The 288,358-nt window shown below is 45.8% G+C and overlaps 3 pseudogenes; 2 read left to right on the plus strand and 1 right to left on the minus strand.

Annotated features, from left to right (window-relative positions):
- Nucleotides 1–41,168: 41,168 nt before the first annotated feature.
- LOC134930164 (5S ribosomal RNA) lies at nucleotides 41,169–41,287 on the minus strand (annotated as a pseudogene).
- Nucleotides 41,288–46,926: 5,639 nt separating this feature from the next.
- LOC134930318 (5S ribosomal RNA) lies at nucleotides 46,927–47,045 on the plus strand (annotated as a pseudogene).
- A 218-nt stretch (nucleotides 47,046–47,263) lies between these two features.
- Nucleotides 47,264–47,382, plus strand: LOC134930142 (5S ribosomal RNA; annotated as a pseudogene).
- The last annotated feature ends 240,976 nt before the right edge of the window (nucleotides 47,383–288,358 follow it).

The raw sequence follows: 288,358 nt of genomic DNA on the forward strand, positions 1-288,358 counted from the left end.
AATGGTAAACCACTAAAAAAGAAAAATGGCTATCTGGTTTTAACAGTCTGTCAACTGCAACGGACAATCTCATACCCAACTGCTGCTCAGGCCTCACTGACGTTAGATAAATCTATTATATATTGCTTAGCTTTTTAGATCAGTGATGAGCTTGCACTTCTGTCATACAGTATGAAAACTTGTCTTATTAGACATTACTACACATAAAAACAAAGATACAATCTGATAAAATACCGTGCGCCAATGATGGCTGCCCTCTGATTTCAAAATGGATTGAAAAGTGTCACCCAACACTTTAGAAACCGTTGTAGTCAAGAAATACCATTTGAATCCATAGGCGCTAAAAAAAAACCAGATAAAATAAACATTCATAGTGTATCATGTATATGCATATAAAACCCAAATCAAGTAGAATCTTTTAATAAGCCTTATACCTCAAACAAAGTCTACTGTTTTAAGAGTAGACAGTCACATTTATTGGGGGAACTGGGATTTCACCAGTTCAGATTCTGTACACCTTCTGATCCATTCTTCCAAAATCGATACCCAAAAGAGAGAGACAGAACCTCCGATAGTGTAATACTATTTGTGCACTGCACAAAAATATATACCAAATAGGGGATATAGATGGTCTCCCACCCTATAAAATGGTCTACACGTGAAGTAGACAAATACAGCGTGGGAGCTGGAATTTCACCAGTTTAGATTTTTGTGTACTTTCTGATCCTCTCCTCCAAATTGGATACCCAAAAGAGAGACAGAACCTCCAATAGTGTAATACAATTTATTCACTGTATAAAACATATAACAAATGAGGGATATGGATGGTCTCTCACCCTGTGAGGTGGTCTACAAGTAAAGTAGACAAAAACAGCAGGTTATAAAGATGATAATACTGGGCGTCCCCGGAACCAGCGGTCCACCTCCACGGGTGATATCGCCAACATCTCCCCCACAACAAACAAATCCTCCTGCTGACGCGTTTCGACACAAGCAGTGTCTTCATCAAGGCATAAGGAGAATGAACAACTTCAACATATATATACCCTTGTCAATTTAACAGCAAGGTCAACCTATTTTCAGACATGGAGCAACTAACTTCTAAAATTCCCATCCCAACAGTATCATTTTATCCCTTTCAAAGTTCGTTTCACATCTTCCAGAGTGTCTCTCATTCCCGCCATACAGGAAAGCCTATCACATGCAGACGCTATTCCCCGCCGGCCGGAAGGTGTCATTACGACCACGTCTGGAAGTGCGTCACCGGCATCGTCAGTCCTCAACTCCACCCGGATAGAATGGGTGTATGGCTTCACGCGGCCGCGACCGGAAGTGCGTCACTGGCATCATCCGTTCTCAACTACACTCAGATGGAGTGGGTGTGTGACTTCATGCGTCTCACCGGAAGTATACCGTGCGCCCGATCTTCTCTCTTTACTGAGGGGTTTGCCTTTATCAGACTTCCTTATTATGTCAGCGGCCATATTGGGATAATTTTCCACTAAGAGTCCAAATAAAGTCATTTTTTGGAAGGGAATCGCCTCAGGAGAAGGGGGAAAAAACCATAATGAGTTTGGGACTTGCATCTCCCAAAGGTTCCAAAACGTTATCTACTGGTTTTTTTAGATGTTGGTTGTGCATAGGATGTAAGAAAGTGAAGAACACTTTCGGTATGAAAATGACAGAGGTCAAAATCAATAACAAAAAGGTCAAGATAATGGATTTGATCACGTGTCACACCTCAAATGTAGTTTATTGCATCGAACGCACTTGCGGTAAATTCTACATAGGTCGTACCAGCAGACCCCTAAAAGTCAGATTGAGGGAACATTTGAGGAATATTGCAAAAGGTATGGAGACACATGCCCTTTCCCTACATTTTAAGAACGTCCATAACTGCGACACAACTCACATCAGGAATTTTTATGGTCTAATACACATTAGGGGAGATATTAGGGGAAACCATTTGGGGTCCAAATTAGCTAAAAGTGAAATGAGCATGATTTACAATTGTGGTACCCTTGACCCCAAAGGACTTAATAAAGATTTCGAATGAAAGTGGTTTTTATGATTTTTTTAACATTTTTTTTTCACCTGACTGTTTATTTATTGAAATTATCGATGTATTGTGGTATGTTTCAGTATTTTGCACAATAAACTCATTGTGGTTTTTTCCCCTTCCCCTGAGGCAATTCCCTTCCAAAAAATGACTTTATTTGGACTCTTAGTGGAAAATTATCCCAATTTGGCCGCTGACATAATAAGGAAGTCTGAGAATGGCAAACCCCTCAGTAAAGAGAGAAGATCGGGCGAATGGCCTACTTTCTGGTGAGACTCATGAAGTCACACACCCACTCCATCCGGGTGTAGTTGAAGACGGATGTTAGGTTCCTGGTGCTCAGAACAAGGGAGATGTTCATGAAGTGAGTCCAGAGCACCAGGACGTAACGCTGGGAAAGGGGAATGGAAAGGGAATAGCCCCTGGCGCCCTAACTCTGTTGTCTCACCCGTGCTGTCAGAAATCCCTTGCGAGACTATGGTTTCTTGAGCCCTTGGCAGCCGCGTTTGAAGGGCGGATTATGTCTGCCCAACTCCGATGCCCCCCGGTCTCAGTGAGAGACAAAGGGAAATCCGAGACAGGATGATAACAAGAGGCCCTCTAACTAAGCAAACAGGCCAGGGGCTACAAGCTAACTAAAAACCTAAAGTATGTGCGGAGAAACCGCCAAAGGAAAATAACAACAAAGGAAATGCTGATCACACGCCGACACAATACCTTTGTGTACCGGCGGTGACAGCATAAGCAGAACCCTCTGCAAAACACCAGGGACAGAAACAATAATGAAATACAGCGGCCTAGGCCAACGGACGCGGGAGAGCCGCTACTCATGGAACCGGTACGAATACTGGCAAACGGACAGGAACCCTCAATGATGCCGACACACACTCTCAGAACTGGAGGACAGGCAGAATCCCAAACGACAGACCGGTGGACACCAGGAAACCAGGAACTTGACCAGGGATAGGCAAAGCCACTGGACCTCAGGGCAGGAACGCCTCACAGCAGGACACGGGAACAGACACAGGAATCGACACAGGAACTGACACAGGAATCAACACAGGAAGCAGCTAGTCAGAAACTGCTATACAGGAGCTCAGGGACTGGCAGGAACCAGGTCAGACTTCAAGCAGACTGAAAACCAAGAAATATCACCAGCATCTGTGAATTGCAGTCAACCAGCATATAACAGAGAGGCCTAATTAATAATCCCATGCAGCTGCCCTGTTGCATGATTCCAAACTGACAAGATGCAATTAGCAGCCAGGTGAGGCTGAACACATGGGAACAAGCTGCAATTACACAGACTCACCAGCGGCAGCAGACAAGAGTATTCTAAAACAGAGCAACAGGAAATCCTGGCATGCAAGACAACTTTATAAACATAAAATAGGAATGAACCACTACCTGTGGTTCATAACAGTATCCCCTCCTTAAGGGTGAGCTCCGAGCACCCCATGACACCCACGGGGAACATAAACAGAAGTATAACATGAAATACAGAACAAAACTGCAAAACAGGAATGAGACACAGCCGTGGCTCATAACATTACCCCCCCCTTGAGGAGGGGTCAAAAGACCCCAAAATTCAGACTATCCAGAACAAGGGATACAAAAAAAAACCTGACACACTGGTCTAACAGACAAGAAAACAAAAACAAGCTGTAGCAACAACTTGTAACAGTGCCCTCCCCTTGATGGTGGCCACTGGACACAAGACAAGGGGAAAAAAAAACTTTTTTTTTTTTTTATCAAGGCAAGAGTCAAAAATTATTTCTTTTTCTTCTTCTTTTTACAAAGCTCTTTAGGTCTGACCAAGGTAATTCCCCACACATTGTCTGAACTGATGGTACCACCCAGCAAGGCTGCGTTCAAATCAGAGACAGGTCTCTTACTCTTGGGAGCTGAACTTTCTGGTAAAGTACTATTATTAGAAGAAGTCAGAAAAGCACATCCTGCAGTCAAAACAACGGGCTGAGACTCTTGTGCTGAGTTTACAGTATTTGGTGGACTCTCAGCATATAAGACGGGTGACCTAGAGGAACCTGAACCAATTTCTTTGGAACCATATCTTTTAATAATTGCATCACTGAATGCTAGGGGATCCTGAAGAATGGGATCTTCAGCTTTCATTAGGCTGGTCGCCCACTCAAAAGGCTCTCCTCTAAAAGAATAAATCAGATAGAGCCCAAGGTTTTCTGAAGTGATGCCCAGAAATGGTCTAGACAACATAATAGTGTAATAGTGTTTGAAAAGCGCCAGAAATTGGGCTAAGTCCCCATCAAAGGTTATGGATGTTGAGATATCAGAGTCAGGATCTGTTTCCTTCTCATCTGACTGACTGGAGTGCTTTGCTAGGACCTGGTCACTATTGACCTTACTCGAGGCTGAGACTCTCTGAACCCCACCCGGGGCAGTGACTTTCTTAACCCCACCCGGGGCAGTGACTTTCTTAACCCCACCCGGGGCAGTGACTTTCTGAACCCCACCCGGGGCAGTGACTTTCTGAACCCCACCCGGGGCAGTGACTTCCGGGAACCCCGCTGGGGCAGTTGCCTCCGGGAACCCCGCTGGGGCAGTGGCCTCCGGGAACCCCGCTGGGGTCAGCACCTCGGATTCTTTTACTGGGACCAGGCCGTTGGCCTCCCTGACTGGGATCGGGCCATCAGCCTCCCTCTCCGAGTCGATAATTATCGAAAGTTCTCCCGGGACTATGACTTCTTGGACTTTTGCTGAAGCAATAACGTTCAGATCCTCCACTAATGCTATGCTTCTTAAGTTCTTTCCTGGGGAAGCGACTTCTAGACCCTTCTTTGGGGCTGCCTCTCTCGAGACCCCACTTGGGGATATTACTTCAAAGATCCCTTCTGGGGTTTTGCTTCTCGAGTTCCCTTCAAGAACTATGGTTTTAGAGACCCTTTCTAGGGTTGCGCTCTTCAAGTCCCTACCTGGGGTAACAGCTTCTGAGACCCCTTCTGGTATGGACACCTGAACTACAATATTTGATGTCCCTCTATAAGCTTGGGCATCGGGTACCGCACCAGCACTCTGGGCATCGGGTACCGCACCAGCACTCTGGGCATCAGGTACCGCACCAGCACTCTGGGCATCAGGTACCGCACCAGCACTCTGGGCATCAGGTACCGCACCAAGATCCTGAGCTACGGGCACCACTCCAGGACCCTGGGCTACGGGCACCACTCCAGGACCCTGGGCTACGGGCACCACTCCAGGACCCTGGGCTACGGGCACCACTCCAGGAACCTGGGCATCGGGCACCACTCCAGGGGCTTGCAACTCCGCTTCCACAGGAACCTCAAGAGAGGAGAGAAACATTCTCTTTTGATTCCTGAATCTATAATGGGGCTCCCTTGCCCAAGGACCCCAATTATAGGACAGAGAGCTTTTTAGTGTGGGTTGTGTGACAAGTACCTCTGCCACAGTAGAGACAGGAGTAGGTCTTGTATCCTGACTCAACTTGGCCAGAGGGCAAGACTCGTCACCACACTTTGGCTTGCGCAACTCACAGGTCTGCAGATAGTGGCCTAAACCCCCACAATATAGGCATAAGTTTAAGTTTCTGCGACGCAGACGCTCCTCTTCTGAGAGCCTGGGCCGCAGAAAACTTTTAAACCTTTTCTCTTCAATTAAACCAGAGGATTCTCTTGTCACCATACTGTGAACAAGAGTCTCTTTAGAGATAGATGTACTCTCAACGACTTCTGGCAAGATGAGCAAGATTTTAGTCAGAAGGTTTTGCAGTTGCTTTAGGGATTGCTGCAAAACTTCTAGTCGCTCTGGTCTCAAAGCACTGAAAACAGAGTTCAGGGCTGCGAGAGATGCCTGCAGGGCTTGCATAGTAGACATAGGAGGATTTAAAACTAGACAAGACAAGATAAGACAAGGCAAGACTAAATTTTGGTAAACAAAACAAGACTTTTTTTTTTTTTTTTTTAAACACCGGACTGGATTCTAAACAGCGGACTGGATTCTAAACAGCGGACTGGATTCTAAACACCGGACTGGATTCTGCACACTGAATTCTAGACAGGACTGGATTCTAAACACCGGATTGGATTCTGCACACTGAATTCTAGACAAGACTGGATTCTAACCACCGGATTGGATTCTGCACACTGAATTCTAGACAGGACTGGATTCTAGACTAGACACTGGACTGGGCCAAAAAAGAAAAAAAAGTTTTATTTCTTTTTTGTGGTATGGCTGGTGATAATGTTAGGTTCCTGGTGCTCAGAACAAGGGAGATGTTCATGAAGTGAGTCCAGAGCACCAGGACGTAACGCTGGGAAAGGGGAATGGAAAGGGAATAGCCCCTGGCGCCCTAACTCTGTTGTCTCACCCGTGCTGTCAGAAATCCCTTGCGAGACTATGGTTTCTTGAGCCCTTGGCAGCCGCGTTTGAAGGGCGGATTATGTCTGCCCAACTCCGATGCCCCCCGGTCTTAGTGAGAGACAAAGGGAAATCCGAGACAGGATGATAACAAGAGGCCCTCTAACTAAGCAAACAGGCCAGGGGCTACAAGCTAACTAAAAACCTAAAGTATGTGCGGAGAAACCGCCAAAGGAAAATAACAACAAAGGAAATGCTGATCACACGCCGACACAATACCTTTGTGTACCGGCGGTGACAGCATAAGCAGAACCCTCTGCAAAACACCAGGGACAGAAACAATAATGAAATACAGCGGCCTAGGCCAACGGACGCGGGAGAGCCGCTACTCACGGAACCGGTACGAATACTGGCAAACGGACAGGAACCCTCAATGATGCCGACACACACTCTCAGAACTGGAGGACAGGCAGAATCCCAAACGACAGACCGGTGGACACCAGGAAACCAGGAACTTGACCAGGGATAGGCAAAGCCACTGGACCTCAGGGCAGGAATGCCTCACAGCAGGACACGGGAACAGACACAGGAATCGACACAGGAATCAACACAGGAAGCAGCTAGTCAGAAACTGCTATACAGGAGCTCAGGGACTGGCAGGAACCAGGTCAGACTTCAAGCAGACTGAAAACCAAGAAATATCACCAGCATCTGTGAATTGCAGTCAGCCAGCATATAACAGAGAGGCCTAATTAATAATCCCATGCAGCTGCCCTGTTGCATGATTCCAAACTGACAAGATGCAATTAGCAGCCAGGTGAGGCTGAACACATGGGAACAAGCTGCAATTACACAGACTCACCAGCGGCAGCAGACAAGAGTATTCTAAAACAGAGCAACAGGAAATCCTGGCATGCAAGACAACTTTATAAACATAAAATAGGAATGAACCACTACCTGTGGTTCATAACAGTATCCCCTCCTTAAGGGTGAGCTCCGAGCACCCCATGACACCCACGGGGAACATAAACAGAAGTATAACATGAAATACAGAACAAAACTGCAAAACAGGAATGAGCCACAGCCGTGGCTCATAACAACGGATGATGCCGGTGACGCACTTCCGGTCGCGGCTGCGTGAAGCCATACACCCATTCTATCCGGGTTGAGTTGAGGACTGACGATGCCGGTGACACACTTCCGGACGCGGTTGTAATGACACCTTCCAGCCGGCGGGGAATAGCGTCTGCATGTGATAGGCTTTCCTGTATGGCGGGAATGAGAGACACTCTGGAAGATGTGAAACAAACTTTGAAAGGGATAAAATGATACTGTTGGGATGGGAATTTTAGAAGTTAGTTGCTCCATATCTGAAAATAGGTTGGCCTTGCTGTTAAATTGAGAAGGGTATATATATGTTGAAGTTGTTCATACTCCTTATGCCTTGATGAAGACACTGCTTGTGTCGAAACGCGTCGGAAGGAGGATTTGTTTGTTGTGGGTGAGACGTTGGCGACATCACACGTGGAGGTGGACGGCTGGTTCCGTGGACGCCCAGTATTACCATCTTTATAATCCGCTGTTTTTGTCTACTTTACTTGTAGACCACCTCACAGGGTGAGAGACCATCCATATCCCTCATTTGTTATGTTTTATACAGTGAATAAATTGTATTACACTATTGGAGGTTCTGTCTCTCTTTTGGGTATCCAATTTGGAGGAGAGAATCAGAAAGTACACAAAAATCTAAACTGGTGAAATTCCAGCTCCCACGCTGTATTTGTCTACTTCACTTGTAGACCATTTTATAGGGTGAGAGACCATCTATATCCCCCATATATTTTTGGGCAGTGCATAAATAGTATTACACTATCGGAGGTTCTGTCTCTCTCTTTTGGGTATCGAAATTGGAAGAATGGATCAGAAGGTGTACAGAATCTGAACTGGCGAAATCCCAGCCCCCCAATAAACGTGACTGTCTACTCTTAAAACAGTAGACTTTGTTTGAGGTATAAGGCTTATTAAAAGAGTCTACTTGATTTGGGTTTTATATGCATATACATGATACACTATGAATGTCTATTTTATCTCTTTTTTTTAGCGCCTATGGATTCAAATGGTATTTCTTGACTACAACGATTACTACACATAACTCTAATACTTTTACTTATTGCTCTTCAATATGTGGCAATAGAACCACACATTAGTATCATATTTTTAATCATCCACAGGGGTGTGTTGTACTTTTTACACCCAAATTGGGTGCTTACTTATTTTACATATATTGTCTTAGCTTTATGAATATCTATTTAGGTATTGTCAGTATATTATTTAAAAAACTGAACTTGTATTTAAAAATATATATTTAGATAGATAGCTAGATAGATAGATAGATAGATAGATAGATAGATAGATAGATAGATAGATATCTGTATGTAGGTAATGAAAGTCAGCGTGAGATGGGAGAGAAGCTTCTATTTAATGCTAAAAGTTCCTTACAGCAGAGCCCAAAAGGAAGGGAGAGTGTGAGTGAGGCAGACATTTTCTTGAGACAAGTAAAAAGGGTATACAGGTTGAGTATCCCATATCCAAATATTCCAAAATACGGAATATTCCGAAATACGGACTTTTTTGAGTGAGAGTGAGATAGTGAAATCTTTGTTTTCTGTGGCTCAATGTACTCAAACTTTGTTTAATACACAAAGTTATTAAAAATATTGTATTAAATGACCTTCAGGTTGTGTGTATAAGGTGTATATGAAACATAAATGAATTGTGTGTATGTACACATACTTTGTTTAATGCACAAAGTTATTAAAAATATTGGCTAAAATTACCTTCAGGCTGTGTGTATAAGGTGTATATGAAACATAAATGCATTCTGTGCTTAGACTTAGGCCCCATCACCTTTATAACTCATTATAGTATGCAATTATTCCAAAATACGGAAAAATCCGATATCCAAAATACCTCTGGTCCCAAGCGTTTTGGATAAGGGATACTCAACCTGTATAAGAAAGTTTAGTAGCAATGGTCACACAGATCAAGGTGGAGTACCTGACCGCCTGTAATGAGGAAGAGGGATCTGTGCCACTTTCTTCAGGGATCATTCAGAACTAACACAGAGGATAGTAGAAGGATTAGTGTGCAATTTGAAGCAGTAACCCAAAAGGATTAGTGAGGTAATGTGGTCAGCAGGCAAGATTGGCACATAGTGGACAGATGTATCCAGGCAGAAGTAAAGGCAAGGATAAAATAGATTCACATGGTCAGCAGGTAAAGGACAATACACAGTGGTGAGAGATAACCAGGCAGAACCACAGGTGTTGGTTAATTAACTTATGGTCAGCAGGCAGTATCAGTATTGGTGCTCAAAGATATCAAGGCAGAAGTACAGATAAGGAGAATGCAAAAAGAAGTCAAGAACCAGGCTATAAAGTCAGGACACAGAACACAGGAGTTTTTAAGAAGCATAGACTTATAATTATCAGAATCAGCTTTTTTGGCTAGGTATACTTGTGTATATTAGGAATTTGTCTTCGGTTTGCTATACAACAGCCAAGTAGGTAACAGATAAGCAGGTGGGGGGGGGGGCAAGTAAAGACATACAGTTAGGTATACCATAGTGACACAAGTGAGTTACATGTACGTCTAGTCAGTCAATGTTCAGGAGTTCAGCAGGTGGACCGCTTGAGTAAAGAAACTTTTGAGGCTTCTGGTGGACTCGGCGGGGAATGCTCTGTAATGCCTGCCTGAAGGAATCAAGTTAAACATGCTGTGGCCGGGGTGTAGCTGGTCCTTTACTATCTTCGTTGCCCGCTTTTTAGCTCTGGACAGGTACATTTCCTGGACTGAGGGAAGGTCAGCCCCGATGATCTTCTCTACGGTTCTGACCACCTTTTGGAGCCTGCATCTGTCCCTCATGCTGGCATAGCTATACCATACCAGTATCGAGGACCACAGTAGCGACAATCGCGAAGAAGAAGGAGAAGAGGAGCAGAAGCTTCTGTGGGATGTTGAACTTTCTTAGTTGCCTGAGGAAGAACAACCTCTGCTGTGCTTTCCCAATAGTGGTGTTAGCGCTGGACCCCCATTTAAGGTCCTGGGAGATTGTGGTGCTTAGAAACTTGAAGGAGTCCACTAGCAATAACACACTGTCAGCAATCGTTAGTGGAGGTGCACTAGCTGACTTCTTCCTGAAGTCCACTATCATCTCAACAGTTTTAAGGGGGTTGAGCTCAAGGTTGCTGTGGCTACACCACTGGTCCAACCGGTCTATTTCCCATCTATAGGCCGATTCATCCCTGTCCTTGATGAGGCCGATGATGGTGGTGTCGTCAGAGAATTTGATGATCTTTGCTGATTGCACCTCTGAGGTGCAGTCATTTGTGTACAGGGAGAAGAGCAGCGGTGAGAGGACACAGCCCTGAGGGACCACTGTAATAATGGAGCGCGTTTGAGAGGTGAATTCTCCCGCTTTCACCACCTGTGTCCTATTTGTCAGGAAGTTTACTATCCAGGAACAGGTAGCTTCTGGGACCCCTTAGTGAAGTAATTTGGGGTGGAGGATGCTTGGGACAATTGTATTGAAGGCCGAGCTGAAATCGACAAACTGGACCCTCACGTAGGTACTAGAGATGTGCACCGGAAATTTTTCGGGTTTTGTGTTTTGGTTTTGGGTTCGGTTCCGTGGCCGTGTTTTGGGTTCGAACGCATTTTGGCAAAACCTCACCGAATTTTTTTTGTCGGATTCGGGTGTGTTTTGGATTCGGGTGTTTTTTTCAAAAAACCCTAAAAAACAGCTTAAATCATAGAATTTGGGGGTCATTTTGATCCCAAAGTATTATTAACCTCAATAACCATAATTTCCACTCATTTTCAGTCTATTCTGAACACCTCACACCTCACAATATTATTTTTAGTCCTAAAATTTGCACCGAGGTCGCTGGATGACTAAGCTCAGCGACCCAAGTGGCCGACACAAACACCTGGCCCATCTAGGAGTGGCACTGCAGTGTCACACAGGATGGCCCTTCCAAAAAACACTCCCCAAACAGCACATGACGCAAAGAAAAAAAGAGGCGCAATGAGGTAGCTGTGTGAGTAAGCTAAGCGACCCTAGTGGCCGACACAAACACCTGGCCCATCTAGGAGTGGCACTGCAGTGTCAGGCCGGATGGCCCTTCCAATAAATACTCCCCAAACAGCACATGACGCAAAGAAGAAAAAAAAGAGGTGCAATGAGGTAGCTGTGTGACTAAGATAAGTGACCCTAGTGGCCGACACAAACACCTGGCCCATCTAGGAGTGGCACTGCAGTGTCACGCAGGATGGCCCTTCCAAAAAATACTCCCCAAACAGCACATGACGCAAAGAAGAAAAAAAAGAGGCGCAATGAGGTAGCTGTGTGACTAAGATAAGTGACCCTAGTGGCCGACACAAACACCTGGCCCATCTAGGAGTGGCACTGCAGTGTCACGCAGGATGGCCCTTCCAAAAAACACTCCCCAAACAGCACATGACGCAAAGAAGAAAAAAAAGAGGCGCAATGAGGTAGCTGTGTGACTAAGATAAGCGACCCTAGTGGCCGACACAAACACCTGGCCCATCTAGGAGTGGCACTGCAGTGTCACGCAGGATGGCCCTTCCAAAAAACACTCCCCAAACAGCACATGACGCAAAGAAAAATGAAAGAAAAAAGAGGTGCAAGATGGAATTGTCCTTGGGCCCTTCCACCCACCCTTATGTTGTATAAACAGGACATGCACACTTTAACCAACCCATCATTTCAGTGACAGGGTCTGCCACACGACTGTGACTGAAATGACGGGTTGGTTTGGACCCCCACCAAAAAAGAAGCAATTAATCTCTCCTTGCACAAACTGGCTCTACAGAGGCAAGATGTCCACCTCATCATCATCCTCCGATTCATCACCGTGTACATCCCCCTCCTCACAGATTATCAATTCGTCCCCACTGGAATCCACCATCACAGCTCCCTGTGTACTTTGTGGAGGCAATTGCTGCTGGTGAATGTCTCCATGGAGGAATTGATTATAATTCATTTTAATGAACATCATCTTCTCCACATTTTCTGGAAGTAACCTCGTACGCCGATTGCTGACAAGGTGAGCGGCGGCACTAAACACTCTTTCGGAGTACACACTTGTGGGAGGGCAACTTAGGTAGAATAAAGCCAGTTTGTGCAAGGGCCTCCAAATTGCCTCTTTTTCCTGCCAGTATACGTACGGACTGTCTGACGTGCCTACTTGGATGCGGTCACTCATATAATCCTCCACCATTCTTTCAATGGTGAGAGAATCATATGCAGTGACAGTAGACGACATGTCCGTAATCGTTGGCAGGTCCTTCAGTCCGGACCAGATGTCAGCATCAGCAGTCGCTCCAGACTGCCCTGCATCACTGCCAGCGGGTGGGCTCGGAATTCTGAGCCTTTTCCTCGCACCCCCAGTTGCGGGAGAATGTGAAGGAGGAGATGTTGACAGGTCGCGTTCCGCTTGACTTGACAATTTTCTCACCAGCAGTTCTTTGACTTGTGTCTGCCGGAAAGAGAGATCCAAGGTAGGTTTTAAATCTAGGATCGAGCATGGTGGCCAAAATGTAGTGCTCTGATTTCAACAGATTGACCACCCGTGAATCCTTGTTAAGCGAATTAAGGGCTCCATCCACAAGTCCCACATGCCTAGCGGAATTGCTAAGTGTTAGCTCCTCCTTCAATGTCTCCAGCTTCTTCTGCAAAAGCCTGATGAGGGGAATGACCTGACTCAGGCTGGCAGTGTCTGAACTGACTTCACGTGTGGCAAGTTCAAAAGGTTGCAGAACCTTGCACAACGTTGAAATCATTCTCCACTGCGCTTGAGACAGGTGCATTCCACCTCCTATATCGTGGTCAGTTGTATAGGCTTGAATAGCCTTTTGCTGCTCCTCCAACCTCTGAAGCATATAGAGGGTTGAATTCCACCTCGTTACCACTTCTTGCTTCAGATGATGGCAGGGCAGGTTCAGGCGTTTTTGGTGTTGCTCCAGTCTTCTGTACGTGGTGCCTGTACGCCGAAAGTGTCCCACAATTCTTCTGGCCACCGACAGCATCTCTTGCACGCCCCTCTCATTTTTTAAATAATTCTGCACCACCAAATTCAAGGTATGTGCAAAACATGGGACGTGCTGGAATTTGCCCATATTTAATGCACACACAATATTGCTGGCGTTGTCCGATGCCACAAATCCACAGGAGAGTCCAATTGGGGTAAGCCATTCTGCGATGATCTTACTCAGTTGCCGTAAGAGGTTTTCAGCTGTGTGCGTATTCTGGAAAGCGGTGATACAAAGCGTAGCCTGCCTAGGAAAGAGTTGGCATTTGCGAGATGCTGCTACTGGTGCCGCCGCTGCTGTTCTTGCGGCGGGAGTCAATACATCTACCCAGTGGGCTGTCACAGTCATATAGTCCTGAGTCTGCCCTGCTCCACTTGTCCACATGTCCGTGGTTAAGTGGACATTGGGTACAACTGCATTTTTTAGGACACTGGTGAGTCTTTTTCTGAGGTCTGTGTACATTTTCGGTATCGCCTGCCTAGAGAAATGGAACCTAGATGGTATTTGGTACCGGGGACACACTACCTCAATCAAGTCTATAGTTGGCTCTGCAGTAATGATGGATACCGGAACCACGTTTCTCACCGCCCAGGATGCCAATGCCTCAGTTATCCGCTTTGCAGCAGGATGACTGCTGTGATATTTCATCTTCCTCGCAAAGGACTGTTGGACAGTCAATTGCTTGGTGGAAGTAGTAAAAGTCGTCTTACGACTTCCCCTCTGGGATGACCATCGACTCCCAGCAGCAACAACAGCAGCGCCAGCAGCAGTAGGCGTTACACGCAAGGATGCATCGGAGGAATCCCAGGCAGGAGAGGACTCGTCAGAATTGCCAGTGACATGGCCTGCAGGACTATTGGCATTCCTGGGGAAGGAGGAAATTGACACTGAGGGAGTTGGTGGGGTGGTTTGCGTGAGCTTGGTTACAAGAGGAAGGGATTTACTGGTCAGTGGACTGCTTCCGCTGTCGCCCAAAGTTTTTGAACTTGTCACTGACTTATGATGAATGCGCTGCAGGTGACGTATAAGGGAGGATGTTTCCGAGGTGGTTAACGTCCTTACCCCTACTTATTACAGCTTGACAAAGGCAACACACGGCTTGACAAATGTTGTCCGCATTTCTGTTGAAATACTTCCACACCGAAGAGCTGATTTTTTTGGTATTTTCACCAGGCATGTCAATGGCCATATTCCTCCCACGGACAACAGGTGTCTCCCCGGGTGCCTGACTTAAACAAACCACCTCACCATCAGAATCCTCCTTGTCAATTTCCTCCCCAGCGCCAGCAACACCCATATCCTCCTCATCCTGGTGTACTTCAACACTGACATCTTCAATCTGACTATCAGGAACTGGACTGCGGGTGCTCCTTCCAGCACTTACAGGGGGCATGCAAATGGTGGAAGGCGCATGCTCTTCACGTCCAGTGTTGGGAAGGTCAGGCATCGCAACCGACACAATTGGACTCTCCTTGTGGATTTGTGATTTCGAAGAACGCACAGTTCTTTGCTGTGCTTTTGCCAGCTTAAGTCTTTTCATTTTTCTAGCGAGAGGCTGAGTGCTTCCATCCTCATGTGAAGCTGAACCACTAGCCATGAACATAGGCCAGGGCCTCAGCCGTTCCTTGCCACTCCGTGTGGTAAATGGCATATTGGCAAGTTTACGCTTCTCCTCCGACGATTTTATTTTAGATTTTTGAGTCCTTTTTTTACTGATATTTTGTGTTTTGGATTTTACATGCTCTGTACTATGACATTGGGCATCGGCCTTGGCAGACGACGTTGATGGAATTTCATCGTCTCGGCCATGACTAGTGGCAGCAGCTTCAGCACGAGGTGGAAGTGGATCTTGATCTTTCCCTATTTTTGGAACCTCAACATTTTTGTTCTCCATATTTTAATAGGCACAACTAAAAGGCACCTCAGGTAAACAATGGAGATGGATGGATACTAGTATACTTATGGATGACGAGTGACTGACGACACAGAGGTAGCTACAGCCGTGGACTACCGTACTGCGTCTGCTAGTATAGAGATGATAATGATATAAAAAATATATATATATCACTACTGCAGGTATATATAATATAATGACGGACCTGCTGGACACTGTCAGCAGACTCCTAAACTACTAGTATGAAGAAGATAGAAAAAAAAAACCCACCACAGGTAGGTATACAATTATGGACGAGCACTGATGACACAGAGGTAGCTACAGCCGTGGACTACCGTACTGCGTCTGCTAGTATAGAGATGATAATGTTATAAAAAATATATATATATCACTACTGCAGGTATATATAATATAATGACGGACCTGCTGGACACTGTCAGCAGACTCCTAAACTACTAGTATGAAGAAGATAGAAAAAAACCCCACCACAGGTAGGTATACAATTATGGACGAGCACTGATGACACAGAGGTAGCTACAGCCGTGGACTACCGTACTGCGTCTGCTAGTATAGAGATGATAATGATATAAAAAATATATATATATCACTACTGCAGGTATATATAATATAATGACGGACCTGCTGGACACTGTCAGCAGACTCCTAAACTACTAGTATGAAGAAGATAGAAAAAAAACCCCACCACAGGTAGGTATACAATTATGGACGAGCACTGACGACACAGAGGTAGCTACAGCCGTGGACTACCGTACTGCGTCTGCTAGTATAGAGATGATAATGATATAAAAAATATATATATATCACTACTGCAGGTATATATAATATAATGACGGACCTGCTGGACACTGTCAGCAGACTCCTAAACTACTAGTATGAAGAAGATAGAAAAAAAAAACCCACCACAGGTAGGTATGCAATTATGGACGAGCACTGATGACACAGAGGTAGCTACAGCCGTGGACTACCGTACTGCGTCTGCTAGTATAGAGATGATAATGATTTAAAAATATATATATATCACTACTGCAGGTATATATAATATAATGACGGACCTGCTGGACACTGTCAGCAGACTCCTAAACTACTAGTATGAAGAAGATAGAAAAAAAAAACCCCACCACAGGTAGGTATACAATTATGGATGAGCACTGACGACACAGAGGTAGCTACAGCCGTGGACTACCGTACTGCGTCTGCTAGTATAGAGATGATAATGATATAAAAAATATATATATATCACTACTGCAGGTATATATAATATAATGACGGACCTGCTGGACACTGTCAGCAGACTCCTAAACTACTAGTATGAAGAAGATAGAAAAAAAACCCCCACCACAGGTAGGTATACAATTATGGACGAGCACTGACGACACAGAGGTAGCCACAGCCGTGGACTACCGTACTGCGTATGCTAATATAGAGATGATAAAGATGATAGAGATGAACAAAAAAAATATAACACTACTGCAGGTAAATATTTATATAATATAATGAATGACGGACCTGCTGGACACTGTCAGCAGAATGCGTTTATAGAATAAAAAAATAAAAAAACCACAGGAGTGTTTGTTTAACTTTTTCAGGCAGACAATATACTGGTGGTCACTGGTCAGTCACACTGGCAGCAAAAGTGTGCACTGTACTCCTGCTATTAACTGCACCCCAGTCTCCCCCACAATTCAGCTGTGTGAGCAGTGAGCACTCAGCACAGTCAGATATACATAGATGATATTATCATGCAGCACACTGAGGCTGAGCACAGATATGGTATGTGACTGTGTATCGTTTTTTTTTCAGGCAGAGAACGGATTATAAATAAAACTGGTGGTCACTGGTCACTATCAGCAAAACTCTGCACTGTACTGAGTACTCCTAATGCTCCCCAAGTAGTAAATCAAGTGTCTCTCTAATCTATTCTACACGGAGAGGACGCCAGCCACGTCCTCTCCCTATCAATCTCAATGCACGTGTGAAAATGGTGGCGACGCGCGGCTCCTTATATAGAATCCGAGTCTCGCGATAGAATCCGAGCCTCGCGAGTATCCGACAGCGGGATGATGACGTTCGGGCACGCTCTGGTTAACCGAGCAAGGCGGGAAGATCCGAGTCTGCCTCGGACCCGTGAAAAAAGGCTGAAGTTCGGGGGGGTTCGGATTCCGAGGAACCGAACCCGCTCATCTCTAGTAGGTACTGGGAATATCTAGGTGCTGTAGAATGTAGTGCAGGCCCAGGTTGACTGCACATCCTTGACACACCAATTCGATCAATTGGTGAACTGTAGGGGGTCCAGTCACAGTTTTCAGGTGATTCAAAACCAAGCACAGGTCACTTGGCAGTTCCTATTTAAATAGGGGAATTGATGACATCATCAAACAGAGCTGGTAGGAGGCACTAGAGGGCAACCACTCAAGGAGGGGATAGGTATTCCCGCATCACCTGTGAACAGCAATGGTGGCAGCACTGGACATCTTGTAGTATGTCCTGGCAACCTAAACCAGGCATTTCCCAAATTAAAACTGTAGTAGGGGAATGCTGGGAAATGTAGCTCCATAACAGTTTAGGGCCATATATTGAATACCCCTGGTCTGTATAATAGGTAGAGACTACCTGCCTAGGACATTGGCCACAGTAGTGACATGCAGTATATATATATATATATATATATATACACACACACACACACACACACACACACACACACACACACACACACACACTGTATATACAGTTTATAATGGCCTTTAAAGTCTCTTGTAAAACGACTGTGACTGAGAACTATTAACAAAGTGCATTTATGTAGCAGCAGCTATTATCATGAGGTCTGATCAATATGCAATTATTTGGCTTACAAAGATTCTATCTAAAAAGAACTACTCCTCCGGAGACTGACAAAAAAAGAATATGCTTACCCTCTAGAGGTTGACTGACTTTTGTGAGGTGAATATTCACGAACCCAGGTTTAATCCAACAATAAAATGCACCAGAGATTAATTGGCCATGCAAGACCTCAATAAACTATATTCAACTGATTTATAGTACATTCATTTGAATACTGATATTCAATTATTAAGTTGACTACAAATTGTTATTATTAATTATAAAATTATACAGGTTGAGTATCCCATATCCAAATATTCTGAAATACGGAATATTCCGAAATATGTATTTTTTTGAGTGAGACTTTGTTTACTGATGGCTCAATGTAAAAAATAGAAAGAAAGCACTGTGCTTAGGATATAGATGTGTGTGTGTGTGTGTGTGTGTGTATATATATATATATATTTTTTTTTTTATTATAATATCATCAGTGTAGCAAGCTGCACACATAAAATACTAGGAGACCTCTACTTCATAAAAACATACAATCAATTTTATTAAAAACACATATACATAACATGTCCCGAGCTATTTTAGAATAACACAATAATGCATATACTGTATATTTCCCAACTGCTGAAATAGCTTATGGTTATAACTGAGTGGATACAATATACCAACCACTCTATAGTTGTTGCCAATAATAGATGCTTGTAGCAACAAGAAATTCAAAATACATTTGAATGTCCGTGTATATTGAACTGAAAGGCGGTCTCTACTGCTGTACACCTAAGACAGCCGGCGTCCCGGCTAGTGATAGAAATACGGTGACCGTGTCAGTCTTACCCTCACTGGGCGATTGGTAAACCTCAATTTGCAATACAAGAGATCTCTGTATGCAGCGTAACCTCCGTTACCCTCCGAGAGCCGCTGGTACTGGCGTCTTTCCCGTTAATGGCGGCGATGATCACTGTGCGCTCCGTATTAGCCCTACTTCCTCCGGTGGTGAGGATGTCACCGCTCCGGTGTCGGGGGAGCACACTGGGGACATTGCACCGGGACTTTCTCAAGAGTCTTTCTTGAGAAAGTCATGGTGCATTGTGGGATGAAACGCGTTGATAGCCATCAAAAAAACACCTGTATCCCCTATTGAATGTGCCGTGAGGTTTAAGGAACTGCTTCATCTATGACTGCAACGGTGATCATGGAAAATGAATTTACAACGGTAACTACATTCATCTACCTCCTCCCCCAGTGTGCTCCTCCGACACTGGAGCGGCGACATCCTCACCACCGGAGGAAGCAGGGCTAATACGGAGCGCACAGTGATCATTGCCGCCATTAACGGGAAAGACACCAGTACCAGCGGCTCTCAGAGGGTAATGGAGGTTACGCTGCATACAGAGATCTCTTGTATTGCAAAAAAGTGGTTGGTACATTGTATCCACTCAGTTATAACCATAAGCTATTTCAGCAGTTGGGAAATATATATGCATTATTGTGTTATTCTAAACTAGCTAGGGACATGTTATGTATATGTGTTTTTAATAAAATTGATTGTAAGTTTTTATGAAGCAGAGGTCTCCTAGTATTTTATGTGTGCAGCTTGCTACACTGATGGTATTAAAAAAAAAAAAAAAAAAAAATATATATATATATATATATATATATATATACACATCTATATCCTAAGCGCAGTGCTTTCTTTCTATTTTTTGCTATAATTGCTTGAGACCATAAACCAGTCTCTAAGCACTTGCTGTTGGGAGGAAAGTGATACAATTGTTTAATAAGCGCCGGGAGGTGGTGTTAGCTACCACCAATATAGTTGATGGCTCGATGTACATAAACTTTGTTTAATACAAAAAGTTATTACAAATATTGTATTAGATGACCTTAAGGCTGTGTGTATAAGGTGTATATGAAACATAAATTAATTGTGTGAATGTACACACCCTTTGTTTAATGCACAAAGTAATTTAAAATATCGGCTAAAATTACCTTAAAACGGTGTGCATAAGGTGTATATGATACATGAATGCATTCTGTGCTTAGACTTAGGTCCCATCACCATGATATCTCATTATGGTATACAATTATTCCAAAATACGGAAAAATCCTACATCCAAAATACTTCTGGTTCCAAGCATTTTGGATAAGGGATACTCAACCTGTAGTTTGGGTGGCAGTGTGAGTGCAGTGTATATTGGTAAAGAAGTTATATGACTCTGTAGGAACTAAAGGGAAAAGTATAGTCATAAAGGAAAAGAAAGGAAAGTGCTTCCATAAGTATAATTCCTATTACAGGCTCACTAAATTTAGGGTTCAGGTTTTTCTACTGATCTCAATCCGCAGATATTATAAAGGTTGAAAAAATCTTGTTTTTGAAAACAATCCTATAGCTCCATTGTCATAGCCAACATTGTTACCAAAGTGAGAACCTTTTTACTGTGCCATAGCTTTCTCTCTACTAATACCCCTTTCAGACATAACACCCAGGAATTTACCTGCTTAGACCCTGGATTTTCTCTTCAGCAAAAACCGGGGTTTTGTTCGAGACCCCCTTTCACACTACACCACAGATCCAGGAAATTCCCGGGTTGGCCCCTTTCAGACATACTGTAAGCTGTATTTTCCAGTTTTGAAGGCAGTCTCATAATTTTAAGGGGATGGTTTGCAGTCACACAATAATGAGGTCATGCAAAGGGGGTAGCCAATAAATGGACTGGGTGTGGTTCATTGCTGGATTCATGGCTGACAAGAACACTTCTGGCACAGCTTTGTGTTCCTCTCATGTATGGAGTCTGCTCACTGGCACCCCCTGGCACTGGCACACCTCTCTGCACAGCTGTGTTCCTCTCATGTGTGGCATCTGTCCCTCTCCAGCTGCCGCTGACAGAGCCGATCTTAGGCATAGGCAAACTAGGCAATTGCCTAGGGCATCTGGTATGCCTAGGGGCACAAGCAGCTTCTGCTGATTAAAATGATATGCAGCATGCCTATATTCTGTGTGCAGCATTTCGTATGCAGATACAGCCACAGTCACACACAATATATAGGCATGCTGCATATCATTTTAATAAGCAGAAGCTTCTTGTGCATCCTAGCCACATAGCACATGCAAATAATATGCATTTTCCTAAAAAATAGGCACCCAACGTTAGCAGAGCTGCCAGTTGACACACGCCAGGAACTATATGTGTCATTATTTGTATAAGGGCATTAATAATGTTTAACATATGTGTAAGGGGCACTATGTGTGTCATTATGTGTATAAGGGCATTAACAATGTGCGGCATATGTGTAAGGGAAATTATGTGTATAAGGACATTAATAAGGGTTGGCATAATGTGTAAGGGGCACTATGTTTATAAGGACATTATTAATGTGTGTCATATGTGTAAGGGGCATTACTGTGTGGTATTATGTGTATAAATGCATTACCAATGTGTGGCATTATGTGTATAAGGTGCTCTACTGTGTGGCGTAACGTATAAAAAGGGCACTACTGTGTGGTCTAATGTGAATAAAGAGCAATATGGTGTGGTGTAATGTGAATAAAGAGCAATATGGTGTGGTGTAATGTGAATAAGGAGCAATATGGTGTGGTGTAATGAGAATAAAGAGCAATATGGTGTGATGTAATGTGAATAAGGAGCAATTCAGTATGATGTTATGTGAATGAGGGGCACTACTGTGAGAAGCAACGTAGATAAGGTAAATTGGTACTACTGTGTGATGTAATGTGAATAAGGGACACTATCGTATGATAAATTGTGAATAAAGTTGCACTACTGGGAGGCATAATTTGAATTGGAGGTACTATTGTGTGGCCATGCCCCTTGCCAGCAAAAACACATACCTTTTTGGGCTGTGCTGCCGAATGTGCACACTGTTCTTTTTTAAATTACATGGGGTAGGAAAATAAAAAAAAGGACTGCTATGGGGGGGGGGGTGATGGTGCTGGGAAAGGGGGGAAGGGTCAGAGGCGGAACTAGCGGTGGTGCTAGGTGGCACCAGCCAAAATCTTGCCTAGGGCATCATATTGGTTAGGGCTGGCTCTGGCCGCTGATGATGGCCAATTAAGACTGTATACATGCATCCATAGAGCAAATTCACGGGTTGAGTTATTCAGACTTAACCCAGGTCGCCAACCCGGGAAGAAAGACTTTGTAAAAACCTAGGTGAATTGCAGGGTTGGTGACCCGGGAACACGTTCCGAGGTTGGTGTCTTTCAAACATGCCAAAATCACGGATTCATGTGTGTTCATGTGCAAAATCCCAGGATTTTGGAGGATGTCTAAAAGCGGTATTAGTCAATCACTGTGTACTGCATCCTGCAGTGAGATAATGAGCAGTTTAGTGACTGACAGCAGAAGGAGAGGTCTTGTAGTAGGAGCATAAGATACTGGTGGGTCTCTTCCTTACCTGAACCTGTACTCCAGCAGAAACATGCACTGTAGGAAGAATTGCATAGTGCTTTTTTTTGTTTATCGCCAATGTGTAGTCAGTGCAATAAGGTGACTACAGATTCAAAAAAAATTATACATGAAATATTCTCCTCAATGCACATTTGGGGGTATGGGACTCAGGGTCGACAGTGTCTAGGACGACACACATTAGGTAGATGCCTATTGGTTGACAGGGAGCAGGTCACAGAGGAAATATGTCGACACATCCATTAGGTCGACATGGAAAAAATGTCGACATGAGTTTTTTATGGTTTTTAAGGTGTTGTTTTCTTCGTAAAGCGACTGGGAACCCCAATTAGTGCACAGTGTCCCTTCGCATCTTTGGACAAGGTGCCTCGCTGTGCTCGGCGCAGGTTACCATTTCCGAGTGTTGTCCACGTGGATCATAAAGTATGAAAAAATTTTAAAAAAATTGTGAAAACTCATGTCAACTTTTTTCCCATGTCGACCTTGTTCATGTCAACCTAATGGCCATGTCAAACTATTACTGGTGTCAACCTAGTCACTGTCGACCAATAGGTGTCAACTTAAGGTGTGTCGACCTAAGTGCTGTAGACCTTGAGTCCGGATACCCACATTTGGACACACTCTTTGCTAGTGGAAATTGAGCTAAAAGCATTCCCTCTCCTTCCACAACCACTTCTGAAAGTTGAAAACATTGTGGAACAATCTCCAAAAAAGTACAGTATGTAGCTTATCTTGAAAGTCAAAACGAATAATTACGGGAGATACCTGGTATATAATGGTCTGTGTGTCGGCTATTTTCTCTTTACTAATTAATGTTTATACATTTTAAGCCACATCTTTTTTAGACATCCTGATTATCAAATATATTATTCCAAGCATACTTCCTACTAGTGTTATGGAGTACTTAGGTGCAAAATAGTATGTGTATTATACCTTGCATACACATTGTATGGGAGGACTTGTTCAGGTTGTGTCTGATTTTTCTTTCTTGGATGCCCCAAATGAAATCACAAAGAATAACCACTCACAGGAGTTCATACCAGGTGCCCGGAAGCTAAAAAGACCGTGGTGCCTCCCCCTCATAGCATAACTGAGGGGGCAAATGAGGAATGAATGTGCCAGTAATCCTGCCAGTAGTGGGTAATCTCAATCCATCCAGTTCCCTTCCATCTCCACACCTGCATTGTCTCTCCAGCCCGCCCCCTTCTCCCTCAACAAATCCCCAATGTCCGTCCAATGAGCCCCCTTCTGTCTCCAGTCCTGCAGTGTCTTTCCAGAATCAGCCAGCTCCTTCTGTCTTCAGCCCTGCAGTGTCTCTCCATATCCAGCCAGACCCCTTCCGTATACCCCACATCCAGCCCCCTGGCCTGCAGCCCACAGGCACTTGCCTTCTTTGGTATCTTGTGGGTTACTGCTGCTCTCCTCTTTATGCCTGTGGCTCCTCTGTCAGTAGTGTAGTAAACGTGACATCATGATGTCATGCACAATGTGTCACAATACTGGATAAAAAGTTTATTGTACCAGTGGGCAGCCACTGGCAAGTGATTGCAGCTGCCCAGACCCTCCACAGCCACAGATAGATCCATCTGTAGACTCTGCCTATGCCACTGCAGTGATCAAAGGGCACAGGCATCTGTAATAGATGGATCTCTCAGTGCCCCACTGACAGCTGGCATCCGAAGGCCAATGCTTCCATGAGTTCTGCCAAAGACCACTCAGAGCACACTGTATTGAGCCAACTGCATGTGATATTTTAGGGGCCAGGTACAAATGGACATTTTGATAGAGATGAGCGCCTGAAATTTTTCGGGTTTTGTGTTTTGGTTTTGGGTTCGGTTCCGCGGCCGTGTTTTGGGTTCGAACGCGTTTTGGCAAAACCTCACCGAATTTTTTTTGTCGGATTCGGGTGTGTTTTGGATTCGGGTGTTTTTTTTCCAAAAACACTAAAAAACAGCTTAAATCATAGAATTTGGGGGTCATTTTGATCCCAAAGTATTATTAACCTCAAAAACCATAATTTACACTCATTTTCAGTCTATTCTGAATACCTCACACCTCACAATATTATTTTTAGTCCTAAAATTTGCACCGAGGTCGCTGTGTGAGTAAGATAAGCGACCCTAGTGGCCGACACAAACACCGGGCCCATCTAGGAGTGGCACTGCAGTGTCACGCAGGATGTCCCTTCCAAAAAACCCTCCCCAAACAGCACATGACGCAAAGAAAAAAAGAGGCGCAATGAGGTAGCTGTGTGAGTAAGATTAGCGACCCTAGTGGCCGACACAAACACCGGGCCCATCTAGGAGTGGCACTGCAGTGTCACGCAGGATGTCCCTTCCAAAAAACCCTCCCCAAACAGCACATGACGCAAAGAAAAAAAGAGGCGCAATGAGGTAGCTGTGTGAGTAAGATTAGCGACCCTAGTGGCCGACACAAACACCGGGCCCATCTAGGAGTGGCACTGCAGTGTCACGCAGGATGTCCCTTCCAAAAAACCCTCCCCAAACAGCACATGACGCAAAGAAAAAAAGAGGCGCAATGAGGTAGCTGACTGTGTGAGTAAGATTAGCGACCCTAGTGGCCGACACAAACACCGGGCCCATCTAGGAGTGGCACTGCAGTGTCACGCAGGATGTCCCTTCCAAAAAACCCTCCCCAAACAGCACATGACGCAAAGAAAAAAAGAGGCTTTTTACTGATATTTGGTGTTTTGGATTTGACATGCTCTGTACTATGACATTGGGCATCGGCCTTGGCAGACGACGTTGCTGGCATTTCATCGTCTCGGCCATGACTAGTGGCAGCAGCTTCAGCACGAGGTGGAAGTGGATCTTGATCTTTCCCTAATTTTGGAACCTCAACATTTTTGTTCTCCATATTTTAATAGGCACAACTAAAAGGCACCTCAGGTAAACAATGGAGATGGATGGATTGGATACTAGTATACAATTATGGACGGGCTGCCGAGTGCCGACACAGAGGTAGCCACAGCCGTGAACTACCGCACTGTACTGTGTCTGCTGCTAATATAGACTGGTTGATAAAGAGATAGTATACTCGTAACTAGTATGTATGTATAAAGAAAGAAAAAAAAACCACGGTTAGGTGGTATATACAATTATGGACGGGCTGCCGAGTGCCGACACAGAGGTAGCCACAGCCGTGAACTACCGCACTGTACTGTGTCTGCTGCTAATATAGACTGGTTGATAAAGAGATAGTATACTACTAATATTATATACTGGTGGTCAGGTCACTGGTCACTAGTCACACTGGCAGTGGCACTCCTGCAGCAAAAGTGTGCACTGTTTAATTTTAATATAATATTATGTACTCCTGGCTCCTGCTATAACCTATAACTGGCACTGCAGTAGTGCTCCCCAGTCTCCCCCACAATTATAAGCTGTGTGAGCTGAGCAGTCAGACAGATATATAATATATATAGATGATGCAGCACACTGGCCTGAGCCTGAGCAGTGCACACAGATATGGTATGTGACTGACTGAGTCACTGTGTGTATCGCTTTTTTCAGGCAGAGAACGGATATATTAAATAAACTGCACTGTGTGTCTGGTGGTCACTCACTATATAATATATTATGTACTCCTGGCTCCTGCTATAACCTATAACTGGCACTGCAGTAGTGCTCCCCAGTCTCCCCCACAATTATAAGCTGTGTGAGCTGAGCAGTCAGACAGATATATATAATATTATATATAGATAATAGATGATGCAGCACACTGGCCTGAGCCTGAGCAGTGCACACAGATATGGTATGTGACTGAGTCACTGTGTGCTGTGTATCGCTTTTTTCAGGCAGAGAACGGATTATATTATGTACTCCTGGCTCCTGCTATAACCTATAACTGGCACTGCAGTAGTGCTCCCCAGTCTCCCCCACAATTATAAGCTGTGTGAGCTGAGCAGTCAGACAGATATATATAATATTATATATAGATAATAGATGATGCAGCACACTGGCCTGAGCCTGAGCAGTGCACACAGATATGGTATGTGACTGAGTCACTGTGTGCTGTGTATCGCTTTTTTCAGGCAGAGAACGGATTATAAATAAAAGTGGTGGTCACTGGTCACTATCAGCAAAACTCTGCACTGTACACTACTGAGTACTCCTAATGCTCCCCAAAATTAGTAAATCAAGTGTCTCTCTAATCTATTCTAATTCTAAACGGAGAGGACGCCAGCCACGTCCTCTCCCTATCAATCTCAATGCACGTGTGAAAATGGCGGCGACGCGCGGCTCCTTATATAGAATCCGAGTCTCGCGATAGAATCCGAGCCTCGCGAGAATCCGACAGCGTCATGATGACGTTCGGGCGCGCTCGGGTTAACCGAGCAAGGCGGGAAGATCCGAGTCGCTCGGACCCGTGAAAAAAAACATGAAGTTCTGGCGGGTTCGGATTCAGAGAAACCGAACCCGCTCATCTCTACATTTTGAATGTTACATAGATAACAGCACAATCAGAATTGAGGATCTAGTATGGTGGAGTATCCAAATCATGACGTGTATTAACTTTGTTTCTGTGTAAAGAAACTTTTATTTAGAATAGTTTTGTTTCATGAAGACATTATGGAACTCAAGAAACCATTAAGGAAAAATAAAGGAAATATTTCACAGTGAGCTTTGTACTACGTAATAATGAGTTTGAGATATAATTATTTGTTTTTTTGGAGAAATTTGAATAAAGTTATGTTCCCAATAAGTCTGGGAAAATGATTGGGTAACTTAAATTTGATGACTTTTTCTGTCTCTGCTCTTTCTGCTTTCTCTGAAATTCCTCCAATTATAGAAGTGATAAATTATAATCTGGGTGGTTCAAACAGTAGCCTGGGGTCTATGGTTATACTGCAAAAATGTTCTCGATAAAAACTGTGGTGAGTTTAACTGTATATTCCAATGAAGTATGATTTTATAATGCAGTTACATACTTGTATAAGTTGTGCCGCATATACTGTAACACTTGGGGTGACGGATGTGTTATGTATTCTAATGTAAATCTCAATAGGGAATATTAAAGAATTATGACTGTCTGACTGGAAAATCATGCATATAAAATGTGGAGCCCATGGCTTGAGCAACAAGTATTACTGTCACACACAGTCAATTTACTAGGAAATAGTCACTTAACTGATATTATGATAAACCCTAGTCTTCTTTTTAGAGTTTGCAACAGCTATTAGTACTAAAAACACATGGGAGAGCCACATGAGTAATGATGCTAAGCCAAAAGAAACCTGTTTTTAATTGGCAGAAATTAGTATATTGACAGCATTCAGAGGACATTTATGATGTGAAAAACGGATGCTCCATAGTGCATATAAGTTCTCTTGCATTAAAGCACTTAGATGCAGGGGCAGACTGACCATTTGACACTTCTGGCACATGCCATAAGGGCCAAGGGGCTGGTGGGCTGGTCCTGTCGCATAGAGAGCCGGGTAGAACATGCGCAGCGCAGCCTGGCTCTTTGGTCTGCCCGCTCCCCTGCTTCACCTCCCATCCCCATTAAAATGCAGGCATGCTGTGAGTCCACAACCCCCTGACTCGCGGCTCACCCCCATCTTGAGTGCCCACGCGCCCCTGTTCACTGCACGCGCGCCAGGTCTGATTTCGGACCCCAGTCCGTCCCTGCTTAGATGTATCTGGGTAGCAAGATATATGCATTTGTAGAGAAATAGGAGTTTGGAGAGGCAGAGGGGTGAGTTCGGGTGGATTGGGGTGGAGTGAAAATATACCTAGCAAGGTACAGAGTAGGTGCTCCAGTGTACGTCCTTTTGTGTAGTGAGATTATTTTAATAAAGTGGTGGAAAGTGCACATTTTCAGTGGCATTCTTTGTCTTTACTCTCCATAAAGGACTTGAATTCCATTTGGTCTCATCCTATGCTTGTAATGAGATAAAACTGCACTATGTACAAATAAAGTGATAATTAAGAAACAAAAATATGTCCTTACCTAATATACTCTTACACTACCCATGCTAAACACATGATATACAGTCATAATGTTGGCAAGAACATTATTGACAATGATCTTGTGAGCACAATAATCCTGACACATCACACCACAATACTGATCCCTGTAAAATGCCAATGAAAGCATGTTTATACTTTATAGTTGTTAAAAGTTGAGTGTGCAGACTCATTGTTGCTGCTCATCCAGGGAAGCTTCATTCATTGTACCGAGATGGCAGCCTTGATACTACTAAGCATATACAAAGCCAGATTGAGACTCCATTAGAATGCCACAGAGGGAGAAAGTAGTCTTCTACTTTCAGTAGCTCTAGTGAGACCTGTGTCCCCATGATATCAGACATTCTAGTATCCTGCGCCTCTACCCTATACCTCAGAGCCAGATTAAGACTGCATGGGGCCCTAGGCACTATAATGGTTTAGGACCCCCTTCCCCAATCCATTAATATACAACTGATACACATTGATCAGTATACACAGGCCAGAGACATCACATGCCCCATACACACAGGCCACACTAATATCACACACTTGATACACACTTATCACTCTACAGAAGTCACTGTGAGGAAATGAGAAGTCTGTGACAATTAATATAGTAATGCCTAGAGATGAGCGACCCCCGCGAACATTGAGATCCGAGCCAGGATCAAAGTCCGGCTTGGGACTTCCCGCCTTACTCGGATCCCAAAGCGAGGTCAAACGTCATCTTCCGAATGTCAGACTCTCAAGGGCTTTGGATTCTATATAAGTCCCCGTGCATCGGCGCCATCTTCACTCCGGCTGTGAAGAGGGTACTGGATGGATGTGTCCATATCAGTACTCTGTTGTCTGGTGTGGGGTGGGTGCTGTCTGCTGTATCTGAAAGTGGTGCTCTATCTGTCTGTTGTATCAATCCAGGGGAGCTCTGTCTGCTGTATCAGTCGAGGGGTGCTCTGCCTGCCATATTAGTCCAAGGGTGCCCTATCTGCCGTATCAGTCCAGGGGTGTCCTGTCTGCTGTATCAGTCCAGGGGTGCTCTGCCTGCTGTATCTGAAGGGGGCAATCTGTCTGTCCATCCAGGGGCTCCGCCCCAGTGTAAATTAAAATAATAAAAGCTAAAAACAAAAAGCCTAAAATTATAATGATAATATATATATATATATATTTTTTTTTTTTTATTTGTGCTGTACCCAAGTATACTATACAATTTTTATTTTATTTTCATAAGTACTGTGACACTGCCAGTCATACCGCAGTATATTATTTCCTACTCATACACGTATTGTGCGACGCTGTTGGTAAATGTCAACCAGTGTTCAAATACTATTTCTGACTCATACACATATTGTGCGACGCTGTTGGTGAAGCTAAACCGCAGTGTATAATAGTATATATTTCGGACTCATTTTTGCAAAACTGTCGGTGAAGCTAAACCGCAGTGTGTAAAAATATATATTTTTGACTCATTTGTGCAACACTGTACTCACTATTGTGTGATATAAAAAATAATAATATATATTTCTGACTCATTAGTGCGACACTGTAATCACTGGTGTGTGATATAAAAAATAATACATATTTCTGACTCATTTGTGCGACACTGTAACCGAATTGTGTGATATAAAAAATAATACATATTTCTGACTCATTTGTGCATCACTGTAACCGCAGTGTGTGATATAAAAATTAATGACACATATCTGTGACTCATTTGGGCGACAATGTAACTGCAGTGTGTGATATAAAAATAATGTATATATTTTGATGTAAATTAATATTTTGTGCTGTGTTATCCCAGTATACATCCAGGGACTGCAGTTGCTCCATCAATCTAGGGGTGTCCGGTCAGTCCACCCAAAATAAAATACATTTTTTTGTTATATTTTGTGCTGTATCATCCCAGTATACATCCAGGTGTGCTCCATCCATTTCAGGGTGCTGTGTCTATAGCTCATATTCTTATGTTATAACTTATTGTCTTATTTTCATAATTCTTCTTATCAGAACATTGGGATTCTTTCAAATTAAAATTATTAATAGTTATTATAAATTAACTACATTTTAATGAAATAAATATAACTAAACTCTCCACACTTGAATAGTGAACCTTCTGCATATCGAAGATATCTTTGAGGAACAGAAGAAATTGATCCTAATTTTAAAAGTATTTTAACAGATTATTACAGCATTTAAAATATATTGTTAACTGCCACATGTTTGCTGCCCACTGCTTAGTCATCCAGCTACTTCGGTGCAACCTTTTTGTATAAATATAATATTGTGAGCTGTGAGATGTTCAGAATAGACTGGAAATTAATGTTATTGAGGTTAATAATACTGTAGGAACAAAAACACCCCCAAATTCTGTTATTTTAGCGGTTTTTATGATTTAAAAAAAAATCCAGATCCAAAACATGAAGGAGGTACAGATTCAAAACCAAAACATAAAAGCTGAAAAATGGCCCAGCACACACCCCTAATTAGGCCTAATTTCCAACGTCAAATATGTACTTTTTATACCCATGGCATGTTCTGCGCACCCCCATATTGTGTTTGAATCAGTCTTAATATTGTTAATATATGCAATTGTGTTGTTATCTGTTACACTTTAGGTAATGTATTCATGTTAGACCTAGATTCCTATTGTTTACTAACACCACAGTGGACACTCAAAGGTTGAGTCTGAGTCCTATAAAGGTACCATTGTCCCTTTTTGTTTACTTCCTATTGTCCAACAATGAGCTGACTAGACAGGGTGGCTCTCTGGCTGATGTAATCACCTTGATTAGACTATAGGCAGGATTCAAATCTTTTATTGCCCCCGATCTCCCATCTAAAGTGACGGGAGAATGCGAGGCGATATTCTATGGCCCCCTGTTATCGTGCTGATTGCACCCATAAGAGCCGGGTTTAGCCGCGTAAAACAGCTAAACCCGACTAAAGTCATGGGCGCGATCACAAAAAGTCCAGTTAGGGCGTCAAAACGGGTAACTTTTTGTGCATTTCAGCTCACCACCTCAGGGGGTGGCGAGCTCAAATGCTGATATCGCGCCCATCGGCAGTAACATTTGAATACTGCTGGCGGGCGCGATGGGGGTGGGAGGGCAGCTGCAATGTATTGTATTCCAATTCTTTAAGATCCTAAAACAAATAAATTAAACACAACTCTGCAATATGTAGTTTATGGGGGTATAAATAGAGCTTCCCAGAGATCTGAAGGGAGATTATCTGTTCCTAGACTAAGAAGTAATGTTCTGTCAGGAGTTTGTAGTGGGAATTGTCATGTGGAATTGGATTACAGAAGTGTGCTGAACTGTTTATAACCCATTCTGTTCAATAAACCACTGTTGGTTTTTCATCTACCACTATGCCTGGGTGATTTGGAACCCTGTATCTTCACATTTGGTAACCAGCAGAGGGATCACTCAGGTTACAAGCATGGAAGCAAGATATCACAGCAGAATGGAGGCAGCAGCACAAACCTACAAAAACAACTAGAAGGGAGTCCTGCAAGAACTGTGTCATGGAAGAAAAATTGTAAATCAATGCAGTGGATACCAAGAGGTCCCTAATTGAATAATTGGCTCAGTGGGACTTGAAGTACCATTGTGATGAGGAGGAAAAGGAGGATATAGTCCAGGACCCAATGGAGGGGAGCAGTAATGGAACCAGAGCAGAGGAGCTTGTGGATGGAGGTTTGGCAGCATATCAACAGGCTGGGAAGCCGGATATGTTTTTTATTTTAACAAAGATGCAGTACATTTAAGATTACTGGAACAAAGCTCAACGGATAATCAGCAGGTGGAGAGTATCCTGCATACTGGACAAATTGTGTCATCTAGGGAATGCGTTCCTGCACTGCAGAAGTGAGGCAGCCACATGGAATCTGCTGGGGTATCCAGAGTGTGTGAAATTCAGGGAGGAAGTGATCGCCATAGTGGCCCAAATGACACAAAGATGGATGTGACCGCATGTGATTGACAGTGGTGGGTGTTCACGGGGTGGCACTGTGGAAGGGGGTGGGGGGGGTGTTCAGGGACTATTTTTGGGTTGGCTGCATGACTTCACACACAGCAGCTTCAATTAAAAAATGGCGGCCGGCCAGCTGACAGTGCAGCCGGGCTGCGCTGCCAGGGGTCAACTCTAGTTTCAATGCGTCCGTAATCTAATTGTAGACACATAGAGAGACAGACTCACACATGCTGGGCAGCCTTGTCCTGTACTGGGCAACCCCCACATGTGACGAGATGGATGCAGATCTGACTGCGTATTCGTCAATCTATGTACTGTACATCTCTGAATAAGGCCTAAGGAGAGATACAGTGTGTTGTTATGTCACAAGGAGCAATACACTGTAGTGTAACATAAACACGGATCAATATGGTGTGGTGTAACATGAACCATGAATGAGGGGTACTACTGTGAGGCAAAACGTGAATAGGGGACACTATCATGTGACTTTACGCAAACAGGGGACACTATTATGTGATATAATGTGAATTTCGTTGCATTAGTGTGTGGCGTAATTTGAACTGGGGATAATGTGTGGCCATGCCCCTTCTAAGCAAGAACACACCCCTTTTTGGTCTCTTGCTGGCATAGGGCACCAAAATGAGGATTGCTATGGGTGAGTGGTGATGGGTGTTGCTGTCTGATGCTGTAATCTGTGCTGCTGGGTAATGGGATAATGTGCTGGCAAAGATGCTGGGTCTGAGGAAGAACTAGTGGCGGTGCTATGGCGCACCTACCAAAATCTTGCCCAGGGCATCAAATTGATTAGGGCCAGCTCTGCCTGTGACACCTGTGATTGGCTTAGAGTAAACAGTGTGCTGTGCATGAAGCTCTGCCACTACTATACTGTAAGTTTGAGCAGAATTGTCAAGCTGCAGCCTGCCAGTACTGGCCTGGCAAAACATGCTAATTGAGGCCCTGTATCCTACTCCATTCTGGGAATCAAATGCCCTCATGGATTTTTTTTAAATAAGAATTTTCCATTTGGGCTCCCTAGTGCATTATTCGAGTTAGTTTTTACTCCACCATTTTGCTTATTTGTCATTCCGTGTTTCCAAATTCACATCTTCCAAAATAAAATACATAAAGTATCAAAGCAAGGAAAATTACATTACATTATTGTGTGGTGGGGTGTGATATTCGGGTGAAAAACTTCTGCCATATAAATGTATAAAATACTGCAACCAAATTCAGAATGAGGCAAACTATCTGTAAAGTACATTTGAAAAAAAGTGTGACAAAAGAGGAGCAATTTGCACCTTGGCAAAAGCATGTTGCTTCACATGCGGCCAGAATTAAAATGTGCATAGAGATTTAGAGTTGTAAGGGGCATGTCCTAGCCGAGCACTAAATTGCAGTGTAAAAATAAAGCTGGCCAGCATATGTGGGCTACACGCAATATCTAACAATTCTAAATAAGCTCCACAGTTATCAAATACATTTTAAATTAATAAAAGAAAACCCAAAAGACTGATTCACTTTATTAAACAGTTTGACAAGGTCAGAATATAAAATCATTTTCCTTTCTTCTAATATATATATATATATATATATATAAATATATATATGAAATAAATAAAGTAGCGCATTCACTAAAAGTCTTGTAGTACCCTCAGCCAGGGGTTAAAAGTCCAATAAATGTATGGTGCAGCTTTCCTCCCTTGAGAGCCAACTGTAACTCCTCAGGCACATAGAAAGAAGAAAAATGGAGGGCGCACAGGTGAGTATGATTAAAAAGATCTTTACTCAATAATAACAGCTCACATACATTTAACACCCCTGACAAAGTCTAACAACGAAACGGGTTGGGCGTGGCCAACAAGATCCGTGACATGGCGTGGTGACCGGAGTTTGGCGGGCGTCCCTGGCTGGAATCCAGCTTGTGCTGTTGAGAGAGACTGTCTGCGGCAGTGGTTATCCGTCAGCGGCGTTTGGTGAGGTGTCTGGTAATCCGGAGGCCAGACATCTCGTTACAACTAAGCATGTGACCTTAAACTGAAATGTATGTGAGCTGTTATTATTGAGTAAAGATCTTTTTAATCATACTCACCTGTGCGCCCTCCATTTTTCTTCTTTATATATATATATATTGTGACGACATGTGATGACACAGCTGGCGCGTCGTGTCGCTCAGTGGTAAAAGACACGTGGTTACTTTCCTAGCCCTGGTCCTACACATGGACTTCATCAATTGCCAATATGTTATTAGTTATATGTTAGGCAATATTGTATTATTTTGTATGATGTTATTGTTACAAGGGTACAGTTATGTTTTCAATGTATATATATGAATGTATTGGTTATTGTGTTATAGTTTGTAAAATAATGTTTTCCCAATATGACTGATCAGATAACCTGTGTGTTTGCTGTTGTGTAGATACAGCCAGTCTCAGATGTCAGGCCATACACCCCCCTCATTCTTCCCCACACAATGGATTCCAGGCCACACAATCAGATTAAGTAAGGTTACTTTAGTTAACATCTATTGTGGCCTAGGGGACATGCCTGGGCATGGGAAACTGTTCTGGGGGTGTCGCCTTATTGTAGAAAAGACAAAGGCTTGATAATAGCAAACAGGGGAGGTGAGAGAGATCTGAGAGAGACAGAGAGTGGCAGGAGACTGACTAAGAAGTAATGTTCTGTCAGGAGCTCCAGGAGGGAATTGTCGTGTAGAATTGGATCACAGAAGTGTGCTGAACTGTGTTATAACCTATTCTGTTAATAAACCACTGTTGGTTTTTCATCTACCACCGTGACTGAGTGATTTTGAACCCGGTATCCTCACATTTGGCGGCAGCAGTGGGATCACTCAAGACACCAGCAGAAAGGTATAAACCACAGCAGGCAATGGATTCCGCCCCGCTATGCTACCGTTACAGCAAGAAGGATCAACTACAGGACCTCTGTCGAGCAAGACGAATTGAGTTTAATACAGTGGATACCAAGGAATCCCTAATTGGAAAACTGGCTCAATGGGACGTTGAGCACCCTTGTGATAAGGAGGAAGAGGAGGATATGGTCGAGGCCTCAGCGGAGGAGACCAGTAATGGAACCAGGACAGTGGAGCTTGTGGTTGGAAGTTTGTCAGCATATCGGCAGGCTGAGAAGCCGGATCTTTTATTTATAGTTTCCAAAATGCAGTACATTTGGGAGTACTGGAATGAAGCTCAGTGGGAAATCAGCAGGTGGAGAGTATCCAGCATACAGGACAAGTTGTGTCATCTTGGGAATGCGTTCATGCACTGCAGAAGTGAAGCAGCCACATGGAATCTGCTGGGGGAGCCAGAGTTTGAGGAATTCAGGGAGGAAGTGATCGCCACAGTGGCCCAAATGACACAAAGTATACAATATACAGAGACGGAAGGGCAAGTGCAGAGTAAATTGCCTTCCCGGACAAAGCCAGAGGAAGTGGCATTGGATCGGGGGCCCCTGGAAACCCCAGCATGGCGAGACCAGTGTTACAGGGTGGATGTGGAAAGGCACCACCTGCAACAGCTTCTCCCATACCCAAGGGAAGAAGTTGCCCAGTGGTCTATACGGAAGGAAGCACACAAAGTGAAGACAGCAGTGAGCACAATCCAGGCACCCCAGGAGGAACTGCACTACAACTTCCCTTTTGCTGAGATGGAGGATGAGGACTTGGTGAGAGAGTGTCAAGAACTGTCTGCCCAGTATGGTACACTGGGAAAGGATGACCTTGACCAGGTGGATGCAAGGAAGCACTGTCTGCAACCCGTTCTCTTCTCCCTGGGGGAATGTCACAGTGAAACACTCAGTGAACGGCCTGAGCTGTGTTACAACTGGCCATTTGCAGGCTTGGAGGATATAGAAACCATCCCAGAGTGCCAGCGAGACATTGAGGAAGAAGTTGCCACTATCACCCGACCACCACTTCAGCAACAGAGCCTCCAAGGGAATCCTTCAGGTGAGCACCAACCAGTCCTGGCTACTGAGCCATTTACGGTGTTGTGTTTGGGGGAGACTACTGAAAGTGAGAAGGAAGTGGGGTCTGTCATTCAAACACCCCAGGAGAAGATGCACTATGGCTTCCCATTGGCAGAGGTGGAAGAGGAGATCTCTGCGAGGGCAGCGGTAGGTGGTAATGTCCCAACTATAAGCATGGCTAGTGCAGACAGGGTCTCACTTCAGGCTGATCAGCATATTCGGCTGAGGGAGGCCTATTGTGAAGCTATGTTCATGGCTGCCCCAGTTATTTTATCAGAAAAGGATGTTCAGGAAGGGCCCAGTGTATCTCCAGCAATTGTATCTCTCCCAGAAGATTCTGGAGGTCTGTTCTCATTCAGTGAACTTGATGGTAAGGAGCTGCAGTCTGAATGCCAGAATCTTCCCTGTGACTCAGAGAAAATCCAGGGATCAGACGTGGTGAAAATAGCATCAGCTCAGGAACTGGAAGGGAACATGTTGCTCTACTCTAGGGCACCTGAATGTGTTTTGGACTGGCATTGTGTGCAAGGTGAAATGACTGACTCTAACCAGGACAATGGTGGTCAGCCAGTACATGTAGCAGTGAATGGAGAAGGTAATGCCACTGTCCCGGTGAACCTACATCCATGTTCCAGTACAACGATGGTCGAGTTGGTGGATGCACACAAGGAAGCTGAGCAGATTGTACTCCAGGCCAAAGCATACAAGACTCAGAGTAGGATCCCACAAGTTACCCAGCTAGCCAGGCTGGAGGAAGCATTTACCCAGGATAGCACAGAAGAAACTTCTGGCATGAAGGAATCCCCATTGTGCCCTGACAATTACCATACCAGTGGTTCATATTTGGGGGAGGGAAGCCACTGTCCGGATGCACCAGAGGTGATGGAAGTGGGGTTCCCAGGGAATACATGGTTGGGGAGGGAGAGTGAGGGCCCCAGAGATCAGATTTTATTTATGGAGGAAAATTGTGACTATCTGAAATGTGAGGTTACCCAGTTGGGTGTAGGGGAATTATTAGGTCCCCAGGTGCAGTTATTGGACTTATTGAATTACACTGTTGCACATGCTGTTACCCCAACCCGGTGGCTGTCTACAAAGGGGACTTTGATTAATGTATTTAGATGGGACACCGGGGGGAAATACAAGAACTATGGACTGCTGATCACGTTTCCACCGGACCCTGGTAAGACTGTATTGAGTTATGTACTGTGGGCCACACACCCACCAGACCGGGGGAAAGAAATTCCCACACAAGCCTCATGACAATTACCACAGACTTTGGACCTGGGACGCAGGTGGTCTCCGTACAAACTGTACAATGCTATTCACAAAAACCACCAGACCCACAAGAGAAACCTGCCAGTCATTATTATGACGGGGCACAGACTGTCTGATGTAGGAGAGCATCACTGCGCTCAGCAAGCTTCAGCTACTTAGGACACAGGCCTAGAAAGTAGGGGAAGGTAATGTGACGACATGTGATGACACAGCTGGCGCGTCGTGTCGCTCAGTGGTAAAAGACACGTGGTTACTTTCCTAGCCCTGGTCCTACACATGGACTTCATCAATTGCCAATATGTTATTAGTTATATGTTAGGCAATATTGTATTATTTTGTATGATGTTATTGTTACAAGGGTACAGTTATGTTTTCAATGTATATATATGAATGTATTGGTTATTGTGTTATAGTTTGTAAAATAATGTTTTCCCAATATGACTGATCAGATAACCTGTGTGTTTGCTGTTGTGTAGATACAGCCAGTCTCAGATGTCAGGCCATACACCCCCCTCATTCTTCCCCACACAATGGATTCCAGGCCACACAATCAGATTAAGTAAGGTTACTTTAGTTAACATCTATTGTGGCCTAGGGGACATGCCTGGGCATGGGAAACTGTTCTGGGGGTGTCGCCTTATTGTAGAAAAGACAAAGGCTTGATAATAGCAAACAGGGGAGGTGAGAGAGATCTGAGAGAGACAGAGAGTGGCAGGAGACTGACTAAGAAGTAATGTTCTGTCAGGAGCTCCAGGAGGGAATTGTCGTGTAGAATTGGATCACAGAAGTGTGCTGAACTGTGTTATAACCTATTCTGTTAATAAACCACTGTTGGTTTTTCATCTACCACCGTGACTGAGTGATTTTGAACCCGGTATCCTCACATATATATATATATATATATATATATATATATATACATATATATATCTTCTAATATATATATATATTTTTTTATTTTTTTTTATTTCAACCTATATACCATCTGGTTAACTTTTGAGGGCATCTTCAGTGATGGTAGAGCACCACTTCCCATCCTAGAAAACTACATTTACATTATCCATTTCTTGAAGTAAGGGGTGTCTTCATTATTGTACATTTTTGTTTGCTATTGTTATATATAATTACCAGGAAGTATTGTGTTAATAGCAAAGATGTTTTCATTTAGAGAGAATTGCAGAGAATCTATTATAATTTTTTCAATTCAGATATCACTGCTAGTGGAAAGGATCTTTCTTCAGTTATTGACAAGTTAGAGAACTCTTTGTTAAGGGAGAATCCAATATGGTGACCCAAGAACAATACCAAGCAACCATTTAATAGCAAAGGTCTTCAAATATTTAATCCCAAAAGGTCTTCAAATAAATAAACCATCATCGTTCACAAATTCAAGAGAAACATTTAAAGAATGGAAATTAATATAGCAAAATTATTCATTCAATTAACTGAAATAATAATAAAAGAACGAAGGTTAGATCTCAAAAATATAAATGAAGAAATAGAATCCTTATGCCTTAAAGTAGAACTCTTTATGGAAACTTGAAGACTTGAAGACTTTAAATAAAAAGAGAAATCTATTCTATATAAACTAGAAAAAGGTACTGTACCAAAGACTTAAAGGTCAGGAAATCAAAAACAGTATAATGGAAACTTAATTAATCTGATTAGTCCCAAAAACTATTTTAACCAGAGAAAATAAAATTGAATGGCATTACTGAAAATACCCCATTGAAAGAGAACAATATTAACAATAAAGGGGGAATTAACAACAATGAAACTAAAAATAAAGGTGATCTGGGATACACTGCGTAGTGCCCACAAAGAAGGGTAGAACTGATTAATAATGTAAGACATCAATACAGGAGAACATAAAGGATATACAAATCCAATAATTATTGGAAAAGTGAAAATGCCAATCTTCAATAAGCTACTGAAATAAACATTTTGGGATCCAACAGTGGGGTAAATTTACTAAGGTGGGAGGTTTGTTTTTTAGAACTGGTGATGTTGCTCATAGCAACCAATCAGATTCTACTTAACATTTATCTAGCTGCTTCAAAAAGATAATATATAGAATCTGATTGGTTGCTTTGAGCAACATCACCAGTTCTAAAAAAAAATTCAAATTACACCAGTGTGACTTAAAAATATATTGGCAATGATTGATTTCTATTTGCAATCACTAGTAACTAAACATGCATCTTATTGTAAAACACAGGCCATATCCTAAGAGAATTAGAAAAATATGTAGGAACAAGAATGCATTTTAGTTAGTTCTGATGTAAACACCCTTTATTCTAATCTAGATTGGTAAAAAAAATTAAAAAAAAAGGATGAAAAGCATTATCCCATCTTTTTAAAAAAAAGTGACTATAGTGGTGACCTGGTTAACAGGAAGGTTTTGTTTGGTTTGGTTCGGCACAGGAAAGTTATTATAGCAATGAACATGGGTTTGTACAAAACTTGTAGAAACCTGTTAAACTAACCACAATACTAAGCATAGAGATCCTTTAAATAAAGGTACCTGATAAATATTATAGGTTGGTGGTGCTCCCAGAAAAAAAGAAAGACTCTGTGTTGGGGCACACTTTGAAATTTGTAAATGTATTAAAACTTAACTTTTAATTTAGCTCAGCATAAAGAAAGGGGGTTGATACAGAAAAATGTTCAAATACACAAAATATACATATGTTAGTAACAATCTCCACAGAGAAATGTGTTCAAATACATAAAGTATATAAATAAATAAATTTGTGGATAAATATCCACACAGGAAAAAAGAATCTGATTCAAAATTATTGATTAACAATAATCAGGATAAACATGATAACAATTAGGAGCACCTATGGTGAAAATATATGGAAAACATTTATATGCCTAATTGATCAAGATAAAGGGCACAAATAAATATAATTGAAATGTAAATCACAATTGTAGTGATAGTTAATTGCTAGAAGTCCATTTGCCTAATTGATCAAGATAGAGGGCACAAGTAAGTATAATTATAATATAAGTCACAATTGAAATGACAATTAACTGCTGGCAATCTCCTGGTAGGGGCTAAGTTTGCTACAAAGAAGATCCTAAGATAAAAGACATTTTAAAGGATTTGATTCCAAACAAAATTCATAAGAAAACAAAAACAAGATTGCCAAAAATTAAAGTAACGATCTCAGGGTAATTGGGAGAGTAGCCAAGAGTTAGGTACAGACTTTAAGATTCAGAAGTTGCTCTAACACTTCTGCTGTTTGTGGTCAGAGGTTAAATCTTTACTGCACCTGATATTCCCAAGTGGTCACCCAACTGGGTACTAATCAGGCTTATCAACGCTTAGCTTCCAAGATCGGATGAGATTGGGCGTTGCCGCTGAAATATGGCAGTAATTGAAGCACTATGACACAAATGAGAGAGTGTAATAGAGGATGAGCAACAAGAGTACTTCTGCTGTCCAGTCAATAGCGCAGATTCTCTGTTACTACGGGCATTGCAGAGAGTAGTCTTGCATCTGGATGAGAGGGTACAGAATTATAGGTGAGATGAGTGAAGTAAAGGATAGGGAGAGGACCCCACATTCTGCTGTCTACTGTCTTATACGTTATAGCGGTCATCATTATTATGTCATCTAATTTACTACCTACTTTCAGTGACCTTCCCCTTTCTTCTTACCTTATATCATATTATGCTCCTTTAAGAACTATGTTAATTCTTGTTTGTTAATTAAAAAACTTTTTTCCTAGTTTTCAGGATTCAAAACTAACCCACAACCTATCAGATTCCCTCGTTTTGGAGAACTTATATGATAAGGCTGCCTAGCAACCGATCAACCCATTGAAGATGGTTGTATTACACCATCGCCTATTTTTCATATATAAACAACGCGGGTGTGGTTCATCAAATCGACAGTGTCTAGGTCGACAATGTTTAGATCGACCACTATAGGTCGACAGTCACTAGGTCGACATGGATGGAAGGTCGACAGGGTTTCTAGGTCGACATGTGCTAGGTCAACAGGTCTAAAGGTCGACATGAGGATTTTTTATTTATTTTTTGTGTTGTTTTCTTCGTAGAGTGACCGGGATCCCAAATTAGTGCACCGCGTCCCCTCGCATGGCTCGCTTCGCTCGCCATGCTTCGGGCATGGTGCCTTCGCTCCGCTCGGCACACTTTACCGTTCCAATCGTAGTCCACGTGGATCGTTAAGTAGGAAAAAATTCAAAAAAAAAAAAAATGTGAAAAACTCATGTCGACCTTTAGACCTGTCGACCTAGCACATGTCGACCTAGAAACCCTGTCGACCTTCCATCCATGTCGACCTAGTGACTGTCGACCTATAGTGGTCGACCTAAACATTGTCGACCTAGACACTGTCGATCTTCAGACCGGATCCCAAACAACGCACCTGCTAAAGTTATATACTATATTTTAATTATCATTATCTTTTTAACAATAATCATGCCTTTTTCCTCATATCCAGCCTCCGTAGGAACTAAAAGTCCATATTGATTTACTTTCTGTTACTTATTAACATCAGTGAATAATTTATGAGATATCTCTTCCCTTTTTTTCATGTCTCCAGTATTTGAAAATCTCTTTTGTGTATTTGAACATTTTTCTGTATCAACCCCCTTTCTTTATGCTGAACTAAATTAAAAGTTACGTTTTAATAATTTTACAAATTTCAAAGTGTGCCCCAACACAGAGTCTTTCTTTTTTTCTCTTTCCTATAGTGGTGACCTGAAAGATTTTATTTTAAAAGGCATTATATTTATTTTAGTGTATGTTACAGTGCAGCCAGAAAGTATTCACAGCGCTTTACTTTTTCCACATTTTGTTATGTTACAGCCTTATTCCAAAATTGATTTTTTTCCCCTCAAAATTCTACACACAATACCCAATAATGACAATGTGAAAAAAGTTTTTTTGTGATTTTTGCAAATTTATTAAGAATAAAAAACTAAGAAATCACATGTACATGAGTATTCAAACCTTTGCAATGAAGCTCAAAATTGAGCTCAGGTGCATCCTGTCTCCACTAATCGTCCTTGAGATGTTCCTAATTGGAGTCCACCTGTGATAAATTCAGTTGATTTGACATAATTTGGAAAGGCACACACCTGTCTATATAAGGTCCCACACTTGACAGTACATGTCTGAGCACAAACTAAGCATGAAGTCAAAGGAATTGTCTGTAGACATCCAAGACAGGTTTGTCTTGAGGCACAAATCTGGGGAAGGGTACAGAAAAATATCACCTGCTTTGAAGGTCCCAGTGAGCACAGTGGCCTCCATCATCCGTAAAATGGAAGAAGTTCGGAAGCACCAGGACTCTTCCTAGATCTGGCCAGCCGTCTAAACTGAGCAATCAAGTGAGAAGGCCCTAGTCAGGGAGGTGACCAAGAACCCAATGGCTACTCTGTCAGAGCTACAGCATTTCTCTGTGGAGAGAGGAGAAACTTCCAGAAGGACAACCATCTCTGCAGCAATCCACCAATCAGGCCTGTATGGTAGAGTGGCCAGACGGAAGCCACTCCTTAGTAAAAAGTACATGGCAATCTGCCTAGAGTTTGCCAAAGTGCACCTGAAGGATGCTCAGACCATGAAAAACAAAATTCTCTGGTCTGATGAGACAAAGATTGAACACTTTGACGTGAATGCCAGGCGTCATGTTTGGAGAAAACCAGGCAACGCTCATCACCAGGCCAATACCATCCCTACAGTGAAGCATGGTGGTGGCAGCATCATGCTGTGGGGATATTTTCAGCATCAGGAACTAGGAGACTAGTCAGGATAGAGGGAAAGATGAATGCAGCAATGCTTGGAGACATCCTGGATGAAAACCTGCTCCAGAGCGCTCTTGACCTCAGACTGGGGCAACGGTTCATCTTTCAGCAGGACAATAACCCTAATCACACAACCAAGATATCAAAGGAGTGGCTTCAGGACAACTCTGTAAATGTCCTTGAGTGGCCCAGCCAGGGCCCAGACTTGAATCCCATTGAACATCTCTAGAGAGATCTGAAAATGGCTGTGCACCAACACTTCCCATCCAACCTGATGGAACTTGAGAGGTGCTGCAAAGAGGAATGGGCGAAACTGCCCAAAGATAGGTGTGCCAAGCTTGTGGCATCATATTCAAAAAAACTTGAGGCTGAAATTGCTGCCAAAGGTGCATCAACAAACTATTGAGCAAAGGCTGTGAATACTTATGTACATGTGATTTCTTAGTTTTTTTATTTTTGATAAATTTGCCAAAATCTCAAAAACTTTTTAACATTGTCATTATGAGGCATTGTGTGCATAATTTTGAGGTAAAAAAATGAATTTATTCTAGTTTGGAATAAGGCTGTAACATAACAAAAGGTGGAAAAAGTGGAGCACTGTGAATACTTTCTGAATGCACGGTTATATATATATATATATATATATATATATATATATATATACACACATATATATATATATATATATATATATGTACCAGAGAAGCTATCAGTGCTACAGATGCAGTATCCAAAATAAAAACACTAGTACCAGAACCATGTAAGAGAAAGACATCTGTCTCCTAATAGACACTCCCTCTATGTGTTAGGGCATCAGCTTATCACCTCAAATATACTAAGCACTGGTATAGGTGCCTAAGGATAAAACTTGGAACCAAAGAATGAGTTAATTAAAACCGACCAATGGTGCAAAAACACTATAGGACTAGAAAGTTAAGAACGTAAAAATACAGTAATTTATCAAATGACTGCAGGACAATGATAATATTGTTATAAAGCCGGCTGACAAAGGGGGAGTAGGTAATTATGGATATGGAAGCCTATACTACAGAAGTCATCAGGCTGTCTGGAGATAGATCCTCCTACACTCCACTGCCAAATGACCCAAAAGAAACTTTTGTGGAAGAACTCAGACTAATGCTCTTGAAGGGTTTTAGGCATGAGATAATTACTAAGGAGGAGTTTCAATACCTTTTAAATACCAACCCCACTACCCCCATCTTTTATTTCCTTCTAAAAGTGCACAAGTCTTTGAGTAACACCCACAGGGATAACCCATAGTGGCAGGGATAGATTCCTTGACCTCACACCTATCGGAGTATGTGGATATATTCCTGAGAAAATATGTGATGGAACTGCCGGCATACCTGAAAGACACTACATCAGTCTTAAACCTAATGGAGACACTCCAGTGGAAAGATACATATAGATGGGTTACAATAGACGTACAATCCCTCTATACTTGTATAGAGCATGACAAGGGAATTGAGGCCTGTAATGTTTTTCTCAGCAAGGACCACCAAATCACAGAGGATCACAGACTTTTTATATGTGAGCTTATGAATTTTATATTAAAGCACAACTATTTTAAGTTTTTAGACTGTGTTTACATCCAAATCTGTGGTACAGCCATGGGCACTATTTTTGCATCCAGCTTCGCTAATCTTTTTATGGGACAATGGGAAAATGAGTATGTTTTTACCAACCACCCCTACCAACAAAATATCATTTTTTATAAATGCTATATAGATGATATCCTAATTGTGTGGGAAGGAGATCAGTCCAGTTTTAAAGAGTTTTTTTACCTACATTTTGGATAACACCATGAACCTTTGGTTCACTGCTAATGATGACACTGACCAGATAGAATTTTTAGATTTGGTTTTAACGCATTCAGGGAAGGAAATTATTACAAGTAACTTCATCAAAAAGGTGGACATGAATAGTTACGTGTATTACAGGAGTAACCACCGGCAACAATGGAAGGATAACATTCCCTTTTCCCAATTTAACAGAATAGCACGGAATTGTAAGATCAACGAGGATCGGGATCAACAAACAGATATATATACAGGAAGATTTAAGGAGAAAGGTTACCCTAACCACCTTTTTAGAAGAAGCTGCCTCCAGAACAAAGAATTTGGAGAGAAGACAACTTTTGAATTATAATCCTAAGAAAAACACAGAAGAAACAGTCAAACATTACCACCTACAGTAGGCATGAGAATTTTATCAAACAAACACTGAAGAAACACAGGAACATATTACTTATGGATCCCATTCTAAAACACTATCTCACAAAGGAACCACAATTGGTGTTCAGGAAATTAAAAAGCCTTAAAGACCTGGTGGCACGGTTGGTTCTATATCGGAGGGGCTGAAGGGACCTTGTGACGTATTGAGGGGAGGAGCTACGTCACCAGGGGGAGGAGCTACGGGCAAACAGGGTACCCGAAAAGTACCCTCGCGGGCTCGCTTCGCTCGCCACGCTTCGGGCACGGTGGCTCGCTCCGCTCCGCTTCGCTCACCACCTAATTACTAAAGGTAATAGTTGGTGGCGTGGATAGTAGAGGAACTATCCCGCTGGCCTAGCTCCTCCCCCTTGCGTTGAAACTCCTCCCCCTTACGGAAAAGGTCCCTTAGCCCACTTGATTCTAGCATCTACCCTGGTGGCACCAAGCATGTTAAAGAATCCTGAGGTACGGAGTGCAATGCCAAAATGTGTGGGAAGTTTCAAGTGAGGTCGGTGCAATATCTGCAGACACCTCCATCAGAATAGGAAAACATTCCATAACACCAACACCAAAGAGAAGTATCGAATTAAACAGTTTATCAACTGCAATACAGCGTCAGTTATATACCTCCTGGAATGCCCGTGCAAGATGAAGTACATTGGAAAAACAAAGAGACCACTGTAACTACGAATCCAAGAACACATCAGAAACATAAGAAACAAGGTTCTAACACATGCAGTATCAAAACATTTCCACCTATGTCATCACTCGGATCCAGATGAACTAACATACAAATGCATCGAACTGGTATCACTAAGAGACAGAGGAGGAGATCTCTCCAACCTTCTCTCCAGGAGGGAGATGTACTGGTTTTACGAACTGAACACCCTTCATCCATATGGTTTCAACGAAGGATATGAGATAGCACCCTTCCTATAATTTAAGCAGCTTTCTTACAGTAGCTCCATGATCCCCTCCTTATTATACGTGTATCTCTGATTCTGTCCCATCATTACAGCCATACCACACTGGAGAAGCCCAATTCCGGCCGACCTTGGAAGCTAAACAGTTTTGGGCCCGATCAGTACCTGGATGGGAGACCACCAGGGGAGACTGGGTGCTGTAATCCTAAAAAGGTCTAAAGAGATTACTGAACATCCAACAGACATCTTCATCTTTTCAATTTAGTATACGATACATAATTTCACATTTCTTTTATAATCTTGACTCCTCCCCTCAAAAGTGTTTTGTGCTATATATGATGCATGAGCATACTTTCCTGTATATGGATTCCACTTTTCCTTTAAAAAAAAATTAAATTAGCCCTCGTATGTGACCCTACACCATCATTACAACCATACCACCCTGGGGATGTCCAATTTTGTCTGATCTTGGAAGCTAAGCAAGGTTGGGCCTGGTCAGTACAGGGATGGGAGACCTCCTTGGAAGACCAGGTGTTGTAAACACAAAAGTGACTGGAGATCAACGCGAGGATCTTCTTAATACCTATTGGTGTTGATACACCTATATTCATATATTTGTCCTCTTCTCTCTTTTTGCTTCTCTCCGTGTAGATACTTATATATACATCCTTTTTAGTAATGATTTTCTCTTAGCATATGCCATGTTATATGTTTTACTCATCCTCCGGGCCCATAGCTAGGGTTGAGGAGGCGTGTGGACTGTGGCTGAATCTTTTTCCCCTATATGTACCTTTTCTCCCTTTTTAGGGACCCTTATTACCATTATTTATTTAATATTCTGAGAATACAGTACCTTCTGTAAGCCCTAATAGCTAGCAACACTGCTATACTAACAACCAGAACATCTTGTAGTAATTTTAATTATCTATAATTGTCCAAATCCCACTGCGGCTGGATCCACATTGTAACCACTTAGATTAACTTGTGTCGGAATATATATACATACTATCTAAAAAGTCTCATACCTATCAGTACTACTGCTGCTATTTTCGAACACTGTGAAAACGTATCATGATGAATGCTCTAATTATATGCAAGTTATGTAAACACAGCTCCTGATCACTTTTCATACTCTTTTGTTTTATATAAACAAATCTTGGATGTGGACACGGATGAGACAGAGGATCAATTCCTTACGAAAAATGGCCGCCGGGACACCCTGTCTTTACTCTTTGCGGTCTACAACATAGAGACTACAGATATATGGCCGCCGCAGGCAGGACACTATGATGCGCCGAGATCCATTTCCTTCCACCACACGAAGCCGGCGCATGTGCACAGCGGGACTGCGGACACCGGATGTGGGGCGGCTGTGATGTCATGTGCTGCCCGGACAAAAAGTCCGAGGCTATGATGTGTCTATGTTTTTTAACTGGTTTACAATTTCCATTTTAAAACGTTTATATAATACTCCTCTCTTATACTAGTTTGGTAACATGTTACTTCTCTTATAATTACATTTTGACAATTTTTGATCTCCAAATCAATTAATAACAGGAAGTGATGTAGTTATCACTTCCTTTGTAGTTTAAGTATATATACATGGTCTGTCTCAAGCTCCAAATCACCCCTTGATGAAGTCCAGTTGGGACGAAACGCATTGGGTGCTACTTGATCTAACCTCACCCTCAGGAGTTAAGCTATATATCTCTCCTCTTTTGCAATATTTTTTTAGTTTTTTATCTTGTATGCTTTACGCATCCTCTTTTGATTGATTTTGAATACTTTCACATTTTTTATGTATGTTAGCTCTTTTTAGCTGTTTTTATTCAGCGATACTCCACTTTTTAGTGCTACATTCTGTAATAAATTACTGTATTTTTACGTTCTTAGCTGTCTAGTCCTATAGTGTTTAGGCACCATTGGTCACTTTTAAATACCAAGTTCTTTGGTTCCAAAGATATACATATGTATATGTATATATATATATATATATATATATATATATATATACAGTATATATATATATATATATATAAAAAGAAAGGAAATTGGCTCCCAAATGTTATTTTAACCTATAAATACAGGGAACCCAGTGGGTTTCACAATTAACATTGATTTTAAAACATAAACATGAACTGTTCTTTCATAAAAATATATTAAAATGTACAGAAGCAAAGAAGCATGTCCATCATATTACACAGACAAAATGATGTAATTTCTCTTCGAATACTCCATCTTTGAAGTTGATAGAGGAATATCGGCAACTTAGTGCAATATCTTTAATCTTCCTCATATGCTATTCAGAAATAACATCAAATATAACAACCCAACGCATTTCGTCTAGTAACTAGACTTCATCAGGGGTATGTCTAAAAATTATAAGACAGCCAATCAATATTTATACAATACAGTAAAATCATATAATAACAATAGTATGGTACAAAGAACAGTCAATGAACAATAGGATGTGCGAGACATGGTGAAACAGTGAAGAGACAATAATTGGGCTATTGACAACAAAATGAGAACTCAATTAGGTGGTGATTATAAAACTCATATATATTATCTATTATCATTGGGTATTTTACATACCTTTTGGTATTAACATTTATCAAAATGTGATCAATCAGAATGGACACTCAGGATTTTTCAAAGAATAACTTCAAAACATCAAAAAGGAGACTGCTGAAGCTTCAAGCCAGTCTAATTAAAAGGTAATTGATTCATATTACTATAAAAAAAAAACATTTAAGTGTGATTTTTGAACACACATTGGGGTAAATTTACTAAAATTCTTATTTTTCCGAAGGAGGTTAAAGTTCAAACACGAATGACATCGAAAGTGTAAATTTGCAACTTTTTGAATTTATTACGACTAATTTACTAAGCTGTCGTATTCTGCATTTTCGTATTTACCGATGTCGATGTCATTTGTATTTTTTGGCAGTGTTTTACGGGAGTGTATTGTAAAACACTGCCGACTTTAACACAATGAATCTCGGCCGGATCTGTGAGATCCGTGCTGGGCTTCATTGTGCACCTTTCGTAAAAAATAAAACATTGTTAAAAATAAAAATAAAAATGCGTGGGGTCCCCCCTCCTAAGCAAAACCAGCCTCGGGCTCTTTGAGCCGGTCCTGGTTGAAAAAATATGGTGAAAAAAGTGACAGGGGTTCCCCCATATTTAATCAACCAGCACCGGGCTCTGCGCCTGGTCCTGGTTCCAAAAATATGGGAGACAAAAAGCGTAGGGGTCCCCCGTATTTCTGAAACCAGCACCGGGCTCCACTAGCCAGATACATAATGCCACAGCCGGGGGACACTTTTATATTGGTCCCTGCGGCCCTGGCATTACATACCCAACTAGTCACCCCTGGCCGGGGTACCCTGGAGGAGTGGGAACCCCTTAAATCAAGGGGTCCCCCCCTCCAGCCACCCAAGGGCCAGGGGTGAAGCCCGAGGCTGTCCCCACCATCCACGGGTGGCGGATGGGGGGCTGATAGCCTTTTTGTCAAAATGTGAATATTGTTTTTAGTAGCAGTACTACAAGTCCCAGCAACCTCCCCCGCAAGCTGGTACTTGGAGAACCACAAGTACCAGCATGCGGAGGAAAACCGGGCCTGCTGGTACCTGTAGTACTACTACTAAAAAAATACCCCAATAAAAACAGGAGACACACACCTTGAAAGTAAAAGTTTATTACATACATCCACACCTCCAAACATACATACTTACCTATGTTCACAAGAGGGTCGGTCCTCTTCTCCATGTAGAATCCATGGGGTACCTGTGGGAAAAATTATACTCACATAATCCAGTGTAGATCGGTCCTCTTCTGTTCTTTTTGTAATCCACGTACTTTGCAAAATAAAAAAACGGACACCCGACCACGCACTGAAAGGGGCCCCATGTTTTCACATGGGACCCCTTTCCCCGACTGCCAGGAACCCCCCCTGACTTCTGTCTAAGAGGGTTCATTCAGCCAATCAGGGAGCGCCACGTCGTGGCACCCTCCTGATTGGCTGTGTGCTCCTGTAGTGTCTGTCAGGCAGCACACGGCAGTGATACAATGTAGCGCCTATGCACTCCATTGTAACCAATGGTGGGAACTTTGTGGTCAGCGGTGAGGTTACTTTCGGATAACCACAAAGTTCCCACCATTGGTTACAATGGAGCGCATAGGCGCTACATTGTATCACTGCCGTGTGCTGCCTGACAGACACTACAGGAGCACACAGCCAATCAGGAGGGTGCCACGACGTGGCGCTCCCTGATTGGCTGAAGGAACCCTCTTAGAGAGAAGTCAGGGGGGGTTACTGGCAGTTGGGGAAAGGGGTCCCATGTGAAAACATGGGGCCCCTTTCAGTGCGTGGTCGAGTGTCCGTTTTTTTATTTTGCAAAGTACGTGGATTACAAAAAGAACAGAAGAGAACCGATCTACACTGGATTATGTGAGTAAAATTTTTCCCACAGGTACCCCATGGATTCTACATGGAGAAGAGGACCGACCCTCGTGTGAACATTGGTAAGTATGTATGTTTGGAGGTGTGGATGTATGTAATAAACTTTTACTTTCAAGGTGTGTGTCTCCTGTTTTTATTGGGGTATTTTTTTAGTAGTAGTACTACAGGTACCAGCGGTCCCGGTTTTCCTCCGCATGCTGGTACTTGTGGTTCTCCAAGTACCAGCTTGCGGGGGAGGCTTGCTGGGACTTGTAGTACTGCTACTAAAAACAATATTCACATTTTGTGAAAAAGGCTATCAGCCCCCCATCCGCCGCCCTTGGATGGGGGGACAGCCTCGGGCTTCACCCCTGGCCCTTGGGTGGCTGGAGGGGGGGGGGAACCCTTGATTTAAGGGATTCCCACTCCTCCAGGGTACCCCGGCCAGGGGTGACTAGTTGGGTATGTAATGCCAGGGCCGCAGGGACCAATATAAAAGTGTCTCCCGGCTGTGGCATTATGTACCTGGCTAGTGGAGCCCGGTGCTGGTTTCAGAAATACGGGGGACCCCTACGCTTTTTGTCCCCCGTATTTTTGGAACCAGGACCAGGCGCAGAGCCCGGTGCTGGTTGATTAAATATGGGGGAACCCCTGTCATTTTTTTCCCATATTTTTTCAACCAGGACCGGCTCAAAGAGCCCGAGGCTGGTTTTGCTTAGGAGGGGGGACCCTACGCATTTTTTTTCAACAAATTTAACACTTTCCCACCCCTTCCCACTGATAAACATGCACAGATCTCATGGATCCGTGCATGCCTATCAGAACACGGTAAAAAAAAGCAGGTCTGTTTTATTTTAGCACTTTTTTACGATTTCTATTTTTTCACGGCAGTGTTTGGCTATTGCCGGCAGTGTTTGTGAATTACACTTTTTAGTAAATTACCGAGTTCTACCAAATTACAGGCGTATTTGACCGATGGTGTATTCATTCGTAATTTTTTTCTTTGAGTTCCAAAAAAATACGAATGCCCTCATCACTGCCGTGATTTGAGTTTAGTAAATTCCCGAGATGACACTTTGAAGAAAAAACACCATCTCGGTCAAAATCGGCAGCTTAGTAAATTTCCCTAATTGTGCCTCATTTATGAGTTCTAATTAGTATGTATTGGATTGACTATAAGCCTGTTAGCATGTGAGCAACAAATGATGTCACAATTTTTAAACTTTCACAGAGGACAGGTGATACAGCTTGTAGTTCAGTACTGCTACCATACTTAAAATCATTGGTTATTATCTAATTGACCCTTAGGTTTTTTCCTATGTGAATCTGTATGGACAGCTTACCCGTATCTGTATTTCACGTTTGTGTTTGACACATGAGGTATGTCATGATGCTTTAAGAATTTAATCTGTAATAACCTTATAAATATTTAAATATCTATATAATTGTAGAGCTTGATTAACGCAGTTTCCTGCTATCATTAGGGTTATTCATAGTGTATTTCTATCAGGAGACTCTGTGTATAAGAGTCAGCTTACACTGACCATTTAGACAATTATATTGTGATCCAGGTATTAGACGAATGTGTGTTTTCCTAATAGAGGATAATAGTGAGGGGGTGGATAATCAAGCTTTCCCTCCCTCCACTTTTTTTTTTTCTCTCTCGGTTTTGATTGGCTTAGATATACACTAATTAAATCAATTGATTTGTTAGGTCCATTTTTGGCAGGATCTTGCTGTTTTCACCTTCCTTTTGAAAGTTAGAAACATAGGAAATAGCTGAATTCTGATCAATCGAATGTATGAGGTATGTGACGCTTCTACTTTATGAACCATACAATGGTTGATAAATCAATTTTTTTGATAGTAATATGAATCAATTACCTTTTAATTAGACTGGCTTGAAGCTTCGGCAGTCTCCTTTTTGATGTTTTGAAGTTATTCTTTGAAAAATCCTGAGTGACCATTCTGATTGATCACATTTTGATAAATGTTAATACCAAAAGGTATGTAAAATACCCAATGATAATAGATAATATATATGAGTTTTATAATCACCACCTAATTGAGTTCTCATTTTGTTGTCAATAGCCCAATTATTGTCTCTTCGCTCTGTTTCACCATGTCTCGCACATCCTATTGTTCATTGACTGTTCTTTGTACCATACTATTGCTATTATATGATTTTACTGTATTGTATAAATATTGATTGGCTGTCTTATAATTTTTAGACATACCCCTGATGAAGTCTAGTTACTAGACGAAACACGTTGGGTTGTTATATTTGATGTTATCTCTGAATAGCATATGAGGAAGATTAAAGATATTGCACTAAGTTGCCGATATTCCTCTATCAACTTCAAAGATGGAGTATTCGAAGAGAAATTACCTCATTTTGTCTGTGTAATATGATGGACATGCTTCTTTGCTTCTGTACAATTTAATACATTTTTATAAAAAAAACAGTTCATGTTTATATTTTAAAATCAATGTTAATTGTGAAACCCACTGGGTTCCCTGTATTTATAGGTTAAAATAACCTTTGGGCGCCAATTTCCTATCTTTTTATATTTTCTGTATCCAGTCCCTCCTAACAAGGGACTTAGTGAAATAGGCAGCCCCTCCCAAGGAGCACTGTATCTTATTGTATCTAATTAGCCTTAGAACAGCGCAGAAGGAGAGTATTTGGTTGATATATATATATATATATATATATACAGTGCTACTACCTATTTTGCAAGACTATTAAAAAATTATAATTGTGCTAAGAACAACAACAAACAATCATAAAAAAAATTTACACAACATTTTCACATTAAGGGGGCTGCTAAAAAGAACTTAGAAAAAGACTTTACTTCTCAGTCCACAATTCAAAGTCTAAAAGGGGTAGGACTCAGCACCTTCTGTGTGGGTGGTATCCAATAAAGATACTTGTTTATACGTACCAGATACAGTAGATAGTGGATTCAAGCATGTAGAGATGTCTTTAATTCCTGTTTATCCTTTCTCTGTGTCATAAGGGAACCTGGTATATGGAACATAGAGAAAAAAGACAAAAATAGTGCAGTATTGCAATAAAGTGCTTGGAAAGTGCTCAGAAAATTTGATGTGGTGGTATTTTGTGTACAACACAGGGTTAAGAAACACACAGTGTGAAGAAATATGTTATAACAGATGTGCCCACATCCTACAGATAATTATGTAATAATACCCTAAGAACGTAGGTTCTTCTCATATAGTAGAGTCTTTGTTGATTCTTCACAATAAATACAATAAATCACCATTTCGTAATAAATTCTGAAAATATAAGTTTTCATGGATACTTAAGGGAAATAGGTTAGCCAGCTACTATTAATTAATTAATAAATTAGCTGTATTAAGTAGAGATGAGCGGGTTCAGTTCCCTGGATTTATATGGCAGTGGTACTGCCATATAAATCCAGTGATACTGCTGTATATGTCCAGTGGTACTGCCGTATATGTTCAGTGGTACTGCCGTATAAATCCAGTCCAGTGATACTGCTATATATGTCCAGTGGTACTGCTGTATAATTAAACTGATACGAACGTATAATTCCAGTGGTACTGCCGTATAATTCCAGTGATACTGCCGTATAATTCCAGCGGTACTGGTGTATATTTCCAGTGATACTGCTGTATAAATCAAGTCCAGTGGTACTGTCATATAAGTCAAGTGGTACTGTCGTATAAGTCCAGTGGTACTGCCATATAATTCCAGTGATACTGCCGTATAATTCCAGTGGTACTGACGTATAAGTCCAGTGGTTCTGCCGTGTAAATCCAGTCCAGTGGTACTGCCATAAAAATCCAGTAGTACTGCCGTATAAGTCCAGTGATACTGCCGTATAATTCCAGAAATACTGACGAATAATTCCAGTGGTACTGCCATATAAATATAGTCCAGTGGTGTTGCCATATAAGTTCAGTGGTGCTGTCCCATGCTGTATATTATTTACTCCAAATCAAAATAATTTTCTCAGGGTGTGCCCTGTGTGGTGTCGAGGTACACTCTCCTATACTGCATATTTTTATATAACTCCAGAAAAATAATGGAGAACAAAATTTGGATGATAAAATAGGGAAAGATCAAGAACCACTTCCTCCTAGTGCTGAAGCTTCTGCCACTAGTTATGACATAGATGATAAAATGCCATCAACGTCATCTGCCAAGGTCGATGCCCAATGTGATAGTAGAGGGAATGTAAAATCCAAAAAGCCAAAGTTCAGTAAAAGACCCTAAAAATAAATTGAAATGGTCTTAGGAGGAATGTAAACTTGCCAATATGCCATTTACGACAAAGAGATGCAAGGAACGGCTAAGGCCCTGGCCTATGTTCATGACTACTGGTTCAGCTTCACATGATGATGGAAGCCCTCATCCTCCCACTAGAAAAATTATAAGAGTTAAGCTGGCTAAAGCACAGCAAAGAACTGTGCAGTCTAAGATGGTATGACAAATCCCCAAGGAGAGTCCAAGTTTGTCGGCGGTTGCGATGCCTGACCTTCCAAACACTGGACGGGAAGAGGTGTCTCCTTCCACCATTTGCACGCCCTCTGTAAGTGCTGGAAGTAGCACCCACAGTCCAGCTTCTGCTATTTAAATTGAAGATGTTACTGTTGAAGTAAACCAGGATGAGGATATGAGTGTTGCTGGCGCTGAGGAAGTTGACGATGAAGATTCTGATGGTGATGTGGTTTGTTTAAAATAGGCACTGGGGGAGACATCTGTTGTCTGTGGGATAAAGAAGCCCATTGTGATGCCTGGTCAAAATACCAAAAAAGCCACCTCTTCGGTGTGGAATTATTTCTCCACAAATCTGGACAACAGGTGTCAAGCCGTGTGTTGTCTCTGTCAATCTGTAATAAGTAGGGGTAAGGATGTAAACATAGAAACATAGAAACATAGAATTTTTCAGCAGATAAGAACCACTTGGCCCATCTAGTCTGCCCCTTTTTTTATATATAATTTTTATCTCTAACCTTATTTGATCCTTATTTCTTTGTAAGGATATCCTTATGTCTATCCCATGCATGTTTAAATTGCTCTACTGTCTTAGCCTCTACCACCTCTGATGGGAGGCTATTCCACTTGTCCACTACCCTTTCTGTGAAATAATTTTTCCGCAAATTTCCCCTGAACCTCCCCCCCTCCAGTCTCAGTGCATGCCCTCGTGTCCTATTGCTTCTCTTCATTTGGAGAATGTTTCCCTCCTGGACTTTGTTAAAACCCTTGATATATTTGAAAGTTTCTATCATGTCCCCCCTTTCCCTTCTCTGCTCCAAACCACCTAGGAACATCCTCCCTTATACGTCACCTGCAGCGCATTCATCAGAAGTCAGTGTCAAGTTGTGAAACTTTGGGTAAGAGCATAAGCAGTCCACTGACACCTAAATCCCTTCTTCCTCTTCTACCCAAGCAGTTTAAAAAGGGCAATCTAAGAGATTATAAAGAGTAGTAAAAAAAGATTGTAAAAAATATAACATAAAAACAATCATCATTAAAAAATCATCATAAAAAGGGGCTATTTTATAATATTGGCCCTCATTCCGAGTTGTTCGCTCGCAAGGCGATTTTAGCAGAGTTACACACGCTAAGCCGCCGCCTACTGGGAGTGAATCTTAGCTTCTTAAAATTGCGAACGATGTATTCGCAATATTGCGATTACAAACTACTTAGCAGTTTCAGAGTAGCTTCAGACTTACTCGGCATCTGCGATCAGTTCAGTGCTTGTCGTTCCTGGTTTGACGTCACAAACACACCCAGCGTTCGCCCAGACACTCCTCCGTTTCTCCAGCCACTCCTGCGTTTTTCCCGGAAACGGTAGCGTTTTCATCCACACGCCCATAAAACGCCGTGTTTCCGCCCAGTAACACCCATTTCCTGTCAATCACATTACGTTCGCCGGAGCGAAGAAAAAGCCGTGAGTAAAAAAACTATCTTCATAGCAAAATTACTTGGCGCAGTCGCAGTGCGAACATTGCGCATGCGTACTAAGCAGAAAAACGCTGCGATGCGAAGAAAATTACCGAGCGAACTACTCGGAATGAGGGCCATTCATTGAAGCCTGTGGGAACCATTATATTAAGTTGATAGATCCAATACATTTCTCTTCTTGCAAGTTTATTCTTATTCTCTAGGTTGCCTCCTCTTTCATTCAATGTTACGTGTTCAATGGCTTTGAAACTCAAATCCATAGGATTGCTGTTATGGTATTCACTGGAGGGCCTTGGCACCGAAAGATTCAGCACTTTATTTTTAATGTACCTTAAGTGTTCCTGAATTCTTATACGGAGAAGTATTTTGGTTTTACCTATATATTTGTGACCACAACAACATACTAGAAGATAAACAACATTGGTAGTTGAGGAGTTTATCTTCTCTTTGATGGAATGTGTCTTTGATGAGTCAAAATTTGTAAAACATTTAGTATACCTGTGAGTGTATTTACAAATACAACAATGATTACATAAAAAAACCCTTTAACTTTTAACCTCCAGTCAGATTCCTTTTTGGTGTTCAAGGATTTTAGCATACTTGGTGCTAGTATTTCCACCAGATTTTTGGCTTTTCTAAAAATTACTTTGGGTTTATCAAGGTAGGACTTCTTTTAAAATGTTGTCCATCTTTAGGATATTCCAGTGTTTAGTTAGGGTTCTTTTGATGAGACTCTCTCCAGCATTAAAGGAGCTGATAAAATAAAAATTCTGATTCACACTTTTGTTCTTCCCTCTTATATGTTAAAAGATCATCCCTGTTGGTTCCTGTAGTTTTTTCACACACCTTTTCTATGAGTTCAGCCAGATAGCCCCTTTTCATGAATCTGCTGGAATATATGTCCAATTGATGTTCAAGGTCTGTGTCTCTGCTACAATTTCTCTGTATTCTACAGAATTGGGTGAACAGTATGTTTTCCAATTTTTTAGGTGTCCACTAATAAAATGTCAACCTCTTTGATGTAATTTTTGGTATTTATTCTTCTACCATCAGTACCAAATCCAGATATTCTATCTCTCTGTCATGTATTTTGTAAATAAAAGAGAGATTATATTCATTGTGTTCTATATATTCCATAAAATCCCCAAAAAAACAAACAGTTTTGTTACCCTTTCATATGATTAAAATATAGTTTCTATCTCTCTGGTATAAAATAATATTAGCTTTAAAAGGATGATTACAATATAAATAATTTGACTCCCAACTACCAATATGCAGATTCTTAAAACTTGGTACGAAAACAGTCCCCATTGCGGTACCACATATTTGGAGAAAAAAATCATCAAGAAACGTAAAATAGTTATGTGTTAAAATAAAATCAATTAGAACACATATAAATTCTTGTGTTCCAGGTCCAAGCGCGTCAGGTTGCTGCGAGTCCTACTCTCCCAGGTCTGTTTGCAGGATTAAGCTAATCCCGCGCATAAGCATGACAGAGCGCGGGAAAGTGGAAACCCTGCGCATGCACAGTAAGAAAGCGGAGATGCCAGTTATATTAAGGATACCTATAAATAGACATTCAGAACATGGTACGCATACAATCCCCTTGAATAAGTTCTATTAAAGAAACCAAAGGACAAAACGTGCTGGGTCACATGAGGTACTTCTCCATGGGATCTCAGATAAGCTTTTAAATCTTTACTCATTGTACGGGTTCATTTTATATATTTTTGTTGTTGTGTGCATGTTGTGGAATAAATTTTTAAAAATGTATCGCACTACTGGCATCTTTCCCATTTTCGGGATATTATGTTTTGGTTCCAAGGTGCCAAGCTGTTTCTTTAAAATGAGGTGAAGAACCAACAAAGACCCTACTATATAAGAAGCTACATTCTTAGGGGGTCATTCAGACCTGATCGCTCGCTAGCTATGTTTTGCAGCACTGCGATCAGATAGTCGCTGCCTATAGGGGAGTGTATTCTTGCTTTGCAAGTGTGCGATCACATGTGCAGCCGAGCACTACAAAAAAGTTTTGTGCAGTTTCTGAGTTACCCAGCACTTACTCAGGTGCTGCGATCACTTCATCCTGTCAGGTCCCAGAATTGACATCAGACACCCGCCCTGCAAATGCTTGGACATGCCTGCGTTTTTCCAAACAATCCCAGAAAATGGTCAGTTGACACCCACAAACGCCATCTTCCTGTCAATCTCCTTAAGATCGGCTTTGCGAATGGATTCTTCATAAAATCCATTGCACATCAACGATCCACTTTGTACCCGTACGACGTGCCTGTGCATTGTGGTGCATACGCATGCGCAGTTTTGACCTGATCGCAGCGCAGCCAAAAAATCTAGTGTGTGATCAGGTATGAATGACCCCCTCAGGGTATTATTACATCATTGTCTGTAGGATGTGGGCACAACTGTTATATCATATTTCTTCACACTGGGTGTTTCTTAACCCTGCGTTGTACACAAAATACCACCACATCAAATTTTCTGAGCACTTTCCAAGTACTTTATTGCAATATTGCAATATGTTTGTCTTTTTTCCTCTACGTTTCATATACCGGTTCCCTTGTGACACGGAGAAAGGATAAACAGGAAATAAAGACATCTCTACGCGCTTTAATCCACTATCTATCTAGTACGCATAAACTAATTATCTTTACTGGATACCCCCCAAGGTTTTGTTCTTGGGCCTCTCCTTTTCTCACTCTACACATCCTCATTAGGTGAGCTCATTAGCTCTTTTGACTTAAAATATCATCTCTATGCTGACAATACTAAAATCTTCCTTTCCTACCCTGACCTCTCCCCTGCTCTCCTCACTTGTATCTCCAACTGTCTGTGTGCTATCTCCTCCTGGATGTTCCAGCGCTTTCTTAAACTTAACATGTCTAAGACTGAGTTGATCATCTTCCCTCCCTCCCGCATAACCTCACCTCCCACAATTTAATTATCCATTGATGGCACAACTATCTCCTCTAGCCCCCAAGCGCGATGTCTTGGAGTAATCCTTGACTCCTCCCTCTCCTTCAAACCACCCATTCAGTACCTCTCAAAAACCTGCCATTTCCATCTCAAAAACATCTCCAGGATCAGACCCTTTCTCACCCAGGATGCTTCTAAGACCCTCATCTACTCACTGGTCATCTCCAGATTGGATTACTGCAATCTCCTCTTATCTGGCCTCCCTCAAAAATGCCTCTCTCCACTTCAATCTATCCTCAATGCTGCTTCCCGTCTCATCTTTCTCAGCAAACATACTGTACTACATCCACATCCCCTCTCTTGCAGGACCTTCACTGGCTACCCTTCCCATTCAGAATCCAATTCAAGCTTCTCACACTTAACTACAAAGCCCTCACCCACTCTTCTCCCTCTTACATCTCTGACCTTATCTCTCTTTACATTCCCACCCGTCCTCTTTGCTCTGCTAATGCATGCCATCTCTCCTGCCAACTGATTACCTCCACCCACTCCTACCTACAAGATTTTGCACGTGCTGCTCCCTATCTATGGAATGCTCTACCTCTCCCCATCTGACTCTACACCTCTCTACAAAACTTCAAATGGGCTCTCAAGACCTACTTCTTCATCAAACCCAGCCAACTCTCCTCCTAACCCTCTTGTCTATGCTCACTGTCTACCCCTTCTGTGTCACTCCGGACTGTTAGACTCTCACCTTTCAGATTGTAAGCTCGCAAGAGCAGGGACTTCTTTCCTCATGTTCCTTTCCTTTTCTTACTTATACTATCTTATACTCCATACTCCCTTTGATGGCACCTAACCCCAGGTTTTCTGTACCTGTCCTATATTGTCTTGTACTGTAAGTGTTGTTTGCTTGTTTGCTCATTTGAGTATGTACTATATATATATATATATATATATATATATACACACTGCTCAAAAAAATAAAGGGAACATTTAAACAACACAATGTAACTCCAAGTCAATCACACTTCTGTGAAATCAAACTGTCCACTTAGGAAGCAACACTGATTGACAATCAATTTCACATGCTGTTGTGCAAATGGAATAGACAACAGGTGGAAATTATAGGTAATTAGCAAGACACCCCCAATAAAGAAGTTGTTCTGCAGGTGGTGACCACAGACCACTTCTCAGCTCCTATGCTTTCTGGCTGATGTTTTGGTCACTTTTGAAAGCTGGCGGTGCTTTGGGCATGTGTCTACTCAAACGATCAGAAACAGACCCCATGAGGGTGGTATGAGGGCCCGACTTCCACAGGTGGGGGTTGTGCTTACAGCCCAACACCATGCAGGACATTTGGTATTTGCCAGAGAACTCCAAGATTGGCAAATTCGCCACTGGCGCCCTGTGCTCTTCACAGATGAAAGCAGGTTCTCACTGAGCACATGTGACAGACGTGACAGAGTCTGGAGATGCCAAGGAGAACGTTCTGCTGCCTGCAACATCCTCCAGCATGACCGGTTTGGCAGTGGGTCAGTAATGGTGTGGGGTGGCATTTCTTTGGGGGGCCGCACAGTCCTCCATGTGCTTGCCAGAGGTAGCCTGACTGCCATTAGGTACTGAGATGAGATCCTCAGACCCCTTGTGAGACCATATGCTGGTGCGGTTGGCCCTGGGTTCCTCCTAATGCAAGACAATGCTAGACCTCATGTGGCTGGAGTGTGTCAGCAGTTCGTGCAAGACAAAGGCATTGATGCTATGGACTGGCCCGCCCGTTCCCCAGACCTGAATCCAATTGAGCACATCTGGGACATCATGTCTCGCTCCATCCACCAACTGTTGCACCACAGACTGTCCAGAAGTTGGCGGATGCTTTAGTCCAGGTCTGGGAGGAGATCCCTCAGGAGACCATCCGCCACCTCATCAGGAGCATGCCCAGGTGTTGTAGGGAGGTCATACAGGCACGTGGAGGCCACACACACTACTGAGCCTCCTTTTGACTTGTTTTAAGGACATTACATCAAAGTTGGATCAGCCTGTAGTGTGTTTTTCCACTTTAAGTTTGAGTGTGACTCCAAATCCAAACCTCCATGGGTTAATAAATTTGATTTCCATTGATAATTTTTGTGTGATTTTGTCATCAGCACATTCAACTATGTAAAGAACAAAGTATTTAATAAGAATATTTCATTCATTCAGATCTAGGATGTGTTGTTTAAGTGTTCCCTTTATTTTTTTGAGTAGTATATATATATATATATATATATATATATATATATATATATATATATACTGAACAATGTCGAACTGGCACTCAGCGCTGGACAGTGTATTTGTGGTAGGGTGCCTTCAGTATAAGGAGAGATACTTGCAAAGAAGACTGCGGCACTCCAAATAATGCGGGTAAAATACTTTTAGTGAGGCAAACTCATCATGCAATAACACGATGTTTCGGTGCCCCTACAGCACCGTTTTCAAGCACAGCATGGGAAGCAAACAAACCGTGTATACAGCAACCACTCACCTAAATAGGCATAGTTCATCACGCTGTGAAGGAGCCCGGGCTGGGAGGTGCTTCCATAAACCAGAGGTTCCCAGCATAATTTTCAGTGATGTCAGACAGCTCCGACCCCCGTTAGTATGGAAACGCGGGACGCAGTTCCTGGCAACCAGGACACGGTTGTCTGAGTGTCTCCCTAGCTCCCTTACAGCTATCTGTGGGAATATAAACAAACAGGGAATATATTCATTTAGTGGGAACGGACTGTATAAAAACAACATGATCAAAAGAACTAAACATACCGTTCACTTCAAAGGATCCCTATTAGTACCATACTATATCCAATAATAAAAATACTTAGCTATAAATTCCAAAAATGCTAGATACCCTGGTTAACGCTAACACCACTCCATATAGTCATATTACAGATATTAACTATCTCAATCAAAAGGACCCTCTATAATAAGGTATACAAAGGACCATTATAAGTAAGTATTCCAGTTCTGCCATTCGTTCAGGCCATTGGGATGTACTGTGTTTAAAATACGAATTCACTTTGTTTCACAACATAACAGATGTCCATGTCTGTTCCCTCCTCTCAGTGAGGATGGAATGTGGTCAATTAACATGTTTTAGGGTGGCCAAAGGGTGTTTTGCTTGCAGGAAATGCCTTGCCACCGGCTGATCAGAGGAGCCACTTGGCAGTGCTTTGCTGATTGATGAGTGATGGAGGACCATTTGCTCTCGTACCATTGGTATAGCCTTGCCCATGTAGTAAAGATTACATGGGCATATGATGGCATATATCACAAATGACAATTGACAGGATAACACGTGATTAATATGAAAAATCTGTGAAGATTTAGGATTCCTCACCCCTTTTACTGTGTACATTCTCCTCACAGAGTATTAATTCGTCCCCACTGGAATCCACCATCACAGGTCCCTGTGTACTTTCTGGAGGCAATTGATGGTAAAGGTCTTCCTGGAGGAATTTATAATTAATTTTGATGAACATTATCTTCTAAACATTTAATAGATATCTGTAATATGACTGTATGGAGTGGTGTTAGAGTTAACCGGGGTATCTAGCATTTTTGGAATTTCTAGCTAGGTATTTGTCTTAATGGATATAGTATGTTACTAACAGGAATCCTTTGAAGTGAACGCTATGCTTAGTTCTTTTGATCATGTTGTTTTTATGCACAGTCCATTCCCACTAAATGAATGCATTCCCTGTTTGTTTATATTTCCACAGATCGCTATAAGGGAGCCGGGGAGATACTCGGACAACCGTGTCCTGGTTGCCAGGAAATGCGTCCCGCGTTTCCATACCAACAGGGGCCGGAGCTATCTGACGTCACCGGAAATGACGCTGGGAACCTCCAGTTCAGAGAAGCGCCGCTCGGACCCGGCACCTTCACAGCGTGATGGAACATACCTATTTAGGTGAGTGGTTGCTGTATACACTGTTTGTTTGCTTCCTATGCTGTGCTTGAAAACGGTGCTGTAGGGGCACCGAAACGTTGTATTACTGCATGATGATTTTGCCTCACTAAAAGTATATTACCCGCATTATTTGGAGTACAGCAGTCTTCTTTGCAAGTATATATATATATGTGTGCGTGTGTGTATATATATGTGTGTATATGTATGTATGTATATATATATATATATATATATGTATGAAACAAATAGATGCGGGGGTGCACGGGTAACGTTAAGTGGACACTAAGAGTGCACGTGAGTCTGTGATAATTAAAAGAATAAGTATATATATATATAACGTATAAAATATAAAAACACTATTCCAATTGGTGGATGGCAGCAACCTTAAACAATGTGATATGTGCTTGGATGGCACATAAAATAAACAAAACTAGTGGAGAACAAGGGCGCCTATTTAGTGTGTTTTTTTATATATAATTGATATAAAGTGAATCAAGTGATAGAGTATGGACATCACTTATCTGATACACACACTTTCTTCGGTCTTATGACCAATGCACATGTGTAAAGAAAAATAAGACAGAAATAACATAGCGCGTACAGTTTTCAAAGCAGATTTCACCATAAAATTAGAACTTGTTTTATTTAAAAAACCTTCTAAGGATAAGCAAATCCTCAATCGTAAAAATCCACCAGCAGGGATTAATTAAAAGGTTTTTCACAAATTTTAATACAACATAAAACATAAAAAATATAAAAAAAATGAACAGATGATAAAAGTGCAAACGTACAGAATATATCAAGATTCAAGCTTAAAATTCTGTATATGTAGTCAGATACATCCTGTTTTCCATAAAAATCCAATATTGGTAAAAAATGCAAACGTACAGGAATTTTAAGTTAAAAGAGCTTATCTGTCCATAGGGAGGTCTCAGGTACAGCAGTCCCAACGCGTTTCGTCAGCAGTATGACTTCATCATGGGGAAGTCATACTGCTGACGAAACGCTTTGGGACTGCTGTACCTGAGACCTCCCTGAGACCTCCCTATGGACAGATAAGCTCTTTTAACTTAAAATTCCTGTACGTTTGCATTTTTTACCAATATTGGATTCTTATGGAAAACAGGATGTATCTGACTACATATACAGAATTTTAAGCTTGAATCTTGGTATATTCTGTACGTTTGCACTTTTATCATCTGTTCAATTTTTTTATATTTTTTATGTTTTATGTTGTATTAAAATTTGTGAAAAACCTTTTAATTAATCCCTGCTGGTGGATTTTTACGATTGAGGATTTGCTTATCCTTAGAAGGTTTTTTAGATACAACAAGTTCTAATTTTATGGTGAAATCTGCTTTGAAAACTACGCGCTATGTTATTTCTGTCTTATTTTTCTTTACACATGTGCATTGGTCATGAGACCGAAGAAAGTGTGTGTATCAGATAAGTGATGTCCATACTCTATCACTTGATTCACTTTATATCAATTATATATAAAAAAAAACACACTAAATAGGTGCCCTTGTTCTCCACTAGTTTTATATATATATATATATATATATATATATATATATGCAAATAGAGGAAGAAACAGCAGAGCGCCTATAGTGTAGTATCCTTTAAAACAGTTTGTCACACGCAAGAATAATACTGCATACCGGATTACGGCTTGACACAATGCCTGTCGATCCCCTGGTCTTTTAGTCCAAGTCTCTGTCGGAATCTGGTGGTTGCTCCGAGAATTTGTAATCTTTGTAGTACTGCTGATCTCCAGTGGTGTTTGTCTTTGTTAAACACCACTGGATTATGGATTATGTTGTATAAACAGGACATGCACACTTTAACAAACCCATCATTTCAGCCACAGGGTCTGCCACACGACTGTGGCTGAAATGACTGGTTGGTTTGGGCCCCCACCAAAAAAAGAAGCAATCAATCTCTCCTTGCTCAAACTGGCTCTACAGAGGCAAGCTGTTGAACTCATCATCATCCTCCGATTTCTCACCCCTTTCACTGTGTACATCCCCCTCCTCACAGAGTATTAATTCATCCCCACTGGAATCCACCATCTCAGGTCCCTGTGTACTTTCTAGAGGCAATTGCTGGTGAATGTCACCACGGAGGAATTGATTATAATTAATTTTGATGAACATCATCTTCTCCACATTTTGTGGAAGTAACCTCGTACGCCAATCGCTGACAAGGTGACTGGCTTCACTAAACACTCTTTCGGAGTACACACTGGAGGGGGGGCAACTTAGGTAAAATAAAGCCAGTTTTTGCAAGGGCCTCCAAATTGCCTCTTTTTCCTGCCAGTATACGTACGGACTGTCTGACATGCCTACTTGGATGCTGTCACTCATATAATCCGCCACCATTCTTTCAATGGTGACAGAATCATATGCAGTGACAGTAGACGACATGTCAGTAATCGGCAGGTCCTTCAGTCCGGGCCAGATGTCAGCACTTGCTCCAGACTGCCCTGCATCACCACCAGCGGGTGGGCTCGGAATTCTTAGCCTTTTCCTCGCAGCCCCAGCTGCGGGAGAATGTGTAGGAGGAGCTGTTGACGGGTCACGTTCCGCTTGACTTGACTAGTGTCTCACCAGCAGGTCTTTGAACCTCTGCAGACTTGTGTCTGCCGGAAAGAGAGATACAACGTAGGCTTTAAACCTAGGATCGAGCACGGTGGCCAAATTGTAGTGCTCTGATTTCAACAGATTGACCACCCGTGAATCCTGGTTAAGTGATTTAAGGGCTCCATCCACAAGTCCCACATGCCTAGCAGAATCGCTCCATTTTAGCTCCTCCTTCAATCTCTCCAGCTGCTTCTGCAAAAGCCTGATGAGGGGAATGACCTGACTCAGGCTGGTAGTGTCTGAACTGACTTCACGTGTGGCAAGTTCAAAGGGTTGCAGAACCTTGCACAATGAATCATTCTCCACTGTGCTTGAGTCAGGTGCATTCCCCCTCCTTTGCCTATATCGTAGGCAGATGTATAGGCTTGAATGGCCTTTTGCTGCTCCTCCATCCTCTGAAGCATATAGAGGGTTGAATTCCACCTCGTTACCACCTCTTGCTTCAGATGATGGCGGGGCAGGTTCAGGAGTGTTTGCTGGTGCTCCAGTCTTCGGCACGCGGTGGCTAAATGCCGAAAGTGGCCTGCAATTCTTCAGGCCACCGACAGCATCTCTTGCACGCCCCTGTCGTTTTTTTTTTTAATTCTGCACCACCAAATTCAATGTATGTGCAAAACATGGGACGTGCTGGAATTTACCCACATGTAATGCATTCACAATATTGGTGGCACTGTCCAATGTCACAAATCCCCAAGAGAGTCCAATTGGGGTAAGCCATTCTGCAATGATGTTCCTCAGTTTCCGTAAGAGGTTGTCAGCTGTGTGCCTCTTATGGAAAGCAGTGATACAAAGCGTAGCCTGCCTAGGAACGAGTTAGCATTTGCGAGATGCTGCTACTGGTGCCGCCGCTGCTGTTCTTGCTGCGGGAGGCAATACATCTACCCAGTGGGCTGTCACAGTCATATAGTACTGAGTCTGCCCAGCTCCACTTGTCCACATGTCCGTGGTTAAGTGGACATTGGGTACAACTGCATTTTTTAGGACACTGGTGAGTCTTTTTCTGACGTCTGTGTACATTCTCGGTATCGCCTTCCTAGAGAAGTGGAACCTAGATGGTATTTGGTACCAGGGACACACTACCTCAAGAAATTCTCTAAGTCCCTGTGAACTAACGCCAGATACCGGACGCACATCTAACACCAACACAACCGCCAAGGCCTGAGTTATCCGCTTTGCAACAGGATGACTGCTGTGATATTTCATCTTCCTCGCAATAGACTGTTGGACAGTCAATTGCTTACTGGAAGTAGTACAAGTGGTCTTCCGACTTCCCCTCTGGGATGATGATCGACTCCCAGCAGCAACAACAGCAGCGCCAGCAGCAGTAGGCATTACACTCAAGGATCCATCGGAGGAATCCCAGTCAGGAGAGGACTCGTCAGACTTGCCAGTGACAAGGCTTGCAGGACTATTGGCATTCCAGTCTAAGGAGGAGGAAATTGACACTGAGGGAGTTGGTGGTGTGGTTTGCAGGAGCTTGGGTACAAGAGGAAGGGATTTAGTTGTCAGTGGACTGCTTCCGCTGTCACCCAAACTTTTTGAACTTGTCAATGACTTCTGATGAATGCGCTCCAGGTGACGTATAAGGGAGGATGTTCCTATGTGGTTAACGTCCTTACCCCTACTTATTACAGCTTGACAAAAGCAACACACGGCTTGACACCTGTTGTCCGCATTTCTGTTAAAATAATTCCACACCGAGGAGGTGATTTTTTTTGTAATTTGACCAGGCATGTCAATGGCCAAATTCATCCCACGGACAACAGGTGTCTCCCCGGGTGCCTGATTTAAACAAACCATCTCACCATCAGAATCCTCCTTGTCAATTTCCTCCTCAGCGCCAGCAACACCCATATCCTCATCCTGGTGTACTTCAATTGTAACATCTTCAATTTGACTATCAGGACCTGGACTGTGGGTGCTCCTTCCAGCACTTCCAGGGGGCGTGCAAATGGTGGAAGTAGCCACATCTTCCCGTCCAGTGTTGGGAAGGTCAGGCATCGCAACCGCCGACACAATTAGACTCTCCTTGGGGATTTGTGATTGAGAAGAACGCACAGTACTTTGCTGTGCTTTTGCCATCTTAACTCTTTTTTCAGTTTTCTAGTGGGAGGATGATTTCTTCCATCCTCATGTGAAGCTGAACCACTAGCCATGAACATAGGCCCAGGCCTCAGCTGTTCCTTGCCACTCTGTGTCGTAAATGGCATATTGGCAAGTTTACGCTTCTCCTCAGACGCTTTTAATTTAGATTTTTGGGTCATTTTACTGAACTTTTGTTTTTTGGATTTTACATGCTCTCTACTATGACATTGGGCATCGGCCTTGGCAGACGACGTTGATGGCATTTCATCGTCTCGGCCATGACTAGTGGCAGCAGCTTCAGCACGAGGTGGAAGTGGATCTTGATCTTTCCCTATTTCACCCTCCACATTTTTGTTCTCCATTTTTTAATGTGTGGAATTATATGCCAGTAATATATCAATAGCAATGGCCTACTGTACTGTACTATATATGCATACTGTTAGTCACCAAAATGCTGCACTGTAATACTAGAAGCTATAGAAAAGTATATATATTATTGTATATATCAGTACAGAGCAGTGTAACTGTGACACATGTGTCCTGACAACCAGTATAGAAGCTAAAGAATAGTATATATATTACTGTATATATATATATCAGTACAGAGCGGTGTAACTGTGAAACATGTGTCCTGACAAGCAGTATAGAAGCTATAGAATAGTATATATATTACTGTATATAGACGAGAATTCCACGTGGTGGAGGGTGCACTCTCACTAGATATAAAGTCCAAACGTTTCTTCACGACAAAGTTTTATTGTAGCCTCATAGGTTTCGACGTTTCGATCCAAAACCAGGATCTTTTTCAAGAAAGGCCATACATAAATCATCAATTCCAATCTTGATATAGCGATTCACAATAATTAAAAATATATCTAGAAAGAAATGAAACAAAACATGACTGAGCCTCCCAGGTCCCAATGTATAACAATAATAGTGACACTAATTGTTTCAACAATAACACTAGTTATGCAGCAAATTAGAGAAAAGGAACCAATATATCAGAGCAGGTCGCTGGGGGTGAAAGTTCGAGAAAATGTACTATAACACCATGTGTGCACCGCTATTCCCAAGAGTACATGCACAACTCACATATCCTCACCTCTATCAGCACATTCCAATAGTGCTGTAAGCCTAAACAATGAGGCGCCGTGTACAGGAGAAAATCTGCATAGTCTCAACAATCAAAACAGACAGCTGCTGTAATCATAAAACATATCTTTTGTAAAAGCATCTCGGGGCAAAGTTGTATATGTCATGAAACATAATCAGTAACAAATGATCACCTGTATGTCTGAAAAAGGTGCATATGGAGTAGCGCCTGGACTAAGCAATCTCCCACATACAATCCATGGCTGCAGAGTCTCAATTTTAAAGGCATACAAATGCTGTAATCACAAAACATCTATGTTTTAACAATATGTATCTAAACGTTAATATGTACATCTGAGGTCATGATCAATATCCAATGAATACCTGTAAGTCCAAGGCATGCGCATGGGGCAGCACCTGGGTTAAGCGTTCTCCCATACAAAATCCATGGCTACAAACAATAATAAATCCAAATCAGTAAACTGCTCAACCATCAAAGATTAATCAGTGGGACAAACCCAGAGGTTACTCACAGTAGCAAGAGGAACACCGCACATGCCAGGGCTGCATACACAAACCTAATCAATACAAGGGGTTTAAATACCCCATGACCCGGAAGTACCTCGGGTCAATTGGGTCAGCTCATTAATCACCTGAATAATCATAAAAACCTTTTTTGCTCGCACAAACAACTCACTAATGGTTCAGGGGACTGGGAGAGGCACCTTTACTACGCGTATCACTACTCGTGGTCACCAAACAACCTGTGGCATGATCAAATTGCGCTTCATGCGCTAAGGAACGGAAACCGGAAGTGCCATGCATTCAAGCTGAAAAAGCAGGTGGAACGCATGCTGGAGCCGATCTAGGGAAATAATAGAAAATGTACACAGAGGAGGGGGCATGTATGCAGAGCAACAAGCTCCGCACACCAAGGGCGCATCCACACTTGCACTCACCACAGCGCCAGCGGGAAGGTCCGGACCGCACTCCGAGTGCCGGAAACCGGAAGTCCCGTGCGCTCCAGCGGCCGAGGCCAGTGGAACGCGAGCTGCTGGTATAGTTAGAACATGGGGAGAGATACTAGTATATGATAAAGAAAAATATGGTTTTGTTTTCAATACTGAAATCATTCCTAAGAAATAAAATAAACAACGTCAACCATCATTATTCGATAGTGCTGATATATGGTTCGAGAAAAATGCACTATTCACAAATGTATAGAAAAAGTCAAAGATTGTTATAGGGGACCCAGGAGGAAGCCGCAGCAGTGAACAATACAGAAACACAAACAAAAACATACATTTAGGACAATTACAATTAAAACCTATGTAATAAACAATCGACATCTACATATTATATACAGACGTCGATTATAATGTGATACATCAGAGGAGTGAATTTGATTAATGCTGGATGTCAAAATTTCATAAACTGGCTGGAATTATGTGAACTCATAGACACACACCTAATGGATTATATTCATTGAGCCCCCTGGCGGACACAGTATCTAATTCGTTAATCCAATAACATTCCCGCTGTTTAAGCTGCCTCACTCGATCCCCTCCTGTAGACAACGGGGGTACCCAGTCGATACGTTTACACTTTAAACTAGCCACTTGGTGCTTAGTTTCTAAGAAGTGGCGTGCGACTGGTTTATCAGAGGTTCCACTATTTAATGTGGTGTGGATCGAGGACCGGTGATTAGCCATCCGGTCCCTGAAATTACGCATAGTTAGCCCCACATAGAGGAGCCCACACGGACATTTCAATATATAGATGACATGGTCCATTCTGCAGTGCAAATGAAATCTAATCTTAACCGTGGTCCCGGTATGGGGATGATTAAATGTAGGTCCCACCATCATCGTCCTACACGTCGTGCAGTTTCCACAAGAGAAACAACCTGGTTTCCGTGTATACAGTTGTGTATGCGTTAACTTTGCCTCTGGGTACATAGTAGGTCTCATCAACATTTGTTTCAGGTTCGGGCCTCGCCTATAGGCCAACATAGGAGGTTTCATATGAGTGAATGGTAAAGTGGAATCAGAGCTGACAATTGACCAATGTTTCTTCAAAACTTTGTTGACATGTCCAGAATGATTATCAAAGTGAGTGGCTTATACCATCCTGTTTTTGGTTTTATTACGCTCACTTTCACATTTCCCTGCAAAGATAGCCTTCGCTTTAGCGAGACATCTGGTTAACACTCTAGTATGGTAGCCTCGTTCCCTAAAGCGTGCGGTGACATCAGCAAGTTGTGTTTCTACATTCTCACTGGTTGAGTTTATCCTAAGAACTCGAAGGTATTGGGACACAGGTAAGTTGTCTTTTAGGGCCGGAGGATGATGGCTAGAGGCATGGAGAGTAAGATTGTGGTCTGTTGGTTTCCGATACAATGTCGTAGCCAACACATTGTTTGTTTTATTGATAGTTACATCAAGAAAGCTGATGCTGGAGTCCGAAATGGTCGATGTAAATTTAATAGGAATAGCCAGAGAATTTAATTCATCAACCATGGATGTAAACAGTTCTTCGGTATCAGTCCAAAGTAAAAAAATATCGTCGATAAAACGACAATAGAAAAAAATAGAATGGCCATATTTAGGTAAAATATTGGCAGGCTCATACTGCGTCATATATATATTAGCGTATGAAGGGGCCAAATAAGACCCCATCGCTGTACCCGCTAATTGTAAATAATATGCGTCTTTATACATGAAATGGTTGGTCTTAAGGACCAATTCGGCCAGTTCAATAATAAATTCAATGGGCATTTTTTATTTTGAATTGTTGATTAGTGCTGTTCTTAAGGAACATAACCCGTCATCATGTGGTATCACTGTATATAAAGAGTTGACATCCATGGTGGCCATCAAACAAGGGACACCACGTAGGTCTACCCCTTGAAGTTGAGAAAGGAAATCTCCGGTATCCTTGATGTAACTGCCACTCCTAGTTACTAAGGGTTGTAGAATATGATCTACAAACTGAGCTAGCGGCTGTAGCAGAGACCCTTCGGCGGCTATAATAGGCCTGCCTGGTGGTGCATTCAAACTTTTATGCACTTTTGGCAAAGTATACAGGATGGGGCATTTAGGATGTTCGACAGTGAGGAAAGAATACAACTCACTATCTAGCCACCCATTGTCGAGACCCCTTTTGAGGCATTCGTCAATGGTTCTATTAGTGCCTGGCATGGGATTAAATCCTAATCGCTGGTATGTAATTTCATCCGCAAGCTGATGCATAATTTCTTTATCATAGTCTTGCCAATTGTGGATCACCACCGCCCCACCTTTATCGGCTGGGCGTATCACTAGCTCCTTGTTCTCACGTAGTCTTTTTAAGGCACCTCTTTCCGCACTGGAGAGGTTATCAAAGCTTTTAGGGGGCGAGTAATTGCTGATGTCTCTATTGACAATCCTTAAAAAGGTTTTTACACTCGCATTTTGGGAGGGAGGGTCAAACGTGGAAGGTTTCTAAAAATATTACTGTATATATATCAGTACAAAGCAGTGTAACTGTGACACATGTGTCCTGACAAGCAGTATAGAAGCTATAGAATAGTATATATATTACTGTATATATATATATCAATACAGAGCGGTGTAACTGTGACACATGTGTCCTGACAAGCAGTATTGAAGCTATAGAATAGTATATATATCAGTACAGAGCGGTGTAACTATGAAACATGTGTCCTGACAAGCAGTATAGAAGCTATAGAATAGTATATATATTACTGTATATATCAGTACAGAGCGGTGTTTCTGTGACACATGTGTCCTGACAAGCAGTATAGAAGCTATAGAATAGTATATATTACTATATATATATATATATATATATATATATATACATACAATGCTCAAAAAAATAAAGCGAACACTAAAATAACACATCCTAGATCTGAATGAATTAAATATTATTATTAAATACTTTGTTCTTTACATAGTTGAATGTGCTGACAACAAAATCACACAAAAATTATCAATGGAAATCAAATTTATTAACCCATGGAGGTCTGGATTTGGAGTCACCCTCAAAATTAAAGTGGAAAAACACACAACAGGCTGATCCAACTTTGATGTAATGTCCTTAAAACAAGTCAAAATGAGGCTCAGTAGTGTCTGTGGCCTCCTCGTGCCTGTATGACCTCCCTACAATGCCTGGGCATGCTCCTGATGAGGTGGCGAATGGTCTCCTGAGGGATCTCCTCCCAGACCTGGACTAAAGCATCCGACAACTCCTGGACAGTCTGTGGTGCAACGTGGCATTGGTGGATGGAGCGAGACATGATGTCCCAGATGTGCTCAATTGGATTCAGGTCTGGGGAACGGGCGGGCCAGTCCATAGCATCAATGCCTTTGTCTTGCAGGAACTGCTGACACATTCCAGCCACATGAGGTCTAGCATTGTCTTGCATTAGGAGGAACCCAGGGCCAACCGCACCAGCATATGGTCTCACAAGGGGTCTGAGGATCTCATCTTGGTACTTAATGGCAGTCAGGCTACCTCTGGCGAGCACATAGAGGGCTGTGTGGTCCCCCAAAGAAATGCCACCCACACCATTACTGACCCATTGCCAAACCGGTCATGCTGGAGGATGTTGCAGGCAGCAGAACGTTATCCTTGGCGTCTCCAGACTCTGTCACGTCTGTCACATGTGCTCAGTGAGAACCTGCTTTCATCTGTGAAGAGCACAGGGTGCCAGTGGCGAATTTGCCAATCTTGGTGTTCTCTGGCAAATGCCAAACGTCCTGCACGGTGTTGGGCTGTAAGCACAACCCCCACCTGTTGAAGTCGGGCCCTCAAACCACCCTCATGGAGTCTGTTTCTGATCGTTTGAGTAGACACATGCACATTTGTGGTTTGCTGGAGGTCATTTTGCAGGGCTCTGGTAGTGCTCCTCCTGTTCCGCCTTGCACAAAGGCGGAGGTAGCGGTCCTGCTGCTGGGTTGTTGCCCACCTACGGCCTCCTCCATGTCTCCTGATGTACTTGCCTTTCTCCTGGTAGCACCTCCATGCTCTGGACACTACGCTGACAGACACAGCAAACCTTCTTGCCACAGCTCGCATTGATGTGCCATCCTGGATGAGCTGCACTACCTGAGCCACTTGTGTGGGTTGTAGGGAGGTCATACAGGCACGTCGAGGCCACACACACTACTGAGCCTCATTTTGACTTGTTTTAAGGACATTACATCAAAGTTGGATCAGCCTGTAGTGTGTTTTTCCACTTTAATTTTGAGAGTGACTCCAAATCCAGACCTCCATGGGTTAATAAATTTGATTTCCATTGATAATTTTTGTGTGATTTTGTTGTCAGCACATTCAACTATGTAAAGAACAAAGTATTTAATAAGAATATTTCATTCATTCAGATCTAGGATGTGTTATTTTAGTGTTCCCTTTATTTTTTTGAGCAGTGTATATATATATATATATATATATATATATATATATATATATACAGTCTATCCGGACCGGCACTCCCCCTCCTCAACTTTACTGCTTTGGTGCCATCCCAGGAATTGGTGGGTAGATGAAGCATGAAAAAAGCGGCACTCAAAGTCTGGTGAAGAAGTTAAATATATTTCACACGTAGTGGTGAACCGACGTCTCGGGGACCAAGCGCCCCTTTTTCAAGGTGAACAACAGTGTATACAAGAAAAACATACCTTTTAAAGAAGAAAAAATGCCCGCCAAGTGCTCCTGATCACGCCCGCCCGGCCGCTCGTGGTTCGTCTTCCGCTCCGGCACATCTAGATGACGTCATGTTCAGTGCGCCCTACGTGCGCGTCAATGCCATGGTTACCCGATGTAATCCTCGGCCGGGCTGCGGCGCTGATTGGAAAAATATGTACAGTTTGTGACATCAAAAATTACAGAACCAGCCACCACTAAATAAAATTATTGCAATAAGGTGATACTTGAGCAAATGGGTGTTATATGCAAACCTATTGGGAAATGAAAATGAACAGGAAATACACTCAAAACAATGGTCCACATGGCTGACTGGGTGGTAATTCTATTTAGACAGACTGGTGTGGAATGGATGTGAGGTGAAAATTCCATTGCTATATATATAACAGTGGGATTGTAACCATGAGCAACCCTAAACACTGAAAGGGTTGAAGGGGTTGAAGGGACTGTTGGAATAGTGGAATCGCCCCTGCTGGACCAACTAAGTTATCCCCAGGTATCACCTTGATTGCTGTCAGGTATAAATGCTCTATAGGAAAGAAAAATGTTATGCATGAGTGAAGTCACTAATATATAAGGACAATCACATCAGTTGGGCCCCTGCTAATTGTTGTAAATTCAATGTTATTATTACTAAAAGATATTCCAATTCAGTCTCTCGTTCAAACCTTGGGGATTGGTAGTATTCAGTTCAAAAATCCATTTAGTTTCCAAACGTAAGAGTTTGCCATCTCTGTCTCCCCCTCTAATGTGTTTGGGAACATGATCTATGATCATGTGTTTCAGATCGTTCATGGAGTGTTTAGCCATCGCAAAATGTCTTGCCACCGGTTGCTCTGACTCCTTTCCTGCCAAAGCTTGCTTGATGGCCGACCGGTGGAGAGCCATCCTTTCCCTGAATGTCCTGACAGATTTGCCCACATAGTGGAGACCACATGGGCATTTAATGAGGTAGACGATGTGAGAAGTGGTGCAGGTGAGTACATGATTGATTTTATATGTTTTGTCTCGATGGGGATTGTCAAAACTGGAACCTACTATCATGTTTTCACACGTAGTGCATTTGATGCACTTGTAGCACCCGGGCTGTCTGGTCAGGAAAGTAGTTGAAGACTGTTCCTGTCGTTGGAAACCCGTGATGTCTGTGTGGACTATTACGTCCTTGATGTTTCTGCCCCTTGAAAAACACATCATTGGTCGTGTCCCTCTAAGTGACGGTAGCGACTGATCCGAAGTGATGATGGGCCATAAGGCTCTAGTCGCTCTCTGTACTACCGGACTTGTGGTGTTGAACCTAGAGATGAAAGGTATGGCCCGACTTTTTGCGCGTTTGCTGGGTTGGAGAAGAGTCTCTCTGGGCAATTGCATCACCTCCTGCTTGTGTTTTGCGAGGAGTTGACAATTATATCCTCGTTCCCTGAATTTCAGAACCATCTTATCTAGCTCTTCTTCCAGCTTATCTCGATCGCTGATCAGGCGTGATACCCTGATCATTTGAGAGCGAGGCAGACCATTCTTGAGGGCTTTAGGGTGGTGGCTGTTAGCTCTCAACAGGGTGTTCCTGTCTGTTGGTTTCGTGTAGACCCCTGTTTGCAATGCGCCCTCCATGATGGAAATCTGTACGTCCAGGTAGTGGATGGAACTTGTGCTGGTTTGATAGGTATATTTAACGCCTTCTGGTCTGGAGTTGGTAAGATGCATTAGCTGGTCAAAACTTTCCGATCCTCCTGTCCACAGGAGGAAGAGGTCATCTATATATCGGGAAAAGAATAAAATATGCTGGCAGACTGTTTGTTCGAGGAAGAAGAGAAGGTGTTTTTTCAAGAACAAACAGTCTGCCAGCATATTTTATTCTTTTCCCGATATATAGATGACCTCTTCCTCCTGTGGACAGGAGGATCGGAAAGTTTTGACCAGCTAATGCATCTTACCAACTCCAGACCAGAAGGCGTTAAATATACCTATCAAACCAGCACAAGTTCCATCCACTACCTGGACGTACAGATTTCCATCATGGAGGGCGCATTGCAAACAGGGGTCTACACGAAACCAACAGACAGGAACACCCTGTTGAGAGCTAACAGCCACTACCCTAAAGCCCTCAAGAATGGTCTGCCTCGCTCTCAAATGATCAGGGTATCACGCCTGATCAGCGATCGAGATAAGCTGGAAGAAGAGCTAGATAAGATGGTTCTGAAATTCAGGGAACGAGGATATAATTGTCAACTCCTCGCAAAACACAAGCAGGAGGTGATGCAATTGCCCAGAGAGACTCTTCTCCAACCCAGCAAACGCGCAAAAAGTCGGGCCATACCTTTCATCTCTAGGTTCAACACAACAAGTCCGGTAGTACAGAGAGCGACTAGAGCCTTATGGCCCATCATCACTTCGGATCAGTCGCTACCGTCACTTAGAGGGACACGACCAATGATGTGTTTTTCAAGGGGCAGAAACATCAAGGACGTAATAGTCCACACAGACATCACGGGTTTCCAACGACAGGAACAGTCTTCAACTACTTTCCTGACCAGACAGCCCGGGTGCTACAAGTGCATCAAATGCACTACGTGTGAAAACATGATAGTAGGTTCCAGTTTTGACAATCCCTATCGAGACAAAACATATAAAATCAATCATGTACTCACCTGCACCACTTCTCACATCGTCTACCTCATTAAATGCCCATGTGGTCTCCACTATGTGGGCAAATCTGTCAGGACATTCAGGGAAAGGATGGCTCTCCACCGGTCGGCCATCAAGCAAGCTTTGGCAGGAAAGGAGTCAGAGCAACCGGTGGCAAGACATTTTGCGATGGCTAAACACTCCATGAATGATCTGAAACACATGATCATAGATCATGTTCCCAAACACATTAGAGGGGGAGACAGAGATGGCAAACTCTTACGTTTGGAAACTAAATGGATTTTTGAACTGAATACTACCAATCCCCAAGGTTTGAACGAGAGACTGAATTGGAATATCTTTTAGTAATAATAACATTGAATTTACAACAATTAGCAGGGGCCCAACTGATGTGATTGTCCTTATATATTAGTGACTTCACTCATGCATAACATTTTTCTTTCCTATAGAGCATTTATACCTGACAGCAATCAAGGTGATACCTGGGGATAACTTAGTTGGTCCAGCAGGGGCGATTCCACTATTCCAACAGTCCCTTCAACCCCTTCAACCCTTTCAGTGTTTAGGGTTGCTCATGGTTACAATCCCACTGTTATATATATAGCAATGGAATTTTCACCTCACATCCATTCCACACCAGTCTGTCTAAATAGAATTACCACCCAGTCAGCCATGTGGACCATTGTTTTGAGTGTATTTCCTGTTCATTTTCATTTCCCAATAGGTTTGCATATAACACCCATTTGCTCAAGTATCACCTTATTGCAATAATTTTATTTAGTGGTGGCTGGTTCTGTAATTTTTGATGTCACAAACTATACATATTTTTCCAATCAGCGCCGCAGCCCGGCCGAGGATTACATCGGGTAACCATGGCATTGACGCGCACGTAGGGCGCACTGAACATGACGTCATCTAGATGTGCCGGAGCGGAAGACGAACCACGAGCGGCCGGGCGGGCGTGATCAGGAGCACTTGGCGGGCATTTCTTCTTCTTTAAAAGGTATGTTTTTCTTGTATACACTGTTGTTCACCTTGAAAAAGGGGCGCTTGGTCCCCGAAACGTCGGTTCACCACTACGTGTGAAATATATTTAACTTCTTCACCAGACTTTGAGTGCCGCTTTTTTCATGCTTCATCTATATATATATATATATATATATTAGTGATGAGCGGGTTCGGTTCCTCGGAAACCGACCCCCCCCGAACTTCACCCATTTTCCATTTTACACGGGTCCGAGGCATACTCGGATTCTCCCGTATGGCTCGGTTAACCCGAGCGCGCCCGAACGTCATCATCCCGCTGTCGGATTCTCGCGAGATTCGGATTCTATATAAGCAGCCGCGCGTCGCCGCCATTTTCACTCATGCATTGGAAATGTTAGGGAGAGGACGTGGCTGGCGTCCTCTCCGTTTATTAATGTTGATGCAAATATTTGTGCTTATTGCTTAATTGTGGGGACTGGGGAGCAGCTGTATTATATAGGAGGAGTACAGTGCAGAGTTTTGCTGACAGTGACCACCAGTATACGTTTTCTGCCTGAAAAACACTCCATATCTGTGCTCAGTGTGATGCATATATCTGTGCTCACACTGCTTAATTGTGGGGACTGGGGAGCAGCTGTATTATATAGGAGGAGTACAGTGCAGAGTTTTGCTGACCAGTGACCACCAGTATACGTTGTCTGCCTGAAAAATGCTCCATATCTGTGCTCAGTGTGCTGCATATATCTGTGCTCACACTGCTTTATTGTGGGGACTGGGGACCACCAGTATTATATAGGAGAAGTACAGTGCAGAGTTTTGCTGACAGTGACCACCAGTATATATAGCAATACGGTACGGAAGGCCACTGCTCTACCTACCTCTGTGTCGTCAAGAATACTATCCATCCATTCCATACCTGTGGTGCATTTCAGTTGTACGCAGTATATATAGTAGTAGGCCATTGCTATTGATACTGGCATATAATTCCACACATTAAAAAATGGAGAACAAAAATGTGGAGGTTAAAATAGGGAAAGATCAAGATCCACTTCCACCTCGTGCTGAAGCTGCTGCCACTGGTCATGGCCGAGATGATGAAATGCCATCAACGTCGTCTGCCAAGGCCGATGCACAATGTCATAGTAGAGAGCATGTAAAATCCAAAAAACAAAAGTTCAGTAAAATGACCCAAAAATCAAAATTGAAAGCGTCTGATGAGAAGCATAAACTTGCCAATATGCCATTTACGGCACGCAGTGGCAAGGAACGGCTGAGGCCCTGGCCTATGTTCATGGCTAGTGGTTCAGATTCACATGAGGATGGAAGCACTCATCCTCTCGCTAGAAAACTGCAGTGCCACTCCTAGATGGGCCAGGTGTTTGTGTCGGCCACTTGTGTCGCTTAGCTTAGTCACACAGCGACCTTGGTGCGTCTCTTTTTTTATTTGCATCATGTGCTGTTTGGGGACAATTTTTTTGAAGTGCCATCCTGCCTGACACTGCAGTGCCACTCCTAGATGGGCCAGGTGTTTGTGTCGGCCACTTGGGTCGCTTAGCTTAGTCACACAGCTACCTCATTGCGCCTCTTTTTTTTCTTTGCATCATGTGCTGTTTGGGGACAATTTTTTTGAAGTGCCATCCTGCTTAACACTGCAGTGCCACTACTAGATGGGCCAGGTGTTTGTGTCGGCCACTTGTGTCGCTTAGCTTAGTCACACAGCGACCTTGGTGCGCCTCTTTTTTTCTTTGCATCATGTGCTGTTTGGGGACTATTTTTTTGAAGTGCCATCCTGCCTGACACTGCAGTGCCACTCCTAGATGGGCCAGGTGTTTGTGTCGGCCACTTGTGTCGCTTAGCTTAGTCACACAGCGACCTTGGTGCGCCTCCTTTTTTCTTTGCATCATGTGCTGTTTGGGACAATTTTTTTGAAGTGCCATCCTGCCTGACACCGCAGTGCCACTCCTAGATGGGCCAGGTGTTTGTGTCGGCCACTTGTGTCGCTTAGCTTAGTCACACAGCGACCTTGGTGCGCCTCTTTTTTTCTTTGCATCATGTGCTGTTTGGCGACTATTTTTTTGAAGTGCCAACCTGCCTGACACTGCAGTGCCACTCCTAGATGGGCCAGGTGTTTGTGTCGGCCACTTGTGTCGCTTAGCTTAGTCACACAGCGACCTTGGTGCGCCTCTTTTTTTCTTTGCATCATGTGCTGTTTGGGGACAATTTTTTTGAAGTGCCAACCTGCCTGACACTGCAGTGCCACTCCTAGATGGGCCAGGTGCTTGTGTCGGCCACTTGTGTCGCTTAGCTTTGTCACACAGCGACCTTGGTGCGCCTCTTTTTTTCTTTGCATCATGTGCTGTTTGGGGACTATTTTTTTGAAGTGCCATCCTGCCTGACACTGCAGTGCCACTCCTAGATGGGCCAGGTGTTTGTGTCGGCCACTTGGGTCGCTTAGCTTAATCACACAGCTACCTCATTGCGCCTCTTTTTTTCTTTGCATCATGTGCTGTTTGGGAACTATTTTTTTTAAGTGCCATCCTGTCTGACACTGCAGTGCCACTCCTAGATGGACCAGGTGTTTGTGTCGGCCACTTGTGTCGCTTAGCTTAGTCACACAGCGACCTTGGTGCGCCTCTTTTTTTCTTTGCATCATGTGCTGTTTGGGGACTATTTTTTTGAAGTGCCATCCTGCCTGACACTGCAGTGCCACTCCTAGATGGGCCAGGTGTTTGTGTCGGCCACTTGTGTCGCTTAGCTTAGCCATCCAGCGACCTCAGTGCAAATTTTAGGACTAAAAATAATATTGTGAGGTGTGAGGTGTTCAGAATAGACTGAAAATGAGTGTAAATTATGGTTATTGAGGTTAATAATACTATGGGATCAAAATGACCCCCAAATTCTATGATGCACCAAAACAAACAAGAGTGGCACTGCGCTATAGATCAAGAATAGGTTAGGACTGCATGTGCTGCTGCAGGGAGTGGGGCTACTACCAAGCTCCACTAAAATACAGACACAGAGAAACCAAAAACTTCCCCAGCGCACAATACAGTATATAGGGGGAAAAGTTCACAAAAAAATTTTTTTGTCACTTTCCTAACCCTTTCATTGGATATGTAAGGAAACCAAAGACTAAAAATCCAGTTCATTCAATCTTTTATTTAGTTAGAATGGTAAAACAGAATTATTTAATTATCTAAAAGACAATAAATCAAGGGGTGACTGCCTATTACCGATAAACAAAAACCACCACAAATACAAACATATAACATATAACATATAAAGCAGAATGTGTAAGGTATTTCACTATGCCCCACTGCACTTTAGTAGTCTCCAGGGCATAGATAGAAATTCAAATAGTCCTGAATAGACTGGATGCGCTGATCTGCATCTTACTCCCTCTATATTTTTCAGTCAATGACCGCAGTTGTTATTTCATTGAAAGTCCTTATTGGGGAACACACTATCGATGGTATAGACCGTGCTAATAGCAATCTGTACTTCTCCCAATTTATAAGACACGTCCCTTTAATCACTGTTTTTATGCTGGATGAAAGGAACCTTTCTTTGATAAGGAATTTACCTTATACAAATGTCCCAGGACTGTTCTTTAGAATGAAGGCTGCTCACTGGCTATCCGATCCTCTGCACTGATGAGAAGGGGAAGAATGGAGTCCGCCGGCGGAAGTCCCGTACACGCTGCTTGTAGCGCTACTCAGCGTGCTCAGGATCGATGATCTCTGGAATCGACGCGTTTCGCCTGCGTCAGGCTTCGTCAGGAATACAGAGTTATCGCTCCATCTCCTCTCATAAGATTATATAGGACGCCGGGCCGCACTTTCCTTTTCCTGTATGCGTTCCAAGTGCGTTCCAGAACAGTTCTTCCTCTTCCTCTTCCAGTAACCATTCTAATTGCGTTCCATTGCATAAAACACTTCCTGCTCCACACAGATATACTCCTACTTTCTTTTTAATATTTCGACCTATATATGTGTATATATATATTATATATATATTTTTCTATATATATATATTTTATATATTTTTATTTATTCTACATGCATTAATTACTGTATTGTAGTGATAATTATTTGCTTAGCCTTTTAGTATCACTGTTGTTGTTATTTGTGGTGGTGGTTTTTCTGTATTGTTTGAGAGTGTATAGGTCGAAATATTAAAAAGAAAGTAGGAGTATATCTGTGTGGAGCAGGAAGTGTTTTATGCAATGGAACGCAATTAGAATGGTTACAGGAAGAGGAAGAACTGTTCTGGAACGCACTTGGAACGCATACAGGAAAAGGAAAGTGCGGCCCGGCGTCCTATATAATCTTATGAGAGGAGATGGAGCGATAACTCTGTATTCCTGACGAAGCCTGACGCAGGCGAAACGCGTCGATTCCAGAGATCATCGATCCTACAAGCAGCGTGTACAGGACTTCCGCCGGCGGACTCCATTCTTCCCCTTCTCATCAGTGCGGAGGATCGGATAGCCAATGAGCAGCCTTCATTCTAAAGAACAGTCCTGGGACATTTGTATAAGGTAAATTCCTTATCAAAGAAAGGTTCCTTTCATCCAGCATAAAAACAGTGATTAAAGGGACGTGTCTTATAAATTGGGAGAAGTACAGATTGCTATTAGCACGGTCTATACCATCGATAGTGTGTTCCCCAATAAGGACTTTCAATGAAATAACAACTGCGGTCATTGACTGAAAAATATAGAGGGAGTAAGATGCAGATCAGCGCATCCAGTCTATTCAGGACTATTTGAATTTCTATCTATGCCCTGGAGACTACTAAAGTGCAGTGGGGCATAGTGAAATACCACTTTACACATTCTGCTTTATATGTTATATGTTATATGTTTGTATTTGTGGTGGTTTTTGTTTACCGGTAATAGGCAGTCACCCCTTGATTTATTGTCTTTTAGATAATTAAATAATTCTGTTTTACCATTCTAACTAAATAAAAGATTGAATGAACTGGATTTTTAGTCTTTGGTTTCCTTACATATCCAATGAAAGGGTTAGGAAAGTGACAAAAAAAATTTTTGTGAACTTTTCCCCCTATATACTGTATTGTGCGCTGGCGAAGTTTTTGGTTTCCCCAAATTCTATGATTTAAGCTGTTTTTGAGGTTTTTTTGTAAAAAAAAACACCCGAATCCAAAACACACCCGAATCTGACAAAATATTTTCAGGGAGGTTTTGCCAAATCGCGTCCGAATCCGAAACACGGCCGCGGAACCGAATCCAAAACCAAAACCCGAAAAATTTCCGGTGCACATCACTAATATATATATATATATATATATGTATATATCAGTACAGAGCGGTGTAACTGTGACACATGTGTCCTGACAAGCAGTATAGAAGCTATAGAATAGTATATATTATACTGGTGGTCCCCAGTCCACACAATGCAGCACACTTAGCACAGAGATTTGCAGCACACTGAGCACAGATATGGAGCGTTTTCAGGCCGAGAACATAGATATTTTCAGCTCACTGAGCACAGATTATTTGCAGCACACTGAGCACAGATATTTTTAGCACACTGAGCACAGATTACGGAGCTTTTCAGGGGAGAGAACGCTGCCACGTTCTCTCCGTTCAATCTCCAATGCACGAGTGAAAATGGCGGCGACGCGCGGCTCCTTATATAGAATACGAATCTCGCGAGAATCTAACAGCGGGATGATGACGTTCGGGAACGTTCTGGTTAACCGAGCAAGGCGGGAAGATCCAAGGCTGCCTCGGAACCGTGTAAAATGGGTGAAGTTCAGGGGGGTTCGGATCCCGAGGAACTGAACCCGCTCATCTCTAATATATATATATATATATATATATATACACTGCTCAAAAAAATAAAGAGAACACTAAAATAACACATCCTAGATCTGAATGAATGAAATATTCTTATTAAATACTTTGTTCTTTACATAGTTGAATGTGCTGACAACAAAATCACACAAAAATTATCAACGGAATTCAAATTTATTAACCCATGGAGGTCTGGATTTAGAGTCACCCTCAAAATTAAAGTGGAAAAACACACTACAGGCTGATCCAACTTTGATGTAATGTCCTTAAGACAAGTCAAAATGAGGCTCAGTAGTGTGTGTGTGGCCTCCACGTGCCTGTATGACCTACCTACAACCCACACAAGTGGCTCAGGTAGTGCAGCTCATCCAGGATGGCACATCAATGTGAGCTGTGGCAAGAAGGTTTGCTGTGTCTGTCAGCGTAGTGTCCAGAGCATGGAGGCGCTACCAGGAGACAGGCCAGTACATCAGGAGACGTGGAGGAGGCCATAGGAGGGCAACAACCCAGCAGCAGGACCGCTACCTCCGCCTTTGTGCAAGGAGGAACAGGAGGAGCACTGCCAGAGCCCTGCAAAATGACCTCCAGCAAGCCACAAATGTGCATGTGTCTACTCAAACGATCAGAAACAGACTCCATGAGGGTGGTATGAGGGCCCGACACCCACAGGTGGGGGTTGTGCTTACAGCCCAACACCGTGCAGGACGTTTGGCATTTGCCAGAGAACACCAAGATTTGCAAATTCGCCACTGGCGCCCTGTGCTCTTCACAGATGAAAGCAGGTTCTCACTGAGCACATGTGACAGACATGACAGAGTCTGGAGATGCCAAGGAGAACGTTCTGCTGCCTGCAACATCCTCCAGCATGACCGGTTTGGCAGTGGCTCAGTAATGGTGTGGGCTGGCATTTCTTTGGGGGGCCGCACAGCCCTCCATGTGCTCGCCAGAGGTAGCCTGACTGCCATTAGGTACCAAGATGAGATCCTCAGACCCCTTGTGAGACCATATGCTGGTGCGGTTGGCCCTGGGTTCCTCCTAATGCAAGACAATGCTAGACCTCATGTGGCTTGAGTGTGTCAACAGTTCCTGCAAGATGAAGGCATTTATGCTATGGACTGGCCCGCCCATTCCCCAGACCTGAATCCAATTGAGCACATCTGGGACATCATGTCTCGCTCCATCCACCAATGCCACGTTGCACCACAGACTGTCCAGGAGTTGGCGGATGCTTTAGCCAGGTCTGGGAGGAGATCCCTCAGGAGACCATCCGCCACCTCATCAGGAGCATGCCCAGGCATTGTAGAGAGGTCATACAGACACGAGGAGGCCACAGACACAACTGAGCCTCATTTTGACTTGTTTTAAGGACATTACATCAAAATTTGATCAGCCTGTAGTGTGTTTTTCCACTTTAATTTTGATGGTGACTCCAAATCCAGACCTCCAGGGGTTAATAAATTTGATTTCCATTGATAATTTTTGTGTGATTTTGTTGTCAGCACATTCAACTATGTAAAGAACAAAGTATTTAATCAGAATATTTCATTCATTCAGATCTAGGATGTGTTATTTTAGTGTTCCCTTTATTTTTTTGAGCAGTGTATATATACACATACATACACACACATACATATATTTGGTCCACAAATGACGTCAATCCACTTACAATTCTTTATGCAGCCTGAGTGCACTCCACGGGGATGAGAACAGACCCCTATAACAAACAGCAGCACGGTGGCACGGTGGATTTTTTCATTGAAACCGACTTGTTCATACTTTACCATCCCAGTGGACCTGGAGGGGGAATATAACAGTGTGGCGAGTGCAGCGAGGCACCGTGCCCGAAGCATGGCGAGTGCAGCGGGCCATGCGAGGGGACACGGTACACTTATATGGTGTCCATGTTGACCTATGTCGACATACACCCAAATAACAATGGAAAACTCATGTCGGCATTTTGACCTGTCGACATTTTACATGTCGGTATTTTGACCTGGTCTGTATTTTAAATGTCGGTATTTTGTCCATGTCGGATTTTGACCTTGTCGGGATTTTGACCGCTGGTCAAATGATGTCGGAATTTAGACCGTCGGAATTTTGATTGTAGGTATTTCACACCGATCCCCCATAGCATGGTTCTTTTCACTCAAAGTGTGGTAAGGCTGAGGGATTGGGGGTAGATAAATGGATGCCTTTCTTACAAGATATATAATGTGAGTGATAATTTAAAAAGCATAAACAAATTTATTGATTTGGTCACCATTTGGTCACCATTATATGCCAAGCATCATTTTAAGTAGTCAGCTGCCTCACTAGTGATCTAGACAAAAGTATGTAGAGAAAGACAAAAGTATGTGCAGACTTGGCCTCAACACCGAACTACTTTAGAAAGAGTTGCTCTTGATTGACATGTGTAATTCTATTTTGATTACTAGAGATATGCGGCGGGCACTTTTCGTGTTTTGTGTTTTGGTTCTGGTTCTAATTCCCTGCTCCTGTTTTGGTTTTAGATTGGTTTTGCCAAAACCACCCTTTCGTGTTTTGGTTTTCAATCTGGATGATTTTTGAAAAAAAACAAAACATAAAAACTGCTAAAATTACAGAATTTGGGGGTAATTTTGATCCTACGGTATTATTAACCTCAATAACATTAATTTCCAGTCTATTCTGAATACCTCACACCTCACAATATTGTTTTTAGGCCAAAAGGTTGCACCGAGGTGGCTGTGTGACTAAGCTAAGCGACACAAGTGTGTGGCACAAACACCTGGCCCATCTAGGAGTGTCACTGCAGTGGCAGATAGGATGGCACTTAAAAAACTAAGCCCCAAACAGCACATAATGCAAAGAAGAAAAAGAGGCGCAAGCTGGAATTGTCCTTGGGCCCTCCCACCCACCCTTATGCTGTATAAACAGGACATGCACACTTTAACAAACCAATCATTTCAGCGACAGGGTCTGCCACACAACTGGTTCTGAAATGACTGGTTTGTTTGGGCCCCCACCAAAAAAGAAGCAATCAATCTATCCTCGCACAAACTGACTCTGCAGAGGCAAGATGTCAACCTCATCCTCTGATTCCTCACGACTTTCACTGTGTACATCCTCCTCCTCACAGAGTATTAATTCGTCCCCACTGGAATCCACCATCACAGGTCCCTGTGTACTTTTTGGAGTCAATTGCTGGTCAAGGTCTTCCCAGAGGAATTTATAATTCATTATAATTAACATCATCTTCTCCACATTTTGTGGAAGTAACCTCCTATGCCGATCGCTGACAAGGTTACCAGCTGCACTAAACAATCTTTCGGAGTACACACTGAAGAAGAGGCAACTTAGGTAAAATAAAGCCAGTTTGTGCAAGGGCATCCAAATTGCCTCTTTTTCCTGCCAGTATACTATATGTACGGAATGTCTGACATGCCTACTTGGATGCTGTCACTCATATAATAGTCTACCATTCATTCAATGGTGACAGAATCATATGCAGTGACAGTAGACATGTCAGTAATCGTTGGCAGGTCCTTCAGTCCAGACCAGATGTCAGCACTTGTTCCTGATTGCCCTGCATCACCACCAGCGGGTGGGCTAGGAAATCTTATCCTTTTCCTCATAGCCCCAGTTGCGGGAGAAAATGAAGGAAAAGCTGTTGACGGGTCATGTTCCGCTTCAATTGACAATTTTCTCACCAGCAGGTCTTTGAACCTCTGCAGACTTTTGTCTGCTGGAAAGAAAGATACAACATAGGCTTTAAACCTACGACCGAGCACGGTGGCCAAAATGTAGTGCTCTGATTTCAACAGATTGACAACCCTTGATTCCTGGCAAAGCGAATGAAAGGATCCATCCACAAGTCCCACATACTTTGTGGAATCGCTCTGTCTTAGCTCCTCCTTCAATTTCTCCTGCTGCTTCTGCAAAAGCCTGATGAGGGGAATGACCTGACTCAAGCTGGCAGTGTCTGAACTGACTTCACGTGTGGAAAGTTTGAAGGGTTGGAGAACGTTGCACAAGATGGAAATCATTCTCCACTGCGCTTGAGTCAGGTGCATTCCCCCTCCTTTGCCTATATCATAGGTGGATGTATAGGCTTGAATGGCCTTTTGCTGCTCCTCCAACCTCTGAAGGAGGGCCACAGACAGCATCTCCTGCATGCCCCTGTCATTTTTCAAACAATTCTGCACCACCAAATTAATTGTATGTGCAAATCATGGGAAGTGCTGGAATTTGACCAAATGTAATGCATGCACAATATTGGTGGCGTTGTCCAATATCACAAATCCCCAGGAGAGTCTAATTGGGGTAAGCCATTGTGCGATGATGTCCCTCAGTTTCCTTAAGAGGTTGTCAGCGGTGATACATAGAGTAGCCTGCCTAGGAATGAGTTGACGTTTGTGATATGCTGCTACTGGTTCCACTGCTGTTATTGCTGTGGGAGGCCATACATCTACCCTGTGGGCTGTCACAGTCATTTAGTCCTTAGTTTGCCCTGTTTCACTTGTCCACATGTCCATGGTTAAGTGGACAGTGGGTACAACTGCATTTTTTAGGACACTGAGGACACTTTTTCTGATGTCTCTGTGCATTCTCGATATCTCCTGCCTAGATGGGATTTAATACCGGGGACACAGTACCTCAAACAATTCTCTAAGTCCCACTGAACTAATGGTGGATACCGGATGCACGTCTAACACCAACATAGCTGTCAAGGCCTCAGTTATCCGCTTTGCAAAAGGATGACTGCTGTCATATTTCCAGATTTGTGGAGAAATAATTCCACACCGAAGAGGTCAGACACAGTGCAGGTTGGATACAAAGTGGGTCGGATACAATGCAGGTTACAGTGTGGGTCAGATACAGTGCAGGTGGATACAAGGCAGGTCGGATACAGTGTAGATGGAATTAATTGCAGGTTGTATATAGTGCAGATCGCACACAATGCAAGTCAGATACAGTGCAGGTTGGAGTGCGGGTTGGATATAGTGCACGTTGGCTACAGTGCATTGTCGGATACAGTGCAAGATACAGTACAGATCTGATACAGTGCAGGTCAGAGTGTGGATTGGATACAGTGTAGGCTACAGTGCAGGCTGGATACAGGGTGTGTTGCATACAGTGAGGGTTGGCTACAGTGCAAAGTCAGATACAGTGCGAGATAAAGTGCAGGTCAGATACAGTATGGGTCGCATACATTGTGAGTTCTATATAGTGTGGGTCAGATACAGCGTGGGTTTCAGTGCAGGTCAAATACAATGTGGGTCGGATACAGTGTTGGTCAGATACAGCATGGGTTACAGTGCAGGTCAGATACAGTGCAATTTAGATACACCAATAGTGCACTTACTGTAACAGTGGGTCCTCAGTGCGGGGTTGTCAGCTGTGTTTTCAGTGTGGTGGTGCCAGCAGTGTCGGCACTGCAGGAATGCCTGCAGTGTCTGCAATTGCGGGAGTGCTGGAGGTGTCCTCAGTACAGGGGTGCCGGCAGTGTCGGCAATGTGGGAGTGCCGGAGTTGTCCTCAGTGCAGGAGTGCTGGCAGAGTCCTCAGTGCAGGTGTGCCAGCAGTGTTGGCAATGCGGGAGTGCTGGAGGCAGAGCCGGCCCTAACCAATATGATGCCCTAGGCAAGATTTTGGCTGGTGCCCCCTAGCACTACCGCTGGTTCTGCCTCTGACCTTGCACCTCTTTCCCAGCACCATCACCCCTCACCCATAGCAGTCCTTGTACCCCCTATATTTTAAATTGGAACAGTTCGCACATTTGACGCACAGCCCAAAAAGGGGCATCTTCTTGCTGGGAAGGGGCATGGTCACACAATAGTAACTCCAATCCCAATTACGCCACACAGTACTGCAACTTTATTCACATTTTATCTTGCGATAGTGTCCATAATTCATATTACATCCCACAGTAGTATCACTTTACCTTATAAACATTACTCCTCACAGTAGAGCCCCTTATTCACATTACATCACACTGAATTGCTCCTTATTCACATCACACCACACCTTATTGCTCTTTATTCACATTAGACGACACAGTAGTGCCCTTTCTATAAGCAACGCCACATAGTAGAGCACCTTATACACATAATGACACACATTAGTAATGCATTTATACACAATTTCACACAGTAATGCCCCTTACACATATGAGACACATTAATGTCCTTATAAACATAATGCACCTTACACATTATGACAACCTTTATTAATGCCCTTTTACAATTAATGTCCCTTACACATATGCCGCACATTATTAATGCCCTTATAAACATAATGACACACATAGTGCCCATTACACATTTGCTGCACATTATTAGTGCCCCTATACACATAATGACACACATACAGTAGTACCCTGTTACACATATGCAGCACATTACTAATGCCCTTATAAACATAATGACACACATAGTGGCCCTTTACACATATGTTGCACATTAGTAATGCATTTTTACATGACACACATAATGCTCCTTACACATATTCTGAACACTACTGCACAACCAACCCACTCACATGCACACAGCACTCACACTTCCACTAACACTGTGACCTCTGCCTCTGCTTGGATACAGATGTGTCCTCATAAATCTTGCCTCAATGCTAACGTCGGGCACCTTTTTTTATGAAAATGCATCTTATTTGCATTGCTATGTGGCTAGGATGCACAAGCAGCTTCTGCTGATTAAAATGATATGCAGCATGCCTATATACTGTGTGAGACTGTGGCTGTATCTGCATATGAAATGCTACATACAGAATATAGGCATGCCGCATATCATTTTAATCAGCAGAAGCTGATGATGCCCCTAGACATATCAAATGCCCTAGGCAATTGCCTAGTTTGCCTATGCCTATGGCCGGCTCTGGGTGGAGGTGTCCTCAGTGAAGGAATTCAGGGGTGCTGGCAGTGTCGGCAGTGTGGGAGTGCCGGAAGTGTCCTCTGTGCAGGGGTGCCTGCAGTGTTGGCAGTGTGGGAGGTGTCCACAGTGCAGGAGTGCTGGTAGTGCCCCAGTGCAGGGTGATGGCAGCATGGGAGTGCTGGCAGTGTCCTCAGTGCAGGGGTGCCGGCAGTGTTGGCAATGCAGAAGTACCGTAGGTGTCCTCAGTGCAGGAGTGCTGGCAGTGTTGACAATGCGGGAGTGCTGGAGGTGTCCTCAGTGCAGGAGTTCAGGGATGTGGTATTGTCGGCAGTGTGGGAGTGCCGGAAGTGTCCTCAGGGCAGGGGTGCCGGCAGTGTCGGCAATGAGGGAGTGCTAGAGGTATCCTCAGTGCAGGAGTTCAGGGATGCGGCAGTGTTGGCAGTGTGGGAGTGGCGGACGTGCGGAAGTGTCTGCAGTGTGGGCGGTGGTGTCAGCAGTGCGGGCGGCGGCGCTATTAGTGCTGTGGGGGCATCCATCTTGGGGCCATTGTAGCCTATGGGGAAATGCTGATTGGCTGAGAGCCGTGATAGACAGCTTCTTCAGCTAATCAGTGGCCTTCCATAGGTTACTATGGAGACCAGCGTCCGAGGCAAAACCTCAGGATCCGACAGTGGAATTCTGAGGTTTTGCCTGATTTGGGGACTTGGGGCAGGCAGGGACATCCGAGCTGTGGCTCGGATGGCCCCGGATCCCCTAGGTTGGGGGGGGTTTCAATTCTCTAAGAACCGAACCCGCTCATCTCTAATTTTCGTTGATTAAAATCGATTTTAAAAATTTCTCTTAAGCAAATATACCCCCATGACTTAACATGTGGGGTCTGCCCAAGATACAACATCACCCTGCTGAGGCCCTTACAGTGATCAATGCATTACTTTATAAATATAGCCCCATAGAGATAATGTGGAAAATACAGTATGTAAAAAGTAGAGATGTGCGGTGGGCACTTTTCGTGTTTTGTGTTTTGGTTTTGGTTCTGGTTCCATGCTCGTGTTTTGGATCTGGATTGGTTATGCAAAACCACCCTTTTGTTTTTTGGTTTTGGATCTGGATGATTTTTGGGGAAAAAACAAAAACAGCTAAAATCACAGAATTTGGGGGTAATTTTAATCCTACTGTCACGATCCGGGTATCTGGACGCCATTACTTGCCTTTTAGATGCCTTCTGAGGCTGGCTCAGCGTTCCAGGGCCGGATCTCATCTGTGTTACTGATGTCCACATTCTGCATATCCCTCCTGTCACTCTGAGACGCTGTCACAGCGGCGCCATGTTTGAAACCAGCATGGCGTCTCCCGTCCTCCGTGGCCTCCGCCGCCGCTCCTGTGTTCCAGTATGCAGGTTGTCAGAGTGGTGCCCCATGTCTGCCGTGGCCTCCGCTGTCATCCATGTGTCTTAGTGTGCGGTTATAAGTTTGGCGTCTCCTGTCCTCCGCGGCCGGCGCCGCCATTGCTGCTATGTTTCCACATGGTTTTCCAAACCAACTTTCCCTCCAAGTACTAACATGGGCGCTGCCATGTTTGTTCCAGTCACATGTTCACTCTCCACCAATCCGCTGCACTGTAAACTGCATGATTGGCCAGCCAATGCCTGCCCTGCAGCAGGTATAAGTATCCTGTGCCTGAACCAGGAAATGGTCAGTGCTTTGAACGTCAAACCTTGTTCCAGTCTCTCTCTCCTGTGGTTGTTTCTCCAGGTTCCAGCTCCTGTCTCCAGCATCCACTACGAGACCCGCACCTGCCTTCCATCCTGCGGTGCAGCCTGACTCTGCAGCCCTCCGTGGCTATTCCAGCTTCTAGCTGTTAACCCATCTGCTTCCAGCGGTCAGCTTCCAGCAGTATCCAGTTTCTTTAAAGTGCCGGTGTTATTCCAGCGGATCCCTACTTACCAGCAGTATCCACTACCACTGGTAACCTCTTCTCAACTCTTCTGTTTCCACGCTCCCTAGCATCTTACAGTATCTACTCCGTGTCTTCATCACCTGTCTGGTTCCATCCAGCATCCACTCCGTGTCTTCATCACCCGTCTGGTTCCATCCAGCATCCACTCCGTGTCTTCATCACCTGGCTGGTTCCATCCAGCTTCCACTCCGTGTCTTCATCACCTGGCTGATTCCATTCAGCATCCACTCCGTGTCTCTACCACCTGGCTGGTTCCATCCAGTATCTACAACAGTCTGTTCAAGTTACCAATTACATCTATACTTCTACTGGCGTGTTCCTCGGCTATCTTCACTACTACAGCCAGGCCTGGTAAGGTTATTCCATCAAAGGACTTTAACATCTATTCCTCAACCTACCAGTGCTCTGTGATACCTCCCATGGTTATAGTGATCCAGGAACTGTATTATTTGACATTTGCTTTTATCAACTGTGAATACTGTTGTTTATACACAGAGTCTGTTAATAAAACCTTTTATTGACTTTTAACTTGGTTGTCATGGTCACACCTTCGGGTAATCCTTCTACACTTACATGTCCAGGGGTCTGATTAAACCTTCCAAGTTTAATTTCATTTCAGCCCCTACAACTGAGGCTTCCTCCTGTCAGCCTAAACCCTCAGTTGTGACAGTAAGCACTGACCATATGAATCCAGTCGGAGACCAGGATCAAGCGGCCAGGCCGATGCAAGAACTGGCAGCCAGACTCGAACATCAGGAGGCTGCACAAGGCCACATCATCCGCTGTCTCCAGGATCTCTCTACCCGACTGGATGGGATTCAAATGACCCTCCGTGGACCTGGCACGTCCTGTGCGTCCACAACAGTGACACCAGCTGTAACCCCACCTTACCCATTTCTACTCCACGTCTTCATCTTCCAACGCCAGTGAAATTTGACGGATCTCCAAGATTCTGCAGGGGATTTCTCAACCAATGTGAAATCCATTTTGAGCTACAACCTGGCAATTTTCCCAGTGACCGTACTAAAATTGCCTATATTATTTCTCTTCTCAGTGGCTCGGCCCTTGACTGGGCATCACCTTTATGGGAGAAGTCTGATACCCTGTTGTCTTCCTATACTGATTTTATAGCTACATTCAGGCGCATCTTCGACGAGCCAGGCCGGGTAACCTCTGCTTCATCTGAGATTCTCCGTTTACGCCAGGGGACACGTGCTGTGGGACAGTATCTCATACAGTTCAAAATCCTGGCATCCGAACTGGCATGGAACGACGAGGCCCTGTATGCTGCATTCTGGCATGGCTTATTAGAACGCATCAAGGATGAATTAGCTACCAGAGACTTGCCTTCTAAGTTGGATGAGCTAATTTCACTATGCACAAAGGTTGATCTTCGTTTTAGAGAAAGAGCAACTGAGCGAGGAAGATCATCTTTTCCAAAGTCTTCTGCTCCTCCTCCTCGTCAACCATCTCCATCCAAAGATGAGCCCATGCAAATTGGCCGTTCCCGTCTATCTCCCGCTGAGCGCCGAAGACGTCTCTCTGAGTCTCTCTATCTCTACTGTGCAGCTCCGTCTCACGCTGTCAATGCCTGTCCCAAACATTCGGGAAACTCCAAATCCTAGCTCGCCAAGGAGAGGGCCGGCTAGGAGTAATGATCTCCTCTCCATCTCCTCATGATTGTAATCTCCCAGTCTCGCTTCAAATTGCTCAACGTTATAGGAACGTCATTTCCCTCCTTGATTCCGGAGCAGCTGGGAATTTCATAACCGAAGCTTATGTTAAACGGTGGTCCCTACCCACCGAGATACTTCCTACGTCTATTTCCTTGACTGCCGTGGATGGCAGTAAGATTTTTGACGCAGTTATTTCTTTAAGGACTCTACCAGTTCGTCTAAGAGTAGGAGTTCTTCATTCAGAATTTATTTCCTTTCTAGTGATTCCAAGAGCCACACATCCAGTGGTTTTGGGCCTTCCATGGCTCCGTCTTCACAATCCATCGATTGACTGGACGACTACGCAGATACTAGCATGGGGTCCCTCCTGTGCTGAAACCTGTTTGTCCAAAGTGCTTCCTGTTTGTTCTTCCTCCCCCAGGTCGTCTGATGTTCCACCTCCTCCATATCAAGACTACACAGATGTGTTCAGTAAAGCCTCCGCTGATATCCTTTCTCCTCATAGAGAATGGGACTGTCCAATTGATCTCATCCCAGGGATTGTTCCACCTCGAGGCCGAACTTATCCGTTGTCCCTTCCGGAGACGCATTCCATGGAGGAGTACATCAAAGAGAACCTGGCAAAGGGTTTTATTCGACCTTCCTCTTCTCCAGCTGGCGCAGGCTTCTTTTTCGTTAAAAAGAAGGACGGTGGCCTGCGGTCGTGCATCGACTACAGAGGTTTGAACGTCTTTACCGTTAAGAACCGTTATCCTTTACCCTTGATTACAGAGCTCTTCGATAGAGTTAGCGGAGCAACCATCTTTACAAAGTTTGATTTGAAGGGTGCCTACAATCTCATCCGGATCCGTGAGGGTGACGAGTGGAAGGCCGCCTTTAACACCCGGGATGGACACTATGAGTACCTCGTCATGCCCTTCGGATTGAGCAACGCTCCAGCTGTTTTCCAGCATTTCGTAAATGAAATCTTCAGAGACATCCTGTACCGCCATGTCGTAGTTTATCTAGATGATATCCTTATCTTTGCCAATAATCTAGAGGAACATCGCTTCTGGGTAAAGGAGGTTCTGTCCCGTCTCCGTGTCAATCATCTCTATTGCAAATTAGAGAAATGTGTTTTTGAAGTCAAATCCATTCCGTTTCTAGGTTACATTGTGTCCGGTTCCGGACTAGAGATGGATCCTGAGAAACTACAAGTAATCCAGAATTTGCCGATTCCCCTAACCCTCAAAGGGGTCCAGAGGTTCTTAGGGTTCGCCAATTACTACAGAAAGTTTATACGAGACTTTTCCACCATTGTGGCGCCTATCACTGCTTTTACCAAGAAGGGTGCTAACCCGTCCAAGTGGTCTGAAGAAGCTACGCAAGCTTTTTATCTATTAAAGCAACGCTTCATCTCTGCACCAGTTCTGAAACAGCCCGACATCGACTCTCCTTTCATCCTTGAGGTAGATGCCTCCTCCGTTGGAGTAGGAGCGGTGTTATCCCAGAGGGCTAAAGATGGTCATCTACATCCTTGCAGTTTCTTCTCCCGGAAGTTCTCCCCAGCTGAGCGCAACTATGCCATTGGCGACCAGGAGTTGCTAGCCATCAAGCTCGCTCTGGAAGAATGGAGATATCTGTTAGAGTGAGCTTCCCATTCAGTCACTATACTTACCGACCACAAAAATCTTTTATATCTGAAAGGCGCACAATGTCTTAACCCTCGTCAAGCCAGATGGGCACTTTTCTTTTCCAGGTTCGACTTTAAACTCCAGTTCTGTCCGGGTTCTCAGAATCGCAAGGCCGATGCCCTTTCCCGCTCATGGGAGCAAGAAAATGAGTCAGAGTCTTCGGACAAGCATCCTATTATTAATCCGTTGGCATTCTCCACAGTATGGATGGACTCTACGCCTCCACCAGGGAAAAGTTTTGTGAAGCCGGTGTTAAGGAAGAAGCTCATGCATTGGGCCCATGCTTCCCGTTTTGCCGGACATACAGGCATCCAGAAAACCCTTGAGTTTATCTCTAGGTCCTATTGGTGGCCAACTCTGAAGAAGGACGTCATGGAATTTATTGCCTCCTGCCCAAAGTGTGCCCAACACAAAGTCTCCCGCCAGTCGCCTGCTGGGCAACTGGTTCCATTATCTGTTCCCCGTCGACCGTGGACCCATTTGTCGATGGACTTCGTTACAGATCTGCCCATGTGCAACAAATTTAATACCATCTGGGTGGTAGTTGACCGGTTCACCAAGATGGCACATTTCATACCTCTCACCGGTCTTCCGTCAGCTTCCAAGCTGGCTCAAGTGTTTTTTCAAGAGATCTTCCGACTCCACGGTCTTCCTGAAGAGATCATCTCCGATCGTGGTGTACAATTTGTAGCCAAGTTTTGGTGAAGTTTATGTCAAGCCCTCCAAGTCAAGTTAAAGTTTTCTACAGCTTATCATCTTCAGACCAATGGTCAAACCGAGAGGGTGAATCAGGACTTGGAGGCCTTCCTCCGCATTTATGTGTCTTCCTCTCAAGATGACTAGGTTCAACTCCTTCCTTGGGCCGAGTTCAGCCACAACAATCAATACCATTCCTCATCTTCTTCAACACCATTCTTCATCAACTATGGATTCCACCCTAAAGTTCCAGAATTCCAACCGCTTCCAGCAACTTCAGTTCCAGCAGTGGATGTCACCTTGCGTCAGTTTTCTAACAACTGGAAGAGTGTGCGAGCGGCCCTGCTAAAAGCCTCGTTCAGGTACAAGAAGTTTGCTGATAGGAAGCGTAGAGCAGTTCCTGCTCTCAAGGTGGGTGATCGTGTGTGGTTGTCCACGAAGAATTTGAGGTTGAGAGTTCCCAGCATGAAATTTGCACCTCGTTACATCGGTCCTTTCAAAATTGTACAAGTCATCAATCCTGTTGCCTACAAACTCCAGTTACCTCCCTTCCTGAAGATACCAAGGACATTCCATGTTTCCCTGTTGAAACCGCTGATCCTGAATCGGTTTCATTCTGCACTTCCTCCAGCTCCGAAAGTCCAAACTCAACGGGGAGTTGAGTATGAAGTGGCCAAGATTCTGGACTCACGTTTCCGTTACGGTCAATTGCAGTATCTTATTGACTGGAAGGGCTATGGTCCTGAAGAATGCTCTTGGACCAATGCTTCAGATGTCCATGCTCCTGCCTTGGTCCGGAATTTCCACTCTAAGTTTCCTCAAAAGCCGAAGAAGTGTCCTGGGGCCACTCCTAAAGGGGGGGGTGCTGTCACGATCCGGGTATCTGGACGCCATTTCTTGCCTTTTAGATGCCTTCTGAGGCTGGCTCAGCGTTCCAGGGCCGGATCTCATCTGTGTTACTGATGTCCACATTCTGCATATCCCTCCTGTCACTCTGAGACGCTGTCACAGCGGCGCGATGTTTGAATCTAGCATGGCGTCTCCCATCCTCCGCGGCCTCCGCCGCCGCTCCTGTGTTCCAGTATGCAGGTTGTCAGAGTGGTGCCCCATGTCTGCCGCGGCCTCCGCTGTAATCCATGTGTCTTAGTGTGCAGTTATCAGTTTGGCGTCTCCTGTCCTCCGCGGCCGGCGCCGCCATTGCTGCTATGTTTCCACATGGTTTTCCAAACCAACTTTCCCTCCAAGTACTAACATGGGCGCAGCCATGTTTGTTCCAGTCACATGTTCACTCTCCACCAATCCGCTGCACTGTAAACTGCATGATTGGCCAGCCAATGCCTGCCCTGCAGCAGGTATAAGTATCCTGTGCCTGAACCAGGAAATGGTCAGTGCTTTGAACGTCAAACCTTGTTCCAGTCTCTCTCTCCTGTGGTTGTTTCTCCAGGTTCCAGCTCCTGTCTCCAGCATCCACTGCGAGACCTGCACCTGCCTTCCATCCTGCGGTGCAGCCTGACTCTGCAGCCCTCCGTGGCTATTCCAGCTTCCAGCTATTAACCCATCTGCTTCCAGCGGTCAGCTTCCAGCAGTATCCAGTTTCTTTAAAGTGCCGGTGTTATTCCAGCGGATCCCTACTTACCAGCAGTATCCACTACCACCGGTAACCTCTTCTCAACTCTTCTGTTTCCACGCTCCCTAGCATCTTACAGTATCTACTCCGTGTCTTCATCACCTGTCTGGTTCCATCCAGCATCCACTCCGTGTCTTCATCACCTGTCTGGTTCCATCCAGCATCCACTTTGTGTCTTCATCACCTGGCTGGTTCCATCCAGCATCCACTCGTGTCTTCATCACCTGGCTGATTCCATTCAGCATCCACTCCGTGTCTCTACCACCTGGCTGGTTCCATCCAGTATCTACAACAGTCTGTTCAAGTTACCAACTACATCTATACTTCTACTGGCGTGTTCCTCGGCTATCTTCACTACTACAGCCAGGCCTGGTAAGGTTATTCCATCAAAGGACTTTAACATCTATTCCTCAACCTACCAGTGCTCTGTGATACCTCCCATGGTTATAGTGATCCAGGAACTGTATTATTTGCCATTTGCTTTTATCAACTGTGAATACTGTTGTTTATACACGGAGTCTGTTAATAAAACCTTTTATTGACTTTTAACCTGGTTGTCATGGTCACACCTTCGGGTAATCCTTCTACACTTACATGTCCAGGGGTCTGATTAAACCTTCCAAGTTTAATTTCATTTCAGCCCCTACAACTGAGGCTTCCTCCTGTCAGCCTAAACCCTCAGTTGTGACAGTAAGCACTGACCATACGAATCCAGTCGGAGACCAGGATCAAGCGGCCAGGCTGATGCAAGAACTGACAGCCAGACTCGAACATCAGGAGGCTGCACAAGGCCACATCATCCGCTGTCTCCAGGATCTCTCTACCCGACTGGATGGGATTCAAACGACCCTCCGCGGACCTGGCACGTCCGGTGCGTCCACAACAGTGACACCAGCTGTAACCCCACCCACCTTACCCATTTCTACTCCACGTCTTCATCTTCCAACGCCAGCGAAATTTGACGGATCTCCAAGATTCTGCAGGGGATTTCTCAACCAATGTGAAATCCATTTTGAGCTACAACCTGGCAATTTTCCCAGTGACCGTACTAAAATTGCCTATATTATTTCTCTTCTCAGTGGCTCGGCCCTTGACTGGGCATCACCTTTATGGGAGAAGTCTGATACCCTGTTGTCTTCCTATACTGATTTTATAGCTACATTCAGGCGCATCTTCGACGAGCCAGGCCGGGTAACCTCTGCTTCATCTGAGATTCTCTGTTTACGCCAGGGAACACGTGCTGTGGGACAGTATCTCATACAGTTCAAAATCCTGGCATCCGAACTGGCATGGAACGACAAGGTCCTGTATGCTGCATTCTGGCATGGCTTATTAGAACGCATCAAGGATGAATTAGCTACCAGAGACTTGCCTTCTAAGTTGGATGAGCTTATTTCACTATGCACAAAGGTTGATCTTCATTTTAGATAAAGAGCAACTGAGCGAGGAAGATCATCTTTTCCAAAGTCTTCTGCTCCTCCTCCTCGTCAACCGTCTCCATCCAAAGATGAGCCCATGCAAATTGACCGTTCCCGTCTATCTCCCGCTGAGCGCCGAAGACGTCTCTCTGAGTCTCTCTGTCTCTACTGTGCAGCTCCGTCTCACGCTGTCAATGCCTGTCCCAAACGTTCGGGAAACTCCAAATCCTAGCTCGCCAAGGAGAGGGCCGGCTAGGAGTAATGATCTCCTCTCCATCTCCTCATGATTGTAATCTCCCAGTCTCGCTTCAAATTGCTCAACGTTATAGGAACGTCATTTCCCTCCTTGATTCCGGAGCAGCTGGGAATTTCATAACCGAAACTTATGTTAAACGGTGGTCCCTACCCACCGAGAGACTTCCTACGTCTATTTCCTTGACTGCCGTGGATGGCAGTAAGATTTTTGACGCAGTTATTTCTTTAAGGACTCTACCAGTTCGTCTAAGAGTAGGAGTTCTTCATTCAGAATTTATTTCCTTTCTAGTGATTCCAAGAGCCACACATCCAGTGGTTTTGGGCCTTCCATGGCTCCATCTTCACAATCCATCGATTGACTGGACGACTACGCAGATACTAGCATGGGGTCCCTCCTGTGCTGAGACCTGTTTGTCCAAAGTGCTTCCTGTTTGTTCTTCCTCCCCCAGGTCGTCTGATGTTCCACCTCCTCCATATCAAGACTACACAGATGTGTTCAGTAAAGCCTCCGCTGATATCCTTCCTCCTCATAGAGAATGGGACTGTCCAATTGATCTCATCCCAGGGAAGGTTCCACCTCGAGGCTGAACTAATCCGTTGTCCCTTCCGGAGACGCATTCCATGGAGGAGTACATCAAAGAGAACCTGGCGAAGGGTTTTATTCGACCTTCCTCTACTCCAGCTGGCGCAGGCTTCTTTTTCGTTAAAAAGAAGGACGGTGGCCTGCGGCCGTGCATCGACTACAGAGGTTTGAACGACATTACCGTTAAGAACCGTTATCCTTTATCCTTGATTACAGAGCTCTTCGATAGAGTTAGCGGAGCAACCATCTTTACAAAGTTGGATTTGAGGGGTGCCTACAATCTCATCCGGATCCATGAGGGTGACGAGTGGAAGACCGCCTTTAACACCCGGGATGGACACTATGAGTACCTTGTCATGCCCTTCGGATTGAGCTGTTTTCCAGCATTTCGTAAATGAAATCTTCAGAGACATCCTGTATCGCCATGTCGTAGTTTATCTAGATGATATCCTTATCTTTGCCAATAATCTAGAGGAACATCGCTTCTGGGTAAAGGAGGTTCTGTCCCGTCTCCGTGTCAATCATCTCTATTGCAAATTAGAGAAAAGTGTTTTTGAAGTCAAATCCATTCCGTTTCTAGGTTACATTGTGTCCGGTTCCGGACTAGAGATGGATCCTGAGAAACTACAAGCAATCCAGAATTGGCCGATTCCCCTAACCCTCAAAGGGGTCCAGAGGTTCTTAGGGTTCGCCAATTACTACAGAAAGTTTATACGAGACTTTTCCACCATTGTGGCGCCTATCACTGCTTTTACCAAGAAGGGTGCTAACCCGTCCAAGTGGTCTGAAGAAGCTACGCAAACGTTTTATCTATTAAAGCAACGCTTCATCTCTGCACCAGTTCTGAAACAGCCCGACATCGACTCTCCTTTCATCCTTGAGGTAGATGCCTCCTCCGTTGGAGTAGGAGCGGTGTTATCCCAGAGGGCTAAAGATGGTCATCTACATCCTTGCAGTTTCTTCTCCCGGAAGTTCTCCCCAGCTGAGCGCAACTATGCCATTGGCGACCAGGAGTTGCTAGCCATCAAGCTCGCTCTGGAAGAATGGAGATATCAGTTAGAGGGAGCTTCCCATTCAGTCACTATACTTACCGACCACAAAAATCTTTTATATCTGAAAGGTGCACAATGTCTTAACCCTCGTCAAGCCAGATGGGCACTTTTCTTTTCCAGGTTCGACTTTAAACTCCAGTTCTGTCCGGGTTCTCAGAATCGCAAGGCCGATGCCCTTTCCCGCTCATGGGAGCAAGAAAATGAGTCAGAGTCTTCGGACAAGCATCCTATTATTAATCCGTTGGCATTCTCCACAGTAGGGATGGACTCTACGCCTCCACCAGGGAAAAGTTTTGTGAAGCCGGTGTTAAGGAAGAAGCTCATGCATTGGGCCCATGCTTCACGTTTTGCCGGACATACAGGCATCCAGAAAACCCTTGAGTTTATCTCTAGGTCCTATTGGTGGCCAACTCTGAAGAAGGACGTCATGGAATTTATTGCCTCCTGCCCAAAGTGTGCCCAACACAAAGTCTCCCGCCAGTCGCCTGCTGGGCAACTGGTTCCATTATCTGTTCCCCGTCGACCGTGGACCCATTTGTCGATGGACTTCGTTACAGATCTGCCCATGTGCAACAAATTTAATACCATCTGGGTGGTAGTTGACCGGTTCACCAAGATGGCACATTTCATACCTCTCACCGGTCTTCCGTCAGCTTCCAAGCTGGCTCAAGTGTTTTTTCAAGAGATCTTCCGACTCCACGGTCTTCCTGAAGAGATCATCTCCGATCGTGGTGTACAATTTGTAGCCAAGTTTTGGTGAAGTTTATGTCAAGCCCTCCAAGTCAAGTTAAAGTTTTCTACAGCTTATCATCCTCAGACCAATGGTCAAACCGAGAGGGTGAATCAGGACTTGGAGGCCTTCCTCCGCATTTATGTGTCTTCCTCTCAAGATGACTGGGTTCAACTCCTTCCTTGGGCCGAGTTCAGCCACAACAATCAATACCATTCCTCATCTTCTTCAACACCATTCTTCATCAACTATGGATTCCACCCTAAAGTTCCAGAATTCCAACCGCTTTCAGCAACTTCAGTTCCAGCAGTGGATGTCACCTTGCGTCAGATTTCTAACAACTGGAAGAGTGTGCGAGCGGCCCTGCTCAAAGCCTCGTTCAGGTACAAGAAGTTTGCTGATAGGAAGCGTAGAGCAGTTCCTGCTCTCAAGGTGAGTGATCGTGTGTGGTTGTCCACAAAGAATTTGAGGTTGAGAGTTCCTAGCATGAAATTTGCACCTCGTTACATCGGTCCTTTCAAAATTGAACAAGTCATCAATCCTGTTGCCTACAAACTCCAGTTACCTCCCTTCCTGAAGATACCCAGGACATTCCATGATTCCCTGTTGAAACCGCTGATCCTGAATCGGTTTCATTCTGCACTTCCTCCAGCTCCGAAAGTCCAAACTTGAGTATGAAGTGGCCAAGATTCTGGACTCACGTTTCCGTTACGGTCAATTGCAGTATCTTATTGACTGGAAGGGCTATGGTCCTGAAGAATGCTCTTGGACCAATGCTTCAGATGTCCATGCTCCTGCCTTGGTCCGGAATTTCCACTCTAAGTTTCCTCAAAAGCCGAAGAAGTGTCCTGGGGCCACTCCTAAAGGAAGGGGGGTGCTGTCACGATCCGAGTATCTGGACGCCATTACTTGCCTTTTAGATGCCTTCTGAGGCTGGCTCAGCGTTCCAGGGCCGGATCTCATCTGTGTTACTGATGTCCACATTCTGCATATCCCTCCTGTCACTCTGAGACGCTGTCACAGCGGAGCCATGTTTGAATCTAGCATGGCGTCTCCCGTCCTCCGCGGCCTCCGCCGCCGCTCCTGTGTTCCAGTATGCAGGTTGTCAGAGTGGTGCCCCATGTCTGCCGCGGCCTCCGCTGTCATCCATGTGTCTTAGTGTGCAGTTATCAGTTTGGCGTCTCCTGTCCTCCGCGGCCGGCGCCGCCATTGCTGCTATGTTTCCACATGGTTTTCCAAACCAACTTTCCCTCCAAGTACTAACATGGGCGCAGCCATGTTTGTTCCAGTCACATGTTCACTCTCCACCAATCCGCTGCACTGTAAACTGCATGATTGGCCAGCCAATGCCTGCCCTGCAGCAGGTATAAGTATCCTGTGCCTGAACCAGGAAATGGTCAGTGCTTTGAACGTCAAACCTTGTTCCAGTCTCTCTCTCCTGTGGTTGTTTCTCCAGGTTCCAGCTCCTGTCTCCAGCATCCACTACGAGACCCGCACCTGCCTTCCATCCTGCGGTGCAGCCTGACTCTGCAGCCCTCCGTGGCTGTTCCAGCTTCCAGCTATTAACCCATCTGCTTCCAGCGGTCAGCTTCCAGCAGTATCCAGTTTCTTTAAAGTGCCGGTGTTATTCCAGCGGATCCCTACTTACCAGCAGTATCCACTACCACCGGTAACCTCTTCTCAACTCTTCTGTTTCCACGCTCCCTAGCATCTTACAGTATCTACTCCGTGTCTTCATCACCTGTCTGGTTCCATCCAGCATCCACTCCGTGTCTTCATCACCTGTCTGGTTCCATCCAGCATCCACTCCGTGTCTTCATCACCTGGCTGGTTCCATCCAGCATCCACTCCGTGTCTCTACCACCTGGCTGGTTCCATCCAGTATCTACAACAGTCTGTTCAAGTTACCAACTACATCTATACTTCTACTGGCGTGTTCCTCGGCTATCTTCACTACTACAGCCAGGCCTGGTAAGGTTATTCCATCAAAGGACTTTAACATCTATTCCTCAACCTACCAGTGCTCTGTGATACCTCCCATGGTTATAGTGATCCAGGAACTGTATTATTTGCCATTTGCTTTTATCAACTGTGAATACTGTTGTTTATACACGGAGTCTGTTAATAAAACCTTTTATTGACTTTTAACTTGGTTGTCATGGTCACACCTTCGGGTAATCCTTCTACACTTACTTGTCCAGGGGTCTGATTAAACCTTCCAAGTTTCATTTCATTTCAGCCCCTACAACTGAGGCTTCCTCCTGTCAGCCTAAACCCTCAGTTGTGACACCTACGGTATTATTAACCTCCATAACATTCATTTCCATTCATTTCCAGTCTATTCTGAACACCTCACACCTCACAATATTGTTTTTAGGCCAAAAGGTTGCACCGAGTTGGCTGTATGACTAAGCTAAGTGACACAAGTGGGCGGCACAAACACCTGGCCCATCTAGGAGTGGCACTGCAGTGGCAGACAGGATGGCAGATTTAAAAAATGGGCCCCAAACAGCACATGATGCAAAGAAGAAAAAGAGGTGCAATGAGCAGAGGTGTATCTAGGGGTCCTGGTGCCCTTGGCAAAGTAAGGGACTGGCGCCCCCCACCCCACCTTCCTCCATATTCAAAATAGGTAAGGCGCATGTGCAAAAAAGGGGCATGATGTTGTGGGAAAGGGACATGACCGCACAATATTACTCCTAATTTAAATTCCGTTACACAGTAGTAACCCCTTATGCACATTATATCACACAATAGTGCCCCTTACACATCATGGCCACACAGTAAACCTTATCACACTGTGGAGAAATCAGCAGTGCCTAGCGCGGCCAAGGAAGGGCACCACCCGGCAATGCCACCCGTTGCCAGGGGGTATAATTAAATATTAATGGCAGTGAATAGGTATCTATGCGCACTACCTAGTAGTGGTGATGTAGTGATATATTAAGAAAAGCATTCTAGTAGTTTATTTTGAGTTTCTTCACTGTGGTGCATTGCAGTGCCAAACATCGGCGCCAACTCCTGGCTGCTGTGCGAACCACCAGCCCATACACTGCCACTACTAAGTGATTCCACCCCCTAACCAAAGGTGGCACCACCAGGCAGTGCCCCCACTTCGGCCAGTGCACCTGGTGAATGCCATCCTGGCCAATGGGTAGATAACCTCCTGTCCCCAGCACATAGCCGTAGTCCTCACCTCCTCCCAGCACATAGCCGTAGTCTCCATCCCCCTCCCAGGACATAGCCATAATCTCCCCCCAGCACATAGCCATAGTCTCCATCCCCATCCCAAGACAAAGCCATAATCTCCCCAGGACATAGCCATAGCCCCCATCCCAGCACATAGCCATAGTCCCCACCCCCCTCCCATCACACAGAAGTAGTCCCCATCCCCCTCCCAGCACATAGCCGTAGTCGGTGTCGGACTGGGGCATGCAGGGCCCACCGGCGGAATGCAGTGGTAGGGGCCCATGTTAGGGGTGTGTCCAGTCTGCAGAAGGGGTGTGGCCAGCCACCTCATTGGTTTGACTAACCATTAGAGAGTGCAACGTCTGGTCCCCTTCATAACTATACGCAGTAAATTCAGCTGCTGCATGCATGATAATGTACCAGATTAATAACAGATTTATAACAGTAATGCCCTGTAAGAAAATACACCATGGTCCAGTATAAGGTAACATATGTATAATGTATTATTCAAGTGCACAGTCTGGAACCTGATCCTTAGAGCAGGAGGTGGGCCCCACAGGCAATGGGGCCCACCTGTGGTTTCACCTGTACCCCTGTGGGCCAGTCCAAGCCTGGTCGTAGTCCCCACTCTCTCCAAGCACATAGCCATAGTCCCCACCTCCTCCCAGCACATAGCCATAGTTCCCATCCCCCTCCCAGCACATAGCCGTAATCCCCATCCCCCTCCCAGCACATAGTCATAGTCTCCATCCCCCTCCCAGGACATAGACATAGTCTCCCCCAGCACATAGCCATAACCCCCATCCCAGCACATAGCCTTAGTCCCCATCCGCCTCCCATCACATAGAAGTATTCCCCATCCCCCTCCCAGCACATAGCCGTAGTCTCTATTCCCCTCCCAGCACATAGCCATAGTCTCCCCCCACCACATAGCCATAGCCCCCATCCCAGCACATAGCCATAGTCCCCATCCCCCTCCAGGCCTCCCATCGCATTGAAGTAGTCTCCATCCCCCTCCCAGCACATATCCATAGTCCCCATTCCCCTCCCAGCACATGATCTCCCCCCTCCCTGCACATTGTCATCTCTCCTCCCAGGACATAGTCTCCCCCCTCCCTGCATATAGTCATCTCTCCTCCCAGGACATAGTCTCCCCCCCTCAAAGCACATACTGTATCCATAATATTTTACAATACCTAGTTTGATGAGCTGGGCATCGCCTGGGCTGGAGGATCGCACAGTAGCCAGGAACACCACACTTCGGCACCGCAACACACTCTGTGAAGAAAGTGAAAATAAACTACAGCTCCCAGCAATCCTTGCTGCCAGAAGCTCCTGACAGCAAGGGCTGCTGGGAGCTGTAGTTTATTTTCACTTCTTCATTGCAGTGTCGAACACTGGCTCCTGTTCCTGCCTACTGTGCGATCCTCCAGCCCAGGTGATGCCACTACTAAGTGAGTCCACCCATTGGCTGTCGGGTGGCGCCCCCTCCTCGGCTGGCGCCCCTGGTGAGTGCCATCCTGGCCAATGGGTAGATACGTCCCTGGCAATGAGGTAGCTGGATGGCTTAGCTAAGCAACACAAGTGTGCGGCACAAACACCTGGCCCATATAGGGTTGGCACTGCAGTCCCACTACACTAATGGTGGATACTGGACGCACGTCTAACACCAACATAGCTGTCAAGGCCTCAGTTATCCGCTTTTCAACAGGATGACTGCTGTCATATTTCATCTTCCTCGCAAAGGACTGTTGGACAGTCATTTTCTTAGTTGAAGTAGTACAAGTGGTCTTCCGACTTCCCCTCTTTAATGACGATCGACTCCCAGCAGCAACAACAGCAACAGCAGTAGGAGGAAGTGGTTCTTGATCTTTCCCTATTTTATCTTCCAAATTTTTGTTCTCCATTCTTTTTCTGGAGTTATATAACAAAATGCAGCAAAGGAGAGCGTACCTCTACATCACACAGGGCAAACCCTGTAAACATTATTTGGATTAAATATGAATAACCCCTTTATTTGGAGTAAATAATATACAGCACTGGACAGCACCACTGAACTTATATGGCAACACAACTGGACTGGACTTATACGGCAATACCACTAGATTGGATTTATACGGCAGTACAACTGGACATATACGGCAGTACAACTGGACATGTATGGCAGTACCACTGGACATGTATGGCAGTACCACTGGACATGTATGGCAGTACCACTGGACATGTGTGGCAGTACCACTGGACATATACAGCAGTACCACTGGAACTATACGGCGGTACCACTGGAATTATACGGCAATATCACTGGATTTATACGGCAGTACCACTTGACATATACGGCAGTACCACTGGACTGGATTTATACGCCAGTACCACTGGATTTATATGGCAGTACCACTGGACATGTACGGCAGTATCACTGGAATTGTATGGCAGTACCACTGGACATATACGCCAGTATCACTGGACATATACGGCAGTATCACTGGACCGGATTTATACGCCAGTACCACTGGATTATACGGCAGTACCACCGGAATTATACGGCAGTATCACTGGAATTGTATGGCAGTACCACTGGACATATACGGCAGTATCACTGGACATATACGGCAGTATCACTGGACCGGATTTATACGCCAGTACCACTGGATTATACGGCAGTACCACCGGAATTATACGGCAGTATCACTGGAATTGTATGGCAGTACCACTGGACATATACGGCAGTATAACTGGACATATACGGAAGTATCACTGGACTGTATTTATACGCCAGTACCACTGGACATATAAGGCAGTATCACTGGAATTATATGGCACTTAAGGTACATTAAAAATAAAGTGCTGAATCTTTCGGTGCCAAGGCCCTCCAGTGGATACCATAACAGCAATCCTATGGATTTGAGTTTCAAAGCCATTGAACACGTAACATTGAATGAAAGAGGAGGCAACCTAGAGAATAAGAATAAACTTGCAAGAAGAGAAATGTATTGGATCTATCAACTTAATACAATGGTTCCCACAGGCTTCAATGAATATTATAAAATAGCCCCTTTTTATGATGATTTTTTAATGATGATTGTTTTTATGTTATATTTTTTACAATCTTTTTTTACTACTCTTTATAATCTCTTAGATTGCCCTTTTTAAACTGCTTGGGTAGAAGAGGAAGAAGGGATTTAGGTGTCAGTGGACTGCTTATGCTCTTACCCAAAGTTTCACAACTTGACACTGACTTCTGATGAATGCGCTGCAGGTGACGTATAAGGGAGGATGTTCCTAGGTGGTTTGGAGCAGAGAAGGGAAAGGGGGGACATGATAGAAACTTTCAAATATATCAAGGGTTTTAACAAAGTCCAGGAGGGAAACATTCTCCAAATGAAGAGAAGCAATAGGACACGAGGACATGCACTGAGACTGGAGGGGGGGAGGTTCAGGGGAAATTTGCGGAAAAATTATTTCACAGAAAGGGTAGTGGACAAGTGGAATAGCCTCCCATCAGAGGTGGTAGAGGCTAAGACAGTAGAGCAATTTAAACATGCATGGGATAGACATAAGGATATCCTTACAAAGAAATAAGGATCAAATAAGGTTAGAGATAAAAATTATATATAAAAAAAAAAGGGGCAGACTAGATGGGCCAAGTGGTTCTTATCTGCTGAAAAATTCTATGTTTCTATGTTTCTATGTTTACATCCTTACCCCTACTTATTACAGATTGACAGAGACAACACACGGCTTGACACCTGTTGTCCAGATTTGTGGAGAAATAATTCCACACCGAAGAGGTGGCTTTTTTGGTATTTTGACCAGGCATCACAATGGGCTTCTTTATCCCACAGACAACAGATGTCTCCCCCAGTGCCTATTTTAAACAAACCACATCACCATCAGAATCTTCATCGTCAACTTCCTCAGCGCCAGCAACACTCATATCCTCATCCTGCTTTACTTCAACAGTAACATCTTCAATTTAAATAGCAGAAGCTGGACTGTGGGTGCTACTTCCAGCACTTACAGAGGGCGTGCAAATGGTGGAAGGAGACACCTCTTCCCGTCCAGTGTTTGGAAGGTCAGGCATCGCAACCGCCGACAAACTTGGACTCTCCTTGAGGATTTGTCATACCATCTTAGACTGCACAGTTCTTTGCTGTGCTTTAGCCAGCTTAACTCTTATAATTTTTCTAGTGGGAGGATGAGGGCTTCCATCATCATGTGAAGCTGAACCAGTAGTCATGAACATAGGCCAGGGCCTTAGCCGTTCCTTGCATCTCTTTGTCGTAAATGGCATATTGGCAAGTTTACATTCCTCCTAAGACCATTTCAATTTATTTTTAGGGTCTTTTACTGAACTTTGGCTTTTTGGATTTTACATTCCCTCTACTATCACATTGGGCATCGACCTTGGCAGATGACGTTGATGGCATTTTATCATCTATGTCATAACTAGTGGCAGAAGCTTCAGCACTAGGAGGAAGTGGTTCTTGATCTTTCCCTATTTTATCTTCCAAATTTTTGTTCTCCATTCTTTTTCTGGAGTTATATAACAAAATGCAGCAAAGGAGAGCGTACCTCTACATCACACAGGGCAAACCCTGTAAACATTATTTGGATTAAATATGAATAACCCCTTTATTTGGAGTAAATAATATACAGCACTGGACAGCACCACTGAACTTATATGGCAACACAACTGGACTGGACTTATACGGCAATACCACTAGACTGGATTTATACGGCAGTACAACTGGACATATACGGCAGTACAACTGGACATGTATGGCAGTACCACTGGACATGTATGGCAGTACCACTGGACATGTATGGCAGTACCACTGGACATGTGTGGCAGTACCACTGGACATATACAGCAGTACCACTGGAACTATACGGCGGTACCACTGGAATTATACGGCAATATCACTGGATTTATACGGCAGTACCACTTGACATATACGGCAGTACCACTGGACTGGATTTATACGCCAGTACCACTGGATTTATATGGCAGTACCACTGGACATGTACGGCAGTATCACTGGAATTGTATGGCAGTACCACTGGACATATACGCCAGTATCACTGGACATATACGGCAGTATCACTGGACCGGATTTATACGCCAGTACCACTGGATTATACGGCAGTACCACCGGAATTATACGGCAGTATCACTGGAATTGTATGGCAGTACCACTGGACATATACGGCAGTATAACTGGACATATACGGAAGTATCACTGGACTGTATTTATACGCCAGTACCACTGGACATATAAGGCAGTATCACTGGAATTATATGGCAGTACCACTGGATTTGTATGACAGTACCACTGGACATATACGGCAGTACCACTGGACTGGATTTATACGCCAGTACCACTGGATTTATATGGCAGTACCACTGGACATATACGCCAGTATCACTGGAATTATATGGCAGTACCACTGGATTTATACGGCAGTACCACTGGACTGGATTTATACGGCAGTACCACTGGAATTACCGTATTTTTCGGACCATAAGACGCACTTTTTCTCCCCAAAAATGTGGGGGGAAAAGTATGTGCGTCTTATGGAGCGAATAAGATGTGTTTGCGGGTAGCGCCGGCGGCCGGCGGGTAGCGGTGGGTCCTGGATGCCAGCATCATGTGACTCCCCCGCTCCCCCCCACCTCCTCCCTCCTCAGGAGTGCACCGCGGGCAGCGTTAGCAGAGAGCCTGGATGCGGAGAACCACTGGTACTGTCAGTACGTGTGTGTGTGTGTGTGTGTGTGTGTGTGTGTGTGTGTGTGTGTCTGTCTATGTGTATGCTGGCTCTGATGTGTGTGTGTGTCTCTGTATGCTGGCTCTGACAGAAGGCTACACTGTACAGAATCCTTGTAGGAGTCTGAGAAATCACACAGAAATATCTCTTAGAGGTTGGTGAAAACTAGGGAGGCAGTGCAAGGATGATAAAGCAGAAATGGTTCTGAATATTTTTTTTCCAGTTTTCCTACTCTAAAAACTAGGTGCATCTTATGGTCAGGTGCGTCTTATGGTCTGAAAAATACGGTATACGCCAGTACCACTGGAATTATATGGCTGTATCACTGGAATTATACAGCAGTATCACTGGACATATACAGCAGCACAGGGACACCACCACTGGACTGAGGCAGGACAACACAGCACCACTGCAATGGACTGGACTTATACAGCAACACTGGACATATGGCAGCAGTGGACACCACCACTGTGACTAGACTGATGCAGCATAAGACACTACCATTGTACTGATGCAGGACAACACAGCACCACTGGACTGTGTCACAATCCTGACTGTAGGTTTATATTTGGTGACTTACCCCTGCCATCTGTCCTGGATCCTGTGTCTTTTCACTCACGGAGTTAAACAGCTTGTCAGCACTATGAGTTTTCCTGAGTTCTCTGCCTGAGAGGTAATCAGCTCCACCTGTGGTGATCTCCTGTGTGAGGCTGAATTCAGTAATCTAAAAGCAAGCATCCTGTGTTTTGCAGAAGTCCAGGCTTCAGTGTTCTCTTGGCCTGCTAGGCCTCATTCTACATCACAGCCTTGGCTAGAGTAGTCACATGACAGTGACATCACCTAATCCTGCCCACCAATCATCAAGGACCAGGAAGTATAAATCAGGAGGCTGAGTTGGAATCTGGGCCAGTTCCTTGTGTCACATACAGCCTTGTGTGGGTCTTAAGCTGAGCTCCCTAAAGGTAACCTTTGTACCTAAGTTCCTGTGGAAACTCTGTTCCCTTGTTACCGTTTGGTTTATTTGTGTGTTGCCATTTGATTTCACCATTTCCCTGAGTCTCAATGTAAAGGTGCAGCTGCAATGTTTCGTCTTAAAGGCACAGTACTGAATTCCGTGTTCTCCACTGAAAACCACAGCTGTCGTGTTTCAGTTTTACTACTGTTGTAGTTGGGATCTCCAGGGCTCAGTACCTCGTGCCTCAGCATCTCCGTGCCTCAGCATCTCCGTGCCTCAGCACCTCCGTGCTTCCAGCACCTCAGTATCTCCGTGACTCAGCATCTCCGTGCCTCAGCACCTCAGTGCCTCAGCATCTCCGTGCCTCAGTGCCTCCGTGCTTCCAGCACCTCCGTGCCACAGCACCTCCGTGCCTCAGCACCTCCGTGCCTCAGCACATCCGTGCCTCAGTACCTCCGTGCCTCAGTACCTCCGTGCTTCCAGCACCTCAGCATCTCCGTGACTCAGCATCTCCGTGCCTCAGCACCTCAGTGCCTCAGCGTCTCCGTGCCTCAGTGCCTCAGTACCTCCGTGCTTCCAGCACCTCCGTGCCACAGCACCTCCGTGCCACAGCACCTCCGTGCCTCAGTACCTCCGTGCCACAGCATCTCCGTGCTTCCAGCACCTCCGTGCCTCAGCACCCCTACGCACCCGTGTCTCTACGCACCCCAGTGCCTCCACGCACCTCAGTGCCTCCACGTACCTCAGTGCCTCCACGTACCTCAGTGTCTCCAAGCACCTCAGTGTCTCCAAGCACCTCAGTGTCCGCAAGCACCTCAGTGTCCGCAAGCACCTCAGTGTCCGCAAGCACCTCAGTGTCCGCAAGCACCTCAGTGTCTCCAAGCACCCCGTGCCCTTTAGCACAATTATACCTGGTATTCTTCACTGATTCATCAGTGCCTTTCCAGTTCTGTCTTTCAGGAGACCTTCAGCATGCCTCCTGTCTGCCGACCTAATCCTGCATGAGGAGAACCTAGATTCGGCCATCTCTGCTGCGGTTCCTCTTCCCAGTCACCGGAGGAAACCCAGAGTCCACAGCATTTCCAAACCAGGTCAGTGGTAGTATTCACATAATCCTCCAGTCGCCCGCACAGACTTCACTACACCGGGTTCACAAAAACCTCAGTCATGACAGTAGGAACTGGCCACATGGACCCGGCCGAAAGTGTTAGTCTGACGCATGACCTCCTAAGCAATATTGCAGGACGCTTGGAAGGTCTGGAGTCGACTCAGCATCGATTGGCACAGTGTCTGCAGCGGAATTCGTCCTCCAGAGATTCTATGACCTTCTGCTCTAAGACTCCTGACCAACTGCAGATTTTCTACCAGATGTTACTACAGTTACAAGAACTTTTGCCTAGTATTCTCTCTGTGATGCCTGATCTCCTCAGGAATACTACCAACGTTGTTGATCCTGTTTTGTCCCATCCAGTTAATAGAGTCTCTTCCTCTGCGCAAGGGAAAGTTTTTCATCAGAGCTATCCACGGCCCAAGCTCTCTGAAGCTGAACGTCAGCGGCGTAAGGAGCTACATCTCTGTCTTTACTGTGGAAATTCTGGTCATTTTGTTAAAGACTGCATTCTTCGCAAGCCAGGTAATAGTGACAAATCTCAGTATCATAGTGCTCATGTCTACAAGTCATCCACAGTATCCGATCCTTCTGCTGCTGACGGGGGTATCAAGAAGGCTACTCTTCTGAGAGAGACTCAAATTTATGACTGGGGTCCGGTGGTTAAAAGACCTTATCCCAAGTTGGGTGTCCAGAGAAGAATGTTCAAGCCATTTACAGTCACAGAGGAGTCCGTGTCCACAGACCCAGGAGGGGCGTCTTCAGAGCGTCCAGCCCCAGGAGGGGCGTCTTCAGAGCGTCCAGCCCCAGGAGGGGTGTCTTCAGAGCGTCCAGCCCCAGGAGGGGCGTCTTCAGAGCGTCCAGCCCCAGGAGGGGCGTCTTCAGAGCGTCCAGCCCCAGGAGGGGCGTCTTCAGAGCGTCCAGCCCCAGGAGGGGCGTCTTCAGAGCGTCCAGCCCCAGAGAGTCTTCAGAGTGCTGCCCAGCCAGTGAGTCTTCAGAGTGCTGCCCAGCCAGTGAGTCTTCAGAGTGCTGCCCAGCCAGTGAGTCTTCAGAGTGCTGCCCAGCCAGTGAGTTTACAGAGTGCTGCCCAGCCAGAGAGTTTACAGAGTGCTGCCCAGCCAGATATTCTACAGAGTGCTGCCCAGCCAGAGATTCTACAGAGTGCTGCCCAGCCAGAGATTCTACAGAGTGCTGCCCAGCCAGAGATTCTACAGAGTGCTGCCCAGCCCCGTGAAGAGGGGGCTCTTGCCTCAGCCCAGCCCCGTGAAGAGGGGGCTCTTGCCTCAGCCCAGCCCCGTGAAGAGGGGGCTCTTGCCTCAGCCCAGCCCCGTGAAGTGGGGGCTCTTGCCTCAGCCCAGCCCTGTGAAGAAAGGGCTCAGCCCGTCCCGGATCCAGCCGGTCCAGCAATACTCCAGGCCCTGCCTGGTCAGTCCGTCCCGGTTCCAGACGGTCCAGCAATATTCCAGGCCCTGCCTGGTCAGTCCGTCCCGGTTCCAGATGGTCCAGCAATACTCCAGGCCCAGCCTGGTCAGTCCGTCCCGGTTCCAGCCGGTCCAGCAATACTCCAGGTTCTGCCTGGTCAGTCCGTCCCGGTTACAGCCGGTCCAGCAATACTCCAGGACCAGCCTGGTCCGTCTCCTTTGGCTCCAGCCAATTCAAGTATCCTCGGATCCAATCCAGTCCTACTCGTCCAGCCAAAGCTTTCTTCAGTTTCATCCTCTAAGCCTGCCAAAGATAGTCCAAGTATCTCCTTCCGTAGGAATCCGACCATTCAGGTTGGTCATGTAGGAGTCTCTCCTAGCTCAATACTAAGTTCTCCGCCAAAGAATTTAAAGTTACAGTGTACTTCTAGGTCATTTTCAAACTGTGTATCTAAAGGAGATTCGTATTTTCCGTTAGACTTGGACTCAGACTCTGAATTTGATCCAGTTTATGATGCTACTCCTTTCCTGGGAGGTGCTGTTCCTTCCTGTTATGCTTCCATGCATGAAGAGGTTCCAGAATCACCAAAAAGCTCTACAGGTCTCTGTATGAAAAGTCCTCGTTATAGAACAAGATTTAATTTAAGCCTCAGTGGAGTGCTAGCTTCGAAAGCACAATCTTCTCGCACTACAAAACGAGGAGAGGAACCTTCTACAGTTTATTCCTCAGTCCTTTCGGATGAAGGAAATTCCAGTCTTGTCTATGATGGATGGTCTACCTGTTCTGAAGATGAAGATCAGGAAGACTTCTAAAGAATCCAGCTTAAGTTTTGTTCTGGACCCTCTGGTTTCCACTTTTTAGAAGCTTTGTGTACAAGTTATTCATCAAGTTCCTCTAAGATTCAAGATGGGTGTCCGGAGTCCACCCTTGAAGAGGGGGATACTGTCACAATCCTGACTGTAGGTTTATATTTGGTGACTTACCCCTGCCATCTGTCCTGGATCCTGTGTCTTTTCACTCACGGAGTTAAACAGCTTGTCAGCACTATGAGTTTTCCTGAGTTCTCTGCCTGAGAGGTAATCAGCTCCACCTGTGGTGATCTCCTGTGTGAGGCTGAATTCAGTAATCTAAAAGCAAGCATCCTGTGTTTTGCAGAAGTCCAGGCTTCAGTGTTCTCTTGGCCTGCTAGGCCTCATTCTACATCACAGCCTTGGCTAGAGTAGTCACATGACAGTGACATCACCTAATCCTGCCCACCAATCATCAAGGACCAGGAAGTATAAATCAGGAGGCTGAGTTGGAATCTGGGCCAGTTCCTTGTGTCACATACAGCCTTGTGTGGGTCTTAAGCTGAGCTCCCTAAAGGTAACCTTTGTACCTAAGTTCCTGTGGAAACTCTGTTCCCTTGTTACCGTTTGGTTTATTTGTGTGTTGCCATTTGATTTCACCATTTCCCTGAGTCTCAATGTAAAGGTGCAGCTGCAATGTTTCGTCTTAAAGGCACAGTACTGAATTCCGTGTTCTCCACTGAAAACCACAGCTGTCGTGTTTCAGTTTTACTACTGTTGTAGTTGGGATCTCCAGGGCTCAGTACCTCGTGCCTCAGCATCTCCGTGCTTCCAGCATCTCCGTGCCTCAGCATCTCCGTGCCTCAGCACCTCCGTGCTTCCAGCACCTCAGTATCTCCGTGACTCAGCATCTCCGTGCCTCAGCACCTCAGTGCCTCAGCATCTCCGTGCCTCAGTGCCTCCGTGCTTCCAGCACCTCCGTGCCTCAGCACCTCCGTGCCTCAGCACATCCGTGCCTCAGTACCTCCGTGCTTCCAGCACCTCAGCATCTCCGTGACTCAGCATCTCCGTGCCTCAGCATCTCCGTGCCTCAGTGCCTCAGTACCTCCGTGCTTCCAGCACCTCCGTGCCACAGCACCTCCGTGCCACAGCACCTCCGTGCCTCAGTACCTCCGTGCCACAGCATCTCCGTGCTTCCAGCACCTCCGTGCCTCAGTACCTCCGTGCCACAGCATCTCCGTGCTTCCAGCACCTCCGTGCCTCAGCACCCCTACGCACCCGTGTCTCTACGCACCCCAGTGCCTCCACGCACCTCAGTGCCTCCACGTACCTCAGTGCCTCCACGTACCTCAGTGTCTCCAAGCACCTCAGTGTCCGCAAGCACCTCAGTGTCCGCAAGCACCTCAGTGTCCGCAAGCACCTCAGTGTCTCCAAGCACCCCGTGCCCTTTAGCACAATTATACCTGGTATTCTTCACTGATTCATCAGTGCCTTTCCAGTTCTGTCTTTCAGGAGACCTTCAGCATGCCTCCTGTCTGCCGACCTAATCCTGCATGAGGAGAACCTAGATTCGGCCATCTCTGCTGCGGTTCCTCTTCCCAGTCACCGGAGGAAACCCAGAGTCCACAGCATTTCCAAACCAGGTCAGTGGTAGTATTCACATAATCCTCCAGTCGCCCGCACAGACTTCACTACACCGGGTTCACAAAAACCTCAGTCATGACAGTAGGAACTGGCCACATGGACCCGGCCGAAAGTGTTAGTCTGACGCATGACCTCCTAAGCAATATTGCAGGACGCTTGGAAGGTCTGGAGTCGACTCAGCATCGATTGGCACAGTGTCTGCAGCGGAATTCGTCCTCCAGAGATTCTATGACCTTCTGCTCTAAGACTCCTGACCAACTGCAGATTTTCTACCAGATGTTACTACAGTTACAAGAACTTTTGCCTAGTATTCTCTCTGTGATGCCTGATCTCCTCAGGAATACTACCAACGTTGTTGATCCTGTTTTGTCCCATCCAGTTAATAGAGTCTCTTCCTCTGCGCAAGGGAAAGTTTTTCATCAGAGCTATCCACGGCCCAAGCTCTCTGAAGCTGAACGTCAGCGGCGTAAGGAGCTACATCTCTGTCTTTACTGTGGAAATTCTGGTCATTTTGTTAAAGACTGCATTCTTCGCAAGCCAGGTAATAGTGACAAATCTCAGTATCATAGTGCTCATGTCTACAAGTCATCCACAGTATCCGATCCTTCTGCTGCTGACGGGGGTATCAAGAAGGCTACTCTTCTGAGAGAGACTCAAATTTATGACTGGGGTCCGGTGGTTAAAAGACCTTATCCCAAGTTGGGTGTCCAGAGAAGAATGTTCAAGCCATTTACAGTCACAGAGGAGTCCGTGTCCACAGACCCAGGAGGGGCGTCTTCAGAGCGTCCAGCCCCAGGAGGGGCGTCTTCAGAGCGTCCAGCCCCAGGAGGGGTGTCTTCAGAGCGTCCAGCCCCAGGAGGGGTGTCTTCAGAGCGTCCAGCCCCAGGAGGGGCGTCTTCAGAGCGTCCAGCCCCAGGAGGGGCGTCTTCAGAGCGTCCAGCCCCAGAGAGTCTTCAGAGTGCTGCCCAGCCAGTGAGTCTTCAGAGTGCTGCCCAGCCAGTGAGTCTTCAGAGTGCTGCCCAGCCAGTGAGTCTTCAGAGTGCTGCCCAGCCAGTGAGTTTACAGAGTGCTGCCCAGCCAGTGAGTTTACAGAGTGCTGCCCAGCCAGAGAGTTTACAGAGTGCTGCCCAGCCAGAGATTCTACAGAGTGCTGCCCAGCCAGAGATTCTACAGAGTGCTGCCCAGCCAGAGATTCTACAGAGTGCTGCCCAGCCAGAGATTCTACAGAGTGCTGCCCAGCCCCGTGAAGAGGGGGCTCTTGCCTCAGCCCAGCCCCGTGAAGAGGGGGCTCTTGCCTCAGCCCAGCCCCGTGAAGAGGGGGCTCTTGCCTCAGCCCAGCCCCGTGAAGTGGGGGCTCTTGCCTCAGCCCAGCCCTGTGAAGAAAGGGCTCAGCCCGTCCCGGTTCCAGCCGGTCCAGCAATACTCCAGGCCCTGCCTGGTCAGTCCGTCCCGGTTCCAGATGGTCCAGCAATATTCCAGGCCCTGCCTGGTCAGTCCGTCCCGGTTCCAGCCGGTCCAGCAATACTCCAGGCCCAGCCTGGTCAGTCCGTCCCGGTTCCAGCCGGTCCAGCAATACTCCAGGTTCTGCCTGGTCAGTCCGTCCCGGTTACAGCCGGTCCAGCAATACTCCAGGACCAGCCTGGTCCGTCTCCTTTGGCTCCAGCCAATTCAAGTATCCTCAGATCCAATCCAGTCCTACTCGTACAGCCAAAGCTTTCTTCAGTTTCATCCTCTAAGCCTGCCAAAGATAGTCCAAGTATCTCCTTCCGTAGGAATCCGACCATTCAGGTTGGTCATGTAGGAGTCTCTCCTAGCTCAATACTAAGTTCTCCGCCAAAGAATTTAAAGTTACAGTGCACTTCTAGGTCATTTTCAAACTGTGTATCTAAAGGAGATTCGTATTTTCCGTTAGACTTGGACTCAGACTCTGAATTTGATCCAGTTTATGATGCTACTCCTTTCCTGGGAGGTGCTGTTCCTTCCTGTTATGCTTCCATGCATGAAGAGGTTCCAGAATCACCAAAAAGCTCTACAGGTCTCTGTATGAAAAGCCCTCGTTATAGAACAAGATTTAATTTAAGCCTCAGTGGAGTGCTAGCTTCGAAAGCACAATCTTCTCGCACTACAAAACGAGGAGAGGAACCTTCTACAGTTTATTCCTCAGTCCTTTCGGATGAAGGAAATTCCAGTCTTGTCTATGATGGATGGTCTACCTGTTCTGAAGATGAAGATCAGGAAGACTTCTAAAGAATCCAGCTTAAGTTTTGTTCTGGACCCTCTGGTTTCCACTTTTTAGAAGCTTTGTGTACAAGTTATTCATCAAGTTCCTCTAAGATTCAAGATGGGTGTCCGGAGTCCACCCTTGAAGAGGGGGATACTGTCACAATCCTGACTGTAGGTTTATATTTGGTGACTTACCCCTGCCATCTGTCCTGGATCCTGTGTCTTTTCACTCACGGAGTTAAACAGCTTGTCAGCACTATGAGTTTTCCTGAGTTCTCTGCCTGAGAGGTAATCAGCTCCACCTGTGGTGATCTCCTGTGTGAGGCTGAATTCAGTAATCTAAAAGCAAGCATCCTGTGTTTTGCAGAAGTCCAGGCTTCAGTGTTCTCTTGGCCTGCTAGGCCTCATTCTACATCACAGCCTTGGCTAGAGTAGTCACATGACAGTGACATCACCTAATCCTGCCCACCAATCATCAAGGACCAGGAAGTATAAATCAGGAGGCTGAGTTGGAATCTGGGCCAGTTCCTTGTGTCACATACAGCCTTGTGTGGGTCTTAAGCTGAGCTCCCTAAAGGTAACCTTTGTACCTAAGTTCCTGTGGAAACTCTGTTCCCTTGTTACCGTTTGGTTTATTTGTGTGTTGCCATTTGATTTCACCATTTCCCTGAGTCTCAATGTAAAGGTGCAGCTGCAATGTTTCGTCTTAAAGGCACAGTACTGAATTCCGTGTTCTCCACTGAAAACCACAGCTGTCGTGTTTCAGTTTTACTACTGTTGTAGTTGGGATCTCCAGGGCTCAGTACCTCGTGCCTCAGCATCTCCGTGCTTCCAGCATCTCCGTGCCTCAGCACCTCCGTGCTTCCAGCACCTCAGTATCTCCGTGACTCAGCATCTCCGTGCCTCAGCACCTCAGTGCCTCAGCATCTCCGTGCCTCAGTGCCTCCGTGCTTCCAGCACCTCCGTGCCACAGCACCTCCGTGCCTCAGCGCCTCCGTGCCTCAGCACATCCGTGCCTCAGTACCTCCGTGCCTCAGTACCTCCGTGCTTCCAGCACCTCAGCATCTCCGTGACTCAGCATCTCCGTGCCTCAGCACCTCAGTGCCTCAGCATCTCCGTGCCTCCGTGCCTCAGTACCTCCGTGCTTCCAGCACCTCCGTGCCACAGCACCTCCGTGCCACAGCACCTCCGTGCCTCAGTACCTCCGTGCCACAGCATCTCCGTGCTTCCAGCACCTCCGTGCCTCAGCACCCCTACGCACCCGTGTCTCTACGCACCCCAGTGCCTCCACGCACCTCAGTGCCTCCACGTACCTCAATGCCTCCACGTACCTCAGTGTCTCCAAGCACCTCAGTGTCCGCAAGCACCTCAGTGTCCGCAAGCACCTCAGTGTCCGCAAGCACCTCAGTGTCCGCAAGCACCTCAGTGTCCGCAAGCACCTCAGTGTCTCCAAGCACCCCGTGCCCTTTAGCACAATTATACCTGGTATTCTTCACTGATTCATCAGTGCCTTTCCAGTTCTGTCTTTCAGGAGACCTTCAGCATGCCTCCTGTCTGCCGACCTAATCCTGCATGAGGAGAACCTAGATTCGGCCATCTCTGCTGCGGTTCCTCTTCCCAGTCACCGGAGGAAACCCAGAGTCCACAGCATTTCCAAACCAGGTCAGTGGTAGTATTCACATAATCCTCCAGTCGCCCGCACAGACTTCACTACACCGGGTTCACAAAAACCTCAGTCATGACAGACTGGACTTATACAGCTACACTGGACATATGGCAGCAGAGGACACCACCACTGTGACTGGACTGATGCAGCATAAGACACTACACTGGACTGAGCAGCACAAGACAGCACTGGAATCGCCACCGCACTTTCCCTCCCGCACAGACACTGAAGACCGAGACACGTCCTCTCACTACACTCTCCAATGCCGGAGTGAAAATGGTGGGGATGCGCGGCTCCTTATATGGAATCCAAACCCCATGAGAATCCGACAGCGGAATGATGACGTTTTGCCTCGTTCTGGTTTCCGAGTCATGCGAGAAAACCCGAGCCGGACTTTGATCCGGGCTCGGGTAGTGACGTTTGGGGGAGTTCGGTCCTCAGGGAACCGAACCCGCTCATCTTTAGTAAAAAGCATATCCTATCCGCCAATAAAAGCTAACCATTAACGCAATGCAGTACACATTCCTAAATTAAAATCAGCTTGCAATAAAAATAAAGGGATGTTCCCTGCAGCACTAGAGATGCTGAATATAATTGCAACTAATAGTAAAATAATTCCCAAAAAAACAAAGGGATAATATCAATAAATTATATTTCTGACAAAATGTTTCACCTTCTTATTAGGCTAATTTGTTACTCAAAAGCAGACAAGCTCTTCTTGTTTACATGTGAATGAGATGTGTTGTCTGTCTCTGTAAAAGTGCATTGTCATACAATTTCCATACTATTTGTTTCCTTGTTTGCTACATAATCAGCCAATCAAAATGCTGAATATTAAAAAGGTCAGCGTAATGCAATTCTTTGAAGCACTCACACTCCATATTACAATGACAGGCAGTGTAATAAGAACACAAGTCTAATTAACATTTCTACATATAGTTCTTTCAGCAGTTTTCAAGTAATGGTTGTGTTGCTCTGTAATTAAAACATAACTATTCTTTTTAATATTTTATACCCCATAAAAACTTGGGAGAACAAAGGCCATGGGCAATGTGAGTGTATAACATCTCAAGTCCAATATACATATATGTATGTATATTATGAAAAATTTAACAATGTTCTATTATTAGTTTAAACGTTATTATCCCTTTGAATACTAATATAAATGGCTTTAATAGGCATAAACATCATGTGGGCAAATAGATTTTCTAACAAAGCCACAGTGATTGCACTAATGATGCACCTGCAATCCCCCCTCAGCTACGCACTGTGGCAAGTATCAAAAGTATTAAGGCAGATGTTTATTTGTCTGCAGCTGGCCCCCTTAGCAGTCTCAGGCCCCTCAGTAGCATAACACTAATCTGACCTCCAGCCTGGATACACTCCATCTGCATCCTGAGTCCCCTCCCGTTGCGGAATCAGAGAGTGGTGGGCCCAGGTGTGCTTTGGGCCCCGCCCGATTCTGTAAATATCTACCACAAACCGTTCCAGACCACAAAACACAACACACTGATACACATTACCTCGGCTTTCCCAGAACTCCATCCTTCTTCTGCCTCAGGGCAAGTGGGGTTGGGGTGCCTGGATCATCCTGCTGCTCCTGACTCTTAAGTCCTGCCGCAGCCACCATGGTGTCAATGCCCCCATATGTGATGTTAGTGTATTAGAATGCTTAATATTTGTAGACACTCCCTTACTAATATGTGTAAGCCTGAATCTTCAGTGATGGTCCCTGGGACCAGGGGGATGCTGGGAAGTGGGTGGTCCAGTGGGCAGTGTGCCTGGAGTTGGTGATGGAATAAAACAGCACAGCAGTGAACTCACATGTCTCTGTGTCCTTATGACTGGATTTACAAACATATGAACAAAACATGGTGTCAGAAGAAGTGTAACTTGGACTGCTATTGCTCTCAGGGTGTGAAAGAATCTTGCAGAAGTCTGTAAGGCTGTGATACTCAGTATCTGCAAAGCCTGCCGTGTGCTCCTCTCTTCAAACAGTGAGTAACCATGAATAAAATAGCTCCTCCAACAGGCATGCTGATGTCTGGTAACTTGTCTGAAAACTGGAAAAGATTTAAGCAAAGGTTTAATATATGTCTTGCTGCATGCGGAGCTGATACAGAGGCTGACAAAACTAAGGCATCCATTTGCCTCCATGTGACAGGAGAGGATGTGCTGGATATTTATAACAGTTTTCAGTTTGCTGAGGGGCAGAATATGGTGCTATCTACTATAATGCAAAAGTTTGAAGATTACTTTGTGCCAAGGAAAAATGTGACATATGAAAGATATGGATTTGATCAGTATGTCACAGAGCTGCAATCACTCAGTAAAACCTGTGAGTTTGGTGATTTAAAGGATTCACTGATTAGAGATCGTATTGTCTGTGGAATACCTGATAATGGACTCAGAGAGAGACTGCTGAGAGAGCAAGACCTAACACTAGACAAGGCAGTGACTATGTGTAGATCTGCAGAAATAACTAGATTTCAAGCCAAAAAGTTACACAAGGACGCTGATGGTGCTGTCTATGTAGTGCAGAAAACAGAGCCAAGCAAACCTCCATTCTCAAGAATGAAGCAGTCTAAGCCACAGTCTAATAAGGAAATGTGTAGTAGATGTGGAAATGCTCACAATCCTAAAATGTGCCCAGCTTATGGTAAAACCTGCATGAAATGTGGTAGACTTAATCACTTTGCCAAATGCTGTAAAATGAAAAGTGAAACAACCAAAGTGCTTTCTGTTAAACAAACAGAGGAATTCTTTGTGGATTGCATTGAACTTTGCAGTGCAGATAAGAAAGAATGTATTGTCCCTTTAACTGTGAACAAGATTGTCATTCCCTTTATGCTTGATACTGGCGCGCAGGTGAATTTAATATAATTTCAAGACTATAAGACTTTTAGAGTAAAACCTAAAATTCATCCAGCCAAAGTGAAAGTTACAGGGTACACTGGGGAGGAAATTCCTGTGAAAGGTACATGCTTAGTGACACTGAAATATAAGGGACAATAGTTTAAAACATCTCTACTGATTGTGGATAAAAATGTGCAACCGATTCTAGGATTAAGTTCCTGTGAGAAACTAAGCTTGCTAAAGAAAGTTTTTATGGTGACATCACAAGTAGAAGATGACTGCAAATCGATGTTTACAGAATACAGAGACTTGTTTGAAGGTCTAGGTTGTTTGCCTGGAGAGCATAAAATAAATATAGACACGCAAGTTTCTTCAGTGATACACCCCTGTAGAAAAGTGCCGTTTGCGCTGAGAGAAAAACTGAAACAAGCGTTAAATCGCATGGAAGCCTTGGGTGTGATACAGAAAGTTGATGAGCCTACTGAATGGGTAAGCTCCTTAGTAGTTGTTGAAAAGAAAAAATGGACAACTCAGAATATGTCTAGACGCCAGAGATTTAAACAAAGCTATTAAATGAGAACATTTCAAACTACCAACCAGAGATTAAATCATGTCTCAATTTGCGGGAGCAAAATGGTTCAGTAAATTGGACGCATCTTCAGGATTCTGGCAAATGAAGCTAGATGAGTCCAGCTCAAAGCTTTGTACATTTAATACACCAGAAGGTTGATACACTCTTCGACTACCATATGGAATATTGTCTGCTCCAGAAGTATATCACAAAAAGATACACATGATTTTTGAAAATATTCCAGGTGTTGAAACAATGATGGATGACATTATTGTCTGGGGATCTACAAAGGAAGAACATGATTCTAGATTGAGACAAGTAATGCAACTTGTCAAGAAAGTGAATCTAAAGCTAAACAAGGACAAATGTGAATTTGGCACGAATACACTTACCTTTATGGGCGACGTGGTCTTGGATCAAGGTGTAAAACCAGGCCCAAGAAAAATATCAGCCACAGTGAACATGGAACGTCCTAACAACAAAGACGACATCAGAAGATACCTAGGAATGATTACTTACTTAGGAAAGTTTATTTCTCAACTCTCTAAATGAACAGCCTCTCTTAGATGGTTGTTGGACAAAGATAACGAGTGGATGTGGTCACATGAACAAGAAGAAAGTTGGCAAAACTTGAAACAGATCATTACAGAGCAACCAGTGCTAAAATTCTTTGATCCTGCGAAAAGAATAAGAATCTCAGCAGATGCTTCGCAATTTGGCCTAGGCTCAGTGCTGTTACAAGAACATGAGGATACATGGCAACCAGTAATCTATGCATCAAGAGCACTGACAAGTGCTGAAACAAGGTATGCTCAGATAGAAAAAGAACTTCTAGCGATCACATATGCATGTGAGCGATTTCATCAGTTTGTGTATGGTCAAACATTTACAGTGGAAACTGACCACAAGCCATTGGTAGCTATCATGACTAAATCATTACATGATTGTCCCATGAGAATTCAATGAATGTTTATCAGACTACAGAAATATGATGTACACTCTCTGTACTGTCCCGGCAAATACATGTACATTACTGATACACTTTCTCGTGCTGTGGACAAAAGTGAAGGTTCCAAAAGTCTGATGGATGAAGAGATAGAAGCCTATGTTAATTTGATCGTAGCTTCTCTACCAGTGTCTCTTGCAAGACAAGAACAGATTAGGAAAGAAACTGAGACAGATGACACAATGAAAGTGTTGAAAGATAATATTCTGAAAGGTTAGCCAGCAGAAAAACATGCGTGCCCGTTGTCTATCCATGATTATTGGATATACCGCAGTGACCTTACAGTTGTCGATGGTATTATTTACAAAGGCAATAGGTTTGTAATACCTGCACGACTGAGAAAAACTATGCTGTGCAAGATACATGAACGCCACTTAGGAGAAGAAAAATGTAAGCAGAGAGCGCGTGAAGTTATGTATTGGCCAAGAATGAACCAAGACATAGCACAGACTACAGCTACATGTGAATTATGTCTTACGTATAGACCGAAACAACAAGTCGAGCCACTGAGTCCTCACGCAGTGCCAGAGTGACCATACCAGAAAGTTGGCGCAGATTTGTTTGATTGTAATGGGAAAACATACATTGTCGTGACTGATTATTACTCTACCTACCCTGAGGTGAAGACACTACATACAACTACTAGTAAAGCCGTAATCATTTGCATGAAGTCAATCTTTGCAAGGAGGCATGGTGTTCCTATGGAAGTGTTCACTGACAATGGTCCTCAGTTTTCCAGTGCTGAATTTAGACAATTTGCTCATGAGTGGGAATTTATCCATACTACGTCAAGTCCCCACTATCCACGCTCAAATGGGTTGGTGGAAAGTTCAGTAAAAACTGTAAAGAGTCTCATGAAAAAAGCTCAAGAAGGTAAACAAGATTTCTACAAAAGTCTTTTAATCTACCGCAGTACACCTTTACAGAATGGACTTTCTCCTGCACAAATGCTGATGGGAAGGAGGATTAGAGCAAATCTCCCGATACATGATGAACTGCTTAATACACATAACTCAGCGTTGGTCAGACTGAGTAAGGACCGTCAACAGGCGAAACAGAAACTGTTCCATGACAGGCGAGCAAAAAGCTTATCTGATCTAAAATCGGGTGACCAAGTCCATCTCAGAGATCACAAGAAAGGTATTTGGGTGCAGAAAGGTATTGTGCAAACACAAGTAGCACCAAGATCTTTTACTATACGTACAGAGCGTGGAACGGAAGTAAGAAGAAATAGGGTGGATTTAAGATCTCAACCTAACTATAATGAAGACAACATGACTGAAGAATACCCTTCATCTGACATGTATGATGATCCTGATAATGGTGAACAAACCACGAATCTAGAAAGGTCCAACATGGTCGATGAAACACACTGTGTATGAAAGACCCAAATGGGAAATACGCAGACCTGAGAGACTCATTGAAACGTGTTAGATGATGTTCTTAATATGACGTTGTTAATTGTTGCATTGAAGCGTACAGGGCTTATCTTTAAAGAAAAGAGGATGTGATGTAAGTGTATTAGAATGCTTAATATTTGTAGACACTCCCTTACTAATATGTGTAAGCCTGAATCTTCATGGATGGTCCCTCGGACCAGGGGGATGCTGGGAAGTGGGTGGTCCAGTGTGCAGTGTGCCTGGAGTTGGTGATGGAATAAAACAGCACAGCAGTGAACTCACATGTCTCTGTGTCCTGATGACTGGATTTACAAACATATGAACAAAACACCATACTCTTCTGCTTGTCTGCCGTCTACCTTGCTGGCTGCTCCTCTTCTGCAGCATAGCCTAAATGATACAGGGGGTGGGAGGAGGGATGGTGCCAGGGTGTACGATGCCCCCAGCAAACTATAGATTTGTGCCCTCCTACAAATATGGAGGCAAAATAGTGGTTGGGGCCCCCCACCTACACAAGCACACATTCATTACCAACACCCCAGCACCACCGAGACACTCCCTCTCATATCCAGCACTAATACCTCTGCAGCAACACCACCCCCTCAACATGCAGACACCCCCCACATACACTAAAACACCCATACACCCCCTCATACACTACAAAGCCCATACACCCCCTCATATACTATTGCACCCAGACACCCCTCCTCATACACTACAGTGCCCAGACACCCCCTCATAAACTACAGCACCCAGACACCCCCCTCATACACTACAGCACCCAGACACCCCTCCGCATACACTACAGCACCCAGACACCCCCACTCATACACTACAGCACCCAGACACTTCTCATACACTACAGCACCCAGACACCCCCCTCATACACTACAGCACCCAGACACCCTCCTCATACACTACAGCACCCAGACACCCCACTCACTCATACACTACAGCACCCAGACACCCCCTCATACACTACAGCACCCAGACACCCCCTCATACACTACAGCACCCAGACACCCTCCTCATACACTACAGCACCCAGACATCCCCCTCATACACTACAGTACTCAGACACCCCCCTCATACACTACAGCACCCAGACACCCCTCATACACTACAGCACCCAGACACCCTCCTCATACATTACAGCACCCAAACACCCCCCTCATACACTACAGCACCCAAACACCCCCCTCATACACTACAGCACCCAGACACCCTCCTCATACACTACAGCACCCAGACACCCTCCTCATACACTACAGCACCCAGACACCCTCCTCATACACTACAGCACCAAGAAACCCCCCTCATACACTACAGCACCCAGACACCCCCCCTCATACACTACAGCACCCAGACACCCCCCTCATACACTACAGCACCCAGACACCCCCCTCATACACTACAGCACCCAGACACCCTCCTCATACACTACAGCACCCAGACACCCCCCTCACTCATACACTACAGCACCCAGACATCCCCCTCATACACTACAGCACCCAGACACCCTCCTCATACACTACAGCACCACCCAGACACCCCCTCATACACTACAGCACTCAGACACCCCTCTCATACACTACAGCACCTAGAAACCCCTCTCATACACTACAGCACCCAGACACCCTCCTCATACACTACAGCACCCAGACACCCTCCTCATACACTACAGCACCCAGACACACCCCTCATACACTACAGCACCCAGACACCCCTCTCATACACTACAGCACCCAGACACCCTCCTCATACACTACAGCACCCAGACACCCTCCTCATACACTACAGCACCCAGACACCCCCTCATACACTACAGCACCCAGACCCCCCTCATACACTACAGAACCCAGACACCCCCCTCATACACTACAGAACCCAGACACCCCTCCTCATACACTACAGAACCCAGACACCCCTCCTCATACACTACAGTACCCAGTCACTCCCCCTCATACACTACAGCAGCCAGACACTCCCCTCATACACTACAGTACCCAGACCCCCTCCTCATACACTACAGCACCCAGTCACTCCCCCTCATACACTACAGCACACAGACACTCCCCTCATACACTACAGCACCCAGGCACTCCCTCATACACTACAGCACCCAGACACCCCCCTCATACACTACAGCACCCAGACACCTCCCCTCATACACTACAGCACCCAGACACCTCCCCTCATACACTACAGCACCCAGACACTCCCTCCCATACACTACAACAACCCCCCCTCCCCTCCATACTATACAAAATTCAGACATTCCACTCCCTTCACAACTCACCAGTTGTTGCTGAACATAAACCAGGCCTTCTGGATGCAGTTTGCTGCTCCGGTGCAATGCCTGCACACACAGCTCCCACCTCCAGTCCACAGCGAGCAGCTCCTTGTGTGAGAGAGGGTTGAGGCAGAGGAGGTGGGAGGATGGGGTGTGCAGTTCATCATGTGCCCCACCCCCATAGCTGCCGGCAGATCCTGTGGAGTTGCACATAGTCCAGAGGGGAGGGGGAGACTCTGTGCCCCATCATGAGTCACACAAGAAGAGCTTGGGGGAGGAGCTGAGGGGAGAGCTGGGCCTTCCAGTAAGGCAGGCAGCCAAGACTTGGGGGAGGAGACACGCGGGGAGAGGATAACAGAGAAGAGTGGACCGGAACCTCCTTCTGCTCCAGTCGAGACCCTGTCACTTCAGGCCGCTAAAACAACTGAGTGAGGTGTGACTGTGGACACTGGCGGCGGGGACGCAGCGCTGGCCGTGGCATACGAGTCAATGTGATTCATTGTAACGTGGTCGGCTGTGGGCTCCTTCACCCTAGTGGGCCCCAGTGCAATGCACTGGTTGTACCACTGGTAGTTCCGCCACTGGTCCCCTCATTGAGTCCTACATTGTCAAAGATCTTTTCAGTTCTAGTTTAAGCAGATAACATGTTCCTGCGCGGAGGTAGGCAACATTTTTATGTTTGGGTTCCAGACAAGTGAAATAACCAAACGTTACTGTGGTACTTACCTCCACACCTGATTGCCTATAGGTTCTGTAAATGTTTGTGGGGAATCCAGAAGCACAGAGTAGAAGAGTCTAGGAGGAAAGGGACATGATGATTAGATGTCTCTTTATCTACAAAAGTGGGGACCCTAAGTGTTGATTATTCCCTCTACTGTGATGGGTGAATCGCTATTAGTGGCGCAAAAGCCTCTGCCATCTTTTGTTACATTATTTCTCATGCATCCTAGAGGATGCTGAGGATGCTTCAAGAACCATGGGGTATAGACGGGATCCGCAGGAGACATGGGCACACTTTAAGACTTTGAATGGGTGTGAACTGGCTCCTCCCTCTATGCCCCTCCTCCAGACTACAGTTAGATTCTGTGCCCAGAGAGACTGGCCACACACTGAGGAGCTCTACTGAGTTTCTTGGAAAAGACTTTGTTAGGTTTATTAATTTCAGGGAGCACTGCTGGCAACAGTCTCCCTGCATCGTGGGACTGAGGGAAGAGAAGCAGACCTACTTCTCTGAGTTCAAAGGCTCTGCTTCTTAGGCTACTGGACATAATTAGCTCCAGAGGGTCTGATCGCTAGGTACGCCTAGATGCTCGCTCCCAGAGCCGGCCGTCATCCCCCTCGCAGAGCCAGAAGAAAGAAGCCGGGTGAGTAAAGGAAGAACAGAAGACTTCAGTGACGGCAGAAGACTTTGTGATTCTGAGGTACTGCGCAGCTGCCGCGCTGCGTGCCAATGCTTCCACACACAAGCGGCACTACAAGGGTGCAGGGCGCAGGGGGGGCTCTCTGGGCAGCATGTATACCTCAGACACAAACTGGCAAAAGAGTTATTAAGTGCCTGGGCACCTAATACAGACCCCGCCAGTATAAATATATAGAAAATAGCGGGGCTGAAGCGCGCCACTAAGGGGCGTGGCTTAGCCCTCACAGCTCGATCCAGCGCCATTTTCTCCTCAAAAACGCTAGCCCTGCCAATAAAGCACTGCTGAACGGGTCACAGTGAAAAACAGGGGGGGCACAGTTGTTTAGTGCAATATGTATAATGAATATGGTGTAAATAGAGCTGGTAAAACGTCTGCTGTGTTTCTCTGACAGAAAGTACTGGGTCTATTCCTTACAGTCGGCATGTCTGAGGCTGAGGGCTCTGTCACAAATGGCTATGGGAATGTCTGTTGGCTCTGCCGACTCCTGATGGTACTTGGTTCATGTATATAAGTGTCAACATGTCAGTAGATGTATGTTTTCCAATGAGAAAACTATATGGGAAACACAGGCGTGTGTGGGTGTCCCTGTCGGCACCGACTATCTGACTGGGTATAAAAATAGACATGATAATGTGATGCATTTCAGAAATCTATACCTGTATGTGTGTATATATATATATATATATATATATATATATATATATATATAACCTCTTCCAAATAAGGCACTCCACGGACTTTCATCAGAAATAATAACAGCTCACTGCGGGGCTTGTAACTGCAACGTTTCGGATTTAATATCCATCGATGATGGTAATGCTTGACAAAGGATATTAAATCCGAAACGTTGCAGTTACAAGCCCCGCAGTGAGCTGTTATTATTTCTGATGAAAGTCCGTGGAGTGCCTTATTTGGAAGAGGTTGTATGATGTTATAAAGAGCACCGCGGCAGCTGCATGGAAGTGAGAGTGCCGGTTGATAGCCTATATATATATATACATATATATATATTTATATATATATATATATATATATATATATATATATGGTACGGTTGCATAGATCTGTGAGTCGAACACAGACGTAGTAGAGGGCATAATCATAGGCGTGCGCTGCACATTTTATTAGGGTGTGCACCGCTGGAGGGGTGTGTTTGATGCCGCCTATTGGGCGTGACTAGCAACATCTATTGGGCGTGGCTAGCACTATTTTACAATTAGTGCAAGTGGGAAAGCATAAAAATTCAAAAATAAGTGGGCAGCACTGAATGAGATGGGTACGTTGAAACCACCCTGACTACGTCAATCCCGGAATGCAGGTGTTGGCATGTGAACAAGGTCAACGTTACTTCCAGCATTTTAACTGGATCAGCATTACAACTGTAAACATGCTTGGTAGACAGCGTGTTTAAAGTTTTGCTCTTGATCTGGCTAATGGTGGTCATTCCGAGTTGTTCGCTCGTTGCCGATTTTCGCTATGCTGCGATTTGTTGCCAACTGCGCATGCGCATGGTACACAGAGCGAATGCGCTTAGTAATTTAACACAAAACTTAGCTGTTTTGCTGTGGCTTCTGCGGCGCTTTTCAGTCGCACAGGTGTTCGGTAAATGATTGACAGGAAAGGGGCGTTTCTGGGTGGCAACTCAGCGTTTTCCCGGCGTTTGCAAAAAACGCAGGCGTGTCAGGGAAAAATGCAGGAGTGTCTGGAGAAACGGGGAAATGGCTGGCCGAACGCAGGGTGTGTTTGTGACGTCAAACCAGGAACTAAACGGACTGAGCTGATCGCAATTCGTGAGTAGGTCTGGAGCTACTCAGAAACTGCAAAGATTTATTAGCAGTTCTGCTAATCTTTCGTTCACAATTCTGCTATGCTAAGATACACTCCCAGAGGGCGGCGGCCTAGCGTGTGCAATGCTGCTAAAAGCAGCTAGCGAGCGAACATCTCGGAATGAGGGCCTATATTCTGTAAGTAGCATGTTGACAACATGCCAGCACCTACATTCTGGGATCGACATATTCACTGTCCATCCTGTAACTATAACCTGCACACATCTTATCCCTCATGCAGCTCTTCCACCTGACACGTCTTATCCCTCACGCACCTATTCCACCTGACACGTCTTGTCCCTCACACAGCTCTTCCCCCTGACACGTCTTATCCCTCACACAGCTCTTCCCCCTGACACGTCTTATCCATCACACAGCTCTTCCCCCTGACACGTCTTATCCCTCACACAGCTCTTCCCCCTGACACAGATTTCTCCAGCCTTACACAGCTTGTCACTAGAGTGGGTGCCGCTGACTCCCCCATGCAGCTCACTGACCCAGATAGCAGAAAATACACGTTCTGCTACACACAATAAACCCCCTGACAGCATGTTTTGCCAAAAGTGTGACACTGAGCAAAACACTGTCACCCCCCTTCCCCCTACCCTCCCCCAATCTTCTGTACCTGTAGTTATCCTCTGTGGCTCGCAGTGTTCCTGATTAACTCCCCTGCCTCGCTGCTAGCTCTGTTCCCCGGCTACCCTCTGGGGCTTCGCGCTATCCTCTCTCCCTGCTACCAGCTCCACGCTCCGCACAGTTGCATGTCTCCGCCAGTATGGGCCTGCACCTTCTGTATGCTTCAGCAACGTCGCCTGACGAGCTCCAACTAACCGATGGGCCGCCACTGCTTGCTCCCCTTTGCCCACACTGCTCCGGCTCCTCTGTCGCGGACAGATGAAGCGGCACTCCCACGAGCAGTCGCTAGAGCGGGCGCCGCTGATGTCGCTCCGCTCCGTGGCCACACATCCTGTCAGCGCTGGCAGTTACACCTCGATGCGGATGGAGGCAGCCTGGCAGGTCAAGGGGAGACTGTTTTGATGTGCGATGTGGTGGCGGGCGGCTGCTGCGTAACTGACGTATTGGGGGGGTGCTGGACATTAGGGGGTGCCTGTGCACACCAGGCACCCCCCGTGCGCACGCCTATGGGCGTAATATTAATAATATATTTCCCTCAGACACCTAGGGGTCGCAAGAATGTTATTTTGCCCAGTTACTACTCCCTGATATCGACACGAATACTATTTCTTATGTCGACCATGATGTTTCCTGATCAGATCCACAACATCGGCATTCAGTACATGATTCATACACATTAGGAACGTATTAACGTCACTGGGGACCCTGCTGTTCCTGGCAAAAATATCTATGTGAGATATATTTCTATAGATATTTGTGTGTATATGTGTATTTCAATGTGTATGTTCATATTACAATTTATAATGAATGCTGAAGTAAAGTAATTCCTTCTCATGTGCTGGTCGCTCTGTTGAAAAAGCTCTAGGTCAGCCGTGACAAGATGGTCTCAAATCCTCACGAGGAGTCTGAGTGTTTATTCTTTTCCCGCCGTGGATAGAATAAAGTGAAAGTCAACCCCTGTTCTGCACGGGGCCCTGTCACAAAGGATCGTATACAGGAAGCTAAGTGATATTTTAATTATATGCTTTGATGATATTTGCATTACATACGCATGGGGGAGTGTTTGTATTCAGAAATGGTCGGTTACCTTGTCATCCGATATGATTACCCTGGGGAGAGATGGGATACTCCTTAAGTTGGGTCTTATCTAGAACATTGCAGCATGCTGCCGTGCAACAAGAGGTATGGGACTCTTGAGTTCACGGGACAATTACATGGCGGTCTCGACTAGGAGGGCGTTGTGGATTCACCAAGGGAATGCTGAGGCTGACTCCGACAAATACTGGAGTATCTTCCCTATGAAGGTGAAAACTGGTTTGGGGATGGCTTTGTTAAGTTGATCTCGGAAGATACCTCTGGTAAGTCTACCTTCTTGAGCTATGTTCCCTCACAATGGTTGGTGACGCATTTTTTGTAGGATGCAGTCATTTTGACCGGTTGGATACCATTTTTTCCCCTTCTGGGCAGGTAGAGGAAGGTGAAAAGGTAAGAGGTCTGCAGCCTTTTCAAGTTCGTCCTCTGTTTCTACCACATCCACCGCATGTCGCTGGGTCTATCGTGCGGGAGCCCACATCGGTGGGAACTCGTCTAATACTCTTCAGTCAGTCCTGGAACGGACTTGGACCATACAAGAATTGGGTCAGGATCAGGACATTGTCCTGCTGTCCCTGTCACAAAAAGAAAGCTGTTATTCAAGCTTTTTCGTGCTTCTGAGCCTGGACAGCTCGGTCAGAACAATCCCAAAAAGATTTCTACTTAAGAAATTGAACTACAAGATGGAATCTCTCAGGGCAGGGATCTCCAACCTATAAAAGAAGAAAGAGGGTTTAAATGCGGTTTCGTCCGCATTAAGCTTACCTGGGTTTGCTATTCAGGATTGTCATTGCCATTTCACCGGAGTGATGGCAGTATGATAGTTTTCCTTCAATAGTAAGAGCCATTATTATTCTGTACTGGGACGCTCTCCTGACTACGGCGAGGTCAAGAAACAAGAGGTACAAATCGTTGTTTCTCTCTGACAGTTCTTCTACACAGAGAATCGCTGTTGATCCCAACAACGCGGATGTCGGAGTTGGGAATATGATTAGATACTGATTGTTGAGAGTTTGTTTTTTCCAGTGGAAAGAGATCTGAGGATCCAGAGTTGGATCAGATTTGCAACAGGGTAAACCCATCAATATGTTCCGTTGATGAAGAAGATGGTTGCGGCCTACGAGGCCGTTGGGTAAGCAGGTCAAATGCCAGAGTGGTTTTTGAGGGACCAGTTGGACATGTGGTCCGGGTCTCACCTGCACATGCACCGGAAAATAATCCTATTTTCCAGGACCAGGATATCTCTCCTGTGGTGGCTTCACAGTTCTCACCTCCTAGAGGGACGAAGGTTCGGGATCCAGGATTAGATCCTGGTGTCCATGGATACAAGTCTCCGAGGCTGGGGAGCAGTCTTTCCAGGGGAAGAATTTCCAGGGGAAAAGGTCAAGCCGGGAAGCTTGTCTGCAATAAGCATTCTGGAATTAAGAGCTATTTACAAGGGAACATCTTCTTCGCGATCTGACCGTCTTAATTCTGTCGGACGACTTAACAGCAGTAGCGTAAGTAAGCCGCTAGGGCGGAACGAGGAGCAAAGCGGCAATGGCAGAAGCCACAAAAGTTTTCCGCTGGGCGGAAAGGCATGTAAACGCTCTATTAGCGGTCTTCGTTCCGGTTGTAGACAACTGAGAAATAGATTTCCTCAGCAGACACAATCTCCATCCAAGAGAGTGGGGTCTTCATCAAGACGTTTTCACAGAAGTGACAAGTCTTTGGGGAATTCCTCAATTAGACATGATGGCGTCTCGCCTCAACAAGAAACTTCAGGGATATTGTTCCAGGTCAAGGGACCCTCAAGCAATAGCGGTGGACGCCCTCATGACACCGTGGATGTTTCAGTTGGTTTATGTGTTCCCTCCACTTCCACTCTTTCCGAAGGTGATAAACATAAGAAGAACAAAGGTTCAGGCGATCCTCATTGTTCCAGTGTAGCCAAGGAGGGCTTGGTGTCCAGATCTTCAAGACTTACTCATAGAAGATCCCTTGCCTCTTCCTCTATGAGAGGACCTGTTACAGCAAGGACCGGGCGTGTATCAAGACTTACCACGGCTGCATTTGACGGCATGGCGGTTGAACGCCATATCCTAGCCCGAAATGGAATTCCCAGTGAAGTCATTCCCACTTTTCTTCAGGCTAGGAAAGGAGTAACGGCAAAGCTTTACCACCGTATTTGGAGGAAGTATGTGTCTTGGTGTGAATCCACGAAGGCTCCTACGGAAGAATTTCAGCTTTGGCATTTGCTCCATTTTTTGCAAGCAGGTGTGGATGCAGGCCTGAAGTTAGGCTCCGTTAAAGTACAAATTTCGGCCTTATCTATTTTCTTTCAGAAAGAATTGGCCTCCCTTCCAGAAGTTCAGACCTTCGTGAAGGGCGTGATGCACATCCAACCTCCCTTTGTGCCCCTGGTGGCACCATGGGATCTTAATGTTGTGTTGAAGTTCCTGCAATTCTCATTGGTTCGAACCTTTACGTAAGGTTGAGTTGAAATTCCTTACTTGGAAAGTGGTCATGCTGTTGTCCTTGGCATCAGCAAGGCGGGTGTTTGAATTGGCGGCTTTGTCTCACAAAAGCCCCTATTTAATCTTCCATGCAGATGTAGTGGAGTTGAGAATTCGTCAGCAATTTCTGCCAAAAGTTGTTTCATCGTTTCACGTAAACCAGCCTGTTGTGGTGCCAGTGGCTACTGATGCCTTGGCGGAATCGAAGTCTCTCGATGTAGTCAGAGCTTTGTAAATCTATGTCGCCAGAACGGCTCAGATTAGGAAAACAGAGGCTCTGTTTGTCCTGTGGGCTCCCAACAAGACTCCTGCTTTCAAGCAGACTATTGCACGCTGGATCTGTAATACGATTCAGCAGGCTCATTCTTGCCAAAATCGGTGAAGGCCCATTCTACCAGAAAGGTGGTCTCATCCTGGGCGGCTGCCGAGGGGTCTCGGCATTACAGCTTTGCCGAGCTGCTATTTGGTCGGGATCAAACACCTTTGCGAAGTTTTCAAGTTTGATACCCTGGCTGATGAGGACCTCTTGTTTGGTCAATTGGTGCTGCAGAGTCATCCGCACTCTCCCGCCCGTTCTAGAGCTTTGGTATGAACCCCATGGTTCTTGAAGCATCCCCAGCATCCTCTAGGACGTATGAGAAAATAGGATTTTAATACCTACCGGTAAATCCCTTTCTCTTAGTCCATAGAGGATGCTGGGCACCCGTCCCAGTGCGTACTGTATCTGCAGGCATTGGGTATGTTTACACACATGGGGGTAAATTTACTAACATTCGTAATTTTCCGTTTGAGGTCAAAGTTCAATCACGAATGACATCGAAAGTGTAAATATGCAACTTTTTGAATTGATTACGACTAATTTACTAAGCTGCCGTATTCTGCATTTTCGGTTTTTCCGATGTCGATGTCATTCGTTTTTTTAGGCAGTGTTTTACGTGAGTGACTTGTAAAACACTGCCGACTTTAATACAATGAATCTCGGCCGGATCTGAGAGATCCATGCTGGGCTTCATTGAGCACCTTGTAAAAAAAATAAAAAATGTTTAAACTTAAAAAAAAAAATTGCGTGGGGTCCCCCCTCCTAAGCCAAACCAGCCTCGGGCTCTTTGAGCCGGTCCTGGTTGCAAAAATATGGGAAAAAAATTGACAGGGGTTCCCCCATATTTTAACAACCAGCACCGGGCTCTGCGCCTGGTCCTGGTTCCAAAAATACGGGGGACAAAAAGTGTAGGGGTCCCCCGTATTTTTGAAACCAGCACCGGGCTCCACTAGCTGGACAGATAATGCCACAGCCGGGGGTCACTTTTATACAGCGCCCTGCGGCAGTGGCATTAAATACCCAACTAGTGACCCCTGGCCGGGGTACCCTGGAGGAGTGGGAACCCCTTAAATCAAGGGGTCCCCCCCCTCCAGCCACCCAAGGGCCAGGGGTGAAGCCCGAGGCTGTCCCCCCCATCCAATGGGCTGCGGATGGGGGGCTGATAGCCTTTGTTGTAAGTTATGAATATTGTTTTTAGTAGCAGTACTACAAGTCCCAGCAAGCCTCCCCGCAAGCTGGTACTTGGAGAACCACAAGTACCAGCATGCGGCGGAAAACCGGGCCCGCTGGTACCTGTAGTAGTACTACTACTAAAAAAATACCCCAATAAAGACATTACACACACACCTTGAAAGTATAACTTTAATGCATACATACACACCACCATATACACATACTTACCTTATGTTCAAACGAGGGTCGGTCCTCTTCTCCATGTAGAATCCATGGTGTACCTGTTGAAAAAATTATACTCACCAAATCCAGTGTAGAGGGCTCCTCGGGTAATCCATTTGTAATCCACGTACTTCTAAAAATAAAAAAACGGACACCCGACCACGAACTGAAAGGGGCCCCATGTTTTCACACGGGACCCCTTTCCCCGAATGCCAGAAACCCCCTCTGACTTATGTCTAAGAGGGTTTCCTCAGCCAATCAGGGAGCGCCACGTTGTGGCACCCTCCTGATCGGCTGTGTGCTCCTGTACTGTCTGACAGGCGGCACACGGCAGTGTTACAATGTAGCGCCTATGCGTTCCATTGTAACCAATGGTGGGAACTTTGTGGTCAGCGGTGAGGTTACTTTCGGTCACCCGCTGACCACAAAGTTCCCACCATTGGTTACAATGGAACGCATAGGCGCTACATTGTAACACTGCCGTGTGCCGCCTGTCAGACAGTACAGGAGCACACAGCCGATCAGGAGGGTGCCACAACGTGGCGCTCCCTGATTGGCTGAGGAAACCCTCTTAGACATAAGTCAGAGGGGGTTTCTGACATTCGGGGAAAGGGGTCCCATGTGAAAACATGGGGCCCCTTTCAGTTCGTGGTCGGGTGTCCGTTTTTATATTTTTACAAGTACGTGGCATACTTGCCTACCTGACCCTCTCCATGAGGGAGAAAATGCTCTGTTCCTGGACTTTCCTGGTAATGTATGATTGCCATCATCTGTGGTGAAACACCTTTCTTATCAATTAACTAGCTCACCACAGGTGATGGCAATCATACATTACCAGGAAAGTCCAGGAACAGAGCATTTTCTCCCTCATGGAGAGGGTCAGGTAGGCAAGTATGGTACGTGGATTACAAATGGATTACCCGAGGAGCCCTCTACAGTGGATTTGGTGAGTAGAATTTTTTCAACAGGTACACCATGGATTCTACATGGAGAAGAGGACCGACCCTCGTGTGAACATAAGGTAAGTATGTGTGTATGGTGGTGTGTATGTATGCATTAAAGTTATACTTTCAAGGTGTGTGTGTAATGTCTTTATTGGGGTATTTTTTTAGTAGTAGTACTACAGGTACCAGCGGGCCTGGTTTTCCGCCGCATGCTGGTACTTGTGGTTCTCCAAGTACCAGCTTGCGGGGGAGGCTTGCTGGGACTTGTAGTACTGCTACTAAAAACAATATTCATAACTTACAACAAAGGCTATCAGCCCCCCATCCGCAGCCCATTGGATGGGGGGGGCAGCCTCGGGCTTCACCCCTGGCCCTTGGGTGGCTGGAGGGGGGGGACCCCTTGATTTAAGGGGTTCCCACTCCTCCAGGGTACCCCGGCCAGGGGTGACTAGTTGGGTATTTAATGCCACGGCCGCAGGGCGCTGTATAAAAGTGACCCCCGGCTGTGGCATTATCTGTCCAGCTAGTGGAGCCCGGTGCTGGTTTCAAAAATACGGGGGACCCCTACGCTTTTTGTCCCCCGTATTTTTGGAACCAGGACCAGGCGCAGAGCCCGGTGCTGGTTGTTTAAATATGGGGGAACCCCTGTCAATTTTTTCCCCATATCTTTGCAACCAGGACCGGCTCAAAGAGCCCGAGGCTGGTTTGGCTTAGGAGGGGGGACCCCACGCAAAAAAAATTAACACTTTCCCATCCCCTTCCCACTGATAAACATGCACGGATCTCATGGATCCCTGCATGCCTATCCAAACACGGGATAAAAAAGCAGGTCTGGTTTTTTTTAGCACTTTTTTACGATTTGTATTTCTGCACGGCAGTGTTTGGCTATTGTCGGCAGTGTTTGTGATTTGCACTTTTTAGTAAATTCCCGATTTCTACCAAATTGCAGGCGTATTTGACCGATGGTGTATTGATTAGTGATTTTTTCCTAGGACTTCCAAAATATTACGAATGCCCTCATCACTGCCGTGATTTTTGCTTAGTAAATTACCGAGATGACACTTTGAAGAAAAAACGGCATCTCGGTCAAAATCGGGACCTTAGTAAATATACCCCAAGGTGTGTTCTGTTGAAGTCAGCCTGCTGCTGACGATATTCAGGCCATGGCATGCGTCATGATGTTACTGGTTGTGTTTACACACATAGGTTGTGTTACGTTTTATGTCAGCGTATTGCTGCATATTTTTCATGGCGTTGAATGCCACGTTCTGCAGCATATTGGAGGTGTGAGCTGGTAAAATGCTCACCATGGTTTGACAATAAATTATTTCCTCGAAATGTCCGTCTCCCTGGGCACAGTTCCTATAACTAGAGTCTGGAGGAGGGGCATAGAGGGAGGAGCCAGTTCACACCCATTCAAAGTCTTAAAGTGTGCCCATGTCTCCTGCGGATCCCATCTATACCCCATGGTTCTTGAAGCATCCCCAGCATCCTCTACGGACTAAGAGAAAAGGATTTACCGGTAGGTATTAAAATTAGAGATGAGCGGGTTCGGTTTCTCTGAATCCGAACCCGCCAGAACTTCATGTTTTTTTTCACGGGTCCGAGCGACTCGGATCTTCCCGCCTTGCTCGGTTAACCCGAGCGCGCCCGAACGTCATCATGACGCTGTCGGATTCTCGCGAGGCTCGGATTCTATCGCGAGACTCGGATTCTATATAAGGAGCCGCGCGTCGCCGCCATTTTCACACGTGCATTGAGATTGATAGGGAGAGGACGTGGCTGGCGTCCTCTCCGTTTAGAATAGATTAGAGAGACACTTGATTTACTAATTTTGGGGAGCATTAGGAGTACTCAGTACAGTGCAGAGTTTTGCTGATAGTGACCACCAGTTTTATTTATAATCCGTTCTCTGCCTGAAAAAAGCGATACACAGCACACAGTGACTCAGTCACATACCATATCTGTGTGCACTGCTCAGGCTCAGGCCAGTGTGCTGCATCATCTATTATCTATATATAATATTATATATATATCTGTCTGACTGCTCAGCTCACACAGCTTATAATTGTGGGGGAGACTGGGGAGCACTACTGCAGTGCCAGTTATAGGTTATAGCAGGAGCCAGGAGTACATAATATATTATATAGTGAGTGACCACCAGACACACAGTGCAGTTTATTTAATATATCCGTTCTCTGCCTGAAAAAAGCGATACACACAGTGACTCAGTCAGTCACATACCATATCTGTGTGCACTGCTCAGGCTCAGGCCAGTGTGCTGCATCATCTATATATATTATATATCTGTCTGACTGCTCAGCTCACACAGCTTATAATTGTGGGGGAGACTGGGGAGCACTACTGCAGTGCCAGTTATAGGTTATAGCAGGAGCCAGGAGTACATAATATTATATTAAAATTAAACAGTGCACACTTTTGCTGCAGGAGTGCCACTGCCAGTGTGACTAGTGACCAGTGACCTGACCACCAGTATATATAATATTAGTAGTATACTATCTCTTTATCAACCAGTCTATATTAGCAGCAGACACAGTACAGTGCGGTAGTTCACGGCTGTGGCTACCTCTGTGTCGGCACTCGGCAGCCCGTCCATAATTGTATATACCACCTAACCGTGGTTTTTTTTTCTTTCTTTATACATACATACTAGTTACGAGTATACTATCTCTTTATCAACCAGTCTATATTAGCAGCAGACACAGTACAGTGCGGTAGTTCACGGCTGTGGCTACCTCTGTGTCGGCACTCGGCAGCCCGTCCATAATTGTATATACCACCTAACCGTGGTTTTTTTTTCTTTCTTTATACATACATACTAGTTACGAGTATACTATCTCTTTATCAACCAGTCTATATATTATCAGCAGACACAGTACAGTGCGGTAGTTCACGGCTGTGGCTACCTCTGTGTCGGCACTCGGCAGCCCGTCCATAATTGTATATACCACCTAACCGTGGTTTTTTTTTCTTTCTTTATACATACATACTAGTTACGAGTATACTATCTCTTTATCAACCAGTCTATATTAGCAGCAGACACAGTACAGTGCGGTAGTTCACGGCTGTGGCTACCTCTGTGTCGGCACTCGGCAGCCCGTCCATAATTGTATATACCACCTAACCGTGGTTTTTTTTTCTTTCTTTATACATACATACTAGTTACGAGTATACTATCTCTTTATCAACCAGTCTATATATTAGCAGCAGACACAGTACAGTGCGGTAGTTCACGGCTGTGGCTACCTCTGTGTCGGCACTCGGCAGCCCGTCCATAATTGTATATACCACCTAACCGTGGTTTTTTTTTCTTTCTTTATACATACATACTAGTTACGAGTATACTATCTCTTTATCAACCAGTCTATATATTAGCAGCAGACACAGTACAGTGCGGTAGTTCACGGCTGTGGCTACCTCTGTGTCGGCACTCGGCAGCCCGTCCATAATTGTATATACCACCTAACCGTGGTTTTTTTTTCTTTCTTTATACATACATACTAGTTACGAGTATACTATCTCTTTATCAACCAGTCTATATATTAGCAGCAGACACAGTACAGTGCGGTAGTTCACGGCTGTGGCTACCTCTGTGTCGGCACTCGGCAGCCCGTCCATAATTGTATATACCACCTAACCGTGGTTTTTTTTTCTTTCTTTATACATACATACTAGTTACGAGTATACTATCTCTTTATCAACCAGTCTATATATTAGCAGCAGACACAGTACAGTGCGGTAGTTCACGGCTGTGGCTACCTCTGTGTCGGCACTCGGCAGCCCGTCCATAATTGTATATACCACCTAACCGTGGTTTTTTTTTCTTTCTTTATACATACATACTAGTTACGAGTATACTATCTCTTTATCAACCAGTCTATATTAGCAGCAGACACAGTACAGTGTGGTAGTTCACGGCTGTGGCTACCTCTGTGTCGGCACTCGGCAGCCCGTCCATAATTGTATATACCACCTAACCGTGGTTTTTTTTTCTTTCTTTATACATACATACTAGTTACGAGTATACTATCTCTTTATCAACCAGTCTATATATTAGCAGCAGACACAGTACAGTGCGGTAGTTCACGGCTGTGGCTACCTCTGTGTCGGCACTCGGCAGCCCGTCCATAATTGTATATACCACCTAACCGTGGTTTTTTTTTCTTTCTTTATACATACATACTAGTTACGAGTATACTATCTCTTTATCAACCAGTCTATATATTAGCAGCAGACACAGTACAGTGCGGTAGTTCACGGCTGTGGCTACCTCTGTGTCGGCACTCGGCAGCCCGTCCATAATTGTATATACCACCTAACCGTGGTTTTTTTTTCTTTCTTTATACATACATACTAGTTACGAGTATACTATCTCTTTATCAACCAGTCTATATTAGCAGCAGACACAGTACAGTGCGGTAGTTCACGGCTGTGGCTACCTCTGTGTCGGCACTCGGCAGCCCGTCCATAATTGTATATACCACCTAACCGTGGTTTTTTTTTCTTTCTTTATACATACATACTAGTTACGAGTATACTATCTCTTTATCAACCAGTCTATATATTAGCAGCAGACACAGTACAGTGCGGTAGTTCACGGCTGTGGCTACCTCTGTGTCGGCACTCGGCAGCCCGTCCATAATTGTATATACCACCTAACCGTGGTTTTTTTTTCTTTCTTTATACATACATACTAGTTACGAGTATACTATCTCTTTATCAACCAGTCTATATATTAGCAGCAGACACAGTACAGTGCGGTAGTTCACGGCTGTGGCTACCTCTGTGTCGGCACTCGGCAGCCCGTCCATAATTGTATATACCACCTAACCGTGGTTTTTTTTTCTTTCTTTATACATACATACTAGTTACGAGTATACTATCTCTTTATCAACCAGTCTATATATTAGCAGCAGACACAGTACAGTGCGGTAGTTCACGGCTGTGGCTACCTCTGTGTCGGCACTCGGCAGCCCGTCCATAATTGTATATACCACCTAACCGTGGTTTTTTTTTCTTTCTTTATACATACATACTAGTTACGAGTATACTATCTCTTTATCAACCAGTCTATATATTAGCAGCAGACACAGTACAGTGCGGTAGTTCACGGCTGTGGCTACCTCTGTGTCGGCACTCGGCAGCCCGTCCATAATTGTATACTAGTATCCAATCCATCCATCTCCATTGTTTACCTGAGGTGCCTTTTAGTTGTGCCTATTAAAATATGGAGAACAAAAATGTTGAGGTTCCAAAATTAGGGAAAGATCAAGATCCACTTCCACCTCGTGCTGAAGCTGCTGCCACTAGTCATGGCCGAGACGATGAAATGCCAGCAACGTCGTCTGCCAAGGCCGATGCCCAATGTCATAGTACAGAGCATGTCAAATCCAAAACACCAAATATCATTAAAAAAAGGACTCCAAAACCTAAAATAAAATTGTTAGAGGAGAAGCGTAAACTTGCCAATATGCCATTTACCACACGGAGTGGCAAGGAACGGCTGAGGCCCTGGCCTATGTTCATGGCTAGTGGTTCAGCTTCACATGAGAATGGAAGCACTCAGCCTCTCGCTAGAAAAATGAAGACTCAAGCTGGCAAAAGCAGCACAGCAAAGAACTGTGCATTCTTCGAAATCCCAAATCCACAAGGAGAGTCCAATTGTGTCGGTTGCGATGCCTGACCTTCCCAACACTGGACGTGAAGAGCATGCGCCTTCCACCATTTGCACGCCCCCTGCAAGTGCTGGAAGGAGCACCCGCAGTCCAGTTCCTGATAGTCAGATTGAAGATGTCAGTGTTGAAGTACACCAGGATGAGGAGGATATGGGTGTTGCTGGCGCTGGGGAGGAAATTGACCAGGAGGATTCTGATGGTGAGGTGGTTTGTTTAAGTCAGGCACCCGGGGAGACACCTGTTGTCCGTGGGAGGAATATGGCCGTTGACATGCCAGGTGAAAATACCAAAAAAATCAGCTCTTCGGTGTGGAGGTATTTCACCAGAAATGCGGACAACAGGTGTCAAGCCGTGTGTTCCCTTTGTCAAGCTGTAATAAGTAGGGGTAAGGACGTTAACCACCTCGGAACATCCTCCCTTATACGTCACCTGCAGCGCATTCATAATAAGTCAGTGACAAGTTCAAAAACTTTGGGTGACAGCGGAAGCAGTCCACTGACCAGTAAATCCCTTCCTCTTGTAACCAAGCTCACGCAAACCACCCCACCAACTCCCTCAGTGTCAATTTCCTCCTTCCCCAGGAATGCCAATAGTCCTGCAGGCCATGTCACTGGCAATTCTGACGAGTCCTCTCCTGCCTGGGATTCCTCCGATGCATCCTTGCGTGTAACGCCTACTGCTGCTGGCGCTGCTGTTGTTGCCGCTGGGAGTCGATGGTCATCCCAGAGGGGAAGTCGTAAGCCCACTTGTACTACTTCCAGTAAGCAATTGACTGTTCAACAGTCCTTTGCGAGGAAGATGAAATATCACAGCAGTCATCCTACTGCAAAGCGGATAACTGAGTCCTTGACAACTATGTTGGTGTTAGACGTGCGTCCGGTATCCGCCGTTAGTTCACAGGGAACTAGACAATTTATTGAGGCAGTGTGCCCCCGTTACCAAATACCATCTAGGTTCCACTTCTCTAGGCAGGCGATACCGAGAATGTACACGGACGTCAGAAAAAGACTCACCAGTGTCCTAAAAAATGCAGTTGTACCCAATGTCCACTTAACCACGGACATGTGGACAAGTGGAGCAGGGCAGGGTCAGGACTATATGACTGTGACAGCCCACTGGGTAGATGTATGGACTCCCGCCGCAAGAACAGCAGCGGCGGCACCAGTAGCAGCATCTCGCAAATGCCAACTCTTTCCTAGGCAGGCTACGCTTTGTATCACCGCTTTCCAGAATACGCACACAGCTGAAAACCTCTTACGGCAACTGAGGAAGATCATCGCGGAATGGCTTACCCCAATTGGACTCTCCTGTGGATTTGTGGCATCGGACAACGCCAGCAATATTGTGTGTGCATTAAATATGGGCAAATTCCAGCACGTCCCATGTTTTGCACATACCTTGAATTTGGTGGTGCAGAATTTTTTAAAAAACGACAGGGGCGTGCAAGAGATGCTGTCGGTGGCCAGAAAAATTGCGGGACACTTTCGGCGTACAGGCACCACGTACAGAAGACTGGAGCACCACCAAAAACTACTGAACCTGCCCTGCCATCATCTGAAGCAAGAAGTGGTAACGAGGTGGAATTCAACCCTCTATATGCTTCAGAGGTTGGAGGAGCAGCAAAAGGCCATTCAAGCCTATACAATTGAGCACGATATAGTAGGTGGAATGCACCTGTCTCAAGTGCAGTGGAGAATGATTTCAACGTTGTGCAAGGTTCTGATGCCCTTTGAACTTGCCACACGTGAAGTCAGTTCAGACACTGCCAGCCTGAGTCAGGTCATTCCCCTCATCAGGCTTTTGCAGAAGAAGCTGGAGGCATTGAAGAAGGAGCTAAAAGGGAGCGATTCCGCTAGGCATGTGGGACTTGTGGATGCAGCCCTTAATTCGCTTAACAAGGATTCACGGGTGGTCAATCTGTTGAAATCAGAGCACTACATTTTGGCCACCGTGCTCGATCCTAGATTTAAAGCCTACCTTGGATCTCTCTTTCCGGCAGACACAGGTCTGCTGGGGTTGAAAGACCTGCTGGTGACAAAATTGTCAAGTCAAGCGGAACGCGACCTGTCAACATCTCCTCCTTCACATTCTCCCGCAACTGGGGGTGCGAGGAAAAGGCTCAGAATTCCGAGCCCACCCGCTGGCGGTGATGCAGGGCAGTCTGGAGCGACTGCTGATGCTGACATCTGGTCCGGACTGAAGGACCTGACAACGATTACGGACATGTCGTCTACTGTCACTGCATATGATTCTCTCAACATTGATAGAATGGTGGAGGATTATATGAGTGACCGCATCCAAGTAGGCACGTCACACAGTCCGTACTTATACTGGCAGGAAAAAGAGGCAATTTGGAGGCCCTTGCACAAACTGGCTTTATTCTACCTAAGTTGCCCTCCCACAAGTGTGTACTCCGAAAGAGTGTTTAGTGCCGCCGCTCACCTTGTCAGCAATCGGCGTACGAGGTTACATCCAGAAAATGTGGAGAAGATGATGTTCATTAAAATGAATTATAATCAATTCCTCCGCGGAGACATTGACCAGCAGCAATTGCCTCCACAAAGTACACAGGGAGCTGAGATGGTGGATTCCAGTGGGGACGAATTGATAATCTGTGAGGAGGGGGATGTACACGGTGATATATCGGAGGGTGAAGATGAGGTGGACATCTTGCCTCTGTAGAGCCAGTTTGTGCAAGGAGAGATTAATTGCTTCTTTTTTGGGGGGGGTCCAAACCAACCCGTCATATCAGTCACAGTCGTGTGGCAGACCCTGTCACTGAAATGATGGGTTGGTTAAAGTGTGCATGTCCTGTTTTGTTTATACAACATAAGGGTGGGTGGGAGGGCCCAAGGACAATTCCATCTTGCACCTCTTTTTTCTTTTCTTTTTCTTTGCATCATGTGCTGATTGGGGAGGGTTTTTTGGAAGGGACATCCTGCGTGACACTGCAGTGCCACTCCTAGATGGGCCCGGTGTTTGTGTCGGCCACTAGGGTCGCTAATCTTACTCACACAGTCAGCTACCTCATTGCGCCTCTTTTTTTCTTTGCGTCATGTGCTGTTTGGGGAGGGTTTTTTGGAAGGGACATCCTGCGTGACACTGCAGTGCCACTCCTAGATGGGCCCGGTGTTTGTGTCGGCCACTAGGGTCGCTAATCTTACTCACACAGCTACCTCATTGCGCCTCTTTTTTTCTTTGCGTCATGTGCTGTTTGGGGAGGGTTTTTTGGAAGGGACATCCTGCGTGACACTGCAGTGCCACTCCTAGATGGGCCCGGTGTTTGTGTCGGCCACTAGGGTCGCTTATCTTACTCACACAGCGACCTCGGTGCAAATTTTAGGACTAAAAATAATATTGTGAGGTGTGAGGTATTCAGAATAGACTGAAAATGAGTGTAAATTATGGTTTTTGAGGTTAATAATACTTTGGGATCAAAATGACCCCCAAATTCTATGATTTAAGCTGTTTTTAGTGTTTTTTGAAAAAAACACCCGAATCCAAAACACACCCGAATCCGACAAAAAAAATTCGGTGAGGTTTTGCCAAAACGCGTTCGAACCCAAAACACGGCCGAGGAACCGAACCCAAAACCAAAACACAAAACCCGAAAAATTTCAGGCGCTCATCTCTAATTAAAATCCTATTTTTTAGGGATGAGTTGGGGCACGGAGCACCTTGGTTGGTGTGGCTGTCTTGAGGCATCACATTTTAATATTTAATCCAGCACCATTTTAGCACCTTTTTATTTTACTACCCATGTAACACCTATTAACATTACCTCTCAGACACTAAACACTCAGTTTATTTTTTTTACTAACATTTTCTAACACTTTAAGCTCTAACTAGCGTGGTGTCTTGGGGCGATTGGCCTATGCTGACTGGTACCTTAGTGTTAGGGATTCGCCTGATGATGAGGTCACCTGGATGTGGTGGGCGGGCCAATATATTTTTGGTCAAGCACCTCATTTTTGTTCTATGTTAAATTGAAAAGTTTACTATTATTATTATTATTATTATTATTATTATTATTGTTATTGTTATTAGTAGTGCTTGGTACCTAGGGTATGCACCTGTAATTATTCTTCTACCTATAAAGCGCTCGCAAGCTAAGGCAATTTTATGTATCACTTGCACCAACAAGCAAAGAAATGCCTGTTATCCAGGTGGATTAGGAGAGGGTTACAAGAAATGTTTTGAATGTCGACAGTCACAATGTCGACAGAACATGGCGTTGTTACTAGAGATGTGCACTTGAAATTTTTCGGGTTTTGTGTTTTGGTTTTGGGTTCGGTTCCGCGGCCGTGTTTTGGGTTCGACCGCGTTTTGGCAAAACCTCGCCGAATTTTTTTTGTCGGATTCGGGTGTGTTTTGGATTCGGGTGTTTTTTTCAAAAAACACTAAAAAACAGCTTAAATCATAGAATTTGGGGGTCATTTTGATCCCAAAGTATTATTAACCTCAAAAACCATAATTTCCACTCATTTTCAGTCTATTCTGAATACCTCACACCTCACAATATTATTTTTAGTCCTAAAATTTGCACCGAGGTCGCTGGATGACTAAGCTAAGCGACCCTAGTGGCCGACACAAACACCTGGCCCATCTAGGAGTGGCACTGCAGTGTCACGCAGGATGGCCCTTCCAAAAAACACTCCCCAAACAGCACATGACGCAAAGAAAAAAAGAGGTGCAATGAGGTAGCTGTGTAAGTAAGATAAGCGACCCTAGTGGCCGACACAAACACCTGGCCCATCTAGGAGTGGCACTGCAGTGTCACGCAGGATGGCCCTTCCAAAAAACACTCCCCAAACAGCACATGACGCAAAGAAAAAAAGAGGCGCAATGAAGTAGCTGTGTGAGTAAGATAAGCGACCCTAGTGGCCGACACAAACACCTGGCCCATCTAGGAGTGGCACTGCAGTGTCACGCAGGATGGCCCTTCCAAAAAACACTCCCCAAACAGCACATGACGCAAAGAAAAAAAGAGGCGCAATGAGGTAGCTGTGTGAGTAAGATAAGCGACCCTAGTGGCCGACACAAACACCTGGCCCATCTAGGAGTGGCACTGCAGTGTCACGCAGGATGGCCCTTCCAAAAACACTCCCCAAACAGCACATGACGCAAATAAAAATGAAAGAAAAAAGAGGTGCAAGATGGAATTGTCCTTGGGCCCTCCCACCCACCCTTATGTTGTATAAACAGGACATGCACACTTTAACCAACCCATCATTTCAGTGACAGGGTCTGCCACACGACTGTGACTGAAATGACGGGTTGGTTTGGACCCCCACCGAAAAAGAAGCAATTAATCTCTCCTTGCACAAACTGGCTCTACAGAGGCAAGATGTCCACCTCATCATCATCCTCCGATATATCACCGTGTACATCCCGCTCCTCACAGATTATCAATTCGTCCCCACTGGAATCCACCATCTCAGCTCCCTGTGTACTTTGTGGAGGCAATTGCTGCTGGTCAATGTCTCCACGGAGGAATTGATTATAATTAATTTTAATGAACATCATCTTCTCCACATTTTCTGAAAGTAACCTCGTATGCCGATTGCTGACAAGGTGAGCGGCGGCACTAAACACTCTTTCGGAGTACACACTTGTGGGAGGGCAACTTAGGTAGAATAAAGCCAGTTTGTGCAAGGGCCTCCAAATTGCCTCTTTTTCCTGCCAGTATAAGTACGGACTGTCTGACGTGCCTACTTGGATGCGGTCACTCATATAATCCTCCACCATTCTTTCAATGGGGAGAGAATCATATGCAGTGACAGTAGACGACATGTTCGTAATCGTTGTCAGGTCCTTCAGTCCGGACCAGATGTCAGCATCAGCAGTCGCTCCAGACTGCCCTGCATCACCGCCAGCGGGTGGGCTCGGAATTCTGAGCCTTTTCCTCGCACCCCCAGTTGCGGGAGAATGTGAAGGAGGAGATGTTGACAGGTCGCGTTCCGCTTGACTTGACAATTTTGTCACCAGCAGGTCTTTGAACCCCAGCAGACTTGTGTCTGCCGGAAAGAGAGATCCAAGGTAGGTTTTAAATCTAGGATCGAGCACGGTGGCCAAAATGTAGTGCTCTGATTTCAACAGATTGACCACCCGTGAATCCTTGTTAAGCGAATTAAGGGCTCCATCCACAAGTCCCACATGCCTAGCGGAATCGCTCCCTTTTAGCTCCTCCTTCAATGCCTCCAGCTTCTTCTGCAAAAGCCTGATGAGGGGAATGACCTGACTCAGGCTGGCAGTGTCTGAAATGACTTCACGTGTGGCAAGTTCAAAAGGTTGCAGAACCTTGCACAACGTTAAAATCATTCTCCACTGCGCTTGAGACAGGTACATTCCACCTCCTATATCGTGCTCAATTGTATAGGCTTGAATGGCCTTTTGCTGCTCCTCCAACCTCTGAAGCATATATAGGGTTGAATTCCACCTCGTTACCACTTCTTGCTTCAGATGATGGCAGGGCAGGTTCAGGCGTTTTTGGTGGTGCTCCAGTCTTCTGTACGTGGTGCCTGTACGCCGAAAGTGTCCCGCAATTCTTCTGGCCACCGACAGCATCTCTTGCACGCCCCTGTCGTTTTTTTAAAAATTCTGCACCACCAAATTCAAGGTATGTGCAAAACATGGGACGTGCTGGAATTTGCCCATATTTAATGCACACACAATATTGCTGGCGTTGTCCGATGCCACAAATCCACAGGAGAGTCCAATTGGGGTAAGCCATTCCGCGATGATCTTCCTCAGTTGCCGTAAGAGGTTTTCAGCTGTGTGCGTATTCTGGAAACCGGTGATACAAAGCGTAGCCTGCCTAGGAAAGAGTTGGCGTTTGCGAGATGCTGCTACTGGTGCCGCCGCTGCTGTTCTTGCGGCGGGAGTCCATACATCTACCCAGTGGGCTGTCACAGTCATATAGTCCTGACCCTGCCCTGCTCCACTTGTCCACATGTCCGTGGTTAAGTGGACATTGGGTACAACTGCATTTTTTAGGACACTGGTGAGTCTTTTTCTGACGTCCGTGTACATTCTCGGTATCGCCTGCCTAGAGAAGTGGAACCTAGATGGTATTTGGTAACGGGGGCACACTACCTCAAGAAATTGTCTAGTTCCCTGTGAACTAACGGCGGATACCGGACGCACGTCTAACACCAACATAGTTGTCAAGGCCTCAGTTATCCGCTTTGCAACAGGATGACTGCTGTGATATTTCATCTTCCTCGCAAAGGACTGTTGGACAGTCAATTGCTTGGTGGAAGTAGTAAAAGTGGGCTTACGACTTCCCCTCTGGGATGACCATCGACTCCCAGCAGCAACAACAGCAGTGCCAGCAGCAGTAGGCGTTACACGCAAGGATGCATCGGAGGAATCCCAGGCAGGAGAGGACTCGTCAGAATTGCCAGTGACATGGCCTGCAGGACTATTGGCATTCCTGGGGAAGGAGGAAATTGACACTGAGGGAGTTGGTGGGGTGGTTTGCGTGAGCTTGGTTACAAGAGGAAGGGATTTACTGGTCAGTGGACTGCTTCCGCTGTCGCCCAAAGTTTTTGAACTTGTCACTGACTTATTATGAATGCGCTGCAGGTGACGTATAAGGGAGGATGTTCCGAGGTGGTTAACGTCCTTACCCCTACTTATTACAGCTTGACAAAGGCAACACACGGCTTGACAAATGTTGTCCGCATTTCTGGTGAAATACTTCCACACCGAAGAGCAGATTTTTTTGGTATTTTCACCAGGCATGTCAACGGCCCTATTCCTCCCACGGACAACAGGTGTCTCCCCGGGTGCCTGACTTAAACAAACCACCTCACCATCAGAATCCTCCTTGTCAATTTCCTCCCCAGCGCCAGCAACACCCATATCCTCCTCATCCTGGTGTACTTCAACACTGACATCTTCAATCTGACTATCAGGAACTGGACTGCGGGTGCTCCTTCCAGCACTTGCAGGGGGCGTGCAAATGGTGGAAGGCGCATGCTCTTCACGTCCAGTGTTGGGAAGGTCAGGCATCGCAACCGACACAATTGGACTCTCCTTGTGGATTTGGGATTTCGAAGAACGCACAGTTCTTTGCGGTGCTTTTGCCAGCTTGAGTCTTTTCATTTTTCTAGCGAGAGGCTGAGTGCTTCCATCCTCATGTGAAGCTGAACCACTAGCCATGAACATAGGCCAGGGCCTCAGCCGTTCCTTGCCACTCCGTGTGGTAAATGGCATATTGGCAAGTTTACGCTTCTCCTCCGACAATTTTATTTTAGATTTTGGAGTCCTTTTTTTACTGATATTTGGTGTTTTGGATTTTACATGCTCTGTACTATGACATTGGGCATCGGCCTTGGCAGACGACGTTGCTGGCATTTCATCGTCTCGGCCATCACTAGTGGCAGCAGCTTCAGCACGAGGTGGAAGTGGATCTTGATCTTTCCCTAATTTTGGAACCTCAACATTTTTGTTCTCCATATTTTAATAGGCACAACTAAAAGGCACCTCAGGTAAACAATGGAGATGGATGGATACTAGTATACTTATGGATGGACCAGCGACTGCCGACACAGAGGTAGCTACAGCCGTGGACTACCGTACTGTGTCTGCTGCTAATATAGACTGGATGATAATGAGATGAAATTAATATATATATATATATATATATATAATATCACTAGTACTGCAGCCGGACAGGTATATATATTTATTATGTAATGACTGATGACAGACCTGCTGGACACTGTCAGCTCAGCAGCACCGCAGACTGCTACAGTAAGCTACTATAGTAGTATGTATCAAGAAGAAAGAAAAAAAAAAAACCACGGGTAGGTGGTATACAATTATGGATGGACCAGCGACTGCCGACACAGAGGTAGCTACAGCCATGGACTACCGTACTGTGTCTGCTGCTAATATAGACTGGATGATAATGAGATGAAATTAATATATATATATATATATATATAATATCACTAGTACTGCAGCCGGACAGGTATATATATTTATTATGTAATGACTGATGACGGACCTGCTGGACACTGTCAGCTCAGCAGCACCGCAGACTGCTACAGTAAGCTACTATAGTAGTATGTATCAAGAAGAAAGAAAAAAAAAAAACCACGGGTAGGTGGTATACAATTATGGATGGACCAGCGACTGCCGACACAGAGGTAGCTACAGCCGTGGACTACCGTACTGTGTCTGCTGCTAATATAGACTGGATGATAATGAGATGAAATTAATATATATATATATATATATATATAATATCACTAGTACTGCAGCCGGACAGGTATATATATTTATTATGTAATGACTGATGACAGACCTGCTGGACACTGTCAGCTCAGCAGCACCGCAGACTGCTACAGTAAGCTACTATAGTAGTATGTATCAAGAAGAAAGAAAAAAAAACCACGGGTAGGTGGTATACAATTATGGATGGACCAGCGACTGCCGACACAGAGGTAGCTACAGCCGTGGACTACCGTACTGTGTCTGCTGCTAATATAGACTGGATGATAATGAGATGAAATTAATATATATATATATATATATATATAATATTACTAGTACTGCAGCCGGACAGGTATATATATTTATTATGTAATGACTGATGACGGACCTGCTGGACACTGTCAGCTCAGCAGCACCGCAGACTGCTACAGTAAGCTACTATAGTAGTATGTATCAAGAAGAAAGAAAAAAAAAACCACGGGTAGGTGGTATACAATTATGGATGGACGAGCGACTGCCGACACAGAGGTAGCTACAGCTGTGGACTACCGTACTATGTCTGCTGCTAATATAGACTGGATGATAATGAGATGAAATCAATATATATTATATCACACTAGTACTGCAGCCGGACAGGTAGATATATTTATTATGTAATGACTGATGACGGACCTGCTGGACACTGTCAGCTCAGCAGCACCGCAGACTGCTACAGTAAGCTACTATAGTAGTATGTATAAAGAAGAAAGGAAAAAAAAAACCACGGGTAGGTGGTATACAATTATGGATGGACGAGCGACTGCCGACACAGAGGTAGCTACAGCCGTGGACTACCGTACTGTGTCTGCTGCTAATATAGACTGGATGATAATGAGATGAAATCAATATATATTATATCACACTAGTACTGCAGCCGGACAGGTAGATATATTTATTATGTAATGACTGATGACGGACCTGCTGGACACTGTCAGCTCAGCAGCACCGCAGACTGCTACAGTAAGCTACTATAGTAGTATGTATAAAGAAGAGAGAAAAAAAAAACCATGGGTAGGTGGTATACAATATTATATATATATTATATACAATTATATATATATATATATATATATATATATATATATATACTGGTGGTGATTATTAAACTGGTGGTCAGGTCACTGGTCACACTATCAGCAACTTGCAAGTAGTACTCCTAAGCAGACAATCACAATATATATTATACTGGTGGTCAGTGTGGTCACAATGGCAGTGTGGCACTCTGGCAGCAAAAGTGTGCACTGTACGTTATATGTACTCCTGAGTCCTGCTCTCAGACTCTAACTGCTCCCCACTGTCAGTGTCTCCCCCACAAGTCAGATAATACAGTCACACTATCTATCACTTCAGCAAGTAACTAGTCTAGTACTCCTCCTAATGCTCCCCAAAATTACTACTGTGTCTCTCTCTACTGTCTCACTCTCTTCTCTATAAACGGAGAGGACGCCAGCCACGTCCTCTCCCTATGAATCTCAATGCACGTGTGAAAATGGCGGCGACGCGCGGCTCCTTATATAGAATCCGAGTCTCGCGATAGAATCCGAGCCTCGCGAGAATCCGACAGCGGGATGATGACGTTCAGGCGCGCTCGGGTTAACCGAGCAAGGCGGGAAGATCCGAGTCGCTCGGACCCGTGTAAAAAAAAATGAAGTTCGGGCGGGTTCGGATTCCGAGGAACCGAACCCGCTCATCTCTAGTTGTTACGTTTAGATTTAAGGGCTTACATACTGTAAACATGTTATGTCAACTGTTAACAAGCACAATGTCAACATGATAAGCATGTCAACATTACATCAGTGTCGACTTTCTGAATGACAACATCTCATACTGTACCACACTCCAGAATAACAGGTAGTCCTGTTTTTGTAACGTAACATACAAGTAGTAAATAAAACAGGTTTCTGTGGCGCTAAATAGGAACTGAACAACAGGTAGTCATGGTTTGTGCAGAGCAAGATACAAATAACAAATATTGGGCCTAATTCAGGCCTGATCGCTGTTGTGCGAAATTGCATAGCGGGCGATTATTGAATGACTGCGCATGCGTACGGATCATAATGCGCAGACGTAAGGCCAAACTACAAAAAGATCCTGCGTCTTTTTTTAACGCTAGGCGAACGCAGGCGGATTGTCAGGAAGCGGACGTTTGAGGGTGGTTACTTGCCGTTTTCTGGGAGTGTCAGGAAAAAGCAGGAGTTCCCAAGCGTTTTCAGGTCAGATGTGTGACGTCAGCTCCGGCCCGATCAACCTGTTTCTTTCGCACTGTAGGAGTAAGTCCTGGGCTACTCACAGACTGGAAAAATCAGTTGATGGTGAGTGAGTTGCGAATGTATTTGCAGCTGACCGGTGTTTGCAAAGCTTTTCGCATGGCGTGCGCAGACTTGCACGGGGTGGATTTTCACTCTGGCTGAGCGGTGACTATCTGATCGCAAACCTCTGCAAACATAGAGGTGCGATCAGGTCTGAATTAGGCCTTTCGGACCTTATTCAGCTTCAGTTGCAGTTTTGCTATTTTAGCAAAACTGCAATTGGCTGTGATCGCATGCTTGGGGTCATCCAGCATAGGGCAAGGCTGCCTAGTATGCAAATACCCAGCAGCAATGCGATCACAATTCAATTGCAATCACATCGCTGTTTTGTGGATGCCCCTCTGCCTCCGCAGCCAGGCTGGAAGCCAGGGGGCTTCCCATACCTCTGCACAGTGGCGGAACAAGCAAGCGGTGGGCCCAGGTGCGACAAAATGCTTTGGGCCCCCCCCCCCCATCCAAGTCCACCCCAGGGGCAGTGCGCGCCGTAGGCGCGCGCAAAAATACATAGTGGCGTGGCTTCGCGGGGAAGGGGTGTGGCCACAAAATAATACCAACACAGTAGTCTCCATTATTCAAATTACGCCGCACAGTAGCACCACTACACCAGGTAGAGACCCTTTTACACCTTACAGCGAACAGATTCCTCTTTTTACACATTACAGCAGACAGCGTGCCCTTTTTACACATAACGGCAGACCGCGTGCCCTTGTTACACATTACGGCAGACAGCGTGCCCTTTTTACACATTACAGCAGACAGCGTGCCCTTGTTACACATAGCGGCAGACAGCGTGCCCTTTTTACACATTACGGCAGACAGCGTGCCCTTGTTACACATTACGGCAGACCGCGTGCCCTTGTTACACATTACGGCAGACAGCGTGCCCTTGTTACACATTACGGCAGACAGCGTCCCCATTTTTACACATTACGGCAGGCAGATTCCCCATTTTTACACATAGCAGCAGGCAGATTCCCCATTTTTACACATAGCGTCAGGCAGTCCCCCTGTTTTACACATAGCGTCAGGCAGTCCCCCTTTTTTACACATTACGGCAGGCAGATTCCCCTTTTTACACATTGCGTCGGGCAGATTACCCCTTTTTACACATAGCGGCAGGCAGTCCCCCATTTTTACACATTGCGGCAGGCTGATTCCCCCTTTTTACACATTGCGGCAGGCAGTCCCCCCTTTTTACACATTGCGGCAGGCAGTCCCCCCTTTTTACACATTGCGGCAGGCAATCCCCCCTTTTTACACATTGCTGCAGGCAGTCCCCCCTTTTTACACATTGCTGCAGGCAGCCCCCCCTTTTTACACATTGCGGCAGGTATGCCCCCCTTTTTACACATTGCGGCAGGTAGTCCCCCCTTTTTACACAGTGCAGCAGGTAGTCCCCCATTTTTACACAGTGCGGCAGGTAGTCCCCCATTTTTACACATTGCGGCAGGCAGGCACAAGAAAGAAGGAAAGAAGGAAAGAAAGAAGGAAAGAAGGAAAGAAAGAAAGAAAGAAAGAAAGAAAGAGAAAGAAAGAAAGAAGAATTATACTTACCCTCTCCGCTGGCTCAGGCTCCTCGGTGCAGCGTCAGAGACGATTCCCGGGCTTGAGAGAAGGAGGAGGAGGGAGGCTGAGAAGGGAGCCGCAGCAGCGCTGTGTTACTGGTGGAGGCGCTGCTGCTGCTGCCCCTCTGCTTCCCTATAGGCTGTTCTCGGAAGACAGCCTATAGGGAAGCAGAGGGGCAGCAGCAGCAGCGCCTCCACCAGTAACAAAGCGCTGCTGCGGCTCCCTTCTCAGCCTCCCTCCTCCTCCTTCCCCCGTCTGTAGTACCGCTGCTCCTCTCCTCTCCTCTCTTCGCCGGGCGGCTGTGCGCTGCGGGCAGCGGTTGCCCGCAGCGCACAGCGGCATGTAATGAGTCAGTTTGACTCATTACATGCTTGGGCCCCTGGACAGAGGCGGGCCCCAGTGCAGTGCACTGCCTGCACTGCCGGTAGTTCCGCCTCTGCCTCTGCAAATGTATGCAACTAAGATCTCTGAAATTTCTACCACCATGTAGTTATCAAATCCTGTTGCTGATGTCATCCAGTGTGCTGGGGGGATATCAGTGTTTCTTGTTCAGAATAACCCCTCCCTTTCATACACCTGGATGACATTACTAATTGGATAAGAGCAGTCAGCAAACTTATTGTTAATATTAAAAATAGGTCATTTTAGGTACTAACATCCAGATTAGGTCATTTTTGGTCCAGTAGAAAGTAAGCATGTTTTTCCCTGGTACAAATAACCTAAAAGGAAACTGAAATTTTGACTGGAAAGTGAAAGGATTAGAATAGATTCAAACCTAGGAATCCTGGGCTTATTGATGAGTGTCCCGGTTTAAAGGTATAGTATGGTAAGCCTATGTACACTTTTTTTTTTAAATCTTTTTTGAGTTATCAAGATTATTAAGAGGATAACACCGAACTATCACTGATAATCTCTGACAGATGCATTGGTGATACTTGATTTAATTTGTTGTTCATGTTAGAGTGTGGGGTGACACTGCTATACCAGTGTGTCCAATAGGATGCTTTCTCATACGTCCTAGAGGATGCTGGGGACACTTCAAGAACCATGGGGTATAGACGGGATCCGCAGGAGACATGGGCACTTTAAGACTTTGAAGGGGTGTGAACTGGCTCCTCCCTCTATGCCCCTCCTCCAGACTCCAGTTTTAGAATTGTGCCCAGGGAGACTGGTCACACACAGAGGAGCTCTACTGAGTTTCTCTGAAAAGACTTTATGTTAGGTTTTTTATTTTCAGGGAGACTGCTGGCAACAGTCTCCCTGCATCGTGGGACTTAGGGGAGAGAAGTCAGACCTACTTCTAATGAGTTTAAAGGCTCTGCTTCTCGGCTACAGGACACCACTAGCTCCTGAGGGTTTGGAACACTAGGTACGTCTAGGGGTTCACTCCCAGAGCCCGCCGTCACCCCCCTTGCAGAGCCAGAAGTCAGAAGACAGGTGAGTAGAAAAAGATAGAAGACTTCAGCGACGGCTTTCTGAGGTACCGCACAGCGATTACGCTGCGCGCCATGCTCCCACACACACACAGAGGCACTACAGGGTGCAGGGCGTGGGGTGGGCGCCCTGGGCAGCATAAAATCCTCATTTTCAGGCTGGCAAATGTGGAATATGGCACAAAATCTGAACCCCCGCCAGTATATTATATTAAGAAAATAGCGGGGCTGAAGCGCGCCATTAAGGGGGAGGGGCTTAGCCCTCACAGCTCTCATCAGCACCATTTTCTCTTCATAGAAGCTGCAGAGACGCTGGTCCTCTCCTCCAAACACTGCTGTACAAGTAACAGGGTGCAAAACGGGGGGGGGGGGGGGGGGCACATAATTTGGTGCAAATATGTAAGCGCTACTGGTCTGGGGCTTTATATTAGAGTTTTAGATCTGGGATTGAGCGCTGGGTTGTGGGCTGGCAAACTCCCTCTGTGTTTCTCTGACAGGCTTTACTGTGGGTCTGTCCCCTATTTGCCCAGTGTGTCTGTGGGTGTCGGTACACGTGTGTCGGCATGTCTGAGGCTGAGTGCTCTTCCCAGGAGGAGACTGTGGTAGAGACAGACACGGCTGTGGGAGTGACCCTGTCGGCACCGCCGACTCCTGATTGGGTAAATGTGTTGATAGCCTTGAATGCTAATGTGGCTCTTATTAATAAGAGATTGGATAAATCTGAATCTCAGAACCAGGCATGGAAGAAATCTGTGGAGGATGTCTTATCACAGGTCCAGAACCCTTTGGGGTCACATAAACGTTCATTTGCTCAGTTGGCAGACACAGATACCGACACGGACACTGACTCAGTGTCAACTATAGTGATGCCAGAATAGACCCATAATTGGCAAAGAACATTCAGTGCATGATTGTGGCAATAAAAGACGTGTTACATATCACTGAGGACCCTACTGTTCATGATACTAGGGTCTGTATGTTTAAGGGAAAGAAACCTGAGATAACATTTCTGCCCTCTCATGAACTGAATACCTTTTTTGAAAAAATGTGGGAAAATCCTGGCAAAAAGTTTCTGATTCCCAAAAGGATTCAGGTGGCGTATCCGACTATCCGTTCCCCTCTGGGGATAGAGATAAGTGGGAATCATCCCCCATTGTGGACAAGGCCCTATCACGGTTGTCTAAAAAGGTAGCTTTACAGTCTCCTGACACGGCAGCCCTTAAGGATCCTGCGGATCGTAGACGGGAGAATACGTTAAAATCCATTTACGTCGCCACGGTTACGCTGCTCAGACCAACCATTGCATCGGCGTGGGTGAGTACTGCTATTGAAAAATGGGCAGATAACTTGTCATCTGATATAGATACCCTAGATAGGGATTGCATCCTGTTAACTCTGGGTTATATCAGGGACGCTGCGGCCTACCTAAAGGAGGCGGCGAGAGATATTGGCATGTTGGGATTAAAAGCCAATGCCATGGCAATTTCAGCTAGAAGAGCATTGTGGATTCATCAATAGTATGCTGATGCTGACTCTAAGAAAGCTATGGAGTCTCTCCCATATAAAGGTAGTGTCTTGTTTGGTGAGGGTCTCACTGATTTGGTATCTATGGCTACCGCGGGTAAGTCGTCAACAACAAAAGAAAGCTCACCACTTTCAGATGCAGTCCTTTCGGACCAATAAATACAAAAAAGGCCGAGGTTATTCCTTCCTTGCCAATAGAGGAAGAGGAAAAGATAAAAGATCTCCGCCGTGGCAGGTTCCCAGGAGCAGAAGTCCTCCCCGGCTTCTGCCAAATCCACCGCATGCCGCTGGGGCTCCTCTGCGGGAGTCCGCACCGGTGGGGGCACGTCTTAAGCTCTTCAGTCAATTCTGGGCTCGTTCGGCCCTGGACCCATGGGTTTTAGAAATAGTGTCCCAGGGGTACAAACTGGAGTTTCAAGACGTTCCCCCTCACCAATTTTTCAAATCGGCCTTACCAGCTTCTCTTCCGGACAGGAAGGTTGTATGCGATGCAATACAAAAGTTGTGTCTAAAACAAGTCATTATCAGGGTTCCCCCATCACAACAGGGAGAAGGCTTTTATTCAAGCCTGTTTGTGGTCCCGAAACCGGACGGCTCGGTCAGACCAATTCTGAACTTAAAGTCCCTCAATCTTTATCTAAGAAAATTCAAATTCAAGATGGAATCTCTCCGAGCAGTGATCGCCAGTCTGGAGGAAGGGGATTTCATGGTGTCGGTCGACATAAAGGATGCCTACTTACACGTCCCCATATATCCTCCGCATCAGGCTTACCTGAGGTTTGCTATTCAGGATTGTCATTACCAATTTCAGACGTTGCCGTTTGGTCTGTCCACGGCTCCGAGGATTTTCACCAAGGTAAAGGCGGAAATGATGATTCTCTTTCGCAAACAAGGAGTCACAATTATCCCTTACTTGGACGATCTCCTGATAAAGGCGAGATCCAAAGACAAGCTGGAGCAGGACATTGCGCTCTCCCTGACAGTTCTGCAGCAACATGGTTGGCTCCTAAACTTGCCGAAGTCACAGTTGAATTCGACGAAATGGCTGTCGTTTTTGGGAATGATTCTGGACACAGAATTACAGAGAGTATTTCTTCCAGAAGAGAAGGCTCTGGAAATTCAGGGTTTGGTCAAACAAATTCTGAAACCAGCGAGAGTATCAATTCATCAATGCACTCGATTGCTGGGGAAGATGGTGGCGGCCTACGAGGCCATTCAATTTGGCAGATTCCATGCCAGAGTGTTTTAGTGGGACGTATTGGACAAGTGGTCTGGATCCCATCTGCACATGCACCAGAAAATAATCCTGTCCCCCAAGACCAGAATCTCACTCCTGTGGTGGCTGCACAGCTCTCACCTCCTAGAGGGATGCAGGTTCGGGATCCAGGACTGGATCCTAGTAACTTCAGATACGAGTCTCCGAGGCTGGGGAGCAGTCACACGGGGAAACATTCCAGGGAAAATGGTCAAGCCAGGAAGTATGTTTACACATAAACGTTCTAGATTTAAGGGCCACTTACAACGGTCTTCTTCAAGCGGAACATCTTCTTCGCAACCTGCCCGTCCTAATACAGTCGGACAACATAACAGCAGTAGCGTACATAAACCACCAGGGCGGAACAAAGAGCAGGGCGGCAATGGCAGAGGCCACAAAAGTTCTCAGCTGGGCGGAAAGACATACAAGCGCTCTGTCAGCAATCTTCATTCCAGGAGTGGACAACTGGGAAGCAGACTTCCTCAGCAGACACGATCTCCATCCAGGAGAGTGGGGTCTTCGTCAAGAGGTCGTCACAGAAGTGACAAGTCTTTGGGGAATTCCTCAAATAGACATGATGGCGTCTCTCCTCAACAAGAAGCTTCAGAGATATTGTTCCAGGTCGAGGGACCCTCAAGCAATAGCAGTGGATGCACTGGTGACACCATGGGTGTTTCAGTCGGTGTACATGTTCCCTCCGCTTCTACTTATTCCAAAGGTGCTAAAGATCATAAGAAGAACAAAGGTTCAGGCGATCCTCATTGTTCCAGACTGGCCAAGGAGGGCTTGGTATCCAGATCTTCAGGAATCACTCATAAGAGATCCCTGGCCTCTTCCTCTACGAGCGGATCTGTTACAGCAGGGGCCGTGCATATATCATGACTTACCGCAGCTACGTTTGATGCCTTGGCGGTTGAACGCCGGATCCTAGCCCGAAAGGGTATTCCCAGTGAAGTCATTCCCACACTTCTTCAGGCTAGAAAAGGAGTAACGTCTAAACATTATCACCGTATTTGGAGAAAATATGTGTCTTGGTGTGAATCCAAGAAGGCTCCTACGGAATAATTTCAGCTAGGGCGTTTTCTCCATTTCCTGCAAGCAGGTGTGGATGTGGGCCTAAAGATAAGCTCGATTAAAGTACAAATTTTGGCCTTATCGGTTTTCTTTCAAAAACAATTGGCCTCCCTTCCAGAAGTTCAGACTTTCGTGAAAGGAGTTTTGCACATCCAACCTCCATTTGTGCCCCCAGTGGCACCATGGGATCTTAACGTGGTGTTCCATTTCTTTCAGTCACATTGGTTTGAACCTTTACAGAAGGTAGAGTTGAAATGACTCACTTGGAAAGTGGTCATGATATTGGCCTTAGCATCCGCAAGGCGGGTGTCTGAGTTAGAGGCTTTGTCTCACAAGAGTCCTTATTTAATCTTCCATGAAGATAGAGCGGAGTTTAGGACTCGTCAACAATTTCTGCCGAAGGTGGTTTCATCGTTCCACATGAACCAACCTATTGTGGTACCGGTGACTACTGACGCCTTCGCGGAGTCAAAATCTCTCAATGTTGTCAGGGCCTTAAAGATTTATGTCACCAGAACGGCTCAACTTAGGAAAACGGTAGGTCTGTTTGTCCTGTATGCTGCCAATAAGATTGGGACGCCTGCTTCCAAGCAGACTATTGCGCGCTGGATCTGTAATACGATTCAGCATGCTCATTCTATGGCTGGATTGCCGTTACCGAAATCAGTGAAGGCCCACTCTACCAGAAAGGTGGGCTCCTCCTGGGCGGCTGCCCGGGGGGTCTCGGCATTACAACTCTGCCGAGCAGCTACTTGGTCGGGTTCAAACACTTTTGCGAAATTTTACAAGTTTGATACCCTGGCTGATGAGGACCTCATGTTTGGTCAATCGGTGCTGCAGAGTTATCCGCACTCTCCCGCCAGTTCTAGAGCTTTGGTATAAACCCCATGGTTCTTGAAGTGTCCCCCGCATCCTCTAGGACATATGAGAAAATAGGATTTTAATACCTACGGGTAAATCCTTTTCTCTTAGTCCGTAGAGGATGCTGGGCGCCCGTCCCAGTGCAGACTCTATCTGCGGTTATTAGTTATGTTTACACACAGGTTGTGTTTCTGTTATAGTCAGCCTGTTGCTGACATGGGTGGTCATTCCGAGTTGTTCGCTCGGTCATTTTCTTCGCATCACAGCGATTTTCCGCTAATTGCGCATGTGCAATGTTCGCACTGCGACTGCGCCAAGTAAATTTGCTAAGAAGGTTGGTATTTTACTCACGGCATTACGAGGTTTTTTCTTCGTTCTGGTGATCGAAATGTGATTGACAGGAAGTGGGTGTTTCTGGGCGGAAACTGGCCGTTTTATGGGAGTGTGTGAAAAAACGCTGCCGTTTCTGGGAAAAACGCGGGAGTGTCTGGAGAAACGGGGGAGTGTCTGGGCGAACGCTGGGTGTGTTTGTGACGTCAAACCAGGAACGAAACTGACTGAACTGATCGCAGTGGCAGAGTAAGTGTTGAGCTATTCAGAAACTGCTAAGATTCCCAGTAGGCTTAGCGTGTGCAGTGCTGCTAAAAGCAGCTTGCGAGCGAACAACTCGGAATGAGGGCCATGGTTCATGCCGTTGACTGGAGTTTCTGTTAAATGCCATGTTGTACGGCGTGTTTGTGGTGTGAGCTGGTATGTATCTCACCTTAGTTTAACAATAAATCCTTTTCCTTGAAATGTCCGTCTCCCAGGGCACATTACCTATAACTGGAGTCTGGAGGAGGTGCATAGAGGGAGGAGCCAGTTCACACCCCTTCAAAGTCTTAAAGTGCACATGTCTCCTGCGGATCCCGTCTATACCTCATGGTTCTTGAAGTGTCCCCAGCATGCTCTACGGACTAAGAGAAAAAGATTTACCGGTAGGTATTAAAATCCTATTTTTTTTGTGTGCACACATGTCTGTTTAACATTTTGTTACTGGAACCGAATGACAGCTGGTAGTGGTGAATTTCCCATTAGGCACGTGAAGCATGTGCCTAGGGGTGGCACTTGGTTTTGGATGGCACTTGGATGCTTGTGTTGGTACTGTCAGCCCAAAAAGTACCAATAACTGCAAAATATTTCCACTGTACTGTACCATATGCCACCTTGAATGGAGTGTAAACAGGTAGGACATGCACATACAGCTCCCATAAACTATCCTACTTAGTAAATATGTATAATCATTTGTTATTATTGGATATCATCAAATGAGGGCTTACATCTAATCAATAAAAATAATAAAATTAGGCAGGTGGCGGGCAGCAGTTACTGTTATGCCTAGGGGCACTTTCACCCCTTAATCCGCTCCTGACAGCTGGAACCGGAATTACTAGATTCCGGGTTGGAACCAGAATTGCTTGAATCCAGGATAGTACAGGAATTGCTGGAACCTGGGCTGGAACTGGAATTGCTGAAATCTGGCCTGGAACCAAAACTGCTGTAATATGGCCTGGAACCGGAAATTGCTGGAATCCAGTCTGGAACCGGAATTGCTGGACGCCGTGCTAGAATCGGCGGTACTGTGGCGGTACTACATATGTAACTGAATATGTAGTGCTTGTACAGAGGTAGAAGGCTGTAGGAATACACACACAATAATAAATGCTTGCTGCAGGAAGATGCTGGAGATAACAGGAGGACTAGATGCTAATTATCGGAAGAACACTTGGTCCCAGCATCTTGTGGATGCGCATGGATCCCCCTTATTCTGCTATCTAGCAATGTCAGGAATTACTTTTCATTTTTATTTTTAATATAATCTTCTGTTTAATTTTCAAGTTAAGAAATGTAAAAGCATGAAGATATGCAATACTTAAAAATAGGAATGAGAGGTACAAAATACAGTAAGCAAGCTGAGGCAGGGCCGTCTTTTCATATGGGCTCAATGGGCACTTGCCCAAGGGCCCCAGGAGTATAAAGGCCCTATCTTGATAGCTGAGGGTCCCCTCTTTCCAGGGGTACCAGATTTTTGAAAATCGGCCATAGGGAACCAGAGATATCCGACTTCAAAGCAGTGGTCCCCATCCAAGCCTGTTAATTGCTCTTCCCAGCCAGATATCTCGGGTTCTGTCTGACTTAGAGTTTTTCTGAGGGTCTTCTCCAAAAGCTGGGACTCTCCACTTTTGGCGAACACTGGCAGATTGTCTCTACTGTGCCCAGAACCAGAGATATCAGCCTTCAAGCAGCTGGTCCCTGCTCTAGCTCCACATGCCTAATATGCCGTTTTATATTTTTGCTGGTGGATTGCTCTGGCTCCTGAACTCTGATCTCCAAGTCCTCAGTACCTCCTGAAAGGTGACACTCTCTAATTTTTTGTCCCCTTCAAAGCTAAGAAATAGTTTTCCAGGAACTTGAGATATCTACAGTCAAGCAAGCTGCCCTCCCACCAGAAAATGATGAATATTAAGCCCACTCCACTATCGACCCCTCCCCTACATATTAAACACCCCATACCACCCTGAAAGTCATGTACAGGGGCCCCTTCATTCAGCCTAATGCCCCTTCTGCAGTTTAGTGTTCTATCTCTTGCCCCATCTCCCACCATCTGTGCAGTAAAGGAGTAATTAGTAGAAATTACTGCTCCAGGTCCTACATGCTGAGCGGAAGATAGAACACCACCTACCGCCCATGGGACATCAAAGCTGCCACTGATAGCACCCCCCACCACTACTGCTGGTGGATAGGTAGGGGCCCAGTGCATTGCTGTGCCCAGGGGCCCACACTGCTGTTAAGACGGCCCTGAGCTGAGGGCCCGATTCAGACCTGACCACCGCTGTTTTCGCACAGCGGCCGATCAGTTAATAATTGCACATGCGTATGTACCCCAATGAGCACGCACCTCGGACAATAACAAAGGGCATCGCCGGTCAGCGACAGGATGGTGCGAACAATTCAGTTGCACGGGCATTCGCAAGGTGATTGACAGGAAGAGGCCATTAGTGGGTGATAACTGACTGTTTACTGGGAGTGTCCGTAAAAACACAGGCATTCCCAAGCGTTTTCAGGGAGGGTATCTGACATCAGCTCTGGCCCAGATCAGCCTGATGTGATCGCACTGTAGGAGTAAGTCCTGGGCTGAGCACAGACTGCACACAGTGGATTTTTGCAGCTCAGCGAACACATCCCCCTGGGGCGGTGACTATCTGAACGCAGGACAGCAAAGTTAGCAGCTCAGCGATCAGGTCTGAATCACCCCCTGAGATCAAAGGAACATCACATACAAATGACACATTTAATCATTATGTATGTATTTATTTGATGGTTATTAAAAGTGTGTCTTCCAAGCTTTATTTTATCATACTTTTGTAATAATTACTATTTTTCCTGGACCGAAAAATATTAATATATATTTTTCAAATATACAATAAAAACTTTGTCAGCGCAGAAAAGCACACAATTAGCTTTTAGTATATTTTTTCCTGAAATGGCTCCTTATACCCTCCAAGCCCAGATCCATATCCATATAAACAGAATAAAATCTAATAAACAAATAGACATGAGGGAGCCCTAATAGCATATTACAAGATAACCAAGTGATGCAGTCTATAGAAGACAATTGCAGGTGTGCTAAATAAAGCACTAGTTTACAGTATTTTTTCAATAAGGTTGTATTTTCTTTCTATACACTGGTGTCAGACAATGGGGGTCATTCCGAGTTGATCGCTCGCTAGCAACTTTTTGCAGCGCATCGATCATCTCAACTGCGGCTAAACTGCGCATGCGTAGGCACCGCAATGCGCAGGCTCGTCGTACGAGTACAAAGTGGTTGTTGCTGAGCGATGGATTTAACGAAGAATACATTCGCACAGCCGAACGCATAGTGATTGACAGGAAGAAGGCGTTTATGGGTGTCAATTGACCATTTTAGGGAGTGGTAAGAAAAACGCAGGCGTGTCCAGGCGTTTGCAGGGTGGGTGCCTGACATCATATCCGGACCAGACACACTGAAATGATCGCATGGGCTGAGTAAGTCTAGAGCTACTTCTGCACACATTTTTTTCGGGCTGTTCGGCAGCACACGTGTTCGCACACTTGCAAAGCGAAAATACACTCCCCCATAGGCGGCGACTATCTGATCGCAAGCCGGCAAAATGTTGCTAGCGAGCAATCAACTCGGAATGACTTTGTTTAAAAATAAGAGATAAACATCTCCCCTATTTGAATTTTGGACTGAGCTGCAACTGCCACTGGAGAAGAGATATTTAGCTCTTTATTTTAAATAAATTTACAGTATGCTGCAGCTTTTCTGTAGCATTGTTAGACTCCAGCCTGAACTCAACATTTGAGTTTGTTTTGCAACCCCAGCTTCCCAGCTCTACTGTACATTGGGCCTAATTAGAGTTGATTGCAGAAGCAAATTTGATAGCAGTTGGGCAAAACCATGTGCACTGCAGGGGGAGGGGAGATACATATAACATGTGCAAAGAGAGTTAGATTTGGGTGGGGTGTGTTCAAACTGAAATCTAAATTGCAGTGTAAAAATAAAGCAGACAGTATTTACCCTGCACAGCAACAAAATACGCTAAACCTCCGAAAATCTAACTCTCTCTGCACATGTTATATCTGCCCCCCCTGCAGTGCACATGGTTTTGCCCAACTGCTAACAAATTTACTGCTGTGATCAACTCTGAATTACCCCCATACTTCCTTGTTGGACACCTACTGACAATTTAAATGAGAAGGACAAAAGGCTGTGACCTGTGAACCTTCCACAGTGCAACTCAACCTTCCTTACATTGATACCAAGTGACCACCAGACACACAGGGGTAAATTTACTAAGATGGAAGTTCTATTTAAGATGGGATGTTGCCCACAGCAACCAATAGGATTCTACTTCTAATTTAGTTAGCTTCTAGAAGATCATACCTGGAATCTGATTGGTTGCTATGGGAAACATCCCATCTTAAATAGAACTCCCATTTAAGTAAATTTAACCCACAAACTTTGATCGACCAGTGTCATACCTCCTAACATGACTCTCTCCAGGAGGGACAAAATGCTCTGCTTCTGGACTTTTCTCTTAATTTATGAGTGTCGTCACTTGTGTTGAGTAGGTTGATGGAAAAGAAAGGTGTTTCACCACAGGCAATCATAAATTAAGAGGGAAGTCAAGGAGCAAAGCATTGTGTCCCTCCTGGAGAGGATCATGTTGGGAGGTATGCAGTGTTCACCTTAGTGAATCCACAAAATGTCTATAAAGTACCAACCAATCCGCTATCTGACATTTTTCAACACAGCCTGTAAACTGATAGAAGCTGATGGGTAAGTACTTTATCTCTCTACTTTATCTCACTCCAAGCTTTGAGAAATAGCCCCTTAAATGACCTAGGATTAAGATAATACTACTCAAAACATAAATTCACTTCCTCTATTGCCACCAGACTGATGGAAAAAGTGTGTTTAAAGGTATTGAACTTCAACGCAATAATTGCACCATTTACCTCCATTGGACAGGAGAGCCTGAAGCAGCAGACATTTCAGGCCAAAATGGGAAGCCCATTGCTGGATGTTTGCAATCACCTTACAATCACATTCAGTAATGTTCCACCCTCTTCTACCTAAAGTCCCCACTGCTTCCAGCTCTCCCTGATGATGAGGCTAAATGATTTAATTATCTTGGAGAGAGTTCAAGACCTTTAATACCTAATAATACAAGCGAAGAAGCCTTTTAATACTGTTTTGGCACTCTGTTCTAAAACTGAGGATCACCAAACAGAAATAAAGTAAAACTGTATTTTAGAATAGGTTAGTAAACGCCAAAGTTTTCAGTTGTGACTTTTTTTTCCCACTTTATGTTGTGAGAGACCAGATCAGAGGAAATATTGGAGCTCAATGCACATATTCTCAGAGTATGATTGGTACTGTAAGTAAAAGCACCTATTTACCTCAGCAGTTACATTTGATGAATATATTATACAGTTCTCTCATGTGATTTGAGACAAATATGAGTATCTTCAAGATACTTTTTCTACAGTATGTAAATGATTCTGGGCTGCAAAACATCAGTAAACAATCCTGTAATTTTATGTTTGGTCTACAGGTGGAGACAGACTGTAGCTTAGACTCTTGTGTCAGGCTAATGACTGCCGCATATGTTTTCTCTTGTTTATGTAACCTCTCCTCTAAAAGATCAGGGCCTTGCCTTGTCATTCATAGTTGATGTTTTTGGCCTCTTCCTGAGCCTCCTAATGTTTTCCTGTCTGACTACACTTTGTGTTTACTGGACATTCATTTTTAAAACCTGTTTATATATTATTATTATTATTATTCATTTTGTTTTGCATTCGGCTGTGAAATGATACATATTCCCATACTGGATCCTACATTTTTTTTATCATTACCTGTTTGCCAACATTATAATTTTAAGCAGGTTTACCATGGTATTCTACTTCCCCTTTGCAGCTATTTCCTGACAGTCAGCATGCCGACTAGCAGAGACTAGTCCCACTCCACGACACCCATAGAGTGGGAATAGAACCTGTGGCAGAGCAGCTCACCACCGAGCCCGCAAGTGGCTTTGTTGCGCTCACTCCCCCTGCTGGGCATCTAAATGCCGGGATCCCGCCATCTGTATGGTGACCGGCGGCCTCCGTCCCGACCGCTGGTCACATGATACCAACCCATTTTTGGGGCAGTACACCTGTACAATGTCTTTAGTTGGCTCTGCTACTGTGATAATCTTTGTTCAGGCCACACAGGGTTCAAGGGGAAAGGCATATATCTTACTACCATGCAGTTACTTGGGTAAATTTACTAAGGTGGGAGTTTTTAGAACTGGTGATGTTGCCCATAGCAACCAATTAGATTCTGCTTAACATTTATCTAGCTGCTTCTAGAAGATAATAGAATCAGATTGTTTTTTATGGGCAACATCACCAGTTCTAAATAACTCCTGCCTTAGTAAGTTTACCTGATTGAGAGCACATTCAGTGGCTGATTCTGAAATTCCTCTAATCGCCATCAGAGCAGCCGGAAAGTGACATACAGGCCTGTGACTAAACTATTTCACACTTTTTGCTAAATATGTCTCAGTTGTCTTATTCATAATTTCCATAATACCCAGGGGGAGAGTTATCAAAGTTTGGAGAGAGATAAAGTGGAGACAAGTGTTGATATATCAAGCAGTGATATCACATACTTGCCTACCTGACCCTCTCCATGAGGGAGAAAATGCTCTGTTCCTGGACTTTCCTGGTAGTGTATGATTGCCATCACCTGTGTTGAGCTAGTTACTTGATAAGAAAGGTGTTTCACCACAGGTGATGGCAATCATACATTACCAGGAAAGTCCAGGAACAGAGCATTTTCTCCCTCATGGAGAGGGTCAGGTAGGCAAGTGTGTGATATCAGCATTTACCTATCATTTTTTTTATGTACTTGATGTACTTACTCAAAGCTCATTGGCTGCTATGGCTAACTTCTCCACTGTACACTTTTTCCACTATTTTCACTGCCTGATACATCAACCCCAAATTACCAACCAATCCGCTTCTGTCATTTTTCTAGCACAGTGTGTAAAATGATGTTAGAAGCAGGTTCGTACTTTATCTCTCTCCACTTTATCTCCAAGGGCGATATGTACCAAACCTTAGAAAGTGATAACATGGAGAGAGATAAAGTTCCAACCAATCAGCTCCTGTCATTTTTCAAACACAGCCTGTAATATGGCAGTTAGGGTCTGATTGGCTGGTACTTTATCTCTCTCCACTTTCACTCTCTCCAAGCTTTGATACATCTCTCACCGGGTTTTAATGAACCCCCATACTCTTAAGCTAGGTACATACCTGAATGATTTCACTCACAAACTAACAAACACTATAATTTTCAGGATGATTAAACTATCTTGATATGTTCACACTAGTAATTCATAGTCCCAATACAGGTACTATCTATTATCTGTTAAAGTAAAGAATATTGTTTTTGTTGTATAATCAATGATTATTGGCATTAAAAATATACATAAGCAATGAAAAATATAATTCATACAGACATTGCGCGAATGCAAATGTGGTACCCAGGAAGGTGTTTTGTCAATGTGGAGAAATGTGATTAAGATAGTAGAGATGAGCGGGTTCGGTTCTAAGAGAACTGAGCCCTACCGGACTTCACGCCACGAGCCCGGATCCGAGTCAGGCTCGAGTTTTCTGGTCTGACTCGGAAACCAGAACGAGGCAAAATGTGGTCTTATGAGAAACATAAACTTGCCAATATGCCATTTATGATACGGAGTGGCAAGGAGCGGCTAAGGACCTGGCATATGTTCATGACTAGCGGTTCAGCTTCACATGACGATGGAAGCCCTAATCCTCCCACTAGGAAAAATGAAAAGAGTTAAGCTGGAAAAAGCACAGAATAGAACTGTGCATTCTGAGATGGTATCACAAATCCCTAAGGAGAGTCCAAGTGTTTCGGAGGTTGCGATGCCTGACCTTCCCAACACTGGACGGGAAGAGGTGGCTCCTTCCACCATTTGCATGCTCCCTGCAGTGCTGGAAGGAGTACCCACAGTCCAGTTTCTGATATTCAAATTGAAAATGTCACTGTTGAAGTACACCAGGATGAGTTTATGGGTGTTGCTGAAGCTGAGGAGGAAGATGACGAAGAGGATTCTGATGGTGATGTGATTTGTTTAAATCAGGCACCGGGGGAGACACCTGTTGTCCATGGGATGAAAAAGCCCATTGTGATGTCTGGGCAAAATACCAAAAAAGCCACCTCTTTGGTGTGGAATTATTTCTCCACAAATCCGGACAACAGGTGTCAAGCCGTGTGTTGCCTCTGTCAATCTGTAATAAGTAGGGGTAAGGATGTTAACCACCTAGGAACATCCTCCCTTATACGTAACCTGCAGCGCATTCATCAGAAGTCAGTGTCAAGTTGTGAAACTTTGGGTAAGAGCGTAAGCAGTCCACTGACACCTAAATCCCTTCTTCCTCTTGCAAGCCACACCACCAACTCCCTCAACGTCAACTTCCTCCTCAGTAAGGAACGTTAGTAGTCCTGCAGGCCATGTTACTGGCAAGACTGAGGAGTCCTCGCCTAACTGGGATTCCTCCAGAGGATCCTTGAGTGGTACGCCTCCTGTTGCTGCTGCTGCTGCTGTTGTTGCTGTTGGGTGTCGATCATCATCCCAGAGGGGAAGTCGGAAGACCACTTGTACTACTTCCAGTAAGCAATTGACTGTCCAACAGTCCTTTTGTGAGGAAGATGAAATATGACAGCAGTCATCCTTTTGCAAAGTGGATAACTGAGGCCTCAACAGCTATGTTGGTGTTAGACGTGCGTCCGGTATCCACCATTAGTTCAGTGGGACATAGAGAATTGTTTGAGGTACTGTGTCCATGGTATCAAATCCCATCTAATTCCACTTCTCTAGGCAGGCAATACCGATAATGTACAGAGACGTCAGAAAAAGTGTTTTCGAGTGTCCTACAAAATGCTGTTGTACCCACTGTCCACTTAACCAAGGACATGTGGACAAGTGGAACAGGGCAGACTAAGGACTATATGACTGTGACAGCCCACTGGGTAGATGTATGGCCTCCCGCAGCAACAACAGCAGCGGCACCAGTAGCAGCATCTCGCAAATGCCAACTCATTCCTAGGCAGGCTATGCTATGTATCACCGCTTTCCATAAGAGGCACACCACTGACAACCTCTTACGGAAACTGAGGGACATCATTAAGCAGTAGCAGGGTGAAAAGAGTAACCGTGGCGCACACAACTATATGCAGCGCCCCCTTGACCAGTGGTATTCCCCAATACCCTTTTTTAAAACAAGCATGCAAGAAAGATCAAAAGGGGGCGCAGTTGCAAAATGGCAAGCCTAACACTCCTTCCAATTGCATCACACTCCTCTCTCCTGCACCCAACGCGTTTCGGGTTCTGTCCCTTCCTCACGACAGAACCCGAAATGCATTGGCAGCAGGAGATAGGAGTGTGATACCATTGGAAAGAGTGTGAGGCTTGCCAGGCAAAAGTGCAATCGGGCTGTAAGGGGACAGGTTCCGGAGCCGGTACTCCATATTAACATCTACAATCCTGATTTTGATACATTTCAATAAGAAGAAGACTAAGGGAAGTACATTTTACAACTGCGCACCCTAGTGATCTTTCTTGCATGCTTGCAGGACATCATTGCACAATGGCTTACCCCAATTAGACTCTCCTGGGGATCTGTGATATCGGACATCGCCACCAATATTGTGCATGCATTACATCTGGGCAAATTCCAGCACGTCCCATGTTTTGCACATACAATTAATTTGGTGGTGCAGAATTTTTTGAAAAATGACAGGGGCATGCGGGAGATACTGTCGGTGGCCAAAAAAAATGCGGGCCACTTTCGGCATTCAGCCATCGTGTACAGAAGACTGGAGCGCCAACAAACACGCCTGAACCTGCCCTGCCATCACCTGAAGCAAGAGGTGGTAACAAGGTGGAATTCAGCACTCTATATGCTTCAGAGGATGGAGGAGCAGCAAAAGGCCATTCAAGCCTATGTATCCACCTACGATATAGGCAAAGGAGGTGGAGTGCACCTGACTCAAGCGCAGTGGAGAATGATTTCTGTTTTGTGCACGGTACTCCAACCCTTCAAACTTGCCACACGTGAAGTCAGTTCAGACACTGCCAGCTTGAGTCAGGTCATTCCCTTCATCAGGCTTTTGCAGAATCAGCTGGAGAAATTGTAGGAGGAGCTAAGATGGAGCGATTCCGCAAAGTATGTGGGACTTGTGGATGGAGCCCCTCATTCGCTTTGCCAGGATTCAAGGGTGGTCAATCTGTTGAAATCAGAGCACTACATTTTGGCCACCGTGCTCGATCATAGGTTTTAAAGCATACGTTGTATCTCTCTTACCGGCAGACACAAGTCTGCAGAGGTTCAAAGACCTGCTGGTGAGAAAATTGTCAACTCAAGCTGAACGTGACCCGTCAACAGCTCCTCCTTCACTTTCTCCCGCAACTGGGGCTGAGAGGAAAATTATAAGATTTCCGAGCCCACCTACTGGCAGTGATGCAGGGCAGTCAGGAGCGAGTGCTAACATCTGGTTCAGACTGAAGGACCTGCCAACGATTACTGACATGTCTACTGTCACTGCATATGATTCTGTCACCATTGAAAGAATGGTGGATGATTATATGAGGGACAGCATCCAAGTAGGCATGTCAAACAGTCTGTACGTATACTGGCAGGAAAAAGATGCCCTTTCACAAACTGGCTTTATTTTACCGAAGTTGCCCCCCCTCCAGTGTGTACTTCGATAGAGTGTTTAGTGCAGCCGGTAACCTTGTCAGTGACCGGCATAGGAGGTTACTTCCACAAAATGTGGAGAAGATGATATTCATCAAAATGAATTATAAATTCCTCCGGGAAGACCTTTACCAGCAATTGCTTCCAGAAAGTACACAGTGAACTGTGATGGTGGATTCCACTGGGGACAAATTAATATTCTGTGAGGAGGATGTATACAGTGAAAGGGGTGAGGAATCGGAGGATTAGGTCGACATCTTGCCTCTGTAGAGCCAGTTTGTGCAAGGAGGGATTGATTGCTTCATTTTTGGTGGGGGCACAAACAAACCAGTCATTTCAGCCACATTCGTGTGGCAAACCCTGTCGCTGAAATGATTGGTTTGTTAAAGTGTGCATGTCCTGTTTATACAACATAAGGGTGAGTGGGTGGACCCAAGGACAATTCCATCTTGCACCTCTTTTTCTTCTTTGCATCATGTGCTGTTTGGGGACTAGTTTTTTTTAAAGTGCCATCCTGTCTGACACTGCCGTACAACTCCAGGGGTACTTCCGTGTAAGTCCAGTCCAGTGGTGCTGTCTTGTGCTGCATCAGTCCAGTGGTGCTGTCTTGTGCTGCCATAAGTCCAGTGGTGGTGTCATGTGCTGTATATTTTTATTATTTACTCCAAATAAAAGGCTTATATACATTACTTATATTATCCAAATAATTTATACAGGGTTTGCCCTGTGTGGTGTAGGGGTACGCTCGCCTGTGCTGCATATTATTATAATAGCTTCAAATAAAAGGGTTATTATTATCCAAATAAATTTTACAGGCTTTGCCCTGTGTGTGTGGTTTAGGGGTACGCTATCCTGTGCCACCAATATTGTGCGTGTATTACATCTGGGCAAATTCCAGCATGTCCCATGTTGTTTGTGCCGCACACTTGTGTCGCTTAGCTTAGTCATACAGCTACCTCATTGCACCTCTTTTTCTTCTTATCATGATGTGCTCTTTGGGGACTAGTTTTTTAAAGTGCCATCCTGTCTTCCACTGCATTGCCACTCCTAGATGGGCCAGGTATTTGTGCCGCACACTTGTGTCGCTTACCTTAGTCATACAGCCACCTTGGTGCAACTTTTAGGCCTAAAAACAACATTGTGAGGTGTGAGGTGTTCAGAATAGACTGGAAATGAATGTTATTGAGGTTAATAATACTGTAGGATCAAAATTACCCCCAAATTCTGTGATTTTAGCTGTATTTATGTTTTGTTTTTTTTCCAAAAATCATCCAGATCCAAAACCAAAACATGAAAGGGTGGTTTTGGCAAAACCAAGCCAATACCAAAACACGAGCAGGGAATTAGAACCAAAACACAAAACACAAAAAGTGCCCGCCGCACATCTCCTCTATTAGATAGGATGCCTAGTTTTGTGATACATTCCTTTGTTCTGCTTTGTGAAACTTTTTGCCACTGCACTAAACTGGGCTTCATGACTTGAAGGAGTTAATGCAGCCAGGGCTCTATCTGTGCTCACAGCTGAAGGGCATTGATTGGACAGGGGGTGTGGAGCCAGAAAGATGAAGAGTGGATGAAAGCCATGTGCTAAGAGAAGTAAAAGCAAGAGAGAGATCTGCATGTAGCTGGAGGACAGAGTCCCAGGGTTTAGAGAAAGAAGCTGCTCAGTGAGTGATCTGAGCTAAGCTTTACTACAGATAGGAGGTGAGATACCAGGAGCAGACTTTGCAAACCCCCAGCCCTGCAACATTGATCTGTACAGCGCGGCTGCTATTGGGAGAAGCCTGTAACAAATACAATTACTCTGGGGAACTGCAGAAATCTGGCATATTAGGGAGCAGGAGCCGGCATAGAGACTAAGGGGGTCATTCCGAGTTGTTCGCTCGGTAGCAGTTTTTAGCAGTCGTGCAAACGCTAAGCCGCCGCCCTCTGGGAGTATATTTTAGCTTAGCAGACGTGTGGATGAAAGGATCGCAGAGCGGTTACAAAAAAAAATGTGCAGTTTCTGAGTAGCTCCAGACCTACTCAGCGCTTGCGATCACTTCAGACCATTCAGTTCCGGAATTGATGTCACAAACACGCCCTGCGCTCGGCCAGCCACGCCTGCATTTTTCCTGGTACGCCTGCGTTTTTTCAAACACTCCCTGAAAACGGTCAGTTGACACCCAGAAACGCCCTCTTCCTGTCAATCACTCTGCGGCCTACTTGCCGACATTCTGGCTGCTCTCTGCGGGAGAGAGCTGCCAGGTCGGCTCAGCAGAAGGGCAGGGGAGGGCTGTGACGTGGGGAGGAGGTGGACCGGATGGGGGTGGGGCAGGGGCGGAGTTACCGTGTCACGTCCTTTAAGCCACGCCCCGCGCTGTAATGCCGCGATCACCGGCATTAAACAGCAGGGGGCGTGGCTATGATGACGCGATTCAGCAAGAATCGCGTCATCAACTGCCCAGACCGCCCACTTTACACACTAAGTAGGCGGACGGGCAGGGGGACCCCTGATTCCGGGAGACTTGCCTGCTCTTCCGGGGGGCCTGGAGGGTCACCCGATTTTCGGGAGCCTCCCGGCCATTCCGGGAGAGTGGGCAAGTATGCTCTGCGGCCAGCAGAGCGACTGAAATGCTTCGCAAGACCTTGTGTAAAAATACATCGGCCGTTGTGAAAGTACATCACGCGTGCGCACTGCGCCGCATACGCATGCGCAGAAGTGCCGGTGTTTACCTTAATCGCAGCACAGCGAACATTTTTAGCTAGTGATCAACTCGGAATGACCCCCTAAGTGCTTGAGATTCCAAAGAGACCAACCAAAAGTAAGCAAGAATTATGCTCAATGTTGGGGTCATGTACCTTTTTCACCACTTGTAGCAAAGGGTGTTCCAGTCAGTCATCCAGACTCCTTAGCAGCTACAGCCTCCCATGTTGACTGCTGCATTACCATTCCCATATCCCAAAGTGCAGGGGTTGGAACAGAGACTGCGTATAAAGCGCTGTCACTGATCTGAAACAGAACATTCTTTAACTGCTCTAGAGAAGTATTACTCCAAGACTGAGAACTTGGGCCCTCATTCCGAGTTGTTCGCTCGTTCTTTTTCATCGCATCGCAGTGAAAATCCGCTTAGTACGCATGCGCAAAGTTCGCACTGCGACTGCGCCAAGTAACTTTACTATGAAGAAAGTATTTTTACTCACGGCTTTTTCTTCGCTCCGGCGATCGTAATGTGATTGACAGGAAATGGGTGTTACTGGGCGGAAACACGGCGTTTCAGGGGCGTGTGGCTGAAAACGCTACCGTTTCCGGAAAAAACGCAGGAGTGGCCGGGGAAACGGTGGGAGTGCCTGGGCGAACGCTGGGTGTGTTTGTGACGTCAACCAGGAACGACAAGCACTGAACTGATCGCACAGGCAGAGTAAGTCTGGAGCTACTCTGAAACTGCTAAGTAGTTAGTAATCGCAATATTGCGAATACATCGGTCGCAATTTTAAGAAGCTAAGATTCACTCCCAGTAGGCGGCGGCTTAGCGTGAGCAACTCTGCTAAATTCGCCTTGCGACCGACCAACTCGGAATGAGGGCCTTTGTTTGCTCTGCTAAGTAAGCAGTACTGTGAGAAGTGTGGCTGGCTGCAATTTACTACAAGCATAAACTTTGCTCGTTGTAGTACTCAGGGTGGAAAGTAAGGGAGCAGCGCCATCTAGCGATTCTATCTGGAAATGATTCCCTGTAAGAAATACGCATCAAGCATGACCTCCTTGTTAGTGTGATTGGAACCCATCCCATTTCAGTTGGTCCGCTGAATTTACAGTGGAAAAGGCTATGCAAAAAGGGGATACTTCTCGTAATCCCTAAGTTAACAGGCTATAGTTCCCCTACCTGCCTGTCCTGCCCATGAGACGATATATAACGCACTTAAAACAGTGAGACATTACCGCCAAAACCACTTCACCCCAAGGACTCATTGGTGATACAGCCACTTAAACCGTAACAGCACCACTAACATAGTTGCATCTCCTATATATTTGCCCAAGTCTGTGACTCTGTGCTGGCCGTAACGCTGGGCGGAGTCACAGGCACAGATCTGGCCAGGAACAGTCCCCTCCCTCTCTCCGCCCAGTCCCCTCCCGATCTCCGCCCAGTCCCCTGTCTCCCTTCTCCCCGTACTGCCCCTGGTGAGTGGTGACACCGCAGCCGCTGACTGTGAGCGGAACTCGCATTACCCGCCTCACAAGCTCACAGTCTAGCGGCTGTCACTGAGTCAGGGAGACATGCTGAACAGTGACTCGCCCCCCCCCCCCCTCCCTCCCGCCCACGGCAACCACCCGCATCTGCCCCACTCCCGCGGCACTCCCGTCCCCTCCCCCTCCCGCAGCACCAACATCCGCAGCACTCCCGCCCTCAGTCTTTACTTTTCTAACACCCGCTGCGGTCGCGGGCGAAAAGGGGGCGTGACTTCGCAGAAGGGAGCGTGGCTTCGCGTCCCGACCCCCGTTTTCGGCACGTTGTGGTTCGGGGGACACTGCTGAATCTGCAGTGCTGGCTTCTGCGCTGTGACAGGAGCCGGCACTTTGGTGTCACCCCTCAGAGGGTAACACCCGGGTGCGGGCCGCACTCCCCGCACCCACGTTGTGGCGCCACTGCTCCTACCCCCTCCCCCACCCGTAGCACAAACACCCACCATCTCCACCCACCACCCGCGGCACTCCCGTCCCCTCCCCCACCCAGAGCACAAACACCCACGCAACCCACCCGCGGAACTCCCGCCCCCTCCCCCACCCGTAGCACCAACACCCGCGGTAACCAACCGCATTCGCCCCCCACCCGCTGCACTCCCACCCTCTCCCCCACCCGCAGCACCAACACCCGCGCCACCTACCCGCAGCACCCACCGCATCCACCCACCACCCGTGGCACTCCCCCCCCCCCCCCCCCCACTCTCCCACCCGCTGCACCAACACGCGCACCACCCGCGACACTCCCGTCCCCTCCCCCACCCAGAGCACAAACACCCGCGCCACCCACCCGCGGAACTCCCGCCCCCTCCCCCAACCCGTAGCACCAACACCCGCGGCAACCAACCGCATTCGCACCCCACCCGCGGCACTCCCACCCTCTCCCCCACCCACAGCACCAACACCCGTGGCACCCACCGCATCCACCCACCACCCGTGGCACTCCCCCCCCCCCCCTCCCCCACCCGCAGCACCAACACCCGCGGCACCCACCGCATCCACCCACCACCCGTGCCCCCCCCCCCCTCCCCCACCCGTTGCACCAACACCCACACCACCCGCGGCACTCCCGTCCCCTCCCCCACCCTGAGCACAAACACCCGCGCCACCCACCCGCAGAACTCCCGCCCCCTCCCCCACCCGTAGCACCAACACCCGCGGTAACCAACCGCATTCGCCCCCCACCCGCTGCACTCCCACCCTCTGCCCCACCCGCAGCACCAACACCCGCGCCACCTACCCGCAGCACCCACCGCATCCACCCACCACCCGTGGCACTCCACCCCCACCCGCAGCACCAACACCCGCGGCACCCACCGCATCCACCCACCACCCGTGGCACTCCCCCCCCCCCCCCCCCTCCCCCACCAGCTGCACCAACACGCGCACCACCCGCCCGCGGAACTCCCGCCCACTCCCCCAACCCGTAGCACCAACACCCGCGGCAACCAACCGCATTCGCCCCCCCCCCCCGCGGCACTCCCACCCTCTCCCCCACCCGCAGCACCAACACCCGCGGCACCCACCGCATCCACCCACCACCCGTGGCACTCCCCCCCTCCCCCACCCGCAGCACCAACACCCGCGGCACCCACCGCATCCACCCACCACCCGTGGCACTCCCCCCCCTCCCCCACCCGCAGCACCAACACCCGCGGCACCAACCGCATTCGCCCCCTACCCACGGCACTCCCACCCTCTCCCCCACCTGCAGCACCAACACCCGCGGCACCCACCGCATCCACCCACCACCCGTGGCACTCCCCCACCCGCTGCACCAACACCCGCGGCACTCCCGTCCCCTCCCCCACCCAGAGCACAAACACCCGCGCCACCCACCCGCAGAACTCCCGCCCCCTCCCCCAACCCGGAGCACCAACACCCGCGGCAACCAACCGCATTCGCCCCCACCCGCTGCACTCCCACCCTCTCCCCCACCCGCAGCACCAACACCCACGGCACCCACCGCATCCACCCACCACCCGTGGCACTCCCCCCCCCTCCCCCACCCGCAGCACCAACACCCGCACAACCCGCAGCACTCCCGTCCCCTCCCCCACCCAGAGCACAAACACCCGCGCCACCCACCCACGGAACTCCCACCCCCTCCCCCAACCCGTAGCACCAACACCCGCGGCAATCAACCGCATTCGCCCCCCACCCGCGGCACTCCCACCCTCTCCCCCACCCGCAGCACCAACACCCGCACCACCCGTGGCACTCCCCCACCCACAGCACCAACATCCGCACCACCCGTGGCACTCTGCCCCCTCCCCCACCCACAGCACCAACACCCACTGCCCCCCCCCAGCGGCACCCAACGCATCCCCCACATCCGCTCCCACCCGCGGCACTCCCACCCGTAGCTCCCACACCTGCAGCACCCCCCGCCCCTCCCCCACCCGCTGCAACCCTGCCCCTCCCCCATACCCACCCTCTCCCCCACCCGCAGCACCAACACCCGCGCCACCTACCCGCGGCACCCACCGCATCCACCCACCACCCGTGGCACTCCACCCCCTTCCCCACCCGCAGCACTAACACCCGCACCACCCGTGGCACTCTGCCCCCTCCCCCACCCACAGCACCAACACCTGCGGTAACCAACTGCATTCGCCCCCCACCCGCGGCACTCCCACCCTCTCCCCCACCCGCAGCGCCACCTACCCGCGGCACCCACCGCATCCACCCACCACCCGTGGCACTCCACCCCGTCCCCCACCCGCAGCACCAACACCCGCGGCACCCACTGCATCCACCCACCACCCGTGGCACCCCCCCTCCCCCATCTGCTGCACCAACACCCGCGGCACTCCCGTCCCCTCCCCCACCCAGAGCAGAAACACCCGCGCCACCCACCCGCGGAACTCCCGCCCCCAACCCGTAGCACCAACACCCGTGGTAACCAACCGCATTTGCCCCCCACCCGCTGCACTCCCACCCTCTCCCCCACCCGCAGCACCAACACCCGCGCCACCTACCCGCAGCACCAACCGCATCCACCCACCACCCGTGGCACTCCACCCCCTCCCCCACCCGCAGCACCAACACCCGCGGCACCCACCGCATCCAGCCACCACCCGTGGCACTCCCACCCCCTCCCCCACCCGCTGCACCAACACGCGCACCACCCGCGGCACTCCCGTCCCCTCCCCCACCCAGAGCACATACACCCGCGCCACCCATCCGCGGAACTCCCGCCCCCAAACCGTAGCACCAACACCCGCGGCAACCAACCTCATTCGCACCCCACCCGCGGCACTCCCACCCTCTCCCCCACCCGCTGCACCAACACCCGCGGCACCCACCGCATCCACCCACCACCCGTGGCACTCCACCCCCTCCCCCACCCGCAGCACCAACACCCGCGGCACCCACCGCATCCACCCACCACCCGTGGCACCCCCCCTCCCCCACCCGCTGCACCAACACCCGCGGCACTCCCGTCCCCTCCCCCACCCAGAGCACCAACACCCGCACCACCCACTCGCGGAACTCCCGCCCCCAACCCGTAGCACCAACACCCGCGGCAACCAACCGCATTCGCCCCCCACCCGCGGCACTCCCACCCTCTCCCCCACCCGCAGCACCAACACCCGCGGCACCCACCGCATCCACCCACCACCCGTGGCACTCCCCCTCCCCCACCCACAGCACCAACACCCGTGGCACTCTGCCCCCTCCCCCACCCACAGCACCAACACCCACTGCCCCCCCCCCCCCCTGCGGCACCCAACGCATCCCCCACATCCGCTCCCACCCGTGGCACTCCCACCCGTAGCTCCCACACCTGCAGCACCCCCCGCCCCTCCCCCACCCGCTGCAACCCTGCCCCTCCCCCATACCCACCCTCTCCCCCACCCGCAGCACCAACACCCGCGCCACCTACCCACGGCACCCACCGCATCCACCCACCACCCGTGGCACTCCACCCCCTCCCCCACCCGCAGCACCAACACCCGCACCACCCGTGGCACTCTGCCCCCTCCCCCACCCACAGCACCAACTCCCGCTGCCACCCCCTGCAGCACCCAACACATCCCCCACATCCGCTCCCACCCGCGGCACTCCCGCCCCCACCCGTAGCTCCCACACCTGCAGCACCCCTCCCCCATACCCACCACTCCCCCCCCGCTGCACCCTTCACCCAACCCGCACCACCACCGCATCTGCCCCTCCTGCACCCACCCCTCCCCCACCCGCACCCCCCCCAACCCTCGGTACCCCAGCAGCTGCCTCCCACCACCCAACTGCACCACCACTGCTCCAGCCCCTACCCATGGCACCACGCCCCCACCCCCAGCACCCCCCCTCCCCCATCCACGGCACTCCCACACCAGCTACTCCCACACCCACATCACCCCTGCTCCCAACCCCCCACCCATGGCACCCCCGCCCCTCTCCTACGCACAGCACCCCTGCTCCCGCACCCCCACCCTTCCCCTACCTGTAGCACCCGCCCCTGCAACCGTGGCACCCTCAAACCCACCACACCGGCAAACCGCCCCCTCCCCCACCCGTGGCACCCCCCTACTCCACCCCATACCCACCTCTCCCCCCGCTACACCCCTGCATTCTCCACTCCACCCGCACCACCACCGCATCTGCCCCTCCTGCACCCACCCCTCTCCCATCTGCCACACCCCTGCTCCTGCACCCCCTCCCCCACCCACGCCACACCCCAACCCTCAGAACCCCCGCAGCCACCTTCCACTCCCCATCCGCACCACTACTGCCCCCCCACACCTGTCCCCCACCCATGGCACAACGCCCCCACGCACAGAAACCCCCCCCCCTCCCCGACCTACGGCACTCCCACACCAGCTTCTCCCACAGCCCTCCCAAACCCACGTCACCCCTGCTCCCAACTCCCCACCCATGGCACCCTGACCCTCCACTACGCACAGCACCCCTGCTCCCGCACCCCCACCCCTCCCCTACCTGCAGCACCACCCCCACCCGCCCCTGCAACCATAGCACCCTCACACCCACCCACCCTGAACCGCACCACCCCGGCTAACTGCCCCCTCCCCCACCCGCGGCAAAGCCGTGCAGAGGTTAACTGGGCGAAGCCCCTAACGACGGTGTGAAGAGCGCCCGTAGGGCGCGATGAATCGCCTAGTATAATTATAAACTACTACTTTACCGAGTGGAACAAAACCCTATGCACAGTAGAGATGAGCGGGTTCGGTTCCTCGGAATCCGAACCCCCCCCCCGAACTTCAGCCTTTTTACACGGGTCCGAGGCAGACTCGGATCTTCCCGACTTGCTCGGCTAACCCGAGCGCGCCCGAACGTCATCATCCCGCTGTCGGATTCTCGCGAGGCTCGTATTCTATCGCGAGACTCGGATTCTATATAAGGAGCCGCGCGTCGCCGCCATTTTCACACGTGCATTGAGATTGATAGGGAGAGGACGTGGCTGGCGTCCTCTCCGTTTATAGTTACTGTTAGTAGTTAGTTGATCTGATTGCTGCTTAGCTTATTGTGGGGAGGATTGGGGAGAGCTGTTAGGAGGAGTACAGTCAGTGCAGAGTTTTGCTAGTTTTTTTTAATCCGTTCTCTGCCTGAAAAAAATGCTCCATACCATATCTGTGCTCAGCCTCAGTGTGCTGCATGATATATCTAATCTATGTATATCTGACTGTGCTGAGTGCTCACTGCTCACACAGCTGAATTGTGGGGGAGACTGGGGTGCAGTTATAGCAGGAGTACAGTGCACACTTTTGCTGCCAGTGTGACTGACCAGTGACCACCAGTATATTGTCTGCCTGAAAAAGTTAAACAAACACTCCTGTGGTGTTTTTATTTTTTATTCTATAAACGCATTCTGCTGACGGTGTCCAGCAGGTCCGTCATTCATTATATTATATAAATATTTACCTGCAGTAGTGTTATATTTTTTTTGTTCATCTCTATCATCTTTATCATCTCTATATTAGCAGACGCAGTACGGTAGTCCACGGCTGTGGCTACCTCTGTGTCGTCAGTGCTCGTCCATAATTGTATACCTACCTGTGGTGGGGTTTTTTTTTCTATCTTCTTCATACTAGTAGTTTAGGAGTCTGCTGACAGTGTCCAGCAGGTCCGTCATTATATTATATATATACCTGCAGTAGTGATATATATATATTTTTTATATCATTATCATCTCTATACTAGCAGACGCAGTACGGTAGTCCACGGCTGTAGCTACCTGTGTCGTCAGTCACTCGTCATCCATAAGTATACTAGTATCCATCCATCTCCATTGTTTACCTGAGGTGCCTTTTAGTTGTGCCTATTAAAATATGGAGAACAAAAATGTTGAGGTTCCAAAAATAGGGAAAGATCAAGATCCACTTCCACCTCGTGCTGAAGCTGCTGCCACTAGTCATGGCCGAGACGATGAAATTCCATCAACGTCGTCTGCCAAGGCCGATGCCCAATGTCATAGTACAGAGCATGTAAAATCCAAAACACAAAATATCAGTAAAAAAAGGACTCAAAAATCTAAAATAAAATCGTCGGAGGAGAAGCGTAAACTTGCCAATATGCCATTTACCACACGGAGTGGCAAGGAACGGCTGAGGCCCTGGCCTATGTTCATGGCTAGTGGTTCAGCTTCACATGAGGATGGAAGCACTCAGCCTCTCGCTAGAAAAATGAAAAGACTTAAGCTGGCAAAAGCACAGCAAAGAACTGTGCGTTCTTCGAAATCACAAATCCACAAGGAGAGTCCAATTGTGTCGGTTGCGATGCCTGACCTTCCCAACACTGGACGTGAAGAGCATGCGCCTTCCACCATTTGCACGCCCCCTGCAAGTGCTGGAAGGAGCACCCGCAGTCCTGTTCCTGATAGTCAGATTGAAGATGTCAGTGTTGAAGTACACCAGGATGAGGAGGATATGGGTGTTGCTGGCGCTGGGGAGGAAATTGACAAGGAGGATTCTGATGGTGAGGTGGTTTGTTTAAGTCAGGCACCCGGGGAGACACCTGTTGTCCGTGGGAGGAATATGGCCATTGACATGCCTGGTGAAAATACCAAAAAAATCATCTCTTCGGTGTGGAAGTATTTCAACAGAAATGCGGACAACATTTGTCAAGCCGTGTGTTGCCTTTGTCAAGCTGTAATAAGTAGGGGTAAGGACGTTAACCACCTCGGAACATCCTCCCTTATACGTCACCTGCAGCGCATTCATCATAAGTCAGTGACAAGTTCAAAAACTTTGGGCGACAGCGGAAGCAGTCCACTGACCAGTAAATCCCTTCCTCTTGTAACCAAACTCACGCAAACCACCCCACCAACTCCCTCAGTGTCAATTTCCTCCTTCCCCAGGAATGCCAATAGTCCTGCAGGCCATGTCACTGGCAATTCTGATGAGTCCTCTCCTGCCTGGGATTCCTCCGATGCATCCTTGTGTGTAACGCCTACTGCTGCTGGCGCTGCTGTTGTTGCTGCTGGGAGTCGATGGTCATCCCAGAGGGGAAGTCGTAAGACGACTTTTACTACTTCCACCAAGCAATTGACTGTCCAACAGTCCTTTGCGAGGAAGATGAAATATCACAGCAGTCATCCTGCTGCAAAGCGGATAACTGAGGCCTTGGCATCCTGGGCGGTGAGAAACGTGGTTCCGGTATCCATCATTACTGCAGAGCCAACTATAGACTTGATTGAGGTACTATGTCCCCGGTACCAAATACCATCTAGGTTCCATTTCTCTAGGCAGGCTATACCGAAAATGTACACAGACCTCAGAAAAAGACTCACCAGTGTCCTAAAACATGCAGTTGTACCCAATGTCCACTTAACCACGGACATGTGGAGCAGGGCAGACTCAGGACTATATGACTGTGACAGCCCACTGGGTAGATGTATTGACTCCCGCCGCAAGAACAGCAGCGGCGGCACCAGTAGCAGCATCTCGCAAACGCCAACTCTTTCCTAGGCAGGCTACGCTTTGTATCACCGCTTTCCAGAATACGCACACAGCTAAAAACCTCTTACGGCAACTGAGGAAGATCATCAAAGAATGGCTTACCCCAATTGGACTCTCCTGTGGATTTGTGGCATCGGACAACGCCAGCAATATTGTGTGTGCATTAAATATGGGCAAATTCCAGCACGTCCCATGTTTTGCACATACCTTGAATTTGGTGGTGCAGAATTATTTAAAAAACGAGAGGGGCGTGCAAGAGATGCTGTCGGTGGCCAGAAGAATTGCGGGACACTTTCGGCGTACAGGCACCACGTACAGAAGACTGGAGCAACACCAAAAACGCCTGAACCTGCCCTGCCATCATCTGAAGCAAGAAGTGGTAACGAGGTGGAATTCAACCCTCTATATGCTTCAGAGGTTGGAGGAGCAGCAAAAGGCCATTCAAGCCTATACAACTGAGTACGATATAGGAGGTGGTATGCACCTGTCTCAAGCGCAGTGGAGAATGATTTCAACGTTGTGCAAGGTTCTGCAAACTTTTAAAATAAAGTATTTTTATTTCGAAGGAGAGTAGTTAGCATACAGACATTGCATAACAGGAACACATTAAACACGTAATGACATGTCCTCATCGGGTAACAGCATTCACTTTCGACTTATTTTCAAACTATGTCATTTGCTTATAGGCGCATAGGAATGTACAGTTATATATACCATTATTTTGCATTATCCGTACACTCTAGTATTCATGAAATCACATTATACTTTGTTTTGTTTTCTCCCCCCCCCCCCCCTCAAATATAACACTTACGGACAACCCGTCCGAGTAAAACCCTTTAAAAGAGAAGAAAACAATCAGAAACCAAACACAGAGAACCCCAGAAATAAAAAAATAAAAAAAAACAAAGAGACAAAAAACATTATGGGGAAGAGGACGCATTGGGGGATACTAGCACTCTAAATCCTACCCTGTCCAGCTGGGCACAGAGCCACTCTCTCATTCACAACCCATTGGGTGAGAGGGAAGCCTATGGCCTTAGAAGATCATAACTTGGCAAATCCAGGACCTGCTAGTAACCCTATCACCATTAAGTTGTAGGGTCTGGGACGGAGTATATGGATTCCAGCCATGGAGACCAAATTCTTTCAAATTTAGCGGAGGCATTATGTTTCATATAAATGTATCGTTCCTTAAAAACAGTGTCGTTTATTAGTGCCTTAAGAGCGGGGAGTGTAGGGCCCTTAGGGGCCATCCATAGCCTCGCAATGCTCACCTTCGCCATTGCACATATGTTGCGAGCATATAGGCCCTCTGGAACAGACACAAAGTCAGAGCTACCCATTCCCAGGATGCAAAATTGCGGAGTAAGCATGGCCTCGTCCACCCCTGTGTTCCCCAGAATCGATCCGACCCCCGCCCAGAAAGCCCGCAACACCGGACAATCCCAAATGAGGTGCCAAAAAGTACCTGCAGTCATCCCACACTTAGGGCAGTCACCCACACGACCCGTCCCGAATTTGGCCAGTCTGGCCGGGGTCATATATATTCTATGCAAAAGGAAGTATTGTATCTGTTGATACCTGATGGATTTGGTAACCGTGCACGGAGTTTCCAAAGCAAGGGCCCAGTTCTCTTCATCTATGGGGCCCAGATCCTGCTCCCATTTGACACGGAGACGTGTCAAAGGATCTATATGGAGTTTGGCGAGTAGATAACCATAGGCATGGGAAATCATCTTAACTCGACCCAGCATACTTACAAAGGTCTTAATGGGAAATGGTATAATTTTAGGGGGGGAATTGGCGAATTGGGACTGCAAGGCATGTCTGAGCTGGAGGTATCTAAAAAAATAGGAGTTAGGCAAATTAAACTCATCTTTTAGTTGTTGGAAGGATTTGAGCGTATTATCCGTATAAAGGTGATTTATGGAAATCACTGGTTTAGGGGCCCAAACTTCCCTCCCCTCGAGCGCATACAGTTCAGGGAGCCATTTAGAATACCAGAGGGGGGTGTCCGGGTCCAATCCATCAAATTTCAAAATAATTTTTAGTGCCTGCCACACCTTCATGGCTTGGTATATAAGAGGAGGGAGGAACCGGGCCAAGCTCCCGCTCCGCAACACCTGCAGGGGGGATAAGTCGGGGAAGTAGCATTGGACAAATACCCAGTGTAGAGAAGTGACGCCAGTATCCTGCACCCATGCACTAATATGTGTCAGCTGAGCGGCATAGTAGTACATCTGAAAGTTTGGCAAGGCCAGACCTCCGTCGCTGCGCAGCCTGGTGAGAGTGTTCAGTTGTATTCTAGGACGTTTGCTAGCCCATATTAAAGAAGACAGGACACTATTTAATTTTCTAAAGAAGGATGGATGAATATATACAGGGGATTGCAGAACCACATATAGAATCTTAGGTAGTATTATCATTTTTACGAGGCTGACCCTGCCAGATACAGTCAATGGAAGCTTACACCAAGTCTTGGATTTACGAGTAATTTGTTGCATGATCGGATCAAGGTTCAAAGGTGTAAAGTCAGAGGGGTCATTGGTTACCTGAATACCAAGATATTTAAATTTCGCCGTCCAACATAGCGGTAGGGAGATTTTAGGAGCAGCAGGGGGGGGGGGGGGCAGTCACAGGCATAATAGAGGACTTAGACCAGTTAATATGAAGGCCTGAATATACACCGAACTCCTCAATCAATTGCAACACTGTAGGCATAGACCTGGTGTAATCCTGCAGAAACAACAGCATGTCGTCAGCGTAAAGGGCAATCCTATCCTCACGAGGGCCGGTATGAATGCCCTCCACGCCTGGGTGGGACCTTATTAGACAGGCCAAGGGTTCGATGGCCAGGGCAAACAAGATTGGGGACAGAGGACATCCCTGCCTGGTCCCGCGAAACAGGCGGAACGAGGGAGAGATATAGCCATTCACTGAGATCCTGGCAGTCGGGTGCTGATAAAGCAATTTAATCCATTTTATAAAATTAGGCCCGAAACCCATAGCTGTCATGACCTCCCATAGATAGGACCACTCGATACTGTCAAATGCCTTGGCGGCATCCAGTGAGACCACTACCGAGTCAGAGGGGAAGTCATATGGGATTTGTAAAATGGTATATAATCTACGTAGGTTAATAGAAGTGGACATCCCTGGCATAAAGCCGGTCTGGTCGGAGTGGATAATGGAAGTAATTACGGTGTTGAGTCGAACTGCTAAAATCTTTGCCAGGATCTTAGCGTCAGTGGGAATCAATGATATCGGTCTATAGAATTCTGGGGATCTAGGGTCTTTTCCGGGCTTCGGGATAACTATAATAATCGCCTCCGCCATAGAGGGGGGAAGTTGATCATTAACAAAAATATCAGAATACAGGTCGTGAAGCCTAGGACCGAAGAAATCAATGTGGGTCTTGTATACCTCTGAGGGGATGCCGTCATAGCCCGGTGCCTTGCCGCTGGGAGACAAGCCAATAGCCGCCGTTACCTCTTCCAGAGTTAAGGGTGCCTCCAGCATCTCAGAGGCCTCCGGGGGGAGTGTGGGTAGGGGAATATTACTTAAATAAGCGGAGAGGTCTGATGTTGAGTCTACCAGTTGTGAACTGTAGACCTCAGCATAGTAGGAGCGGAATAGCTGCGCAATTTCCGGCGTGGTGTTCACAAGGGCGCCATCGCTACCGGTCATCTGAGCAATTGTAGAACCTGGGCGGTCACTGTGCACCAATCGAGACAACAGGCTACCTGGCCTATCGCCCTGCATGTAAATATTAGTAGCCTGAAATAGAAGCGAGCGCGAGTTTTTATCAGACAGATGAGCCACCCATGCCGACTGGGCCGCCAGCCAGCGTACCTTCAGCGCAGGGGTGCCATCCACCAAGTATCTAGATTCCAAATCCCTGGCGTCACTCTCAAGGGCTCGCTCTCTCTCCCTGCAGGACATTTTGAGGGCAGAAATACGTCTAATATACGTTCCCCTTAGGAATGCCTTAAATGAATCCCAAACCACTGTTCCGGGGGCCGAGCCTACATTGTCAGTAAAGTATCCCTCCCACTGAGTCACCTGGTCAGAGCAGTCACCTATTTGCAGCAGCCAGGAAGGATGCAGTTTCCAATAAGATTGACCCCTCTGGAGTCAACACCATAGGGGAGTGATCAGATATACCCCGGGCCTCGTACTGGACGTCAACCACCCTAGGGAGAAGAACGGGGGAGAGTAGGGTCAGATCGATCCTGGAGAACGAACCATGCGTGCCAGAGAAGCATGAAAACTGTCTAGTCGTAGGGTGCCGAGCTCTCCACACATCCACCCACTGCAAATTATTCAGAAAATCAGCAAATTTAGTAGGACTAGAGCGGACCCCAGCAGCCTGCGGAGAGCGCCATCTGTCTAAAGCTAAATTCATGACATTGTTAAAGTCACCCAAGCAGATTACCGGGGTGTCCGGAGAGGAGGCTATGAATGAAGCGGCTTGCTGTAGTACATCGTACGAGAATGGGGGGGGATATAAACCGCCAGTATGTAGTAGGGTTGGGAACTTAGTCTACATTCAAGGAACACAAATCGACTGTATTTGTCAGTCTTGACCGATACCAGCTCAAATTGGACCGATTTCTTTATCAGGATTGACACACCCCTGGAGGAAGAGGAGTGAGAAGCGTGATAGGCCCAGCCCACCCAGGGTCTTCTAAGTGACAGTAACCTATTCCCCTCCAAGTGAGTCTCGCAGAGACATGCAACATCCGGGCCATATTTCCGAAGTGTAGTTAATACTAAGGAACGCTTTATCTTATTATTTAAACCTCGAACATTCCATGTCAGAAATTTCAAATTAGCCATAGATCTGGTAATATTCTATGTAGTAACCTAAAGATACAGTCCAGCGAATATTCCTGGAAATTGTTAGTGAGGGTAATAACAGTGCTATACTACTCAATCTCTGATTCTTAAACGACAGTATCCAATGCATCAGACATACTTCCCACATCAAAATGAATGTACTCCAAAACAAATTTAAGCATGAGAAAAATAACAAACTATAGAAAGAAAAAAACTTGTGTAAGGCACAGCAACAAGCTGTTCGCTGAACTCTCCCCCCCTCCCCGTATACCACCCCTAACTTCGGCATACTTAAATCCCAAACTACCATTTCTATCTCTCAAGGGCTAAATACTAAACAAAACCCTTAACCAAAGTCAAGCGATCAAGAGAAAGAAAAGTCCTGAGCCACCAACGCCAAGGGGGGGCTCCCTGGACAATGGGTAGATGCCTCTGGTGGTCCCAACCGATCATTAGACAGTGCAGGGCCTCAATCCGGGGCCATCTGGCGCGCTCCCGGAGCATATCTGTCCAGCCATTGGGCCGCCTCTCTAGGGGAATTGAAGAATTTGGTTTCCCCGTCCGCTACCACCCGGAGTCGGGAGGGGAATAGCATAGAGTAGGAGACGTTCAGGTCTCTGAGGCGCCTCTTGATAGGCATAAACTGGGCTCGATCCTTCTGGACTTCCGCGGCAAAATCAGGAAAAGCAGACACGGTAACCCCGTTTCTGGTAAGGGGGCCTTTTGTGCGTCCCAACCGGAGGACCGAGTCACGGTCCTTATAATGCAGAAATTTGGCGATGAAGGTGCGCGGAGGGGCGCCAGGAGGTAGAGGACGAGATGGTATCCGGTGTGCACGCTCCACCGTAAACTGTGCCGTGAAGGATTCAGCGCCGTACAGATCCTTAAGCCATGACTCCAGGAAGACCTCAGGCTGGGAGCCCTCCTCCTTCTCCGACAGGCCCACAAATCGCACATTATTTCTACGCAACCGACCCTCCATGTCTAGTAATTTGGATTGAAGGGATGTTACTTGCTGGGTTACCGTGGAAATAGATTGTTTCATAGGACCGCACATATCCTCCAGATTCGAGACACGGGTTTCTGCCTCTCCCACTCTCTCTCGTATGTGCTGGACGTCCTGCCGAAGCAGTGAGAGATCACACTGCACTTTCTCCATCTTATCTGAAAGACGCTGTTCCGATCCAGCTATTGCCTCCAGCACTTGTTGAAGAGATGGAGCTGCGGGTGTGTTAGGGGATTCAGCAGCTGTTGCAGATGGGGAGTAGGAGTGGGACGGAGAGGCCCCCTGCGAAGCGGCCTGCGAGGCCCGTTGGTTTAGTGGGTTAGGTTGTCTGGCAAATTTCTCCAGCTTCGCCGCAGCCGTGCGCTGGCCGTCCCGAACCATGACGGACAATAGGTATTAACAGACACTCCGGTATAATCTCAGGTCAAAAGCGTAGAAGGAGACTTCAGCAATGAGTGAATTTTAGGGTTGTAATAAGCAGAAACACATCCGCAGCTGGTCTCCAAAGTAGTAGGCAAATGTAAAAGAAAGTACTGGCAGCGTCCCAGAATATAGGTGAGAGCAGGAGCGATGCAGTTATTTAGTATGTAAAATAAGACAGCAACTGAAGTCAAAGTGTAATTTGATCCCAGGAGGTAGAAGTCACTCACCAGTTACATATCAGGCAGCCTTTAAGTGAGAGTGTTCCCTCTATGACTGGAAGCAGCAGTCCAGAGCAGTGGGGCCGTACATGCAGCTATCCACGAAATGGCCGCCACACACAGTGCCCTTTTCTTCCCTCCAGGATGTCACGATCCGGGTATCTGGACGCCATTACTTACCCTTCAGATGCCTCCTAAGGCTGGCTCAGCGTTCCAGGACCGGATCCTGCTGTTCCTGAGTTTCCACATGCAGAATGTCAGAGTGGTGATTTCATCAGCCGCGGCCTCCGCTTTGCCCGCGTGGTTAAATGTGCGCTTGTCAGTCTGGCGTCTCCTGTCTCCTGTGGCTGGCGTCGCCATTACTGTTTCAATTCTCACATGGATTACAAACCAAACTTCCCTCCAAGTGTCTGCATGGGCGCAGCCATCTTGGATTTTGTCATCTGAGCATTTCCACCAATCTGCTGTCTGTATTGTTGATTTGCATAATTGCCTAGCCAACCCCTTCCTTGCTGCAGGTATAAGTAAGCTGTGCCTGAGCAAGGAAGGCGTCAGTGCTTTGGTTGTCTAACCTAGTTCCAGTTTGTCTCTCTCCTGTGGTTGTCTTCCAGGTTCCAGCTCCTGTCTCCAGACTTCTGCTATAGAGACCCGCACCAGCATTCCATCTGCGGTGTAGCCTGACTCTCCGATCCATTCTGGACTCACCTGTTTCCAGTTACAACAATCACCTGCTTCCAGCCCATCTTCCAGCAGTGTACAGCTTCTCTTAAAGGGCCGGTGTCCTTTCTGCAGTTTACCACTCTCCACCGGTATTATTATTTCACCGCTCTCAAACTCCAAACTTCATCAATCACCTGCTTCCAGCCCAGCTTCCAGCAGTGTACAGCTTCTCTTAAAGGGCCGGTGTCCTTTCTGCAGTTTACCACTCTCCACCGGTATTATTATTTCACCGCTCTTAAACTCCAAACTTCATTATTATTTCATCGCTCTCAAGTTCGTTTATTATTTAACTGGTTCCAGCCAGTATCCACTCCGTACCAACAACAGTCTGGTTCCAGCCAGTATCCACAGCAGCCGTTTTATCTTCAGCAACCCAGCCTTTCCTGGAACACCAGCTGGTACGATCCTGGGTTCTATCCATTGCTACAGTCAGGTCTGGTAAGAACTTTCCAACTAGAAGATTATAAGAACTGTCTCACTCTACCAGTGCCTGTGGCCCTTGCCACCCTGTAGTACCCAGGAATTGTATTTATCCTCTGTTGACTTTTATGTTTCCTTTACTGCTGCTGTGTTACGGAGTTTGTCATAATAAACATCATTGACTTTTATCCTGGTTGTCGTGGTCACGCCTTCGGGCAGTTATTCTACATGTTACTTACATGTCTAGGGGTCTGATACAACCTCCCAGGTTCCGTTACATCTCAGCCCCTACAACTGAGGTTGCCTCCCGTCAGCTCAGGCCCTCAGTTGTGACAGTAAGCACTGACCTAATGAATCCAGCCGGAGACCAGGATCAAGCGGCCAGGCCAATGCAAGAACTGGCAGCCCGACTTGAACATCAGGAGGCTGCACAGGGCCACATCATCCGCTGTCTCCAGGATCTCTCTACACGGCTGGATGGGATTCAAACGACCCTCCGTGGACCTGGCACGTCCGGTGCGTCCACTACAGTGACACCAGCTGTAACCCCACCCACCTTACCCATTTCCAGTCCACATCTTCATCTTCCAACGCCAGCAAAATTTGATGGACCTCCAAGGTTCTGCAGGGGATTTCTCAATCAATGTGAAATCCACTTTGAGCTTCTACCTGGCAATTTCTTCAGTGACCGTACCAAAATTGCCTATATCATCTCCCTTCTCAGTGGCTCAGCCCTTGACTGGGCATCACCTTTATGGGAGAAGTCCGATCCCCTGCTATCCTCCTATACTGACTTTGTAGCTACATTCAGGCGCATCTTCGACGAGCCAGGCCGGATAACATCTGCTTCATCTGAGATTCTCCGTTTACGCCAGGGAACACGTACTGTGGGACAGTATCTTATACAGTTTAAAGTCCTAGCATCCGAACTGGCATGGAACGACGAGGCCCTGTATGCTGCATTCTGGCATGGCTTATCAGAACGCATCAAGGATGAGTTAGCTACCAGAGACTTGCCCTCTAAGTTGGATGAGCTAATTTCTCTTTGCACGAAGGTTGATCTACGTTTCAGAGAGAGAGCAACTGAGCGAGGAAGATCATCTACTCCTAAATCTTCTGCTCCTCCTCCTCGTCAACCATCTCCATCCAAGGATGAGCCTATGCAAATTAGTCGTTCTCGTCTATCTCCCGCTGAGCGCCGAAGACGTCTCTCTGAGTCTCTCTGTCTCTACTGTGCAGCTCCGTCGCACACTATCAATGCCTGTCCCGAACGTCCGGGAAACTCCAGATCCTAGCTCGCCAAGGAGAGGGCCGGCTAGGAGTAATGATCTCCTCTCCATCTCCTCATGACTGTAACCTCCCAGTGTCGCTCCAAATTGCTCAACGTTACAGGAACGTCATTGCCCTCCTTGATTCCGGAGCAGCTGGGAATTTCATAACCGAAGCTTATGTTAAACGGTGGTCCCTACCCACCGAGAGACTGTCCTCGTCCATCTCTTTGACTGCCGTGGATGGCAGCAAGATTTTTGACGCAGTCATTTCCTTAAGGACTCTTCCAGTTCGTCTGAGAGTGGGAGTTCTTCATTCTGAGTATATTTCTTTTTTAGTGATTCCAAGAGCCACACATCCAGTGGTTTTAGGCCTTCCATGGCTCCATCTCCACAACCCATCAATTGACTGGACGACTACGCAAATACTGGCATGGGGTCCCTCCTGTGCTGAGACTTGTTTAGCCAAAGTTCTTCCTGTTTGTTCTTCCTTCCCCAGGTCATCTGATGTTCCGCCTCCTCCATATCAAGACTTCACGGACGTGTTCAGTAAAGCCTCTGCTGATATCCTTCCTCCTCATAGAGAATGGGACTGCCCAATTGACCTCATTCCAGGGAAGGTTCCACCGCGAGGCCGAACTTATCCGTTGTCTCTGCCTGAGACACACTCCATGGAAGAGTACATCAAAGAGAACCTGGCGAAGGGTTTCATCCGACCATCTTCTTCTCCAGCCGGCGCAGGCTTCTTCTTCGTTAAGAAGAAAGACGGTGGTCTGCGTCCGTGCATCGACTACAGAGGTCTGAACGACATGACCGTCAAGAACCGATACCCTTTACCCCTGATTACCGAGCTCTTTGATAGAGTTAGTGGTGCAACTATTTTCACAAAGCTGGACTTGAGGGGTGCCTACAATCTCATCCGAATCCGTGAGGGTGACGAGTGGAAGACCGCCTTTAACACCCGTGACGGACATTATGAGTACCTCGTCATGCCCTTCGGATTGAGCAATGCTCCAGCAGTCTTCCAGCACTTCGTGAATGAGATTTTCAGGGACATCTTGTACCGCCATGTCGTGGTTTATCTAGACGACATCCTCATCTTTGCTAATAATCTCGAAGATCATCGTTTCTGGGTAAAAGAGGTTCTTTCCCGTCTCCGTGTCAATCACCTCTATTGTAAATTGGAGAAGTGTGTGTTTGAAGTTAAAACCATTCCGTTTCTAGGTTACATTGTGTCCGGTTCCGGACTAGAGATGGATCCTGAGAAACTCCAAGCAATCCAGAATTGGCCTATACCCTTAAGCCTCAAAGGGGTCCAGAGGTTCTTAGGGTTCGCCAATTATTATAGAAAATTTATACGAGACTTTTCCACCATTGTGGCGCCTATCACTGCATTAACCAAGAAAGGTGCTAATCCGTCCAAGTGGTCCGAGGAAGCTACACAGGCCTTTCACCTTCTGAAGCAACGGTTCATCTCTGCACCAGTTCTGAAACAGCCCGACACCGACTCTCCTTTTATCTTAGAGGTAGATGCCTCCTCCGTTGGAGTAGGAGCAGTGTTATCCCAGAGGGCCAAAGATGGACATCTACATCCTTGCAGTTTCTTCTCTCGGAAGTTCTCCCCAGCTGAGCGCAACTATGCCATTGGCGATCAGGAGTTGCTAGCCATCAAGCTCGCTCTGGAGGAGTGGAGATACCTGTTGGAGGGAGCTTCCCACTCAATCACCATTCTTACCGACCACAAAAATCTTTTATATCTCAAAGGCGCACAATGTCTGAATCCTCGTCAGGCCAGATGGGCACTTTTCTTCTCTAGGTTTGACTTTAAACTCCAGTTCTGTCCGGGTTCTCAGAATCGTAAGGCCGATGCCCTTTCCCGCTCATGGGAGCAAGAAAATGAGTCCGAGTCTGCAGACAAGCATCCTATTATTAATCCGTTGGCATTCTCCACGGTAGGGATGGACTCTACGCCTCCACCAGGGAAAAGTTTTGTTAAGCCAGTTCTAAGGAAGAAGCTCATGCATTGGGCCCATGCTTCCCGTTTTGCTGGACATACAGGCATTCAGAAAACCCTTGAATTTATTTCTAGGTCCTACTGGTGGCCAACTCTGAAGAAGGACGTTATGGAATTTATTGCCTCCTGCCCAAAGTGTGCCCAACACAAAGTCTCCCGCCAGTCGCCTGCGGGGCAACTGGTTCCATTATCTGTTCCCCGTCGACCTTGGACCCATTTGTCGATGGACTTTGTTTTCGATCTACCTATCTGCAACAAGTTTAATACCATCTGGGTGGTAGTTGACCGGTTCACCAAGATGGCACATTTCATCCCTCTCACCGGTCTTCCGTCAGCTTCCAAGTTGGCTCAAGTGTTTATACAAGAGATCTTCCGACTTCACGGTCTTCCTGAAGAGATCATCTCGGATCGTGGAGTACAATTTGTAGCCAAATTTTGGCGAAGTTTGTGTCAAGCCCTCCAAGTCAAGTTAAAGTTTTCCACGGCTTACCATCCTCAGACCAATGGTCAAACCGAGAGGGTGAATCAGGACTTGGAGGCCTTCCTCCGTATATATGTGTCTTCCTCTCAAGATGACTGGGTTCAACTCCTTCCTTGGGCCAAGTTCAGCCACAACAATCAATACCATTCCTCATCTTCTTCTACACCATTCTTCATTAATTATGGATTCCACCCTAAAGTCCCAGAATTCCAACCGCTTCCCGCAACTTCTGTTCCAGCAGTGGATGTCACCTTGCGTCAGTTTTCAAATAACTGGAGGAACGTCCGCGCAGCCCTGCTTAAAGCCTCATTCAGGTATAAGAAGTTTGCCGATAGAAAGCGTAGAGCGGTTCCTGCTCTCAAGGTGGGTGATCGTGTGTGGCTGTCCACGAAGAATTTGAGGTTGAGAGTTCCCAGCATGAAATTTGCACCTCGCTACATCGGACCCTTCAAGATTGAACAAGTCATCAATCCTGTTGCCTACAGGTTACAGTTACCATCCTTCTTGAAAATACCCAGGACATTTCATGTTTCTTTGTTGAAACCGCTGATCCTGAATCGGTTTCATTCCGCACTTCCTCCAGCTCCCAAAGTTCAGACTCAACGGGGAGTCGAGTACGAGGTGGCCAAGATTTTGGACTCACGTTTCCGTTACGGTCAGTTACAATACCTCATTGACTGGAAGGGCTATGGTCCTGAAGAACGCTCTTGGACCAATGCCTCAGACGTCCATGCTCCTGCCTTGGTCCGAAATTTCCACGCAAAGTTTCCTTTAAAGCCTAAGAAATGTCCTGGGGCCACTCCTAAAGGGGGGGGTGCTGTCACGATCCGGGTATCTGGACGCCATTACTTACCCTTCAGATGCCTCCTAAGGCTGGCTCAGCGTTCCAGGACCGGATCCCGCTGTTCCTGAGTTTCCACATGCAGAATGTCAGAGTGGTGATTTCATCAGCCGCGGCCTCCGCTGTGCCCGCGTGGTTAAATGTGCGCTTGTCAGTCTGGCGTCTCCTGTGGCCGGCGTCGCCATTACTGTTTCAATTCTCACATGGATTACAAACCAAACTTCCCTCCAAGTGTCTGCATGGGCGCAGCCATCTTGGATTTTATCATCTGAGCATTTCCACCAATCTGCTGTCTGTATTGTTGATTTGCATAATTGCCTAGCCAACCCCTTCCTTGCTGCAGGTATAAGTAAGCTGTGCCTGAGCAAGGAAGGCGTCAGTGCTTTGGTTGTCTAACCTAGTTCCAGTTTGTCTCTCTCCTGTGGTTGTCTTCCAGGTTCCAGCTCCTGTCTCCAGACTTCTGCTATAGAGACCCGCACCAGCATTCCATCTGTGGTGTAGCCTGACTCTCCGATCCATTCTGGACTCACCTGTTTCCAGTTACAACAATCACCTGCTTCCAGCCCAGCTTCCAGCAGTGTACAGCTTCTCTTAAAGGGCCGGTGTCCTTTCTGCAGTTTACCACTCTCCACCGGTATTATTATTTCACCGCTCTTAAACTCCAAACTTCATTATTATTTCATCGCTCTCAAGTTCGTTTATTATTTAACTGGTTCCAGCCAGTATCCACTCCATACCAACAACAGTCTGGTTCCAGCCAGTATCCACAGCAGCCGTTTTATCTTCAGCAACCCAGCCTTTCCTGGAACACCAGCTGGTACGATCCTGGGTTCTCTCAATTGCTACAGTCAGGTCTGGTAAGAACTTTCCAACTAGAAGATTATAAGAACTGTCTCACTCTACCAGTGCCTGTGGCCCTTGCCACCCTGTAGTACCCAGGAATTGTATTTATCCTCTGACTTTTATGTTTCCTTTACTGCTGCTGTGTTACGGAGTTTGTCATAATAAACATCATTGACTTTTATCCTGGTTGTCGTGGTCACGCCTTCGGGCAGTTATTCTACATGTTACTTACATGTCTAGGGGTCTGATACAACCTCCCAGGTTCCGTTACATCTCAGCCCCTACAACTGAGGCTGCCTCCCGTCAGCTCAGGCCCTCAGTTGTGACACAGGATTTGCTGGGTACGTTCCGAAGGGTCAGGGCTCCGATCTGCAGCCCACAAATAGGAGGGTGACCAGCCGTCGTCCCCACACTGCCCCGCGGCGTCCAGCAGCGACAGCGGCCCGTCTCTGAGGCCCCGTGCACAGCACGGCCGGGAATCTCCAAAATTGAGGCCGGGGATCCGGAGGAGGTATAGGCCGCAAATCCGGAAGTGTGTCTCCTCGTCCGTAGAGACCCCGGGGAGAGCGGGGAAATCGCCTGCCGGTGCCCTGCAGCGTAGGGAAGAAAAGCAGGGTATTCAGGCACACCAAAGGGGCCAGGATATTACAGGAGGATGTTTAATCCAGGAGAGCTCCCGGGATCTGCTTCCTACTCCTGTGCTGCCGTGGCCACGCCCCCCGGTTCTGCAACCTTTTGAACTTGCCACACGTGAAGTCAGTTCAGACACTGCCAGCCTGAGTCAGGTCATTCCCCTCATCAGGCTTTTGCAGAAGAAGCTGGAGACATTGAAGGAGGAGCTAACACAGAGCGATTACGCTAGGCATGTGGGACTTGTGGATGGAGCCCTTAATTCGCTTAACAAGGATTCACGGGTGGTCAATCTGTTGAAATCAGAGCACTACATTTTGGCCACCGTGCTCGATCCTAGATTTAAAACCTACCTTGGATCTCTCTTTCCGGCAGACACAAGTCTGCAGGGGTTCAAAGAACTGCTGGTGAGAAAATTGTCAAGTCAAGCGGAACGCGACCTGTCAACATCTCCTCCTTCACATTCTCCCGCAACTGGGGGTGCGAGGAAAAGGCTACGAATTCCGAGCCCACCCGCTGGCGGTGATGCAGGGCAGTCTGGAGCGACTGCTGATGCTGACATCTGGTCCGGACTGAAGGACCTGCCAACGATTACTGACATGTCGTCTACTGTCACTGCATATGATTCTCTCCCCATTGAAAGAATGGTGGAGGATTATATGAGTGACCGCATCCAAGTAGGCACGTCAGACAGTCCGTACGTATACTGGCAGGAAAAAGAGGCAATTTGGAGGCCCTTGCACAAACTGGGTTTATTCTACCTAAGTTGCCCTCCCACAAGTGTGTACTCCGAAAGAGTGTTTAGTGCCGCCGCTCACCTTGTCAGCAATCGGCGTACGAGGTACTTCCAGAAAATGTGGAGAAAATGATGTTCATTAAAATGAATTATCAATTCCTCCATGGAGACATTCACCAGCAGCAATTGCCTCCACAAAGTACACAGGGAGCTGTGATGGTGGATTCCAGTGGGGACGAATTGATAATCTGTGAGGAGGGGGATGTACACGGTGATGAATCGGAGGATGATGATGAGGTGGACATCTTGCCTCTGTAGAGCCAGTTTGTGCAAGGAGAGATTAATTGCTTCTTTTTTGGTGGGGGTCCAAACCAACCCGTCATTTCAGTCACAGTCGTGTGGCAGACCCTGTCACTGAAATGATGGGTTGGTTAAAGTGTGCATGTCCTGTTTATACAACATAAGGGTGGGTGGGAGGGCCCAAGGACAATTCCATCTTGCACCTCCTTTTTTCTTTCATTTTTCTTTGCGTCATGTGCTGTTTGGGGAGTGTTTTTTGGAAGGGCCATCCTGCGTGACACTGCAGTGCCACTCCTAGATGGGCCAGGTGTTTGTGTCGGCCACTAGGGTCGCTTAGCTTACTCACACAGCTACCTCATTGCGCCTCTTTCTTTCTTTGCGTCATGTGCTGTTTGGGGAGTGTTTTTTGGAAGGGCCATCCTGCGTGACACTGCAGTGCCACTCCTAGATGGGCCAGGTGTTTGTGTCGGCCACTTGGGTCGCTGAGCTTAGTCATCCAGCGACCTCGGTGCAAATTTTAGGACTAAAAATAATATTGTGAGGTGTGAGGTGTTCAGAATAGACTGGAAATGAGTGGAAATTATGGTTATTGAGGTTAATAATACTTTGGGATCAAAATGACCCCCAAATTCTATGATTTAAGCTGTTTTTTAGGGTTTTTGAAAAAAACACCCGAATCCAAAACACACCCGAATCCGACAAAAAAAATTCAGGGAGGTTTTGCCAAAACGTGTCTAAATCCAAAACCAAAACACAAAACCCAAAAAATGTCCGGTGCACATCACTAGTCTATAGATAAGTGCACTTTACTCCTTCCCATATACAGTGTCTATCCAGGGCTGTTTCTAGCCAATTTGGCTCCCAGTGCAAAATTTTGATGAACATCATCTTCTCCACATTTTCTGGAAGTAACCTCGTACGCCGATTGCTGACAAGGTGAGTGGCTGCACTAAACACTCTTTCGGAGTACACACTGGAGGGGGGGAAACTTAGGAAAATAAAGCCATTTTCTGCAAGGGCCTCCAAATTGCCTCTTTTTCCTGCCAGTATACGTACGGACTGTCTGACGTGCCTACTTGGATGCGGTCACTCATATAATCCTCCACCATTCTTTCAATGGTGAGAGAATCACATGCAGTGACAGTAGACGACATGTCGGTAATCGTTGGCAGGTCCTTCAGTCCGGACCAGATGTCAGCACTCGCTCCAGACTGCCTGCATCACCGCCAGCGGGTGGGCTCGGAATTCTTAGCCTTTTCCTCGCACCCCCAGTTGCGGGAGAATGTGAAGGAGCAGCTGTTGACGGGTCACGTTCCGCTTGACTTGACAATTTTCTCACCAGCAGGTCTTTGAACCTCTGCAGACTTGTGTCTGCCGGAAAGAGAGATACAACGTAGGTTTTAAATCTAGGATCGAGCACGGTGCCCAAAATGTAGTGCTCTGATTTCAACAGATTGACCACCCGTGAATCCTGGTTAAGCGAATGAAGGGCTCCATCCACAAGTCCCACATGCCTAGCGTATTCGCTCTGTTTTAGCTCCTTCTTCAATGTCTCCAGCTTCTTCTGCAAAAGCCTGATGAGGGGAATGACCTGACTCAGGCTGGCAGTGTCTGAACTGACTTCACGTGTGGCAAGTACAAAGGGTTGCAGAACCTTGCACAACGTTGAAATCATTCTCCACTGCGCTTGAGTCAGATGCATTCCCCCTCCTTTGCCTATATTGTAGGCAGATGTATAGGCTTGAATTGCCTTTTGCTGCTCCTCCATCCTCTGAAGCATATAGAGGGTTGAATTCCACCTCGTTACCACCTCTTGCTTCAGATGATGACAGGGCAGGTTCAGGACTGTTTGCTGGTGCTCCAGTCTTCGGCAGGCGATGGCTGAATGCCGAAAGTGGCCCGCAATTCTTCGGGCCACCGACAGCATCTCTTGCACGCCCCTGTCGTTTTTTAAATAATTCTGCACCACCAAATTCAATGTATGTGCAAAACATGGGACGTGCTGGAATTTGCCCAGATGTAATGCACGCACAATATTGCTGGCGTTATCCGATGTCACAAATCCCCAGGAGAGTCTATTTGGGGTAAGCCATTCTGCGATGATGTTCCTCAGTTTCCGTAAGAGGTTGTCATCTGTGTGCCTCTTCTGGAAAGCAGTGATACAAAGCGTAGCCTGCTTAGGAACGAGTTGGCGTTTGCGAGATGCTGCTACTGGTGCCGCTGCTGCTGTTCTTGCTGCGGGAGGCAATACATCTACCCAGTGGGCTGTCACAGTCATATAGTCCGGAGTCTGCCCTGCTCCACTTGTCCACATGTCCGTGGTTAAGTGGACATTGGGTACAACTGCATTTTTTAGGACACTGGTGACTCTTTTTCTGAGGTCTGTGTACATTTTCGGTATCGCCTGCCTAGAGAAATGGAACCTAGATGGTATTTGGTTCCGGGGACACAGTACCTCAATCAAGTCTCTAGTTGCCACTGAATTAACGGTGGATAACGGAAACACGTTTCTCACCGCCCAGGCTGCCAAGGCCTGAGTTATCCGCTTTGCAGCTGGATGACTGCTGTGATATTTCATCTTCCTCGCAAAGGAATGTTGGACAGTCAATTGCTTACTGGAAGTAGTACAAGTGGTCTTCCGACTTCCCCTCTGGGATGACGATCGACTCCCAGCAGCAACAACAGCAGCGCCAGCAGCAGTAGGCGTTACACTCAAGGATGCATCGGAGGAATCCCAGGCAGGAGAGGACTCCTCAGACTTGCCAGTGACATGGCCTGCAGGACTATTGGCTTTCCTGTGTAAGGAGGAAATTGACACTGAGGGAGTTGGTGGTGTGGTTTGCAGGACCTTGGTTACAAGAGGAAGGGATTTAGTGGTCAGTGGACTGCTTCCGCTGTCATCCAAAGTTTTTGAACTTGTCACTGACTTATGATGAATGCGCTGCAGGTGACGTATAAGGGAGGATGTTCCGAGGTGGTTAACATCCTTACCCCTACTTATTACAGCTTGACAAAGGCAACACACGGCTTGACACCTGTTGTCCGCATTTGTGTTAAAATAATTCCACACCGAAGAGGTGATTTTTTTTTTGTAATTTGACAAGGCATGTCAATGGCCATATTCGTCCCATGGACAACAGGTGTCTCCCCGGGTGCCTGACTTAAACAAACCACCTCACCATCAGAATCCTCCTTGTCAATTTCCTCCTCAGCGCCAGCAACACCCATATCCTCATCCTGGTGTACTTCAACAGTGACATCTTCAATTTGACTATCAGGAACTGGACTGCGGGTGCTCCTTCCAGCACTTGCAGGGGGCGTGCAAATGGTGGAAGGTGCCACCTCTTCCCGTCCAGTGTTGGGAAGGTAGGGCATCGCAGCCGACACAATTGGACTCTCCTTGGGGATTTGTGATTTAGAAGAACGCACAGTTCTTTGCTGTGCTTTTGCCAGCTTAAGTCTTTTCATTTTTCTAGCGAGAGGATGAGTGCTTCCATCCTCATGTGAAGCTGAACCACTAGCCATGAACATAGGCCAGGGCCTCAGCCGTTCCTTGCCACTCCGTGTCGTAAATGGCATATTGGCAAGTTTACGCTTCTCCTCAGACGCTTTTAATTTTGATTTTTGGGTCATTTTACTGATCTTTTGTGTTTTGGATTTTACATGCTCTCTACTATGACATTGGGCATCGGCCTTGGCAGACGACGTTGATGGCATTTCATCGTCTCGGCCATGACTAGTGGCAGCAGCTTCAGCACGAGGTGGAAGTGGATCTTGATCTTTCCCTATTTTACCCTCCACATTTTTGTTCTCCATTTTTTAATGTGTGGAATTATATGCCAGTATCAATAGCAATGGCCTACTACTATATATACTGTGCACAACTGAAATGCACCACAGGTATAGATGGATAGTATACTTGACGACACAGAGGTAGGTAGAGCAGTGGCCTACTGTACCGTACTGCTATATATTATATACTGGTGGTCAGCAAACTGTGCAAAACTGAAATGCACCACAGGTATGGATGGATAGTATACTTGACGACACAGAGGTAGGTAGAGCAGTGGCCTACTGTACCGTACTGCTATATATTATATACTGGTGGTCAGCAAACTGTGCAAAACTGAAATGCACCACAGGTATGGATGGATAGTATACTTGCCGACACAGAGGTAGGTAGAGCAGTGGCCTACTGTACCATACTGCTATATATTATATACTGATGGTCCGCAAACTGTGCAAAACTGAAATGCACCACAGGTATGGATGGATAGTATACTTGAGGACACAGAGGTAGGTAGAGCAGTGGCCTTCTGTACCGTACTCCTATATATTATAAACTGGTGGTCAGCAAAATTATGCACTGTACTCCTACTATATACTACAATGCAGCACAGATATGGAGCGTTTTTCAGGCAGAAAACGTATAATACTGGTGGTCACTGGTCAGCAAAACTCTGCACTGTACTCCTCCTATATAATACTGCTGGTCCCCAGTCCCCACAATAAAGCAGTGTGAGCACAGATATATGCAGCACACTGAGCACAGATATGGAGCGTTTTGCAGGCAGAGAACATATAATACTGGTGGTCACAGGTCAGCAAAACTCTGCACTGTACTCCTCCTATATAATACTGCTGGTCCCCAGTCCCCACAATAAAGCAGTGTGAGCACAGATATATGCAGCACACTGAGCACAGATATGGAGCGTTTTGCAGGCAGAGAACGTATAATACTGGTGGTCACAGGTCAGCAAAACTCTGCACTGTACTCCTCCTATATAATACTGCTGGTCCCCAGTCCCCACAATAAAGCAGTGTGAGCACAGATATATGCAGCACACTGAGCACAGATATGGAGCGTTTTGCAGGCAGACAAGGTATACTGGTGGTCACTGGTCAGCAAAACTCTGCACTGTACTCCTATATAATACTGCTGGTCCCCAGTCCCCACAATAAAGCAGTGTGAGCACAGATATATGCAGCACACTGAGCACAGATATGGAGCGTTTTTCAGGCAGACAACGTATAATACTGGTGGTCACTGGTCAGCAAAACTCTGCACTATACTCCTCCTATAATACTGCTGGTCTCAAGAATAAAGATATTTGCACTGCAGCCCCCTGAAACAAAGTGAGAGGACGCCAGCCACGTCCTCTCACTATCATTTCCAATGCACGAGTGAAAAATGGCGGCGACGCGCGGCTCCCTATATAGAATCCAAATCTCGCGAGAATCCGACAGTGGGATGATGACGTTCGGGCACGCTCGGTTAACCGAGCCATACGGGAGAATCCGAGTATGCCTCGGACCCGTGTAAAAAGGGTGAAGTTCGGGGGGGGGGTGTTCGGATTCCGAGGAACCGAACCCGCTCATCACTACTATAGACACCTTGAGAGTTGTAGAAATACATTTTCTGTGCTTGAAAAGATACTGAATACGTACTGTTTTGTTGGTATATTTGAACTTATTGTTGATGTACAAGCACACTCTTTGAAATTAAGTCTTCTTGTGGCTTAATAAACTGTGACATTGACCATGTGTATATGTTTATGTTTTGTCTAACCCATAGGCGTGCGCAGCACATTTTATTAGAGGTGCACCGTCGGAGAGGTGTGTCTAGCACCACCTACTGGGCGTGTCCAGCACCGCCTATTGGCATTCCTTTCTATTACATATGCACCTTACCTATATGGTGGTTTCTCACAATGGGGAACCTCTGCAAAAATGTACTCCATGAGCAGAGAGCATCTAAAGTCAGTATTCACTATTCATGTGGGATATGACATGGTCCGGAAGATGCCTGTTTGTGTAAGAATATAACCAATGTCATCATCATACAACAGAGGTTCAACCAGACTTGTGTCACCTCCTTCTCTCTGCATCTGTCACCCACATTATCATCTTCCGCCTGTGTCTCTCAGCCACACCATCATCTCCCCCTGCATCATCTCTCAGCCACGCCATCATCTCCCATCTATATCTCTCGCAATCCCTCTCACTTTGTCTATCATCCTTCCCCTTCACTCTGTCTCTGAGCCTCCCACCCTTTTCTCTGTGCCTCCCCCCTTCACTCTGTGTCTCTCAGCATCCCACCCTTCACTCTGTGCCACTCAGGAGTAGTGTGGAGCAAGGGGGCAGAATAGGAGTAGTAGTGTGGAGTAGGGGGGCAGGATAGGAGGAGTAGCGTGGAGCATGGGGGCAAAATAGAAGTAGTGCAGAGCAAGGGGTAAGACAGGAGTAGGAGTAATGCAGAGCAAGGGGGTAAGATAGGACAAGGAGTAATGCAGAGCAAGGGGGTAAAATAGGAGAAGGAGTAGTGCAGAGCAAGGGGGTAAGATAGGAGAAGGAGTAGTGCAGAGCAAGGGGGTAAGATAGGAGAAGGAGTAGTGCAGAGCAAGGGGGTAAGATAGGAGAAGGAGTAATGCAGAGCAAGGGGGTAAGATAGGAGAAGGAGTAATGCAGAGCAAGGGGGTAAGATAGGAGAAGGAGTAATGCAGAGCAAGGGGGTAAGATAGGAGAAGGAGTAATGCAGAGCAAGGGGGTAAGATAGGAGAAGGAGTAATGCAGAGCAAGGGGGTAAGATAGGAGAAGGAGTAATGCAGAGCAAGGGGGTAAGATAGGAGGAGTAGTGCAGAGCAAGGGGTTAAGATAGGAGAAGGAGTAGTGCAGAGCAAGGGTCAGGATAGGAGGAGTAGTGCGGGGAAGGACAGGAGGAGGAGAAATAGTGCATAGCAGAGGGGAGAATAGGAGGAGAGTGGAGCAAGGGGCAGGATAGGAGGAGTAGTTATGCAGAGCAGGGTAGGAGAAGTGGTGTAGAGCGGGGGGTGGGGGGATGTAGGGTTGGAGTAGTGGTGCAGAGCAGAGTGGGAGGTGAGGTGCGATGTGTGGGGGAGGGTTAGGATGGGAGTAGTGGTCCGAAGCATGGGGGGCAGGATGGAAGTAGTGGTGCAGAGCAGGGAGAATAGGAGTGGAGCAGTGTCGTGAAGTGGGGGGGCAGGATGGGAATAGTGGTGGGGAGCGTGGGGGGAGGGCAGAATGGGAGCAGTGGGGGCAGGATGGGAGTAGTGCTGGGAAGAAGCTGGCAGAATGGTACTGAAAGGGACTCGCTCACTAAGTTAAACAACAATGTCACCTGTTCCCTGGAGCTCCCAGGTCCAGGCCATGTCGCTTCCTCTGTGGACAGTTCTCATTGTTCCCATGTCCCAGCTGCCATCACTTCCTCTGTGGAACATGGCAGCAGCCTCACACGTGAGCTAGGACAGACAGCCGGAGCGAGTGTGTCTAGTTGAAAGCTCCCTGCCGTGTCCCGCTTCTCTGGCTCCTACTCGTGACTCACGAGTACCATCAGCAAAGCCTTTCCTCTGCTCCAGCAGCCTCATACGTGTAGAGGCTGAGGAAAGCAAGCCACTGCACAGCACAGGCTGGTTCTGGAGATGACTGACGTGACATGCGTTCCACAGAGGCACGCAATACCGGAAGCGCGGCAGCCGGGAACCAGCACAGAGAAATGTGAAGCAGGTGCAGTGTCCTCCGGTCCAGCAAAGGCATGTATGGAAGCCGCCGGCAAGGCATAATGCAGTCCTGACTGGGCACCACGGCTGGGGGACAGTAATCGACAGCAGGCGTGTGTGAGTGTGGGTGCCGGATATTTGGGGGTGCCTGTGCGCACCATGCACCCCCACTGCGCACGCCTATGGTCTAACCTTGATTACTTCTTTTTGTGGAGAATAAAGTTGTGTAGCCAAATTCAGTGTTCTCCTGTTGCTGAGGTGATATTGCATTCCTTACATCTACCATGGTCATGAGCCGACCAAGAAGGTAACCTATAGTGTCTGTCTACCAGATCCCATCCAGGTCCTTAGCCCTCGCCCCGGGTGCAACACAATTTTAATGTATCAAATAACAGATGGAAAAAGAAAGAAAAACAGAAAAAAAAGGGAAACCAGAGCGAACTTTTGAAGGGAACATGGAAGGAAGGAGAAAATAAAGTAGAGAAGGTACAGTTGAATATTGGGAGAAGAAAGGGAAAAAGGGAAAGTTAAGGTAGGTAGACTAGTCAGATGTAAAAAAATCTCTGGTCTACAATCTTGTCCTGGGGTCTACAGGGAAGTGTCAAAATTGGTGGATCATGACTACCCTGGAATCCCCTACTTCAACAGCTGAAGCTGGTATACAGCCGAGTCTTACCAAGCAAATCAGGTAGGAACAAAGTCCAATTATCTGTCTGGGCTGGAGAGGGCTAGATCTTCCATATCCATATACATGTCTAACCAAACAAAAATAGGAGGTATAGATTGCAATAAAATTTTGCATTTTAAATGAGGTTCTTAGCATAGTTATGGCTATAAGTAACGGCTTGCCCACCACGTCCAGGTGACCTCATTAGTCGGGCAAGTCCCTAAAATGAAACTCAAAATGCAAAATTTTCTTGCAATGATTATTAATAATAAATTGGTAGTGTTGAATTGTGCACCTGCAGCTTTGTATGCAGTACTACTCAAAGGTCTCCGCAGGGTCGCACCTCTCATTACCGGTGTGCACCCCAGGACCCCTCCTCTGTATACCTAGTTCTGTGCATTTGCATACACAATAGAAGGCCAGAGACCCCTTCTGCCTGGTGGTGGCACCCACGCCCACCTGTCCTGTATGTTGGTTTTAATTGGATTCCTGACATTTTGTGGACTGCATGTGGAGCGGGGTGAGTCCTTCACAAATGTATGTCGGATTATCATATGGGGGGTGGATTTCTGGGGTGTGGGTCCACCTGGACTGCTGTGGCTGTTTGGCCTCGAGCAACACATTTTCATATTGATTTTCATCCCTATTGTGTGTTTTGTTTCAGTGTACAGTAACTCATTTCTCACCTTCACTTGTCACTGCTTTGCCTCTCACCTCATTACCTCTCACTAATTTACCCCTGCTGTTTTCAGCAGCCTCTCTCACTAGCCTATATTCACTATATATTCTTTCACTCTAGTGTTGCCCTGGGGTCACTCAGCTGCTTTATTTTGGTATGTCCCATACCCTAGATTTGTACCCCCCAAAATGTTAGGGACTTGCCCGACTAATGAGGTCACCTGGATGCGGTGGGCAAGCAGTTACTTATGGCCATAACTATGCAAAAAAACCTCGCTCAAAATGCAAGATTTTATTGCAATGGTTATTATTAATAAATTAGTAGTGTTTGAATTGTGCACCTGCAGCCTTTTCTTTGTGTGCAGCAAAGATATACTGCCCATACTATCTAATTCACCGTATCCTCTCTGCAAAGGTATTGCTCACCTCTCACCAATGCCTGGTGTAAGTGAGGGGCAGCAGCAGCATACTCCTGTGTAGTAGCAGACACTATCTATTTTTCACTATACACTCTCTATTTAAGGGTACTCTCATCACTGTCCCATCTGGGGTACAGTGATGAGAGGTAGGTGTATAAGATTAATTACTTTGGTAGTGATGTCTCGGGCCTTGCTGCCCGGGATAAAACCCACCTGATCCTGATAGATAATACCAGGCATGAATGGTTGGAAGTGAATAATCATTTTTGCTAACAAAATCGCGTTGATGTTTAGCAAATATATTGGATGATAATTAGAAGGGAGTGTGTGATCGTTATACTCTTTCAGGATAACTGTCACGTGTACCTCTAGTGACTGATGTGATCAAAGACAAAAATCAGAAATCTGATTAAAGGCCTGTAACAATAATGATGCCAGAGTGTCTTTAAAAAGCTTTGTAATAAGCAATAGTAAAGCCATCTGGCCTGTTGGAGAAGACTTGATGGCTGTTTCCAACTCAGTCAGGGTGAAAGGGCACTCTATTCCAGCAATGACGAGAAATCTACGGAAGCCAGATATTCATCTACTTGTTGACTCATAAGCGTTAAGTCAGTGTTGGACAGGGTGGGATATAAGTTATATAATTGATGTTGGCTGTAACAGCGGAAAGATGGTGAAGAGAACCAGTGGTATCCTTGAGTTTGTGAATAATGGTTGTTGCCCATTTTTGATGAAGCATATGAGCTAGTAGTTTACCCAGGTTATTGCCTTTGAAGAAAAAAATTACATATACAATTTCTGTGGGTCAATTTAGTTTTATGTAGACTAAGTTTGTGTAATGCTTGTCTTGTCATCACCAGTTCAGCCTGCATAGCTGGAGGCAAAGACCTGATATGGTGAGTTTCCAGAGAAGCTATTTGTCTAGCAAAGCCTGTGTTTGTGCCAGTGCCATAACTAGCCATTTTAGTGCTGTGTGCAAGAAACCCACATCCCCCCCCCCCCACCACCTCCATATAGTAAATAGGACCGCACACCCAAAAATATGGGAGTGTGGCTTCATGGGGAAGGGGCGTGGCCACATAGCTACCATTTTCACATTATGGCAGGCAGGGCTCCCTTTTACACATTACGGCAGGCAGATTCCCCTTTTTACACATAACAGTAGGCAGAGTCCCCTATGTTAGGCAGGTAGAGTCCTCCTTTTAAACATTACACCAGGCAGAGTCCCCCTTTTGACACATTACACCAGGCAGAGTCTCCCTTTTGACCCATTACACCAGGCAGAGTCCCCCTTTTGACACAACAGCAGGCAAAGTCCCCCTTTTTACACATTAGGCAGGATCCCCCTTTCTTTCTTTTTTTTTTTTTTACACATTACAGCAGCAGAGTCCCATTTTTACACATTAAGGCAGCAGTCCCGCTTTTTTCACATTATGGCAACAGAGTCTCCATTTCTACACATAACAGTAGGCAGAGTCCCCATGTTAGGCAGGCAGAGTCCTCCTTTTTACACATTACTGCAACAGAGACCCCCATTTTACACATTACGGCAGACAGCATCCCCCTTTTACACATTACATCAGGCAGAGTCCCCCTTTTTACACATAACAGCAGGCTCCCATATTTTTACACATTAGGCAGGCACAATCCCCCTTTTTTACACATTACAGCAGCAGTCCCCCCGTTTTCACACAGACAGGCAGAGTCCGAGAGAGAAAGTGATAGAATTATACTTACCTGTGAGTCTCGCATGCCTTGGGTGCTGACGGGAGGGGGGCTGTGACACTTTCCCCTGACCTGTCAGCACCTGAGCCTTGTGAGACACACAGAGTTAGTGGAGACAGTTACTGGCCGGCCAGCTACAATATCCCGATCACCCCTATGTGGACCTGCCACCGTAAGTATCCCCTCCTAGAAGCTCTGGCTGCCACTGTAAAAACCCCTCCACCGACCCAGCAACCGCTGCCGCTAAACACCCCATCCCCGCAGGACTTGCTTCAGAGCACTCACCCATCGATGGTCTGAGCTGCTCTTCTTTGGAAGTGCGGGTGGTGATAGCAGTGGCAGGGGAAGTCTCCATGCTGGTGACGCACAGCCTCCACATGGCTCTCCACCAGAAGGAGCTGGAGGCACATCCTGGCTCTGTTTTCAGCATGCTGCTGGAGTCAAGAGGGGGGAGCACTGCTGCTGCTGCCAGTAAGTATATCAGCAGCGCTACGTTCAGCAGAGAAGGAGCTGGGTGCAACGCTGCTATGATATTAGGTAGTGCACAGCATTGCTGTTTGCGGTGGCCAAACGGGGTGGATGCTGATGATGCGCCCACGGCGCAAATGCGCTGTGTGCAACGCACCATCCACACACACCTAGTTACGGCACTGGTTTGTGCCATCTTTTGTTTTTTTGGCAATCGATCCCAATTACAAGTTTCCCTCTGATAAAAACACTTGTGTAGCTACCGCAGTGTAACTCTAGAAATGTCTGGCATGTCCTTGAGTGAAATATAGGGCAGCTTCAATATGGGATTTGTGGATGGGGTCTTGAAGAATGGATTCAGTCAGTCACCAAGTCCACTGTCTAGAGGTATGAGGGAGAGAGTGTGCATGAAATCAGAGCATGGTCTAACTGGGATGCAGCTAAAATGCAGGCTATCGGGATCCCGGCATTCAGGAGACCGACAATGGAATACCAACAGCTGGCATTGTACCAATGGACTAAATCCTGACACCCGTCCAGTATTCCCAGTCGGTTGGTCGGTTCACGACAGACCCGAAGCATGAGGGGTCTTGCTGCTGGGATTCCGTCAGACTGGTTGCCGTGGCCAGTATACTGACAGCGAGCATGCCATCTGTCGGTAAAACATCACGGATCCATCTGACATCTATCAGTTACACAGTCACCCGAAAAATGCTGCCAACCCAGCCCCCGGTTTCCCCACACCACCCCCGCAACACTGTCATCGTCCCCCACCCGCTTCACAAGTGCCTCTGCCTGTTAACCAGGTAGATGCATTCACAGCCAATGCAATCTGATCACATTGGCTGCTAGAACACATGCAGGATGGGACCTGCACGTTGTTATGAACTGAATACCTGAAACTCAGGGGAGTGGGTGGTAACTGGCGAGACCAGTACTCACGAGTGAAGCTGCGGCTAGTTATGAATGACCACAGCAATGCCTACTCTAACTACTGACTCCATTACAACCCCCAATGGTCAGTTGGTGCCTGCAGAGCTAGTCTTTTCCTATAGCAGCCATGTTTGAATAGCAAATTAGGTCCGCCCAGACTCCAATGCCCCAGGTCTTACGAGGTAACAAGGCACCAAGTGAGACTGCGAGTGAATAAGGGGGAAGCTAACTAAGACTAGCATGACTACCAATGGGAGAGAATATGGAAAGGACAACAGATTATGTGCGTCACAACTGCCAAAATCCCAGCATAGGAACCAAGGCACAGGGTGTTGAAAGCTCTGATACTGAATATACGAGTAACTGTGAATGCATAAGATGTAATAAGCAACTGTCGAAGTCAAAAATATTACATAGAAAGAACATACAAACTCTACACACATATAAGTCGCTATACTTGCAAATATGCGCAGCGAGCACAGCAATATATGGTAACACACACATTTACACGAACATGCCACAGAGATGGATTCGACACTTATTTCATACAGTACATAATTATAATAATATCAAGCGCCAGACATCATGATGATTTAAAATTATATAATGAAGTAATGTCATGTATGTGTATTATGGGAACGAAGCCAGATACACCTGTCATATTTGGTATTTAAGCACCCAGATTAATGTGTAGATTCATTTTATACTTGTTATTAAGTTGTAGGACATTGCAACAAATAGTTATGATTAAATGTATGAAAGGTAAAATCACTTTTATTAAAACAATAGATAATTCAAACAGGAAGCTCAGGCCAGCCCCTTTTGATGTCTCCAAGGCTGAACCTGTTTACCAACAGACTAGTGACTCATCATGAATGAGAAAGTCCCCTCCCCCAAAAACTAGATAACACATTGCTGATCACACAGGAGGTAGTTGCTGTTTTGTCTCAGAGGATGATGGAGTTGCTTCTAGACAAGTTCCTGCATGATTTTACAGAGAGCGAGAGAGAGAGAGAGAGTGATATGGAGAGACGAATTTATATGAGAAAGATAAAGGTATTGTATGCTGGCCTGTAACTGTATGTATTAACTGCTTACTGTATAAATTGTATTCATGTAATTATGTGTATACTGTACATTGTAATATATTGAATCCATATCCTTTTAATAACAAATTTATACATCAATGAGCTTTGGAACTCAGATAATGTGTGGGTGTATTGTTTTCTCTTATGGGATGCAGTGTTTTGCTATGTATAGTGCACATTCATGGCACATGGTAATAAGAGGTGCAGGCGTTTACAATATATATTTGAGTGGGCATTTTAAATATTTGTAAGGAAACAATTTGGTATTCACAGATGGGGGCTCGTAAAGGGATATCATGGTCTTAATGATGCACTGTACATTATAAACGCAACGCTGTGGTCGATCAGCTTGTGGTGGATGCATTGTGAAGCGGAGAAAATCATATCCGTGTGTATTGTTGTGTTATATCAGTAAGCCAATGATATGAAATTTCAAGGGACAATGTGTTTCTCATAATATTTAAGATGCTAAAATGTATTTTTATTGTTGCAAAACAAAGTTCAAATAAGTCATATTGTGTTTGATTCAGATTGGATTGTTTATCTGTTAAGTAGATTTAAAAGTACATTTAAAAGTTGCTGCATAGCCTTGATATAGTTTTTTTTTATTTATTTTTTAAACTCAGGCCTAAAATAACTTCTGGTGCTTGTATAATGTGTGATTTCTTTGTGACAAAGGAAGCTGCATGGTCTGTCCTCCATTGTGGACTAACCACATGGCCTGTCCACCATTTTGTGTAAACCTCATGGATGTGGAAGGGGGAGGAGCAGTGACCATTTTAGGAAGGTCATTTTCTAAATAGTTTATTTTCAGTCTGCTCAGAACAATCAGTTTCCTTGGTCACATCAAGCACCATTTATGAGCTACCAATGCATTTATTTAACCCATACCATAGTCAATTACAAATAGTTTCAATTGGGCCTAGTGAGAGTAAATGGTGAGATAAATGCTTGGCTTGGTGTAAGAAATTGCACCCAAAAAAGAAAAGAAAAAAATACTTTTTTTCTTCTTCTTCTTTCCCAGGATTTAGTTAACTCTCTGTTTGCTATAGGATAGCCATTGAAACGCAAATTAACCTGTGTAACTGCTTTTTTTTTTTTTAGCAGTGAAAAGCAAATAGCTTTGATATGCAAATAAGAGGTAAGGTGTCTCATAGGAGACCAGTGAATGGTACATATATATAATATTATTATAATTATGTGTATATTTATATCAGTGTATGTTCTGCAAGATAGCTATCCAATCTGAATCATATCATTTAAATTAAAGATTATTGCAGTCATTATAGATCTGTGTGAAACCGGATACATTTGTTGCTATATAGTTAAAACTGAAATAACAGTGTTTAATGAAGTAAATATAAAGCACAACCTGCAAGTCTGGCACGGTCGTTAAAGGTTTATACAGGGGGAAAAAACTGGGTGTTGTGCTAAGTGAGCGATTATAGTTAGTATTCACATTTATAGAGACTGTGTGGTTTGTTTTATTGCATACGCACATTGGTACACATGGTACAGAATGTGAGGACAGCGTACAAAAACGTGCATGTGGCTGAAGGCCACACACATGGCATAGAGGTAAGCACGGTTGTGTAATTACGCAAGTTTGCGTAGGGTTGTGTGCGCATAATAAAACCACACAATATTTGTTCAATTAAGGTGGGATAGTAGCCATGCTACAATAGCACAAAACTACCCGGTTTCTAAAGCAGATTAGTATAAAACTTTTGTTTAAACTGTATTGCCTCTGGGGGTAAAGCTGCCAATCTGAACGAGTGAAAATTTTCTGTACAGAAAAAACAAAGTGTATTTGAGTGAGTGAAAACGGAGTGAGTGGATTTGAACCCCGGAATTCGGGATCCCGTCGTTCGGTACACCAAGTGAGTGGAGGCTTGGTGGCGTGAGGCGGCTGACTCACGTTAGTATAGGATTTGAAATATGTAAGTCATGAGGAGACTTGCACAGGAGCATGGTAGGGAATTGTGAACTGTGTGACCCATGTAGTTTTTTTAATACGCTCCGGCTGAGGTTTCGCAGCTTGTGATTAGATTCCAGTGGTCATACGGCAGATAGGTAACAAGTACCTATACGCTGTGCGATTGAACCGCGCGTTTGTGGGTGCGATATATAGCGCAACTTGATACTGCGATTTTACGCAAAAGCTCATAAAAAAGGGGTTTCATTAGCGCTGTGTACAGCATACGCAAGCGTGATTTGTGTACAAGTGCATAAAAGGAGTTTTCGCTGGTCTCTCTCAGGAAAATCTCCAATGACAGATACTTTACTGGAAAGGGTAAGTTATTCCTAAAAACTTCCAGTAAATATAGGTCAATTAGGGGCCCTAGGTTGGGTACATCGCCTTCGCTATCGACAGTGTATGGTAGTACTGGCCAACGAGGGGGAGAGCGGGTGGAAGCGTTCAGAGAACTTTCACCGTCACCTTATATTGAGTATTTTGGTGTTTGTGGGAAAAGGCCCACAATTATGGGAGCCAGTTGCTCAACTAAGGGACGTTTAGCTAGGGTTCAGGTTGAAGAGCCGCGGCCCAAGGGGTCAGCGAGGTTTATTATGTGTGGAAAATATGGTCCACACACTGAAGTTTATTGTGACGAATGGTTATGTATGCTGACAAAGATAGGGTACCATTCCCTAAGGTGGGCAGCTTTGAACCAGAGATATTGCAGAATGTAAGCAGTAAAATATGTCTGATAAAATCCAGAAAGCAAAGGTCAGACATACAAATTGTTTAAACCTGTGGCAGCAAGAGGGGTTGGTGAGTTTGATCCTAAGGTATTGCAGGTGGTATGTCTAACCAAAGTCATATAAGACAAGAATGGAAATATAAGAACTGTTTGAACTTGTAGCAACAATAAATAAGTAGGAAGAAAAAAAAATGCAAGTACACCGCCATATGTAGATGTGGAAGCAGTTACGGCCAGCATACAAACTATAGAAAATAATAAAAATATGAAAAATATGACTGCAACCTATATATGTACTAATGAATGTTGAAGCTTTATTTAGGAGGAGAAGGTGACCTGATTGCTTTCAGCCATTTCTCATGAACCTAGAGGAGTATCCAACCGAAAAAAGAAGAGCAGTAGCCTGTGGGGGAAGTGGCTGAGACCAGTGGAACAGGTAAATATGGTATCATTTGTGTACATATATAGTAAAACCCAAAAATAAAAGAAAAAAAATCAAGAAAGTAACGTGAGAAAAATCTGTCCGCACATTAGTAAAGCGGACAGACACAAGGTAACCCCCGGGTATTTCTTTCAGTTACCATATAAGTAGTATTCATTCCTAGTAAGGCCCCTAGTCAAGATGAGCTCGGAAATGTTTGTTGGACCATGTACAGACCCTTAATACGGGATGAGAAGGATTGAATGAATACTTTGCATGACCTAGAATCTTGTTAAACTTTTTTTTGTTTTTGTCTCTTGCATTAATAGAAAACTCTCCATCTGGATAAGATCACTGGTAAACACTAATTCAGCAAATGGGAGGTGGCTGTCTCTGTGCAAATGGACCGGCTCAATAAGGCATTGAGGGCCAGGGTGCAGACTTCTTTGCAAAATTGGAAAGGGGTCACAGTAGCTAATCTTAGATAGTGTGCTATTGAACATCACAAGAATAGTGCTAGGCGCAGAGAACAACAGGTGGAGAGGTTGAGGACGGGAAGTATACTGGCACATACAGGAAAGACCCATCAGTCCAAACCCCAGATCCCTAATGGTCAATAATATGCTACACTTGTAGGAAGGAAGGGCATTTTGCCAGAGATTGTAGGAGTAGAACACATAGTCAATATAGACCCCCTAGACAGAAAACACAAGCCACATTATTAAACACATAGACGGGACCAAGGGACGTATAGTAAGGAATCATAAGCCATATAGAAAACACAGATTTGGCTAATGGGAAGAACAAAATAAATGCAACACTACCCTTTGACAAAACTTGCTGGGGTAAAGATGGGGCCTCTAAACTTTTTCTTCTTTTTCCTAGCAGAAATTGCCCCTGATTAACTTAATTTTGTTAGATATGATATACATATACTGTGCTCCCACTCAGGAAGTACATAGTATGTTAGACACCCACGAAGACTAATGTTACATTTCATGGTTCTAGATTCATGTCCATCACAGGTAGAGGAAATTATCTCACAGATACCGGGTTCCCTATGAACTTAGGATGGACAGGACACTGGATTGGTGGATGGGATAGTCCCAATAGCGATACGATAAACACAGAGGTTTTTTTTTAAGGGGAGTAGACCAAGTAGAGAATGACTTCCCCGTAGTGCCCAATCCAGTTGTCAAAATTTTATAAAATCTTCTCCACCTCTACAAACTCATCTGTCACCAACCTCTATTCTGTTTCTCTACAGTTTCCTCTTCATCTTTTGCATTCACACAAGGTGGTACAATACATGGATCCAAGTACAGTTCAAACTCCACATGCCTAGGTCCTTCAGAGTTCTGCCCAAACCCAGTGTATCTCAACAGCACGATAACTCCAGTATTATTGCAGTGTGCCTTGTCATGCACAAAGGGTGGAGAATGGGAATACTGGTGAAGGGAAATTTTGTATAGACACTGATATGCCTGTTGGTGAATGGCAAACGTGACATTTTTTTTTTCATTTTCTTCTTCTTTCTCTCCTCTAGAGATGTTTTTTTCTTTTCTTTTTTTTTTTTTGAGTTATGCTCATGGTACTCTACATTGCAAACACACGATAGTAAATTAAAATGAAAAATGTGTGTTCCCTACAGGAAAAGGCAGTCTGGAGGACAAAGGGGTATGGCCAGGACTCCTCAGTACTGTGGACAGGTGGACACGGTAAGCCAGTAGCCCCCAGAGCACATCTTCCAAGTCTAGCTGAGGTGGCACACGGTCTGACTCATCTAGGCAAAGAGGGTATGTGCAGGCTGATGAGAGCCTACTGGTGTGCGCCAGGATTCTATTCTCATGCAGGTAAGAGAGCAATGACCTGTCTTACTTGCTTGAAGAAGAATATTGGTAAAGCAATACCAACAGAGCCATCCCATATCCCTCCTGCAGATGGATCTTTTCAGGAAATACAAATCGACTTCGTACAGTTAACACCCTTTAGGAATTATTGTTATGTATTGGTGTGCACTGATGTTTTCTCAAACTGGGTAGATGCATTTCCTGCCACCACGGATGCTGCTGTGTTTACCGCAAAGAAAAATTGCGCAGAAATTTGTGTGTAGATAATGGTACCCCTAGAAGTAGGAGCAAAGCTTGAAATTGTACCATTGTGATCATAGATACTGCCACTAGTATTATGTAGCATCAGAACCACTCCCAGATCTTCACTTGACGAATCACCCTCTTCGAAATTTGTTTTGGTTTTGGTATTTGTGTCTTTTTGGATTGTTTTTGGAAGACAACCTCATGTCACGATTGATCCGCACAATGATCCGAAATACACCAATGAGGTGACAGTACAGTACCTTATTGAGATGAGCCAGCATTTGAGAACTTGACAAAAGAACTTGCAACTGTAGATTGCTGGTATGCCAAATACTAACTGTCTTGATTGTGAACCAAGAGACTGTGTGATTGTTCTTACGCTCAGGTTGCCTAATAGACAGGTGGGAAGGACCACACCAAGTTTTGTTGACAGCACTATCCCAGTGAAAGTAGCCGAGAGAGAGACTTGGGTCCACGATTCCCATTGCAGGAAAGTCGGTAGTCCGGAAGGAACTTGTAAATGGAGTAGAGATGAGCGGGTTCGGTTTCTTTGAATCCGAACCCGCACGAACTTCACTTTTTTTTTCACGGGTCCGAGCGACTCGGATCTTCCCGCCTTGCTCGGTTAACCCGAGCGCGCCCGAACGTCATCATGACGCTGTCGGATTCTCGCGAGACTCGGATTCTATATAAGGAGCCGCGCGTCGCCGCCATTTTCACACGTGCATTGAGATTGATAGGGAGAGGACGTGGCTGGCGTCCTCTCCATTTAGATTAGATTTAGAAGAGAGAGAGAGAGAGAGATTGCTGTGATACTGTAGATTAGAAGAGAGTGCAGACAGAGTTTAGTGACTGACGACCACAGTGACCAGTGACCACCAGAGACAGTGCAGTTGTTTGTTTTATTTAATATATCCGTTCTCTGCCTGAAAAAAACGATACACAGCCACACAGTGACTCAGTCTGTGTGCACTGCTCAGCCCAGTGTGCTGCACATCAATGTATTGTATATAAAGCTTATAATTGTGGGGGAGACTGGGGAGCACTGCAGGTTGTTATAGCAGGAGCCAGGAGTACATGATAAATAATATTATATTAAAATTAAACAGTGCACACTTTTGCTGCAGGAGTGCCACTGCCAGTGTGACTAGTGGTGACCAGTGCCTGACCACCAGTATATTAGTAGTATTGTATACTATCTCTTTATCAACCAGTCTATATTAGCAGCAGACACAGTACAGTGCGGTAGTTCACGGCTGTGGCTACCTCTGTGTCGGCACTCGGCAGGCAGTCCGTCCATCCATAATTGTATTATAATATATACCACCTAACCGTGGTTTTTTTTTCATTCTTTATACCGTCGTCATACTAGTTGTTACGAGTATACTACTATCTCTTTATCAACCAGTGTACAGTGCGGTAGTTCACGGCTGTGGCTACCTCTGTGTCGGCACTCGGCAGGCAGTCCGTCCAACCATAATTGTATTATATACCACCTAACCGTGGTTTTTTTTTCATTCTTTATACCGTCGTCATACTAGTTGTTACGAGTATACTACTATCTCTTTATCAACCAGTGTACAGTGCGGTAGTTCACGGCTGTGGCTACCTCTGTGTCGGCACTCGGCAGGCAGTCCGTCCATCCATAATTGTATTATAATATATACCACCTAACCGTGGTTTTTTTTTCATTCTTTATACCGTCGTCATACTAGTTGTTACGAGTATACTACTATCTCTTTATCAACCAGTGTACAGTGCGGTAGTTCACGGCTGTGGCTACCTCTGTGTCGGCACTCGGCAGGCAGTCCGTCCAACCATAATTGTATTATAATATATACCACCTAACCGTGGTTTTTTTTTCATTCTTTATACCGTCGTCATACTAGTTGTTACGAGTATACTACTATCTCTTTATCAACCAGTGTACAGTGCGGTAGTTCACGGCTGTGGCTACCTCTGTGTCGGCACTCGGCAGGCAGTCCGTCCAACCATAATTGTATTATAATATATACCACCTAACCGTGGTTTTTTTTTCATTCTTTATACCGTCGTCATACTAGTTGTTACGAGTATACTACTATCTCTTTATCAACCAGTGTACAGTGCGGTAGTTCACGGCTGTGGCTACCTCTGTGTCGGCACTCGGCAGGCAGTCCGTCCATCCATAATTGTATTATAATATATACCACCTAACCGTGGTTTTTTTTTCATTCTTTATACCGTCGTCATACTAGTTGTTACGAGTATACTACTATCTCTTTATCAACCAGTGTACAGTGCGGTAGTTCACGGCTGTGGCTACCTCTGTGTCGGCACTCGGCAGGCAGTCCGTCCAACCATAATTGTATTATAATATATACCACCTAACCGTGGTTTTTTTTTCATTCTTTATACCGTCGTCATACTAGTTGTTACGAGTATACTACTATCTCTTTATCAACCAGTGTACAGTGCGGTAGTTCACGGCTGTGGCTACCTCTGTGTCGGCACTCGGCAGGCAGTCCGTCCAACCATAATTGTATTATAATATATACCACCTAACCGTGGTTTTTTTTTCATTCTTTATACCGTCGTCATACTAGTTGTTACGAGTATACTACTATCTCTTTATCAACCAGTGTACAGTGCGGTAGTTCACGGCTGTGGCTACCTCTGTGTCGGCACTCGGCAGGCAGTCCGTCCATCCATAATTGTATTATATACCACCTAACCGTGGTTTTTTTATACCACCTAACCGTGGCAGTCCGTCCATAATTGTATACTAGTATCCAATCCATCCATCTCCATTGTTTACCTGAGGTGCCTTTTAGTTCTGCCTATAAAATATGGAGAACAAAAAAGTTGAGGTTCCAAAATTAGGGAAAGATCAAGATCCACTTCCACCTCGTGCTGAAGCTGCTGCCACTAGTCATGGCCGAGACGATGAAATGCCAGCAACGTCGTCTGCCAAGGCCGATGCCCAATGTCATAGTACAGAGCATGTCAAATCCAAAACACCAAATATCAGAAAAAAAAGGACTCCAAAACCTAAAATAAAATTGTCGGAGGAGAAGCGTAAACTTGCCAATATGCCATTTACCACACGGAGTGGCAAGGAACGGCTGAGGCCCTGGCCTATGTTCATGGCTAGTGGTTCAGCTTCACATGAGGATGGAAGCACTCAGCCTCTCGCTAGAAAACTGAAAAGACTCAAGCTGGCAAAAGCACCGCAAAGAACTGTGCGTTCTTTGAAATCCCAAATCCACAAGGAGAGTCCAATTGTGTCGGTTGCGATGCCTGACCTTCCCAACACTGGACGTGAAGAGCATGCGCCTTCCACCATTTGCACGCCCCCTGCAAGTGCTGGAAGGAGCACCCGCAGTCCAGTTCCTGATAGTCAGATTGAAGATGTCAGTGTTGAAGTACACCAGGATGAGGAGGATATGGGTGTTGCTGGCGCTGGGGAGGAAATTGACCAGGAGGATTCTGATGGTGAGGTGGTTTGTTTAAGTCAGGCACCCGGGGAGACACCTGTTGTCCGTGGGAGGAATATGGCCGTTGACATGCCAGGTGAAAATACCAAAAAAATCAGCTCTTCGGTGTGGAGGTATTTCACCAGAAATGCGGACAACAGGTGTCAAGCCGTGTGTTCCCTTTGTCAAGCTGTAATAAGTAGGGGTAAGGACGTTAACCACCTCGGAACATCCTCCCTTATACGTCACCTGCAGCGCATTCATAATAAGTCAGTGACAAGTTCAAAAACTTTGGGTGACAGCGGAAGCAGTCCACTGACCAGTAAATCCCTTCCTCTTGTAACCAAGCTCACGCAAACATCCCCACCAACTCCCTCAGTGTCAATTTCCTCCTTCCCCAGGAATGCCAATAGTCCTGCAGGCCATGTCACTGGCAAGTCTGACGAGTCCTCTCCTGCCTGGGATTCCTCCGATGCATCCTTGCGTGTAACGCCTACTGCTGCTGGCGCTGCTGTTGTTGCCGCTGGGAGTCGATGGTCATCCCAGAGGGGAAGTCGTAAGCCCACTTGTACTACTTCCAGTAAGCAATTGACTGTTCAACAGTCCTTTGCGAGGAAGATGAAATATCACAGCAGTCATCCTACTGCAAAGCGGATAACTGAGTCCTTGACAACTATGTTGGTGTTAGACGTGCGTCCGGTATCCGCCGTTAGTTCACAGGGAACTAGACAATTTATTGAGGCAGTGTGCCCCCGTTACCAAATACCATCTAGGTTCCACTTCTCTAGGCAGGCGATACCGAGAATGTACACGGACGTCAGAAAAAGACTCACCAGTGTCCTAAAAAATGCAGTTGTACCCAATGTCCACTTAACCACGGACATGTGGACAAGTGGAGCAGGGCAGGGTCAGGACTATATGACTGTGACAGCCCACTGGGTAGATGTATGGACTCCCGCCGCAAGAACAGCAGCGGCGGCACCAGTAGCAGCATCTCGCAAACGCCAACTCTTTCCTAGGCAGGCTACGCTTTGTATCACCGCTTTCCAGAATACGCACACAGCTGAAAACCTCTTACGGCAACTGAGGAAGATCATCGCGGAATGGCTTACCCCAATTGGACTCTCCTGTGGATTTGTGGCATCGGACAACGCCAGCAATATTGTGTGTGCATTAAATATGGGCAAATTCCAGCACGTCCCATGTTTTGCACATACCTTGAATTTGGTGGTGCAGAATTTTTTAAAAAACGACAGGGGCGTGCAAGAGATGCTGTCGGTGGCCAGAAAAATTGCGGGACACTTTCGGCGTACAGGCACCACGTACAGAAGACTGGAGCACCACCAAAAACTACTGAACCTGCCCTGCCATCATCTGAAGCAAGAAGTGGTAACGAGGTGGAATTCAACCCTCTATATGCTTCAGAGGTTGGAGGAGCAGCAAAAGGCCATTTAAGCCTATACAATTGAGCACGATATAGGAGATGGAATGCACCTGTCTCAAGTGCAGTGGAGAATGATTTCAACGTTGTGCAAGGTTCTGATGCCCTTTGAACTTGCCACACGTGAAGTCAGTTCAGACACTGCCAGCCTGAGTCAGGTCATTCCCCTCATCAGGCTTTTGCAGAAGAAGCTGGAGGCATTGAAGAAGGAGCTAACACGGAGCGATTCCGCTAGGCATGTGGGACTTGTGGATGCAGCCCTTAATTCGCTTAACAAGGATTCACGGGTGGTCAATCTGTTGAAATCAGAGCACTACATTTTGGCCACCGTGCTCGATCCTAGATTTAAAGCCTACCTTGGATCTCTCTTTCCGGCAGACACAGGTCTGCTGGGGTTGAAAGACCTGCTGGTGACAAAATTGTCAAGTCAAGCGGAACGCGACCTGTCAACATCTCCTCCTTCACATTCTCCCGCAACTGGGGGTGCGAGGAAAAGGCTCAGAATTCCGAGCCCACCCGCTGGCGGTGATGCAGGGCAGTCTGGAGCGACTGCTGATGCTGACATCTGGTCCGGACCGAAGGACCTGACAACGATTACGGACATGTCGTCTACTGTCACTGCATATGATTCTCTCAACATTGATAGAATGGTGGAGGATTATATGAGTGACCGCATCCAAGTAGGCACGTCACACAGTCCGTACTTATACTGGCAGGAAAAAGAGGCAATTTGGAGGCCCTTGCACAAACTGGCTTTATTCTACCTAAGTTGCCCTCCCACAAGTGTGTACTCCGAAAGAGTGTTTAGTGCCGCCGCTCACCTTGTCAGCAATCGGCGTACGAGGTTACATCCAGAAAATGTGGAGAAGATGATGTTCATTAAAATGAATTATAATCAATTCCTCCGCGGAGACATTGACCAGCAGCAATTGCCTCCACAAAGTACACAGGGAGCTGAGATGGTGGATTCCAGTGGGGACGAATTGATAATCTGTGAGGAGGGGGATGTACACGGTGATATATCGGAGGGTGAAGATGAGGTGGACATCTTGCCTCTGTAGAGCCAGTTTGTGCAAGGAGAGATTAATTGCTTCTTTTTTGGGGGGGGTCCAAACCAACCCGTCATATCAGTCACAGTCGTGTGGCAGACCCTGTCACTGAAATGATGGGTTGGTTAAAGTGTGCATGTCCTGTTTTGTTTATACAACATAAGGGTGGGTGGGAGGGCCCAAGGATAATTCCATCTTGCACCTCTTTTTTCTTTTCTTTTTCTTTGCATCATGTGCTGATTGGGGAGGGTTTTTTGGAAGGGACATCCTGCGTGACACTGCAGTGCCACTCCTAGATGGGCCCGGTGTTTGTGTCGGCCACTAGGGTCGCTAATCTTACTCACACAGCTACCTCATTGCGCCTCTTTTTTTCTTTGCGTCATGTGCTGTTTGGGGAGGGTTTTTTGGAAGGGACATCCTGCGTGACACTGCAGTGCCACTCCTAGATGTGCCCGGTGTTTGTGTCGGCCACTAGGGTCGCTAATCTTACTCACACAGTCAGCTACCTCATTGCGCCTCTTTTTTTCTTTGCGTCATGTGCTGTTTGGGGAGGGTTTTTTGGAAGGGACATCCTGCGTGACACTGCAGTGCCACTCCTAGATGGGCCCGGTGTTTGTGTCGGCCACTAGGGTCGCTTATCTTACTCACACAGCGACCTCGGTGCAAATTTTAGGACTAAAAATAATATTGTGAGGTGTGAGGTATTCAGAATAGACTGAAAATGAGTGTAAATTATGGTTTTTGAGGTTAATAATACTTTGGGATCAAAATGACCCCCAAATTCTATGATTTAAGCTGTTTTTTAGTGTTTTTGGAAAAAAACACCCGAATCCAAAACACACCCGAATCCGACAAAAATAATTCGGTGAGGTTTTGCCAAAACGCGTTCGAACCCAAAACACGGCCGCGGAACCGAACCCAAAACCAAAACACAAAACCCGAAAAATTTCAGGCGCTCATCTCTAAAATGGAGTGAGATCGCAAAAGTATCACCAGAGACTCTGTTCCGTGAAGACTGGGAGGCGGCACTGTTGAACACTACCTGAGCGTACTAAAGGATTGCAGAAAGACCAGTCATTGTAATTGATTTGTTATGAACAAGAGTTGTTTTGTTCTATTTCTCTTTTCACTCTTTCCCACTGACAAACATTTTTTTTCAGGATATTCTATTTTTGCAAGGTTTTTTTTATGAGGAGTTGAGTGTGGGACTGGAACTGGTTCCGGAGAAAGGAGTGATTTCCTTATAGGATCCCAGGATTAGCCGATAAGTTTGTTAAAGTCAGAGAAAAATCAAAGGTCTAGTAGTTATGGAGTTCGGAGGTAATCAGGAACAATCAGACAATGGCTATTCACACATTGCAGATAAAGAGCTCATTAATATATGTGGAAGAAAGGTTTATGAGTGGTTCTCCCCGAACTCCGAAGGTTTATGTTATTTAGGAAGGACACTACTTCTAACCCTTGTTCAATTATTAAACAGACCTAGCATACGTTCCAGAAATGGAAACAATGTTCAGAAAATGATAGGAATATGTAGATCATGAAAATTTTATACTGTATGTCACTTTCACGATTTGTTTGTGTCTTCTTCATCTACCCAGCAGAACCTCAATCGAATCCAAACATCAGTGTACAAAGACGTAGGTACATGTATGTGTGAAATGTTTGTCACAAATCAGACATTATAGACCAAAGCACTGTCCCAGCATACTCTATAGGTTGAATGTTGTCCCACACCCAACCAGTGGTCCCGTGACCACCGAGTGTATATAGAGGATGTCTCGTCCTCCTCCCTGTCTTCCCCAAATATAGTCAAGTGTCTGATTTGCGAAATGAATACATACTTGTGTCTAGGTCACCGATTATTGTATGAAATTTTTTTTCTTCTTCTTATGTTAATAGTTGATGAAAAAACAACTTTGCAGAAGACTCTCTTGTATGGGTGCACTCTTGTTTTTGTTATATGACTAATAATTAAAACATAACTTTTATTAACTCATTTAAAATGAATCCTCACACTCATACTTTACCATGTTTGGTTAATAAAAAATATATTTATATTTATACACACAATTATGTTTGTATTATTAGAAATGAGTAAGAACCCCAAATTGGGTTATTATCACAAAAAAAATTGGAAATGTTCTGGTTAGTCTATCACCAAAAGACTTGTAGGGGGATGTAGACACTATGGCTCTACATCCGATTCCTAACCAACCAGCACAAGCGAAGCTTGTTTTAATGAGACCTCAATGGGTCATGATTGACCGGACCATTCTTATCAGAAGTATGTATCCAAACAACAATATGTGCACATATGGGGATGCCTGCTAGATTCCCCCGTGATTTGGAGATAATAGGTTTAGCTGATTTTTACTTTAGATATCTAGAAGAAGAAAGAAGACAGAGGAGAAAAGGGAAGAAAAAGTGGTGATCCTGCTGTTGGCATCTGGTCGGAATGGGTCACTAATTACAACACCGGGTATTCACTGGGGGTCCCCCTCACAGATACTGACCCAGCCCGCCACCATTTTGCTTCCAAGATCGGACGAGATCGGGCTCTGTCGGTGGGGTATGGTAGTAACTATTAGACGCAATTGGTCGACTCACCAATGAGCGTGCATGATTTAAAGATTTCAGAAAAAAGGCAAACTGCGGATCTGCTGTCTACGTTAGGCGCAGGATTTAACCTGTGAATCATAGATGAGAGTCCGCTGATATAAAGAAAATTATAAGTAAAGGTAAAAGGTAAACGTTTGCTGAAGAAGCTGTATTACAATGACAATGTAGGCCAGACCAGTATGTGCTGACTATAACCTATGCTAAATTTACCCCAAATAAACCTACCTATAAGCACAAAGTATTATATCACTAGGCCGGTAAGAAAATACTGAGAAATCGATATCATAAAATTGAGTCTGGTATTGTTCTGAATTGTTGAGTAGGCACTATCAATTTGTTTGATAACTTAGACACACATTTTAAAGAGCCCCTGCTGTGGGCTAGATCAGACTAGAACGGCTATAACACGTGCTACATTTGCACCGAAAAATCCCACATACAAAATATAATCATAATTACAACCCAAAGTGTAGGGGAAACCAGCCAATAGAGAGGGGTGTGTCTAAACAACAAAATTATTAACTGCTCCCAGTTGTCTATAGGGCAACAGAAAAATGTAAGGAAAAAACAGACTATGCAAAGACAGATACAATTGTTATATCATGTCTGTAACAAGCAAATTAACACTGTATCAATCTGATAAAACAGGATGGGTTTTAGTGCTGCTAACAGATATTGGTTTCAGAAAGTTGAAAAAATGTACACAAAAAATTATAAAGATGTGTATGGAAAGATATAGGGCTTTGCAGCATTGGAAGTGAACAAGCCCGCAGGACGGGTGAAACGCGTTTTCCTCTTTTGACCAAGGACATCAGGAGTATGATGCAGATATTCCTAACTCCAGACTGACCCAGGGACCTGGGCAGGGACTGGTATTTTCCTGTATCTTTCCATACACATCTTTATAATTTTTTGTGTACATTTTTTCAACTTTCTGAAACCAATATCTGTTAGCAGCACTAAAACCCATCCTGTTTTATCAGATTGATACAGTGTTAATTTGCTTGTTACAGACATGATATAACAATTGTATCTGTCTTTGCATAGTCTGTTTTTTTCCTTACATTTTTCTGTTGACCTATAGACTGACAATGCTAAATTCCCTTGTCGTATAAACAACCCTTTATGAAGCTAAGAACACTGTACGCTGTTTACTTAAGAAGTACCGTAATGGTACGCTAGTTGCGTAACGATCGCTCAGCCGTAGGCGAGACGCTCAAGCGTCACGTTCGCTCACGGCCCAGCGATCACAGGACACGTTATTGGCTATGACTAGAGTAATGATTCGCTATGGCGTAGCGGACGCTCGAGACCACGAGGAGATCACCAGCGGCGCAGACGCTCACAACGCTATACCTTAATGTTTAAACCTTATACCAATGAAATACACAGAATACCTTAATGTGAGTACAGGGTGTAAGTGCAACCTTGTGTAACCTGACTAACTACAAAGCTGCTTGAGCGTCACCGACGCTCAAGTGAACACTTAACACTATAGAAAATACACAGATACTGGTTTAGGTTCCAAAGCCTATTAACTGTATTATATCTAATATACTTGTAAAAAGGGGATAACAGTACAAATGATACACTACAATATAACAAAGACTTCCTAACCACAGAACTAAACAATAAATACAAAAAGACAATACTACACTGACCTAAATGCAATACAATACAATACTATCTAATACAATACAATACTAGCCTAGTCTAGGGGAGATATGAGAGAACAGAACAGAGAGAGAGAGAGAGAGAGAGAGAGAGAGAGAGAGATGAGAGAAATTGGCTCACAGAAAGACAATGATTACGGAGAGAAACTTACGCACAAAGGGTATGATCGCCTGCGCCTCGATATCCAGCTCCCGGCTATCAGCAGATAACCGTTGATGAGAGAGTGAGAGCTGGATGTGGTCGGCCTGCCTATTTATGCCCCACACACAATGCAATCTCATGGTCCTACAATCCCATTGTCCATTGGCCGAAGGAATTCGGCCCTGCATCATAACAAAAGGTCATAGGGTGATTCATACAGGTGGGCTGTGACGATTTCCAACAGCTCAGGTGGGTGGGAAACTGGGTTTCCCGCCGCATACCTGAGTATGTGTAAATAATAGAAATGGACATAAACTTCTTATGTCCATAACTATTCGCACGAGCGATTAATACGCTCCAAACCAACACCGGAATATTACTAATTAAATACTCTTCCGATGGGTACCAAACACTGCTGTATGATTCCTGTCAGACCCTTCGTACAATACAAAGAGGGATTCCTTTAACCAGGGACCTTCTATTTTAACCAAACTTTCAGAATCTATCAAGGGGACCATGATCTACAAACTACATTAATTGTGAACATTTGTAACGAATGAGTCGCACGCTACGACTACATAAACTCTACCGTAAATACGCATACCGCGCCTGCGAGTGCACGCTATTGCGGGTATGCGCCTTCACGGGAGAGCGTACGCATGCGCAGCGCGGACCAGTGTGCGGTGCAAATATGGCAACGTGCATAGAGACATTTTTCTGACTTTGACAGTCCACCCTTTGGCAGTCAATAATAACTGCCACCTTCTAAAATATTTAAGGAGAAAAATGTAAGTCAGGGGTTAATTGATTTCCATGGTTGGGTAGGGGAGAAGAGTGGAGTAGGTGTGAAGAGGGTATGACCTAGTGAGAAAGTAGAAGCATGTGTGTATGAGTCCATGTTTGGAGGGTCATGTATCATCGTGCCGTACGTGTGGTAAATCTAGCTTCGAGGTATTGCGAAGTATACATTTGAATTCCTTCTTATCCTGTGGTACAGGTCTGTGGATGGGCTGTCAAACTCTACCGAGCTCATTTCGGCTGTGGTTGTAACAAAATGGGGATGCACATTTTAGTTGATGATACATGAATGGGGGAGGTATGTGGTTGCTGATATCTGTGCCTGTATTCCCTATCGTCTATGTGTGTCGTTACCTGAGGGTTGTAGAGATGAAGATAAAGAACACTTACGAAAAATGCAATGATATTCTATGTCAGGGAAATGTACATCTGTTGTTGAAGTTGTGTTCGGTATCTGTTGAGAGTCGTCTTCTTTGCGCTGTTTTGCTCCTTAGGCATGAGCAACAAGCTTTGTCAGTGCCATCAGATTTACAAAAATGTTGGGCTAGCGTGAGTTTAAAAATACTAGGGAAACTGGGGATCCATGGCAAAGTTCATCAAGTGTCCATATTTAAAGTTGTCAAATCTTCTTCTTTGGTGCTTGTCTGTTGTCTGTATAGCGTCTCGTCAACTTCCTCGTCCAAGGGGGTCTTTGTATCTTGGAGAAAAGCAGAAAAACAGGTGAAAGAAACGGACCGTATAATCGCATTTTCATCACATTCTGGTTTCTATCATTGGGTCATAAATCAAATCCAGGTTAATTACGGTTTCCTCGCTCCTCAAGCTCATCACTTTTGTACTTTGTTTGCACTTCATTAAAGCCTGCCCGCATCTAAATATCAATCCAATCGATATAACGACACCCAAGATACATAGTAGAAACTTTCCAACATCCATTATGACTCCTTGAGCCCAGTCTCCCAAACCGGAGAACCAATTTCGCGGGTTCAACCATGACACCCAACCAGTCAGCTCATTACCTACAGCAGCAAGGGTGAGATTGTGTTTTCGACGAAATTCCCACTTCAATTGGAGAATATCGTCCATCTTTTGGTCTATGACCTCTACCGGATCCTCGGTGCTATTTGTGATATACGTGCAACACTTTATGCCGTACTGTGTTGCCAATGTAACACAATATCCGCCTGTTACTGCTGTAAGATAATTAAGAACCATCCTATGCTGAACTAGTTCTGTTTTGTAAGCTTGAAGTTCTCTTCCAGTGTATCTAAACGTGTCATCATACATTTCAGTGATATTATCTAACAAATTGGCGAGTGCGGAAATGTATCTATAATTCATCACACCTCGAGCGGTGCGAGTGAAATCTAACGCTACCAGAACCTGAATCCCGGTGGATTCGTGGATAAGATCAGAGGCCGGATGCTCTAACCTTTCTGACAGTTGTCTTTTAACTCGGTGCTCGTAATGAGTGTGAGTATAAGGAGCTTGGGCACCACGGTGTATGTCCTTCATTTTGTCATGTGTTACAGTCATCACTTCAGGCAATACCTTTCCAATATAACACAATCCTTCAGAGTTTGGGGCAAGCCACTTGTACGCCTTTCTCCCGCATATGAAATATGCGTCATCGGGGAGAACATAAGGGACGGAGAAGGACATGACCATGTTACAAACCTTCCAGGTGAAATCTCCTGACCCTAATTCTTCCATCTGCTTAATGCACGTATCGGTTTGTACGATATGTGCACAGTATCCTGGTGATACCTCTCCAACTCTAGTAATCCTATTTCCTAAGGTATATCGATACCGGAAAGATTTTCCTCTACTGGCTATATGGCGTACGAGCTCTGCATCTGTAGGCATTCTATCTGCTCTGTGTGAAAAGGTCATGGTAAGGTTACTCCATGACACTTCCCAATTTCCCGGTTTTCTGGGATTGGAGATGTTAAAACATATGAGGGACCTATCCACATGGTATTGGTGGAGCTTCAAACTAGGAGGGCTGGAGATGTTAAACCTCCGATCCACCGGTCTCCCACCACTTAGCTCAAGTACCTCCCCTAACGTTAAAGGAAATGGTACTAGCCCTGATTTGCTGTGACCCTGAGGTACTTGAGAGCATACCCAACAATCTGTTTGGTTTAACACGTTACCCACTAAGGAGTGATAGTCACTCAATGGATGCCGGTCCATATGGATATTAAAACTAGATTGGCATTTCTTTATGCATCCATCTTCAACCAGATTATCACAGAGCCTACAGATACAATTTTCTTCAGCTAACAATCCATCACAATTTCTTCTATCGGATCGTTTTCTGATACTCGCCTTTGCTTGTTGGTTTGGTTGATCTTGGAAAACTACGCCTCCATCATCATAATCGGAACCCATTCCAGAACCTCTTTCGACCTCTATGGTACTCTCGCCGGAACAGACTGCTCTGGTCAACATCATGGTTAACATCAAAATCCGGATCACAGTCTCTTGGGGCAAGTCCATCTTTGAGGAGGAAATAGAGAAGAATGAGAAGGGGGAAAAAGAAATTTTAAGGGAGAGGGGCTGGGAAGTGGAGAAAAACAATAAAAGGGAGAAGGGAGTCGACAACTGCTTTCGGTCTTCAAGGCTCAGGTGCCGCCTCAGTCCTCCTGGAACAGACACTCCAGTGATACAACCTCTACCGTCTGTTCCTTATCACGGGACTTCTCTGGATCGGCAACCTTTTTGCAGTGGGATGAATGGACCCAAGTCTCTCTCTCAGCCACCTTCAATGCTGTGGTGCTAGTCAATAAGACCTGGTATGGTCCTTCCCATCTATCAATAAGACAACCTGAGCGTAGAAAATTTCGTATCATTACATAATCCCCAGGTTCAATGTCATGACAATTACTACCTGGTAAATCAGGAATCACCAACTTCAGATTATCATTTTGACTCCTCAACTGTTTACTCATGTTAATCAAGTACTTTACAGTTACTTCATTGTTACATTTCAAATCATCCTGAGGGTTAATCATGACATGCGGTTGTCGACCAAACAAGATTTCAAAAGGAGACAGATTAAGAGGGGACCTGGGAGTGGTTCTGATGCTATACAAAACAATGGGTAAAGCTTCTGGCCACGTCAATCCTGTCTCTGCCATTACTTTACTCAATTTATTTTTAATAGTGCTGTTCACTCTTTCGACCTTCGCATTCGCCTGTGGACGGTACGGAGTGTGCAGCTTACTATCAATTCCCATCAACTTACACATTCCTTGAAAGACATCACCTGTAAAATGGGTACCCCTATCACTTTCAATGATTCTAGGGATACCATATCTACATACAAATTCCTGCACAATTTTCTTAGCTGTAAACATAGCGGTATTTGTAGCTGCTGGAAAAGCTTCGACCCAATTCGAGAAAACATCTATACAAACAAGTACATATTTCAAATTTCGACATGGGGGTAATTGAATGAAGTCAATTTGTATTACCTGGAAAGGGCCGCCGGCAGGTGGGATATGGGATGGTTCTGTAGGTATTGCTTTTCCAACATTCTTTCTCAGACAGGTAAGGCATGACATTGCTCTTTTACTCGCATGAGAGGAGAATCCTGGGGCGCACCAGTATGCTCTTACCAATTTGCACATCCCCTCCTTGCCTAGATGAGTCAGCCCGTGAGCTGCTTCAGCCAGACATGGAAGGTATGCCCTGGGGGCCACCGGTTTACCATGTCCATCCGTCCAGAGCCCTGAGGACTCCTGGCCATATCCCTTTGCCTTCCAGACTGCTCTTTCCTGTGTGGAACACAAATTCTGCATCTCACACAACTTCTGTGTGTTGATGGTATTAAATACCATCAGTTGTGTGGTGTCTGTCTGTATGGGGGTAGCAGCTGCAAGCTTTGCGGCTTCGTCTGCTCGGCTGTTACCAAGGGATACTGGGTCTTGGCTATATGTATGTGCTTTACATTTGATAACAGCCACTCTGTCGGGTTCCTGTATCGCTGTTAGAAGCCTTTTTATATGAGCTGCATGCGCTATCGGTGTACCAGCCGCCGTCATGAAATTTCTGAGCCGCCATAGCGCTCCGAAATCATGGACTACCCCGAACGCGTATCTGGAATCGGTGTAGATATTGGCTGACTTACCCTTAGCCAATTCACATGCTCTGGTTAGGGCGACCAGTTCAGCAACCTGGGCTGAGTGAGGTGGGCCTAGCGGTTCCGCTTCTATGGTGTCTTGGTCATCTACGACTGCGTATCCAGTACACAAGTCTCCCGAGTCTGACTGTCTGTGACAACTACCGTCCGTGTAGAACGTGAGTTCTGCATCTTCCAGTGGATTGTCACTGATGTCAGGCCTTGCGGTAAAATTTTGGGTCAAATATTCCATACAATCATGTGTATCTTCCTTTGCATTAAATCCTCCTTCCCCATCACTCTCACCTTCCACCCTTTGTGTCTGACCAGGCACACCTGGGAGAAATGTTGCAGGGTTTAATGCACTGCATCTCCTTATGGTGATGTTTACTGGGGCCATTAATGCCAATTCCCATCTCGTAAACCTTGCTGATGAGACGTGTCTGGTTTGGGCAGAATTCAATAAGGCAGATACCGCATGCGGTGTATGGATTGTGAGGTTGTGGCCTAGCACGACATCTTCGCTTTTTGTCACTAGCAATGCTATCGCCGCAACGCTACGCAAGCATGTGGGGAGGGATCGTGCTACCGTGTCTAGCTGGGCGCTGTAGTATGCAATTGGCCTGCTGGCGTCACCGTGTTTTTGTGTTAGTACACCTGCTGCGCACCCAGCACTTTCTGTTCCGTATAGTTCAAAGGGTTTCCCATAGTCTGGCATACCTAGTGCTGGTGCCTGCGTTAGACACTGTTTGAGTCTCTCAAATGCTGTTTCGGATTCGTCTGTATGCGAAATCCGATCAGGTTTGTTTGAAGAGACCATTTCCTGCAGAGGTAGCGCCAATATGGAAAACCCTGGGATCCAATTACGGCAATACCCACACATTCCTAGAAACGTCCTGATCTGTTGTTGGGTTTGTGGCAGTGTCATGTCTCTAATGGCTTGGATTCTATCAGCGGTCAGGTGTCTCAGTCCTTGTGTTAGACAGTGTCCCAAATATTTTACCTTAGTTTGGCATAATTGTAACTTGTCTTTGGAAACCTTGTGACCTGTGTCTGAAAGATGAAACAGGAGCTGTTTCGTATCCTTCAGAGATGCTTCCAGTGAATCTGAACACAGTAATAAATCATCCACGTACTGTATCAATACTGACCCACTGTCTGGTTGGAAAGACTGTAAACAATCATGCAAAGCCTGAGAAAATATACTTGGACTATCTATGAAACCTTGGGGTAACCGAGTCCACGTGTATTGGACTCCTCTGTATGTGAATGCAAACAAATATTGGCTGTCAGGGTGCAGAGGTACCGAAAAGAATGCGGAGCAGAGGTCAATAACAGTGAAAAATTTGGCAGTGGGAGGAATTTGCATTAGGATGACAGCTGGATTAGGCACTACGGGGAACTGACTTTCAACTATTTTGTTAATCCCCCTTAGATCCTGCACTAGCCTGTAACCCCTCCCCCCACTCTTTTTAACAGGGAAGATGGGACTATTTGCCGTGCTGGACGTTCTTACTAGAATGCCCTGTTGTAGCAAGTGCTCTATTACTGGGAAAACTCCTAACTCCACCTCTGGCTTCAGAGGATACTGTGGGATTTTTGGAGCTATCCTACCATCTTTTACTTGTACAACTACTGGAGCTACGTTTGCCATTAATCCAGTGTCCTGTCCATCTTTTGTCCAAAGTGACTCTGGTATCTGAGATGTCATCTCTTCTACTTGGGATGGATTCCTATTTGTCATAATGGAATGTGACATTAATTTTGATGGGGAGTCTAACATGTCTCGTACTTCCTGAGCGTGATTCTCAGGGATGTCCAAGAATACACCTTCAGGAGTACAATAAATGACGCAACCCATTTTACATAGTAAGTCTCTTCCCAGGAGATTAGTTGGTGCCGATGCAGCCAGCAAAAAGGAATGCTTGGTATGCAAAGGCCCTATTGTAATCTCGGCTGGTTTGCTAACAGGGTAGTGCTGGACTACTCCTGTTACTCCCATGGCTGGAATTGTCCTACCAGTGGTTCTCATGCCCACTGTCGAATTTATCACTGACTTGGCCGCCCCTGTGTCTACAAGAAAGTTTAAAGTTTTACCAGCTACATTGATTGCAATTTCTGGTTCGCTTCCAAGACTAGCAATCAACTTAACTGGGTGCAGATTACAGGTATGGCCACACCCCTATTGGGTATGCTGACCTCCCTGAATCCCGCTGGCAGCAACTACTTGTGAGGGAGTTAGCTGGGAACTACCAGAGGCATGCCAATCTCTGTTCGGGGGATATCTTTTTGTTTCCCCTGTATGTGGCTCAAAACTCCGCCTCTGTGGACCCTGCTCCCAATGTCGTGTGTTGTGTTGTTGTCTAGGGGGTTGAAAAGATCTTTGTACATTCTTTGTTCTACATTCTCGTGCAAAGTGTCCCGGTCTGTTACAAGAAAAACATGTTATTACACTTGCCTTACCCACAGGATTCGGTGGTACATACGCAGGCTGCCTTGTGGTCAGCGCCTGTATACTTACGGACATCAACTTATCACTTTGCGATTCCCTGTGCCTAGTGATGTTTCTGTCGTGATCAATAGCAGCCTCTCTCAATGTGGACACTGACAGACCTCGCCAACATGGCTGCGTGGTCTGTACCCTAGCTTTTAATGTTTCTTTCAAACCATCCATCAGTACAGATACTGCTACTTCTCGATGGTTTGGGTTGGTCTTAATGTCTTCTATACCAGTGTACTTTGCCATTTCTAATAGTGCCCGGTGAAAATATTCTGTTGCCGTTTCGGACTCCTTTTGCTTAATGGAAAATATTTTATTCCATTTAACAACGGCTGGGAAATACTCCTTTAGCTGTAAATTTATCCTTTTTACATTATCCTTGTTGTACACGTCTGTAAGCGGTACATCTTTATCCAATGCACAGTCAGCTAAAAATTGAGTTGCGTCAACATTGGAAGGTAAACAAGCTCTTAGCAGTATCTGCCAATCCTTGTTGTTGGGTTCTACAGTGTTACCTAGATCCCTGATGTATTTTTGGCTAGCAACTAAGTCCTTTCTGGGGTCAGGAAATTCGGACACTATTGTTCTTAATTCCATTCTGGAAAATGGAGTGTACATGGCAATGTTCCTTATGGGAGTGGCTCCAGACACATCTGTTTTTCCATTGGGAACTGCTATTACCCTTACAGGAGCAATTCTAACAGCCTCTTCCTGTGTAGATTCTACAGCTTGTTGTGGTACAATTGTTTCAGTGTAGTGCATGGTGCCGTACTTACCCGTTGACACGACCTCACCTATCCCTCCGCTAGGGGCTTTCACTAATCTCGTGGGTGTCGCTGTGCCTACTGTGGTCTCTGCTATGGTGGCTGCAAGAGAGAGAGCTGAAATTGTTGCTGAATCGTCTTCTTGATCACACTCCTGAGGAAGGTTCAAAACAGGGTACATCTTGCACGGGTTAATACTTGCATGAGTTATTTGGTTAACATCATTAACATTTACAGGGTTACTAAGAGTTTGTGTTTTACAACCCAGTGCGTTTCTCTCCGCAATCAACTTCTCTCCTGCAATGTATGGTGGAGGAGGAGCTGTGGCTATCAGCTTCCTGACTGCCCCAGATCCTGCCGCCAGAGCCAAACCTCTCTGTATCTCACCTTCCTGGTGCCATAACTGTAAATAATCATGATGTTGAATTCGTCTCTTTGCTGATTTTACGAGACATATCCTCCTCCTTAAATTTTGTAACACGTCTGGACTGAAGCTACCTATTCTTGGGAATTTGTCCCTGTCTTGTACAGTCATTCTCTCCCATTCATCACATAAAGATTCTGTGTGACTTCCGTATTTTTCACACATTACATATCGTGCCGACCCAACTGGTCGGTTCACAGAATCAACCTGAACCAGGGTTGATCGCCCCCTACCTGAGCAACTGGCCCCCATAGTCTGCAGGTGTTGCTTAGTCCTCCTTGGATCTCTGTATCAAGGTTTTCAGCAAGCCTTTACAGACAACCAAATTACTCCACAGTAGGCCGGCGGTGGCGGTTTACCGAGTACCCCACTCACTCGCCCACCTCGACCAATACGACCTGATCACACCGACGTGGTGCTGGCGTACTCGATACAGGGCCCCTATGGAACCTTCAGTTTACTGGAACATATGAGGGTTACCCGCAGGACACTTACTCTTTCCAGTAAAGTTGGGGTTGTTAGATAGTTCCTGAGTGACCAGCGAACTTCCCTTCCAAAAATAAAAAATTACACAAATCACGTCAGAATGTACAGATAGCGTTTGTGACCACTTTACTCTAATGGTATTAGGTCAGATTACGAACTACTGCACACAATTACGTGTGGTCCAATCGTTCAGTACACAAGCACTACTTGTCATGTACTGAAAGATCAATGGAATCGATGTTTCCGGCCGCGATTCCTTCAGCAAGAGCTTATGGCCTATATGGGTTCTGCACCAACACCCCAGGCGTTGTGCCACTGGACTTTTATAGCGGACCTTTTACCTTACGACCTCCTGGTCTTGTTACCTTATGACCTCCTGGTCTTGTTACCTTATGGTCCGCTATACTCTAATGCTCAAATATTATTTAACCAGGGATGCCTCCCTAGCCACCGTATATGTCACTTACACGTATGTCCCTTGACGAGTACCCGGCTTTCCTTTTGGTTCCACCTTAAAGTTGTATAAACTTTTGTATACAAAACCACACTCACTCAACACATGTACACTTTTGTTTCTATATCTATTTCTGCGCAGAAATTGTCTTCAGTCCAACAGTGTTACCAATTAGGAGCAGGATCTGTTAAACTAAATTTCAGATTTTTTCCAAAAATAGATTTGCGTTATTTACCGCTTCGCGTTATCTACCGCTGTGCGTTACTTATCGCCTTGCGCTAATTATCGCTTTGCGCTAATTCAACTTTTTCGTGACTTGAGCTACGTGAGCGTAACCGGACGCTACGTTGCGTAATGTACGCTGCGTGCGTCTGCCTTTTGGATTGCGTACGCTAGTCTTTGTTAGCGACACGTGTACGCAATGCAAAGATCCACCGTAACACAATATATACTTTTATCAATGTAAATGATCCCTGATCATCTACCGCAATCCACACTGACTGCCTTGTCTCCTAGACAAATCGTGTGTTGTTCTATACTTTAACTATTACCTTTATTATGAAATAACAGCAAATCTCTTTTTAGACACTTTCTATCAACTATAAAAATTGGCAAACAGGAATAGTGATATACGAAATTGAAAAAGAAATGCAGATAAATGTATGCGTGCGTGTATACGCAAGACAGAAGAGAAATAAAACAGTTTTTTTTTTTTTAAAAGACACAAGCGTTTTGTTCTTACTTCCGGTTCCCGGATTCCTTCAGCACTCTTTATCTAAGCGAAGCAGACGCTTATCCCGTCAGCACTGGGAGACAACCTCCCACCCTTTGCTGGGGGATAATGTCTGCTGATCTACCTAGTGCAGATATGAGAAGGATAGGACGAGTCCCCAATTGACAATGCTAAATTCCCTTGTCGTATAAACAACCCTTTATGAAGCTAAGAACACTGTACGCTGTTTACTTAAGAAGTACCGTAATGGTACGCTAGTTGCGTAACGATCGCTCAGCCGTAGGCGAGACGCTCAAGCGTCACGTTCGCTCACGGCCCAGCGATCACAGGACACGTTATTGGCTATGACTAGAGTAATGATTCGCTATGGCGTAGCGGACGCTCGAGACCACGAGGAGATCACCAGCGGCGCAGACGCTCACAACGCTATACCTTAATGTTTAAACCTTATACCAATGAAATACACAGAATACCTTAATGTGAGTACAGGGTGTAAGTGCAACCTTGTGTAACCTGACTAACTACAAAGCTGCTTGAGCGTCACCGACGCTCAAGTGAACACTTAACACTATAGAAAATACACAGATACTGGTTTAGGTTCCAAAGCCTATTAACTGTATTATATCTAATATACTTGTAAAAAGGGGATAACAGTACAAATGATACACTACAATATAACAAAGACTTCCTAACCACAGAACTAAACAATAAATACAAAAAGACAATACTACACTGACCTAAATGCAATACAATACAATACTATCTAATACAATACAATACTAGCCTAGTCTAGGGGAGATATGAGAGAACAGAACAGAGAGAGAGAGAGAGAGAGAGAGAGAGATGAGAGAAATTGGCTCACAGAAAGACAATGATTACGGAGAGAAACTTACGCACAAAGGGTATGATCGCCTGCGCCTCGATATCCAGCTCCCGGCTATCAGCAGATAACCGTTGATGAGAGAGTGAGAGCTGGATGTGGTCGGCCTGCCTATTTATGCCCCACACACAATGCAATCTCATGGTCCTACAATCCCATTGTCCATTGGCCGAAGGAATTCGGCCCTGCATCATAACAAAAGGTCATAGGGTGATTCATACAGGTGGGCTGTGACGATTTCCAACAGCTCAGGTGGGTGGGAAACTGGGTTTCCCGCCGCATACCTGAGTATGTGTAAATAATAGAAATGGACATAAACTTCTTATGTCCATAACTATTCGCACGAGCGATTAATACGCTCCAAACCAACACCGGAATATTACTAATTAAATACTCTTCCGATGGGTACCAAACACTGCTGTATGATTCCTGTCAGACCCTTCGTACAATACAAAGAGGGATTCCTTTAACCAGGGACCTTCTATTTTAACCAAACTTTCAGAATCTATCAAGGGGACCATGATCTACAAACTACATTAATTGTGAACATTTGTAACGAATGAGTCGCACGCTACGACTACATAAACTCTACCGTAAATACGCATACCGCGCCTGCGAGTGCACGCTATTGCTGGTATGCGCCTTCACGGGAGAGCGTACGCATGCGCAGCGCGGACCAGTGTGCGGTGCAAATATGGCAACGTGCATAGAGACATTTTTCTGACTTTGACAAGACATATGGGAGCAGTTAATAATTTTGTTTAGACACACCCCTCTCTATTGGCTGGTTTCCCCAGTATAACAGCCCTACACTTTGGGTTGTAATTATGATTATATTTTGTATGTGGGATTTTTCGGTGCAAATGTAGCACGTGTTATAGCCGTTCTAGTCTGATCTAGCCCACAGCAGGGGCTCTTTAAAATGTGTGTCTAAGTTATCAAACAAATTGATAGTGCCTACTCAACAATTCAGAACAATACCAGACTCAATTTTATGATATCGATTTCTCAGTATTTTCTTACCGGCCTAGTGATATAATACTTTGTGCTTATAGGTAGGTTTATTTGGGGTAAATTTAGCATAGGTTATAGTCAGCACATACTGGTCTGGCCTACATTGTCATTGTAATACAGCTTCTTCAGCAAACGTTTACCTTTTACCTTTACTTATAATTTTCTTTATATCAGCGGACTCTCATCTATGATTCACAGGTTAAATCCTGCGCCTAACGTAGACAGCAGATCCGCAGTTTGCCTTTTTTCTGAAATCTTTAAATCATGCACGCTCATTGGTGAGTCGACCAATTGCGTCTAATAGTTACTACCATACCCCACCGACAGAGCCCGATCTCGTCCGATCTTGGAAGCAAAATGGTGGCGGGCTGGGTCAGTATCTGTGAGGGGGACCCCCAGTGAATACCCGGTGTTGTAATTAGTGACCCATTCCGACCAGATGCCAACAGCAGGATCACCACTTTTTCTTCCCTTTTCTCCTCTGTCTTCTTTCTTCTTCTAGATATCTAAAGTAAAAATCAGCTAAACCTATTATCTCCAAATCACGCGGGAATCTAGCAGGCATCCCCATATGTGCACATATTGTTGTTAGGACACATACTCCTGATAAGAATGGTCCGGTCAATCATGACCCATTGAGGTCTCATTAAAACAAGCTTTGCTTGTGCTGGTTGGTTAGGAATCGGATGTAGAGCCATAGTGTCTACATCCCCCTACAAGTCTTTTGGTGATAGACTAACCAGAACATTTCCAATGTTTTTGTGATAATAACCCAATTTGGGGTTCTTACTCATTTCTAATAATACAAGCATAATTGTGTGTATAAATTATATGTTTTATTAACCACACATGGTGGAGTATGAGAGTGAGGATTCATTTTAAATGAGTTAATAAAAGTTATGTTTTAATTATTAGTCATATAACAAAAACAAGAGTGCACCCATACAAGAGTCTTCTGCAAAGTTGTTTTTTCTCTAGTTTCTCCCTGACTCTGGGTGCACCACCAGGTAAAATTAATAGGAAGTATACCTACATATGATTATAATTCTGGTTCTATAAATTATCACTTGAATTTTGAGGACTGGTGCGGAGTCACACCCTTGTTCGTGGTTAATAATTGATGGCAGTTATTGTTTACTGCCAGAGGGTGGTCTGTTGAAGTCAAAAATATTACATAGAAAGAACATACAAACTCTACACACATATAAGTCGCTATACTTGCAAATACGCGCAGCAATATATGGTAACACACGCATTTACACGGACATGCCACAGAGATGGATTCGACACTTATTTCATACAGTACATAATTATAATATCAAGCACCAGACATCATGATGATTTAAAATTATATAATGAAGTAATGTCATGTATGTGTATTATGGGAACGAAGCCAGATACACCTGTCATATTTGGCATTTAAGCAACCAGATTAATGTGTAGATTCATTTGATACTTGTTATTAAGTTGTAGGACATTGCAACAAATAGTTATTAAATGTATGAAAGGTAAAATCACTTTTATTAGAACAATAGATATTTCAAACAGGTAGTGGACAGGAAGCTCAGGCCAGCCCCTTTTGATGTCTCCAAGGCTGAACCTGTTTACCAACAGACTAGTGACTCATCATGAATGAGAAAGTCCCCTCCCCCAAAAACTAGATAACAACACATTGCTGATCACACAGGAGGTAGTTGCTGTTTTGTCTCAGAGGATGATGGAGTTGCTTCTAGACCAGTTCCTGCATGATTTTACAGAGAGAGAGAGTGATATGGAGAGATGAATTTATATGAGAAAGATAATGGTATTGTAAGCTGGCCTGTAACTGTATGTATTAACTGCTTACTGTATAAATTGTAATCATGTAATTATGTGTATACTGTACATTGTAATATATTGAATCCATATCCTTTTAATAACAAATATATACATCAATGAGCTTTGGAACTCAGATAATGTGTGGGTGTATTGTTTTCTCTTATGGGATGCAGTGTTTTGCTATGTATAGCGCACATTCATGGCACATGGTAATAAGAGGTGCAGGCGTTTACAATATATATTTGAGTGGGCATTTTAAATATTTGTAAGGAAACAATTTGGTATTCACACAACTTAATAAACTGTGAAAGCAACAATGCTCAGAGATGTTATAAGTGACTTATTAAACTGAAAGCAACAATGCTCAACGCTGTTATAATACAGAAATTCAAGCAAGCAGTGTGTGTGGAAACTCCACAAAAACCGGAGTACAAGGCTAGATGGTTCTAGTCAGGTAATCAATCTGGCAAGGTATCTGGGTCATGGTTTCAACACAGGCAGACAGGATCTCATACGAGCTCACAGGTTCTCACTGAAGCAGGAACTCAGGTGACGGGTAATGAATACAGGATTCTGTCAGGACAGGGTACACAGGATTCCAACTAGATATCACAAGTAGTACAATAGAACCAATTGCACAGGTTCAAGATTTCACCATAGGACAGGGACCAGGCACAGGTACATACAGGAACAAGTAAGCTATAGACTGCCTCAGGTGAAGGGCAAGCTGGGTAATAAAAGGAGCAAGCACCAATCAGCAGCCAGGAAGCTGCCATGTCCACAGCCATGTCCTCTGATGAGGAGACTCAATGCATCTGTTCAGCTCCACACACACACACAGACAAAACTCCTAATTATACTGCAGCTGAAGCTAAACACACAGGGAACCTGCAGGAATAAGAAATGCACTGAGAATGCAGGAAAACATGGCATGCTGATCCAATAGAAACAGATAACACAAGGTAACGGCCTAGCTATCTGACAGGTGAACTGCTCAGACCACCCATACAGGAGACAGGCTGTAGTTACACAGAACACAAACAGGAATGAGTCACAGCAGTGGCTCATGACACACATGTGCATTGCTGCTGGGACCGGTGTTTTTGCGGCCTGAATAACCCCCAATATGTTCTAAACCAGTGGTTCTCAAACTCTGCCCTCAGGACCCCACACAGTGCATGTTTTGCAGGTAACCCAGCAGGTGCACAGATGTATTAATTACTCACTTACACATTTTAAAAGGTCCACAGGTGGAGCTAATTATTTCACTTGCGATTCTGTGAGGAGACCTGCAAAACATGCACCGTGTGGGGTCCTGAGGACCGAGTTTGAGAACCTGTGTTCTAAACTGATGTTTACTTTTGCTAAGGTTGTTTAATTTTACCTTTCCACTGGCATGAGGGTAAATCAGGATTATGGTACTTACCAATAAATCCCTTTCTCCGATTCCACAGGGGCCACTGGAGCGTAGTTACAATGGGAATAGTAGGCAGTAATTGGGAGCTGGCACTTTAAAAAACTCTAACCCTGTGGCTAGCTCCTCCCCTACTATCTCCCCTCCAAGCCAGTCTACGTAAAACTGTGCCCAAGGAGAGCTGTAATATTGAAAACCTTAAGGTAGAGGAGGTTAATGACGTCCAGTCAACCAGGATAACCCAAACTAAACCTGGAATAGAACCTAACAACAAACAGGCTAACCTGAACTCAACAAGCGGTCATTTATTGAACCGCAAACCGTTAAGCAAAAAACAAGGAGGAACAGTGCTGGGCGGGCGTCCAGTGGCCCCTGTGGAATCGGAGAAAGGGATTTATCGGTAAGTACCAAAATCCTGATTTCTCCTTCATCCACTAGGGGCCACTGGAGCGTAGTTACAATGGGGACGTCCCAGAGCTCCCAGAACGGGTGGGAGAGCGCTGAGAGTCCTGTAAAACCGCTCGGCCAAACTGAGATGCAGAGGCCACAAAAGTGTCAAACTTGTAGAATTTGACAAACGTATGACGGCCGGACCAAGTAGCCGCCCGACATAAAGTAGTCATAGAGACCCCCCGGGCAGCCGCCCACGAAGGTCCCACAGAGCGTGTGGAGTGTGCTGAAATGGAAGATGGAGGTTCCCGAGAAGCTGCCAAATAAGCTTGTCTGATGGTCAGTCGAATCCATCGAGACAAGGTTTGCTTAGAGGCCGGCCAACCACGGCGGGCAGCGTCGTACAGAACAAATAAGGAATCTGACTTCCGAATAGCTGAAGTCCTATCCACATAGATCTTGAGCGCTCTTACAACGTCCAATGATCTCGTATCCGGAGAGTCCCCCGAGAGGGCCGGGACGACAAGCGGCTGATTGATGTGAAAATCCGACACCACCTTAGGTAGAAAGGACATACGAGTACGAAGCTCGGCCCTATCCGCATGAAACACCAGGTAAGGAGACCTGCAAGAGAGAGCCCCCAGTTCCGACACCCGTCTAGCTGAAGCCAGCGCCAGGAGAAGAACCACCTTCCAGGTGAGATATTTTATCTCTACTGATTCCAGGGGCTCAAACAATGAAGACTGCAGAAAAGACAGGACCAGACTGAGGTCCCATGGCGCTGTCGGAGGACGGAAGGGAGGCTGTATTCGAAGAACCCCTTGAAAGAAGGTCTGAACCTCAGGCAGCAAGGCTAACCTTTTCTGGAAGAAAACCGAAAGAGCAGAGACCTGCACTTTTAGCGAGCCCAGTCTTAGGCCTGCTGAAAAACCCGCCTGCAAAAAACGGAGAAGACGGACTAAGCTATACACGGAAGGAGAAAATTCTCGACGTTCACACCATGCTACATAAGCCTTCCAAATGCGGTAGTAGTGAGAAGATGTAACTGACTTTCTAGCTCGAAGCATAGTAGGTATAACTGTACGAGGAATCCCCTTCCTTGTCAAGATGGCTTTCTCAACAGCCACGCCGTCAAATGTAGCCTGCGTAAGTCTGGATAAAGAAAAGGACCCTGTTGTAGAAGGTCGTCTCGTAGTGGCAGGGTCCAAGGCTCGGCCACCGACAACAGATGTAGAGTGGAGTATAAAACCCTGCATGGCCAATCCGGAGCCACTAGGAGAACCAGAGCGTCTTCCCTCTTGATGCGTTGCAGAACCTTCGGCAACAGCGGGAAAGGAGGAAAGAGGTAAACGAACCGGAAATTCCAAGGAGCCGTGAGGGCATCCACGGCCGCCGCCGCCGGGTCCCTTGTCCGAGAGTAATAAAGAGGCAACTGATGGTTCAGGCGGGATGCCATGAGGTCGATCTGTGGTTTTCCCCACCGACGTACCAGTTGCCAAAACACCTGGGGATGTAGTGACCACTCTCCCGGGTGCATGTCCTGTCGGCTTCCCAATTGTCCACTCCCGGAATGAATATTGCCGAGAAGGACAGAGCATACTTCTCCGCCCAGAGAAGGATGTTGGTGACCTCCCTCATCACCACGCGGCTGCGAGTGCCGCCCTGACGGTTGATGTACGCTACCGTCGTGGCGTTGTCTGACTGAACTCTGACCGCTCGACCGCGCAGGAGGTGATGTGCCTGAAGCAGGGCATTGTACACCGCCCTTAGTTCGAGAATGTTTATGGGGAGAGCGGATTCGTGGATTGACCAGCGCCCCTGAAACTGATGTCCCAGGGTCACTGCCCCCCAGCCTCGCAGACTGGCGTCCGTGGTGAGGAGAGTCCAATCCCATATGCCGAACCGTCTTCCTTCCAACAGATGGGTCGACTGGAGCCACCAGAGCAGCGACGACCGTGCCTTTGGAGTTAGCGTCACCCGCTGATGAAGGAACAGATGAGATCCTGACCACTGATTTAGAAGACACAGCTGAAACGGTCGAGAGTGGAAGCGACCGTACGGAAGAGCTTCGAACGCTGCTACCATCTTTCCCAGCAGGCGAATGCACAGATACACTGACACCCGACGGTGTTGAAGGACCAATCTTACCAGTGTCTGCAGAGACAGTATCTTGTCCTGCGGAAGGAAAACCCTCTGATGGACTGTGTCGAGAATCATTCCCAGAAACAACAGCCGTTGTGAGGGGCATAAGTGAGACTTCGGGAAATTCAGGATCCACCCGTGTCGAATCAGAAGGTCCTGTGTCATCCGGATATTCTGAAGTAACCGTTCTGCTGAGCTTGCTTTTATTAGCAGATCGTCCAGATAGGGAACAATTGTCACACCCTGCTTCCGAAGTAGGGCCATCATGACCGCCATGACCTTTGTGAACACTCTGGGAGCAGAAGAGAGACCGAAAGGAAGGGCCTGGAACTGTAAATGAGCGTCCTGTATTGCGAACCGGAGAAAAGCCTGATGAGGAAGCCAAATGGGAACATGTAAGTATGCGTCCTTGATGTCTAAGGATGCCAGAAACTCTTCTTTTTCCAACCCCGCAATAACAGACTGGAGGGACTCCATCTTGAACTTGAATACCTTCAAATACGGATTGAGATCTTTCAAGTTCAGGATTGGTCTGACTGAGCCGTCCGGCTTCGGTACTAGAAACAGGCTTGATTAATAGCCCTGTTTCCGATGATGCGAGGGAACAGGGATCACAACCCTTGCAGATAGAAGCTTCTGGACCACGGCTTGTAAGGCAACTCCCCGGTTGTCAGAAACTGGCAAACCCGTGGTAAAGAACCGCTGGGGCGGTTGTTCCTGAAAAACGAGCTTGTAACCGCAAGTGATGAGATCCCGGACCCAAGCATCTGGGCAGGACTGTATCCAGACCTCCTTGAAATCTCACAAACGAGCTCCCACCCTGTGATCTCCCAGGTGGGAGGGAGGCCCGTCATGCGGTGGCAGTGGTAGAAGACTTAACGTCTGACTGGGCTGAGGCTGCGGAACCTCTGCCCCTGCCGCCGCCTCTACCTCTATGGCCACGGAAGGTAGAAGCTCCACCCCTGGCCTGTCCTCGAAACCTGGGAGGGGCACGAAAGGATCGAAAAGAGGGACCCCTTTATGGACTGCGAGCGGCTGGAGCAGCAGAAGGAAGATAAGCCAACCTACCCCCGGTGGCCGTAAAGATCCAGGCATCCAGATCCTTACCAAACAGAAACTCACCCGTAAAGGGCAACGCCTCTGCCGCCCTTTTGGATTCCGTATCTGCATGCCAAAGCCGGAGCCATAGAGCTCTGCGGGCTGCAATTGCTAAAGCGGAAATTCTAGCTCCGAGAAGACCTATGTCCTTGGACGCTTTGCAAAGATAAAGGGCTGATTCACGGATGTGTTCTGCCAACTCTATCAATTGATCCGCCGGTAATTCGTCACGAATTCCAGAGGACAATTGTTCCGCCCAAGCTTCGATCGCCTTGTTGGCCCAACAACCTACCTGCGCCGGGCGATGTAAAACCCCTGCCGCAGAGTAAATATTCTTTAAGGTAGATTCCAACTTCCTATCTGACGCCTCCTTAAGTGAAGTTGCCCCCGGAACAGGCAGGACCGTCTTTTTGGACAGATGAGACACCGAAGGATCCACAATCGGAGAGGTCTCATAGCGCGTTCTGCTATCTGCGGGAAAAGGATAGGAAGACAACAGTTTTCTTGATACCTGAAATTTCGCGTCTGGATGCTTCCAGGCTGCCGTTATGAGCGCATCCAGCTCCTCCGAAACTGGAAAGGTCACCGGCAGGTATTGGTCGGTGCCAAACCTTGAAGGGCGTAAGGTGTCCTCCGTCTCCTCCACCTGTAACACTGAGCGAATAGCAGTAATAAGAGCCTCTATACCCTGAGCTACTGGTTCATAGTCTCCATATACCTGATCGTCCTCAGTATCCTGGACAGTAGCGGATCTTGCCACGGGCAAGCAGGACTTTTGCCCGGGGCGCCGCCTTCCGGAGGGCGCTGGCGCCATCCGGAGGGCGCCGCACCGTGGCAAGATCCGCCACTGCTGCCCGCTGTGTCCCCCGTCCGCCTCCGCTGCCCGCTGCCCGGCCCGCTGTGTCCCCGCCTCCTGTGAAGGGAACTAGACGCTACGCGTCTAGTTTCCCTTCATGGAGAGTACCTTTGCTGAGCGGAGCGCGATGACGTCATCGCGCACCGCACAGCAAGGTCCTCTCCACGAAGTGAACTAGACGCTACGCGTCTAGTTTCCCTTCGTGGAGAGGACCTTTTGCTGTGCGGTGCGCGATGATGTCATCGCTCACCGCTCAGCATTCAAGCGGCGCTAGTAATGTACAGGGGGCGTAACTGACCACGCCCCCTGTGTTAGGCCACGCCCCATTTCCTGCCCGGGGCGCAGAGCGGCCTTGAACCAGCCCTGATCCTGGATATCCACATCCTGTATATCCTGTACATCTAACCCCGCCTCATCTAATTGAGGCATATCATCATCAAAGTCCTGCAACACAGAGGCTAGCAATCTCTTTTTTGCAGCCTGTTGAGGGGGGCTAAAGGACGGGGCTTGGGATGGGATTACAGCCCTGGAAAGCCCTTCCACTGACTTTGCCAATGAGACTGCCCATGCAGGTTCTGGCGCCGGTACCGGGACAAGCTGTCGGAACCGGGCCGCCTTCCTATCTTCCCGAGAGGCTTTAAGTTCCCCAGTCAGCAAGGACATCACCTCTGTGAGTTGTGTCGTCCATGTCGGGGCGCTCTGGGGTTCTGAGAAGGGCTGAGCCGATGGCTGTGACTCCTCACCTGAAACCTGACCCTGCTTTTGTGTTGCCTTGGAGCCTTTGCTTGCCATGGCAGCACCTAAACTTGATACCCTTCCCCCACAGGTAAACAGCTATAGGCAGAATGGGAGGGAGGGAGGGGAGGGAAGCAGGGAAAAGAATGCAGCCACAGCAGCCCGATCTGTCCTGCACGATACTGTGTGCAGTGACAGGCTGAAGCAAGCTAAATATATGTGCCTTGTAGTGCCCCCGAGTGTCCCCCTTCCCCACTGTAACCGCTCACTGTGGTCGCGTGGCCCCCGTCCCGCGCTGCTGCTGAAGGGAAAAGGACGGGTCCCCAGCGCGCGCTACTTCCGGACGCGCAGAGCGGGACTAAGCCCCGCCCCCCTCCTCGACGGCGCCAAATTCAAAGCTGCTGTGTCTCCTTATGCCAGATCCCCGTAGCGGCTCTGTGAGCCGCGCTGGCGGGGTTCCGAGCAGGGAGGAGGGCGGGCGGTCGGTCGGGAGCGCGGCACTGCGCTGCTGTTTCTTCTTCTTTTTTTTTTTTTTTTTTGTTAAATAAATAATAATAATCCGAAGGGGGGGGGGATTGGGTGCTGGAGGGGTGTTCTGTCACTGTCCCCCTGTCAGTCAGTCACCATTAATAAAATGAATTCTCTTCAAAACCCCCCTGTCACCCCTTCATCCCAACACTCTGGGGGGAAGAGGGGGAAATACACACACTCACCTTTCAGTGGTGGAGGGTGGTCCCGACACACGCCACACGCAGCGGTGTCCGGCCGCAGATACTCACCGCTGCCGTAATCTTCTGCTTGATGGAGTGGCCCCGACATGCGCCGCACGCAGCGGTGTCTGCCAGCTCAGGAGAGCTCAGTGTCTCCCTCAGCCGGGGCCCATCCCGAGCCGCACGCAGCTGCGATGGGACCCCGCAGAGCTGCCAGTCTTTGCGTGTGTGAAAGAAAAAATAAAATAATAAAGAAAAAAGAAAAAATTCTTCAGCTAAACCCAAGTGAACCAGCTCCCTTGGGCACTAAACTAAGACTGGCTTGGAGGGGAGATAGTAGGGGAGGAGCTAGCCACAGGGTTAGAGTTTTTTAAAGTGCCAGCTCCCAATTACTGCCTACTATTCCCCATTGTAACTACGCTCCAGTGGCCCCTAGTGGATGAAGGAGAAAAAGCAGTATGTAACTTATTTAGTTCACTTATATTTAAACACTTTTCCTGTAAAATTTGTTCCTTAAACTGGTCATCCACCTACAAATTAATTGTCAGATCTGGCTGGTTGGAATGAAAATCTGGTAATTGATGGGAGCAGAGGACAATTGACCATTTGCTGCCAAATACTGGAAAACAGACAAAAATGCTCAATCAGACAAATTGGTTAAATTGATTAAATCCACGTCCATTTGTGTCAGTTTTACGGCATTTAGGAGCAAATGTCCAACTGTCAATTGCGCTCATCCATTACCAGGTTTTCATTCCAACCGTCCTGATCTGACAAACCTATTCACTTTCAATAATCTATGGTATATATAAAGATACCAGATTTAGGACATAAAACACACCTTTATTCTCAGACCCACGTAAACACAGTTTTCTCACAGATTAGGAAATGGTGCCTTATAATCACACATTTATTGAAAGGTAATGTAAAAACAATACCAGCCTCCTAGGTAACATCGTATCATCACCAAAGGGCTTGTAACAACACATCAGAATTATCAGATTAAAAACCAGTCTGCCCAAAAGGACCAATAGTGTCCCTAAAACTCATCCGAGACAGTCACCCCATTTTAATAGATCACCTACCATGATCCCAGACACATGGCCACTGCACTTCACCAACATGGTGCGTTCCAGCAGTGATGTGCGACAGAGCTTTTCCTGTCATACTAATGTATACGCCAGAGAACTGACTATATAAAGTATATGAAAGATACTAAGAATATATTAGAAATATCTTCTTTGTATTATGCTAATCATTTTAATAGTCAAAACTCTGGAGCAAAAAGTCTATCTTTTCCGCACATCTCTGACCAAAACGCACCAAATTTACAGCAGTATATACTGCCCATTTGAACCCTTTGGCTCATATATTGTGCGTAAATCTTGCTCTGGTACTAACCATTTACCTCACTGCATGTCCCTGGGTCCCAGCAGCTACACCCTGTCATCTGCAGCTTACAGGGGTATGCAAGCACACCTCCTAGCCTAGCACCTCCAGAATACCTGATGCCTCTCACTTCTCTGAAGCTGTTAAACACAAAACAGGAATTTGAAAGATTGTCATCTCCTCCCCCAACACCTGTTTCCTTAAATCACATTGAAATATTAATTGTACTGTGTTTGTTTCACAGGGATAGCAAAACAGAAAATCCCAGATGAACATACTGGGGATGTAGTGAAACTAGCCAATAGCTGCTGGGGAAACAGAAATTTCCAGCACAATCTTTATGCAGAGGAGAGACAACCCAGACTGCTTGGTTTCATTTTAGAACACTCAGATTAGAAAACAAAAAGACATCCTCTACAACAACCTAAACCCTCACAGTATACCATGCCTAAAGATACAATCTTCCACTTATTTCTAAGCAGTAATGTTTTACAGTATGGTGTGCTTCCATCCATACTGAGGATATATACACACACACACACAGATAATTTATTTTTTAATTTAGGGAGTGTGTCTATTACATAAAGAGGTCCCCCTGTAGGTGGGATATAGGAGTGTTCTATATGTACAACCTTACCAAGGGTTTCCTGAGGCAGGTTAGACCTGTCTCACATAATTTAGCAGTAAATGTGGAAAATCCTGGAGTGTACCAGTAGACTCCGTTCTCTTCGTACAAAGATATTGTAGAAATGTTCTCTTCGCACATGAGTCAGAGCATGTTCCATCTGAGTCAGACCAGTAGTAGTGACAGTGCTTTACATGCTACTGTTTTCCTTCTTGATTATGCCATACACTGCTGGCATCTTGACCAAATCATTTAGTCTTCCACAGGAAGATTTTCTGTGAGGTGAATAACGTTTCCATTTCTTTAACATCAGAAATTGTCACAACATTTCAGGAAACACTATTTAAAAAAATTCTGAGCACCTTCTTTTGCTGCTTAATCGTCACTTTGATTTCCCTTTGCAATATGATCTATACCTTTTGGTATGTGCTTGCCTTGTATTTGTTTGAGTAACATTAATGTTTAGTGTTTACTCTGGGTATACAATTATCTGAGAGAAACTATCATATTTTCCATAGTGCTCTGAAATTTTGCACTACTGTACATCAAAAACGTAATCTTAAGGCAGTGAAAATATTTACAGTTATCCAATTAATAGTTGAAATTCCTGTGTCAGTGTTATGAGTTCTGTCAACAGTGATAATGGCATATTCTGAGACTAGAGTAACATCATCTATTCCTCTGAGGGTAAATGTTTGTTCTACAAATGCAAGACAATTTACAGTATGTGATATTTTAAGATTTTGTGAATATTCCTATGTACCATCCATACTTTGAGTTTTGTCCTGCAATAAAAGAGCTGTGGGATTCAATACATTACATTGATGAGATATAGTGTTGCTGAGTGTTAGCAATGTGGATTTCCAATGTGCAAGACATGAGACTATAATGACATGTGAGTAGTGTGAATATTGTTTGTGAAAACATAATCAGCACAACAGGAGAAGTCCAGAATGCATACAATACTGCAGGGAGATGATGTTAGCAGCAACAGGTGCAGACTTGAGACTTGTAATGCAGTATACTGTGGATTACTCTGGCAGAGAACAGCAACTGGAAGCTGTATGATGGTCAGTAGTACCCCAAGCAGAACCAGCTGAACAGTACTAACAACAGGAGCTGATAGAGACTTCTTACTGATCACAGGAATACTAGATTGTGCTCAGGATGAAGGAGTACTTGTAGTTGTATACAGAATTAGAAGATTATGTGACTGAATGAGTACTTGTAGCAGTACTGTATAGAGGAATCGCAGACTTCTGTGACTGTAGAACTTCTTGTAGTTGCACACAGGAGTAGCAGATAACTGTTGTAAATGAAGCTGTACATAGAAGCAGCAGAAAGTGCTGCAATGAGGAAGTTACTGGCAGCGATAAACTGGAACAGCTGAGAGGCCGAAGCTGAATAATAACTTGCAGGACAGAAGCAGAGAAACATGCTTGATGATGGAGGAGTGTTTGAACACTTTTACAGAAGCAGCAGGACATGTTGCACTGGAGGAAGTTACTGGCAGCAAAACTAGAACAGTTCAACTGGCTGAAGCTGAAAAGTAACTTGCAGGACAGAAGCAGAAAGATGTGCTTCAGGATGGAGAAGTGCTTGAACACTTTAACTTTAAAGTTGCTGGCAGCAAAATTGGAACAGCTAAACTGGCTGACGCTGATTTGTAACTCACAAGGCTTTTCAGGATCCAGCAGAACTTGATGAGTGATGCAGTCAGGGTAGACCTACAGAAAACACAGAAATTGCACTGGCAACGTATAATGCACCCAGAGGTATTTGCTGATTGGCAGCAGTCCTGTGCAGAAAAGCCAGACTTGGACTGGAGGGATCATTGTTTGCTGACTCAGAGAAAGATGGTGACGCCTATGTCCCGACTCCATAATGCAATGCAAAGTGCTATAGGAAAACTTTTCCTGCAAAACAGGTGAGTGATGAATCACTATGAAGCACTATCTCTTAGTGCATACATGGGTTTTGTAGGTCCGGTTTGTAACAGAACCACTCCATTCGGGGTGGCCACTGGATACCCAACTGGGATTCAGGGGGAATTTGAGAAAAATTCTATACATCCAATAACTGGAGAAGTCTTGGAAGCCATAAGCAATAATTGAGCAATGAAGAAGTGGAATCCTGATTCTCTCAAGCTCATCTCTTTTTACTGTTTCTCTTTCTCTGAGGAACTTTCTCCTGGAGAGACACATGACTGGGAATGATAGAACCACCAATTATAAAACTTGAAATGTCCCCAAACTCACTGTCAGGGTCAGAGTCTAAGTCCAAAGTTAGCGTTGGGTATCCTTTCTTGGAGATAGTAGAATCCATGGAATCCGGATCTCCTGAGGAGAAAAACACAAAGTGGTGTAACCAAGACATAGTTTGAGGACTAACTGTACAAACCTTGTGGTGTTTCTCTTCTTAACAATTCAGACATCTTTCATACATTGGTTCAACAAACACTAAATTTGTTCAAGATCCAAAGGACCGAGGGACTGAGTATGGGATGGATACCTGAAAGGCTGAGCAGGAATAATATGAAGTTCTTGCTGCACTGTCTCACAGAAGATTTGTAGATTATTAAGTACAAGATACCTTGAGTCTATAAGTTAGTTAGGTCACTCTATTGCTTCTCCTATGAAATCTAAGAGAAGGTATTTTACAACAAAAGCTGACATGGCAGGGAATGCAAATGCAGTCTGCAAATACATGTGGCACATCTGATGCAGCAGAGCACAGAATTTGTCAAGATGCCTGTTGAAATAGATTGAGAGTTGGACATCAGCCAAAACCTTGGAAGACTGGACTGATGATGAGCACTGAGGAGACCTGACAGAAGAATCCTCAATAGTCAGTGCAGAAATATCAGAACACCCCAGCTGAACAGGCACTTCTTGGATTTCTGGCATTGGAGAATCCAAACTGACAGAGTATACAAGGGCCATTGGATGAGTACCCTTTTGGAACTGGTAGGCTGGAGACCCTGGTTGATACTGGAATACTTGGAACCCTCCTCAGGGGCAAAAGACACAGGAACTGTAAATAAAGTCCCAACATTTGTAACTACATTGCTTGCAAGTACCTGGAAATAGGGCTTGCTCCTTGACCCTATTCCCAGGCTTAAGTGAAATATTTGGAATTCCAACAATAACCCTAACCCTAATCCTTTCTTCTCTCAGCCTAACCCTAACCCTCCCTTCCTGCAGCCTAACTCTAACCCACCAACCCCTTGTGCCCCAGCGTAACCCTAAACCTCCCTGGGATACTTACGTTTGGGATTCTGGCTGTTGGAATGCCAGCATCTGCATTCTGACAGTTGTCGGGATTCCAGCACCAGTATTTCGACTGCTTGCATCCCATCTCTACACCCTTTCTTAAAAAATCCAACATGTAAGAGGTCAGTACAATCTCATAAGCAGCAGCCACCACAATCAGTGTCACATTGATGTTGGGACGAATCATACACAAGATCTGTGTAATTGATGTTACTTTTCTCATATAAAAATGAATAAGCATAACCACCCTCCACAGTAAGAATCCAGTATTCTTTTAGCAAAGAGTCTTTGCAGGTTATAATGCTTCTTTCATGGCAGTATGATAGATCCCAAGTGAGCAAATCCTGAAGTATTCTTCTAACAGTCTAGATCAGTGTGTGGTGCTGCCCCGCGATGCAGCGAATGTATCAATTAGTGGTTGACCCCTGCCTGAGCAACCTTTCCAGCTCCATCTTTTTCCTGGAGCTGCTGCATGTGACGTCACACAACCGCCCCGAAAATGCTCCCTACATGCCCCCGTTTCACCCGCCATGCCCACTAAATGCCGGGTCGACGTACCCCCTCCCCTTCCAAAGGCCGCCGCTGTCAATCACCTTAAAGAGAGTCAAGGTGATTGGTGAAGAATTGCACATGCACACTGTGGCCAGTGCGCATGTGCAGACTCAGTGGGGGAGATTCAAATGTTTGAAAAGTCAGTTGGGAGTCTGTTTTTTCCTATCTAATAGACAGGAAAAACAGACACCGAGCCGACTTTTGAAACATTTGAATACCACCCTCTGAGTGCAGCCACTGTGTACAGATGTGCAGCTGCATTCAGGTCTGAATAGACCTTTAAGTCCTCAAGGCACCCCAACAGTCCAGATTTTAGGTATATCCCTGTTTCTGTACAGAGTGTATAATCAAAGTGACTAAGGTACTAATTAAGAGTCTAATTCAGACCTGATCGCTGTTGTGCGAACTCGCAGAGCGGCCGATTATCGAATGACTGCGTATGCACCGCAATATGAAAGCGCAAGCCCAAACAGTGACAGAATTGTGCAAAAATTTAGATCGCTAGGTGTACGCAAGGTGATTGACAGGAAGCGGAAGTTTGTGGGCGGTTACTGGCCTGTTTCTGGGAGTGTCAGGAAAACCTGGGCTACTCACAGACTGCACAGACGGGAAAAATCATTCAATGGTGAGTGAGTTGCGAACGGATTTGCAGATGTCCGCTGTCTGGCAAAGTTTTCGCTCGGCGTACGTATGCATTTGCACACTTGCATAGGGTGGGTTTTCACTCTCTATGGGCGGCGACAATCTGATCGCAGCCCTCTGCAAAAATGCAGAGGAGTGATCAGGTCTGAAATAGGCCCCAAGTCACCTCTGCCTAAGCATGGATATGCTTAAAACCTGGATTTGTTGGGGTGCCTTGAGGACTGTGTTTGGGAATCACTAACTTAGCTACATAATTATCCTCATGGGGTCTTATTCAACAAGGGTTTTAGGCACGTGCAGGTCCCGATGTGCGCGTGCGTGGGACATGCAATGTAATCACATTGCACTGATGTGAACATCTCTGCCTGATTGACAGACAGAGGTGTTCGCTGGCCGTTCATGAGCAGCGATGTAGCATTGTGGGGGCGGTGACTCAGCATTGCAGGGGCATGTCATTAGAAACGAGGTCGGATTTGGGGAGGCCACATGACGTCACTTGCTCCCACTGCGATGGAGAAAATGGCGGAGGCCCAACTTCCTTTGCAGTCAGGCTGTGGAAGCAGGGGGCTTCCCTTAATTAGCAATGCAATTGCAATTGAATTGTGATCGCATTGCTGGCCACCATTACATGCTGGGTTGCCTTACCCTGTGCTGGATGGCCCCCAGCATGCGATCGCAAGCAGTTGCAGTTTTGCTAATTTATCAAAACTGCAACTGATGCAGAATAAGGCCCATGATGTTTTGCTGTTTCTACTAGACATAAGAGTAGCAGCTTTCCTACTGGAGTTAGACAGATTGAGCATGTTCTATATTTGTGAACAGAGTCAATCAACAAAAGCTGTGACTGCTAAAGTAATTACATTTGCAATGATTAGCTCAGATCAGTAATTTTAGTACATTTCTTTGCCTCAGCACATAAGCTAACACTGAATTAATTTACTGTCTCTGAATGATTTTGTGAAGCTGTAAGAAGTTTCTACACGTTAACATGTTGTGACTACTTAACTTAACAGCCAGATGAGCAATCAGTATATCTATACAAGCATTTGCCTCATTTGTGGTCAAAGTATCAGGGTTTAGTATTTACATCCATCATAGGTGTCCTAATACAGTGACTGATTCAGGTCCCAGATAACGTGACTAGATAAATGGTATCATCAATAAGAGGAGGTTTTTTTTTTTTAAATGACAACAATTTGTTTAATTTACAGTATCTGCAAGTATATTGTACTTCAGTTTAACCCTTTTATTCATAGACACCACTATAGGGGACAGCCTTTTTTTAAAGTAATTATTTCCTATAGAAACTCTCTTTTGACATCACTAGTGCATGGTTTCCACTTCTTAGGACTGTTACCAAACTTAGACGGTATGCCACCTAGTGGCAGCTTTTCATTCCTACAAAAATAAAAACAACAAAATAAAATCGCTGAGAAAAGTACGTCAGCACCGAGCACTTCAAGGATTTCTGAAACATGTTTTTACTCGAAGATAGCAATGCAGGTAAAAAAAAATAAAACAATAGAGGAAAGCAGTGTCTAGGAGGGCATAATATGGTAGATGTATTGATCAAGCACTGTGTCACACTCAGGACTTTTAAAAGTACTTTCTTACCTATCCGATGTCTGTCCTGGCTGGCACAATGGTCCGTGCGCACTGTATCCACACATCGCTCCCAGAGGTGCACCAGCGCTGATTCAGCATAAAGTCTCCTACAGTGGCTGCTGATTCTGTGCACAGCACTTCACAGCACTGTCTTCCATTGTTTCAGTGTTTATTTCTCATTGTGCTCACTGGTGTTTCAGCCTAGTCAGATTTTCCCTCCAAATTCAGACAGGTGTGCTGCCATCTTGGATTCCATCAGCTGATCCTCCATTGTCCTATCCTGGCGCTCCTTTCGTCAGCTGACTGCAACATCCAATGAATACACACTGCAAGGTGTAAAGGTAACTTCCTGGGATTACCAATTCATCAGTACAACAGTCTCTATCCAGGAAGAAGCAGCTCTGTGCTGAGCTCCTTCATTCCAGTGACTTTGTATGATCCGGTTCCATTCTGGCTACCATTGCTATTTGAACTTTGCCTTTCTTTAGTGTCTTTCTGCAATACTGTCAGTGTTAAGATTTCGGCACAGGGCTATTCCGCCCCGCATGTCAGTGCTGCCCCCCCTGCAGAAGTGCAAAGGCATCGCACAGCGGCGATGCCTTTGCACTTCAAGAGTAGTGCCCGACCAGCGCAGCAGTGGCTGCGTGTGACGTCACGCAGCCACTGCGGCCCGCCCCCCCCCCCAACAGTGCGGCCACGCCTGCATTGGCCGGAGCACGCCCCCTAAACGGCGGCTTAACGCTGCCTCAGCCCCCTCCCACCCAGTGACCGCCTCTGCCTCAGAGGCGATCGATAAGGCAATGATGGCTGGCATGCGCTGGCTCACTGTGGTGCCGGTGCATGTGCAGTTCTGACCCGAGAAACTGCAGCAAGCGATCGGGTCGGAATGACCCCCCAAGCCCAGTCAGCACTACAGTCCAATCCAGTTTCATTTTGGATATTATTGTAATTTGAACTTTGCCTTCTACAGTACAATGCAGTTTCATTTCGGATACTATTAGTTGAACTTTGTCTTCTACAGTCCAATCCAAGATATTATTGTTATATCAACTTTTGTCTTCTTCAGTCCAATCCAGCTTCATTCCAGTCATCATTCCTGTGGCTAAACTGGTATCTTCTGTCAGCATACAGTAACTGCAGTGATTCATGGATGCTGTTCTGTAATAATTTTTATTATTATAATTGCGTCTGGGCCTGTCACTGCTAAAACATCAACAATTCTTTTAAGTCTATGCACCATACCTGGTTAAAGCTTGCTCAATTTATTTCTAATTCCTCCATCCACAAACCCAACCCTTAGGCGTGACACACTCAACTTACTGTATGTTTTTCACAGCTGATGTAAAATCATATGTCTACATAAGGATGTCATGCAATACAAAGATACATGCTGCATGCAAAGTCTATCCTGGCATATAGGCCTAATAGTATGCTATCTTAACTTTTTTAAATTGTAAATTTTTTCAAATTATTGTTATTAGTAGCAGCTGTGGTAGTAGTGGCAGATGCTTTTATTAGTATTGTTCTTATTTTCTCCAGACATCAAAAGCATCAAGCAACATAGTTAGGTACAGATGAGTATAACACACATATTGGGGGAGTGGATCTCATGAATCAGTGTGTGGTGATGTATCCACACAAATACAACAACTGGAGATGGTACATTCGGATGTTCTTTAACTTTTTTGATGGGACTTGTGTAAACCCATTGCTGCTGTATCAAATGTATGTATTCAGTGACAAGAATCATTTGGATGTCAAAGCATCCATTGCATGAGCATTGATCAATGCTGGCACTATGGAGCAACGTTGAAGAGGAAGACCAAGTGAGACACCACCACTGTTGAAGCACAGGGCCATGTCAAAGGCAACCCCTGAAATCAGGTCCAGTGTGGGAAATTACTGGTCAAAACAAACAGATGTAAAAAATGCTAACAGGTGCCATGATGCAGCTTGTATACATAAAACTAAAGGCCCATACACACTAGAAGGTTTTTTTTTCTATCAATTTGAGTGATAACGAGGGTTGTTTACGATATATTGTCAACATCGTCTAGTGTGTACACATCAAACGATTAATGATGCGTGCACCCATGCTCGTTTGAAGTGGGTTGTCAGTCGTTAATGCATGCAGCTCAATCCCTTCAATCCCAGTAGATTTTCTGTCTTTCAGATCATTTGTAAAAAAAAAAAAATGCTCAGTGTGTACATCTATCAGTTGTCAGGGGCTCCGGGAAGCTGGTCTTCTTCCAAATTGTTCAACTTTCACATATTTCACATCCTCTCTAGTGTGTATGGGCTTTAAATACATATGCATACATTGTCTTTGAGCCTTTTTGTCCAGGGTGCTCCTCCAACTTCTACACCAAGCATTAAAATCAGTCACATACAGATTGTGAAAAAGGCAAACTTTCTAGGTAAGAATCAAATTCAAAAGTAAATAAAAATATTTGTGTTTTAAACACTGAGGACATTTTTTGTTTCCAGATAAATACACTGCTCAAAAAAATAAAGGGAACACTTAAACAACACATCCTAGATCTGAATGAATGAAATATTCTTATTAAATACTTTGTTCTGTACATAGTTGAATGTGCTGACAACAAAATCACAAAAATTTATAAATGGAAATCAAATGTATTAACCCATGGAGGTCTGGATTTGGAGTCACACTCAAAATTAAAGTGGAAAAACACACTACAGACTGATCCAACTTTGATGTAATGTCCTTAAAAAAAGTCAAAATGAGGCTCAGTAGTGTGTGTGGCCTCCAGGTGCCTGTATGACCTCCCTACAATGCTTGGGCATGCTCCTGATGAGGTGGCGGATGGTCTCCTGAGGGATCTCCTCCCAGACCTGGACTAAAGCATCTGCCAACTCCTGGACAGTCTGTGGTGCAACGTGGCATTGGGGGATGGAGCGAGACATGATGTCCCAGATGTGCTCAATTGGATTCAGGTCTGGGGAACGGGTGGGCCAGTCCATAGCATCAATGCCTTCATCTTGCAGGAACTGCTGACACACTCCAGCCACATGAGGTCTAGCATTGTCTTGCATTAGGAGGAACCCAGGGCCAACCGCACCAGCATATGGTCTCACAAGGGGTCTGAGGATCTCATCTTGGTACCTAATGGCAGTCAGGCTACCTCTGCAAGCACATGGAGGGCTGTGTGGACCCCCAAAGAAATGCCACCCCACACCTGTCAAACTGGTCATGCTGGAGGATGTTGCAGGCAGCAGAACGTTCTCCTTGGCATCTCCAGACTCTGTCATGTCTGTCACATGTGCTCAGTGAGAACCTGCTTTCATCTGTGAAGAGCACAGGGCGCCAGTGGCGAATTTGCCAATCTTGGTGTTCTCTGGCAAATGCCAAACGTCCTGCATGGTGTTGGGCTGTAAGCACAACCCCCACCTGTGGAAGTCGGGCCCTCATACCACCCTCATGGAGTCTGTTTCTGATCGTTTGAGTAGACACATGCACATTTGTGGCTTGCTGGAGGTCATTTTGCAGGGCTCTGGCAGTGCTCTTCCTGTTCCTCCTTGCACAAAGGCAGAGGTAGCGGTCCTGCTGCTGGGTTGTTGCCCTCCTACAGCCTCCTCCACATCTCCTGATGTACTGGCCTGTCTCCTGGTAGCGCCTCCATGCTCTGGACACTACGCTGACAGACACAGCAAACCTTCTTGCCACAGCTCGCATTGATGTACCATCCTGGATGAGCTGCACTACCTGAGCCACTTGTGTGGGTTGTAGACTCTGTCTCATGCTACCACGAGAGTGAAAGCACCGCCAGCTTTCAAAAGTGACCAAAACATCAGCCAGTAAGCATAGGAGCTGAGAAGTGGTCTGTGGTCACCACTTGCAGAACAACTCCTTTATTGGGGGTGTCTTGCTAATTGCCTATAATTTCCACCTGTTGTCTATTCCATTTGCACAACAGCATGTGAAATTGATTGTCAATCAGTGTTGCTTCCTAAGTGGACAGTTTGATTTCACAGAAGTGTCATTGACTTGGAGTTACATTGTGTTGTTTAAGTGTTCCCTATATTTTTTTGAGCAGTGTATAACCATAAATGGGAGTGAAAAAGTATTATTTTCAGCTTAGAGGTTTTTCATTTCTACAGAAAAAATACAGAAAGCAACATAACAAAAAATTGGAACCATAGAAGACATTTGTTTTTTAATTTTACCTTTTTTGCAAAAAAAAAAAAAAACTTTCACTGTTAAAATACTGCTCCGTGATAATAGGGTGCTTTTTTATGTTGCAGATGAATGATGTCCACTCAAGTGGACATGTGAAAAACTTCTTTAGTTTGTAAGCTGAAAAAATAAAAACTTTTTGGAGTTTAACTGCCCTTCCCCCACATGCACAGTGGGGTGTGCGCTGCAGCCCACCTGTAACAGCTGCCACTGATTATAAGTTTGTTTCTCTGACAAAACCAGATATTAAGGTGCACTCAGAGTCTGCAATCCAAAGTTCAATTGTGGCACATTTGCATACCTTCCAACTCCTGTGAAAAGATAGAAGGGACACTAGCGGATTGGGGGCATGGCCTCGCAGTAAGGGGCCATTTTTGTCACTATGGAGGCATGGACAGCACTCAGTGAGCTGCTGGCCATGCCCCCTGTCCCTCTCTGTCAGGGATTAGACGCTGTGCACATGCACACAGCATCTATTCACTGCTGCTCTGCTCAGACATCGGGACAGACCGTGAAAAACGGGACTGTCCAACCAAAATCGGGACAGTTGGGAGGTATGCATTTGGTTGTGGTCCCATAGGTCCAGAATTAATGGCAGTAAAACAAGCAGTGTTTGATTCACCCGTATATATCAAATAACTTTCAAATTGTTCATTATCATTTTTCTGCTTTATCATTTCACCCAGAGGGAGAAGCATGACATGCTCAAATGCTCCACATGAAAAGGAAAGGGTTTGGTAAATATTAAAACATTCTATTCCCCTTTCTTAGCCCCTATTTAATTTTTCACATCAGGCAGCCCACTTTTTTCACACAGTACCCTCTAAATTTTCAGAGTTATTATTTTACATTGTTACTTTGCAGGGGCAGATTGGGATCGAACACCAGCCCAGGAAATTTATAGAAGCAGCCCAAATGGGGGCGGAGTCTGAGGAGGAGGGGCCTGTCAAGAGGGCGGGGTCACTCCTCAGAGGTCCTAATTCTAAAATAGACACAGGGGTATATTTACTAAGCTCCCGATTTTGACCGATTTGGTGTTTTTTTCTTCAAAGTGTCATCTCGGGAATTTAGTAAACTCAAATCTCGGCAGTGATGAGGGCATTCGTATTTTTTTTTACGGCTGTATTTTGAAAATACGAATGAATACACCATCGGTCAAACGCGGCTGTTTAGGTATAGAACTCGGTCATTTACTATGCATTCGTATTTGGAATCTCTACCGTGAAAATGCATTTGCGGCCGTGAAAAAAAGCAATTCGTAAAAAAAAGCTGAAAAAATATAGACCTGCTTTTGAGAAGCGTGTTTACATGTGTTTCCAATTCTACATTAATCACACCTGATTTTTTTGACCTTTAAAAGGGACCCAAGCACATTTTTCTAATCTCTCACTCTGAAATGGCTGCTGCCGTGTGTAGTACTGATTTCTTGTTTGCTAGGGGATACCTGAGACTGCTCCATGAGGCTACAATAAACCAGGGCCAGTAAACTGAACATGGTCAGCAGGTTGTACAGGTGCCGCGGAGGCTGCGCAGGCATAGTTTTTTTTAGGGGGCGTTTAAACTTGAATGCATTGGCCGATGACTAGGTTATACAGATGTTCCGGCTAAATAGAATCAACATTTTCCGTCTGTATGACCTTGTCAAACTGGACCTAGACCCTGAGACAGCACGCTCTCGCTCTGTCTCAGGCCTGCACAAACTCCTGGCTGTGTTGCACTTTATGGCTACTGGTAGCTTCCAGGCTGTGATTGGCGATGTAATTGGTATCTCCTAGCCCACCTTTTCAAAATATTTAAATCAGGTGAGTTAAAACATACATACACGTCTATGGGGTATATTTACTAACATTCGTAATTTTCGGAAAAAGGTCAAAGTTCAATCACGAATGACATCGACAGTGTAAAATTGCAACTTTTTGAATTTATTACGACTAATTTACTAAGCTGCCGTATTTTGCCTTTTCGGGTTTTCCGATGTCGATGTCATTCGTTTTTTTTTTTCTGTTTTTTACGGCAGTGATTAGCAAAACACTGCCGACTTTTCAAAATGAATCTCGGCCGGATCTGTGTGATCCGTGCTGGGGTTAATTTTTTTTTTTTTTTTTAAATAAACACTGTAAAACTTAAAAAAAAATTGCGTGGGGTCCCCCCTCCTAAGCATAACCAGCCTCGGGCTCTTTGAGCCGATCCTGGTTGCAGAAATATGGGGAAAAAATTGACAGGGGTTCCCCCATATTTAAGCAACCAGCATCGGGCTCTGCGCCTGGTCCTGGTTCCAAAAATACGGGGGACAAAAAGAGTAGGGGTCCCCCGTATTTTTAAAACCAGCACCGGGCTCCACTAGCTGGACAGATAATGCCACAGCCGGGGGTCACTTTTATATAGTGCCCTGCGGCCGTGGCATCAAATATCCAACTAGTCACCCCTGACCGGGGTACCCTGGGGGAGTGGGGACCCCTTCAATCAGCCCGAGGCTGCCCCCCCCATCCAATTGGCTGCGGATGGGGGGCTGATAGCCTTTTGTGAAAATGAAAAGATATTGTTTTTAGTAGCAGTACTACAAGGCCCAGCAAGCCTCCCCCGCATGCTGGTACTTGGAGAACCACAAGTACCAGCATGCGGCGGAAAAAACGGGCCCGCTGGTACCTGTAGTACTACTACTAAAAAAATACCCAAAAAAAGACAAGACACACACACCTTGAAAGTAAAGATTTATTACATACATCCACACAAACATATACACATACTTACCTTATGTTCACACGCAGGTCGGTCCTCTTGTCCAGTAGAATCCATGGGGTACCTGTTGAAAAAATTATACTCACAAAATCCAGATCGGTCCTCTTCAAATCCATTTGTAATCCACGTACTTGAGAAAATAAAAAAACGGAGTCCCGACCACGAACTGAAAGGGGCCCCATGTTTTCACATGGGACCCCTTTCCCCGAATGCCAGAAACCCACTCTGACTTCTGTCTAAGTGGGTTTCTTCAGCCAATCAGGGAGCGCCACGTTGTAGCACCCTCCTGATCGGCTGTGTGCTCCTGTACTGACTGACAGGCAGCACGCGCAGTGTTACAATGTAGCGCCTATGCGCTCCATTGTAACCAATGGTGGGAACTTTCTGCCCTGCGGTTGACCGAAAGTGACCTCACCGCTGAGCAGAAAGTTCCCACCATTGGTTACAATGGAGCGCATAGGCGCTACATTGTAACACTGCCGTGTGCCGCCTGTCAGTCAGTACAGGAGCACACAGCCGATCAGGAGGGTGCTACAACGTGGCGCTCCCTGATTGGCTGAAGAAACCCACTTAGACATAAGTCAGAGTGGGTTTCTGGCATTCGGGGAAAGGAGTCCCATGTGAAAACATGGGGCCCCTTTCAGTTCGTGGTCGGGACTCCGTTTTTTTATTTTCTCAAGTACGTGGATTACAAATGGATTTGAAGAGGACCGATCTACACTGGATTTTGTGAGTATAATTTTTTCAACAGGTACCCCATGGATTCTACTGGACAAGAGGACCGACCTGCGTGTGAACATAAGGTAAGTATGTGTATATGTTTGTGTGGATGTATGTAATAAATCTTTACTTTCAAGGTGTATGTGTCTTGTCTTTTTTTGGGTATTTTTTTAGTAGTAGTACTACAGGTACCAGCGGGCCCGTTTTTCCGCCGCATGCTGGTACTTGTGGTTCTCCAAGCACCAGCATGCGGGGGAGGCTTGCTGGGCCTTGTAGTACTGCTACTAAAAACAAAATATTTTCATTTTCACAAAAGGCTATCAGCCCCCCATCCGCAGCCAATTGGATGGGGGGGACAGCCTCGGGCTTCACCCCTGGCCCTTGGGTGGCTGGGGTGGGGGGACCCCTTGATTGAAGGGGTCCCCACTCCCCCAGGGTACCCCGGCCAGGGGTGACTAGTTGGATATTTGATGCCACGGCCGCAGGGCACTATATCAAAGTGACCCCCGGCTGTGGCATTATCTGTCCAGCTAGTGGAGCCCGGTGCTGGTTTTAGAAATACGGGGGACCCCTACTATTTTTGTCCCCTGTATTTTTGGAACCAGGACCAGGCGCAGAGCCCGATGCTGGTTGCTTAAATATGGGGGAACCCCTGACAATTTTTTCCCCATATTTCTGCAACCAGGATCGGCTCAAAGAGCCCGAGGCTGGTTATGCTTAGGAGGGGGGACCCCACGCAATTTTTTTTTTCGAAAATAACCACTTTCCCACCCCTTCCCACTGATATACATGCACGGATCTCATGGATCCCTGCATGCCTATACAATCACGGATTAAAAAAGCAGGTCTGTTTTTTTTTTAGCACTTTTTTACGAGTTGTAATTTTTCACGGCAGTGTTTTATTTTTTTTTGCTTTGCACTTCTTAGTAAATGACCGAGATTCATACTTAAACAGCCGCGTTTTGACCGATGGTGTATTCATTCGTAATTATTTTCATGGACTACCCAAAAATTACGAATGCCCTCATCACTGCCGTGATTTGAGTTTAGTAAATTACCGAGATGACACTTTGATGAAAAAACGGCATCTCGGTCAAAATCGGGACCTTAGTAAATATACCCCTATGTCTAAGTGGTGCTTCTGTTATGTAATATAACACTGTATTGTATTGATTACAGGTCATGACACTCACCTTTATATTTTGTAATGTCCACTCAGGTTTTGGATGACTTGGATCCCCACATAGATGCCTCTATCTGCTTCCCTACCCAGGAGTCAGAGTGGCATGCAGTCAGGGTAGCTTTCTATTAGCTTGCTGGCATGCCCAATGTGCTGGGTGCCATAGATTGCACACACGTTGAGCTGAGACCACCTAGGGGCAGGCAATATATTTATACCAATAGACATCTGGGCCAATCCACTAATGTCCAGGTGGTTTGTGATGCAAATCTAAAAATTATGAGTGTTGTTGCGGGTTACCCTGGCGGCTGCCATGACTCCTTCAACCTCAGTCAGTCATCCCTCTTTGATAAGTTTGATGCCGGACACATGCCTGATGGCTGGCTGCTGGGTATGTTCCAAGTTTGTTGTGTGTATGTGTGGTAACTTCAACCTCGTCATTATGGGTTTTTTCCCCCCTAAACCACATGTCCTAATGTTGCCTATATCTGTCTTTCAGGTGATGGTGGTTATGGCTGCTACTCTTGGCTCCTTACTCCATTGTCTCAACCTGATTCTCCTGCTGAACACAATTATAATAATGCACATAAGTCCACGCAGAATGTGATAGAAAGATGTTTTGGGGTGCTGAAATCTAGGTTTCGGTGTCTGGATAAGTCTGCAGGGCTTTTGTTGTATAGTCCCTCAAAGGTGACTAGGATTGTGTTCTGCTGCTGTTTTCTTCATAACATGTGTTGGCGCCAACATCTGCCACATGTTGGTGATGAAGAAAACAGTCAGCAAGTAGGTGAGTTAGAAACATCTGGCGACAGTGTGAGTACAGATGTAGGGAGGCAAGAAGTGATTCTGCGTAATTTTACCGGTAAGTCTTATTTATTCATAATTAACCTTGGCTAACACCAATTCTAAAGTGTTTGATAGGTCTGAATTCTGTTTGTGATGCGTTATTGTTTGTTATTTCTCATGTTGTTTACAGTTAGGCAATAAAATGTGAAACTTACACTGTCAGTCATTAACAAATGAAACATTACACATATTGCGTATGATTAATTTATTACCTTAAACTCAGGCATTTTGAGTTCCTCGCTTTGTGGACTGGCCAAAATGGCTTGTGGTGGCTGGGCCGACACAGTAGAGATGCGCCATTGTGGTGGTGAGGATGCGGGTGGAGAATCCGCCTCAAGACGGCGTCTCTTGGTACCCATCTTATGGAGACTATCCGAGCCCTGTGATGGTCGTCTTAGTGGAGGGGTGTTCGATGAAGAAGGACCTATGTGATAATATAAACATTATAATTCTGAATTTCTATGTGTTTTCAGAATATGTGTATACACTAAATTCTTACCTGCATCGCCAGCATCTGCATCTCTTGGCAGTGTGGCTTGTGGCCTGGCTGTGATGCGTCTCTTTCGTACTGTAGAAATATGAAGATTGTCCTTATGAACATTATATTCTGTTTATATGTTTATGCAAAAACCTTATTGTGATGTAGACATATGAGGAACATTATGAGAAGTAAACAAAACTTTGCTTATGCTTTTCTGCCTGACTTCATTGGGTGTGTATACTTAAATTATGAAACAATTACACCAACCAATCCATACCCATAGGTGCAGAATTCACAATATTATACTACAAAAAACCCAACCGTGGTAGCTTAACACAACCAGATTATTGTTCTGTATTTAACATTTGTTTGGTGCTAACAACCAAACACTACAACCAAATATATGAACAAAAATGTAAGCATAAAATTAGAATCTGCATGAAAAATCACATCAACCACACAAAGGACAACCCAGAACAACACACAATAACCATAACTACATTAAAAAAAATTAAACAAACATTACGCAAAACACATGACTCACACTTCATTTAAAGACACCCACAAAAACTTAAAATTTGTTTAAAAAAACAGAAAAAGGGCAAGGTCAACTGCTAACTTGACAATACAAAGGACAAAAACATAACTATTTCTGAATAAAACTACATCACCAACACATTAGAAGAATTAACCAACTTACAATCGCAATTAGCTAGAAGACATTTCAGACAACTAAGGACAAAACATAGATGTTTTAATTATAAAACCCAAAAAAAAGACAACTCACCATCCTGCCTTGGGCGATCCGAATCCCGTACATGAGTCGCACCAACCACTTCTGGCGGAATAAGGGAACGCAGAGGCTCCTCCCTATCCCGATATGACGCTCGGAAGGGGTGTCCACCCCCTGTTTGGCGGGCTGATTTAGCCTCCTTAGACATCTTAGCCTTGACACGCCACTTGATGTCCTCTTTCCTCCTCACCACACCCTCACTATTAACTGCCGCAACTACCTTCCCCCACAGAACACTCTTCCTGCGTGAAGAAACCTTGGCAGCATCATGGCCAAACAGCTGACGATGATGTTTCATCAGCTCCCGCACCAATGCCATATTCTCAGCATAGCTGAACTTTACATTGCAACCAGTCTTTGTAGTGGTGCGTGGCTGCGGAGCCACAGCACCATCACTGTCACTCTCACTCGAGGCCGCAGCAGCAAACTCCCCCTCCTCCTCACTAACCTCCTCCACCTCACTCAACTCCTCCACCTCACTCGCCTCCTCCCTCTCACTCACCTCCTCCACCACACTCACCTCCTCCACCTCACTCACCTCCTCCCTCTCACTCACCTCCTCCCTCTCACTCACCTCTGACTGGGACATATTCCGGACAAACAACAAATAACACTGATAAAAAAAAACACTAAACACACTCCTCCACTACCACTACACACCACACACACACACACACACACACACACACACACACACACACACACTCACAAACAAAGACAAAAAACTTTACAGACTTTTAAATAACTACACAACAAGTCCTCTGTGTCTGTGTTTCACACACACAGTACAGCACTCACCAATCGCAAAGAACCACCTCAAAACCGCCAAAAACTCCTATCAACTCTCCAACACCAAACACAACTTCCTCTCACCTCTCCACTAGCTAAACCCACGAGGTTTGGGGCGGTTTTATAGTAATGAGCACAGACACTCCTCCATCACGAATCAAACCAATCACGGACGAGTGACAAAAACGAAACTTAGAAAAAAAATGCGGCCGGGAACGGAAAAACACTGCCGTAACCGAAAAATGACGCATTCGGGAAAAAAAACAGACAACACAGCCGCATTCTACCTTTGAAAAACACGAATGACATCGACATCGAGAAATGGAAATAATAAAAACACGACAGCATAGTAAATGAGGCGTAAAAAATTCAAAAAGTTGCAAATTCACACATTCGATGTCATTCGTGTTTAATCTCCCTCCAAATCGGTACAAATACAAATTTTAGTAAATATACCCCACAGTTGGGACCTCCTTTGCTTTACTTTATGCTAATGTTTACCTGCGACTTTATGCATATGCTGCTACAATGCCCTTCCCTGATGGACATCTGCATGTCTGAATATACAAGGACTGACATGACCACTTTTAAGTGTTTATTGACACTGCCGTCATGCCTTTACTCTACTTCCGATTTTATTGATTTTTCATTCTACAAACCCCTTTTTTTAACCTTATATGTTTCAAAGTACAGGTTGAAGGAGCACGCACTACATACAGCACAGTACAGGGAGGGGGAGCACACACTACATACAGCACAGTACAGGGAGGGGGAGCACACACTACATACAGCACAATACATGTAATGTGGTGCAATACGTGTAATGTGGTGATATTCATGTAATAATGTGGTGGCTATGTATGTAATCAGGGGCGGATTGGCCACTGGGACAGATTCCGCTGCGCTAGTCCTCTGTGTCTGTGTTTCACTACTTGTGTGTGCTCCATGCGCAGTAGAGAACTCACTGGGAAAATGGCCGCTGCACCATTTTCCCGGAGATCTACGCATGCACAGTAGAGTCTCAGCAGTGGTACAAGTAGAAAATGTCCTATAGGTACTGTGTGTGTGCGCGCGCCCAAAAAATGGGTGTGGCCAAATGCCACTTGGGGCGTGGCCAATGAAAATGGGGGCGTGATACACATATGGGGGGCCAGATACACATGACCCCAATGGTGCCAGCTACACATATGCCCCCACAGTGCCAGATACGCCCCCACCATGCCAGATATGCTCCTGCAGTGCCAGATACACAAATGCCCCAAGGTGCCAGATACACAAATGCCCCCAGTAGTGCCATATATGCCCGCAGAGTGCCTAATACACATTGCCCCAGAGTGCCAGATACACAATGCCCGAGAGTGTCAGATACACATTGCCCCAGAGTGCCAGATATGCCCCCACTGCGTCAGATACACATATGCCCCCACAGTGCTAGATACACATATGCCAGATATGCCCCCACAGTGCCAGATTAGCCCCCACAGTGCCAGATATGTCCCCACTTTGCCAGATATGTCCCCACTTTGCCAGATACACATTGCCCCCGAGTGCTAGATATGCCCCCAGAGTGCCAGATATGCCCCAACTTTGCCAGATACACATGCCCCCAGAGTGCCAGATATACCCCCACTTTGCCAGATACACATGCCCCCAGAGTTCCAGATATGCCCCCAGAGTGCCAGATATTCCCCAGCAGTGCAACTCACCGTTGTTGCTGCTGCCTGAGGCTGGCACTGTCTTCTGCTGCTGGCCTGCTGCTGGGGAGAGGAGAGTGCAGCACGTACTCCTCCTGCTCTCAGTCCGGTCTCCGCATCCTCCGGCGGCGGCATCCTGTATATTAGATCAGGCACCGGTCCGCAAGCCAATCAGGGCTCGCGGTTCAGCAGCGGCGGCTCCTGATTGGCTGCCAGTCCGTGAGCTCTGATTGGCTCACGAACTGGCGTTTCAGTGCACGCCGCCGCCGCCAGCTTCAGTGGACTCGGGCAGGCAGGAGAGGAGAGGTGCATGCTGCGCTCTCCTCTCTCTACACCCGGTGTCTGCAAGGTGGCAGCCCGGCGGTACAGCGTACCGGGTAGTAATTTCTTACTGGTACGCCATACCGCCCCGTACTGCCATACTTGCAGCTCTGAGTCTGAGCCCTCTAGTGCTCAGACACTATAGCACTCCTGCAGAGAGGAGGGGGTCCGTACGGAGGAGGTAGCACACGGGCCTCCTCCTCTCTTAATACGCCCCTGGTCCTGACATACAGTAATGGAGTCTTTCAGGACCTAGTTCAGATCTGATCACCGCAGCAAATTTGTTAGCTAATGGGCAAAACCATGTGCACACGTTTGGACCATAACCTTCAGGCTACTGATAATAAGCAAAAGAAGGCATTCATGTTTATAGATATCACTATACATGTCTATTTCCTTAAAATGATATGTGGGGAACTTTTTATAAGGCTTATTCAGAGATTATACAAGTCTTAACATTACAGGACATGTACTGTTAGGCGCAGCGGTCCGTAGCCGGCCGCTGCACCTTCTCCCCTTTCTGCACGGCGCCTGGCAATGCTAGGGACGCAGTGCGCACTGAGACGCCGGGTCCCTAGCAATGCTAGGACGCCGTGCGCGCTGAGCCGCCGGGTCCCTAGCAACGCCAGGACGCGTGCGTGTCGAGCCGCCGGGTCCATAGCAACGGGGACACCACAGGCGGACCGCGTTCCCCGTTGCTGGTGTTTAATTAATATGCACTCACTTATGTTCTCTGGTCGTGCAGCAAGGCAGCTGCACGACATTTTGGGTAATTAGGCTCTGGACTCTGATTGGAGGGTTCCCTGTTTTAAGCCTCCTCAGTGCCTCACACAGACGCCGGTGATGGCTTCCTGCATGCTGCTCATGTTTGGTGAACGTCTGTTCCTGGTCTGCTGTGCCTGGTCTTTCCAGTTCTCTGAGTTCCTGAGTCTTGGAGTAGCCGTCTTATCCTAAGGAGTTTTTCTGGTCCTCGTTTACCTGTGGCAGTCGATAGAGGATCTTGCTTGGTTTCGTGAGTGGCGGCTCCACCGCGAGTTGCGGCCTAAACCGCTTTATATTGTTTTCTGTTATTGGAGCATTTGCGGAGGTATCCGCTTCCACAGTCCTCTCCGGTACTCGGCGGTGCCGTGTAGGAGAGTGGACAAGTGGAGTATTTTGTTGTTCTTTTCCCTGGCGGAAATCCGCGCATACCTTAGTTTCAGCTTTGTTAGTAGCCCCTGGCTTTGTTGTTCAGTTAGAGGGCCCCTTGTTATCACCCTGTCTCGGTTCACTCTTTGTCTCTCATTAAGACCTGAGGGGGCATCGGAGTTGGGCAGACGTAATCCGCCCTTCAAACGCGGCTGCCATGGGCCCAAGCAACCATAGTCTCGCAAGAGTGTACTGACAGTACGGGCGAGACAACGGAGATAAGGTGCCAGGGCCTATTCCCTTTCCATTCCCCTTTCCCAGCATTACGTTCTGGTATTCAGGTCCCACCGTATAAGATCACCCCTGACCTGAGTATCAGAATCATAACATGTACGGCATATGATTTTATTTTTTTAGCTCAACTTTTCTGAATAATCACGTTTCAGAACAATTAGTTGTAGCTGCTAGCCTCAATATTGAAGAAAATGTGTTCTCGGTGTCCTTCCTTTATCAATGACTTCTGGACATGAACGTTAATCTTATCAATCTTTATGCACAAGCAGTGCTGACTGACCTTCCACTGGTCTATATAAGTGTTTGGTGATGCTCCTTTTGAAGTTTTTATTTTTTTGTTCCCTCTTGAACTGAATAAAACCCTAAATTGGGTCTGCCTTTGCCTAAAGGTCTGTTCATGTGGCCCCCTATCAGTATTGTGAGCCAGACCATTTCCTGGGTTAAGCTTATATCCCCGAAATGTTTGATATGCTTTTAGATTCAAAGTCTTAAACATGTCACAAAACCGTTTGGTTGTTAAGATGTCAGAACCGATCATGATGAAATCGAAACTTAAAATTTTCTCCTGTTACTGGTTTCCCTCAGGACTTAGGGGAACATTTACCCATCAATCAATCAGCAGCTCTGTATCATATTATAGTATGCATTGCAAATTATAGATGTTACTTCAGTACTGATTGGTTGCCATGGGCACTTCTCCACTGGCTCACTTCTCCACTCTTATCACTGCTTAGTAAATGTCCCTCTATATCTCAAGCATTGCTAATTGAACAGGTGATGGTTGACACAATTGGATACTTGTAAAGATTTCAGACTTACTTGGAAGTACCACTTCAACCATGACAGCAAGAACAAATGATGCACCAATAGGACACAGATAATCCTGGTAGGCAGAATGCAGTAGGACTACAGGCCTTTACACTGCAAATCCTGTGTAGGGGATACTGATCTCTCCTGGCTGTACTCTTACTTAGGGGGTCATTCCGAGTTGATCGCTAGCTGCCGTTGTTCACAGCGCAGCGATCAGGCTAAAAACCGGCATTTTTGCGCATGCGTATGCATCGCAATGCGCAGGCGCGACATACGGGTACAAAGGCATTTGTTGTTTTGCACAGAATCTAGCGAAGTTTTCCTTTGCACTGATGGCCGCAAGAAGATTGACAGGAAGCAGCAAATTTGTTAGCAGATGGGCAAAACCATGTGCACTGCTAACAAATTTGCTGCTACGATCAGGTCTGAATTAGGCCCTATGTCAGCATTGCCTGTTTCTTTGTGCTTAATGCTGAGTAATACAGGCAGGTACTTATCCATCATGCAATACAATCAGGAAGGTGTCTGATTGGCTCCAAGCTTATTCTGCAGCTGGACAACGACCCCAGACATACAGCCAATATTAAAAGCTATCTTCAGTGTAAAGAAGGACAAGGAGTCCTGGAAGTGACGATTTGGCCCCCACAGGGGCCTGATCTCAACATCATAGAGTCTGTCTGAGATTACATGAAGAGACATAAGGATTTGAGCAAGCCTACGTGCACAGAGGATCTGTGGTTAGTTCTCCAAGATGTTTGTAACGACCTCCCTGCCGAGTTCCTTCAAAAACTATGCAAGTGTGCCTAGAAGAATTGATGCTGTTTCGAAGGCTAAGGGTGATCACGCCAAATATTGATTTGATTTAGATTCATCTTCTGTTCGTTCACTTTGTATTCTGTTAATAGTTTTTTTTTCATCAATTAACAGTTCTATTTTTTAAAGCATTCTCACTTTCAGGCATTTTTTCCACACTTGCCTAAAACTTTTGCACAGTACTGTGTGTGTGTGTGTGTGTGTGTGTGTGTGTGTGTATATATATATATATATATATATATATATATATATATATATTAGAAATGAGCGGGTTCGGTTCCTCGGGATCCGAACCCCCCCGAACTTCACCCATTTTACACGGTTCCGAGGCAGCCTCGGATCTTCCCGCCTTGCTCGGTTAACCAGAACGCGCCCAAACGTCATCATCCCGCTGTCGGATTCTCGCGAGATTCGTATTCTATATAAGTAGCTGCCATTTTCACTCGTGCTTTGGAAATTGAACGGAGAGGACGTGGCAGCGTTCTCTCCCTGAAAAGCTCCGTAATCTGTGCTCAGTGTGCTGAAGATATCTGTGTTCAGTGTGCTGCAAATAATCTGTGCTCAGTGTGCTGAAAATATCTACGTTCTCTGCCTGAAAACGCTCCATATCTGTGCTCAGTGTGCTGCAAATATCTGATCAGTGTGCTTTATTGCGGGGACTGGGGACCACCAGTATATAATATATATACTTTTCTATAGCTTCTATACTGCTTGTCAGGACACATGGTCACAGTTACACCGTTCTGTACTGATATACAATAATATATATACTTTTCTATAGCCTCTATACTGCTTGTCAGGACACATGTGTCACAGTTACACTGGTCTGTACTGATATATACAGTAATATATATACTTTTCTATAGCTTCTATACTGCTTGTCAGGACAGTGACACACATGTGTCACAGTTACACCACTCTGTACTACTACTGATATACAGTAATATATATACTTTTCTATAGCTTCTATACTGCTTGTCAGGACACACGTGTCACAGTTACACCGCTCTGTACTGAATACTGATATATACAATAATTTTAAATCATTTTCTATAGCTTCTATACTGCTTGTCAGGACACACATGTGTCACAATTACACCACTCTGTACTGAATACTGATCTATACAATAATTTTAAATCATTTTCTATAGCTTCTATACTGCTTGTCAGGACACACATGTGTCACAATTACACCGCTCTGTACTGAATACTGATCTATACAATAATTTTAAATCATTTTCTATAGCTTCTATACTGCTTGTCAGGACACACATGTGTCACAGTTACACCGCTCTGTACTGAATACTGATATATACAATAATTTTAAATCATTTTCTATATCTTCTATCCTGCTTGTCCGGACACACACGTGTCACAGTTACACCGCTCTGTACTGAATACTGATATATACAATAATTTTAAATCATTTTCTATAGCTTCTATACTGCTTGTCAGGACACACATGTGTCACAGTTACACCACTCTGTACTAATATATACAATAATTTTAAATCATTTTCTATGGCTTCTATACTGCTTGTCAGGACACACATGTGTCACAGTTACACTGCTCTGTACTGAATACTGATATATATATACAATAATTTTAAATCATTTTCTATAGCTTCTAGTATTACAGTGCAGCATTTTGGTGACTAACAGTATATAGTTGTAAAGTAGGCCATTGCTGTATCTTGCAGCTCTGTGTCACTGCAAGTATCCATCCATTCCATTTTCTTCCAGTGATTTGGACCAATAATACCATTGATTAGATGTTAGAACGAATAATTCCAGTGATTTTGTCATATTCTTCCAGTGATTTGGACCAATAATACCATTGATTAGAACGAATAATTCCAGTGATTTTGTCATTTTCTTCCAGTGATTTGGACCAATAATACCACTGATTAGAACAAATAATTCCTGTGATATTGAGGTGTTTGTGTCACTTAGCTTAGCCGTCCAGCCACCACAGTGTACCTCTTTTTCTCTTTTCTTTGCATCATGTGCTGTTTGGGGCCAAATTTTTTTAGTGCCATCCTGTCTGACACTGGAGTGCTACTCCTAGATGGGCCAGGTGTTTGTGCCGACCTCTTGGGTCGCTTTGCTTAGTCATCCAGCGACCTCGTTGCAAATTTTATGACTAAAAATAGTATTGTGAGGTGTTCAGAATAGACTGGAAATGAGTGGAAATTGTGGTTATTGAGGTTAATAATACTATAGGATCAAAATGACCCCCAAATTCTATGATTTAAGCTGTTTTTGAGGGTTTTTTTAAAAAAAAACACCCGATTCCAAAACACACCCGAATCTGACAAAAAAATTTCAGGGATGTTTTGCCAAAATGCGTCCGAATCCAAAACACGGCCGCGGAACTGATTACAAAACCAAAACACAAAACCTGAAAAATGTCCGGTGCACATCTCTAATAAATAAATATATATATATATATATATATATATATAAAAGCTCACAGAAACAACCAATTACCCCAGCATACAGCAGTCCATGGCTCTCTCGCCCGCGCGCCCACCACGGAGAGAATACTCTGCTGCCCACCCGGACACTCTCTCCCCACAGCTCACATCTGCAGGCAGTAAACTTTGCCCTCAGTTCCCCAAACATAATGCAGACCGTGGTCCTGCAATTCAATTTTTTATGAGCCTGATACAGCTTACGCTAAATAGGAATTATTTTTTATTTAATAATGAATTTTTCCAACAAATAAAAGGCTGTGCAATGGGATCGTGTGCCGCACCGGCATATGCTAATGCCTTCATGTTCTGTGTAGAACAGGCATTATTTTTTTCTAATCCCAAGTATAAGTCCAATATAGTCATGTACACTCGTTACATAGACGATGTGTTCATGCTATGGACAGGGTCACGTGAGGCGTTTGTAGACATGATGCATCAAGTTAATTTATTGGATGATTCCATTAAATTCACTTTTGACATACAAGCTGAGAACATCAATTTCTTGGATGTAAAAATTGTTAGAAAAGATGGCATATTTATTACTTCTATTTATCATAAGCCGATTGATGTTAACAGTCTATTGTTGGCCTCTAGCCACCACCCGAAATCTTTGAAGAATGGGTTCCCGTACTCACAGTACCTTCGGGTACATCGTATTTGTAGTAGTGCGGAGGAAGAGCATAAACAAATGGAATTAATGACTTTAAAATTCCTGGAGAGAGGTTACAACAGTGAACTGTTACGATCGGCTAGAAAGAAGGCTATGTCTCAACCTAAAATTCCTGTTGTTGCAACAGGTCCTATAAAAACACAAGATAACACAGTTGTTTGTGTGACTGACTATACTACATCTAGTCAAATTCTTAGTAAAACAGCTAAAAGAATATGGCCTATAATACAGAGGGATCCTGATCTCTCTAGTATTAGTTCCAGTAAATTGATGCTGTGCTATAGAAGGAGTAGCAATATACGAGATGTTGTCGTACATAATGACCTCTCACGACCTATTGCCACTGAGACGGCCACATTTCTAACAAGAAAATCAGGTAATTACAAATGTACTGGGTGTGTTACTTGCCAGTATCTTGAAACTGGTGATTATATAACACATCCGCACACTGGTATTAAGATTAAAATTAGACAAGTACTTACCTGTACAAGTAAATTTGTAGTATATTGCATCAAATGTCCATGTGGGCTCTACTATATAGGTAAAACGACCTGCCTCTTTAAGGAACGTATGAGCCAGCACAGGAGTGCTATAAAGCAAATACTTGAGGGTAAACAAGTCGACCAGCCGGTAGCCAAACATTTTAAAGCACACCAACACAGTCTTGCCACCTTACGGTACAAAATGTTGGAGCAAGTCCCCCTATCTAAACGTGGAGGAAACAGACAGAAGACATTGTTGCAAAAAGAGGCCCGCTGGATACACCGGCTTAATACGGTGGCTCCAAACAGCCTCAATGAAACATTGTCTCTTACTTGTTTCTTGTAATGTATCAAGTTGTATTAGGCATAAAACAGAATATTTATTTGTAATTAACAACGGTAATTTTAGAGCTTTAAGATAACTATTTTTGGCAGAGATAATCCATATTGAGGCTTCTATAAGTACATATGATGTATTATTTATTTGTAATAGTGTTTCTGGGATTGCAAATGAGTCCGTTATGTATTACTGTTTCTATGGTGATGGTTTTTCACTGGTCGAGAAGCGTCATCACATTGACTCCTCTTTTGTCTCTAAGTGATGACGAACCCGGAAGTAAGTCCTGCGGTGGAACCGGGGACTGTGCACGTGGGGTGATTTTAGAGTATAAAGGTAAGATTGTTTTACATCATATTTTGTATCTTCTGATGACGGTTAATTAAAACCGAAACGTTAAGTCAAAGCAGAACCGAGTGATCTCAGTTTTTGCATTTACAAAACCGAGAGTGCCGCCGTTACCTGTATCTACATTGCTACTAAGCCTGGAGGGCACCCGGTGAGGTGATATTTGTTATTGCTTTGAGTGCCGAATATTTTCTACACACACACATATATATATATATATATATATATAAGCTCACAGAAACAACCAATTACCCCAGCATATAGCAGTCCATGGCACTCTCGCCCACGCGCCCACCACGGAGAGCATACTCTGCTGCCCACCCGAGCACACAAGCCCGGACAGGACACTCTCTCCCCACAGCTCACATCTGCAGGCAGTAAACTCTGCCCTCAGTTCCCCAAACATAATGCAGACCGTCAGGACTCTCAGGACACTTGTCTATCTGCCCACTCCACACGACAAGCAGCAATGGGTGACACCCTCCCCTCCTCCCCATACACAATGAAGCAGAAGACTCTCTGATGACTCTCCTTTCCCAGGGCGAGCTCATAATTGCACCTGCCTTCTCACCACAGCTCACAGCCAGCACACTGCGCACACCCGCGACACACACACGCACACACACATTGCAGCTGCCGGAAAACTCCCATACCTCCGGCCAGCTCACAGCTCAAAGGCACTCCTAATAGCAGCCTCCCTCCCCTTCTGCTCCCCGGAGCTGCCCATCAGCTATGGTCTGTGAGTCAAGCACCCCAGCACTGCAGCCACGCCATCCATAATGGAGAATGGTCGCCAAAGATGCCCAAACCTCCAGCCTGGATGCCCATTGCTCAGCTTCACACCCAAACCCATAAACCTAACTATTTGAAAGAATTGAATTGTTACTTTTGTAAGACGTCTATTCTGTTTAAAGGGGCATGATAGCCGCAAAAACAAACAGAATATATAGACGTCCATTATAAAACAAATGAATCCCACCCATTGTCATTAGTCTCTTCCATATGATTATTCTAATGTCAATTGTAAAAAATTTTGCAATATTAAATACCATTTGTAATTATTTATTTTATTACAGTTGGTTAATGGTCACCCACCTGGTGACGCACTGTACTGTTCATTTATTGGTTATACTTTGGATGCTTGAATTGTAGGTTTACATTATCATATGATCCTTTTTAATTTGATTAAAATAACTTATTTTAAGTTACATAGATCAGTTACTCTGTAATATAGGGCCTCATTCAGATGTGGTCACAATACTGATTCGGCAGCATTCTCTTTTTAGTACAGAACTGTGAGGCATCGCAAGTGTAGCAGCTGCCCACAAGTGAACAGAGATGCCCACCGACGCTATTGCAACTTGCTCAGTAACTGCGTAATCCATTGAAACCGCCACACAGAAGTAAAGAACACTGACTCCCTGAGTGCCTCCACGGCCGCGCAGAATGGCCACGGGCGCTGCAACGCTGGCGCCATGTTTTATGCACACAAAATCTCAATTACACAACTAGACATGTTCAAAAAACTGTCACAATATGCCTACGTTTTTGTGGACACTCCCTGTTACCTCCCCCAAATGGCCTCTTCCTATCCCTAGGTCTTAACGACACAGCCCTTTCTTGGTTCCTATCCTACCTATCTAAACGCTCCTTCAGTGTTCGCTTCTCTGAATCTACAGTACCTCCTCTTCGCTACCTCTCTCAGTTGGAGTACCACAAGACTCAGTCTTGGGTCCTCTGCTTTTCTCAATCTATACCTCATCTCTTGGTAAACTAATCAGCTCTTTTGGATTTCAGTATCATCTGTACGCAGATGATACTGAAATCTACCTATCCTCCCCTGATTTGTCTCTATCTGTACTGGGCCGTGTCACTAAATGCCTTTCTGCCATTTCATCTTGGATGACATCTCGCAACCTTAAACTTAATATTTCAAAAACAGAGTTAATAATATTTCCACCGGCCAATAGTACTGTAGGTACCAATCTGATATCTCTATCACTGTTGAAAACTCGACAATCAACCCTGCCCCACAAGCTCGCTGCCTAGGTGTCATCCTTGATTCTGATCTGTCCTTTGTTCCCCACATTCAATCTGTCTCAAAATCATGTTACATGCATCTAAAAAACATATCCAAAATACAACCAAACCTTACACAATACACTGCAAAAACTCTAATCCATGCTCTCATTATCTCCCGCATTGATTATTGTAATAGTTTCCTAACTGGTCTTCCCAAAATAAGACTCTCACCACTACAATATATTTTGAATGCAGCTGCGAGGCTAATCTTCCTCGCTAGACGTTCATCATCTGCAGATCCACTCTGTCAGTCCCTCCATTGATTACCTGTATTCTAAAATATTCAATATAAAATACTTTTACTCACACACAAGGCCAGTAACCAAACTACATCAACGTACATCACTTTGCTTATCTCAAAATATCTCCCAACCCGACCTTCACTCTTCACAACATCTGCGACTCTCATCCACACTCATTACCCGCTCCCACTCATGATTGCAGGTCTTTCTTTGGGCTGCACCAACTCTGTGGAATGCCCTACAATGCACAATAAGACTCTCCTCTAGTCTCCAAACCTTCAAGCTTTCCCTGAAAACTCACCTCTTCAGGCAAGCGTATCAAAATCCAGAACTGCCCGCATAACCTTCATAAACTTTCCTATCAAATTGCATCCACTCTGCACAGTCCACACATATTAATTTCTCACATGTCTTCTCATTCTTCACTTTCCCTTCCTCTCGAAGCCGGTTCATCATTGCTGTGTGACCATATCATACAGCCCACCAAGAACCTTTGGAATCTGGGGGAAACCTATACAATTGATAACACCTATCCTTGTGTATCAATGCCTATTTCTCTGACGTCCTAAGTGGATGCTGGGGACTCCGTCAGGACCATGGGGAATAGCGGCTCCGCAGGAGACAGGGCACAAAAGTAAAAGCTTTAGGATCAGGTGGTGTGCACTGGCTCCTCCCCCTATGACCATCCTCCAAGCCTCAGTTAGGTTTGTGTGCCCGGCCGAGAAGGGTGCAATCTAGGTGGCTCTCCTAAAGAGCTGCTTAGAGTAAAAGTTTTATTAGTTTTTTTATTTTCAGTGAGTCCTGCTGGCAACAGGCTCACTGCAACGAGGGACTTAGGGGAGAAGAAGTGAACTCACCTGCGTGCAGGATGGATTGGCTTCTTAGGCTACTGGACACTAGCTCCAGAGGGACGATCACAGGTACAGCCTGGATGGGTCACCGGAGCCGCGCCGCCGACCCCCTTGCAGATGCTGAAGAGAGAAGAGGTCCAGAAATCGGCGGCTGAAGACTTCTCAGTCTTCATGAGGTAGCGCACAGCACTGCAGCTGTGCGCCATTGCTCTCAGCACACTTCACACCAACGGTCACTGAGGGTGCAGGGCGCTGGGGGGGGGCGCCCTGGGCAGCAATGAAAGTACCTATACTGGCTAAAAATACATCACATATAGCCTCTGGGGCTATATGGATGTATTTAACCCCTGCCAGGTTGTCAGAAAAACGGGAGAAGAAGCCCGCCGAAAAGGGGGCGGGGCCTATTCTCCTCAGCACACAGCGCCATTTTCCCTCACAGAACTGCTGGTGGGAAGGCTCCCAGGCTCTCCCCTGCACTGCACTACAGAAACAGGGTTAAAACAGAGAGGGGGGGGGGCACTTATTTGGCGATATGATTGTATATTAAGATGCTATAAGGGAAAACACTTATATAAAGGTTGTCCCTGTAAAATTATAGCGTTTTGGTGTGTGCTGGCAAACTCTCCCTCTGTCTCCCCAAAGGGCTAGTGGGGTCCTGTCCTCTATCAGAGCATTCACTGTGTGTGTGCTGTGTGTCGGTACGTGTGTGTCGACATGTATGAGGACGATGTTGGTGAGGAGGCGGAGCAATTGCCTGTAATGGTGATGTCACTCTCTAGGGAGTCGACACCGGAATGGATGGCTTATTTAGGGAATTACGTGATAATGTCAACACGCTGCAAGGTCGGTTGACGACATGAGACGGCCGGCAAACAAATTAGTACCTGTCCAGGCGTCTCAAACACCGTCAGGGGCTTTAAAACGCCCATTTACCTCAGTCGGTCGACACAGACACGGACACTGACTCCAGTGTCGACGGTGAAGAAACAAACGTATTTTCCTTTAGGGCCACACGTTACATGTTAAGGGCAATGAAGGAGGTGTTACATATTTCTGATACTACAAGTACCACAAAAAAGGGTATTATGTGGGGTGTGAAAAAACTACCTGTAGTTTTTCCTGAATCAGATAAATTAAATGAAGTGTGTGATGATGCGTGGGTTTCCCCCGATAGAAAATTATTGGCGGTATACCTTTTCCCGCCAGAAGTTAGGGCGCGTTGGGAAACACCCCTTAGGGTGGATAAGGCGCTCACACGCTTATCACAAGTGGCGTTACCGTCTCCAGATACGGCCGCCCTCAAGGAGCCAGCTGATAGGAGGCTGGAAAATATCCTAAAAAGTATATACACACATACTGGTGTTATACTGCGACCAGCGATCGCCTCAGCCTGGATGTGCAGCGCTGGGGTGGCTTGGTCGGATTCCCTGACTGAAAATATTGATACCCATAACAGGGACAGTATTTTATTGACTATAGAGCATTTAAAGGATGCATTTCTATATATGCGAGATGCACAGAGGGATATTTGCACTCTGGCATCAAGAGTAAGTGCGATGTCCATATCTGCCAGAAGATGTTTATGGACACGACAGTGGTCAGGTGATGCAGATTCCAAACGGCACATGGAAGTATTGCCGTATAAAGGGGAGGAGTTATTTGAGGTCGGTCCAT

Source organism: Pseudophryne corroboree, chromosome 5, assembly GCF_028390025.1.
Source record: "Pseudophryne corroboree isolate aPseCor3 chromosome 5, aPseCor3.hap2, whole genome shotgun sequence".
In the NCBI taxonomy this organism is placed as follows: domain Eukaryota; kingdom Metazoa; phylum Chordata; class Amphibia; order Anura; family Myobatrachidae; genus Pseudophryne; species Pseudophryne corroboree.